We start from the raw sequence: 243,793 nt of genomic DNA, 5'->3' as shown, positions 1-243,793 counted from the left end.
ATTATTTAATTAAAGTGACTTGCCATAATTGCATGTATTATTGCTGGTACCTTATTAACTGCGAAACGAAATAGATTTTTTTTTTTTGAAAATCTTCATTTACACTGAATTTCGCAGAGAAGACGTAAAATTTTCAAATGATTTCATTTTTATCAATTTAAAAGACAAATGCATCTGATTTTTATATTCCAAAGTAATTACTCTGCGTGATGTGTTTTTTTAACAAATGCTGTTAATGCGCCGACAGTGAACAAACATGCAAGGTTTTGTATGAAGTAAAAAATGCTTTACTGATTTCAATTATTTTATCAGTACTAGTTAACGATTAACCTTAAACCTTTCAAAATATATATTTCTTGTTTTAATATCATTTTCTTGTATGTATGGGGAAAACCAAAATACGCTTGAATTCGATGAATAACGATTCTGATAAGATCTCACCCACATTAAACAACATATTGCTGTAGAAAACACTTACTCCTTTATTCAAAACGGTAAATTAAGGACCATACAGAAATTATCGGGGCAGTGGGACTGGTGTAAAATGCTAATACACATGCACCTTTGTGATCATTGTTTTCATGGGACATCTACTATTGTATTCCCAAAACACATGGAACACTAAAATTCTAATGATAGCATTGTTTATTCTAAAGACTATACAGCATAAATAAATAAAACAAACATATTTTTGTGGTTCTCAGATTTGTCTTCAATACGAGCAGGAAAACCAAACAACATACACCATATCACAAGCATTAAATTAAAAAAAAACCTTCGTAAGAATAAATAAAGAACTCTACTAACAGTCATTTCAACAATGTAAATTGATTTAATAAGTTAAACGTGTGTTTTTTGATACCGAGAAAAATGTTCACGATCTACAATTTTCTTCGCCTCCTCATTCACGATCATAAAAGTGTTATCTTGTCTAATTATTGAAAATTTGTTTTTATGAATGAAAATGTAGAACATTTTATCTGGAATGACAGGATCAAGAATGTATATGCAATGTGCTGATAACCAAAGTAATACTTATTTCGTTTGCATTTAAAAAAAATACGTCATTTGTTTTCATTGAATTGCTGTAGGAACATGCAGAGTGCCACATACCTTTAGCGAATACATGCGGTTTCGGACGTTGACGATGATTAAAAATATTGTGTATATACATAATTTTGACAAGCATTCTTTTTTAAATAACATTATTTAAAATACTAGATTAGTAAACATGACTGATCTCTCGTGTGACCCATCGATTAGTTATTATTCACGATCCTTAACCTCCCCCATTCACGATCGAACTACAGTACTTGTCTTCTATTATCGATCTGTTCACGTTAATTCTCTCGTTTGACAGTGCGACAGAAGGGTAAAGTATAACAGATTTCACATAAAATCTCAACGGATAATTCCAAATTTTGACATTTTTTTTTATATTCTGATCTCCCTTGTATATATATATATATATATATAAAAAAACATTTCCATATATTATATATAAACTTACAATTAAAATTTAATGAACTTTTTTCTTGAAGTTTGTAATGGTACTTTTCTTTCTAAATAGTAGGACAAAACATCTTGCTTTTGAGCATCATATCGATTTCATCGCGGTCACAACCCCCGAAAATTTTGCGTGGTCCTTTACATCACTGAGAACAGGGTACCACTTTACATGCCAGATTGCGAATGAACAGTGCTTCACTCAACGAACATCTGTTCAGTCGTAACCTTGTAAAGTCCCCTAATTGCACCTGTGGTCTTGTCGAATCAACTTCCATTTTTTTTTTCTCTTTTGTCCCAAATATACTTTATTACGAAATGAAATTATATTTTCTATGGCACTTGATGTACCTATTACTGTAAATGTGTTGTTGTATGGCTCAAATGTTCTAACTGCTGGACAAAATGTAGAAGTGTTTCTTAAAGTTCAGAGGTTTATTATCAAAAGTAAAAGGTTTATAAATGCTTGACTTCCATGTGCTACATCTCTTCACTAATTTTGTAACTCCTTTTTTTCTATTCGTTTGCCTTATTTACTAGTCAGTTAAGAAAATCATTCCACATGCATTTTATTTATCAGAATATTCTTGCAAGTTTACTCTTAAGGACACGGAGATTTGTATAAGCCATTTAACTTCTTTCCGAATCCCACCATCGAGTTTTGTATGTACATGTGTATACTGTATTTGCTTGTGCTTCTATACTTGAATAAACATGTTTAAACTAACGATGTATAAATCAAGGAACGACAATTATAAGCGGTTACGATGAGCCTACAATGTTTGAAATAAGTTCATCATATATATATACAGTGAAACCTCTCCAAACCGGCCACCACTGGGACAAGAAAAAATGGCCGGTTTATAGGGGTGGCCGGTTTTGTGAAAAATAGCAATGCATTCTTAGAGCTGTTTCCATTAATATGTTCTATAACCCTACACATTGTTAGTTTGTTGGTCGAGACATGTTTAATGCCAATTCAAAACTTTTGGCCTTTTATTACATTTCAAAGCTTGCATCATTTGTAAATGAATTGATTTTACAAACGGTACTGCCGACAAAGTAATGTTCACGGTTTTGTAGAATGTGCATTAAAGATCAGAGGGCTAATGATGGTAATTAATTATTTGTATTGTTTTGGTAAATTACCTATCAACAAAGTCTAATAATTTCACCCCTATGTTGTTTTGGCTTTGGCACATGTCACATTAATTGACAGTTAAAAGATCGTAAAGATCGTACTATTAAATGACCCATGTTGCCTCACGTGTATACACACCAATTAACAGCCAATCAGTGACAAAATGTAATGTCTGGATTAAATTTGTTGTTTAAACCACTGTCCCCTTCAACTATCATCTGTCCACCGATGAAATGCAAACCGGTCAGTGAATGAATTATTAATTATGTAATAATACGTATTCCTTTACAGTTTGTTGACACATTTATTACAGGTGAACAATAACCGAGCGGCCGGAATTGAGAGGTTGTTTTTATTTGAAATATGTAACAAAAACTGTGAAAAACCGGCCGATGTACGGTTTTAGGGGATGGCCGGTCTATTGAGGACAAGACACACAGGTTGTAAGGTATACCGGTCGGGACTTTTGAAAACGGCCGGTTTGAAGGGAAGATCGGTTTTCTGAGGGTCCGGTTTAGAGAAGTTTCACTGTATTATGCAAAGTCAACCAGAGGTGTACATGGTGTATATAATTTTGTTCATTTATATCTTAATTTGCCCTCAATCAATTAAAATAAAGTAACACACACACATACACACAACATCAAATAAAAACACGAATAAACAATTAACAAAAGTAGTTTGTGGGCAGCGATCGTAATAGGTCATATGGGACTTCTGTCGTGTAAGGGTACACAGTGCGGTTACATTTAGACGCATTGTTTCGCACACCAAGTTGCCCCGGTCTTATTTTGTAAAACTTAAAATCAGAAGTTGAAATTTGTGGATATAGTGTTCAATGTAGTTAAGCATTTATACAAAGACAGATGTAATATAGCTAGCATTCCACAGTTTCATTTAGTTTCGCAATTTTGGCTAGGGATGAAAAAATAAATAATTGAAAATTGATGGTTGCTATGGTGATTATAAATAAAGATATTATTTTATTTGTTGTTTTTTTCTGAAAAAGTAAACAAAGGCAAGTGTTTGGCTATGTTACATTTATTTTCATTGTTGTAAGGAACTATTTTCAATGGCTGCCTGTCCAACATGTGAAAAGGAAAGTAAGTGAATTTTTTACCCTGTACAAATTGGTGAGTGGAATTGGAGGTAAAATAGCTTAAAATCTAACCGGCGATGCCCATAGGAAATGTGATTATTCAAAAAGCTCATTGTCCAAAGCAAGAAAATCCGAAAAAAAATGTTTGTATTTTTCGCGGGAAATCTGTCATTTTGAAGCTTAAAGTGGGTATATTTTTGTCAGTTTTTATGCATTTTTACATGATTTCTGTGTGGTTTCCATGGTGACATTTATTCTTGTGTTTTTATTTTTTTCTCTAATAAGTTCATGCATTGAAAAGTCTGTTTTATTAGCTTTCATTTGATATATACATGTATGCACGGCTCTCAATTTTTTGACCAGTGAATCGCCATAAGGAAAACACAAACAGAACAAAATATGGCATAGGTTACAAAACTATGGAGTGCTCACTATATGTAATGGGAAAAAAAGTGTGATATAAATGAAGAACGTATCCAGAACGTTTTAGTCCCCTGTCGTATTAGGATCTCTCCTCAGCATTAGCAGGATGATTTTCAAAATACCGTATTTCGCACGAACTTATGGAACTAACATTGCGAGAAAATGAATGTAAAAGGGTGTCAATATTTTTACCTTTTTTCCATCATTTGCTAGTTTCTATGTGCCTGATATTCATGAAATATAGTATTTGGCCGTTAGTTTTAGAAAGGCACCCCTGATTTGTACTAAACCTCAGTCATACTTTTTTCAGTATGTAACCATGGTTACTGGATTTTATGACAAAATCACTAATTCAATTATAAATTACTTGAACCTCCACACACCAAGGATTAGAAAAATATGTACTTCTTTATTTCAACAAGACATAAAACTTGGCATTGTATAAGCAGCATTAAATAGCAACGAACATGTCAGAGAACACAAATAATAACTCAAATCTGGAAACAAAATGATTTAATGACAATTTTTAGATAAAGAAAATCCGGGTCCCAAGGGCCTGTGAAGGAAAACTCCTAGCAGATGGTCCCCATTAATATTAGTGTTCTTTTAGGGATCTGCACCAGACGGCACCAGTTCATTTAAGGTCAAGGTCAGTTAAGATTTCACATCAAATCAATATGGACTTTTCTTCAAAGCAGGGGAAACGTTTCTATGCTAAAAAGCGAAGACGTCGAACCATCATAAGCTCGAAGGACTTGGAGAAACTAGAAGGGCTGTTTAAAATTTCAAAATGGCCTGACAGGATACAGAAAGGGAGATTATCAAAAGCAATAGGGAAGTCAGAGAATTTCATCAGCACTTGGTTCCAAAACAGACGAGCAAGAATGAGACGCTTGGCCAGACAAAAAGATTTACTTGATGAGGTTGACACTAGTGACTCAAATGTCCAATCTAGTGACACCCTTCATCATAAACTTCACAAATACAGGATTAAATCACACAGCTATAAAATAGTTAGAGAAGAAGCAACCAACCACGTCGGACATGTTCACGAGCGACAACCAAAAAGAGCAAGAGAAACCACCGACGTAGACGTTCCAGAGGGACTCAAAACATCTTTGGAAGGAATAGATCTAAATGCCGAATTGAAAGAACAAGAAATTAAATCCCATGATAGAACCAAGTCAGGCAATACCCTAGGCAGGCAATTTTCCACGGAAAAGGCCATTGTGAAGATGAAGAAAGCACCGAACGACGTTGTAAGTAAAATTCGAATGTGTAGTATGCTTGTACATGTAGCGCAAGCATTCTTAATTTATAATCTATTTTTTATCAAAAATAATTCACCCTATAAGTATTTAAAAACAATATCTTTCTTATGAACCGTTTCAACGTAATTTGATATAATTAAGAACTTTGTACTTTTGTATATGGTTTTGGCCTACAAGCTTTCTATTTCAGAATTTTATTTTCTTTCAAAAATAATTCATCCTACATGTATTTAAATGAATACCCGGATGCCTTTTAAACCTAATTTGATGAATTTTGTACTTTTGTATATTTTGTATATGGTTCTGGACTGAAAACCACTGCACTGGGAAGGGAAAGCGCGTGGAACTTGAGGTTCAGTTTTTTGTCTACCTAAATACCGTACGTAACGATGTTCTAAGTTGAACAAGATCGGCATCTTTTATTCAAGTTTATTGCAAGTTAATGTCTCTGAAAGTCCTAGATTTTAGTTGACTGAGCAGTGGTGCCCCTGCTTCCAATTAGAATTTTAGTGTAGAAAGTGTTGCTCAAGTTATAAAAAAATATGCTTGTATTTCCTACTAGTTTCTAGGAGTCGTTCTCCGTTTGTTTCTATGCGATTGTCTCTGACTCAAATTTCGCTGTAACCTTGATTTTCTGTTATTTTCTTTCGATTAGCTCGATGATGGAATCTTTTTGTTTGTTTGTTTGTATGTTTAGGTTCCTTCAGAACGACGAATACTTGTGGAAACTCCTGTTTGCAACTCGACTGATTCGACATCATGGGAAAATGTTTTCCGTCGTATCGTCGATATGATGACAGCATGTGAAGCCGTCATGTCTCGATCGGATACCTCATTTCCGTTTGCAGTAAAAGATGCAGCTCTTGGGATAAGACTTAAAGACGGAAAGCTATACTACAGCAAAGATTATGGTTTAGACTTCGAGGAATACGAGTGACAATTAACCTTTTAATAAATTTGTTACTGAAATTGATCTTTGTTCATGAAGACAAACTATCAACCCCTGTAGCAGAATCTAGTAAGTATGAAAAAAAAATAAATCAACCAAAAAAACATCCTAGATCAATTTATTCCATCCTACAGACCGAACAGGCCATTATTGCATTAGACTCTTTTCATATTGTAGTCATGCCAGACTCAGTTGCAGTTGCATGTGCATGTTTTTGTTTTTACCAGCAATATATATTTTATACTTAGTCATGAAATAAATACTTCTTCCCTCACCAAAAATCGTTTTTAGCTAAGTGTTTAATGCAAATGTTCAAGACCATACGAGACCTACGAACATTTTTGCAGTCGTTGTAATATAATTTTTCGATTGGCGCTAAACACATGGGCATGATCTGGGTAGTCAGTCAACCGTGGAATCCAATATCATATTTTCCTTTCCTTTAGGCCAACAGAAAATAGTGTATTACAGTATATCCATTGTGAAAATAAGTTGTGTGTAAAATAAATAAAGTAGGGAATTAGTTACATTTATAAATAAAACATGATTAAAAATGTAATGAAATTTGTTCACAAGTAGTCAATTTCCATAATCTAAAAGTGCTTATCAATCATTGATATTTTCTTTTATGCAGCTTAATTGTTTAATTAAATCAAACCAAAGTCCCAGAGTAATTGTCGATGTAAAGGAGATAACGAATTTGATGAAATGTTGACCAACAAATCAAACTGTTACAGTAATTTTATTAAAATCGAATTACATTAACTTCGTATTAATTGTAAATCGTTTTGAGTAAAATTACAGTTTTGTCAAAAAACAGACACTCGTAAAGTGTAGCTCGCAGACCATGTATATATTGTGACAGGTACGGTCCAAATACCCGTCTGGACAAGAGTACACTTATTCTAAGGAAACTTCACATAAACATATTTTAAATCAGACTCGGAGTTTTAAGTTCTCAGTTGGAAATATAATGTTCCCTAATACAAATTCATGAAAAGTTGAATTGATATTCTTAAACCTCATCGGGTAAACTTAGAATACTTCGACAACTCATGATCGAGTCAAATTTATGTTTTGAGGGTGATGACCGTTTGATTCAGAGGAGTCTAGCAAATTTTGTCCTGTTAAAATATTTATTTTTTAAATTTTGCAGTTCAGAATACTTGTTTTGAACTTCACTGGGGCAAGATTATTTATTTAATGAATGTATTCAATTTCTGATTAGTTTATACGCTATAACCTAATTTGGGTCCGTTTGCGCTGAAACATAATCCGCTTCGCGGATTAATTTAATTAAAAATTAAAAAAAAATATGATACATCCATCACTTTTATTAACACTGAGTAAACAACAACTTCAATTTTCCCGCCGTGTAGTAATTCTAGTAAACCAATTGGCGGCCATTTTAAAATCAGCGGCAAGACGTTGTCATATCATCACTGAGAAATGTTCAGAGATATTCCAAAGTTGCAGACACAGTTATTAAAGCAGGAATTTGACATAAATCAGGCGGATATAAAGTTAGTTAATAATTTATTGTCACAAAAACGTTACAATGTGACTGAAAACGTTGTTTCGGATGTTGACAAACAAAAAGTAGTTCCGTAAAAGGTGGGCGTGGCCTAAATAGCAAGTTAGTTTATACAATTGAAACAATGTTGATTTTTGTCAACAAAGCAATCAAATGACAGGATTCTCATCAAATTAAAATATTACCATTTTACTGTATGAAGTATATCTCGACTGAGGTCAGAAAATGTATCTGCGTTCTAGGAGATGTATTAATTTCCAAAAAACTCTCCCAAGAATCAAATGGTCATCCCTATGTGCGATATGTTACGGTCATTACTTCGAACTGTATGTTGAAAATAACAGCAGTGGCTTTTACTTTATCTATCTCCATCGATGGAAACGTAACCAACTTAACTTGAATATTCGTAAGATGAACATTAAATTCATTTCGTCTTGGATTGTGTGGCAGAAATCTTTAATACATAAACCTGAAAGTGTGTGTTATTTGAGGCATTCGATACACATGATGAATAAACAGATACATACAAATGAAAACGCCGATGTCAATGATGTGCTAGCACTCGTACCAGTCGGAATAGTTGCAAATATCCGAGCTGGCCCTCCGCTGCCATCGTAGATTTTTGTGACTGCGACAAAAACTACACTTCCAGCATGCGGAATCGCATCTAAATTTGCGACATTTTCGGCTCCAGGTACATTCGCTCGACCAACAATGACGTGAACAGGAAATGTCGTCGATTGTCCGTAATCTATCGACGGTGTATCTACACCCAAAACGTTGATGAAACGTTGACCAATAAGCCAAGTCACGGTATTTTCGTGCCAGCCAGGGAAATGGAAGGTACTTGGGTCGTCTGAAGTATTAGTATTGAACACCAAAGTTGAATTTGGGTAATACTCGTGCCAACCAGAATTCATAATAACAATTGCTCCTTCGGGAATTTTGCCATTACGAGACTCCCATTGCTCGACGTCAGATACGGTGACCCTGTAATCTGGATTAGCGCGAGCTTTCTCCTTTACATCGATGATGACTCCAGGACCTATTAATTTTTCCATCGGAATTTCCTGTGTATGCTTTCTGTTCTTGTAGAAATGTGCTGGGGAGTCCAAATGTGTGCCACCATGTTCAGCTGTTGCGAAGTAATTGCTTTCGTACCTACAACAGTACAACAACTGAGTAAATTGTGAAATGAAACGGGGACGGATTGTCCATCTTGCTACGCATATAATATGTATGTTCTTAAAATATTTACCCATGTACGCATTATAACAAATTTTACAGATTAACAAATTGTGGTAAAATTAAAGTTTTATTTTTAATAAAAATAGACCCTTTTGTGGTAAGTTGATGAGTATGCGCAATATATAGTTCCGCTGTATCTGAAAGAAAGTTACTGAAGCATGACGGCGTGCCACCTCTTCGATCAATCAGCGCCCTCTCGTAAGTCAATTCCAGTATCTGCCCCTGCCATAGAAAACCCAAAACTTGTAAATAAAAAAAAATGAATAACTGATTGCTATATGATGGACCGCGGAAAAAGGCACTTATATCGAACGTACTCAGTATGTATGAAGTCATGGCTCAGTAAATAACGTAATGTTCCTTAGATTGTGTCATACTACATTGATCTTCAAATGCATCACATGCATGCATTGTATAAATTTCACAGTTGCTAGTAAAAAACACTGAATGAAATTCATAGTGTAGCCCTTAAAGGCCTTTTAAATATTTTATGTAGCTTTTAACTTTGAAAATTTATTCCATGAAAGTTTAAACGGTATTTCCAATAAAAAAATTGTTTGAAAAGCACTATTTCTGGTGAACTCTTTTTGGTTTCTAAGGCTAAACTTAAAACTTCTTTGTGCCAGTTTTTGTACAGACACATGTTATGATGTATTGAAATACATCAAACACGCGTGCATAAAAAAAGGATAAAAATACATATATTTACTATATTTTTACTATGTATGGGAGGCTGGGCAGGGTGATGGGGATGCGGGTGGGACTGGGTGGTCAGGAGGGTGGGAGGCGGTGGTGTATGGAAGTGAAACGGGGATGAAGTACTCCCTGTCCACCCCTCATAAATATAGTATTGCTAATCATTTATTTCTTGCTACTGTGTAGATTAGTGTTTTGTGTGTGACACAGGGGCGAGGTGGCCGAGTGGTTAAGGCGCTTGATTTGATATTACGAGGTCCACCGCTGTGGTTTCGAGTCCACATGTGTCCAAGTTTCCAGGCACTTGCCCAAGCCCGGGGATTTTCTAGCATGGAATATCGGGCTTTCATCCCAGTTAACAAGCCTGCCGACCATGCAAGAAGCTCCTATCAGCCATACGGTCCTAAATCTCGCCGTCGGTTAAAAAGCTCGGTAGAGGTTTGCAGGGTCGGAGATACGGGGAAGTTAGGACTAATTCCAAGGCCGTAGCCAGTATGAGTGCGACGGGTGCGATCACACCACCCCTTAAAAAAACACTTTGATCTTCAACTAAAGAGAAATCATACCAGACAACCAAGTAAAATTGGTTATCAATGATCAGTTCGCACCCCCATTCAGAAAACCTGGCTCCGGCCCAACTAATATGGAAGTTACAGTTACTCAGGGAATGCACATTAAATGTCCCTGCTCTACAAAGACTAACTTACCAGTACCCAGGCTGTTGACCTCTGCTGAGAATGGTGAAATTATACGATGGGTTTCCAGGCCAGTAAATTGTAGAATTACTATGAGGATGTGTAAGATCCTCAACTTTGAAGTCCAATGAAGCCGACGAAGATAAATACAGGAACAAGAAGGCGGCTACACAGTTCATCGTCGCGAATATAAAAAATTTCTCTTATAGTCCGGTAGTCCTGCCAGTAGTGCTTTTAAAGTGTTACCACTGAGCGTAAATACCGTTAGTAATGCGAGTATTTATACGCATTCCAGTTTGACTAACATAAATGTCATGGATGACAAACCACGTAAACAATCATCGCTTAAACTTTGTTTATTTTTGCTCTGGGCATAATTTCCTAATCCGATGAGGGCATTCGTTTTTTCACCTAAATGTATTAACCTGATAGGGAATGTACCTTCTCGATACTTTAATTTATGTGTCTTTAAATGGACTTCACGGCTATACATCATACATGTACCTGTGTGGGACGATAAAATAACACATGAAATTTGTATAATTCATACATTGACATTAGTTAAATAATTCTATAGTCCACAGCACTTCAAGGGTTAATGCAAATTTTTTCAGGGAGTTGTAACCGATGAAAATCTATTTGATAGGCTCAAAGGCAAGAAGTTTTTGTCCAACTACTTAGAAAGATAAAATAAAAGTACTCAAGTACTGAATCAATTTATATCGATGCTTTGAATTTTTAAAATAATCGTCAAATTGTAAAAAAAGTAGAGAAATATTGGAACGAGGGTCGAATTCAAACGTATCTAAACACAAGCTTAAGTTAATTATTTCTGTAAATGATTAATATTGAACTCTTTGAATTATGTTTAAATTAACCATTCTGATTACGACAAACATGACAAAAAAAATACAGACACCAAAATTCATGATGCATCGTAGCAGTGCGCAAGTTTTCATATTATTCAGGTTCGATATCGGTTAACCTGGAACACCTAGATAAATGAACATGCAACTCTCCGACATATTGCATAATTAAACTACAAATTTAGTCCTATTTGGAATTTCCCAGTTTCTAAATTTTCAAGTCGAAACTAAATTTAACGACCTCGAGGTCGAAACTGCCTGTCTACAGGTTATCACATAGACACCCATATGTCATGTAAAAGCGCTCAGTTTCTGGACATCAAGTTCCGAAGACATGTATATTAACATAGACGCCATGGTCAGAATTTAATTTCAACAATTATATCTGGTGCAGGAAACAATAGCCATGCACTTTAAGGCCCCTGGAGTACCTACAGATTTATTAAAATACATGTCAGACGTGGCCAAATAGAATGATTATTACAAAAAAGCAATATCACATGACGACAGATTGGCACCATTCCGGAGAAATGCATTATCGAAACTCCTATGCCAAAGTGTTTTATTAGTTATCTCCGGGCTTCTGAAGTAACGATCGAGGTGGTAATCGTAATAAAAATGCACGATACACGGGATGATTCATCAGGATGGTTTCGGGGGTTATGCTACCCTTTTGTTAATAGTTTCAATTGGCAAAAAATAATTGAGCGGCAAATAATTGCTTTGTACAAGTTTCCTGATCGGAACTTTGTAAATATTTAGATCATAAAAATGAAATATTTACATTATATTTACAGCTCTTCCAATCGATACTCAGCATTCCACATTACATTTGCGAGTATTAATGTAGTATTCCAGCTAAGAATCATGCGAAATGTGACTCATAGGTTAAAAGCCTACATATTTTTATTTTTGGTATTTTGTTTGAATTGCCATTGTAAGCAGAAATCAAAATTAAGGGAGATAACTCTGTAAATGACACTCAAATACAATAGAATCTATTAGATTTTCAATGTTGATTATCTCCTAAGAGCAGACAGATTGGAATGAATAATTACACATTTCATAATATAGACCCATAAAGCAACTTAATAACAAAAATAAAAATATGTAGCCTTTTTTTTAGGTGTATCACATTTTACAGAATTTGCATGATTCGTACAAAGACTACTACTTATAATCTCGTAGGGTTTTCATTTGTAGCTAAACTTCAAATTGTTTATTATTCGTCTAAGAATAAAGCTTGAATATATCGACAGTGAACGACTGGTTTATGCGGGTAAATGCATATCAATGAAAAGGTACTGATAAGAGGTCAGAGGTCGACTATTTTTGATTGACTCGTTGTTAATATACATGAAATTAATCAGCATATCTATCTCACAGTAAAAGTTTTCTATTGGGTTTGTTTATTGGCGTAAATAACATGGAATTAAAATTGATATATCAGGAATACATAAAGTGGACCTAACTATCTGCATTTGAACCTAATGATGTATGCAAGTGGGACTATTTTAACTGCGGTAGTGTAAGATAATTGCAGATGCTAACAGGCTTTACTTGTCTGAAGTCTCTGGCGACTGCTATATCAATTCGAATCTTCGATCTAAAATGATAAAAATACACATCCCATAAACTTCGAGAAAAATGTCATGAAACTTCAACCGTAAGTTAATCACAATTAAATGTATAATATATGAAAATGTTTTTAATATACTGGGGGATAATTGTTCAAATTTGTCCATACAAGAATTATCAGTTAAGATTTTAAGTGGAACCCCATTTGAAAGATCTGTTATATTTATTAACCCTCCGTCACACTATCAGGCGAGAGAAATGAACATGAACATGAATAGATCGACAATATAAGCCAAGTACTACAGCTTGATCGGTTTGAATTGGGTGGTTAAGGGTCGCGAATCGATGGGTCACACTGAAGATAGGTCATGATTTGCAAATATTGTATTTTAAGTAAGATTATTTAAAAAAAAATGTCTCTTATTTTCCAATACCAGCCAACGTCCGAAACCGCACAGTTTTCACATATTCGTCAAAGGCATGTGGAACCTCTGCGTGTTCCAAAACCAATTCAATGAAAACAGATCATATATTTTTTTTAAAGCAAACGAAATAAGTATTACTTTGGTTATCACCACATTACATATACAAGTCTTGACCCTGTCATTCCAGGTATTAAGTTCTAAATGTTCATTCATAAAAACAAATTTTCAGTTATTAGACAAGATAACACTTTTATGATCGTGAAGGAGAAGGCGAAGAAAATTGTAGATCGTGAACATTTTTCTTAGTACCAAAAAACTTATTAAATCAATTTACATTGTAGAAATGACTTAGTAGAGTTCTTTATTGCTGCAACTTAGTGTCATTCTGACATTCTGATTTATTTTTACATGTAAATCGAGATCGAGATCTTGACGCGGGGCGCATCGTTTCCATCGTGACCTGTCACGGCCATTTTCGAAACACAAAGCCAGGTTAATCTCGACCTACTGCAGCCTCCATCATAAAACGGAGTAATGATGCTCTCAGAGTTCTTTTTTATAAAAGTTACGGAGAGTCCAAGCGGGTTGTCTGTACTCGAGGCTTTCAGCTTTTATTCGTTGGTGGTTTAGCCAGAGGGATGAAATCAGCTGAAACTTTTGAAGCAGAATAATGTCTTCTCAGACATACATGTATTTTGAATAAAGGTTAACAAAATCGAATGATAGGTTTTAAATTGACATTAAAGTATTGAAATAATTCTGCTTATTTGCTGGTTCCGTTCTTCCTCAGTTTTTCTTCGGTTTTTCTGATTCTATCGCTGAGTTTCTTCTCACGCCTATCAATGACTGCCAATATCTTAAGCTCATAGTCCTTTCCAACTTGTGCTGCAAAGTAAATAAAATGAAGACATGTTATAATGTTTATATAGTACTACTTTGGATTTTAGATCAAATCACTTAAATTGCCCGCCTCCAATTTCTTTTTAAGTGCCAAATTTCAAATGCATACTCGCAAGAAAATCAACAGAGGGACTGCCACAAATTTTAAAAAAATCTTAACTCCTGCCACCTGGTCTTCAGCGTATCAGATACACAGATGTATATAGATTTTGTCACCGGGTTAGTTTGCATGATAAACTTTAATCTTTTTATCATTCATACATCCATTCATTCATCCATTTATTCATTCATTCGTTCATTCTATCATATTGACGAATTGACGGGACAGTATGAAGACTTTATTTTATAGACGGACAATATTTAACGATATATGCATTCGCGCGCTACACTAACTGCATGAGCACCCGCTTTTCACTTGTATTTAAATGGAATCGTTGTCCAGAAGTTAGTCGCGTGTAGGGCAGAGGAATCACATCGCCGTCTTTCAGAATAAATTATATATCATTGGACAGCTCAATTTTTAGCAGTGGCCATATTTATATATAGCTGAACCATCATTTTCCACTGCGACAATTTGATATTTTATGAAGTTGAGTACGAACCCTATCTTTTTACCATAGGAACATAAAATCGTCTATAAACTTGAGGCTATACTAAATCATTGATGCTGACAATGATTCGTTGAGTATTGTTGATTTATTCTGTTTAATTTTCGTTTCGTCTTTTCAGTTGCAAATAACGGCAGAGAAAGAGCAAAGATCGCCAACACAAGGCGCCAGGAAGCGCTGGATAGAAAGGGTAGGTTATAACTCGGCATTACATTGACATGAACATTTGAAAATGATAGGCCTACATGCAACCTGGCGTGTCTCAAATGCGGATTAACGTTATGATAGGACAAGACAAATTCATATAAAAGAAGAAAAAAAAAACATTAGGGAACTTTTTATTGACGAAATACATTTTTATGTGGTGAAGAAAAAAGAAAAATGAAAGATTGATAGTAATGCACTGCCAAATATTCCCACCAATTTTGGTCCCTATATACATGTAACCATATAAAGATTTCTCTCTACACAACTTTATCTCAGCATCATTATTTGAAAGATTGTTTCCAGGGTGTTTCGAATGCATATTCCGCAAAAAAACATTATGCCTGGTTCTTTCTTGGACGAGTACTCAACTTCATAAAATATCAAATTGTCGCAGTGGAAAATGATGGTTCAGCTATATATAAATATGGCCACTGCTAAAAATTGAGCTGTCCAATGATATATAATTTATTCTGAAAGACGGCGATGTGATTCCTCTGCCCTACACGCGACTAACTTCTGGACAACGATTCCATTTAAATACAAGTGAAAAGCGGGTGCTCATGCAGTTAGTGTAGCGCGCGAATGCATATATCGTTAAATATTGTCCGTCTATAAAATAAAGTCTTCATACTGTCCCGTCAATTCGTCAATATGATAGAATGAACGAATGAATGAATAAATGGATGAATGAATGGATGTATGAATGATAAAAAGATTAAAGTTTATCATGCAAACTAACCCGGTGACAAAATCTATATACATCTGTGTATCTGATACGCTGAAGACCAGGTGGCAGGAGTTAAGATTTTTTTAAAATTTGTGGCAGTCCCTCTGTTGATTTTCTTGCGAGTATGCATTTGAAATTTGGCACTTAAAAAGAAATTGGAGGCGGGCAATTTAAGTGATTTGATCTAAAATCCAAAGTAGTACTATATAAACATTATAACATGTCTTCATTTTATTTACTTTGCAGCACAAGTTGGAAAGGACTATGAGCTTAAGATATTGGCAGTCATTGATAGGCGTGAGAAGAAACTCAGCGATAGAATCAGAAAAACCGAAGAAAAACTGAGGAAGAACGGAACCAGCAAATAAGCAGAATTATTTCAATACTTTAATGTCAATTTAAAACCTATCATTCGATTTTGTTAACCTTTATTCAAAATACATGTATGTCTGAGAAGACATTATTCTGCTTCAAAAGTTTCAGCTGATTTCATCCCTCTGGCTAAACCACCAACGAATAAAAGCTGAAAGCCTCGAGTACAGACAACCCGCTTGGACTCTCCGTAACTTTTATAAAAAAGAACTCTGAGAGCATCATTACTCCGTTTTATGATGGAGGCTGCAGTAGGTCGAGATTAACCTGGCTTTGTGTTTCGAAAATGGCCGTGACAGGTCACGATGGAAACGATGCGCCCCGCGTCAAGATCTCGATCTCGATTTACATGTAAAAATAAATCAGAATGTCAGAATGACACTAAGTTGCAGCAATAAAGAACTCTACTAAGTCATTTCTACAATGTAAATTGATTTAATAAGTTTTTTGGTACTAAGAAAAATGTTCACGATCTACAATTTTCTTCGCCTTCTCCTTCACGATCATAAAAGTGTTATCTTGTCTAATAACTGAAAATTTGTTTTTATGAATGAACATTTAGAACTTAATACCTGGAATGACAGGGTCAAGACTTGTATATGTAATGTGGTGATAACCAAAGTAATACTTATTTCGTTTGCTTTAAAAAAAATATATGATCTGTTTTCATTGAATTGGTTTTGGAACACGCAGAGGTTCCACATGCCTTTGACGAATATGTGAAAACTGTGCGGTTTCGGACGTTGGCTGGTATTGGAAAATAAGAGACATTTTTTTTTAAATAATCTTACTTAAAATACAATATTTGCAAATCATGACCTATCTTCAGTGTGACCCATCGATTCGCGACCCTTAACCACCCAATTCAAACCGATCAAGCTGTAGTACTTGGCTTATATTGTCGATCTATTCATGTTCATGTTCATTTCTCTCGCCTGATAGTGTGACGGAGGGTTAATAAATATAACAGATCTTTCAAATGGGGTTCCACTTAAAATCTTAACTGATAATTCTTGTATGGACAAATTTGAACAATTATCCCCCAGTATATTAAAAACATTTTCATATATTATACATTTAATCGTGATTAACTTACGGTTGAAGTTTCATGACATTTTTCTCGAAGTTTATGGGATGTGTATTTTTATCATTTTAGATCGAAGATTCGAATTGATATAGCAGTCGCCAGAGACTTCAGACAAGTAAAGCCTGTTAGCATCTGCAATTATCTTACACTACCGCAGTTAAAATAGTCCCACTTGCATACATCATTAGGTTCAAATGCAGATAGTTAGGTCCACTTTATGTATTCCTGATATATCAATTTTAATTCCATGTTATTTACGCCAATAAACAAACCCAATAGAAAACTTTTACTGTGAGATAGATATGCTGATTAATTTCATGTATATTAACAACGAGTCAATCAAAAATAGTCGACCTCTGACCTCTTATCAGTACCTTTTCATTGATATGCATTTACCCGCATAAACCAGTCGTTCACTGTCGATATATTCAAGCTTTATTCTTAGACGAATAATAAACAATTTGAAGTTTAGCTACAAATGAAAACCCTACGAGATTATAAGTAGTAGTCTTTGTACGAATCATGCAAATTCTGTAAAATGTGATACACCTAAAAAAAAGGCTACATATTTTTATTTTTTTATTAAGTTGCTTTATGGGTCTATATTATGAAATGTGTAATTATTCATTCCAATCTGTCTGCTCTTAGGAGATAATCAACATTGAAAATCTAATAGATTCTATTGTATTTGAGTGTCATTTACAGAGTTATCTCCCTTAATTTTGATTTCTGCTTACAATGGCAATTCAAACAAAATACCAAAAATAAAAATATGTAGGCTTTTAACCTATGAGTCACATTTCGCATGATTCTTAGCTGGAATACTACATTAATACTCGCAAATGTAATGTGGAATGCTGAGTATCGATTGGAAGAGCTGTAAATATAATGTAAATATTTCATTTTTATGATCTAAATATTTACAAAGTTCCGATCAGGAAACTTGTACAAAGCAATTATTTGCCGCTCAATTATTTTTTGCCAATTGAAACTATTAACAAAAGGGTAGCATAACCCCCGAAACCATCCTGATGAATCATCCCGTGTATCGTGCATTTTTATTACGATTACCACCTCGATCGTTACTTCAGAAGCCCGGAGATAACTAATAAAACACTTTGGCATAGGAGTTTCGATAATGCATTTCTCCGGAATGGTGCCAATCTGTCGTCATGTGATATTGCTTTTTTGTAATAATCATTCTATTTGGCCACGTCTGACATGTATTTTAATAAAGCTGTAGGTACTCCAGGGGCCTTAAAGTGCATGGCTATTGTTTCCTGCACCAGATATAATTGTTGAAATTAAATTCTGACCATGGCGTCTATGTTAATATACATGTCTTCGGAACTTGATGTCCAGAAACTGAGCGCTTTTACATGACATATGGGTGTCTATGTGATAACCTGTAGACAGGCAGTTTCGACCTCGAGGTCGTTAAATTTAGTTTCGACTTGAAAATTTAGAAACTGGGAAATTCCAAATAGGACTAAATTTGTAGTTTAATTATGCAATATGTCGGAGAGTTGCATGTTCATTTATCTAGGTGTTCCAGGTTAACCGATATCGAACCTGAATAATATGAAAACTTGCGCACTGCTACGATGCATCATGAATTTTGGTGTCTGTATTTTTTTGTCATGTTTGTCGTAATCAGAATGGTTAATTTAAACATAATTCAAAGAGTTCAATATTAATCATTTACAGAAATAATTAACTTAAGCTTGTGTTTAGATACGTTTGAATTCGACCCTCGTTCCAATATTTCTCTACTTTTTTTGCAATTTGACGATTATTTTAAAAATTCAAAGCATCGATATAAATTGATTCAGTACTTGAGTACTTTTATTTTATCTTTCTAAGTAGTTGGACAAAAACTTCTTGCCTTTGAGCCTATCAAATAGATTTTCATCGGTTACAACTCCCTGAAAAAATTTGCATTAACCCTTGAAGTGCTGTGGACTATAGAATTATTTAACTAATGTCAATGTATGAATTATACAAATTTCATGTGTTATTTTATCGTCCCACACAGGTACATGTATGATGTATAGCCATGAAGTCCATTTAAAGACACATAAATTAACGTATCGAGAAGGTACATTCCCTATCAGGTTAATACATTTAGGTGAAAAAACGAATGCCCTCATCGGATTAGGAAATTATGCCCAGAGCAAAAATAAACAAAGTTTAAGCGATGATTGTTTACGTGGTTTGTCATCCATGACATTTATGTTAGTCAAACTGGAATGCGTATAAATACTCGCATTACTAACGGTATTTACGCTCAGTGGTAACACTTTAAAAGCACTACTGGCAGGACTACCGGACTATAAGAGAAATTTTTTATATTCGCGACGATGAACTGTGTAGCCGCCTTCTTGTTCCTGTATTTATCCTCGTCGGCTTCATTGGACTTCAAAGTTGAGGATCTTACACATCCTCATAGTAATTCTACAATTTACTGGCCTGGAAACCCATCGTATAATTTCACCATTCTCAGCAGAGGTCAACAGCCTGGGTACTGGTAAGTTAGTCTTTGTAGAGCAGGGACATTTAATGTGCATTCCCTGAGTAACTGTAACTTCCATATTAGTTGGGCCGGAGCCAGGTTTTCTGAATGGGGGTGCGATCTGATCATTGATAACCAATTTTACTTGGTTGTCTGGTATGATTTCTCTTTAGTTGAAGATCAAAGTGTTTTTTTAAGGGGTGGTGTGATCGCACCCGTCGCACTCATACTGGCTACGGCCTTAGTCCTAACTTCCCCGTATCTCCGACCCTGCAAACCTCTACCGAGCTTTTTAACCGACGGCGAGATTTAGGACCGTATGGCTGATAGGAGCTTCTTGCATGGTCGGCAGGCTTGTTAACTGGAATGAAAGCCCGATATTCCATGCTAGAAAATCCCCGGGCTTGGGCAAGTGCCTGGAAACTTGGACACATGTGGACTCGAAACCACAGCGGTGGACCTCGTAATATCAAATCAAGCGCCTTAACCACTCGGCTACCTCGCCCCTGTGTCACATACAAAACACTAATCTACACAGTAGCAAGAAATAAATGATTAGCAATACTATATTTATGAGGGGTGGACAGGGAGTACTTCATCCCCGTTTCACTTCCATACACCACCGCCTCCCACCCTCCTGACCACCCAGTCCCACCCGCATCCCCATCACCCTGCCCAGCCTCCCATACATAGTAAAAATATAGTAAATATATGTATTTTTATCCTTTTTTTATGCACGCGTGTTTGATGTATTTCAATACATCATAACATGTGTCTGTACAAAAACTGGCACAAAGAAGTTTTAAGTTTAGCCTTAGAAACCAAAAAGAGTTCACCAGAAATAGTGCTTTTCAAACAATTTTTTTATTGGAAATACCGTTTAAAACTTTCATGGAATAAACTTTCAAAGTTAAAAGCTACATAAAATATTTAAAAGGCCTTTAAGGGCTACACTATGAATTTCATTCAGTGTTTTTTACTAGCAACTGTGAAATTTATACAATGCATGCATGTGATGCATCTGAAGATCAATGTAGTATGACACAATCTAAGGAACATTACGTTATTTACTGAGCCATGACTTCATACATACTGAGTACGTTCGATATAAGTGCCTTTTTCCGCGGTCCATCATATAGCAATCAGTTATTCATTTTTTTTTTATTTACAAGTTTTGGGTTTTCTATGGCAGGGGCAGATACTGGAATTGACTTACGAGAGGGCGCTGATTGATCGAAGAGGTGTGCACGCCGTCATGCTTCAGTGATTTTCTTTCAGATACAGCGGAACTGTATATTGCGCATACTCATCAACTTACCACAAAAGGGTCTATTTTTATTAAAAATAAAACTTTAATTTTACCACAATTTGTTTATCTGTAAAATTTGTTATAATGCGTACATGGGTAAATATTTTAAGAACATACATATTATATGCGTAGCAAGATGGACAATCCGTCCCCGTTTCATTTCACAATTTACTCAGTTGTTGTACTGTTGTAGGTACGAAAGCAATTACTTCGCAACAGCTGAACATGGTGGCACACATTTGGACTCCCCAGCACATTTCTACAAGAACAGAAAGCATACACAGGAAATTCCGATGGAAAAATTAATAGGTCCTGGAGTCATCATCGATGTAAAGGAGAAAGCTCGCGCTAATCCAGATTACAGGGTCACCGTATCTGACGTCGAGCAATGGGAGTCTCGTAATGGCAAAATTCCCGAAGGAGCAATTGTTATTATGAATTCTGGTTGGCACGAGTATTACCCAAATTCAACTTTGGTGTTCAATACTAATACTTCAGACGACCCAAGTACCTTCCATTTCCCTGGCTGGCACGAAAATACCGTGACTTGGCTTATTGGTCAACGTTTCATCAACGTTTTGGGTGTAGATACACCGTCGATAGATTACGGACAATCGACGACATTTCCTGTTCACGTCATTGTTGGTCGAGCGAATGTACCTGGAGCCGAAAATGTCGCAAATTTAGATGCGATTCCGCATGCTGGAAGTGTAGTTTTTGTCGCAGTCACAAAAATCTACGATGGCAGCGGAGGGCCAGCTCGGATATTTGCAACTATTCCGACTGGTACGAGTGCTAGCACATCATTGACATCGGCGTTTTCATTTGTATGTATCTGTTTATTCATCATGTGTATCGAATGCCTCAAATAACACACACTTTCAGGTTTATGTATTAAAGATTTCTGCCACACAATCCAAGACGAAATGAATTTAATGTTCATCTTACGAATATTCAAGTTAAGTTGGTTACGTTTCCATCGATGGAGATAGATACAGTAAAAGCCACTGCTGTTATTTTCAACATACAGTTCGAAGTAATGACCGTAACACATCGCACATAGGGATGACCATTTGATTCTTGGGAGAGTTTTTTGGAAATTAATACATCTCCTAGAACACAGATACATTTTCTGACCTCAGTCGAGATATACTTCATACAGTAAAATGGTAATATTTTAATTTGATGAGAATCCTGTCATTTGATTGCTTTGTTGACAAAAATCAACATTGTTTCAATTGTATAAACTAACTTGCTATTTAGGCCACGCCCACCTTTTACGGAACTACTTTTTGTTTGTCAACATCCGAAACAACGTTTTCAGTCACATTGTAACGTTGTAACGTTTTTGTGACAATAAATTATTAACTAACTTTATATCCGCCTGATTTATGTCAAATTCCTGCTTTAATAACTGTGTCTGCAACTTTGGAATATCTCTGAACATTTCTCAGTGATGATATGACAGCGTCTTGCCGCTGATTTTAAAATGGCCGCCAATTGGTTTACTAGAATTACTACACGGCGGGAAAATTGAAGTTGTTGTTTACTCAGTGTTAATAAAAGTGATGGATGTATCATATTTTTTTTAATTTTTAATTAAATTAATCCGCGAAGCGGATTATGTTTCAGCGTAAACGGACCCAAATTAGGTTATAGCGTATAAACTAATCAGAAATTGAATACATTCATTAAATAAATAATCTTGCCCCAGTGAAGTTCAAAACAAGTATTCTGAACTGCAAAATTTAAAAAATAAATATTTTAACAGGACAAAATTTGCCAGACTCCTCTGAATCAAACGGTCATCACCCTCAAAACATAAATTTGACTCGATCATGAGTTGTCGAAGTATTCTAAGTTTACCCGATGAGGTTTAAGAATATCAATTCAACTTTTCATGAATTTGTATTAGGGAACATTATATTTCCAACTGAGAACTTAAAACTTCGAGTCTGATTTAAAATATGTTTATGTGAAGTTTCCTTAGAATAAGTGTACTCTTGTCCAGACGGGTATTTGGACCGTACCTGTCACAATATATACATGGTCTGCGAGCTACACTTTACGAGTGTCTGTTTTTTGACAAAACTGTAATTTTACTCAAAACGATTTACAATTAATACGAAGTTAATGTAATTCGATTTTAATAAAATTACTGTAACAGTTTGATTTGTTGGTCAACATTTCATCAAATTCGTTATCTCCTTTACATCGACAATTATTCTGGGACTTTGGTTTGATTTAATTAAACAATTAAGCTGCATAAAAGAAAATATCAATGATTGATAAGCACTTTTAGATTATGGAAATTGACTACTTGTGAACAAATTTCATTACATTTTTAATCATGTTTTATTTATAAATGTAACTAATTCCCTACTTTATTTATTTTACACACAACTTATTTTCACAATGGATATACTGTAATACACTATTTTCTGTTGGCCTAAAGGAAAGGAAAATATGATATTGGATTCCACGGTTGACTGACTACCCAGATCATGCCCATGTGTTTAGCGCCAATCGAAAAATTATATTACAACGACTGCAAAAATGCTCGTAGGTCTCGTATGGTCTTGAACATTTGCATTAAACACTTAGCTAAAAACGAATTTTGGTGAGGGAAGAAGTATTTATTTCATGACTAAGTATAAAATATATATTGCTGGTAAAAACAAAAACATGCACATGCAACTGCAACTGAGTCTGGCATGACTACAATATGAAAAGAGTCTAATGCAATAATGGCCTGTTCGGTCTGTAGGATGGAATAAATTGATCTAGGATGTTTTTTTGGTTGATTTATTTTTTTTTCATACTTACTAGATTCTGCTACAGGGGTTGATAGTTTGTCTTCATGAACAAAGATCAATTTCAGTAACAAATTTATTAAAAGGTTAATTGTCACTCGTATTCCTCGAAGTCTAAACCATAATCTTTGCTGTAGTATAGCTTTCCGTCTTTAAGTCTTATCCCAAGAGCTGCATCTTTTACTGCAAACGGAAATGAGGTATCCGATCGAGACATGACGGCTTCACATGCTGTCATCATATCGACGATACGACGGAAAACATTTTCCCATGATGTCGAATCAGTCGAGTTGCAAACAGGAGTTTCCACAAGTATTCGTCGTTCTGAAGGAACCTAAACATACAAACAAACAAACAAAAAGATTCCATCATCGAGCTAATCGAAAGAAAATAACAGAAAATCAAGGTTACAGCGAAATTTGAGTCAGAGACAATCGCATAGAAACAAACGGAGAACGACTCCTAGAAACTAGTAGGAAATACAAGCATATTTTTTTATAACATGAGCAACACTTTCTACACTAAAATTCTAATTGGAAGCAGGGGCACCACTGCTCAGTCAACTAAAATCTAGGACTTTCAGAGACATTAACTTGCAATAAACTTGAATAAAAGATGCCGATCTTGTTCAACTTAGAACATCGTTACGTACGGTATTTAGGTAGACAAAAAACTGAACCTCAAGTTCCACGCGCTTTCCCTTCCCAGTGCAGTGGTTTTCAGTCCAGAACCATATACAAAATATACAAAAGTACAAAATTCATCAAATTAGGTTTAAAAGGCTTCCGGATATTCATTTAAATACATGTAGGATGAATTATTTTTGAAAGAAAATAAAATTCTGAAATAGAAAGCTTGTAGGCCAAAACCATATACAAAAGTACAAAGTTCTTAATTATATCAAATTACGTTGAAACGGTTCATAAGAAAGATATTGTTTTTAAATACTTATAGGGTGAATTATTTTTTATAAAAAATAGATTATAAATTAAGAATGCTTGCGCTACATGTACAAGCATACTACACATTCGAATTTTACTTACAACGTCGTTCGGTGCTTTCTTCATCTTCACAATGGCCTTTTCCGTGGAAAATTGCCTGCCTAGGGTATTGCCTGACTTGGTTCTATCATGGGATTTAATTTCTTGTTCTTTCAATTCGGCATTTAGATCTATTCCTTCCAAAGATGTTTTGAGGCCCTCTGGAACGTCTACGTCGGTGGTTTCTCTTGCTCTTTTTGGTTGTCGCTCGTGAACATGTCCGACGTGGTTGGTTGCTTCTTCTCTAACTATTTTATAGCTGTGTGATTTAATCCTGTATTTGTGAAGTTTATGATGAAGGGTGTCACTAGATTGGACATTTGAGTCACTAGTGTCAACCTCATCAAGTAAATCTTTTTGTCTGGCCAAGCGTCTCATTCTTGCTCGTCTGTTTTGGAACCAAGTGCTGATGAAATTCTCTGACTTCCCTATTGCTTTTGATAATCTCCCTTTCTGTATCCTGTCAGGCCATTTTGAAATTTTAAACAGCCCTTCTAGTTTCTCCAAGTCCTTCGAGCTTATGATGGTTCGACGTCTTCGCTTTTTAGCATAGAAACGTTTCCCCTGCTTTGAAGAAAAGTCCATATTGATTTGATGTGAAATCTTAACTGACCTTGACCTTAAATGAACTGGTGCCGTCTGGTGCAGATCCCTAAAAGAACACTAATATTAATGGGGACCATCTGCTAGGAGTTTTCCTTCACAGGCCCTTGGGACCAGGATTTTCTTTATCTAAAAATTATCATTAAATCATTTTGTTTCCAGATTTGAGTTATTATTTGTGTTCTCTGACATGTTCGTTGCTATTTAATGCTGCTTATACAATGCCAAGTTTTCATCTATAGAGAACACACATAACTCAAATCTGGAAATAAAATAATTCAATGATAATTTTTAGATAAAAAAATCCTGGTCCCAAGGGCATGTATTTTTCTTAATAAAAAAATCATTCTACCCCGTTTTAACGTTCTTTCTCCATTTCGTTTTGACATAAAATCAGAAATAATCCGTCTTTAAGCTACAGACCTGTCCATGAAGTTTAGGTATTTAAATCATGACAGAACCTGCTAGTTTTCGAAAAGCCGGTAACCTTCCAGGGAAAAGTACAGCTCAGATATAATATATTTATGTAAAAACAAAAAACAAAAAAACAAAAAAAAAAACAACCCCCCCAAACAAAAACAAAACAAAACAAAGAAAAAACATTTTTTTAGGTTAGACAAAGTAAACAAAACAAATTACAGTACAACTATGGCATATTAACATGTATGTAATTAATTATCAGGCACGATCATAAACTTTATAATTGAATATTTTTATGCAATAAGCAGTACAATAATGAAAAAGGTCGGCCACTGTAAATACAATCTACAAAACGGTAAGATAAAGTAAATGGGAATACTTAGTTAGATACATACATGCAATAATGCACGAAAGATGAAAAGAGAAAAAAGAAATGCAAATTCATAACCGCAATCATATTAAATATAAAGGTAGTCCTAAAAGAAAGACGGAGACTGCAAGGTTGATAGTTCTCTGATACATGTACTCCGAAAGTAGACTTACAGAACCAATGCAGCAGGTATTCTTAAGAAAATTTGCTCTATCAACCTAGCAGACATTGAGTATATAATTACATGTGCATCATTTATTTAGATTAAAACATACTTTAGTTATCTTATGTGCATGCATTTTAAGTGTTTATTTAAACCCTATATCGTTTACCCTAGATCGCATACACCATATCACACCTCTAGACCTATATCGCATACACCATATCACACCTCTAGACCTATATCGCATACCCTATATATCATACCCCTAGACCTATATCACAACCTATACCGCACCCTTCACGGAACATACTTGAAGTACAGTTGCTCTTGGGGTGATACATGCAGTAAGGAGTTAAATATAAATCCATGCATGTAGGAGTCTCAGTTTGATATGGCAAGTGATACAGATTTTGACTTGCAATATTCAGTATATATCATATCTCCATAGACTCGTATTCACTTTTCTTTTTAGTTTTGTCATACCGTCAATATGGGCGGTTCGGCGGGTGTTTCTGGAGGAGCGGATGGCTCTTGCCCTGCCGGTGCACCTGGTCAATGCTTCCGGTTTTTGGTGGAGTCCGGGTTGCTCATTTGCTTTTGTTGCTTTGTATGTATGATTTTAGTTACTTTATGTTCTTTGTTGTGTATGTCTGTTTTCCATGTCTGGTCTTTGTCCCTGGATCACATTCTTTTGATTACCGCTATAACCTTGGCTCCCTTGATTACTCTTCCCCATTTCCCCACTTTCCCCATCAAAATCAAATAGATTAACATTTATTTGAATCCAGATACATATTCGACCAGCATTTTAGGTTTAAAACTACCTTAAACAGTCTGATAATAAAAACCTAATTGGCCCGAGTTCCAAAAAGGCCGATTTATCCTTTCTGAATTAAATGTGTTTTGAGGTCTCCCAAATGATGAAAACCGGAAGTACAGACTATTTTTGCCCAAGGAGGAGACTCAGCATCAGATGATCTCTGCAGTTTCTTAGACTTAAGTGAGCATTTCCAAGATGACATTGAATACACAAACTTATATTCACTACACCTGACATAATTTGATACACACTAAATTGTAGTAACTCATCCAACTCGGTATTTCCCTCACGATTATCAGTTCATCATTATCAATAATGACATTATATAATGTAAACAGACGTTGCAAACATCATGACATTGTCCGTCATAGACCACAAAAATATGCACCAAAACATTATATCCAGTGTTTTATCATGACATGGCGTAAAGAAGGTTGATTATGTACATAATAAAAAAATGTTTATTAAATTGAATTCCAATCAACAGATCAATGTGTCCAACCTTTCTGCGAAAAATGGGTGAAGAAAAACTCGAGGCAGGGATGTCAAATATGAATATTACTATTTATTTGATGCCCCTGTTTGAAGCAATACCAACACTGTGTCACATAGGAGAGTTCTTCGTGATGTCAGCACTTACCAGTGTTTGGTTATGGTTGGCAAAAAATCCATTTAGTGGCATGGGGTTTCAATTTTAAATCATCATAACTTTTCCATTTTTTAAGATAATTGAAAAATTCTTTTGGTTCCCAAAATTGCAAATAAAATTCTTTTATCCATGGAATTTTTAAATAAATATTCAGTAATTAGACTTAATGTGCATGATATTTTAATGAATATGATGAAGGTGAAACCTTTCAACGCTCCCAAAGAAACATTAATAAAAACTGTTTTTTTGTCAGCTCTTATTTGATATGTTATACCTTCAAGTATGGTAAATTTTATAATGATATATATTTGCCCTGAAGCATTATACTAATTGTCATGGTCTGATATGTCTATTGGCCGAAATGTCCGGCATTCATAAAGAATTACTGCTTTTCGTGGTCCGAAATGTCCGGCACTGGTTAACATTATGGTTCTTAAAATTTGCGAAACGTCTTAAAGGATTTCTTATATTGTATTTAGTTTCGCTGCATTCTGTTTCATTTAGTATAGTTTAATTATGTTTTTATTACGATTTGAGTAATTTTATTGAATTGTTTCGTTTCAATTCTTTCTTTTACCAATTATTTTCATTTCATTTTGGTACATTTTCGTTTTGCAATTTTTATGACCCGAGAATTATGGGAAATGTTAATGACGTAATTTTCGTAAACATCCGGGAGCCATACTGCAGACTATAAGGCCAACCCTATCTTGGAAAAACTGATTCGATTTGTATTTAATTATCGAAACTAGCAAATATTTTCCGAGACTGGTTTGGCAGAATCAAGTTGATAATACAACCATAAACACTCCCAAAGTATAAATTTATATGAAAATAGAGGTTTACAAATAAATATCATTACAAATTTATTTTTCAGGTAAAAGATTTATAAATTGACATTCAAAATATGAATTATTTTATCTAAATGAAACATTTTACAGAACCAAAATTGGATATAAAATAACAAAGTTATTAAGTTTTGAAAATTGGGATTCTAATCATGAACTTTTCAATTGTTTATTCATTTTTTATTTGCCAACCAATTTGACACTTAATGATATGCAAATTAGTGAATATGACATCACTAATGAGATTGGCAAACTCTCCTATAACCTTTTGGAATGTCCAGCTATAAAGATAGCTGTGCTATAGTTTTATAACATTATCGCATTTTGACTATGAACAAAAAATGAAATTATCTGATGAAAACATGAAAGATAAACATAAAATGGGTGGTTTTATGTTATAGGACTAGCTGTGCTAGGGAGTTGGTTAAAGCAAGAGGTATCAAGTTCAATCTCAACCGAATGTCTTTTCACAACAACGGCTCTGTTAGGGTTCAATGATATCAGTTCCAAGTTTAGTAGTAGACTCTCTTGGGATTGCAGATGGTAAGCAGTTATAGTAGATAGATGTAATTGATATGTTACTTGGATTTCTCCTGGCACATTTTTGTATTTTTCTTTAAATGGGAAAGGGAGGGAGTTTTGTGAATCCCATAGCTACATGTACAATGTAACGCAGGATGACTTTAATAAAATATATACAGAATGTACATGTATGTGCGTGTACAGTGTTTTTAGAGAAAAAGAATTGTTTATACATTTGTACATGTAGTACAGTGTTCTGGCTACAACATTTTTTCAGGGCACAGCCCCTGCTGTCATTTTGCCCCCACTTGCCTTTACATTCATATTCATGTAGAAGGACACCTTGCCCTTTTTCTAACTATTTTGTGACTTCCAATCAAATTTTGCCGCCATTTATTTCTATTGCATGGTTTACACTTATGTGATAGCAGTGCCCCCTACATATATGTAACATTCACTATCAGCTGTTTCATTCATAAATATCAATCAATTTATTTGAAAATTTCTAATGATCAGTAAAATCTTTTGCAATTGATCCAAACTGATTTTTTAAAAAATTTGCCAATTTTGTCACAACTATTAAATTGTCACCTACGGAAAGACGTCAGAAAGAACAGAGAAAAAATTTTTCTTAGGAAAGCAAATGTTTGACATCATTCTTTGCAAAGTACATTTTGGCAATCTTTTTTACAAAGTACATTCATTATACCAAAATCAAATTATTATTTATTGTTTTTATTAAGGAAAATATTAAAAAATCGCTCCTCCTTTTTTTTTTTGTAGAGTGTCTCATAGAAATGAACACCTTGAGCCTCAGGTGCCTTCACTCAGTCTGTTCAAGATAAGAAAAGGCACACCAGTGTCAGTTGAAACTAAATGCTCTTTTGTATAAGAAATTCCTACCTAAAGTGCTCTTTTCTAACCCAGCCTTGACAGGATTATGGCTAGAACATCGTAGTAGGATTCTTCTTTGTTGACATGAAAGCATTTCTCTGTTACATTAAACTTGTTAAAGGAGAGTTTTAAAAAAGTCTTTACTGAGCTACATGTAATTTTCATGTTCTCTTAAATGGCAAAGATTTATGGTTCGTGGGTCAATGGTCCTTTAATGATATTCATTTTGTCCTGTTTTTGTTTTATTATCTATAAAATTATATGTATATTACCAAGGCAGCTTGGCCAAAGTGTTTAGTGCCAGGTGTGCTGCAGACTTCAACAAAGATTAATATTTAAAAAACTTATAAGGCAAACTTTGAAATACACTACAGTCAACCAAACTTTTGATTTCTCCACTTTTGATACTGGAGTCAGTCATGTCCTGCACTGTGACCCCACCAAAGTAAAAACTAGGATAAAGTTGCTCCATTTTGTTACTTTTCAATATTTTTTCTTGTCCATAACTGAGAAATATTATTAAACAGCGAGAACTATTAAATATACCTTAGTATAAACACGATAAAGACAGGAGTAGTAAACAACAGACAATTTTTGAAATGGTGACCACTGTGGAGAGTGGAGACACTGTGACTCCACTCATAATATCTCCACTGTGGAGAGTGGAAAAATTAAAATTTGTGTCAACAGTAGTGACATGTTTGTACGTATGCATGTCTCGGGGATTCTGTAAGAGAACTTGGGTATGGTGTTAAGCTTGGAAATTCCAAGACCTGCCTTGTATTGCATGCATAGTTACAAGTAGTAGTATATTTTTGTTAAAAAATTCTAAACCCTTCTCTGTTAAAAAAAAAAAAATATTGGTATTTTTATTTGGTATATACATGTATTCTGCTATTGTTATCATCTGTAGTCAGTAGACACTTTGTTTTCGTGCGATAACTTGAACAATAGTAGGTGGATCTTGATCTTGATATGGATGGAGTGTCAGTGACTTCATACACATTTTGTATATGTACATGTAGAATGTAAGACCAGAACTATGAATTGCCAAAAAATATTCTGATAGAAGTGACAATATTTGTAGACAATGGTGCAAGTATGGAGGTGCTGTTTTGTCTTTTAATACAACATTGAGCTCTGTCCATCGTAGGCATAGCCTAAAATGATCTTAAAATTTTACATTAAAGTTACAAGCAAGAAGAGGAATGTCATTGATACTAGGAATAATGAACTAAACTGTATTGGAACTACATGTACATTGTACATGCAGTGGCCAAAAAAGGCCAAAAACAACTACTTTATCAAATCTAGCTAAATGATATACATGTACATGTACATGTTCATCAATTATAAGCCTATGGATCTATATGACACCGTTCCTCAATATCCTTTTCCACAAAGGTCAGACTTGAATTGATTTTTAGTTGTTAAGATCTAATCTGTTAAGGAATATGGGGTTCGTAAAGAAACAATCAGTTTTTCTTGTTTTATTAAAAAAACATGAGTTAAAGTGGATAGATCTCTATGGAATTGTACCATATTGTACTCACTCCCAATCATGGAGTGGGTGATACATATTGGAATCAGTCTGTCTGTCCAAATTTCCTCACATTTATCTCCGCTTTCAAAGGATGGATTGATTTTGAATTAGGTATGTGGCTTCATGTAAACGACATGATGTAGCAGGGCCATAGGTTGTAAGCCATTTTGAACAAGTGGTTGTATTAGTGCAACTTCACATTAATGGTTTCATAAAATAAAAGAATGGTTTTTTTTTATTATCAATAAGATTTTATAGGTTATTACACTTAAAATTTAGCAGAAGGGATCAAAAAGGGCTAAAACTCTACTTTACAATGTTCCATGCTTCCACCAAATCCAGGATTAGATTGATTTTGAGGGTGATTACCGGTAGTGCATTACCGGTCAAAATTGGGTGGATGTAACCTTCTAGGAATTTCAGGCCTAAAAGGGATCTGAAACGTAGGCATTTTCTTTAACTTTTAATTCACAGTTCAAATTAATAGTTGTGTCTACCTTAAATATTGTATCCGTATTTTTCTATCAGAGAGAGATATCTGCGGATGTGTTTACATGGAGCTGGGCCCTGTGAAGCGTTTTATTGATTCTTATCTTAATATTCTCCCATAGCAGTCTCATGTATGTGTTAAATTTACTTATTGCCCTTTCTACTGTCATTGAGTAAGCTTATCGCCCTTTCTACCGTCATGGAGTAAGCTTATCACCCTTTCTACTGTCAGTTGTTTTCATGTGTATCTTGGGAAGTGTTTGAAAAAAATATCTGATAATAATTTCACAAATAAATTCATACATTTTTAAGGAAATCGCTAGGCTGGTATGTGGTAAGGTTTAAAATTATACGTGTAGTTCTCAAAGTTCGCATGCCCTTGATGTTTTATAAGATGGATATTTTTATAGAATTTTTGTATCATGCTAGACTTCTTACAGTTAGGCTTTTGGAACAGGTTTATGTTGCTACAAGATTGAAGTCATCATTACAGAAGTTTTATGGTCGTCATCATTAACTTGTGGATCATTATGGTGTATCCATCTGCACCATGAAAATTGATTTGATCAAAGTGTCATAGTTTTTCTTTCTTCTTTCATCTTACCTCAGCTTAACTTTTTTATGAGCAACTTAGTGGGTGTTTCTAGGTAAGCAGAGGATTCTTACTCTACCGGTGCACCTGGTCCATGCTCCCAGTTTCTAGTGGAGTCTGAGTTAATCACTTTTGTTATTTGTATGTATTATTTTGGTTATTTTATGTTCTTCGTTGTGCATGTCAGACTTACAGTCTGTTTTCCATGTCTGGTCTTTGTACCTGGATTGCATTCTTTTGATTTCTGTTAGAATCTTGGTTCCCTTGAATACTCATTATGTCAATTTGAATTCAACTGGCACTACTTTAATATAAATATATCAGTAGATACATGTATGATTTCTGACTGATTTACATGTACATGCATGTGTACATGTTAGTAGCTCTCAAAGTACAGATACTTTTAATTCTGCCCTACATTATACCAATGTCATGTGTTCTTCTTTACTTCCGCGACTAAATAGTGCTCAGAACCCTAGCCTGGGGCTAGGGCGCTCTGCCCACAGAGCAAAGGGGATGTTCATTTTATCATCAATTTCATGTTCATCGTCTGAATATAGCTGAAATATTGCTGCTCGGACGTTACACCCCAACAAACAAACAAACAAATCTTCTTTACTTCCACATAACACATGTATGGTCACTTTCACACGATCTTAAACTAGTATAGTATTAGCCTCTATTTTTTCCTACCAATACATGTCAGTAAGTTCGGTAAGTAACTTGTTTTTGGTTGGAACACCTTCTTCCTTTAATATCAATTTATAATGGGCTGTTTATTCTCACCTTGAGTTTGTATACTCATTAATCATGATGTTGGATCTATATTAAAATGATCATAAGTTATATTGTATACATTTACAAAATTTACTAGAAGTACCTAAAAATGTAATGTATAAATGTACCAAATATACATTTACATGTAATAAACTTGGAGAGAACAGTGATTAGAAGGAAACAAAGAGAATGCAGTAAATCTTACTATGCAATGACTTATATTGTCTAAGGATTTTTCAGGTCAATAAATAGGATGTTATGACTATATGAAAAAAAAATAACACTAATTTCCATTAAGTTGCCCGAATTTTAGCAGCAAAAGGGTAAATCTATGCTGTTCAACCATGAAATGTTAAAATGCAGACAGCAGACTGGTAATTATCTATGATATTACATGAACATTGAGACTGGCCTATTGATTACATTGGAATTACAGTCATAACATCAAACTTCATCTCCAATGAATAATTAACGGTCTCCTGTTGATGGTGTGGGAGATGTCAATGTTTTCTTTTCACATTGTCCATCTCTTATATGTATGTAATGTACATTGTATACATTTACAGTTTACATGAATATCACTAGTGTCTTTTTGACACATTCCTGTTTTCCACTTTAATCTTAAGTGTCAGTCCTTGTAAGAATCAGGTGAAACATGGTATGAAAAAACCCATCATTTTGATAGTGTAATGTGACTGCACCATCAGCGTCAAGGAAAACAGACTTTCAGATTTTCCATATCATGCTGGACCACTGAGTTGCAATTTCATTGAAATGCACTGAAAATGAACATTCAAGGGCAGATAACTTTGACAAAAACCTCATTTTTCTAAGATTTGTATTGAACAATATCTGAGCGAATCCAATGATGCAGAGATCAAATTATGGACTTTTTATATAGAGAAAGCATCCTTGAGTGATATTTTACTGTCAGATCGGTGGGGTTTTGACATGCATGTTTCTGATTTTTCCCATTTTGCCTGATTCTTACAAACACTTACATTTAATTGTGAAAACTAGTTGAAACTTTATGTCAATGGTAGATGGTATACATAAAAAGCAGATACAATATTTAATTTTTTGGGGTTTTTGGTCCTTTAGGATCAAATTACCTTATGTCACCGGTCCATCACTGGAACTTCCCTTCTATTTCTGAACACTACACAAAAATATAGTCCAAATATAAAATGTTCCTTTTGCATCATTCAATACCTCTTTTATAACCAGTAAATCTGCATTAATTTTCGGACAGATTTAAAAATTTGGGAAATAGGCGAAGTAGAACAAAATTTGTAAATGTGTGTTAAGTTGAAGGAGTAATATGGATTGACATTTAGTTTATATGTATTAGACCAAAGACTTGTTTTTTTTTTGTACACCTCTTCATAAAAAATAATCATATTTAGGATTTCCTCAAATCCTTTCTCAAGTAAAATTTTGACCAATCAGACAACTTCATATTGATGATTTGAAGAAAACTAGAGTTTGAAGAAAATCTCAATTTACATGTACATTGTACATTGCAATGTAATATACTCATAAATTTATGATATTGTATCTGTTACAAATTAACAGTACAACTAGGTTGGTTGTTTGGTTGTTTTATCAATATACAATGTATATGTGTATTCCTCCATCTTTTTTATTCCTGATTAAAACAATAGAACTATGAGAATGTGTTACACTGTTATATGCTCCCACTCTTTAGAAGGCGGCTGGATAATGTCCTGAAAGATTAAGCATTGATTTTGCCATTGGAAATCAATATTACTGAATGAACATCACATTACACCAATAATCATATTTTATTTTTGTTATTGGTTTTTCTATTGGTTTTCAATAAAAATGACTATTGGAAACAGTTTAGCACTAAAATTATTCAATTGTTTTCCCGGTATTTTTATAATTATATTGCATAAATCAATATCAAAATTGATTCTTCAAAATTATTAACAGCTTTCCATTATTGCAAACATTCCCAGCATCCTGAAAATCAGTGTTATTGAGAAGCTTTATATGGTTACATTATGAAGTATTATGCTAATGATATGTCTAAGAGGCAAGACATGACGTTATTCATTATCATTTAAGGAGCATCGCTAAGCACAGCAAGGAATTCGAACTATTTGTTTTATAATTTTTCAGTGTGAGAAAAAGGGAAAAGACTGCAATGATGGATGTTTAAAGGAGATAGAAGTGTCTGAAATTCATAACTAGACATTTTTAGATTTTATATAGAAATGACATGGAGACCAATATTGTGTTTATAGGACCGGCCGGTCTGTTAAAACAGGAGATACTTGGAGCATAACCGACTCTAGATTTCCACAACTTCCTTAAAATTCTAAATAATTAGGATTATTGTTATATTCTATACATAAATAGGTAAGTATTTTGATAATTAGTCTAAAAAATATTTGTTAATCATTCATATTGTATAATATAGACTTGCTAATGTTTTTAGGTTTATTAAAATTATATGCTGGATTAAGTGACGTCATTTATTTTTGATGCATTCATTTTTAATGGAGAAAGGAATTTCATCTTAATGTAACAGATTTATATTTTTAGAAAATTTGTTTCCCTTTTGCATGTCATATTACTGTAATTTGAAATAAATTATACTCAAGATACTGTACAGTACATGTATTGACCAATATGTGTTATGATTTTTAATACATGAAAATGTCAAAAGTTCATGAGAAAGTTTGGTTGATGATACAGATAGGTAATTTGAATAAAATCACATGATTATTTTTGCATTGTTCTTTAAAAAAAAACATGAATCATACATAGTAGATTGTACATCACAGTGTACATTTATGTAGATAAAGATCATTTATACATGTACATTGTATATGTTCACTGATTGAAAAAGGTAGATGCATATATGTGTATTACTTTAGGAAAAAAAAGATTTATGAATATCTAATGTCCATTGTTTTCATTGCCAGGTGTGTGTCTGTCTGCCTTTCTGTAAAATGTTGTTGAAAAATAAGATAATTTTCCTACCTACCTTCCCTATTTTTTCTTGCTGCTAGCAGGAAACGAGACAATTTTTTGTGGCCCTAATTATATAATACAGTACAACCTGTTACAACTGATCCACTTGTGGATCATAGAGAGTGGTTGGTTTAGACAGGTGGTTGGTTTAGACAGGTGGTAGATTTAGACATGTGATTTATTTAGACAAGTGGTTGGTTTAGACAGGTAGTTGTTTCACCCATATCAAAATACATTCAAACTGATTAGCAGGGACTTTAGATTGATTTTAAGCATAATCCCATTTGTAGTTTTCCAGTTATGCTGTTTTGAACATTTGTCATCCCTATTTTGGGGGAATTTCTAGATGAAGACTCGAGAACCCATTAAGGGATTTTATTCAGACATTATCACAATTGTTTAGTACTATAAGTAAGAAATACAGATCAAGTTTGATTTTTAGCACAATCCCATTTTCTTCTTTCCAAGTTTTGCTGTTTTAAAGTTTTGTCTTTCCTTTTTTTGAAACATGTAATTTGAGATAACATCGAAAGAATTTTTTAAATTTTTGCTTTTTTATGTACATAGAATTAAGGTGTCACTTTATTTTCTATCTAAAAGTCCCTTAAGATTTCTTTGCCTGTTGCTGGCTCAAAATCAAATTAAAAAAAAAATTCTATATAATCATAGGTAAATTTGTACACATATATTGAAAACTTTTGATGTATGTCAGTCAATATGTCAGTTTAATTTTAACAAAATCAATTACTAATTTTTATCAGCCCAAATGATTTGTTTTGTCAGTCTTCAGTATTGGTACATGCTTTGTCAGTCTTCAGTATTGTTACATGTTTTGCTGTTTTAAATTTTTGCCATCCCCCTTTTTATGATTTTCAGATTCTTTTCTCAAAATTTTATACTTTACTTGCAGCTGTTAAGCCCATACATTGTCTTTTTAAACCCTTTAGTTTTTGCGTAGTCTGTTGCATCAATATTGCTTTTTCGAATTTTCAGATTTCAAAAGAGTGTATATCAATAGAGATATTGAAACATTTGTTGAATGTCAGTCAATTTGTCAGCATGATTAATAAAATTAAATAGCATTTTGTTGTCAGTCCAAATAGTTCTTGTCAGTTTTCAATAACTCTGGTATGTTCTTTTTTTCAGATTCAGTATGTCTTCAGTAAAAGTAGCAGTTCGTGTCCGTCCGTTCAACAGTCGTGAGGTGGCACATGGGTCCAAGTGTGTCATAGGAATGAGTGGAAATACTACAAGTAAGGCAATAAAATAATTCCTTGGTTCCCATACCAAGGATGTATTCTGACCTATTCTTCTGCCACATCACAGTAAACTTGACCATTGGTTTTTTGGCCTATCTGTAGCTACCGTACCACTTCAGCAATTAAAATGAGTAATTTAGATTTGATAATAGGAAAAAGCATCTCCCACATATTTTTTTGGCTATATGATAATAATGTAAACAAAAATGAAAACATCATAACTTTTGAGGAGATCAGGTAAAGGAAAGTATGCTACCTTTCCATCTTGATTTTCTTTAAAAAAATGGCCTTAAGGAGGTAGACCTAGGGTAAGGGACATAACTTTTGAAATCAGTGATGTGTTTGTATTGTATTCAATTTCACCAAAGGCTATCAAGCTTTTATTTGATACAGAATGAAATCAGTCCAAGTTACTTTGATGCTTACATGAGATTGATGTAAAATACTGAACGTTCCATTGATTTCAATTATTTGTGTCCCTTACCCAAGGTCTATCTCCTTGAAACCCCCAAAAAGTGTGGCAGGTTGTGGGTTTAATTCCTAGCCGAGTCACACCAACGACTTTAAATTTGGTAATCACTGCATCTTTGCCTAGCACATTGTATTTAAGGGGATAGAGTGATAGCTTGGAGTCAGAATAATGTGTTCGAGTGATGTGGCAGGCTGTTACTTCTGTGAGTTACATGTAGCACAATAAAAGTCCAGCTCAGCTTATTGGACTAGTACAAAGCAGGATTTTCATTCCCTTCCTGAAATGCATGAATATCTGCCATTAGACTTTAAACCATAATCAATCAATCAATCAAATGTAGAGGCATTCAACTAGTGGGTTCTGGAAGTCATTGTTTTAATGTTAAATTATTATTGAACCATTAATATGTGTTCTTAAAACGTGATCAATGGAAGCTTTCAAAGTTCACGTTTTGTTCTCATTGGAATTTTATGGATTCCAGTCATTGTAAATTAAGTTAAGTCCGTCCTCCTAAGATATCACTTGTTTAATTATGATTGGTATCGTGACAGAATACTCAAATTATTGATTTTGAATGTAACTTCATAAAAACTGGATTCAGTTATTGAAAGGGAAACCAGTGTATCAATGAAGGGGATCATGGAATCATTGAATTGTGAAGATTGTCAAAAACATACAATCAGTGAATTTTTGAAAATTATCCTTTACCTCTATTTTGCCCCTGGAATTGAATTTTTCATGAATGCATTAGGAAATAGTTATCTCAGATTATTATAGATGTAGCGTAAAAAAAAATTCAAGTAATATTGAAGATATACACAAAATGGAGCTCAGCTGTATTTAACACCTTATATTGGTATATGAAGATGACGATTGCAGGACAAAATTGTAATTGATGATAGTTTATACCAACTTCAGAAAATATCTTCCCCCTAGATTGTTTTATGGACATGCTCTTTGACATTTATGTGTAGCATCATACAATTGATATCTCTGCTACTTTCTTGCTTACATTTTTTTTATTATTGACTTCATAAAATGAGTGAAATAATAAAATAATAAATATCAAGAGCTTATTAAATTTTCAAGCAAGTTTGAATTTAGAATCAAATACTTCCTGCAATATGTGGTTCTCTCAAAGATCGATCATAGCTGACACCGGCAAATATTTTCCATTTGAAATTCACGTTAATTGAGCTTCACATGAAATTTATGTGAACTTCACATGAGATTAACATGATTTTCACTTGAAATTCACTTTACACAAATTACATGTGAACAATTCACATGAATTTCACGTGAATGCCCACTTCACCTGAATTTCATGTGAACTCTTGTCACATAGTATATTTGCTCTATTTAGGTGAAATTCATGTGAAATTCACGTGAAAGTATGTGAAATAATTTTGCCTATGTAGTTTTCAGTCAAGGAAACGCTACATGAATGCTAGCCAAATAAAATGTCATGCAGAAATTTTGTTTTGGCTGGAAACTTAAAAAAAAACCCATGTAGTAGCTTCATAAATCAGTACATACATTACCAAACTATATACATTTTTGTACCCATTAAAGTTATGACAACTTAAAGCTTTACAAATTAAATCACATGAGAAAAAAAATATATTACGTTTTTGTGTGAGAATACTTTACTGTGAAAGTATTATTGTTCGTGGGGTATCAATTTTTTTGGTTTTCATTGGTTAGCCAGACCACAAAATTTGGTTCGTAACGAAAAGGAGATTTTCATCGATGTGTACACTGAAAACCTCAAAATCATGAATTCAAGACGCCAAGAATTTGTGTATCTTCCCTGATCCATGAAAACTGGTATCATGAATTAAACCAAGCTCGTAAAATTGATGGTGAAAATTCCACAGTCTACATTTGTATATTGAAAATTCTCCAAAATTTGGTCTTGTCCTCTGAATCAGAAAGTGAACCATGAATATATGAGAGAGGCAGTGCAGGTACTAGAAAGATATGAATGTAATCAGATGTTCATGTATATAATAAAATCTGAAATCTGAAATACATGTATTGATTTGTATTTTTTTTCAGCTATCACAAATCTAAAGGCTGGTCCTAAAGAAAATAAAATAAAAAACTTTAACTTTGATCACTCATACTGGTCACATACAACTGTGAGTATATCATATCTTTAGTGGTTGTCTTTTAACTTTTGAAATGGATAAGGCCAAGAAAGAAAATATGACTGTTTAAGGTTACCTTACCTACCCTATTTTTTCTGCCTACCCTAGCACATTTTAGTTTTTTAGTAATTTTTTTTTTATGAAATGCTGATGAACTATCCTTTTATAATTGTATATAAAATTTAGGTTTGTTAAAATATCTAAGGTTCATTCAAGATACTCTACCCTGCTGGCAAAACTTTCTACTAGAAACAAAAACATAACTAAATGTCTGCATCTTATTCACATAAGGCCAAAAAAAAATATTTCTATTTCCTGCTACCCTACCTACCCTATTGCTTTGCCCCTACCCTAAATATTTTATGGCCATTTAAGCCCAATCACTGTTAAAGTCTAGATTGTTGTTCCATTAACTCAATGTGAGAAAAAATGAAAAATGAATTAATTTCTCTACCTACCTATCCTATTTTTTTTTCTTGCTGTAAGCAGGAAACAAGACAATTATTATTTTTATCTTTATTGCAAAGAAACTGAAACTGTACAATGAAACCTTCTACCTTAACACATTTTTTGCCAGACACACAAAATTACAACTACATGTACATGTACATTACAAACATGTTCAAATTTTTAATGTTGTACAATGTTCCACCAGGCCACATTTAAAATAATGTACCCCCTTACCTGACCCTATCTCCTGGCTTTGGGTAGGTTGGTAAGGAAAATATTTTTCCCAAAGTTGATCAGATTCTCTAAAACCATGATCAAAGAAGTAAAAAATGTTGTTCTGAAAATTGATTTTACAGCCCACCTTCATTTCGACAAGCTTTTGGCTTTGGACAACTGCTTAACCGTGAAGACTGAATGTAATCCATTGATTGAAAGCCTACATATTTTTATTTTTGATGTTTTGTTTTAAAATTTTAAAGTAAACAAATTGACATGTTGCTTTTCACACAACCCTTGTTCTTACTCAGTAAATGGCACTAAAATACAATAGAAACTGTTGGATTTTCAATGTGGATTATCTCAGAGCAGACAGAATTGAACAAAAAATTATACATTTCAGCATATTAAATAAAGAATAAAATTTCTACCAAATGCAGGCATTAACAATCATTGTGCCCTTTCCACTGATTTAACATATTGTTTACTTTGCCTAATATTGCAGCCAAATGACAAGAACTTTGCCACCCAGAAGAAGGTCTATAGTGACATAGGACTTGAAATGTTAGACCATGCTTTTGAGGGGTATAATGTGTGTATATTTGCCTATGGGCAAACTGGTGCAGGCAAAAGTTACACTATGATGGGAAAGAATGAACCTGGGCAAAATGGCATTATACCACAGGTAAGGAGGGGTTTCAACCAATTAACTATTACATTGCCAAAAGAATGGGTGAAAAAAATAAAGTAAAAGAGTTCTAAGTACTAATATGTCCCAGAATCAGGCAAAATGTGTATAAAGTGTGGCACATGAAGAAAAAAGACACGAGATTTGATTGCAATTTCAAAATATTTATTCCTCATAACTTCCAGAAATAGCCATCAAAGTGTCTGTAAAGTTTGCCTTTATTTTGGGTAAAACCAAAAATTATGTGCCACCCATTGCTTGATTATTACAAGGAATTGTACTTTAAAAATTATTACTTCGTCAAAAGAATGGATTGGAGAAGAAAATAGATTATTAATATATGCATGACCTAGTGGGTCAAGTTCTGTCAATCAGTGTACATGTATATCGAGTTTCTCTGGCTGCACCATAAGTCCTCTTTATTTGTTAAGCTATATGATATATTTTATATTGAACAGTATGTACCAAATGCTTTTCAGCTATTAGCCACAGGCTGCTCAGAAGTTATCTTGTACAGCCAATCAAAATATTGCATAATTTTCATTTGTGTGAATCTTTAATCTTGAGCAATGGATAGGGACTAAATTCACACTCGTAACATTTTATGGTAAAAACATAAAAGTAAAGTCAACTTTGGATGTTGTGGACTCAGAATTCTAGTTTGTGCAGAATCCATGATATGTAATGACAACTGAGGTTTATTGGAAAAAATATTTCAGCACAATCTGTACCCTTGAAATATTTATATATAGGAGTGAAAAGTGAAAAGTCCTGGACATTTTATGGATCTTAAATAATAGGTTCTCTATAAGAAAGTGAATTGTCCTAAATAAATATGGAGGTCCAGGCCATAGGTAAATCATAGGTCCTGCCTCAGAAATAAAGGGTACTGGACCTTGGACCAGTGCTAATTTGAACCCTTGACTATAATCTATTCTCTCCATGTTTGTTTTCAGCTTTGTGAAGATTTATTTACCAGAATCAAAGGCATGAAATCAGACAAAGACTTCTCCACCTCTGTAGAGGTAAATATTTCTTGTTTGTTCATAGTGTTGTGTGTTATTAGGTCTAAGAAAAAAGACTTAGTTGTTTATTTCTAAGGGCTTGTGACTTTAGGTATTAGAAAAAAATCTGTGTTGTTTATTTCTAGGGTGCCTGTGACGTTAGGCCAAAGAAAAAAATCTTTTCTGTTTATTTCTACAAAAAAAATATCTGTTGAATATTGCCTACTTACCCAGGTAAAATGGTGCTTACTCAAATATCTGTGGGCTATTTTTTAGATTTGTGTTTTTTGGTGATTTAATGATCAAATCTTGAGTTTGTAAAGATATATAATATACAATATAATGCCAAATTTACTCTGATAAAACAGAAAACTGAATGTATCAGTTTTGAACGTCTCGACAGAACATCACATTTCAGACTGAAATGTGATAATTTCTGTCTCTACTTCAAAACTGCTATTATTCTGTAAATCTTTACTTCAATGAACCAGTAAGGATGATGTTTAATACAAAGAAATTCTGACTGACCAATCCTCAACTGATGTGAGTGTTAAGGAGGTAACATCCTACATCTAACATGTAATGTTCATGTCATTGGTAGACACACCTTGTTATTTATTGTTGATAGTTATACATGATTCTTCCATAAATGGTAATATTCCATTTAAGGAGGTAGACCTAGAGTAAGGGATGTAACTCTTACAAATCATTGGAACGTTTGTATTCAGCATTTAACAACAATCTCATGTAAGCATCAAAGTAACTTGGATTGATTTCATTCTGTGTTAAATGAAAGCTTGATAGGCTTTGGTGAAATTGAATATGATACAAACATATCACTGATTTCAAGAATTATGTCCCTTACCCTAGTTCTACCTCCTTAAGACTAACTTTAATGATAGGATCTGACCTTTACCTTAGGTCTACCTCCTTAAGACTAACTTTAATGATGGGATCTGAACCCAATACTGTATTATTCCTTAGAGATTTTAATCAATATGAATTTAGAGATGTAGTTTATTTGTTTCTGGTCAAAGAGACTTAAGTGTTGACAAAGTCCCCTTAAGTGTTGACAAAGCCGTTTGGCGTCATAGTTAACTTCACAATGACATGTTAAAAACCTGTGAATTGATGTGTATTATAGAGATAACAGTTTTTTTTACACTCAGCCCTTATGAATCTCTAGGGTTTTATCCACTATTGAAATATTTCAGTAATTCCCACTTTTGAAAAATACATACTGGTAATTAATTTCTCAATTATCATACTGATAGAGGTTATTCCAGACCTTAACCTACTATTAGAGTTATGGAGGGGGAATAATATTTTACCTTGTCCGTCAGTCTGTCTATCTGTTCTTTTGTTTTTTCGTGTTGCAGTTTCCTCTGCATGTACTTTGATATCATAGCCTATTTTTATTTTGATGTTTAATTTGAGCCACTTCACAACATTTATTATTTCTTCTCTGATGTATTTATATTTTGACACAAACTGTCTGTAAGTTTGACAAACTTCAACATTTTATTTTGGGTTTTGGGCAACTATAACTTCTTTTTGACGATTCAGTTCAAATTTTGACCATACATTGAACCTGGAGGTGCAGGAGTGCATGAATCTCTAGTGTGCATTGTCTAACAGATTTTTTACTGTCTAACTCCAAAAGTTTTTTTTTCTTGGCTAAACAAATACCCTTATGGCTTGATCATACATTATCCTTCTTTTCTTAATGTATTAATGATAAGGTCATGTGTCTTGATAAATATTTGGTTTGTTTTCATTGAACTCCCACTTTCTGTTTTCATAGCAGACTTAGATGTAATGGTTTTTGATAGGAGCATAACGCCTTTCTTTAATTGATTTTACCAAGTATTGGAAATCTTTATGAAATTCAAAATAGCTCATTTTAAACTGCAATTGAGCTGTCAAAGCCCAGAGGGAAAATAAAAGAAAATTATTTCCGAAACTGAAGGATGAGAGTACTTGTGTTTTCAGTTTAAATTGATCAAAATTATCAGCAGTTTCTTGTTTCTAGGTAATTTTGGATCATAATGGGTATTTTATCCTTTTTGTATGTTTGGTTTTATTACTGAGGAGTAATTTACAGTATAAGTGAGCAGTGAGAAATTCAAAGTATATGTGAGCAGTGTTTCAGCAGTTACGCAGGCAAAAATTTTCACATAAATTCATGTTAATTAAGTTTCACATGAAATTCATATGAAAATCATGTGTACTAATTTTGGCCGTATAGTGTAATGTGTTGTTATTTTATCATTCCTATGGCAAATTTTGGCTCAAATTCTGTAGGTTACATGAGAACTTGTCGGTTTTCAGAATCTGATTAGATTGACAGGAGGACCCCTTCTCCCGTCATCCTAAATTGTCCTTTCATTGTTTGCTTTATCTACTGCTGTTCAAAGTATATTGATTTAAATTAAAGAGATACATTCAAAGACATTAACTAGAAATTCATTGATGAACAATTGACAGATGAGTAATGGGTATCTATCCTGTTTCTTGCACCACTCCATATTTCTACAATACAATTTTGGTCTGCTTGACTCACTTGAATAGTAATGAATAATACATAAATAATAAGCAGTTAAAGAGTGTAAAGGCTTGTTTGACTCACTTATATCAAGATAGATGTATAATGGAAGATTGGGGTTGCATAACTTTCCAGAGAAATTCATGGAGAATTATTTCTATGGGTTGACAGAAAGTCAATATGTTCAATACTGTAAGTCAAAGAATATTATGGAAACAGATGTGGTGTGTTTCTTGGGGAAGATATTACGATTGCGTAAGAGTTAAATTAAACGCCAAGTCTAGAAAGTTGGGAAATCAAGATCAATGGTCTCTCTCCATATACTGTAAACATATTAATATTTATGGTTTACTTAATTTTGCTATTTTCATTGTGGGCAGAAAACACAAAAAACGATTTCTGCAAAATTGATTTTAAACTCTATATAATGCTAATCATTTTTTTTAAACTGTAGAAATTGATACCTGGTAATATGGTCACTTGACAAAAAAGCTGCAAAAATTCAGTAAATTTACAGTAAGTTAAGGTTAAGATAGGGGCTCGTCCATGAAGTGAAATTCAGAAGTAAACATTTCCAAGAAGAGGGAACTGCTGTCACTTCCAGACCACATGAGTTCACATCATATCTATTAACAATTTGATATTTTTATATATTTAATGTCCAGTCAAAAAAGATGCAGAGAACATTCAGATTAATGGTCTTTGTTCAGGTTAAGATTTAGATAGAAGCTTCTATAGAATGAAGTTAGGTTCACAATAAGTCATTTTGCAAGATGCAATAACTGCTCAGTCTTCTAAAGCACCTGAGTTATGCTGACCATATGTGTTGAAATATACCATAAATTATGTACGATGTTGGAAGGTTAAGCATGTACTAAAACATGGTTTAATCCACCTTTCATTTTGAAGTGCTCGTACCAAGTCAGGGCCATTCCAGTTATTTATTCTGATATTGCCATTTGTTATATACTGACTCTCCTTTTGACTTCTGTTAACATATTAATTTTTGCAGATTCTATCCTGTGAACATATTTCCAGGTATCAATTTTTGTGGTTTCAAAAAAATGATTTGCCTTATATAGCGTTAAAAATCAATTTCACATGTACTGTTTTTCATGGTTTTCTGTCCACCACGAAAATAGCGAAAAATGAGTATGTTTACAGTATTCTTTTTGACTACTGCCTTAATTGATTTGATCAGTTCGTTAATTTTATTATTACCTTTTATACAAACCTGTTTTTTACTTAGGTTCTTTCTGTTTGAACTTTTCTTTTGTGTTGTGTTCTATGTCTGTTTTCATTTTGTTTTTCCTGGCATTGTTTCATCCCAAGATTTCCTCTATTTTGTCCTTTTTTCTGCTTCTTCGTCTTGTAGCTTTACTCTTTCTTTTGTTTATTTCCACAATTTTAGGTAGACATTGTCTAGATGTTTAGTATGGAGTACATGTACATGTACTCAAATTATCATGATTATTGTATTATTGAAATTTCTTTATTTCTACAAGGTAAGGCCAAATGAAATTAATTAGAAAATTGTAGATTCTTATCCCCTCCCACCAAAAAATTGTCAAAAATGAAAAAAATAATGGGATGGGAATTTCAAAATCAGGATTTTTTCCGTGTCAGTTTCTTGTATTGAGATAAATGTACTGTAACACACAAATCTTTTATTTCTGGGTGATATATAAACATTTCTTCTCCGAAACTGATGTGGCTGTAGAATATATATATACTTCAAACATCTTGAATTAGGCTTGCAAATATCTGGTAAGAAATACAAAATAAAAATAAAATCCTCTCAACCACTGCATATTTTTGTTGTGAATGTTGGATGAGAATCTACCATTTTTAGTTTACTTGGCTTAATGTCTGAAATGTGATAGTGTCAAGCAAGGCATTAGTGTATTAACATAATTTCCAGTTAGACACTACTAATCTCTGTTCACATGCTTTGCCTCAATTTGTCATTCTAAATGTCATCAACAGATATTGAAAACATGCCAGACTGGGTAATGTAAAATAATTTGATACTAACAAAATTTTTACTCAAGGTTAATAAAACTTCAATAACCTTGCATAATGTTCAAACAGAATACAACAAATCAGGTCTATAGCTTGTGTTATTAGTTTAATGAGATTACCTACTAAAGTTCCTTGTATTAGGTTTTGTCTTATTACTTGGCCTCTGTTGATAAATTGTACATTTTGATAATGCATATTTTATTACCTACCAATCTTTCTTGATACTAAAGTTGACATTAAAGGAGAATTTTGTTATATGTTTTATTTTATGAATGTCAAACTTATCATTTACTTATAATAAGTTATATCTTCGAAATAGCTCTGTATAGATTCAGTCATAAAACTAAGTTTAGCCTTTTTCTGACCTGATCTGATTTAGGTATATAGGTTTCCAAGCAAATTCTAATTGCCTAGCCTATGTTTAGGATTTAAGTGTAAATCCACTGTTTTTGTTTTGCTTATCCCATTCACTAAGATAACTTTACATTGTCTAAATCTATAATTTCTAATACATATAACAAAGCGTTTTGAATTAAACGTGTAAAAGATTCAACAGTGATGGAAATGTGCATGGCTTTCAGGAGCCTGCAGTCCTGTTCACAAAAAATTGTAAGTTTAAAATTAGTCATAAACTATGACATCGCAATATTTTTTTCTATTATGACATCATAACATATGACTAATTTTACACCTAATAAATTTTTGCCAAAAGGACTATTGTATTGTGAATGTTTACTCCAAGTTATGAAGATGCACTGGTTACCGGTTGTGTTAATGGATTTTTGAAGAAATTTTTATCTGTTAAACCTGTCTACAAATGAATTATTAATGTATTGAAGAAATGTTGGGTTTACCAGTGTTCAAAATAATTGTTTTAAAATCTGATTCAAAGGGACCTTAAAAAGCTTTATGTTTTAATCAGGGTTTAATTTAGGCAGGTTTTCAGATTATTAAGGGTTTAATTTTAGACATGTTTTCAGATTATTCAGGGTTTAACTTAGACAGGTTTTCAGATTATTCAGGGTTTAATTTAGACATGTTTTCAGATTATTCAGGGTTTAATTTAGACATGTTTTCAGATTATTCAGGGTTTAATTTAGACATGTTTTCAGATTATTCAGGGTTTAATTTAGGCAGGTTTTCAGTTTATTCCGGGTTTAATTTAGGCAGGTTTTCAGATTATTCAGGGTTAAATTTTAGACAGGTTTTCAGATTATTCAGGGTTTAATTTAGACAGGTTCTCAGATTATTCAGGGTTTAATTTTAGAAAGGTTTTCAGATTATTGAGGGTTTAATTTAGGCAGGTTTTCAGTTTATTCAGGGTTTAATTTAGGCAGGTTTTCAGATTATTCAGGGTTTAATTTTAGACAGGTTTTCAGATTATTAAGGGTTTAATTTAGACATGTTTTCAGATTATTCAGGGTTTAATTTAGACAGGTTTTCAGATTATTCAAGGTTTAATTTAGACAGGTTTTCAGTTTATTAAAGGTTTAATTTAGACAGGTTTTCAGATTATTGAGGGTTTAATTTAGACAGGTTTTCAGTTTATTAAGGGTTTAATTTAGACAGGTTTTTAGTTTATTAAGGGTTTAATTTAGACAGGTTTTCTGATTATTGAGGGTTTAATTTAGACAGGTTTTCAGGTTATCGAGTGTTTAACTTAGACAGGTTTTCAGTTTATTAAGGGTTTAATTTAGACAGGTTTTCAGATTATTCAGGGTTTAATTGAGGTAGGTTTTCAGTTTATTAAGGGTTTAATTTTAGACAGGTTTTCAGATTATTGAGGGTTTAATTTAGACATGTTTTCAGATTATTAAGGGTTTAATTTAGGCAGGTTTTCAGTTTATTCAGGGTTTAATTTAGGCAGGTTTTCAGATTATTCAGGGTTTAATTTAGACAGGTTTTCAGATTATTCAGGGTTTAATTTAGACAGGTTTTCAGTTTATTCAGGGTTTAATTTTAGACAGGTTTTCAGTTTATTCAGGGTTTAATTTAGGCAGGTTTTACTTGCATGTAATGCAATTTAATTACATTTACGTAGCAATATTTACTTCATTCATTAGCTTTTTTTCCATTACTGAAATGATTTTGTAGTCAAGGGATATTCATTGACTATACTTAAACATTACTGTAAACCGGGAAATTTTTGCGCCATCTTTTTTTCTCACGTTTTTTACAATCAATCTTCTTTTGTGCAGTTTTAAATTTGTGATCATTCGTCTGTATTATGTTCTTTGAAGAAAATATTCACAACAGTTTAGTTTTCATGTTACCGGTCTTACCTTGAAAATAGTAAAAATAAAACTGTGAAAATTTCACGGTTGACAGTAAGTAGAGTGATGTAATTCAGTGAAATCTGGTTCAACTAATCACCATTTGGATGTTAGAATTGGTTCTATTAAGACATTTTGGTTTACCTATAGATATGTTTTAAATACATTTATATTGATATAAAGAAACATTAAAAAGTGTCCAGTGTGAACAGGTTTTTTGGATTATCAGGGTTCATTTTAGACATGATACGCTGTATGGATCTGGCATTGATTTCACAAAAAGTCGTAAGTGTGAAATTGATTGTAAATTATGATGTCATAATGCTTTACACTAGTAACTTTTGGTGAAATCGATGCCAGGTAAAGTTAAACCTGTCTAAATCAAACCCCTTTATTATCAGTTTAGACAGGTGTTCAGGAAACACAGGTTCAAAATGCGCAGAAACTGACATAAATGAAGATTATTATATACCTGGTTTACTGTTTATTCAGGGTTAAGTTTAGACAGGTGTTCAGGTAACACAGGTTCAAAATGCACAGAAACTGACATGAATGGAGAATATTATATACCTGGTTTACTGTTTATTCAGGGTTAAGTTTAGACAGGTGTATTGGTAACACAGGTTCAAAATGTACAGAAACTTACATGAAGGGACATAATACCTGGTTTACTGTTTATTCAGGGTTAAGTTTAGACAAGTGTATTGGTAACACAGGTCCCAAAAATGCAATAGGACTGCCTGATATATCTAGTTTAGACAGGTTTACAGTTTATTCAGGGTTCAGTTCAGACAGGTTTTGTATTGTACAAGATTATGTCCATCTAGTTTTGTATATAAATGAAATGATGGTTCGTTGTTGTTTTCCCTTCACAGTTTCTGATCTCATCTTCAACTCAGGATTTTGAACTTACTTTTCAACATTCTAATCATTTAACTTCATGGACATTACCAGTTCTCTCAAATAACAAATCGCTATCAGTAGGCGTGATTAATGGGCCTTATAAAGATATTCAGAGGATTATTTACATACAGTTGGATATTTTGTTCCAATGCATTGGTATTTTTGGTCTTTCACTTGGAAATCAGATAAATCAATCAAGATGTCCATCGTCATTCCGAGATCTTGTTTGCCGTATATATTTGATGTTTTTGTTACAAATGACGACAACAATCCTTCGTCAAACCACACATTCAATTTATCAAACTACTGAAGTATCGGAGAATCAATGGCATCAGATATATTTTATAAATCCTACAGATTGTAATGGTTCCTTGATAGACTGCAGAAAATCCTGTTCTGTAGAAATTCCATTGATTTGTAGAGTTAAAATAAACCATATTGAAACCATGGTGTTTGTTTAGGATTTTGGTAAGAAAGATTTGACAAATCATATTAGCCATTAGTTGGTTTCAGGTTTACCAAAAAACTTCGATAGGAACCGTTATGTGAGCATTAAATGTTTGTTTATGACAGATTCCACCTATACCTCTGTAGGTACAATGTACTATAGTAAGAAATTGAATAAATCATACCAAACTGTCAGTGAGTAATATACTGTAAACATATTAATTTTGGTAGTACACCAAATTTCTGTATACAGTTGACAGAAAACATTGAAAAATAGTACCAGCGAAATGAATTTTTTAACACTATATATAGCCAATTATTTTGTTGAAACCACGAAAATTGATACCTTAATTTGACATAATCCCCGAAAATTAATATGCTTACAGTAGTAATATTTACTTATAAGGTCTTCCATAATTACCAGAAGAGTGGGTTAGCTCACCTAAACAAAACCAGACCTACATGTGTATTAATTAATTTTAATGAAAATTAAAGGTATAGCCCACCCTTTCCACAGAAGGAGCTTCTGGATGATGTGACATAGAGCAGAAATGGACAGAAATATGACAGTCATATTTAGATTAAAACAATCTAATGTTGCTTTCCGGTTAATCTTATATCTTTTCAACTGTTTAGTTTTTAGAAATGAAATGCAATTTATTTAATCTACAGGTATTGATTGTAAAAGTCTTGGCATCCATTTGGTATTTATATTCTCTGTAAATATAATAAGCTGATCAAATTGCTGATGTAAATAGAACTTGTCATGAATTTCAGTTTTCCAGGCCATTACGGATTGTGTGACCTTCCTGCACTTTGATTGTTTTATACAAACATATTTTCCTGTTATTTAGTATAAGGAATTGCTTATAGCATTTTATTTGCTTTTACAATTTAATTTTTTTTTTCTGCCAAAAGTTTAACTTCATAATTTTAACTGAAAAATTTGGACCAATGAAAATGGAGGATTTGTGTTCTCTACCAATTGTAACACCTTCACTAAACTGTATAGCACGACATTTTGGTGAGGTTTTGTAAAGCTTGTCAAAAATAAATCTAGATATTTTACATATAGTTTCCTTTCCATTAAGTCTGAAGGTGTGAGAAATAAAGACTGTGAAAATCTGATAACTCTTTTCATAAAGCAAATCTCGAGAGTTCACACCTGCAAAAATTACCCTCTATTCTGTAACATGTTTTTGAGTTTGTATACTGTTGTCAATGTAAACCATTAACTTTTATCAACATGTTCTTTCAAAGTGAAACATTCAGAATATGATTTTCTACAACCAATAATATATATTTTAGATTAATGGCCTATTGATGATAAATGTCTTGATCTCTGATGGTTAACCATAGTTTCTAGTTTCTTTTTCAAGTATAAGGTGTTATAATGTAATTATTGCATTTCATCACCTAATTCAGCTTTTCTTCAATGTTGTTTTTGAAAAAATGGTAAATGAGAAGACTGATGAAAACTCATAGGTAGATAATGTTTTCTGTCCAATCTGTTATTACCTGATTGATCCATCTTCTATCTCTGTTCTTTCCTAAGACATCATGGGGCCACTATTCTGATATAACTACGGTGAAACTTTTCTAAACTAAGCTCTTTTTGTTCTGTAGAATTTGTTCGGTTCATAACATCTAAAGCACAGACCATTTTCTTGAAAAAAGGGGGGATTATGTTGAGTTAAAATTTTTTACTGTGTCCTGTCTGGAATCCAGTGGAATTTCGGAATCGCAAAATGAATTTAAACTTCTTGGAATAGACAATTTATCTTAATGCATGATACAAGTATACTTCTGCAAGGTAAGACTTTGGGTAGAATAAAGGAATTTTCTTCTCAAAAGTATATACTGGGCATGCACAAAGGCTACCCTGCAGTTAAGGCAAAAGTGTCTATCATTAAGTAACAGTCTTTATAAAAATCAGACGTGATGTGATTCATGCATGTCAAAAACCCACCAAAGTCACTTTTCTTGTGCAGAAACAGCTATAGACCACATATCCGGTCATAGATTTTTATTTGGGTGTTGCATTTTTGAGATAAAAATTGTACATGAAATTGTCACTTTGCAAGAGTTATTGTTCTTGATTTTGTTTGATTTGGTTGATTTTAGTTGAAGATAAATCTATGATTTTCACAAAAGAGCAGATCTGAATACAGAAATAATAATTGTTTTGTGAAAATATAGCATATATGGACTGAAAAAGCATTGTTTGTATGGTGGGTTTTTCTACACCATGAATCACTGAACCATTGGCAATGTCTGAATTTTATGTGGACTGGTACTTAAGTTGATGAAATTGATATACATGGAAAGTGACTATGAGTTGGCTATGAAAAAGTATAAAATTTGAGTCAATGTATTTTTGTGAATCTAGTAAATGAAAGTGTATTGATTGAAAAAAGTAAGTTAAGGTAATTATACTCATTGTGGAGGATGTAAAGTTATGAATTGTTCTTAGTTCTCCAGTTAATGCATCCAACTATCAGCCTTCTTTTTGTTATTTTAACTCCTACCTTACTACTGAACAGAATTTTATGAAACTTGGTATGTAGAAAGGATACAATATGTAGTGCATATTTAAGCTGAGAATTTTGCCTATATGGAACTTTGAAGTGGATTGGCTATAAGAACAAAAGAAAATTTAGTGAATACATTTTATTTTGTATGTAGAAATTGAAAGTGAATTTCTTGTGAAAAATAAATCAAGATATAGAATTAACACACTGAATGTTTGTGGAAAGAGGCGGTGAATTGGCTATGAAATAATAATAAAATGGGTTAATGAATTGAATTTACATGGGAAATGGACAATGAATTGGCAGTAACAGATCAATAACACCAGTAATGGTTTTTATCAGAAGTTCTTTGCGGTATTTACTCCCACTCTTCAGACAGTACAGCAACAAGTCTAAATGACGACTTTCGAGGATATTGATTTGGTAATAACAAGCTATTTGACATTTTTTTGCAATTAATGATAAAACATGGTCAATATGATTTTTCAGATTTTAAAGTAATTTGTTATTTTTAGATCTTATAAATACATATCCCACTCTGGCAATTAAGTTTTTTCGTCCTGCAGTTGATTTCACTTTTTAAAGTTTAACTGTAAAAAAAAAAAAACAAAGGTTGAGTAGAAATTAACATAGTTTAAGGTTATACAATACGCTCATATTTTTTCTGTGGAATTTACAAGAAAATTATATTTTATATCATATGGCTAGACCTTGTCGTTCTTGAATAAAGAATAATAATAAAATTGCAAAACTGATAGGCTAAAATTTTAGCCAGTAGTCAAACGAAGAAAAGTCAATGTAACAACTGGCAATATCAAGGTAAATACCATAAGGTCATGACCTGGTACAGGCATGATTTCAGATGAAGGTTTTATAGCAGGTTGATCTCAGGGATAAAAGTTAGGCCAAATAAAGGTATTCAGTAGATTCTCATCCCTTCGTGTTCCTAAAAAATTGACAGAAATAAAAAAAAGTTGGGCAGGAATTTTAAAATCAGGTCAGATGCTAGTATTAAGATACTATAACAAACTAATCTTTAATTTTCTTAGTGACTAAAATAATGTTTCTTCTCTGAAAGTGATGGATTGAGAACATATCTATACTTCAAGCTATCAAATATCTGGTAAAAAAATAAAGAATAGAATTCTCTCACCAGCCCCATATGTTTTGTAAAGGTTGGATGAGAATCTTCCATTTAAGTTTACTTGGCCTTAATATGCTCTAACACTTCTAATTTTTAAAAATCTCTTCAGCTTTCTCGATACTTGAAAATTTCCCTTTTGAATGGAGATGTGATAATTCACTCATTTATATTACTTACTTCTATACCAGGAACCTCTAAGACATTTTCTGTTGTCAGTTATTAGCCAATGATAATAGTTATTGACAAAATGACAAGTTTCTGAAAATGTCGTATGCATTTAGCCTGAGGATACATTTTCTAATGTTTTCCACTTATAAACAGTACCATATTCTGCTAATAGAATTCTAATTAAGGCTTTTCCAGTTAAATACTGTGGTCTTTTTGTACTCAAGTGGCTAATGATGTGCTAAAAAGAAAGTTAATTTCTGAATTCGGTGAAATTAACAATAACTTATTGATTTTGATTTTAAGTCAACAACCTGAAAGCTTTTTTCACGAGAATTTTGATGAAATGGAAAATTTACAAGGTTTTAGAACAGTTTCTGTATTGGTCCATAGGGACATCCAGTATGTTGTAAAATTTGATTTTAAAATAACTTTGCAGTAATACTTTAAGTTGAATTCAATTTAAATACAGTATTTATTTTTAGATATTCTGGTGGATGTAAGTTGACCTTTTGGTTTGTTACTTAATAGAAAACAAAGTCCGTAATAAACATGAATTTGAAATATAAAATAAAAGCCACTGAGAGCCTGGTTTCAGTCTGACAGAGAGTTACATCCAGCAGGACTTTGCAGGATTTATGAATTTAGTGCTGGCAAAATGACATAATAGGTCTGAGTAAGAAGAATAAATTTCATCTAGAGCAAGCTTTGAAGGCATGGAAAAAAATTCAATCAAATGGTGAAACTCAATACATCATCAAGTTCTTCTGTACTTATCTGCAGAATTATATAACCATGTTCACAAATTCAGATACAGTTAGTAGGGGGCCAAAAGTATGTCAAAGTGTTATGTCCCTTTACTATTGAAAATGAACTGTGGTTAGTGAGATCCCTCCGATTAAACAGTCCCCCTCTGAGAAATTTTAGCTACAATTTTGACATCACACATCATTATATTATAAATGTAGATATGATTACAAGCATACAATTGGAATCAATGTTGTTTATGGTATTTTAGTAAGAAACCTTACAGAATAAACTTACTTGTTACAGAAGATAAAAAGACAGACCTTCTCTATTCAATAACTCAGTGTGAGAGAATCTAGGCTACTATGAAACTTTCCTGAATGAAAAGCTACAGTTTGTATGAGAATTAAGAAAACAGACTTTTCTATAGAAATTAATCAATAAAAAAGTATGTATTTGGAGACTATATGTATGAGAATTAAGAAAACAGACTTTTCCATAGAAATTAATCAATAAAAAATATCTATTTGGAAACTATAGGGAAAAGATGTTACAATTTGCAGAAGGTGAAAAACAGACTATGAAAATCAATCAAGTGAAAAGTGCCTATAAAGAGACTCGGAGAATAAAATGCTACAGTTTGTATTAGAGGAATAACTAATTTCATCATGTCTTCTTGTTGCCAAATATAGATTATTTATAACATCGTAGGATGTCATGAAGATCGAATTAACAGGAATAACTATTACAGAAGTGGCAAGGAGAGAAACTAGTACTAAATTACATATACTCAATTACTTAAGATAAGCATCACATCGTCTGATCTCCCTACTGAGACTGATAAAAATTTCTTTTGCTGATATTAATATATTATGTATATACTTAATGTTAGTCGGTGGTCTCCCGGTGAATTTCAAGCTGTAATTTAAAGCAATTGAATTATATTAATAGGGCATGCAAGTCTAGTCCCTAATTAAATTCCCTTAAATTAGGCTGAAGACTATATTTAAGAGGGGCATTTATTTTGTTCTATCTGGCTGCCTAGAGGTTGTCCTAGGGTAAAGGAAATAACTCTTGAAATCAGAAATATGTTTGTATCATATTCAATTTCATCGAAGCCTTTCAAGCTTTGCTTTGAAACAGAATGAAATCAGTCCAAGTTATTTTGATGCCTACATGAGATTGATGTCAAATTTTGAATTCACACGTTTTTATGATTTTTAAGAGTTGTGTCCCTTACCCTTCTTAAATAAAGGATTTCTTGGCAAGTTATAGAAAGTGCATGAAAGCCAAAGCTGCATTCAATCATTGCTTAATGAATCATGATGAGATGTTTCCGTCAACCGCTGTACTAATATATGAGTTTCTAGTGTCTGAACATGCTTCAATTTTGTATACCAGTATAGATCCTAATGATGGATTGCTCCTAATATGGTTTGACACTGTGATTTCCTAGAGTAACATTGCTTCAATTTTGCCTACCAGTATAAAGGTCTGTTTCTAATTTGAGAATTAAATCCAAGATGGATGGATCTACATTGATCTGGAATATATCAGCTTGAGCTTTAATTGGACTTGTCTTAATCAGATTCATCATGTAATTTACGACATTGGACAGCGTCCCTTGGTCCCTTGCATAGATATCATCCATCAATTCATGCTGTTATGAATCGATTCGTAAAGTTGCATTGGCAATGGTTCTCTCTGTTCATGTTGTTTTATTCTCTTTGATACTAGTGGTAATTACAGTACAGTGCAGCTTCAGTGGTTTTACATTTTCCACTTGCTCATGGTGTGCTTTCAGATTTTCTATTGATCTGTGATACATGTAATATGATTCGCTGGCAACAATCTTTGTTTAGAAAGTCTGTATCTGTGAACATCAGATGGGTTGCGTCAAAGGGGAATCGTAAACCATAGAATTATAGAACCCTTAAATGTATAAAGACAGATTTTCTATCAGATTATTCCAGGGGAGTCTTAGCTTTAGAGGTTCATGTATCTTATTATTGGAAAAGACAACCAAAGTTAATTTACAAAACTTGTTTTTGTTGATGTTGTATGTAAGTTTTAAAACTGGAACTAATTCCATCTAAAGATTATGCAGAGAGCAGTATTTTGTCAGTAATACTTGTAGATGTCAATCTAAAATTGAAAATAATTCCATCTAAAAATTATGCAGAGAGCACTATTTTGTCAGTAATACTTCTACATGTCAATCTAAAACTGAAACTAATTCCATCTAAAAATTATACAGAGAGCAGTATTTTGTCACTAATACTTCTAGATGTCAATTTAAAACTGAAAATAATTCCATTCCAGTAATCAGAGAGTAGTTTGGATTTCATCTTGAGGATGTTTGGTGCTCTGTTTAACAAGGATTTCAAAGGGTTGTGAAATCTATAAAGGTCTTTCATGCTTGAACAATATAAATAGAAAAATTTGATGGGTCAGTATTTCATGAAACTTCTCATGTCATATTTTAAGGTGTGTCTAATGAAATTATGAAAGAAAATAGGAGGTCACTGGGCAAAAAAATATTTATACTATGAATGGATAAAAACAGAGAAGTCTGACAATTCAAGCTGAACATGAGTAGCCAACGTCCTTAAGTACTTTGATATGGCAAACACTAACCATGGACTGTTCTTTCCAATAGGAATGGAAATGGAGGATCTAGGAGGAAGGTTCCCTGGGTTAGAACTCATATTGTTGGAAAATTAAGAAATTTTGTGCAAAACTTGGGCAAAAATGTGCAATGATAGCCTGAACCCCTCTTTTAAAAAAATTCTAAACATGTACCACCTACCACCTTTTTCAAAATGTTCTAGTTCATAGCAAGAATTTTTTAGCTATGATTATTCATGCTGTTGTCTATGATGGTAACTGATGTATTAAAGGTATGCATGTATCACATTTTGCTTTCTCCACCAAGCATGAGGTATAATATGTCAACTGGTGGGCTTGGAGTCACTGGTATAGTCATGTAGGCCAAAGACTTGGTAGTCACTGCTTCTCAGCCAAGTAGGTCACATTTGAAAGGTATAGGATGATGGTTGGATCAAAGTCAGATCAAAATCGGAATAATGTTACTGTCTGAGTTGGGTGTTGCTCCTGTGAGCTTACGTTCAATAAAAGTCGGGCACAGTTTGTCAGACTAGTACAAAACATGGTCTGTTCTATTGGTCAATCATTTTCCTCCTGAAATGCATGAAATATCTCCCATAGGAAGTGAATCCAAAATAAAACAATCAATCTATCACATTTTGCTCTTTCTGCATGATTTTTAGTTAGACTTGTAATTTATAAGTTGTAAAACAACAAACATACTTGTATGTAACAGTAATAAACTATGATGATTTATTGAATGCTGGAAACAAGTGACTGAGGGTTTCCTGAAAATTAAAATGAATTAAAAACTTGATGTTGTTAACAATAAATGTCATTGTTAACCTGAAACCTTAGTTTTAACATAAAAGATATCCAAACACATGAAGTGGGAATAGGAAATGTCAATTATTGTTATTGAATGTCTCGGGTTCTTGGAAACTTAAATCAAATTAGAAAATCAATATTTGACCTGCATTGTTTACATTTAAAATCATTGGTACAAATTTAAATTACCCATGAATTTCAGAATTTACATTGAAGACAAGAATGCTTTAGTAAAATTCACAACTTGATAAAATTTGAATTTTGAATGAGGATGAAAACTGATACTTTAATGCCATGATGGTATTGTGGACAATAAATCTAGATTTTTAAGATTTTGGCCTCAATAATGCAGACTGAAGATTACTTTTGGAATTAGTCTCCTGTCTTTCAATTATTTGGTTGTAGACCTAAATTAGCCTGCAGTGCAGCTGCTATTTTAATTTTAATTCACAGAGTAAAGTCGCCCCTCCTTGTCAAATGCAGAATTAATAATGCTTTATTCAGCTGGGATTTAGAATATTCTGAGATGCACAAGTCTTGCATTTAAAGTGGGTAGAGATGCTTATTGAATTAGAACTTGTCAAAATATTGATTTCAGTTGATAATTGTGACATTTGTAGCAAGAATGTTCTGAAACATTTTGTATCAGTATGAACAAGGTTTTCATTTTAGGCAAGAATATTCTAGAACATTTTGTATAGTATGGACAAGGTTTGCATTTTAGGCAAGAATGTTCTAGAATATTTTGTATCGGTATGGATCAGGTTTTCATTTTAGGCAAGAATGTTCTTGAACATTTTGTATCGGTATGGAGCAGGTTTACATTTTAGGCAAGAATGTTCTAAAACATTTTGTATCGGTATGGAGCAGGTTTTCATTTTAGGCAAGAATGTTCTAAAACATTTTGTATCGGTATGGAGCAGATTTTCATTTTAGACAAGAATGTTCTAAAACATTTTGTAATGGGTGAAGACCATAAGCACATCATATAGACTCCCCTTCTCAATGTATTGGTTTATAAGTTTTTCCCTTTTTGAGGAGCATTTTCCTTGTCATTTAGAAACAAATTTAAAAAAAAAACAATTATGATTTTTGCAAATTTCACATGGGCATATATATTTGAAATCCTAAACCCGTATCTGGTAATTTGTTCCATTGAGTGGAAGGTTGCCCTACCATGCATATTGATTGTTTGTTTGTTTGTTGGGGTTTAACGTCCGAGCAGCAATATTTCAGCTATATTCAGACAATGAACATGAAATGGATGACAAAACGAACATGAAATGAAAAAAAAGGATGGGCCACAAGGACAATAGGGTCGACAAATTTTGATTGCCACTGGAAAAAGGGGGATGGGTAAGGTCGGGCAATTTAGCCTCCTGTGGCGGAGCGCAAAGGTTCCTACTCCTATCGAACACCACAGCAGGGTTCTTTAACGCGTGAGGAACGCGGCATCCCTCCCAACACGGCGCACCACCACGGTTTGCGGTCAGGTTTTCCGTATTATAGCCTGACAACCCCAGCATGTAACACGCCAGGGGTACCCCATTCCACCACCTGGGGCACACATCCCAGTTGCTCTGTGGGCAGAGCGCCTAGCCCCCGCCTAGGTTTCTGAGCACTATTTAGTCGCCTTTTACAACAAGCTTAGCGCTGCTGCAGGTCTATTCTTTTAACACCCGGACCTGCACGGGGCACCATGCATATTGAGGCTATAGAATAAGTGGATTTCCAAACAATAGTCCTGGAAAATCTGTCCATTCATTTTAGAATTGTTTTTTACACTTTTATTGTTGCAAAATTTAGTTGTATTTGTAATAGCATGTTTTACTAAACAAATTCAGACTTGTTATGTGTACATTTTGACTTCAGTAGAACCATAATATACATTTTGACTTCAGTAGAACCATAATATACATTTTGACTTCAGTAGAACCATAATTGCAACTGTTGCCTAGGATTCTCTGTTTCAAATATTTTTCATTAGACTTTATGGATTTATACTGCAAGGATTTGCATCTAAAATAGTAGTCAAGGTCTGTGTTTTTCATTAAGGAAATTATTGGGTCTGATTTCTGTCCATTTGTTTCTTGTTGGCTGCGGATGTCACTGTCTTGTATTTATAAGATTGCAGGAAATTGCGATGATATTTGATTAAAGTCGACAGCTTTCCTAATGTCAGCGTAATTATTGTAAATTTTAGGATGTACTACAAGACTGAATAAGTAAATTCCTTAATTATCAAATACTTTGTATTTTAAAGTAATTTTGTTGTAGTCTATATTACAATGAAAACTGTTTAAACAGAACCCCTTATGGACTTTGAAATTGGTTTGGTTTAGGCAGGTGTTCAGTTTACTCAGGTTCATCTTACATTTAAATTGATATAAAAAAAAAGTCTGGTTTTGATAGGATTTCAGTTTATTGAGGGTTTGGTTTAGACAGGTTTTTACTGTATTTTACAAAGTGAGATGGATATCCCAGATTCAAACTACTCTTAAAATGATATAAGAGGACTGGTTAAAACATGTTTTTTTATTAATAAGGGTTTGGTTTAGACAGGTTTCAGTGTATTTTACAAAGTGAGTTGGTTATAACATTAATCTTCTACTGCTGTCTTGATTTAAAACAATTGCTACAAAAAGAGACTTTTCAAGGTTTACATCAGACCTGGTTTAAATGTTTGAGAAGTGGATCATTATGTGGGTCAACAAGGTTGTCTCTCAATAGCATCTCTGAAATCAACATCCTTGTATGGATCTTTAAAGATTTTCAAGGTCAAAGTTCAAGGTCAATGTGAAATTCTGAAATTCTTTACTATCCTTTTTCTTACTCTATAATTAATAACCTTCTTAGAATCTGGAACCATATTAATTTTCAAGGTCTAGATCAAAGATCAAGGTCACCTGTTCCAATACATAGCTTGGCATATGCTACATTGCATAATTTTGTTGTAATATATATAGACCCTGTATAAAGGTTGATAATTATCTTTTGTTGTATGATGACTTTGCATGTTGAAATGTTTCCACAAAGAAGACTTTTACTCATGCAATAAGCATTAAAGTATAAGGATTGATTTTCTCTTAAAAGTTTAAGATTAGAATAAAGATATAATCTAGTATCTTCTTGGTTAACTTGATATGTAAATAAAGAGGGGTTTGAATGACACAAATCAGTGCATGTTTCAGGGGCATAATGCCTAGTTAATTCATTTTTGTTTTTATGGCATGCAGTACCTAAAATTTCTGTAAAAACAGTACAAAACATGATATTTTAATCATTTTGCAGCACCAGTCATTTTTTGGGTGCTATGTATGCTTCTGTGTTTCTTATATGGCTCACCTTTAATGCCAGTAGTTATACAGTGTAACCTGGCTAAACCAAGCCCTAGATAAACTGACAACCTGTCAAAAACAATCATCTTCTGAAGTCCTTCATATCAATTTCGATACTTTTGAACCTATATGAACCAACAACCTTTTTAAAACAAAAAAATTCCTTCCTTCAGTTTCATATAGGCTTAGTATAGACAGGTTTCACTGTAAATTCAGTATGTTTCCATGGCAACTAGAATGTTTGAAGAAATATTGAGTTGTATGGATTAGTCCCCCCCCCACTTTTGTTAACCTCAAGAACCCTCACTGTATGGATTAGCCCCCCCCCCCCACTTTTGTTAACCTCAAGAACCCACACTGTATGGATTAGCCCCCCCTCCCCACTTTTGTTAACCTCAGGAACCCTCACTGAATGGATTAGCCCCCCCCCCCCACTTTTGTTAACCTCAGGAACCCTCACTGTATGGATTAGCCCCCCCCCCCCCCACTTTTGTTAACCTCAGGAACCCTCATTGTATGGATTAGACCCCCTCCCCCCCAACACTTTTTTGTTAACCTCAGGAACCCTCACTGTCTCATTGCTTTTATTAGATTATTAATTATTGCACTGTAACCATGTATTACGTGTTTGTGCTGCCCCCCCCCCCCCCCACAAAGAAAAAAACCCAAAAACATGGCAATAATTTTTAAGATCAACATCATGCCTTGATTTATTTGACCTTTTCGCTATGTAAATTGTCATTAACCTCCCAGTAATTCTTATATCAACATCAACACCACAATAATAACATCAAGTTTAAATCCATGAAACAATACATTGTCATTTGGAATGACCTCATTAATTTAAACCCATCATTCCAGCTGATTTCCATGGAAAAAATAGACTTGTATAGAATAATGTATTATCTATCCCTATTGGAAGTCAATTTCAACTTTATTGAAGATGTAAAATCTATACTATTCATTGATTTCTTTTTTTAATTTCTGTAAGTTGATTCATTCAGAAAGTTTTATTAATCTCCTACTGTCAGCACCTAATGAGACTGTAGGTCTTCTGTCAATGTAAAAACAGATTTTCATACTCCTGCCACACAAAGTTGTGAAGTATTATGCTATACCTTTCAAAAGGTTGTGTTTCCATCTGTCCATCTGCCCATCTTCCTATTTTTCAGATGGTAACTTGAGAACATATCTATGAATTTCTTTTTAAAGGATGCACAGTTGTTCAGGATCATAAAATAAGGTGGAGTTAGATTTTTCACAAAATGTCAAAGTGTAGTTTCAAAGAGTGATCAAGGGAACCAAGGTTATAGCGGTAATCAAAAGAATGTAATCCAAGGACAAAGACCAGACATGGAAAACAGACATACACAACAAAGAACATAAAGTAACCAAAATAATACATACAAAGTAACAAAAATAAATGAGCAACTCGGACTCCACTAAAAACTGGGAGCATGGACCAGGTGCACCAGTAGGGTAAGCGTCCTCTGCTTTTCTAGAAACACCGAGTTGCTCATAAAAAGTCAAGTCCGGCCATTTTGAACATTTTGTCATTTAACTTTTTCACCATTACATGGAGGGGTATTACTTAATGTTCCATTAATGCCTTAATTTTGGTATTTTTAAAATGTTTTTTGATTGGTGAAGGATCATATTAATGTTTTGTTATGTTCTAATTACTTTTGCTCATGTTAGGGGGCTTTGAATTTTTTTCTGAAGTTATGGGATTATATAGTACTGAGTACAGTACTTTCAGAATATTGTTTTTATTAAAAAGCTACATTGAAATGTTAAGCAGCTTTTCATTAAGTAGATCATCTTGAGTTAAACAACGTCCCTACAGCTTAGCCTACCCTTTTAGGGTTGGAAATATAAGTCATTCCATAGATTTCCAGTCAGTCCTGCGACTTAGCCGGCCTTTTATTCTTGGATATATTGGTCCTTTTTTTACTTTCAGGTCAGTCCTTCAACTTAGCGTTCAGAAGAAAAGTTAAATTTAAATACTGAATGACCTTTGTTTAGTTTCCTTGCACTCAAAATTAACTAAACATCATAAAGACCAATTATTGTGTAAGAATAGGTTTTTGTATCCTTGTCTTTATTAAAATTGCATGTCAAAGGAAACACTTTTATCAATGTTTGATGTGTAAAACATTGATCTTTGTAGAAGAAAAAGACCTAAGATCAGCCATATATAACTTCCTTGTGATGTATCATATAGCAACTCAGTGTTTGATCTTTAACTATTTAGAATTAAGATAGAGAGGGCTTAGTGAGTTATACATTACATTGATTTATAAGTCATCCAACTTCTGCAGTTATGGCTCTTCATCCTCAAAAGGGAAAATTTATTATAGCCTCATAAAGTTCAAAATATAATGAGAAATGTCAGAGACAACAATCCCAAAGGGATAAAAAATGTCAGTTCTAGGCCACTCATGGGTCCCAAATGAATGACGAGGAAACCTTCACCCCACATGACAAGCTGGAGCGGGCCCCAAAAAAACATTATACACAGGTATACCATTATTGTATAAAAGACCTACACAAGATCTATTTATACAATACTGGACCTTGCCTTTTCATCCGCCCAACCTAAATATCAGTTTATTACTGAGTTTTCCTAACTCGTTTCCTGTTTTTTTTTTATATATAATTTAAGCCAAAACTGAATGGACAGAACTTTGGATATCCTTGTTAGATATAGAAGCCATTGATTTTCAATAAACACCCAGACTGAAGGAATGTTGCATGATTCATCCAAACATTAACTGCTGTAGCAATTAACCTTGCAAACCTACTCTCTTAGAAATCAATGGGCTTTAATAATTCATCAATAACAATTCCATTTTTGACTGATTTGCAGTATGTAAGAGTTGTGAAATATGAGCAATATGCTACAGCTGATGGAATTCTGTTTTGAAAACAGTCATCCTGGGTTTAAGTGTTACAGGACAATGTTACAACCTAAATAATTAAAGTAGGGATGATATGTAATGTGTTACAAGGGTGACCATATATATATTTTCTTTAATTTTTAATAAAAAATATTAAACTGATTTAAAAATGATAAATTTTTTTGAAGTCAGGTTTCATTTTTAAAGTCTATAACTTTGGTCCAAACAAAGATTAATGGATTTTTCCTCACATGTCCTTCTTAACTATTTACATAGTAATTTCATCAGTTGTTTAAAAAAAAATCTTTTAAAACAGACCATTTGTTATGATGATCGACTAATAAATGTAAAAGGTACTTGGTAACCTTGTTAGAAAAGTGTGTTTAAACAAAATAGAAATGTATGGGTGAAAAATCAAATTTATTTGAACTTGAGGTAGCCTTGATAGTGCCAAATTTTGTGTGTTTTTGTTTTTTTTTTCACTTTTTTTTTTTTTGGGTGGTTTTTTTTCTTGGAGGGGGGGGTATTTGACAGGGTTCACAGTATTTCTAGTTCATCATATAAATTCATTAAAAGCATAAGGACAAGTTAAAAGGGCAACGGGCGTATCATGCGCTTTAAGCACAGCTCTTTATTAAGTTTAATTTGGCTATTTATCAGAATCAAGGAAAGAAAACAAGATAGTCCATATCATTTTGGTTTTCATTGAAATGAACTTAAAATGAACATTTCAAGGACAGATATCTCTGTAAAAAAACCTCATTTTTCTAACATTATTGATAAATTTCTGAAATCCAGTGATGCAGATATCAAATAGTCGTCTTTTCAAAAAGAAAAATCACCTTTGATTTAAATTATATTGTCAGATCAGTTTGATTTTGACATGCATTTACTAATTTTTCCCGTTTTGCCCGATTCTTACAAATACTTACACTGAAGAACGAAGGGAACAACATTTGAATACATTGAATAAAGTTAATGTCGTTGAAGCTTTTCTCAGAAATCAATGTAATTAAAGATTTTACCAAAGAGACTTCTTTATTTATTAAATTACTGGTAGCAGCATTTATTAACAATAACGGTATGCCCATAAGGATGCAGCAAGGAGAAAAAAGAACTTCCTGCTTTGGTTTATTATAGCAGTAAATTATTGCTTGTGGACAATTGAGTTTAAGATAACACTTACGCATGCTGCAAGCATGTATGAAATTAGAATTTCAAATTGCCAATGCTCTTATACAAAACTTAATTACATAGATTCAGACATTTTAGCTTGAATTGGCTCAGTTTATATAGTAATGACCGCATAACTACAGTTTGAGGCCTAAAAAAAATTTCTTTGTTTCTGGTAACATCTCCTTCAACAAAATTCGGTTTGATGCCTTTATTTTGACACCGCTGAATACCGAACTTGTTGTAGCTACAGCTGTGTTGTTTAATTTTTTTTTAATGAATTTTGAACCTCCATATAACAGAAATGCCAAAAAACTGTTGTTTTTTTAATTTTGTTTTTTTGACACCATATAGACATTAGGGTTGGCATGGAAAAAAGAGGGTCCGTTGGGTTACAGAAACACATATTTTTTTTTTTTTTTATGAAGTCCATGCACACAGGAAAATAATCAAGGCAAAGGGTGCGGAAGTCAAAATAAGTGCATTTGTTTTTACTGAGTGCAGTTATTTCAGAAGGAATGGGTTGGTGTGACTTTATAGTTTGCTGAATCCTCTGAATGCCAAAATGCTAAAAATGTTTAGTAAAATGAATAAATGCTAAAAAATGTTTAGCAAAGTGAATAAATGCTAGACTTATTTTGTAAAATGAATAAATGCTAAAAAATGTAAAATGAATACACAAGTTTTCCTTTATATTGATCAGAAGTAAGCTTCAAATGGATTGTTATGAATTCTTGTGATGCATATATACTCAATCAATCAGTGGTACTTCAGTATATGAAAGAATCATTAAATTCTGTACTTGTCTACAATAGTAATTTGTTCTGTTAATGATGTGAACACCAAGCCCTAGTTGTACTTCCTTTGCAGTGCATTTTTTCCCATCGATTGTCAATTCACACATAGGTTCAAAAGGAAACAAGATCCCAATCATTGCAGGGTCTATTGCCATTAATGTACACATCATTGGTGTTTGAAAGGCTACAATAATCTCTACTAAGCTATGAATGCAACTTCTTCTTCAGTGATATGAACTCAAAGCCTTTATACCTTAAGAGTGCATTTTCTCAGTAACTGTAGATTCACTGGTAAGTTCAAAAGTAAGCTATTCCCAGTTTCCTTGCAAGTTCTTAATTGTAATGCATATTGCTGTTAATCTACAAATCAGTGGTGTTAGAAAGGCTTTGAGATTTCATCATCAAAATGCTATACTTGACTACAAATGCAATTTGTCCTGGTGGAGATATGAACTGCAAGTGTTAATTCTTTAGAATGGCACTTCTTCCACTAATCTTGCTCCATCAGATTTGATGCAGTAGACTGTGAGTCTGCAAGATTAGAATTAGAAGGTTAGAAACTGGTCTTTCTAATACTCATTTTACGGGATTAGTTATGTGGGATTTTAACCAAAATTTAATTAGCAGTCTTTGTAAGAATCATGCAAATTCTGTAAATTGTGATACACCACAAAAATAGGCTATATATTTTTATTATTGTTATTAAGTTGCTTTGTAGGTCTATGTGATGAAATGTGTAATTATTCATTCCAATCTGTCTACTCTTAGGAGATAATCCACATTGAAAATCCAACAGTTTCTGTTGTATTTTAGTGTCATTTGCAGAGTTATCTCCCTTGATTTTAAATTCTATAGTACATTTTATATATTTTTTATCTTTTATGAATAATTATTTGATAGGTTATTGGCCCAATGCTCTATTTTTGTGGGGATGTTAGCTGGGTGGAAAATTAGTTGATACATGTACTGTGATGCACACATGTTATTTTTTAATACTTTTTGATTGTTATGTGCAGGAAAAGGGTATGATTTAAGAAATAACATGTGAGGAAGTGGGAGGGGGAAGTATGGTGTTCTCATGTGATGTACACATGGGTTGGGTCTTCATAATATTCAAATAATTTATCCTTAGCATCCCTAAGCAAGTTATTACAAATATAAAGGCCAATCCATGTGTAAATGAGTACAGGACTATACCTTACATGTGTATGATTCACTGTGAAAGTACTAGTGTTCGTGGGGTACCAATTTTTGTGGTTTTGTGGATAGGCCAAACCACAAAATTTGGTTCCAAATGAATAGATTTCCATTGATGTGTATACTGAAAACCTCAAAACTCCCAATTCAAGAATCCAGGAACTTGTATTTCTTCCCTAATGCAGGAAAATTGATATCCACGAATTAAAGCACAGTACATGGATCATTTCTTTTATTAACTCTTTTCTCTCTGTTTCAGGTGAGTTATATGGAAATTTACTGTGAAAGAGTCAGAGACTTACTGAACCCGAGTAACAAGAATAATCTAAAAGTAAGAGAACATCCATTACTGGGACCATATGTGGAGGATTTGTCTAAACTGGCTGTACAGTCGTACGATGACATCAATAATCTCATTGAGGAAGGAAACAAAACAAGGTCAGCATACTCCATGATTTTGTTACCTTGAATTCACCTCCAAATACAGGCTGTTTTCTCTAGAAAATTATTGCCAAAAACACAGTTAGCCCAAGGTTTTTTTTGGTTCTCAATTGGTTCATTTCCTTCCAATATCCAACAGGAGGGCGCAATTTTGAAAAAGATTAACAAAATTACTGATACTGTTCATTGGGATGATTTTATTGAAATGTTTTCATTGTTTTAAGAAATATTACTTGAACTAACTTGGCTGTTGGTCTGCAGGTCAAACTATCCTTAATTCTGTAGGCAGAATACTAATATGTAGGGAGGGTTATACATACTTAAACATTCAACCATGTGATCTTCCATTATAAAAGAAAAAAAATCATTCTTGCCCCTAATCACAGGTTTCAGGTCTAGAATAGGTGTATGAAATTTAGAGGTCCTGAGCATGGTATTTAGGGTGTTTGATTTTGGACTGTTAATAATTTGTACTCTGTCCCTGTTTTGTTTCATAGACAAGCTTAGCAATTCTTTACAAAGCTCTAATTAATCCACCAAACCTTTTCCCCTACCAGTGCACCTGGTTCATGCTCCCAGTCCAGGTTGCTCATTTAATGTTTCTTTTTACGTGTTATTTTTATGTTCTTTGTTGTATGTGTCTGTTTTTCCTGTCTTGTCTTCTTTTAATTTTCACTCAAATCTCAATTCAATTGATTATTTTTTCCAATTTTTTTCCAGAACTGTTGCTGCTACCAACATGAATGAAACCAGCAGTAGATCACATGCTGTATTTACAATCATATTTACACAGAAACGACATGATATATCTACTGATCTCACTGGAGAAAAGGTAGGACAAATTCCCTGCTTTTGGATGACTAGATTTATCTCCCTTCTGCAGAGTTAAATTTCCTTTATAATGAGCATAATTTTTTCCAGATAACCATGCAAATGAAACAGTAAAGAAAATATCATATTTTCAGATTTAATGACATATATTTGAATCATCCCATTGCTGTTGCTTCAGTATTTTTTTTGCCAGTATTCAACTGATGCATAAAAAATCATGCTTCCACATCAAACTTGTCTTGCTTGTACCAATTTACAAAGTCTTACTTATTACAAAAAACCAATACCTGAAAAAAAAAATCCGAAATCCTGTGTTTAATCCATGATCATCCTTTTTAGTAAATGTTTAGTGTCAATTCATCAATCAATGTATCAATTAGCTATATTTTCTATGTTTAGGTCAGTAAGATCAGTTTGGTAGATTTGGCAGGAAGTGAGAGAGCGGACTCAACAGGTGCTACAGGAACTCGTTTAAAGGAAGGTGCTAATATCAACAAGTCATTGACCACTCTTGGCAAAGTCATCTCTGCTCTTGCTGAATGTGTAAGTTGTGATACAAAAATAAAATGTCAAAAGACCGAGAAAATCACATATACCAGCTATTTGTATGGCTTAGAAATAACAAGCTTGGAACAGATTTTGATGTTTGAAATATACTCTAGGTCCTGCAGACAGCCGTTCTAGAGTCTTGCAAATCAGAAAAGGTTTAATGATTTTATCTGGCTGTTAACCATCTTTTGATTTGAAAACTATCAGATAACTTATAAGGGCATGTCTGCGAGAGAAAAAAAACTTCTGGGACTGTCACTGTACGAAACTTGTAAAAAAGTTAGAAAAAAAAATGAATTGTGATTTTCTCAAATTGATAGAATTGTCCGATATACTATACAAATCTTTCCTATATGCTTCTTATTACACACAGTCTAAAGTATAACACTGCTAATTTTCTTGTAATAATCTTAACAATGTTCATATACCATATTCATGTTGTTTTTTTATCTGTAGTTGTGTTTTAGAAGTCTCCCTTATAGTTATGCACTTTTTAAAGATACTGTTTTGTGTTCAAAGTGTCATATAGGAAAATTTACTTCTGTTAAAAGTAATATCCATCTGTGGAGACAAAAAATGTAATAAAATTTGTAATGAAGGGGAGACAATTCTTAAATCTACATTCTATAACATATTCTTGATAGAAATTTAATGTTATTAAAAATTAAATCTATCTTTTTTATGATAAGACACCCTTAAATGTCATGTCTTGACTTTTAGAGTGTAGGAGATAACAAACTGTCTGTAAGTTGGGAAGATGTTGTAAATTATGCTGAGCATTGTAAAAACTCAAATTTTTTGTTTCTAACAAAACTGTTTTGAAGCTTAGTCACGTAATTTTTAATCAGCAAAGTGAAGTTAAGCTTATAATGCTAATGATTTGAGTTTTTACAGTGTGTATTTTCTTGCTTTAACTGTGATCACACTTTGTTTTGTGAAAATGTATTAGATTATGAACACAGTAGTATCAGTTTGTTTAAGGAAACAAGAAAAACCATTACAAAAATGTATTGTGTACATGTAGGTATGCTGTAGATTGTAATTTTTATAATTGTGTAAATTGTGTACATGTACCTGTACCATGTAGTTAAGAGTATGTTTAAACCTTTTTAATTCCACTTGGTTTGGGAAGAAATTTCCAAATGTTTTTCAAGACTTTTGTTGTGCAAAATTAGTTATGTAATAATTATCTCAGATATCTGTATTGAAAACAAAAATACTCGTCTTGAAGCTAGGGAGTTTTATCCCTCCCATTTACCTATCAAAAGGCTTTAAATGTTATTTTCCTGTGGAATGCTTAACTTGTTCATCCAGTGTTTATTTTTACTCTAAGATGGGTTAGAGTTAATATGTTCATGGAGATTTAGCATTTTCCAAAGATTTAGGCTTTTCAAGTAGTTTGTTCCATTTTTAACAAAATGCAGTTTCCAGTTGTGTTTCTGTACAATTCATATTTTAAAAATTTTCCATAAAATTAAATCTTTCTGTGATTCTATATCTTTATCACATCTTGAAATTGTTAAAAAAAAATAATACATAATTCAGAACAAACCCTAACATAAAAAAAAATTAAAAGAACTGGTAAATTGTGAAAAAAAAAACTGAAAGCAGCATAATTGTTACTTTATTTTCTTTCAAGGCCAACAAGAAAAAGAAAAAGGAGAACTTTATCCCATACAGAGATTCAGTACTGACATGGCTACTGAGAGAAAATTTAGGTAGGTGTAATAACTAAACTGTATTCCCCTAAACTAAAGAATTCTTTAAACCTTTTTGTAAAACAGGCATGTTTCAGGAACAGGTTACTAATGATAACAGAAAACAGGTACTGAAAGATAACATCTGAAAAACAATCATTGCCATCTTTCTGGAATATAAACACACATTAGACTCATTGCATGAACATGACTCGCTTGATATGGACATGTAATTTATCTGATACAAGCTTAAAGAAGGAAGGTTGTTTTCAGGAGGTATGGTTTTATGTTTATGAGCACAAATGCAAAAAATGTATAGGAACATTTAAAATTGCAGCAAATACTTAAAAACACTAACATTATTATTATGTCTTTGTATTTTAGGAGGAAATTCTAAGACGGCTATGATTGCTGCTTTAAGTCCAGCTGATATTAATTATGATGAAACACTCAGTACTTTAAGGTACAATAATCTTCAATCTACGATAGTACATCTTGACACAACATCTCAACCTGTTGGGGTCAACACAAATTTTTGTTGGATTTTAAATCTGTCATTATTCAATTTTTCTCAAGCAAAGACAGCTGAAACCAGCCCATTTAACATCATGCTGATTTTGACCTTGGTACTGTAAGGAATGATGTATTTATGCTACCAAACTTCAAAAATACTTGTTTCTATTTTTTTAACAGGTTTATGAAATAACCTGGTTTATGCCAGGTTACACCTTTTATTTCACACTTCATGGTTTGTAAGTGTAAACTGCTGCAACCCTGGTTATTTCATATAACCTGATAACAAATTAGAAATATTCCTGTATTTATTTTCTAATGAATAAAAGTCCAAATATTTAGAATGGATTTATAATCAAAATGCTATTTTGATAATATTATTTGAATCATGGAGTGTGGACCAATCAACATTAATGATGTCATAGTACCAAGCCAGGTTATACAAAATAATCTGGTTTGCTCAAAGAGAAACAACCAATCAGAAAGCTCAATACAAATCAAATTAGGTTATTCGAGTATAAGAATATTCTTGATTTTCAAGATTTACTTTCATTTCATGATGACACTTTCTGTTTAGAACTATCTCAGTATTTGTATGTCATGTTATATTTACAGATATGCGGACAGAGCTAAACAGATCATGTGTAAGGCTGTTGTCAATGAAGATCCTAATGCTAGACTTATTAGAGAACTTAAAGAGGAGGTTGCTAAACTGAGGGAAATTCTACAGCATGAGGGTATTGAAATAGAGGAGCAAAAAGGTGAGTTACTGAGGGAAATTCTACACCATGAGGGTATTGAAATAGAGGAGCAAAAGGTGATTTACTGACAGAAATCCTACAGCACGAGGGTATTGAAATAGAGGAGCAAAAAGGTGAGTTACTGAGGGAAGTTCTACAGCACGAGGGTATTGGAATAGAGGAACAAAAAGGTGAGTTACTGAGGGAAATTCTACACCATGAGGGTATTGAAATAGAGGAGCAAAAAGGTGAGTTACTGAGGGAAGTTCTACAGCATGAGGGTATTGAAATAGAGGAGCAAAAGGTGATTTACTGACAGAAATCCTACAGCATGAGGGTATTGAAATAGAGGAGCAAAAAGGTGAGTTCCTGAGGGAAATTTTACAGCATGAGGGTATTGAAATAGAGGAGCAAAAAGGTGAGTTACTGAGGGAAGTTCTACAGCACGAGGGTATTGAAATAGAGGAGCAAAAAGGTGAGTTACTGAGGGAGATTCTACAGCATGAGGGTATTGAAATAGAGGAGTAAAAGGTGAGTTACTGACAGAAATCCTACAGCATGAGTGTATTGAAATTGAGGAGCAAAAAGATGAGTTCCTGAGGGAAATTTTACAGCATGAGGGTATTGAAATAGAGGAGCAAAAAGGTGAGTTCCTAAGGGAAATTCTACACCATGAGGGTATTGAAATAGAGGAACTATAAGTTGAGTTCCAATTCTATTTCCTGAAGTTAACTATATTACTCACTGTAAAGCAATAGAGTATTAAAACTGCTTATGTCATCAATGTAATAAGAATTACTGTAATGACTTATAAAGTCAAAGTTACGATCTAATATAATATTGTGAACTGATTTTGATTCAGGAACAATAGCTAAAAAGGAGGGAACTAGATCCAGAAAACAGTCAGTAGCCTTCGAGGAAATGGAAGAAGCTCATGAACGACTTCAAATGTCAGAAAAGTTAATCGCTGAGTTGAACACCTCATGGGAGGAGAAACTCAGAAAGACAGAAGAAATTAGAAAAGAAAGGTTTGTTTTACATACATACATGTATATAAATAGTTATTTTTGGCAACATGTAATTTTCAGGACAACTCAGTATTTACTGTCAGCATCATTCTTGCATGGTTTCTCCTTAACGTGATGTAGACTGTTAATTATAGTTAAGATCAGAGTCTAGCCTTGATATACCTAACCAAAGTACTCAGTTAGAGTAAGTATAGCCTTGATATACCTAACCAAAGTACTCAGTTAGAGTAAGTCTAGCCTTGATATACCTAACCAAAGTACTCAGTTAGAGTAAGTATAGCCTTGATATACCTAACCAAAGTACTCAGAGTAAGTCTAGCCTTGATATACCTAACCAAAGTACTCAGAGTAAGTCTAGCCTTGATATACCTAACCAAAGTACTCAGTTAGAGTAAGTCTAGCCTTGATATACCTAACCAAAGTACTCAGAGTAAGTCTAGCCTTGATATACCTAACCAAAGTACTCAGAGTAAGTCTAGCCTTGATATACCTAACCAAAGTACTCAGAGTAAGTCTAGCCTTGATATACCTAACCAAAGTACTCAGTTAGAGTAAGTCTGTAAAATGTGTGGACTCTTGTGTTGATGCTTTAGGCCACATAAAATCCCCATGTATGTCAAAAGTCCTGGGTGCAAACTGAAAACTTAATTTCTGATTATTTGTTATTTTACCAAATGAAAATCAGTGAATTTATCTGATCTGAATTTTAAGATTAAATGGATATTTAACAACTTTTAAGAACAAGTGCAGTAGGAGAGCTTGCCTTCATGTATTTCTTATTTTTTTATTTCAGAGAGAAGGTGCTTGAAGAAATGGGTGTTGCTTTGAAGGAAGATGGAGTGACTATTGGTGTCTTCTCACCTAAAAAGGTCAGTACAGATAACTATAATGGCCAGTTATGTCATTTTGTCCATGAAAGATAATCTCTATATTTTTGGACTGTGTAAGTTGGAATTGTTATGTAATTTTTCTTGTACTGGTGCATCTATTAGTTTGTATGCTCAAATTCTCATTTCAAGTTTCTGGTTAGCTCAAAAAGATCCATTTGAATGTTAATAGACAATAAGAAAAACATTATCTGGGTAGCTTTAATTTTAAGGCAGATGTTTTATTGTGGGCATATGCTCTTTCTCTAAAAAAAAATGTGATCTCAATATATTTGTTCTTCATCTATTGATAAGTGACAATGTTCTTTCTTTAATTTCAATTAAGATCTGCGTACACATCTTAGAACTGTAATCAATCAATCAATCTATTTACAGACACCACATTTAGTAAACCTGAATGAAGATCCATTGATGTCTGAGTGTTTACTGTACTATATAAAACAAGGAACAACCAAAGTGGGAGGAGGTAGTCATCAGGACATCATGTTGACAGGTTCTAACATACTAGAACTTCACTGCTACTTTGAATATAGAGATGGTAAGATATGAACTGATAGATAGATAGATAGATAGATAGATTGATAGCTTTGTTTGATAATGAAGGGGTCCTAGAACCATTGAAAATGTAATGGTATTAGGCATTGACTGAAAGATGATATGTTGAAAGGGTCTGCAGGGTTCGACACTAACAGTAGTCCGATAGTTTAGTGCCCACTTGATTTTAAGGAGGACCACCCAAGAATCTGTAATAAATTGTCCTTTGGACTACCTGAAATTGTGTTAGTAGTTACTGAGTAAGTTGGGGAAAAAGTTTTAATTTCAGCAAAAAAATTATGTCTCTTTGAAAACATCGGCAAATGATTAGTTTCATACTTTATTCTGGCAGTTCTATGCACTTTTCGCCACTCTGAACTCGTCCCTAATTGAGTTACATTCCGGCCATTTTTTCTTTTCGATCATTCTTGGGTTTTTAACTTCCATTTATCGTACTTTTAAGGTCGACACGTGCTTGTGGGGACTAAACTCCTTTTGCTCTTTAACTGCATCATTCAAATGCTTTATTCAAGAAAAAAATGATATTAAGTCACAATCTTTTATCAACACTGATTTTAGTCAAAGATGTACATTTTTTTGGGGTTAAACACCCCACCAGCTAAAAAACCTAAAATGTGTAAATGTGTGCAGAGAAATTAGAGAATGAGGATGAGGAACAGGATGAGGATGATGAGCTGTATTACAGCAACAGAGATATAACTTCTCTTCAGATGAAGTCATACAGACTTTTTCTTGACCTTATGCAATAATAAAAAATAAATTGAGATTCATTCAACTCTTTCCTATTTTTTTCATTATCCTGAAGAAAATATCCATTCCAAAAAGCTCATTGTATAGCCTCCCAAAGTGCTTAAATGGCAGGATTTTGCATCTTATTTTTATTTTTAAATCTTGTTGGGGGAGGCATGCCCCCAAACCCCCCTACTTAGGGCAGATTTGCTGCCCTCAGGACTACAGCATTTATTGTAAAGCTAATAAAGGTTACAAATTGATAGGCAAAGATTGCTGGCAATATTGTATAGCTAATAATTTTTGTGGTTGCTAATTTTTTGTGGATTCTGTCAAGAAAATATATATATATGCAGGTATCAATTTTTACAGTTTAAGGAGGTAGACCTAGGATAAGGGACACAACTCTTAAAAATCATTGGAACATTTGTATTAAGTAAGCATTCGATTAATTTTATTCTGCTTCAAATGAAAGCTTGAGAGGCTTTGGTGAAATTGAATATGATACAAACGTATCACTTATTTCATGAGTTATGTCCCTTACCCTAGGTCTACCTCCTTAAGAAAAAACAGTGATGAATAGTGTTAAAAATGAATTTCACTTGTGCTTTTTTTGCTGCTTTTTTTGTCCACTGTAAAATTGTGAAAATTAGTCATTATTATTGTCTATTAAAATCACAAAGTACAAACCATCATATTTAGAGGTGATATTGAAGTACCTAGTAGCAGGTTACTTTTGTGGGAGTAAAATTTTTGTGATTTTGAGGTGAAAAGGTATACAAACAATTTTGGTGTTTCTTATTTTGCTGATACTGATTAGAGCACCAATTACTGAAGCATAAAGGAAATATTGCATAGAATTTATTTTGGTGTTTATAAACAGGTAGCTAAAATGCATGAAAATTTCTCGCTATTTGGTAAATCCAAGCCATAGGTATATCAATAAGCTCCAACTGCATGATAGTTACCTATCTGTGATGTAATTTGTAGGTAATGTGACATTAATACCATGTGAGGATGCACTGTGTTATGTCAATGGTAGGAAGATCACAGAGGCTTTAGAATTAAAGACTGGAGCCAGAGTTATCCTGGGAAAACATCACGTCTTCAGATTCAACAACCCAGAACAAGGTTTGTTGTCAGACTAAATGGTTTGAGACGAGTAACCAGTTCATAAAACATTACATCATTGAATTTACTCAATGCAAATTATGACTTATCAGATCACTCAGAATGTAAGATGAGGAAAAAGTCAAGGATTTGAGGAAACTATTATTAGAAATAATATTAAAAAACCCAGGCCTGAAGATTTAAGATTCTTCAGAATTTTTTTTAAAAAGAAGAGTAAAGTCATAGAATTAATTCCTATGTTTACTTTTGGTTATGGAAGTATTTTGCTCTCTTATACTATACTATATACTCTGTGTTGAAAGTGTAGAAAATCTGTCATTTCCTCATTAAGAGTTTAAAATACAATTAAGTCCATTGTTTTATATTTACAGCAAGACAGAGCAGAGCTCATTTGTTAGATATGGACCAAAGTATGATAGAATCCATGGGATGTAAGTACTCTTTAATTTATAATCTTTAAAAGAAACAGCACCGAACCAAACTTTTTTTAAGGAGGTAGACATAGCATAAGGGACACAACTCTTAAAAATCATTGGAACGTTTGTATTCAGCATTTTACACCAGTGTCATGTTAGCATCAAAGTAACTTAGATTAATTTCATTCTGTGTCAAATGAAAGCTTGATAGCCTTTGGTGAAATTGAATTTGATACAAACATATCACTGACTTCATAAGTTACATCCCATGCCCTAGATCTACCTCCTTAAGTATGTAAGACAAGTTAAGTAAAAAAAACTTGGAAAATATCCTAAAATTTGACTTTAGTATCAGATATAATTCCAAAGATTAGATTAAGGTGCTAAGAATTGAAGATTCAAGACTGTTTAAAAGTTCAAGTTTAGCTCAGTTAAGATTAGAGATCTGTTTAAAAAGCATCTTTGTAAGTAAAGGAAGGTTGTGACCTTTTCAAGCTTTCATTGCTTGTGACCCTCAGTCTTAGGTACTTTCATTTGAACTGTTCAAATTTTAAATGTAAAATTTAACTGAATTCTAAGCATGGGTTGTACTGGTATCGTATTTCATAACCTGTTGTTGATTTAAGTGACAGTCTCTGTAAGAATCAGGCAGTAGGTAAAACATGGTATGAAAAAAACCTATCATTATGATAGTGTAATTTAACTATTTGAATCATCAGAATCAAGGAAAACAGACAAGATTTTCCACATCATGCTGGACCATTGAGTGATAATTTCATTGAAATGCACTGAAAATGAACATTTCAAGATTACTTTGTCAAAAACATCATTTTTTCTAACATTCTATTGAAAAATTTATGAGCAAAGCCAGTAATGCAGAGGTCAAATAATGGTCTTTTCAAATAGAGAAAGTATCCTCGAGTGGTATTACATTGTCAGATCGTTGGGGTTTAGACATGCATGTTTCTGATTTTTCCCATTTTGCCTGATACTTACAAATACTTACACTTTATTATTATGTATGTTCCAATTTTAGCTGAACCAGTAGACTGGACTTTTGCTCAGCTTGAGCTGTTGGAAAAACAAGGTGTAGATTTAAGAGAAGATATGGAACAAAGGTAAGTTGTCTCCCCTGAAAATTTTACTAAATAGATGAAGGCTTATGAGTTGATGTGAACCATGGAGGCAAGTTATCTTTACTTTTATGATGTAGATGTAGATTAATAGATAAAAAAATCTTGAATATTGCTTCTCTTCCATGTGTTTAGTTGTGCCAAGACTTAAAGATAATTATTCAATACTGCTGAAAAAGGGTCCTTACAGATTTGATTTCTTTTGCTTTAAAACAACTCAGCTTTTTAAACCAGATTTTACCATTATAATTTTCTTACTTTCAATTTTGAAAGTATCCTTTTGTTTTTTGACCTCGTAAAATCAGGTCTGGTAATAAATCAATGTAGCAGAATAATACAAGACTGAATACATCAAAGGATTGAGCAGCCATGTTTTAATGTGGCTAGTACTGGCTTTCCTTGACATGTCTAGTCTTGTATTTGTGGGAAACATTTCTAGAAAGCTGAAACAATTCAATTTATAGTCAAAATATGTTTTAAGGACATTAGATTGTAATAATTAAAATTCATTCTGTATTCATTCAAAGTGTTTAGCTTCACATCAAGACCTCAAGACCTGACCTGTTTCTGACAAGTTAAACTTTTACCTTTAAAACTGTTGTTTCCAGCTGCTAAACTCTAGTGATTTTGGTGATAACTCATTTGAAGCTACTGTTTCTCAGTAGAAACTAAGGTCAATGGTAGTCCATAGTCAGACAATCCGGAAGTTTAAATCTGATTCTTTTAAAGATGTTTGAACTTATAAATCAACAATTCTAATGCAAAAATTAGCACTTGGTGAAAATTACCATCTACCGGTATATATAACAGTAACAATGTTTATTTGTTGACAGATTAATGTCATTAGAGGAGCAATATAAGAAGGAGAAAGAAGAAGCTGACTTGTTATTTGAACAGCAAAGAAAGGTACTGTTAAATTTATTTATTTTTTGTCTTAGTGGTGTAACAATTATTGTTGTGTTTTTCATAATGTAAACAATGTGACTGTGATCAAATTTCAGTAATTAAGACTTCTCATCACTGAGTTATAATTCTTATAAAAATGGTATTATTTCATACCACAAAAAAAATATATTTACAATGGTAAATGTCAGCATTGATGTATGAATTCATGGTCCTTTTAATCCTTTTACTTGAAGTTAACTTGATTTTAGGCTTCATCCATCCTTTGAGGGACGGAGCTATTTGTACCTAAATAACATGTGACTTCATTTTATAACACACAGATCTTTCATATTAGCACAATATAAGTAGAACAAATTGATGGGTCTTTGTGATTGTTTTTGTGATATAAGCATCTGAAATTCTGGTTGGAAAAGGATTTCTCTAGACTTTCCATAGGTTTTGTTAAAGTAGGTTATATTTATCAGAAACCCCGAAGAAATATCAAGGGTTATTTAAAACTTCTCAAATAGCATTTTAAGGTGTGTTTAATGAATTAAAGAAATGAAAAGTGGGATCCCTTGGAAAAAACTTATGCTATGAAATGGATAAAACCAGAGGAGTCAGAAAATCTGTCAAAAAATGGCTGAACATAAGCAGAGCATATTCCTAAATAGGAACTTGTAATGTTGAATTAGGCTTGTATTTTTGATAATGTTTGACAGTGCTATACTTTTTGATGTAAATTGTGATATTTTTCCCCAGGACTATGAAACACGTATCCAGAACCTGCAGGAACAGGTGGAGAATTATTCTATGATGTCATCAGTTTGTCACATGGAAGACGTCACGTCAGAAGAAGAACAACAAGGTCAGTGTAGATAGATAGGAATTTTATCTTTATTGTGGAATGGGCTTTTGTACTTAATGTATGACATCTACTACCTGTTTGCCAGAAAAACTTGAATTTTCCTGATACTGTGGTAATACACAAAATTTTTGTCATATTTTTCTCGGCTACTATTAATCCCAGGCTGCTTATATATTGTACTAAACTTCATATATACATTATAGGTTGTGTTTTCATACTTGTATTACATCTATTTCCCATTAGCCAAAAAAAAAAAATCAAAAAAATTCATTATATTGTAATGGAAAGTGGGGGTGTCACTCAAACATTTCTTCTTTTAATTTTTTTTAAATTTTGAATCGTGGTATAAAACTGAATGCCTGTCTAAACTGAACCAAATTTAAACTTTGAAAGGGGTTCAGCTTTCAATTGACAAGTTTTACTTTATGAACAACTCCAGTATTTGTTTCAGAATACCAGTGGACTGAAAAAGAGAGACAGCTGTGTACTTGGGCATTCAGGAAATGGAAGTATCACCAGTTTACATCTCTCAGGGTAAGTTCTTTTGAAAGTAATGCCTAGATCATATGTAAAGATGATTTATTCCCATTGGTGACCTCCCTGGATTTCATTCTGAATTTAAAATGCATGTTCTTACAGAGTTAGACTTTGCGAAGTTTTGGATGTAAATGATGTTCAATAGTTCAATTATCTTTTTTCATATTTATGGAATGCAAGCCATTTTAGCAAGTTTTTCAAAGGGAAATAACCCACCAACACCTAACAAACTGGTTTACGCTCTTATTTGGGAAAGGGAAAACAGTAAACATTTTTCTAGGAAACTTCATCTTTTTTCACCTTGGTAAGTATCTAATGGTTAGAAATAAGTTATTTAAAAGTATCCAGGTACTTACCGTGGCTCTATTAAATTAAATATTTGAATTTGAGTCTATTGCTGTCCAATTTGACAGTAAACTAGTCTTGTTGGGTGACAGATTTGTAGAAAGTTACTCCCCTTTGCTTAAAATCTTAAAAAAACAATGCCAAAGTTGTGAATATGACAAAGGACTATTCACTCGTAAACTACTGTTAGCTTTATTTGGTGCATTGCATTCCTATATGATTTTGAATGTGCATTATGGAAAACATACCACCACTTGGGAGTTCAATAATGCACATTTAATTTTCATTAATATTTTTTAGGAAAGTCATAAAAAAAGCTCACATCATTCAAAATCTGTGTTGTCAAACATCATTAAGAACAAGTACAGAAATCTTTTAGGTCTTTATTATCCTGGATCAGTTGTAGTAGATTTTTCTGTGGAGTGGACAGCATTGTAATGAATTAATTTTTTTTAGGATGATTTATGGGGAAATGCAATATTCTTGAAAGAAGCTAATGCTATAAGTGTGGAACTGAGTAAAAAGGTAAGTTTTTACTACCAAATGATAATTGTTGTACAACTCAAGATTTAAAATGATTCAGATTATGGTATTTGGCATTGTTGGATTAAGGAGGTAGACCTAGGGTAAGGGACACAATTCTTACAAATCGTTGGAACGTTTGTATTCACCATTTTACATCAATCTCAACTAAGCATCAAAGTAACTTGATTGATTTCTTTCTATTTCAAAGAAAAGCTTGAAAGGCTTTGGTGAAATTGAATATGATACAAACATATCACTGATTTCAAGAGTTATTTCCCTTTTCCTAGGTCTACTTCCTTAAACTGTGAAACAATTGAGAATACGTCAAGTGAACAACAGTTTTGAAAATTTAGAAATTGCTGCAAAAATGTTGCGATAGCTATTAGATATGATTTTCTTCTGCCTCAAAGCGAAATTGTGCTTTTTCAAATCTGGATTTAACCACATGTTAACATCTGATTGCAGAATTTTCCACTGTTTTGGTTAGCTTCATTAAATCAAGTCTGATCATTAATAAACTCCGGTGGCATACAGATTAAGAAAAATTTAAATAGGAAAGTTCTTTATAATGCCAAAATTGAAACAGAATTTAATTTTAGAATAATTATTTGAAATTCAAAATTGCATACAATAGTTCTTGAATTTTCAGTATTTAGAAATAAATTTTCAAAGTACAATGAAATAGTCTTTTACTAATAACAAAGCAGTTTTTAAAAAAAAATACTGAAATTGAACGAAAAATGAAAAAATTACCAAAAACAGAAAGCAAAGACCAGGTGCACTGGTAAGGTAAATGTAAATGTAACTGACAATATTCAAGGGCCTTTAATACTGGTTTCCATTTTAGGTACAGTTCCAGTTTGTGTTGCTGACCGACACCATGTACTCACCCCTCCCACCAGACCTGACACCATCCAATGGTAGGGACTGTGGTAGACCATTTCCAAAGACTGTTGTTGCTGTGGAGGTCCAAGATACCAAAAATGGAGCTACACATTACTGGTCCTTAGATAAACTCAAGTGAGTACAAACTGTTTCAACATTTCTCAGTAGAATAGGATCAGTTATGTATTTTATAATAAAATCATACTAATATGTTATATTTGATATTATCATATGATGTAATATTATATCCCTATATAGTTAATATAAAGGATATACTAATAATTATACAAAATATTAAAACCTATTTAAACCTGAATACTCCAAAAACCTGTCTAAACCAGAACATTTTGAAGTCCCACAACATCAGTTTAAATGTATTTTGATCCTTGGTTGGCTGAACACCTGTCTAAACCAGACACCCTTTAAAGTCTGACAATATCAACTTAAATGCATTTTTATCCTTGGTTTGCTGAACACCTGTCTATTAAAACAGAACAAATTTCAAAAAGGGTTTGTGAAGACAGGTTACTCTGTATTATGTACTAATACCTAATTCCAATATAATATCACTGAAATTTTATATATTTAAATGCCCAACTATGTTCTATTTGTGAAAAATGTCATTTTCTATTTATGTTATGGGGTTGCTATAAACTTGAAATGACTTGCTAATAGTGGGTAAACTACTGTGAAAGTACTTAAATTTGTGGATACCAATTTTCGTGGATTAAGGAAGAAACACAAGTTGGTGGATTCTTGAATTTATGGTTTTGAGGTATTCAGTATACACATCAAAGGGATTCTCTTTTTGGTTGGGAACCAAATTCTGTAGTTTGGCCTACCCATGGAAACCACGAAAAACAGGTACCCCACGAACAATGGTACTTTCACAGTAAGTAAATTTATCATGTCCTTGTTAATTTTTGAAAGAGAAACTTCTGAAGCAAATATTCCCAGTATCGATACACTTTACTGTATTTTTGTCATTAGATACTCCAAAATATTAGAATCTACTGTATATTTTTAACGTCCAAATAATTTGGTCTGGACAAGGTTGGAAGCTCTTGAAATGTACATCATTTTAATTCATTCATTATTTTACCAGTTACATCAATTTTTACATAGATAATTTTCCAGTTATTGATATTGTTTGATCTACAAAATTTTCTTTCGAAGAAAAAAAAAAAGGTCTTTAATACATTGTATTACTAATTTCAGGTTTGTTTGGGAATTTAAATTAATAATTTAGTGATCAATGATAAATGTTTTATTAGATGTAAATCGAAATGACAAATTTATCTCCCGTAGGAATCAAAATGACAAAATTATCACCCTTGTGAGTTTACTGTTATTCAAGAAATGACTCCATTCACTCATCTTTTACAGTTTTCAATTGAAGCAAAATGCACGATGAATTGGATGAATTGAATTAATTTGTCTTTCATTTATTTGAGAAAAAAGCACAGTATGGGGAAATTCAGTGATGGAAATTGCAATTACAAAAATTCTGATAGAAATGTTACAACATGTGATAATCAATCAAATTGATTGTAACTGGTAATTATTTCATTTGCATGAGCGAATGTTCCTCAGTCTTGTGAACCTTTGTGTATCTGTCAAATTTTATTTCTTTGTTTTTTAATTATATATGACTCTATTCCTTTACTTTAATGAGAGAATGAAGTAAAATTGAACTTATATTTCATTGCTAATAATTTCTTTTGTCGAGGCATGAGTTCCAACTTTGTCAAATGACGACATTCTTGTCTAAAGTGTTTTCCTTAAACTTTTTCTTTCTTTATATTGCTCTTTTTTCATTTTTGCACGATTGTTTCGAATAAGATGAAAATATGAAAATCTTTGTATTTTTTTTTCAGTTTGCACAATCAATTTTTATAACTTTTTCTTATTTTTACTAAATTATTTTCATATATTAGGTATAAAATAAGATTTTTAAACTATTGCCTGTGCTTGCATCAGGGAATGAATTTTAGCTAACTCTTTTCAATATACTTTTGAGTGACCATTACATATCTTTTACCACTCTAAACAAAAGCCTGAAAATAAAATCATTTTGTGATTTTGTAGACATCGTTTGGGACTCATGCGAGACATTTACAATGAAGATCATTCGCCAGATTCTCCGGTACAAAAACAGGATTTCTTTCAGTGTTTGATGGGATGTAATCCAAACCAAAATGTCTTTAATTTTGCTAATTTGATTCCATCAAGGTCTGTTAAAAACATTGATGTTGTGTCTAGGTGTTGTCTCCCTTTGGTATTACTTCCTGTAAAAATCAGGCTTATTGGAAAGCAAAATGTATTGAACATGTTTTGGGTGAAATATTCTGGTATTTTCCTCATGTGATGTAGACAAAATTTTAACTAATTTTGTAAGAATTTGTAAAAACTTGTATAGCTTAAATTTACATATTTTATTGTAACTGCATATTTTATCTGTGCAAAATGCTTTGAAAAAGTAAAACAGTGAAATTCAATTTACAGACCAATAACTTTTTTTTTCATTCTTCATATCTTTTGTTCAAGAAATTCAAGAAATTTTGAAATAACAAAACTGTGTTGCCTTTTGAACATGGTGATTTAAAATGATTATATCATATTAAGTAGTACTCCAGTTAAGAATCATGCAAAATGTGATTCATGATTGGAAAACCTACATATTTTTTTTTAATATTTTATTTAAAATGTTTAAGTAAACAGAAAATAACAAGTGGATTTTCATATAACTCTTGATCATCAGAGATATAAATTATAGAGAATGTAATGTAAAATTCAAAATTTAAGGGAGATAACTCTATGAATAATACACAGTAGAATCCAGTGGATTTTCAGTGTGAATTATCTCTTTAGAGCAGACAGATTGGAATGAATAATTATACATTTCATCATAGACCCATAAAGCCACTTAATAACAAAGACGAAAATATGTAGCCTTTTGGGGTGTATAACATTACAGAATTTGTATGGTTCTTAAAAAGACTTGATTCTTAATAAGCCTGGTACTTGATTGGGCCTATACTTTGGAAATTTATGTTGTAGCCTGTTGTTGTAGTTCAATTTCATTTATGTAAGTAGTAGTCCGGATCTCATCCACATAAATACATATTGGTATATGTACTAAAGGCTTGGAATTTCTTCTATTTCTTTTATTTCATCTGATGTTGTATTTGTTTAAATACTGCAGACATAATACAAGTATATTGTATCTTTTATATTACCAGTATTCCTTTTGCCATCTTTTAAAAGTTCTGTGGCTTTGCAGGATTTTTAGAAGTACATTGAAGAAATATTCTGGTACTACATATGAAAAAGTCAAAAGGACAAATAAAGTTTACAATTAAATACAGGCTGTCTTGGCCATCTTGATATATAAGTTAGTGGAAAATAAACTGTGCATGTCACAAATTTGTCACAAGTGCCAGTACTCTAATACAATATATATTTTTAGTTACAATCATCCATCATTTGTTGTTGTATTTTAGAAGTGAATCTCATTTTTGTAGAAAGGGAAAAGGTTGGATATTTTTTTATGTCAATTATCAAGGTCTGATAATTTTTGTCTGAAATTGTCAAGTCTATGTTACATTCAGATTCTATGAATTTTGGTTTTCATGTACAATAACTGGTGCAAGATGCTATTTTCTATTCTATTTCAACTTTTACATCTACTTAGAACTATTTGCCACTTCATTTCTATTTTCCTTCCAGACTGCAGAGTACATGAAATTTCTATATTATCACCTACAATAGAAAATGTGAATAATCATGTAGCAACTCAATGGATTCTTCTATATTGGAAGTGCCATTTACAACTTTTAAACTAATTAACAATTTTCTGTCAGATTTGGCAATCTGGAATATCAGTATTTTTCATCAGATGAAAAAACTAGACACATACATCAGAATATATCTTAAAAAAATGCAATTTTTATAGCAGATAAATGCATCAATACTGTACAATTACGCATTGCCATCATGAATTGACATTCCAGGCAATTTAGGCTAAGCATCAACATCAATATTCAGGCAACTTATGATTGTGAAATTAATGTGAAGTTAATACTATATTGACTTGAAATTCCTGGCACCTTATACTTAGGAAATCAACATTTTACATTAGAAGTCAAATTTACTTTGATTTATATTCCAGACAAAATATTTTACATTAAAAGACAAATACATTATGTTTATATTCTAGGCAATTTATAATTATGAAATCAACAATTCACAGTAGAAAAAAATGTCCTTTCATTAATATTTCAGGCAACGACTTGAGTTGATGAGAGAGATGTACCACAATGAAGCAGAGTTATCTCCCACTTCTCCAGAACCCAGTATAGATAGTATGACAGGAGGAGATCCATTCTATGACAGATTTCCTTGGTTCAGATTGGTTGGAAGGTAATGTAATATATACGGGAGATGTATTGTATATAGTGACAAAATGATGGATGGAACTTTGAAGCGGGTGTTTCTAGAAAAGTAGAGGACGCTTACATTACATGCTCCCAATTTTTAGTGGAGTCTGAGTTGCTCATTTACTTTTGCTACCTTGTATGTATGATTTTGGTTACTTTATGTTCTTTGTTGTGTCTGTTTTCCATGTCTGGTCTTTGTCCCTGGATTACATTCTTTTGATTTCTGCTAGAATCTTGGTTCCCTTGATTACTCTTTGATGAATAGGCTATTTCTCCCATTAGGTGTGTCTTTGAGTCATTATCCTTGCTCCATGTAACTCAACAAGTGAGTGGTATGTTTGAATCACCTTGTTCCTGTGTCATTCTATTGGTACAAAATTTCTTGCAGTTATCTTGGTTTCTAATTGATAAATTGATTTCAGATTTTGTATGGTTTTTTTTTTTTTGTAGTGCGTAAGTTGTAATCGATTTTGGTTGCTGTCTGGTAACAACTTCCTGTACAAGTGGGGGTACATTGTATATCCATCAAGACATTTTCTTCAACTTCATGTTTCTGGTATTTTAAATATGCCAGATTTGAAGTGTAAATTTACACAATTTAAGGATGTGTAAGCTGAAACAACTCAATTTATCATTGAATTTAATTTTTGGAGCTTACTCTAGCAAAAAAAGTGGAACAAATCACTAAGATGATTTAAATAAAACTAAAGAAAAATTTTTGCAGGCATTGTTTTTTTTGAGACACTTAACAATTTGTAACAAATATTAAATCTTATTTTTCAGATCATTTGTATATTTAAGTAACCTGTACTATCCTGTTGCATTGGTACATAGAGTTAACATTGTCAGTGAGAAAGGAGAGGTCAAGGGGTCAATACGGGTAGCTGTTCAGGCAATCACAGGTAAGGTCAACAAATATTCTAAAAATAGAATTGGTATAGTTGATTAATCTGATTCCTGATTTATAAGGAATAAACAATCTTTTCAGGATACCATAATACTTAGTACAGCCAAATTTAAAAGGGTTTTCTAACAATGAAAATGACAATAGCCACTGAAACACATAAAAAGTTCTTCTATGATTTCTAGGTAAAGAGGAAACCCCAGACTTTACTCCTGGAATCAAACAGTCTGGAAATGCTAAAATTTCATTCAAAGATGAAGAATATTTTAAAAAGAAGCAGCTGTATGAAAATAGGACTGAACCTCAGGCTGCACCCTCCACTGAAGAGTTGCGTTATGTTGAAGGTGAAGGTCAGAGCCCTGATAACAACACTACTGATGGTATGTAATATTACTTAAAAAGATACAAATAAAAATGCCAGATCTTTGATTTTATGTTCATGAACAAAATTAATTAAAAAAAATAAAATAATTAGCAGACAAAATGTTTTTCCACTTCCACAATTCCATTTTTAACAACTAATTTTTTTTATACTCTGTCACATGAAGTGAGCAGGTATTATGTGATACTCTTGGAAAATGTGCGTGTCGTCCATCCACCCCCAATGGTTTCCAGAAAATAACTTGGGAAAGGACCATTGAATTTTCCTGAAACTTTGCACAGTTATTAAATCCATAAAAAACAGTTTAGTTTAATTTCCATCAAAATCCAAAATGTACTTTTCAAGTTAGGCTATTTTGAACATTTCCCTGCTGATGAGAGGTTACTTCTTGAAACACAAAATTTGCAATATATATGATTGGTATTTTTTTGTATTTTGTCATCTCCCTTTTTTCACAATTTTGTGGCAGGATATCATTTAATGTTCCATTATTGTCCTATTTTTTTGTTGTATATTCATGCTACATCTATATATTTGTTAGGGTTTATTTCTTAAATTTATGAACATTTAAGCTAAATTCCACCTTTAATTAAATATGTAGAAAAAGCTTACTGTTATTTTACATATTTGATATCTATACTTATGTGGGTAAATCATGGGCAAATCATGGGCAAATAAAGAAAGGGCTTATTCAGCATCAATATATACAAGCAATCTTGTCTTAACTAAATCTAGGATAATCTGAAAACTTGCCTAAACCAGACACTATTTGAAGCCTCTGTATATGAGTTTGAATGTATTTTGACCCTAAGTAAATTGTACATCTGTCTAAACCAAACCAATTTTGAAGTCCAAAAAAGTTTCGGTTTCACTTTATGTCTTTCAGAAATGAATGATATGAATACAGAGAAATCCCTGAAAGCAGATATGTTCCCAGAGATATTAGAAAATGATTTGCCTGGTCACTTGAAACTTGGCTCACAACTCCTGTTCCGAGTCACAATACTAGAGGCTTCTGGGATATCTCCTGAATATGCTGATATTTTCTGTCAGTTCAAGTAAGTCCTGTTTTGTCCAGAAGAAATTTTATGTAAAGTGAAAACAAAACTTTTTGAGCAAAAAAAAAAAAAATAAAATAAGAATGAAAAAAATTTATCATATTTCTTTAATATACTCACAAGTTTCGTTGTATAATGCAGTTGTTATACCAAATGAAACAAATATTAGCTTACATTTTTTCATCCTGTTTGGGTAGCTGTCTTATAGATATATTCACCATATCCATTCTTGTTATAATAGAACTTTACAGCATCTTTAGCTATTATTGTGAAGTTTTCATACTTATAAAACTTATAAAAAAATTTTTACCACCTAAGTACTCTATGCAAACATTTAAGTGTCTCTTTGAATGCATTTTTGACTCTCAACATACAACCAACATAAAAGTGATGGCAATAAAGATTTTAAATGCCCATATAGGGCAAAAATCACCTAAAAACTAAAGACACAGTAACCTTATTCACCATAACTTTCAAGTCTTTAATTCATTACATCAAATATCTCTTGCTTTCAGCTTCCTCCATAGACATGATGAAGCTTTCTCTACAGAGCCACTGAAGAACTGTGGGAAAAATAATCCACTTGGATTTTATCATGTACAGAATGTAAGTACTGTTGAGGAATCTTATTTTGCAGAAAAATGTTAATATACATGTATGTAACTTTTTAAGTAGTACTCCTGCTGAAAGTTATGCAAAATTTGATTCATGGTTGGAAAGCCTACAAATTTTGTTGATTTTTTTTTTATAGTAAACAGAAATTAAAATATACCTTTTCTTATAATCCCTGTATATAGGAGATATAAATTAAAAGGAAGGTATTATAGAATTCAAAATTAAGGGAGATAACCCTGCAAATGACATGGAAATACTACAGAAACTATTGGATTTTCAATGTGAATTATCTAACAAGAACTGACAGATTGGAATGAATGATGATACGTTTCATCATATAGACCCATAAAACAAATAAATAACAAAAATAGAATTGTGCAGCCTTGTATTGGTGTATCACATATTTCATAATTTGCATCTTTCAAAATATAGATCTTTATTTTTACTATCATGTACATTTTTTTGGAAGATTTTTTTTTTGAAAGCTCCTGTTTATATTTCAGTTTACAGTAAATGTTACCAAATCGTTTATTGACTATATAAAAACCCAGCCGTTAGTGTTTGAAGTGTTCGGACATTACCAACAACACCCACTCCATGAACAAGCCAAAGATTACCTATCACAAAAGTAAGTCAGAATCTCCATGAACAAGCCAAAGATTACCTCTCATAAAAATAAGTCAGAATCTCCATGAACTAAGCCAAAGATTAATTATCTCAAAAGTAAGTCAGAATCTCCATGAACAAGATACAGATTACCTATCACAAAAGTAAGTCAGATTTATTTCTAGGAGAAATTTGTTTCATGAATAGGTCCACAAATGAGTACACTTTAACAATTATTAGGTAATTGACATCCTTATTGCAAGTGGTTATAGAAAAAAATATGGTATTGACACTTAAGAAACAGTCGTATTTCATGCTTTGTTTTTTTTTTCTAAAACCTTTATGTGTGGTTGCAACAAGATCTTCTAAAGTTTCTGTTGACATCCATTAACTCATATTTTCACAATAACTTAAGTAAAACTTAATCTGTCTTTTTTTCTAAATTGCAGTAGTATTAGACCCCCTCCTAAGAGAAGCTTCCCACCAATGATGACAGTCTCTAAGCCAGTACCATCACCTAAGTTTGGTGTATTAGTACCTCCCAGGTATGTATGTAATACACAATGTGTATAATTTATTTAATTTGTGTATAATCATGGTTTACTCTCATTTGAAATAATGATTATTCATGACTTCAGTCATAAGCATCATCGTTGTTATTCATAATTTCATGACCTTGATTTATTTATATCTTATTATTTAAGTGATGGTAACCTTGGTTATGATTTTTCTCCTTTATCCTGACCATATACCACCCAAATCCAAGCGTTTTAGAGAAGGTCTCATTTTTTGTTCAGATTGGTACTTGAATAATTTGTATTTATTTTTGGCATACCCTATTTTTCAATCTATGTGGAGTATATAGCTAATAACACATGTTACTCCAGTTTTCACAACAAAAAAACAAAATAAGGTCCATGCACATGGTATTTTAAATTGAAATGTATGGTTCTACATTAGGTTTATGTTTGCTGTAATTTCTCTCTTTTCTTTGGGTGTTTCTGTCTTCACTAGGCTTTAAACCCTGTAGTTTTCCCTTCTTTGAGATTCTAGGGTGAAGTTTAAGATATTTTTAGGTAGAATTTAAGTTTTTGACCTTATTCTATTGTGAATAATTAGAGAAAAAGAGAAAACTCGAGATTTACTGATTGATACAACTAAAGCATCAGGACAGAGGTATAGTATGAGTGTAGAGGGTGGTTAATACTAACAAACTCAGCTATTACTGGTGTGTTTGAGGGCAGGGAAATTTGACAGGTCTCCGGTCTCATTGATAATGAGTCGAGCTGTTTCAAAGAAATACTGCTAACATACTTATTTTTCATAAATTCTGTGAAATGAACATATTTGCTGGTATCAGTTTTCACAATTTCAAAAGTTACCATGTCTATATAGATCAGTTTGACATGTACTATTTTTCGTGCCAGTTTGTTCACGTAAAAAAATAACAAATATATGTATTAATACACTGTGAAAATGAGTATGACGTCTTTATATTAGAATATGCCAGTCAGCTATGTTGTAATGATTTCTAGAGGTTCTGTTGATATAAGTAAAAGTGTGACCAATTATTTTCAAAGAACTAAAATTTGAATAAAAAATACAAACATATGATAAAAAAGCAAATTTTTTAGAAAAAGAAATAGGAAAATTAGTTCTTTAGGCCTTCCATTTTAGATTTGTGAATGGGTTGATACCATTTGACCTGTCAAATTTCCCTGTGTTTTTTAAATTCTAAACTGCATGGTTAAGCTAGATCTAACCAGATTAAGTGTTCTATACATTGGTGATGGAATTGTGTGATTACAGATTTAAACATTGTGTATTATAGATATTAGCATTCTAAAATAATAAAGATGTGATCAGTTATTGTAACATGAATCTAGTACATTGGAATCTGTCTGAACGAACCTCTTTTTGTTTTGTAAGTCTTGTTCTGTTTAAGCAGGTGTTATGTTTACACAGGTTCAAAATGCATTGAAACTGACTCCATTGTAAGAATTTGTTTAGACAAAACTCAAGTTTATTCTGGGGTCATTTTAGACAGGTTTCACCATTCTTAGTCAACTGGATTGTATATCTTTATTTTCCAATATCATTTAATTTTGTTTAATTTTTTTAGCAAAAACTATGAACTTTATACAGATATTTAGCTAGAGATAGTAATGAAAAAGTGTCAGTCTCTGTAAGAATCAGGCAGTGGGTGACACATGGTTATAAAAAACCACCAGGGTTTCACCGTTCTTGGTCAACTGGATTGTATATCTTTATTTTCCAATATCATCATTTTAAAAGTTTTTAACAAAAACTATGAACTAAACAAAGAAATTTAGTTGGAGATATTAATAAATAGTGTTAATCTCAGTAAGAATCAGGCAGTGGGTGACACATGTTTATAAAAAATCACCAAGGTTATTATCACTATTTTGCTGAATAAAAGAATAAAGCACAAATTACATTTGTGTCTTGAATGAGTAATTCTTTCAATGAAGATAAATATGGACTGAAAGTATACAATTTGGGGACAGATAATTCTTTTTTACTTGAATTTTTAGCATTGAAAAAAAAAAATCCATAAAGGTGTTTGTATAGAGACATTGATATAAAACGTGAATAGAAAATAGTTGTCGAATTTGTTGGGTTTTGATATCCATATTTCAGATTTTTATTAATTTTGCCAGATTCTTACAATGACTTGCTCTAAGATTATTACCTTATCTTAAAATGAGCATTAAAGGAAGTCAGATTTGGGGGTTTGAGCACAATGTAGAAAACTGAAGTATTCATGGCCTCTTGAAATTCTAAGAAGTTCATTAAGATGTAAATGTTTCTTTGGGTTCTACCCCTTGAACAAATGGAAATGATCACATCCATCTAAAATGTTGTGTAGATTGGGTATTTCAGAAGTACCATTGCTTAATTGCCTTATAGCGAGCGCCGTGAAGCAGTTTGTGCTCTACCATTATTACATGTACTTTCTAAATTTCCCTTAAGGTTCCCCAATATACTAACAAAAAAAAGTCGTGTTCCGGAAGTAACAAAAAGTGACTGTCCTTACCCAGAAAATTCATCATTTCCTTCAATCAAACAAATAAAGATATATAGGTTAAGATTACGTTTCAGTAAAAATAAATTTATCTTTTCTGATAGTTTTCAAGTCTTTTCTTATTTGTGTTACTCATTTAAAGAAGTGAATGTTATGTTTATAAAAACTTCAGGAAACACCACGTGGATGTACATACGTGTATCTCTGCTGTTCTACTGTTGCTGTTGTCAAGAACCTAACCCGCCTCGGAAAAAAATATAACTCCGATTATTTTATTAAAATCGAAGCTTAGCTTTTCTAAGATAGGAAAGGCAATCATTTTCTTTGGCTGTCGCCTGAATTTTGTTTACATCACATGATATGTGTAAAATATTCCCACCATGCGTGGAGAACTGTAATATTTCAGGTATCTATACAGATTGATCTGACAGGCCAAAACTGAAATGGATGTTGCTAGAGATGCACTTAAGGGATAAAAAATGTAAAGCATTGCGAAGTGCTATAAAGTTATTGACCAATTTGAAAGCGAAGGGAAAGTGGGGTATAGGGTTTGAATTTTTGGGAAAAATTGTTCAAGTTATTCATTTTTTGAAAAAAACTCCCCCATTAATTAACAAGACATATATTCAAATAGAAATATTGATTTTGCTTGCTGGTGAAGTATAAATAAAAATATTGCACTTGTGGAGCAAAAATTTTCATCTGGGTCATCCCCTCTCTTTTTAATGTCCATTATTATTTTTATGAGTCTCACACAGACGGTATATGTATAGTAAAGCTGACAGTGCTTGCTGATTTAGACAATGCCTACCCCATGTTATAATATAGTTTAGTAGTTTTTTTTATTTTCAGTACTGTAACATGTGTTATCTTATTAATTTGCAGGTAAACATGTATTTATTTTTTGCATTTAATGGTTTTCAAACATTTTGGCAAGTGTCAAAGTTTGGGTTGTGTTCAAAGTTTCCTTATACTGAATGTTAAATAGGCATATTTGCTGGTACTTATATTAGCATATAAAAAGTGATTGCAAAATAGTAAAAATAAATACACTGCAAAAATAGGTACAATTACAGTCAATCTTGCTAAAAATTAAATCCATGAATTGTTCCATTCAGTCACTGCATGTAGGATCTAACAACACTCCATTCTACTTTCTGTTCATATGACCTTTCTCCTCAGCCAATCAGATTTCATCTTTCATGATTTTGAAAGCGTTATTCAAAGGAAAACCACAGAGGATTCTGAAAAGGTCATCTGAACAGAAAGTAGAATGGAGTGTTGTTACATCCTACATGCAGTGCCTGAATGAAACAATTGATAGGTCTAATTTGAATTAAACTGAATTACAGTATTATAGACACAATATTTCATAAACTATTTTTCATTTTTTGGTGAAATATTAATGTCATTGGATTCACTTTTTTTCTTCATCTTATCTTTGTATTGCTTCTATTTTGAGGAAAGCCTGAAATTTTTCATTGTTTTACAGTCGATTGACTTAAACTTCTGATCTTGTTGAACTGAGATTAAGCTCCATTGCTACTAATTCTATAGATGAATTCATTTAGCCGAATTGGGCTACTCCAGTTCAACAAGGTCAGAAGTAAAAGTCATATGACTGTGAAAGGCTGTATTACATGTATTTAGAAATATTACACAAATTTGGTATATGTTTACTTTTCAAAGTTTGATATAAATTAGTCTTTTTTAAGGGTCCTCTAAATGGAAAGTACACAAAATGAAAAAACAAAACCTGAATTTTTTTTACTGTCTTGTGGAAGGAAAGTATACAATGTGAAAACAGACTGTTATTAAGAAAAGCTTTATTTTAGTATGACATTGAACATTTTGAAAAATTGCTATTTGCCATATAAAAATGAGATAAGTGGAAAAATGAACTACTATCATATTGAAGACCTGAACATGAAGCCCATCATCATTTTTAAATCCTGAAAATGGAAATTTCACAGTGTGAAAACAGCCTGCTGCATCTAAAGGCAATGGTTCTAACAGCTTAGCTTGTTGTTTGAATGCTTTGCTTATGTTTGGTATAGGTGGTACGATTCGGGTCGCAGTGTCGAGTCCCCTCTCTCGCCATCATCGCCACAGTATGTACATCTTTCACTCTCATCTGTTGTGTGGTTTCTTCACTCTCTCTATTTCTTACAATGTTGTCATGTATATCATCACTTTCAAAATAAGTACAGCCATAGTTGTTGCACTGTATAATAAGTGTTAGAAGGAGAGATGAATGGACTATTTATTTTTATTAACATTAGAACTCCAAGTATTTTTTAAGCTGTAATGTATTGTGTCTGTGTTTTTATTACAACTAGTGTAGATTTTTTAGGGTTCTCTATTAAATGGTCCAAACAGATAAAAAAATCATTATAACCTTAATAGAACAAATGTAGAAAAATTGATTTAGCAATATTTGCTCTTATCTTTCTTCAGATGTTTTGATGCAAAAAACATATTAACTGGTAATCAATGAAAATGTTTGTGTAGATAAATAGACCCATATTTCAACAACCTTATACTAGTATAAATTATCATCTGCTGTAGGACTGTCACATTTGATCAGTTTTCTTTTAATTACCATTTTGTGTAAGAATCGGGCAATGAGTGGCACATCATTTTTCTCAATTTTGTCTTTTTTACCTCAAACGTATTCAAATACATCTAGAAAACAACTGAAAAGCTATTTAAATTTATCCTAAAGCATTGGTGACATGGATATTTTTTTAATGCTAAGGAAAAGTGTTTTTCTATAGTGCATTTCAACTAACTTTGACCTATCAATATCTTAAAAAGGCAAACATTACACACACTGTGACAGTAATTTCTTGAGGTTATAGGGTATAAATACTTGGATAATGCAATAAAATCTCTCTTTATTTTTCCTTGATGTGCCACACCTTGTACAATTTTGCCTGATTCTTAGATGGAGAAGTACTATATTTGATGATGGTTGTACTTGACTTCAAGTCACTGCTTTATTGGCAAAACTATGAACAGTCAAGTTCATAATTACAATAATTATAAGATGCTGGAAATATGTCATTCGATTGTATACAGTCTGTGTTATTACTGTCTCCATAATGATACAGCTTCATATAGAAGCAGTATGTATCAATTCTAAAGTTTTTGGTATGACACTGACAGGATTCTAACCCAAAATTCAAGCTTTCTTACAAGGGTTTGTTGAGTTATAGGTCATTGAAATCTCACCAAAAGGTGCCTGAGATTTCCTTGTTTAGTAATTTCTGGCAATTTGTGGCTCTTTTCCTCACTTTCAAAATTAAAATTTGTGATTATTAACCCAATTTAGAACATATTCCATTGTATTTTCAAGACATCATAAAATGCTTTATTGTGACACATGTTTTGTCTCGCACTTGAGTGAGTAAAAGAAATTTCACATGGCTAAAAAATAGGAATATCCATATCTCAAAAGTAAGATAGGCTTTTGCATGACACCCACTAAACTATAGGCAATTTCTTACACTCTTTCAGTATAGTGCACTGTGAGACTTTGTAGTATCTAGATTTCTATTTGCTGTGGTATATGTGTTTTAATGACTGTTGTTTCATAGTTCATGTGCATGGGAGGTTGAAACAGATGAACAGGACAGTTACATACATGATATCTATATTTTCGGATGCATTAATTTTAATGTAGCACTCATTTAATCATAACCTGATAATATCATATTTATGAATCTGTATTTTATAAGAAGCGTTTTTTACTCCACAAATGATAACATACATTTTTAAAAGTAGTTATACTGACTATCAAAATACATTTATTTTTCCTATTTTTTTTTATTGTTCTTTTGTCATCATTTGTTTCTATGTAATGGGAAAAAAACATCATCTTGTGATTTGTCACATATTTTATCGGTTCAATATTCATTCATATCACTTAGTAAATTATAAGTTTCCATCCTATCTGAATAGGAGACAATGGATTGGTTCTCAGGGCTATTTTTACTTTTTGCCTAAAATGATTTATTTACATTACAGTGCCAGTATGATACACTCCAGATTTGATTTACTTGTGTGGTTTGAGATTTGTGAATTGGCTCCTAATGGAGAGTGAGTATACAATTATGTACTGTTGTTATGTCTCCCCTTCCTCAAAAGCCCAGTGCGGATCCGGGTGTCAAAAGAATAGGTCCACAGCAGCGCTAAGCTTGTCGTGAAAGGCAAATAAATAGTGCTCAGAAACCTAGCCAGGGGCTAGGCACTCTGCCTACAGAGCAACTGGGATGTGTGCCCTAGGTGTAGGAATGGGGTACAACTCTTAACAAATCTTAAGAATGTTTGTATTCCGCATTTTCCATCAATCTCATGTAAGCATCAGAGTAATTTTTATTAATTTCATTCTGTTTTAAATGAAAGCTTGATAGGCTTTGGTGAAATTGAATATGATACAAAAATATCTTTCATTTCAAGAGTTGTCCTAGGTCTACCATCTGAAGGGAAGAAATTAAAAATTCCCATAGCTTGGGGTTCCTATGGGGTGCTAAGAATGTTATTCTTTTAGGGTAGAAATAATTGATGTTCTTGCAGCCTAAGGGGCCTAAATTTCTCTTTATATGGTCTCAATTCAATAGGTTCATACCATCTATCAATTTAGTCAAGCTTAAAAACTGCTAGGTCTTTTGAAAAAAGATGGTCCTGACTTGTGAGTTCTACCTCAGGTCTTTGTAATCATTCTCACTCTACTTCTAGATATGTACCAGTCGTTGTAGACCACAGTGAAGAGTTCCCTTGCACTGGTACCTACCTTCTCCACCAAGGTATACAGCGTCGCTTGGCTATCACTATTATGCAGGAACAAAGCCCTGAAACTGACCTGTTGTGGAAAGATGTTAAAGAGCTGGTTGTTGGACGTATCAGAACCACCATGGAATACACAGATTTTGACCTTGAAACTAATGTTTTGTCCTTGAGCTTGTTCCCTGCTAGCTATATACAGTATCCTGGGGATGATAGGTATGGTATATGGAACCAGTTACTTTAATTATCATTGAAACACTGGTTCTAAAGAGAACAATTAACTTATTAGAGGAAATTTTGGGACTTTTAACCACGGTGAGATACTATTTTCAGATGAGTGACATGTACAACATGATTTCCTTTCACTTTGAAACAGAATTTTGCCATTTCATATCCAGGTTTTTACCTCTCCATTTTGTTCTTATTACCACATTTACTTCTGATTTTACCAATTTACCCATTTTTGTTGGCTTTGCTAATTCATGTCTGATTGAGAATGGGTAAATTGGAAGAAGCATGGCAATATTTTAGTACACAATGTAATAGGAAAGTTAGTGCAAAATTATGGAATGTTTATCCCTCAGTAACTGTCTACCCGTTAGCAATGAATTATGGAATGTTTATCTGCTAGTAACTCTCTACCCCTTAGCAATGAGTTTTCATATTCAATTGATTTAATTTTTGCCCATTTTATTTCCATTAGGTAAATTAAACACTCATTAGTTTCATAATTATCACCATGTTTTCAGGATTTATTTCCGATTTGAAGCTGCTTGGGACAGTTCTTTACACAATTCTAGTCTACTGAACAAGATAACTTCAACAGGAGAGAGAGTTTATATGACATTGTCTGCATATATAGAGGTTTGTTATATATATATTACATTTATATCTTGTAATTTACTTTTATATTGTGAAATACTTAAGGAGGTAGACCTAGGGTAAGGGACACAACTCTTGAAATCAGTGATATGTTTTTATCATATTCAATTTCACCAAAGCCAGTCAAGCTTTTACTTGAAACAGAGAAATCAATCCTAGTAACTTTTATGCTTACATGAGATTGATTTAAAATGCTGAATACAAACGTTCCTATCATTTGCAAGAGTTATGTCCCTTACACTTAGATCTACCTTCTTAAGGAATATATAAGGAACAGACCCTGGCTTTTAGCTCTCATGAGAACATGAAAGTGGTGGTCTTGATATGACATTTATTATAATTTGTACATTACAATTAATGAAATGTCCATTCACATACATAGAATAAATTTTGGAAACATGTCTAGAGCTGCTAATAAAGTGTCTGTCTGATGTTGTATTGAAGTTCAAAACTTTGCCTTGTTTCTAGTAACAATCAAAATATTATAGAAATGAAAATTTGACTGGTAACCAACTCAATTTGACTCAATTTAGAATGTCAAACCAGTTTCCCTGACTTTTTGATTTCATGATTAACACTGTCCTAATGATTTATTCCACTTCAAACATGGAGATTTATTTTTTGCGTTTTCTCATGTTTGTGAAAATAAATCGCCTGCGAAAATAATTTAATTTACTGTGAAATGTTTGTTAAATATACTTGTAGGTAGAAAACTGTGATCAGCCAGCCTGTATAACAAAGGACCTGTCAATGATTATATACTCTAGAGATACCAAGATAGCCACATCTAGGTTAGTTCAAATTTTTTTTAATAGGAGTAAATTAAGCTAGTAATATAGTTAAATTCAGGAAATATAGTTTGTACTAACAATTACCTGATGAACGTCCTACAGCAGTGAACTGAAATATTTTAACATTTTTACAAACATAGATTCAGGGTACCATGCTATGAAAATGCGAAAAACCTAAAATATTTCATCAGGTAAATTGGTCGTTAAATCGAAGGCAGACCAACTCAATTTCCTGAAGTTAACTATTGTATTTGCTGTAATTCAAGTATTTTTTCACTGCAACAAGTTTTACTGTGTTTCAGTGTTGAAATGGTTGTTTGTACTCATTTTCTTCTTTTTTTTTTTATGAAACATTTTCATTTGTGTGGAATTTATATTATACTCAGTAGAAATGTAGTTTTTCTCTTTATAAATAGAGAATTTGTTTTATCAAAACATTAACTGTGTTGAAAAATCAAACATTTCAATCAAATCAGAGAACTTTGTCCTGCTATGTTGAAGTGGTTGTGAAAGAATGAAATTTTCCTTACATATTTGAAAGCTTTGACAAACTTCTCTTCCTTAGTAATTTTTCTTCGCTGTATTCTTCTCTAATATCCTTAAAAATGAATGAAATGAAAGAAATGATCAACTATCACAATGAATGTTGTGTTTGTATTCTGTGAATTTTGTGTATTATCCTTGTGTACTAGTGAGTGAATTTTGTCATGTGATGTTTCCCAGGATGCAATGTTCCTTGTAGAACAAACTGTCCTCACATCATTCAAGCATGCATTTGCAAATTATAAAATCATTTGTTTTCATTTTGCCTACCAATATGTTTTTTTTCTGTTAGCTTATGATGCTTTATATGAATTTATCTTTTTCTGTGCTGTTTTCATCTTTGTGCTTTATATATTCATGTATTACTGGCTCATTGGTAGTATTTTTAGATTTTTTTAAAAACGCTATTCTTCAGTATTTTTCAATTTTCTCTTTATCAGAAAAGAAACTATAATTTGATAAATATGCAGAATCAGACATGCCTGACCTCTTTGATTTTTGGAATTAGAAATTTGTAAGGATTATCAATTAGTATATTTTGAATTTATTAGTAATATGTTTTGACTAGAATGTTGAAAGTAGATAAAGGAGAATGTTTGATAAGGACCCCTTTTGGCCTCACATTTCGGGCATTTTTGAAAATTTGATTATAGCTGATTTCTAGGTAGGAGTGAAATGGTCGCAAACACTGAATATATGTTGTTTTTTACGAGATATTTATGACGTTATTCCTGAAATAACGGTATGCATTTATGTAACTTTAACAAAAACCCTTAACTTTTAACATTTCTGCAATTTTTAAGATGTTTTTTTTGTGTGGAACAGAAGTGGCCACACATCTGTTGACTTAAGATATTTTATGCGAGTTGTGACTGACAATTATACACAAAATATATATATATGAAGCACGAAAATCAACACACATGTGGCCATTGTTAAAAGAGTAAAAAAAAACTGCACAAAATTTTTTGTTTTCCAGCCTTTATAGTAGATTTTCCCAATTTCAGCTAAGTTTGATATATATGTTAAAATTACTACTATAAACCAATCAAATCAACTATAAAACACATTAAAGAGCTGGAGAAATAACAGAAAATTTTCTTTGTGCAGACTTTGTTTTGAGGCCAAATTTTGCTCTTACCGAACAAACTTCTTTCCAAATGCTTGAGATTTTCTCTCTTATTTCCACAAACAATAAACAAGCTTTGATTTTTTTCATTATCTTTGCTAATTTATTCATTATTGTGCTAATTTCAATGAAAGTGGAGAAAATTATATTATTTGTTTGATATTATCTATTTTCTTGAAAGCTTGATTTTGTAATTTGAATGCATGAGAAGAATGAATACCCACTAGACTGTTAAGTGTAAGTGTTTGTAAGAATCAGGCAGAATGGGAAAAACCAGAAACATATGTGTCAAAAAGCTACCGATCTGAAGATATAATTTCATTCAAGGATGTGCTTTCTCTATTTGAAAAGATCATTATTTGATCTCAAAATCTCAGTATATGCTCGGAAATTTATCAATAGATTGTTAGAAAAATTAGGTTTTGATAAGAGTTATCTGCCCTTGAAATGTTCATTTTCAATAAAATGATAACGCAATATGGAAATTCTTGTCTCTTTTTTATTGATTTTGATGGTGCAAATAGTCAAATCAAACTTTCAAAATGGTGTTTTTTTTTCATACCATGTTTCACCCACTGCCTGATTCTTGCAGCCACTGACACTTAAAGAGGGTTGCAGAGGATATTTTTGTCGCATTTAAAATTTTTAAAATAGCAAACCTGCAATGTCATTCAGTCTATAGGGAAACAGATTCATTTTACCATTGAAACAGCTGCAGAAGTTGGAACACACATGGCAGACGACACTCACTGGTGATCATGGCTGCCATTACTGTTACTAATTTTAGAATGTTGTCATTAGTTCTCCTTTCAGATCTTTAAGGAGTTTGTTTGGTGGATTTAAATCACATGATGCTAACAGAGTCAGTGGAATTTATGAGCTTTATCTACGGAAAGCTTCAGAAACAGGTAGTCCAGGTCGGTGTTGTGATTAATGTAATCCTGTCACTATTTTCTGTTTAAAAGCACTTCTCAGCTCTTTAACTTCACTTCAGAATAATGATACAATAAAAGTTAAAAGAAACTTTTTATACAACCATCACAAGGTGGTACTTGGTGGTTAGTAGTTCCTTTGGAAGTCATTTTATGATTTTTCATTCTATCATCATGTCGTTTGGGACTGACTAGCAGAGTTAATGTTGCGGTATATTATGTGAAGAATCATAACTTTTTCAAAAAAATACAGAATGGACTTTTGTTGGAAAGCCAATTCCTCTTTGTGATAATTTTATACATTTGTATGAGTCCATTAAAAAAAAACATAAAAACAAATAAAGTTGCGCAGTCTCTTTCTCTTCTCACTATTCTATATTACCTCTATATTAATGTCGTACTCCCTGTAATAATGTATGTTAGAATTTCAGATTATCTCCCCTTAGCGGAATATAGTATATGGAAATATTCTCCTTAGTTGATGTTGAGTTAGTTTAGTTGAATGTTTTTTCTTGTATTAAATTGAATAGATTGTTCATTGATGAATATTAAAGAATCCATTTTGACCAATTTTAAAGGAAGTTTCGTCTGAATATAGCTGAAATATTGCTACTCGGGCGTTAAACCCCAACAAACAAACAAAGGAAGTAATTTTTTTTCAAATTCATAAAATGATTTGTGGTTCTTTCATCTAAGTGTCCTTTTAGTCATATTCATAGTCGTACTTTATAATACTTACTGATTTAGAGTAATGTCTTTTCACTTCTGCTTGAGCTATTGTTTCCACACTAAATGCTGGGACAGATGGTTTGGAACTTGTTTTATACATGTGTAAGTTAATATAATTTTTTTTTCCCATGAAGCATGTTTTAGAAGGTTTTATTTTTGCCTTTTTACATATAAGGTGCACAACGTAGACAAAGAAAAGTGCTGGATACATCTGCTACTTACGTTAGAGGAGAGGAGAATCTGAATGGATGGAGACCAAGGGGAGACTCCCTTATTTTTGACCATCAATGGGAGCTGGAGAAACTCACCCGACTGGAAATGGTAAGAATATGATTAGTTTTAGTATAAAAAATTTAAAAGAATAGAAGTACTAGTATTTACAACAATTACTTTTCTAATTTTCTTTACAAAAATCAATACTTGCTAATAATAATGTTCACTTGTCCGAATCTGTTAAAGGGAACTCAAGGGGAACCAGTTTATGAATGTTTATCAAGAAGAAACAGTCTAAGAATAACAACAAGACAAAGAAAATAGACGCACACACACAACAAAGAACATGAAATAACCAAAAAAAACGTGCACATAGAAACAAAAGTAATTGAAGAACCCCAACTCCAATAAAAACAAGGACCAGGTGCATCGGTAGGGTAAGCACTTTCTGCTTTTCAAGAAACACTCACCAATTTGCTCATAAAATGGTTCGTCCAGGGTAGACAAAAGATGAAAATTTTGACATGTTGAACAAATTGGTTCTCGTGGTGCAGATGGATATAAATAAGCACCGTTTACATTCTACATATAATAATAAATGTGCATGCATTTCAGGTTGAAAGGTGCAGACATGTGTTACACTTACGCGAGAAACTAGCAGAACAAAATAAATCACATGAACTGAGTAAACTTGATAAAGAAGTTGAAAACCAAGCCAAAGCTAAACAGAACTTAATCAAGGATGATGAAAAACAGAAAAAAGAAACAGCCAATGAGAAAATTGAAGACAAATCAATGGAAAAATGGGAGAAAGATGAAGCAGAGAAAACCAAACGATGTAGTAGCTTGTATATATTTACAACTGATGGTGACAAAGATAAAGAATTAATGGCTAAATGTCTACGCCTGATATTGTATGGAAGAGCTCCAACAACTCCACCTCCTGTTAGGGTAAGTTTTGATTGGTCTAGTGCTCCAACAACTCCACCTCCTGTTAGGGTAAAATTTGATTGGTCACGGGCTCCAACAACTCCACCTCCTGTTAGGGTAAAATTTGATTGGTTAAGGGGTCCAACAACTCCACGTCCTGTTAGGGTAAGTTTTGATTGGTTAAGGGGTCCAACAACTCCACGTCCTGTTAGGGTAAAATTTAGTTGGTCAAGGGCTAAAACAAAACTCCACTTCCTTATAAGATAAGATAGAGTTTTACCACTCTACACGTTGACATACTCCCAAATGGTTAGAATGGGGAAACACTCGGATCCATGTGAGGTCTGGGAGTAGGCTAGAGCATTAACAGAGCAGTCCAGTCACTAGTAGGACATACTGTGACTGAGTTCTATGGTCAGGTATCCTGAAAGCTGGGCTCACTACCGTCAACTACTTACAGACATCTACTAACAGAAGATGTAAGGGGTGGTCATGCAAGATCCGTAAGGATAGTCAATACCGTGAGAAAAAAAACCCACATAGGATATTTCTAAATTGGTCATGGGTTACTTCTGTTATGGTATGGTTTGATTGATCAAGGGCTCTTGGCAGTTCATCTCTTGTTAGGGTTAGATTTCATTGGTTATAGGCGCCAACAATTACACTTTCTGATAAGGTAAGTTTTGATTGGTGAAAGACAATGACAACAAATGATCATTCAAGAGCTCCAACAACTCCAACTGTTCTAAATTCTCACTGTTTAGGGATTAATATTGCCTCTCTATTCTCTGTTTCTATTTTAGACACCAATGATTTGAGTTTGTGATAAGTTTAAACTCTGTTTCATTTTCTAGACACAAGTGAATAAGTCTGATCAGTATAACCTCAGTTTCTATTTTTAAGCACAAATGAATGAGCCTGTGATCAGTATAATCTCTGTTTGTCTTTTTAGACACCAATGAATGAGTCTATAATCAGTATAACCTCAGTATCTAGTGACAGTGATGTGATCACTGGGGGAGAGTCTATGGCTAGCAGTATGATAACATCTTCTGCTTCCTCAGAAATGTTCAGGTAAGGAGACCTTCTCCAGCATAGAATGTTTACGAGAAATTTGTCCACCTGAAAATGATTTAAAAGAAACTTTCCATTTCTCATTTAATCTTTCAAAGGTACTAGAAACCTGTTTTGTGATATTGCATTGGCAAAATTTGAAATTCTCCAAAATTGGGCATGTGGACAGGCAAAGAAAGGGTGTGTGTTGTGGCAGAATTTCCAGTTTTTTTCTGTATAATCAACTTACTGGCATAAGGGGGATATGAATTACTTGATTTCTCTGCTTTTGAAGTGTTAAACTAGGGTCTCATTAGCCACTGTTAATGTTACCATTACTTTACATGTTAAAATAGTAATTTTCAAAATTTCACTGTGAATTCCTAGGTCAAATGACATCTTAAAGTTTCTTATCATTGCGAAGCGTTGAAAATAAGGCTTTCAAAATTATTATGCTAATGGTACGATAATGGTAGAAATTTTTCACCAAATTTATTTGAATAAATAATACTTAAAATCCAATTTATACCTTTTCTGCTGACTAACAGAATAGAGTCAATTTACTCACGCATGTAAACAATATTCATACACGTTTGTAGTAAATTACAAATATGATTTTAGAAGACACTTTCCAAGCTTTATTTCTGCTTCTTTTAATCAATATACACACAGATAATGCACCTACAAAACATAAAGCTAGGTTCAGTGTGTTTTTGGTACATAGAAGGGTGGCCATTTGACCCAGAAGTGGTCAGTGATTTGTAGTACAAAGTATGGTCAGTTTTATGAATTGAACACTTTTGTCCGGAAATGCATGAAATAGAAATGTATCTGCCAAAGGACTTTAAACCACGACTAATCAATCAATTAAATTCGAATTAAATTGAAGCCTGTATTTCAGGCCCAAGGGCCAGCAGTCAGCAATCCATATGTCAAAATCATGTGACAGTCTGTTGTCTTCATCCTCTGATGCTCCAGACAGAAAGATGTCACTACCAATAAAACCAAATAGAACAGATGGAGATGATAGACTTCATGTTCCATATATAGAAGAAGTACGGGTTAGTCCTGTTGTGTCGAAAAGAGGCTATCTGAATTTCTTGGAAGAGAAACATAGCGGATGGGTAAAGAAATGGGTGGTAAGTTGGGAAATATTTTAATCAGAACATCTAGCCTGTTATTATTTGAGGAGGTAGACCTTGGATAAGGGACACAACTCTTACAAATCATTGGAATGTGTGTATTTAGTATTTTACATCAATCTCGTGTAAGCATCAAAGTAACTTCGACTGATTTCATTCTGTCTCAAATGAAAGCTTGATAGGTTTTAGAGAAATTGTATATGTTACAAACATACCCTTGATTTCAAGAGTTCTGTCCCTTACCCTAGGTGTACCTCCTTAAGTAAACACAAAAATACCAATTAAAGACAAATTTCAAATTTCAGTATACTTTACATATGTTTCAAGGAGTAACCTCTTGTCAGCAGCATTAAAACCAAGTACTTATGAAGTTCAAGATTTAAAAATAAATATATATGTATTTTGCATTTTAGCAAATATATAATACGAAGTGAAATATAATATATTGAGGATAGTCAAGAAAATAGGTGGATAATTTACAATTTTAGTTGAAAAGAAAGATTTAGCAGATGATGGAACCAAATTATTTTCGCTATTACCCACTATATTACACAAAAAAAATAAGTGACAATAAATTGCTGTGTATAAGTTTTTTTATGATGAAATATGTGTTAGATGCAAAATGAAATAGTTACAAAATCAGATGGACTTCCTTAATTTGCGGAAAATAAGTATCCATGAGGATGAAATGATTTAAAGTATTTCAGTGGAGATATTACATGAAAATGTATCTTTGTGTTAAGTGTAAGTATTTATAAGAATCAGGCAAAATGGAAAAAATCAGAAACATGTCAAAAACCCACAAATCTGGCAATATGATATCACTCAAGGATGCTTTCTGTATTTGAAAAGACCATTATTTGATTTTTGCATCACTGAATTTGCTCAAAAATTGTTCAATAGAATGTTAGAAAAAAAGTGGTTTTTCCACTGAGTTATCTGCCTTTGAAATGTTCATGTTCAGTGCATTTGAATGAAATTATAACTCAATGCACGAACATGATATGCAAAATGTTGTCCTTTTTCCTTGATTATGATGGTGCAAATAGTCAAGGCAGACTTTAAAAATAGTGGGTTTTTTCGTACCATGTTTCACCCACTGCCTGATTCTTACATAGACTAACACTGAAGTGACAGATATTTATGCAATGACACTTGAGTGGATATAATATTGCTCAGGAGAAATTAATTAAAGTCAGTTTCCTATTTTACTAATCTTTTTACCTCTAGGGAACTTTTTGATCTTGAAAAGAGATTTATTGTAGTTATAATTTTTACATTTTAATCCATAATATTTTGACCATACCATAGATTGTTAGAAGGCCCTACATATACATATATAACAGTGAAAAGGATCCTGTAGAAAGGTCTATAATCAATCTAGCCACCTCACAGATAGAATACAGTGAAGACCAACAATCACTGCTGAAGGTAAATTACCTCCCTTTGATTCTACAACACTCCCCTCTTTAAATTTTTAGGTAAAGGTTTCCATTTTGAATATCGGAAAAAAGTGGAATACCAAAGTATCAGTGGAATGATTTAAATATGTCAAATTCCCAAAACATGGTCTAAACGTGAACACAGGAAACAGTGATGATCAACACACACAATGTATATTAAATATGTCAAATTCCCAAAACATGGTCTAAGCATGAACACAGGAAACAGTGATGATCAACACATACAATGTATAAATATAATAATCATCTACATTTTGCTGTGGTTCTCACAGTGAAAAATGGATTATAATAGTTTTAATTCTTTCCTAGCTATAGGCTATGATTGTAGTTGGAAGTTACTTGAAGGTGTCTATGAACATCCATTTCTAATATGACATCTTCATATGGTCAAACAGTATATGTTGGTACAACCCCACCTTCAACACCTGCGTACTGTCTCTTTTCTTTTGCTGTCACTTCAAGACAAAACACTCGTTTGAAAATGTTTACCGTATTTGTTATATTAGAAAAGAACTAATTCGTGGAGGGGATAGATTTGTACTCATTTTAAATCTTACTTATTTGCATCTGGATAAAAAATTTGGATGTGATCCCACCATGATTAATTTGTATACATGGTTTCATATTAACTAAAATCAGAAGAAGGAAAATGAAACGCTTTTTTTACACAAAATAATAAATAATTTTTTATATAATGTAGACCAGGAATACATTCTCAGTGCTGACAAAACATCGTGGATTCCTGATGCAGACCATTGATGATAAGGACTTCCATGACTGGTTGTATGCCATCAATCCACTCCTAGCTGGACAAATTAGGTAGCTTTTCCTTCTCTGTTTACACAGGCAAATGTGCCACACATGAGAATCAGATGGTTTGCATCATATGATTATCATATGCATTGAGCACCATATGAAAATTCAACGTTTCAGTTAACATATGATAATCACATGTTTTTCACAAACATATGATTATCATATGGTTTCATGCCCATATTATCATATGAGACTCGTATGATAATCATATGACTACCACATGGTAAATATCATGATTGTCACATGATTACCATATGATTATCATGTGGCACATTTGGCTGTGTAGAAAGCTTAAGTTTATTGAAATCCTACAAATGTTTCATTTATCTTCTTATCTTGTTGGGAGTAATTTTGTTTAAGAGAAGATTGCTCTTATTTTGCCAGCATATTCTCTTTCAATTTCACTTGAAAAAGCTGTTACTAGAAGACTTCACTGAAAAGAAATTTATCATTTCATCATTAAAATACCAATAGCTAACTTACGTGACAGTTTTTCAATAGATCACTTACTTGTAATTTTTCCTGCTTCTTACAATTTGATATAGAGTCCACTCACTTATTCCAAAGCCCTTAAACACACAGAAACATTGCAGTAATGAAAATGAGTCTCCTCAAATTAAATTACAAGTGGGTACTTAATGAAAATGAGTCTCCTTAAATTGTATTGCAAGTGGGTACTTTCTTATTATTTTACAATTAAATATTGGTTTTTTTTTTCAGATCAACTTTATCGAGAAGTAAAAACCCAGTTGTGCTATAGACTAACACTGCGTAGAGATTGCTTCAGACAATTCTAGACTTTATAAAGAAAAGAAAATACAAGTACAGAATGGAATAGTGATTTCTGATTGGCTATTAAATTCCAATTATTTGTACATAAAATCATTTATTATTGTATTCATGTGATCTCAGTGTTATAGTGCAATATGAAGCTAAGCTTTGGTGTAAACAATTATATTATATTCCTCTGTTTCTCTGTTCTGAATATCTGATGATATGAGATGGATCCGGAATGTTTTGTTGTGCTACAGTTAAGGTTGACTTTGGTAATGGTTTCAGGAGCAGTTCCAGACACTTTGAAAAGGAGGGATGCCAGCCTAGGGTCCTCAGAAAAAAGGGGAATAGGACAATATTTGCCATTGTTTGTCAATTTTACACATGAAAATGGCAGATTTCCCAATAAAAAGGGGGTGTGCCAACCCCCTTTAACCCCCTCCCCCCACCCTTTGGATCTGCCACTGGGTTTACAAACCTTGTTCAAGAAGAGAGCTACAGCATTTGATTTGGAGAGATATCTGTGAAGATTAAGGAATATATGTAAAATAATGTAAACATTACTAGGTGAAGGATTCAAGATCCTTGGAACCTCTAGTGTTTCTATCCCCAAAGTATTGTTTATCTTTGCAGGACAAGAATGACCTGCAGAATTCAATTAGGACATAGTTTATTTGAGGATAGCTGCATCATCTTTGGCTTTTCAAGCTCATAAAAAGTTAGATATTTGTTATCCATATTTGTTGGAATAACATATCATTGTTTAAGGTTTCTTTCACTGTTAAAGATGTAGGTACAAAATGTATAAATTAAAAAAAGAAATTATCAGAAAACGAAGTTATACATGTACAAATAATATGTATGTCTATCTATATCTTAACACAAGTAATTTGTATCTATGTACATGTATATTTAGATGTTAACTTACTAAACCTGATTGCTTTTTCACATTTGCACATGTGACATTTTATTTAGTGTACAAATCCTCTGTAATGTGCTGAAATAATGGCTCCACGAAATTTTATTTTCGAAATATAAACATCTTACATTCCTCTTCCAGCTTAACCCCCCCCCCAAAAAAAAAAAATCTGGTAAAAAAATTCACAACAGAGAAACAGAGTTTGTTATATTTCTGTTAACATATACTGATTGTTGTAAATAATCATCCTTATTGTTAAATTCTATCTACATTTGTTATTTATAGTGTGTAATATCATGGAGACATTAGCTGTGTATAAATAGCCACTGTCTAAATATCTTACAGCTTGTTATACTGATTTATAAAAAAAAAAATAACACAATTGTTTCTCAATGAGGTATTAGGCAGTGTTGTTATATGCAAATATTTGATGATGGAATGCTGAGTGGTAAATTATACTGTATACTTGCATATCTAAAATATTGCAATTTTATGGAATATTTTAGAGGTAAACATCTACAGATGTAAGCTGATTTACATGTATGAATGAAGAAACATGTATGTTCAGAATTCAGGGTGTACATATGGAGAATAAGCAAATTAAGACTGAAATTTTTCCAGGACCATGGGAAGCCAGATAGTTGGTGATACTTTTTTGTCAAGATGTTGAAAACTGACATTATTATGATAATCTGCTTGGTCACATGGTAGAAGACATATTGTTAGTATTGTTCAGTGGCATAGCCAGGGCCAAATTCATGTAGAAGCCTTTCATAAAAAGGGTAGGGATTTATGTGGTATAATTCTGTTGCAAGCATATTGGAAGCCTGGCTTCTTGAAATACTCCAGTGTTGACAGCTAGCCTTGTTTTAATATGTCAGTAGCCAAAGATAATATAAGTAAGACCTGGAAGTTTTCAGTAAGAAAAATAAAGACTGAGACAGATTAATCAAAGTATGTACAGTTTGTCTGTTTAAAATTTTGAGCTTCATGTATGTTTGTGCAGGGAAGATAAGCCTTTGCTGGCACCTATAGGGGAGGTAATTCTGTATGGTACTCTGCAATCCTGATTAGTTACAGGTGTTTTTGGAGATTCATCTTTGTTATGTGAGTATTGAATGGAACAGATTTTGTAGTGATGCAGGTATGTCAAATTATTGTGATATTTTACCATGAAGTATACTCAATGGCTGCATGATTTTAAGAAACTGGTTGCTTTTTATCATCTGTGAAATGATCATACCTAAATCCATCATGTTTTTACTTCTCTTTTTTTCACAGAGAGGTATTTATTATTGAAGTAGATTTTTTCTTCATTCCACATCTTAAATGTAGATGTTTAGTCATAAAAAATATATACTTAACTTAACTAGTGAATGAAAATAGTTTAGAATATCACATTGCTGAAATATCTAGTCAAAAATACACATTTTTAAGTCATCCCATATTTGGCCAAAATGTCATTTTATTCTTCTTAGTATAGTAAATATAAGTCAGTAAATTGTGATTACTTTTGCCGAACTTCATGAAAAATACATAATTTTCTTTCATATAAAAGTTCTTACTGCGAGTTGACCATGGGTGTTTTAGTTTACATGTAGCTAATGTATTTCAGCTTTAGTTTTTTTTTCAACTCAGTCATTTAAGGAGGTAGACCTAAGGTAAGGGAAATAACTTTTAAAATCAGTTATATGTTAGTATTTAATTAAATTTCACCAAAGCCTATCAGCTTTTAATTGAAACAGAATGAAATCAGTCGCAGTTTCTTTGATGCTTACATGTGATTGATGTAAAATACAAATGTTCTAATGAGTTGTGTCCCTTACCCTAGGTCTGCCTCCTTAAACTGGACAATATATATTTCCCCAGTGATATTATAAAGAGCTCAAATGTTGGATCAGCCCATGTGTTATAATGGAGGGTTACAAGGTATCATGAATATTATGAGTAATTTTAATTAAGTTCCTTTGTCTCCCTTTTTTTACACATGGTATTGTCCAATATTCTAATTATAACCTCTCTAGATTGTCAGTGGAGCAATACCTATATACATTATCCAATCTGACTCAATTTAGTGACTGGAGTGATACAATAGTTACAATTGAAAACCAAAACACTTATGGTATACTCACAGAAAAGAAATTAAAAGTGAAAATAATTTTCCTTGTAATGGATCATTGGCATTATGGCTATATTTTTAAGACATACACCATTGTAAATGGCCATTCATGTAGTTGTGTAGGCTATGCTGTTGTGTGTAATGATGTAGCCCATATTAGATAGAATACATAGTGTCATTCTAAATTACAATCTCTGTTGTTTGTTGATCACAGGAGAAATTTAATGATTTAATTATTGGTTAATACATGTACTTTAAAATATAAATTACAATGAGATTGCCTAAACCAAATTAGTATCACATGTGTGTTGTGTTAAATTGAATTGTTGAAAAATGTCGTACAGAAAAGCAGAAAAGGTATGTAAATGAATTTATTTTCATAGTAAAATATTTTTGCTTTTTAAGAAAAGTAGAAACATCATTAAGATAGACCCTTTTGAATTCTTGCTATAAATATAGACAGAACATCTTTTTCTCCCTTTCTTTGTGAGTTAATAAATAAAAAATGCATTTCTTTAACCACTTGGTGGAAATTTGAATTTTTTTAGCAGTTTCCTGCCATTTCATATTTCTTAAGACTGATTCTCCAGATAGTGAGTGATTTGAACTTTTTTTTCCACTCTCTATTACAGAATTTTGATTTTTTTTATGCTAGCTAAGGCTTGCACATTGAAAATTCAAATTTGACTCTCCAATGGAGAAATAATTTATACCTGAAGGAGAATTAATTTATAGTAGTGAAATGGGAAAATAAGTTGCTGTAAAATTGTACAACTTAGTACAGTTAATATTGAAAACAGGAAGTAAAATTGAAATAAGTAAAGAGTACCAGTAGTAATATTTTGAGTATGAGGACTTTGGTTTAGGCTGTTTCTTTGTACATTAGAATCAATGCAATGATACATGTATGTTCTTTGTCGATGCATTCACTCTTTAGATTGTAATCCTGACATATTAACATTGAGAAAATCTTGTCCTGTATTCATGCATTATGTGTGAGATTACATTGACTTTTGAGACATGACCTTGTATTTTTATTTTGTTTCATATTCAATTTTTTTTTTGATTTGATCTACCAGAAATACATGTATGAAATTTACAAATGCAAATATACACAAACATGCTCAATAGATTAAAGAATCAGTAAATATAAAGTTGCATTGGATTTTGAACTTAATCACTTTGTGTGGTTGATTTCTGTAAATCATTTGCACAATGTCCAATGATAATTGCATGTTAAATTTAATTTAGCTTCCATAAGTTTTTGTTATACTTATCAAATACATGAACATAAAACTTTGTTAAAAGTATAAAATCAAACAAGATTAAAATTTGAGTTATGACCCAAAAAAGTTTAAACAAGATTCACTGATGTGAAAAAAAAGAAATTAAAATTTTGTAAATAAAAAAAAAATGAAAAGAGAGACAACTCTGTCATTTGTTCTGTTATATTCATTCCAAGATAAGGTTATCTAACTGTGATATTCAGTGTCTGTGAAAGATATCAATGGCTTGTCAACTGATAAGTAAATTCTATTATAAAACTGTGTGCTTATTTATATTGCTGAGTATGTGAACTTCTATTTGTTTTTTAGTTTTTTTTGTTTATAGGGATCATTGAGGGTTGAACTTGCCAAGGAAGGCTGTTTATAGCTCCCTCTTAAATGGGAAAAAGTTGATAACATAAATATGGGTTCTTCTTATTTGAAAAATCAACCTATTGTGGAACATACAATGTATAAATAAGAAAACAATATCAGATTTATGAACTTTATCCAAAGTATTGTGGTAAAGGACAAAGAAATCCCATCTTTTGGAATCATTTTAGTATTTAAATGAATCGATCATTTTCCCTTAGCAAATGAACATTTATACAAGCCCCTATATCTCCATACCTTGCTGTTGGTGTCCTTGGTGAGTGAACCTGGTTTTTGGACCCTGTTAATTTACAAAATGGCTATGAAATGAACATCTACTGGTATACAAGCCCCTATACCTCCATACCTTGCCATTGGTTTCCTTGTTGAGTGAACCTGGTTTTTTGACCCTGTTAATTTACAAATGGCTATGAAATGAACATCTACTGGTATACAAGCCCATATACCTCCATACCTTGCCATTGGTTTCCTTGGTGAGTGAACCTGGTTTTTGGATCCTGTTAATTTACAAAATGGCTATGAAATGAACATTCTTAACTGTTACTGTGTAATAATAAGTTTGTTACGTTTAGCTTTATACTTGTGCCAAATATTTTTACCATGCTTTCAGTGTAGATAATGTAAATTATTTATAATTAGTATGAGAATATGAAATATAGCCTTGTGTTGTGACATGAGCAAGCAACAATTTGATTTTTAGAAAGGCTAGGATCAAATTTGTTTTCGTTGTTATTTCTAAACTGACTTCTTACTTTATAGTGTACTTTTTTTTTACAAAGTTACATTCTGTGTCAAAACCTGATATTTTATGTTGACCCTTCACTCATTCTGTGTTTGACATTTTTTCTACCAGGTATCGATCAAGTTTCCTAGCAATGAAATTAATCTCAATATTATGGAAATAAAAGTATTGCTCCTTAGGTTAAAGTTAAAGATAAATGATATTATATGATATTAATGGTCATGAGATTTGAAATCTTTTGCTCATATCTTTTTTCAGTATTTTCTCTATTTATATTTTCTCTTTGAGAAAATGCAGTTTACATCAGGTATTTTTTTAAACATTTGCTGAAAATTTCCCATTTTAACAGCATACAGAATTTCCATCTTTGAAAATTTGGTTAAATACAGAAACAAACCCCAATCAGATGTTGTGTTACTACTGTTAAGTCGTGCATTCAGTTATTTTTGTGTGTCCACAGTAGTAAAAACTGTAGAATCTACCTCAGTTTTTGGAAAGAAATCCTGGTAGGATATTGAAAAAAAGTTGCATAATGTTATGAAGGTCATGAACTGTGTATTGGAAATACCCAACCCATCTTTATTATTTACTAACTTCACTTGCTGCAAATTTAATTGCAAACTTGAAATTTTTGTGTAGTTTGTTGCTATATATAGGCATTACATGCAAGTAATAAAATATTGTTATAGTCAGTTGACTATTACTTCTGACCTTGTTGCACTAGAGCAGCCCAAGGTAAATAGAGTATGCAAGTCTCGTTTTAGTTTCATTTTCTTTACCAGAATTTGCGACGTAGAACATATTGAAAACCGAAGACCGATCTGCATTTTATTGTTTACTTCTGGGTACTCAAAACACTGTATAACAAAGCAAAATCTATTTTATGTTTTTTCTTAATACCTTTATCATGTAGAAATATATATTTGTCATTTTTATCAGTATTTTTTACACAAAAAGATGGTTTGTCCTTAACTCTGAACTCAGCACTCTCTAAATGACAAGTCTCTTTGCTTTTGAATGGTAGACTAGGACCCATTCTCATGAAATCAAGGTGTCACATGACGAGACTTGCATACCCTATACCAATTTTGCTAAGTGGACTCCTGTATTGTATTGATAACAATGGAGCTCAAACTCTGTGGTCATTTTAATAGACATTTTCATTCAAGGAATTTAACAGCTGAAAGTAGGATTTTTTTTTTTCAAAAGATGAATTCCTTTAGCTAAACTGGTTTCTACCTTGAGCTACGCTAGTTCAATAAGGTCAGAGGTCAAGGTCAAGTCACTGTAATTGTACCAAAAGTTTTTAGTCACTCTTACTCTTGTTGAAATAAAGAGTATGAATGATCAAGCAAATTCTATTAATAAGTAGTTCTGTTTTAATATCTGTGCCCTCACATATTTGACCTTGAATAAGTTCAAGGTCAGGTCATTTTCAGTTTCGCATTGGGGGTTATGTGATGTGAAAGGTCAGTAAGATAAAACATTTATGGCAATATAAGATTTATATTGATACTTATAATTCTTAACATTGTACCACATTTGATTATATTGTTTATTGTACCAATTTATTTGGCATTACTTGGTCTGAAATTAAAATTATGAACTTTTTAGCTGCATTTTTCTAAAGTTCAAATATGTGACATGATAGTAAGGGATTCTGTGTCCTTATTTTAAATATGATGATAAGAAAAGGAGTAGTTTAAAATGTTTATACTATTGCAATGATATGGGGAATGTTCTGTGTTCTACTAATCATTCCAAAATTTTGTTTTTGGTCCTGTTTAATCCAACATATTTAGTTTTGCCATAACTCTAAAAATAAAAATGTTGTGCATGAATTTGTAATTGACTTTGCTGTGAACGATTAAGAAAATTGCAATAGAATTACAGCCTAAAATGTATGGAAATGTTGTCATGGTTAACAAGAATTAGCTATTGTAAAATATAGGATATTGCTGTGCCAGTCATGTTTTCTTATTAGCTGTAGATGGCAGTCTTATTTCAGGCCAATTGTTGCATTGGTATATTTATTTTGCTGCACTTATCAATACATGTATTCTATAATCCTAAAAAAAATTTCTGAAATATGTTGTATAATTTTCTCTTTGAAATTCTCTAACCTAATATCATGAAATATGTGCAATATTCCACAGAAATGTTATTGTTTACATACTTTGTTGCTATGGCAACAGTTGTGATCTGTACAGCTTTTTGTTGATGTGATATTGCAGACATTAAAAAATCAAATCAATGCTTGTTTTATTTTCTCATGATTTTATATGTGTTTATGTTGAGCCTTCTAGTTTGCTTTCAAGCTCGAAGTATTATACATCCTTCAGTTGAGTTATCTCCCTTTGCATGTTCATTTGTATATCCAACAATTGTACTGTGTCAATCAGATATAAATATATATTATTGAGCCAATCAAAACTCTCACCATCTGGTCAAAGGTAAACACAATCATGGCCATGTGCACATGGCTACATACCAGCTTCACGCCCCGTTATACCATATGATACATTCAGAAACAGATTTACCTTAAAACAGAATAAATTAAAACCAATTAACAATGATTATCCCATCAGGAAGTATCTTATACTATACACTTCGAAATGCAAGAATTGATAAAAGAAAATGGATGACATTTGTTTACACTTTTGTCATGTGTCTTTTTTTTTTTTTTTTTGGGGGGGGGGAATCGGTGAACAAGGAAATACTGAAGGCATCAGATAATAGAGATGATTGAAAAAGAACACAAAGGTCATGGTAGTTTGCTAGAAATTTTATCACTTGAAAAAAGAATAAAGTTTGTTGAAAAAATATAAATAAGAAATAAAATTATATTTTAAGATAAACTTAACCACAAATGACAAAGGTCAACATGTTTTCAAATCAGGGACTATAAGAGCACCCTAATATAAAGTCCTTGATAGAAATGAAACACCTGTAGAAATCATCATTACCTGGTTATTTCAAATGAATAATACTAATTCAGTGGTGTTAGCATAGCCTGCTTACCCGAGAGTAGAAAGCTTTGGGTGCATTCCCCAGCTCACACCAAACACTTCAAAACTAGTAATCACTGCTTTTCAGCCAAGTATACACTAGTACTATTTAAGAGAACAGAGTAGCACCTGGTTGGCTCAAGAGTCAGAATATGTCCAAATTAGAGTGACATGCATCCCTGTTGGCTAAAACTGCTATATGATAGCACAATAAAGATCAGGCTCAGTGTGTGGGACTAGTACAAAGTGGGGAATCTGTTCAATTAGTCAGTAGGTCATGAAATATCTGGCATAGGACTTAAAACAATAATCAATCAATCATTCAAATGAATTGACATTAAATACAGTTCGTGAGCTTTCCAACACCTGATAAATTTAAAACATATGGACCAAGTTACTATACCTAAACAAAACAATAGATAATGTTCTTCAAATCAACCAACTTTATATACATCAAATTAGAAAGTCTGATGCAACTAAACAGGTCGAGAGTTCTACTATATAAAGACATTGAATACCTGTACACGTATATACTCTACACGTTGACGTACTCCCAAACAGTAAGAGTGGGGAAAACGCTCCCGGGCCCACGTAGGGCCTCGGAGTAGGCCAGAGCGTCAACATAGCAGCCCAACTGCTAGTAGGACATACTCTGACCGAGTTCTTCGGTCAGGTATCTCAAAGGCTGGGCTCCGCCACCAACACCAGTTGGTTCTACTAACCCACTAACATCGACCGTGAGAGACCTGTATTGGTATTCAAGGTGGTTAAAAACTCCCAATCATCATGTACACGTATAGGGATGTCCTGGAAAGACCTTCCAATCATGTCAGTGAGATAACTGAATTTGTCATTATTACATTTATACTTTAATTTGATATATGATTTTCACAGGAGGCCCTTTTAGACCACAGTGGACTCGTGTGAAAATCAGGGCCATAATTAAAATTCCTACACCAGTCAATTCAGTATGTCAAATCATTTAGAATCAGGATTCAAACTAATGGATCAAATAATAAAAAGGGTCTAAAATCAAATCAATTCAGCAAATTAAAAAACAACAAGAAACAAGACTCTATACTCGGCGTCACATAAATAACATACTGTTAAAATTTGAATAAAAATATTTTCTACGACTTTATTGACACCAACCGTCGTTTAAATTGTCTTAAATGACTTGCTCATTCGTTTAGCCAAACGGCTTCTCAAAAACAAGTCGCTTATTAGCTTAAATCATGCGTAACAAATCCTTACGGGAAAATCCCATACTAATATCCGCCATGTTGGTTTTTACGGGACGATTTGTTTACAAACGAAGTGCGTAAGTTCCCGTCGAACTCCGGTGACAATCGTCTGCTTGATCAACTTCTCGGTATTTTACGTTGTTCGCGTAAAATAAATCCGAGATATCCGAAATAACGCCGAATTGCATTCTGGGTTCTTCGGTTTTTGGACAAACCATTTAAACGTAAACAACATCTCCTAGCAACCCGATCACTGTAAACATGGCCGACTTTTTACAATGTTAATATTGCCACCTAGAATTAAAATCTGACCGGAATTTAACGATTCAATGTTTAGGGAGAAGCCGTTTGGCTAAACGAATGAGCAAGTCATTTAAGACAATTTAAACGACGGTAGGTGTCAATAAAGTCGTAGAAAATATTTTTATTCAAATTTTAACAGTATGTTATTTATGTGACGCCGACTATAAATTATATCTCATTGAAATTTGTCACGAAATCGGCCAAGACCATAACCCAGAAAATGGATCCAAACTTTCTTTTGTACATTGTATATGCATCACAGTATCGTGACGCGAGATACAATTCATGGAGTTCAATTCAATCACGCTACAACTTTTGGTCAAGAAAACAAATTTTTATGGATGTTCGACCCAGGTTGACACAGCGCAATTCATATTACCCTAAAAATAGTACATTTACAGGTACATCATATAATACCATATTGAGAAAGACATTGATGAAGTCACTGGGAATTTGAATTTTTTCATCTCATGGTAATTTCAGGGAAATTATGAGTATATAGTACATCCTGAGAGGAAGGATTCTCTTACATTTATTTCAGTGTCCAGTGATCACAGAGTTTTACACAGTCCACTCCTAAAACGGTACGTCTAAACACCACCTAGGCCGCCTTGGTGCACCAAGCTCATGAAACTACACTAAGGACATAAAGGAGCAGTTGTATTAGCACCAAGACCAATCAATATGATAAAGTTTAAATAAAAGAACGTACATGTCAAATTTGGTGTAAATATAGATAAATATAAAAGATTTATTAACATTTTCCTTGGCACGCGCCAACTTTCGTTGACGTGACATTGTTGATTGAATCCAGTGAAGCCTGACGGATTATAACGCAATGTATATTTACTGCTTAATGTGTGAAAATATTGAATGAAATATACTGTTCAATTTTAATAATGAAATATGATTATTTTCGGTATACATTAAATGCTACATAGAGACATAAAAGTTAATATTTACGCGTGGCACGCGCTATTCTTTGTAGATAGCTGATCACCTTGTTAATTGGTCTTATCAGTCATTTAACTAATAATTGGGTGTTTTTCCGCTAATTAGTGTTAATAAGAGAACGAAAGATGTTTTCTTTGATGTTCTGTTACAAATTTGTTTTTTTTTTTTTCATAAAAACTTTTGTTACCGCTTTCTGAAGCACTGTATGCGGAAATCACAGTAAATCTATTTGGTATGTGTACTGTCATATTTGTTATGTTTTAAATGCATCAATTATGCACCATCAAAGATGAGTTAGAAGTGAATGAAAGCTTTCAAAACATACGCATACACTATTATAAATTTCATTTGCCATACACTGCCATGAACGGAGGTATGCTAGATCCATGGGAAGGGTACCATCAAACCGACTCTTCATGGTACAATTTTTAAAGTACTAAATGAAGGACGGGTTTGCTAGTATCTCGGCATGTAGGCATGGCATGACTGGGTTTATGCCCGACAGTCAGGTGCTGACGGCTTTCCCATTGCACGGATCTTAACGCTCATACAGGAGTATTACAAGAATAAAGTGTTAGATCCCCCAGTTTGGAAAGGTTTTGTTGCTTCAGGACAATTATCCTGAACTTGCTTCTAGCTTTTTCTATGTTTTGGTATACTTAAGTTATCGATGTATATTTCAAATCACACTGAACTTTTGATATTAGTTGAATCAGCGAAATGTCAAAGATTTGATTCAATCATATTTTGTTTAGACCCAGAAACGCATATACATCGATATATTAATCTCATTAAAATTTGAAATTGTTTGATACCACCGTCTCGTTCTGTCGTATAAAAAAAAGACAGCTTTAGAAAACTGGACAAGAGTGGTGTCACACAATTTGCTCCATGTGGTGTTTTTAAATAGGGCAGTGCACATAAATGTTCTTTGATATTTATTTTAACTCCCAATTATTTAAATATAATGATAAATCAAAACCTGTACGTCACCTTACCTCGTATGTGTAATTCTCGTCCATTACATCAATAAATTTAGATTTCGCTAAGATAAGACTCCCAAAGAATTTGACCAGAACTTTTGTAAGTCACTCTTTGTTTATAATATGTTTTATAATAAATTTACACATATGGAGAGTGGTGTGCATTATGTAAATTAACAGTACAATAATAAGACAAACGTAATACACATTTAATTATCAATTAATTTAAGTACATGTATATCACAGAACATTTCATAATTAATATCACGGTTTAAAGTCTGAAATAATATTCTCTACTGCGTTTTGCATTTGCGCTGATCTACATTTCGTTTGCGCCGATTTTTTTCTGTCAATTACATTGAAACTTGATGGTACATGTACATATGGTGTCTTCTAGCTATTCCAACATTTTGAAATTACATATTCTACCTATTCCAACATGCAGAGAACAATAGATGTTGTTATAGCCTAATATGTTGTTACAATAATTAGTAATTAATTAGTTTTACAGGTAAAATTTACCTGAGAATTAAATATGAAAAATTACTGTTTATAAATTTTCCTACAAAATAAATTTTGAGTGAAAATGAATTAAATTCTAATAATATAAGAAAATGAGGAATATGTTTTATTAAAATAAAAATAAAAATTATATTAAACTTTTTCAGAACCTGATCCACAATGGCTTTAAATTCCAAGTTAAAACTAGACGTGGAGAGAGATGTTACTGCAGTGTTCCACCCGCAACTGTCCTGCAACTATAAATACTAAGAATGACTTACCAACCAAAGTAATGGCAAACCACAACCACCAACCTGACGCAATGCAACTTAGAGTAGATGACATCTTACGAAAGATGAATAGACGTTGCAAAGAGGAATTTACACCCATTCCTAGCATATACCAAGAGGAACTCGTCAAACTACGCAACCATGAGAGGAATGATGACACTCATAATCTCGTTTCACACATACCAACTTTCCAGTCCTGTAAAGGCAGCCTATACAACGAGAGACACAAACTACTACCCGCACTACCAAACTCAGCAGCTGATATTAATATTGAGGGTGAATGGGCTGAAACAACTGTTCGACAACAATTTCTTCTAGCAGATGACAACACACATGGCCGCATGTTGATATTTAGTACACCAACCAACCTTACTCACTTAGCTGCAGCTACTACTATTTATGCTGATGGTACATTTTACTCATGCCCTACCTACTTTTACCAGTTATATACTCTTCACGCTATGGTTGATGAAACTATGTTTCCACTGGTGTACAGTTTACTACCCGGTAAAGAACAACCAATGTATATTCGACTACTCAGTATACTCAAAGATCTATGTAACACCAACAACACTCCTCTTCACCCGACAACCATGTTTGTAGACTACGAAACAGCAGTACACAATGCCGCCTACGCAGTATTCCCTGGCATCAACATCAAAGGTTGTTTCTTCCACTACACCCAGTGTATATGGAGAAATGCACAGAAACATGGCCTTCAAACTGCATACAACGATGATGAATATGTCCACCAACTAGTTCGTAGAGCAGCTGTACTACCACTACTACCACCAAACACTGTTGAAGACGTATGGTTTAATGTACTTGAGGACATCAACGATGGTAGTGAGGGGAGGAGACTTTAGTGTTATTTTAAAATACAGAGAGATAGACAACAGACTCGCCAACCTGAAAACCAGACTTCAAAACCAGGAACTCACACCAGTCCAGTATGCTGATGCCGCATCTTACTTGTTACACATTGACTGAAATTTACTATGTTTTATTTGTTTCAACAGTATATTTGTGCTTTTTGTCTTGAATTAACTTTTGCAATATTGCAGTATGATTTTAGTAATTTGTTTATATTTGTGCTTCTTTCTGATCAAAAAATTTTGTTAGTGCTAAATAATTTAGTTGTTCAATATGTTGTTTATATATAATAAAATGTACAAAATAAAAAAATGAATTTATTTAGTTTTAATTTCTTTTTCTCCTGTTCAAATCATTTATTCCATGACGATACCAGGAGGCATGATTCAGACAAAGTCATCACAAATATAACAGAATACAACAATACAATATCAGACAAAATCAGTTTTTATAGCACAGTTTCCCAATAAACATTAAAAAAATCAAAAGTAACTGTACTGAAGTAAGCAAAGGATACATTTACAAAACATATTAATTCCAACATTCTTACAAAAAAATCACCTTTTTACCTGTAATTAACATCACCAATTAAATAATGTTTTTACAAGCTAATCCGATTGTTTGTCCAATGTTTACACAATAATTCCACCTATTCCAACATGAAATTTTTGTTTTTTTAACTCAAATTTCAAAATGTTGGAATAGGTGGAATGAACCGTACATATGTTAGCTATGTCACTCTGCTTCAGAACACGTTTTTCCGATATGTACGACCATTGTTTATTTGATAATCAGTGGTTTGGCTTCATACCGTCACTAATTGGCAGCCACAGAGTCTTCTTGACTTAGTTAACAAACTTCATGATATAACCAGAGTACATTTTGCCGATTTGAAAAGAGCGTTTTTTGGAACCGGAAATTATGAGCTATTTGGACATTACAATCGCCATAAGGTATCACAGCAGTGTTGGTTATCTGAAACAACAGAACAGAAAGATAAACTTTTTCATAAACTTATGAATGACTGTAAAATATCTCCAAGGCCGCGTCGTTCAAGCAGTCAATAATAATTTCCAAATTCCGATTCCGCAAAGACTTGCAAAAAAGCCAAATCAAAGTAAACGACCAAGAGTGTGCCGTACAAAACCAAGATACTGATCATCTTTGAAGAATCTATAGCGACAAATCAGGACTGAAATAACTTTCTCATGCGTCTATTTAAGATATTGATATTATCATTTATTGATAATGTAAACCTAGTATTATTTATGTTTATTTACTATAAGTTGCATGTCATTAATTGTGATTAATAAATGATTTTTTTGTCGTTACTTATCTTACAAAAACAAAAATGAAAAAAACAAAACAAAACAAAAACGAAAACAACCCCCACAAAAAAACAAAAAAAAAAACCCAAAATCCCCAAAAAACATAAAATAAAAAACAAAAATAATAATTTAATAAAGAAACAAACAGGTAAGACAGGATGTAGGTGGTATTTCAAAGGATAATCAGGACAATAAAAAAAAAACTCCCGGGAGAATTTATTGCCTTTTGGAGGAAGTATGTTAAGATCACTCCAGGATTTTTATAGCATTTTGGGAAATTTCCTGGAGTCACTCTGAAATGGGAGTTTGAGAATCTATACTCTTTGGGTATACTGTATATGTAGGTAGATTGCCTATAGAATACAGCTGTTTTGGAAAAAAAGGAATTTACATTTATTCCTATTTTAATTACTTCCAATTGGGAAAACAATCTTTTCAGCAAAATTGACACCGACAAAATTATCAAGCAAAGGGTGTTTGTGTTGGTAAACGGACAGAAAGTCACAGGACAAAAAGTCACAAAACTCCTAGGACAGAAAGTCACAGGACAAAAAGTCACAATCTACATTTTCCACCCTGGTGGACAAAAAGTCACAGGACAAAAAGTCACAATCTACATTTTCCACCCTGGTGGACAAAAAGTCACAATGTACAGAAAAGTCACAGTTCATATTTATTGTAATTTCTGACCTTGCATTGTGGCCCCTACAAAAAAGCAAGACTTATATTTCTGCTCAATGTGTATGTAGGTGTACAATAAGAAGTCACAATACATGTTTTTTGTGATTTTTTTATGCTCCCGCCTATAGGGGCATGTAAGTTTTACACTCGGTACTGTTTAAGTGTTTGAAACCCAGAAATAATTATGATAAATTAGAGATAGATGAAGCAATACTGTAAAGATGTTTTAACATTTATTTATTACTTTTGTTATAACAATTTACATGCGTAAAACAATGTCAATAAAGTATTAAAACATATATGCAACTATTTTTTTTTCAATATAAATATGCACTATTTAAAGTCACTATTAATGTCTGAGGTAACCTTTAAGCACAATATTATAGAATCTTGTATTTAAAGCACTATACCAAAATGTCCAAATTGTAAAGCACTCAATTGAAATGTCTTAATTGAAAACCACAATAAAGATCTATGTGCAGAAATGTCAAAATTGGAAAGCACTAAACAGAAATGTCCAAATTGGATGGCACCGACACATTTCTGCTGAGTCTGATGTTAAAGGCGACACCACGTAAGAATTGTCCCGCTGTCTTTCAACCACTGATACGATCACTGCACAGATTCTGTAAACGTTTCTGTAAAAGAACTTGCTTCTGGTTGTCTCTTTTTGTTGGTCGGGTCCCAATGGCATCCTGTTGTATGACTGTTGTGACTGTAGCGTGTTCACGTTGAAACCACTGAATGCAGGTCCTTACACTAGGATGTGCACTGCCAACTAAGGTAAAGAACTTATTGTTCCACCCCTCGCACAGGTTGTTTGTTCTGGGATCACTGTCCGTGGTGGCTGAATGTATACTCCATATGGATGGCGGAAACATTGGTGGTACACGACGCATCGTCAGTCTTTGTTCCCCATTGTGTTGAACAGGTCTGTATGTATCAGTTACATAAGTAATCTCAAAGTAGTCAACCAATTCTACAGTCTCTGCTGGCTCTTCAGGGATGACAGATATTTTCTTTCTTTTTAACTAAAACAACAAAACGACCATTTTTTCCTAAAAGAGTGCACTACATCCTGTCAAACAGAAGCTAGTTAATTAATCAAGTAATTATAATCTATACATATATGATGATTGAAGTGATTAGGGGTAGGGGTAATATTTTTAACATTTTTTGAAAATCCTTTCTTGAAAACTAGTTTTTCGTGGTTTAATTATGTAGAATATTAGAATAGTAAAATATCTGTCGAATAATACCAAATTTGAGACGTTTTAGTGGAGTAATAAGTTGTAGAATCGACTTTATGTGACTTTTGACCGAAAAATCGAAAATCCCATTTTTCGCATTTTTTTAAAATTCTGACCATGAAAATCGCCAAAATTCATCAAAAGAACCCCAGAAGTATGAATTGTGACAATACTAAACAGAAAATACCAAATAAGCCATTTTTACTGAAGCATTAATACTCTAGGGGTTTTGACATTGAAATATATCACAATTTAAGCGATTTTTCGGCGGGGTAGGGATACATTTTTCGCATTTTACCGCAAAATCCTAAGTGCTACCGCAACTTTCTTGGTACTATTGTAAACCTGCGACATTGGGCTATACGATGATACCTGTATTTGTTTAGTTAATTCAGACATGCCATCCCAGGAAGGCTAAGAATTTCAAACAACTGAGTCACAAAAATCTTGGCTTTTTGACCCAGAGGGGTACAAACATAGGCTTATACTGAAAAAAAGTCCGAGAATATTCTTTGGCGACAAATTAATTCGGAAATGGGAGGTATAAAGGTACCTAAAAATCACCATGAAGTTGATGAGTGGCTGGGGGGGGGGGGTGCACGGTGGACCCTCCCAGCCCATGGACTACATGTATGTATTTACTCCTGTTCAAATGGAAATCTGACAATACATATTTTTTTTGTGTATAAATAATATGAAAGAGCAGTTTCTTTGGTATACATTGTCATGATTGTATGTAATTACTAATTTTATTATACTTATTATGTCGATTTCCTGTATTTTGATTGGTTAAATACAATGGTAATATTCTGCTTTACTACACGTCTCTGAGGGTGATAACTCACTCAGTATAATCAAGTAAGTACTTCTCCATCTAAGAATCAGGCAAAATGTATATAAGATGTGGCACATGAAGTAAAAATACACAGAAATTTTATTGCATTATCCAAGTATTTATACCTCATAACCTGAAGAAATTACTGTCAAAGTGTTTGTAAAGTTTGCCTTTTTCCTAGAATATTGATAGTTCAAATTAAGTTGAAATGCACTATGGTAAAATGGTGATCAAAAATCTTCCAGACTTCTTTTCCTTATATAAGCAGTTAAAAAATATCTTCATCACCAATGCTTCAGGATAAATTAAAATAGCTTTTCAGTTGTTTTCTAGATATATTTAAATTTGTTTGAGGCAAAAAAAGAACAAAATGATATGCCACTCATTGCCCGATTCTTACACAGAATGGTACTTTAGCCCTGCCACATTTTTATTGCCTGTCCTATGTCAGGAATTTCTGTCCTATGTATGTATTGTTTTGTTTCACTTTCAGTTTACTTTTGTGATGCTGGAGTATATACAGGGAACTGTTTCGCTGTACCTATGTATAATATTATTTTGGGGCCAAATGCAGCCTGCCCTCCAGTGTGAGGGTTTTCTTGTTGTTCATTGAGGACCCATGGATGGCCTTGGGCTGACATTTTTCATCCCTGTTGGGGTTGTCATCTCTCTGACATATTCACCATATCCATTCTTGATGCATCTCATGATTATATTAACATATCTTACCAGGATAGTGGAGCTTAGTGTTCTATGCAATATTACAGTGAGTGATGAAGTTAACATTAGGGGAAAGAGTTGGTCTTCCTTGATTAATGAGTATCACCTGATGAACTTTCCTTGAGGTAATCATAGTAATTAATTGAACAAGTAAAAATGAGATTTAAACTTTCTATCAAACTAAGATTAAATTACATGTCACTAAGAAATGATAGAAAGTTACAATCTCCTTGATAATTGTCCACCAAAGATATTTGGTCAGGTAATGGTCATTTAAGGAGGTAGACCTAGGGTAAGGCATATAACTCTTGAAATCAGTGATACGTTTGTATCATATTCAATTTCACCATAGCCTATAAAGCTTTCATTTAAACAGAATGATATCAATCTATTACTTTGCTGTTTACATGAGATTGATGTAAAATGTTGAATACAAACGTTCCAATGATTCGTAAGAGTTGTGTCCCTCACCCTAGGGTCTACCTCCTTAATCAGGGAAAGACCAACTTTATTCCCTGAAGTTACCTACATGTATATTATTTGCTATAATGCAATGGTTTTAGAATTGTGTATATACATGTACACATCTATTGAAAATTTCTTAATTCTGACACCTCTGTTGTTACATATTGTGAATATTGTCATGCTGTATATTTGTAGTTATAATGCTCTATAGTAAACAGAAAGTACATACACATGTAAGAAAGAAACCTGGACAAGGGAGACACACCATACAAGTGATTCAATTCAAACATGAGGGCAATTCAAAAAGATAAGCTTTTGAGAATTATATTAGAAACAAATTTTAACAAAAATTCTAAATGCCATTGCAGTTTATCTCTAAGTTTCATCTGATTTGGAATTTGTTGATAGTTCATTTTCATCTATAGGTGTTTCTGAAACATTATCAGTAATGTCTTCATGGTTCAAAGATTTCTGGTTAATTTGAATATCATTAGATCTGCCTTCTTGAATGTCTTGTGTCACTTCCTGTGAAATATGTGGTGATTCTGGATGAGATGGGGTAAAAGAATTGTCTCCCCTTGAGTCTTCTGTTACTTCTTGTGAAATATGTTGGGATTCCGGGTAAGATGGAGTAAAAGAGTTACTTCCCCTTGAGTCCTCAGTAAGTTCTTGTGAAGCATGTGGGGAACCCTCGTGATGAGGAGTACAGTCGTATTTACTTCCCCTTGTTTCCTCTGCAACTTCCTGTGAAATGAATGGTGATTCTGCTTGATATGGACTACATGAGCATGAACAGACAGGTGTATTGACCAATGAAATGCATTGACTTGAACACTGTGGTGAAGTAGAGTTTGAGGCTATGCTGTGTGACTTAACACAATCTTCATCTGTGTAAGCAGGAGTGTTAACTGCAGAAATGTCATAGGTTGAAATTGGAGTATTTGTTACAGTATCTGCTTTTGTGTAGAGCTGAATTGGTCTTCTAAATCCTGAAAAGGAGACAAGATATTATGTATATAAAAATGCCAAGGGTTAAACACATATTGTATTTTTTGCAAATTCTGTCTAATACATCTTACATGCCATAGAATTATAAATGTAACAGATGTTTTGTATAGAAATGAGGTCAAAAGAAAATACTCCAGTATTAGATACTTGGGTTGTCCCTATGGTCTATCCTCCTAGTTTATGTTTGTTTTTAAGGGGTACCTGGTCTATACCGTAGATATGAATAAGACTGTATTGCAATTTTTATCTGTCAAAGAATAAAAACAACTAAATTATGGTTTTTATTGCTTTTTCTCTTGGTGTGCCAGTGGACAGGATACATGTAGTACGATAGTCCATCAAGCTGTTTGACAATGATTTCTTTTTTCCCCTTTTTAACGGATTTTCCAAACAAATCTGTTCTAGCAGTACATGTCCCCGAAATCTTGATAATAAAGAATCAACCTTCTTACATAAACCACCTGTACTAAAGCATCAGATAGTGTACGTGTATGCCCAACACCCCAGTGATTATAGTCTCACAAAAATCTAAATCTTAATCTTACAAAAATAAGATATCAGAAAAATGTATGTTTCCTGTAACCCAACATATCCGGATATATTGTGATCAAATTTCCAGAAAAATCATTTACAGTACTGTTCCAAAATTCTTGAAATACATGTACATGTAGCTCATATCTAGTTCTAAACTAGGTTGGTTTCATCAACAGAAGGGCAGTTCCCAGTAGCAGTAGCACAAGTACAGGAGCTAGGGCAGTTATACAACTGTATCTACATGTACATGTATGAAAATACAATGATTTGTATTCATCACAGGGAATAAATCCAAGAAGGTTCGACATAATTTGTTTAATATGATACTTGACCAAAAATAATTTTTTTTTATGAAAAATATATAATTCTGACCTACAATGTACCTACTTCAGGTGATCTGAAATTTTTTTTGCCTTGGTATAAAAGAAGCAGTTGTAATACATGTATATTTTGACCTAAACACTACCAAAAAATTTATCAAAATTGAAAAATCTTTCTGAGCAGTTTGAGGTACATGTACATGTACAACCACAAATGAAAATGGACAGTAACATAAATGTACCCAGGGGTTGGAAATTTTTTTGGGAAGACCCGAGCCTTGGACTATTTCATCTTCTGTCCACTAAGCCCGAACAATGTTGTGTCAAGTCCCAATCGATATAAATTCAATTTTGTTATCTGATATTCTTATGTATAATTCTGTTTGCAGGGAAGAAGACACAGTGTCGATTGATTCCGTGTCCATGCTTGATGCCTTGTAATCAGCTTTCCGTTTCTGCATTTTTTTAACAGTAAAATTGTAATTGAGCAACAATATTATTCTCAAAAGTTTATAAACGAAATTTGACCTTTATCATTCCAGCACTTGATTAATAAAATTCTAAAAATATAGTTACTATTAATAGGCCAGGGAATAGATCGAAAAACATGGTCCAAATAATGACAACAAAATCCTTCAAAATATAGTTTTTATTTTTTTTAGATTTGCCATGCCCGACGGACTTATTTCATTGAAAAATGGAGTCCGAGGTGCAATTGTTTTGGTCCCAGGCGTCGGGCTTTAGGAATTTTCAACCCCTGGTACCTTTATGTAGCTGCTGTGCTCGCCTTTAGCCACTAGCCCAAAGCCCGGGCTAGTAATAATTGATTGGGGCAAGTGAAATGATACATACATTTCTTCTTGTTTTGGGCTAGTTGAATCCTATACAGTCCTCTATTATTCAGGCTAGTTGTTGAGAATTTTGAAGGAAAGGACTGAGTATCTCTATATCTCATTGAACTTGTTGAATGGACTTACTAAAAACTATACATGAACCTACCTTTTGATTTGTGGAAGGGGACATCAACAACTTCACAAGTTGAAAAGCCAACCTCTCTTAACAGATAATCAGAAAACTGTGGTGGTTTTAATCTGATGGTTTGGAAAACTTTGAAAATGTCATCCTGAAAACAAATGGAACAACAATGAACAATAATTCTTAATATACATGTACATGTAAGTATACAAATAAAGATTTAATACATCATGTAGCTACATTTCTTGTTTAAATCGATGCTCTTGAAAAGAACTAAATCATAGTTGTTTTTTTTTTCTGAAAAAAAAAGTATGTGCATGTATGTTTCCTGCTACCCTACCTACACTAGTTCTTTGTGCCTACCCTAAATACATGTATTTCAGACCATTTTAATTCAACCACAGTTCAAGTCTAGATTGTTTCCCCATTAGCTCAATGTAAAATGCTTTTAAAAAATATATCAAAGTCCCTACCTACCCTACTTTTTCTTCTTTCTGCGTAGCTGAAAGTGAGACTATTACTATTTTTGGCCTAATATGAATAACTTCAGAGAATAAAGTTACCTTTCCCTTGTTTGAATGACCATTAACTGATGAAATGTATTAGGTATTTAGCTGGACAATTATCATGTACAGAAAGAAGTAATTTGCACTACATGTACAAAATGTACATGTTTGTACATGTATGTATCAATTGTTCCCTGTGTATTAAATTTTGATAATTCACATTATGAAATAAATTTGGTAAATTTTACTTTCAAATTTTCTCATGATTAAATATCACAACGCGAATATAAATCAACTGATCTCAAAATTTAAAATTAAATTAAATAATTGAAAGCACAAGGTTGAAAATAGCAACAAATTATGGACAAGATCCAATAAATCACATATTTTTTACTAAATGAAAAACAAATTTAAGTACAAAAATGTATTTGTAAGAGTTACAAAAAGTTTGAATATATGCATGTTGTAGCTTACTGTCAATTTCTTTTTCTTTTTGTATGATGACCAAGGTTGAGGTTCTAGAATCAATTTCCCCCCAGGACGAAGATGATTGAAGATACGCTTGAAGAATCTTTTCAAGCCCAGGTCTCCATTGTTGAGATGAATCCACTTGGTTATACTTAGAGCCAAAATGACATCATACTCTTCCTTCTGCTGATCAACAAGTTCGTCTGAACTTAGAACATAGTTTCCCTGCAATGAAAATGATAGTTTATGAAGACAAGAAAATGCAAATACATTTTACACGTACATTTGTTTTGTATTAGTATGCTTAGTTTTGCTCAAAATAATTTATCATGCTTTGTACTTCCTTGTTAGAACAACCAAGTGTACCTTGTACTATTATTTGAGTGAACATGCATTGTTTTTTTTTTTGTATCCAGGATATTCTCAAGTTTTGATAATTTTTAAAGGACTAAAATATAAGGTTCATTTTCATGTACAAATGTTTGTGAGGTTGTCTAAGTGCATGAACAGTTACATGTACATGTAGTCACACATGTAATTTCTAAAAGCTACTAACTGTACAAAATGTATATAAGTATTCAAGCAATTTACACAAGAAAAGAAAACAATACACATCTACATGTAATTCAAGTCTCTAAACACCAGTGTTCTCCCCAAGCCATTATAGCACTGTAATTTGCAGCACTATGATTCTTAGCACTATATTATCAGTACTTAATTAACACGTAGTTAGAATGCACTATGGGCACTGTGCTAAAATTTTGGAGGAAGGCCAAAAGAGCTGGGCTATTTAAAAATTATGGGGAGAACACTGCTTACACAAACATGTTCATGAATATTTTCAGTGATTAGCAAGCGTACATATACATGTACATTTGAAATTTTCTTCATTTTAATAAGACATTTGTACCTGGATAAAAGTGATGTTATAAGGAAAGCCTTCTTTGGGACTTTTCCCTGCAACTGGAGGACCACAGACAGGACCATAGTTGACCATACAAGATACAGGATAAGGCTTGTGATCTGATTTCTCTGTAGATATGTAATGCCTTATATTCTTCCTTGCTGCTGATATCAGAGATCGATCAATGTCAACTCCTACTACCTTTGATGGATTATAATCTTTTGCCAATGAAAGTGTCAAATGCCCTACATTACACCCAATGTCAAGAACATCTTTGTTTTCAAACCATTCTTTCCTAAAGCTGTGTATTCTATGGTCATCTTCAGCCTCTGGGTTCCTATAGCCATAATATCTGTTATAATTGCCATGTATGAACTTGGGTCCTCTATTTGATTTTGAAGTACTAGACTGTCTTTGATTTTGTTTCTTAGCCGACTTAGTTGGTTGTGGTTTATGTGATTCAATAGTTCTTGATGGACTAAGTGACGTTCTGAAAACTGACCTACTTGTTAGAGCACTATTATCTGGTTTAATGTCACTCATGCTTAAACACCTTTTCCGCTTCCTCGGCCTTGGAGACATCTGTGGAATGACTGGTGAAACAATCTTATCAGCTTTTGATGAAGAATCTAATTTAAATGATAACTCTTTAAACTGTGGTGAATGAGACAGTGAATTTTCAGGGGGTTCGTCAATTTCAATTTTCAAAGCTTCCATTAAATTTTTCCTTTTTTCTGATTGTGGAGGTGGTGGTCTCACAGCAGAGAAAGAATCATGGCGCTTCTTGTTTCTTTTCTTTTTCTTACTTCCTTTCACACAGGTGTCATCATCAGCAGATTCCAAATTCAATGGATCAGTAATATTAAATGGCACAGAGTTTATTGGCTCTTTCCTGTGAGCAGGTGTTGGCAGTGGTGATGAATATGGTGTCTTTTCATTATCCTCTTCATTTATGCTGTTTAAATTCAATGGGTCATTTATGTTTCCTCCAAGCAAAAACTTTGAAGGCAAAACCATTTTTTCACTGGGTGTGGACTTGAAACGCTTTCGTCTAAAGCCAGCTTGATGATGTGAACTGTCCACTCTGTATGAACTAAGTCTCCTTTTCCTCCATTGAGATGACAGGTTTGGTCCAGCATCACTTTGTCTCCTATTAACATTTCCATGATGGTTATCACCGAATTTGAATGTTACAGGTGATGGTTTAGGTTTTGAATTCGATTGTTTCTCACCACACAAAAATTCTGAATGCTCAAATTGAGTATGAGTCGGAGTTTTCACTTCCACACTCATTCCGCTTGTTTGTTTACATGGAGCACGTGTGCGACAAGTAAACGTCCGAACAGTGCTGCCCTCAAGCGGGTATCCGTCACAAAAATGCGGTCACAACAACAATCACCTTTGAGAGATTGCATGGGCGGTATGCCCGCCTTGAAAGTACAATAACTTTCAGGTTTGTATAAAAAAATGACAGCTTTAAGTATGAACACCTCAAAAGGACTCTATACACAAGGAGGAACGTCTAATATGACTTAAAAATCCAGGACAACAAATCAGGCCGATTGGGCACTGAATCTCAGTGCGCTTGCGTGTAAAGACTTCTGGGAAAACCATTCGGAAAAAACATTCCGAAATGTGTCGTCTGCTAGCACTTGCCGAAGCTGAAGAAAAGTAGAGATGCTTGGTTGTGAATTTTATAATAAGGCGACCGAGGGAAATATTTTGAAGTATGTCAAATGAGTAAAGTAGTATTTAATTATATGATATTGAACTTTTCATTGTCCTATATTTTGAATTCTTAGTTTAGTTCTACAAGAATTCATATTCTCATATTTTTAATCTGAGGCTGCATGGAACTGGAAGTGAAAAAGTCCAGGTAAATAAAAAAATATAGGTATTATGTCCAAAATGATGTTCAGTGTATGGATTAGTGAATGGCAAATTGAAACAGTTGGACAAAAACTTTTACAGAAAATAGCACCACAAAAACATGTGTTTGTGATTGTTTATTACATGTATTAACACTAACAGCCTTAAAGTTAAACAGGTTGGGAGCAATAACTCCTGAATTTAGCCTAGGGGTACAAATATGTATAAGGTCTACTCCTTATATGGTAGGTTTTTACCCATTTTAAAATATCAAGTTTTCTTGACATGAAATATTGTAAAAAAGTGGGAATATTTACTTTTATGTAGTAAGTGTACAGCATCGTATTGTAAGTCTGCACATCAGTTTACTTGCATTTTTTCTAAAAGCTTAAGATTAAAAGTCCTTTTTCGTATTTACTGTTTGCAAGCCATTTTAGCAAGTTTTTTTTTTAAAGGGACATAGCTAACCAACGCACGACAACCTGTTAGGTGGTCTCATTACGGAAAAGAAGAGTAGAACTTAAACTTAAATTTCACTTTGGTAAGTAGCTAATTGGTTTGAAATAAGTTATTTAAAAGTATACAAGTACTTACTACAGCTCTAATGAATCAAATATTTGAATTTGAAGTCTACTGCTGTCAATTGCTCCAATAGAAGAGTAAACCAGACTGTCGGGTCTGGGATCGAGTTACATTTGTAATTCCCTTTGCTCAAGAAACAGGAATATGAAAAAAGGCCTATTGGGTCTTTGCATCTACAAATGAAAAAAAGGTCTATTGGGTCTTTGCAGTTGTATCTACAAATGGTGAATACATCAAAAGGTTTGCACTTCTTTCCAACCAGCTTCTGATGATGATAAAATATATTTATATTTTTACAAAGTTCATGAGGGAATAAAAGACACTTGATAAACATGATAAAATTCATTCTTACAGTCATTTATAAGCCTGTTAGAAGTGTCTTTTTCATTCCTTCTTTATTTTTTTTTGGGGGGGGGAATTTTTTTTGTTATTAAGATATTGAAATATATGTTTTCCTGGACCTGCACAATAATTACAGTCGAACTTCACTCGCTCGAACTCGGATGGCTCGAACACACGGGATTTTTCGAACACAATTCAAAGTACCAAAATTTTTGTGTAATCAATATAAATAACCTTGGATTTCTCGAACTTCGATTTCTCGAACACTCGAACTGACTAGTCGGTCCGTTCGGTAATAAATCATAGAGAATAACCCTCACTAACTCGAACTCGTCAGCTATTTCATCAGCTTGGGTAATAAAAGGTGTGAAAAACTGAAACCCTATCATTAATCAGTGTCATTTTAGTTAAATACAGGTAAAATTTAACTCATCACTATTTAGGTAGTTTTGATCTTTAACATAACACTGATTGAAGTTCGAGAATGTTCCGAAGTTGGTATGATGAAAGCATGAAAGAAAATCGGAAGAAAACAAATTATTGATCAAAGAACTTGAACTCTGAACGTTTTTAAAAGCGAACACAGCATTTTTAATGTCCACAAATCAATATAATCTTCCGAAAGTGAACGAAAAAGATCCATGAACTAACACAACATCGTAGGAATTAGGCAATTTCTAGGGATAAAGTCGAACTCGGACTGGCACCGAAAAAATCTGGAAATATACGACCTTCAATTTCTCGAACTTGCGATAACTCGAACACATTTCAATGGTCCCTTGGAGTTCGAGCTACCAAGGTTTGACTGTACATCTGTCTGCTCTAATCTTCATGGATGACATGCACAGACTTATAATATAGACAAGTGGTATAAAATAAAACTGGGACAGGGATACAAGTTTCTTTTGTTTTGTAACTTTGTAAGTTATTGTTTTTGAAGAATTTTTATTATATGATGCTTGGAATATATAAACACAAATGTAGATGCCTAGACTTCTTTATGACATTATTGCAATCTTCTCTGTTCTACATGTACTTGAATGAAATAAGTTTATATAAATATTTTAATTTTTTTTTATTTCCAAGATAAAGTTCAGCTATGAATAAGCCACCAAAGAAACCTACATTTAAGAAGTCAGCCTTTTCTGGTAAGAGGAATTTTTACACCGAATTTTTATTGATTCCATGTGCAGTATATATCTTGCAGTTCATACTTAAAATATACTTGTATACATATACACAGTCATGAGTGTCCTTTTTTAAACTTTTTTTTACATTGATTTTGAATTTGTTTTTAAAGTATGATTTTTTGTACAATCAATTGAACAGATGAAGGAATTGCACTATAGAATATGCGATTAAGTACAGCTCTGCCTTAAAACCAGGCAGGACCTTATAGGGTGATTCATGCATTTCTTAATACCAAATATTTTTTTATTGCAAATCCTTCTGCAGGCTCCCTAAAAACTATATTAGGAAATATGTGTGCTAATAAAAGTAGTCCACTGGGGATATTAAAACTTAAATTTGGTTATGTTCTACTACAGAAAAAGTATGAGAAAATTTCCCACCATAATTTTTACACAACAACCAGTCCAAAAATATTTCAAGATACATAGGGAAACCCACATATGTTTTAATTTGAAACCCTTCAGTAGGCCTCGTAGAATCTGTATTAAAAAATAAAAGTGCAAATGAAAGTTGCCCACTGGCGATATTAACACTAAGATTTTGGTTATGTTCAGTACTACAGAAAAAGTACAAGAGAACTTATGGCCAGAATTTTTACACTATCATGACAATAACAAGTCAAAAAAATTTCACGATAAGTAGCAGATCCAAGCCCAAGGACATGAACATACAAAGAGTTGTTTTTAGGACCTAACAAAAGTATCTATACAGTTTCATTGATTATCTGAGAACATGATGATTCACTACCTGCCTGGTTTTTTGGCAGAACTATACTTAAGTAATTAATTGAAAGCACAAGGTTGTAAAAATAGCTTGTAAAATTGGGCTCTTCACCAGTACAGCAGACTTAACAATTGAAGTGTCGATCCTAATTCATATATTTTCTTCAATTAACATTTTTAGAAAATGTAAGTCCTTATGTGTGGCATATAAAAAAAAATAATACACATTTTCTTTTATTCAGATGTCCTTATTGTATAAAGTATCCCTATAGTGGTTAACATTTATGTTTTCACTGAACAATAATATTTTTATGCCCCTGCAACCAACTAAAAGTTGGGGGTCATATTGTTTTACCCTCTTCCATTTTGAGAAAGTATATATATCTAAGTCTCTCTTATTTTTTGAGAAAATTTTTTGTTTTTAGGTTGCAGGAATTTATTTATAAAAAGGAGGGTGTTTCCCAGTTTTCGCATAATATAATGAGAATAGGTATGGTGTATGAGACAACAACCCCACTGGGATGAAAATGTCAGCCCAATACCACCCATTGGTCTTCAATAAATGACGAGGAAACCCTCATACCACCGGGCAGCCTGCAGCTGGCCTCAAAACTTCATGTTCACACAGGTACAGTGAAAGAGTTACCCCTATATACTCAAGTGACATAAATAAACCAAAGGTGAAAACAAAATCATCACATGTAACTCTAAAACACTTCTAACAATTTTAATGAATACAAATATACCAAATTTCAATAAATATGTATATATATACATATAGAAGGGTCTGAAAAATTCCCAATGATGTTAGGACTGCATGTCAAACTTGCCCAAATATAGCTTTTGCTGGCCAGGTCATTCCTTCTCGTAGGATTAATCTATGGCTGTAACTTAGTACATGATGTATGGTAGTATGGGACAGTTCATCTAGGTGTTATTATGAAGGATAGAGGATCAAATTAATGATGCATGTCACAACAAATCAATACATGTATTATACAAACGTCTCAGAATGTGACAACTCTATTTGCTACACTTATCCTCCGTCTGATCAAATTGATACAGGGAAGATAATGTGAACTTATAGAAGGGTCTGAAAAATTCCTAACGATGTTAGATTTGTGATGCAAATTTTTCGTCGTTCCCTCTGTGGGACCCGAACTCGTACCGTTATGACATCTATCAACTTCTGTGGTTGTCATGGTTGTCTCATGCAAAGTATTTTATTCAATTTGGCAGTACTTTTTTTAAAAATCTGTACCTGCTTTTATATTTGTTATCACTACATAAAAACATGATTAAAAATGAATTGCTGTTTTTTTTCCATATAAACATCATGAGGATGGAAATTGTTACTTTACAGGCATATATATGCCTTTATTCTTGTATAACTTTCATTGCAGTTCCAAAGTTGAAAAATGATGTTAGGAGTGATGGGGATAACAAGAAAGTACTCCAGGATAGTAACACCAGCAAAAAGTTGAAAGAGGTGAAGTATTTAGAATTGAAACTATTTTTATCTCCATGCCAACATCGTAAAGAAGTGATACAGTACAGCACTATAGTTATCAATTAAATTTCTTACTGTCAAATTAGTAGTTCTTATACCCCGACTCAATGAGTGGGTAGTATATTGGAATCACTGTGTCCATCCATCTGAATTCTGTTGCAATTATCTTGACTCCCGTGAATGGATTGATTTCAACTTTGGTTGAATGTTTTTTATGCCCCGGCTGCAAACTGTCGGGGGCATATTAATTTACCCCTCTCCGTCCGTCCAGATTACACATGATCATGGCTTGTCTGGCTACCGTACAGTTTTTGAACTGCATCTAAAATATTTTACAGGATATTTCTACACATGAAGAAGGTGTGCAAGGCCAAAGGATTTTGATTTTCATGAAATATTACGGAAATTGGTGATAGTTACACTTACTCATTTTACTTAGAAATATATGGACCATGGCTTGACCGGCTATCTCCTCGTACAGTTTTTGAACTACATATGAAATATTTTACAGAATATTTCTACACATGATGAAGGTGTGCAGGGCCAAAGGATTATGATTTTCGTGAAATATTACAGAAATTTTTGATCGTTACACTTAATTAGTCATTTTCATCAGAAATATATTGATCATGGCTTGTACGGCTATCTCCTTGTACAGTTTTTGAACTACATCTAAAATATTTTTTGCAGGATGTTTCTACACACAAAGTTGGTGTGCCAGGTCATAGGATCTTGATTTTCATGAAATATTATAGAATTGGGTGATAGTTGGACTTTGGAATATTATGGAACTGGGTGATAGTTGTAATTTTTGTCAGAAGTATACCCAAAGCAACAAAATTAGGGATTTGTTATTGGGGGTATTAACATTTTTTATGTGTCCATCAGACTGTCCATCAATCCTCTTTTTCTTATTGCAACTAGTCTGACATTACCGAACAGAATTTCATGACACTATATGGCAAGGATACAATATGTAGATATACATATATTTAGGAAATTCTCATCCCCACGTTGGTCCCCAAATTTTTCAAGTTATGGTACTGGTACAGTTTGTCATTGCAAGTCTTGGAATGATTGTGCTGAACCAACAGACCATCAATAACACAAGTCTTTGAAGGATTTCTGAATCAGCAAACCATGTCTTCATTCAAAAATAAAAATGTTCTTAATTTGGCAAATCTAGCGGGCGAGGGCATCATTAGTGTCTTACAGACACATTTGATTTACTAAAAAAAATCACTGAGAAATGACACGAGGGCTCCTGTGACAAACAGGGCTTCTAGTTTTTTTGGTTTTTTTTGTGGTCTAATAATCATAGTATTACCTGCATCCCCTGTGGTGAAAACAAGCCCAGAAGTCATTTGACTGACTGTAGGTCCGTCCATGGGGTACCTACTTTGTAACTCAACTTTGAGTAATCTGTAACTCAAAAAGTATTGGACCTATTTTATTCACTATTAGTATTTATTTGTTTATGTGTTGTAGATGTGCACCCTGTTGGGTGGAGTTATAATTTAACTAATTTTAATATGAATTTTTACCTGTTGAACTTACTTACGGTTATGCGTAACCAAGACTGTATTTTTTTTTAGCCTAATTGCTGTATAGTAATTATGCATATTGGAAATATTTATGCGCTGACAAAATATGACATTGAAGCTGGTTCAGACATGTTATTGCTCTTTTCCATATCATTTATATTTTTGGGAAATGGTTTTAATCTTTTAACAGTATGAAGTTAGTTAGCCATAAAAAGGGGCAGTCAGTCGCCCTTTAGTGATCACGCTCTCCATCCATTCGCCATCCGTCCATTACAAACTGGTGTCAGGGCTGTTACTTTTTTATCTTTGATGTGGGCTTTTGATTTTTTGCATGTTGGTTGATTACCTAAAGATGATGTGTTGTGTACCATAGATAGTGGCCTATGACCTTGAACTTTTACCTCAAGGTCAAATTCCTGTTTGTTTTTTTTTATGACATACTCGTGTCCAGACTGACTTTTTTGTCTTTCGATGTGGGCTTTTGATATTTGGCAGGTTGGTAGATCACTTAAAGACAATGTATTTCATACTATGGATAGTAGCCTACGACCATGAACTTTGTCTTCAAGGTCAAATTCCTGTTTTTTCTTGTCGGGAACATAAAATTGATTCCATACTCTTTTCTCAGCTGGTAAATATTTCTATTGAATATGAGTGTCACATTTAAAACTGAAATTTTTAGTTAGTTAGCTTTTCCCAAATCCATTTCCTACATATAGCTTAATTGCCACTGCGGGGCCCACTGAGATGAACTCCATCTCAATGATTTCTAGTTTCTTTAGTAGTTAATCTGTGACTTGCAATCCTTAAAACACAAATTTGATTTTAGAAACAAGAAATAAAAGTGACAGAAGCTGGTGACAACAATACTATAACATCAGATATTAAGAAAAACAATGGTCTAGGTACAGAAAAGAATTTAAAATCAAAGAGAAGTCTTTTCCAAGCACCTGTCACTGGTGATTCACAGGTAAAAAGTTTTAGATTAAGAAAAAAGATTTTTAATAATACTTAATTATGCAGGGCTTATATGTTGCTACTAGATAATGATAAGTATCTTTTCTCCTGAGTCTTTCTGATAGTTCAGTAATACATAGTTTGCACTAGTGCTGAATTTAAGTTAAAACTATAATATTTATCATTTTTTTGTAAGATGACACAGAGTTTTTTTCTGACTGCATCTACTGTTTTCCATGTGCAAATATTGAAATTGTTTATTGGTCATTTCTGTTAATATAAAACTTTTTCAGAAACAAGGAGAAGTATCAGATCAGAAGAAGAAAGCGAAGAAAACAAAAGTAAGTATTTAAACTTTCATATTGAAGCCTGTAAAACTGGTTTCCAATTTTCAAGGAAAGTTTGTCTTTACCCAAATTAAATTTTAACAGTTTGTTGTTGACTTTATTGTACATTACAGATTTAATTAAGTCGTCCTTAAAATATGATCTCCCAATTTCAAGAACTTAAACTTGAATACAAAAATGGTCATTCAGTGATTGCTTGAGCCAAAATCTAGTATTATTGTATGGTGAAAATATAAAGTATTATTTGATTTTTAGATTATAAAAAAAAATACAAGATTTCTTATCACAAATTACTTCTACAAGTTTTTTATTTGACAGAATACTAATGGTGATGACTGCAGTACAGCAACTGAACCAAATAAACCAAAGAAAAAGAAAGTATGAAGCATAGCCTATTTCTTATAAGTTGGTGATACGTATCCTTGCATGAACATACATGTGTAACATCCAACAGTAAAGTGAAAAACTTTCCACAGGAACAAAATTAATATCAAATTTGATATTCTATAATAGTTTAATGTTTTCCATGGCTAATAAATCATTTCCATATTCAACCTTATGGTGATTAAACATACAGGTATCTGAAAGAGGATTCTTTAGGGGCATTATGAAAAAGTGGGGCTTGGTTTTTTTGTGGGGTAAAAAAAGGTCTCAGTATTAGGTGTTAACAATTTGGATAGTTTTTGATGTGACATGTTATATAGATGGCTTTAGATATTATTTAGTGTCCAGATTGTTTTTAGATATGAATTTTAATCCTGAATATTATTTCATGGGATGTTTTACACACAGTTTTTCATCCAGGATATTATTTAATTAATAAATATTATCCATTTTATCAAAGTAAGAATTCTGTTCACTCTGTGATCTATTTTCAGGATATTATTTAATACTGTAGTAAGAAATAAAATCCTGTGTACAATTAGGAATACCTCTAGCTTTTTCATAATTAATTATAGTAAATATCATTATTGAAGTAGTGGAAACAATTTGATAAGTGTGGAAATTTTTTTAGGGAAATAATATCCTCTAAAAAAATTAATATGAAATAAGTTCCACAGAGTAAGATTTAATTTTGATAGTATTATGTCTTGCACATGCCTACATTTTAGTAATATACATATATAATGGAGAATTATGAAATTAAGCTTAGTATGAAAATTTAGAAGCAGGTAGATTTAAAGGCTAGATGCTTCATGCCTGAATTTGTCTTAATTATTATCTCTCAATTGCAAAAGTCTTAATGCCTCAATGCCTTGTTGGTTACTTAAAAGACATTTTTGTATAGAAAAGTTTATAAAACATTATATAGAAGAAAAAATACGAAGGCTTAACATCTCAAAAATCCCACATGATGTTAAAAATCACTATTCTAGACTTCGAAATTTGAAGCCTATCATGTTTATTTATCAATAGGCACAAGATAGTTCAGGAGGAAATTGTTCAACAGAAATTAAGAAGCCAAAGAAAAAGAAGGTTTGTAGCCTTTTTGTGAAAATTGCTCTGAAGAAATTTTATGAATTTACTGGTACAATAAAAATCATGACAAATTTCATGAGATTGAGCCAAATACACAGCATATATCAGTGGCTGTATGTTAGTTTTCTTTTAAGTCTAGTTTTTTTTTCTTTTTTTGTTATAAAGTCAAAATACTGATGAATATGTAACCCTTTTTTAATTTTAGAGTGCACTGAAACTCCAATATAATGTATTTATTACTTTTATGATACTTTCATTGGTGGTTCACCCTGTGCATTTTAACAATGCGTTTTGTTTCAAATGTATTGAATGAACCAAGTACTACAGAAATTTGTAGTTAAAAAATGGAGACACTGAAGTTCAAGAATTAATAAAACTGGCCCCATCTAATCTGAGAAAACAATTTAAGAACCTGTACTGTTTTTAGATTTCTGAAGAAAACGGAACTGAATCTTCTGAACCTAAAAGGCATAAGAAAGAGATGGTAAGTGGTAAACTAACTTTAGATTAATTTATTTCTTCACTGATCTATCTTGCTCTTACACTGACACTTACTTAATATGTTTCAGAAATAATTTATGGAGTCTCCATTTTATCATTGTTTTACCATGGGTTGGCCATAATGTTGCCTTGTTTTATCTTAAGCAATAGCGTGAATTGCTTCGATTCTAATAGGACTTGTTTCTTCGTGTTTTTGAAAACACATGGCCTATGAGTTACGAAAGATAAGAAATGGCAACCATTGTAGAGCAAAATTCTCCTGTGGCACTAGTAAAATTGTGAGAAACTTATATATATGATGTGGGAAATAATACAGTCTTGTCGATGACGTTGGGTCTTATGTTTACCATCGTTTCACCATGGCAGTCTCCTAAAGGCCTTTGAAGCATGTCATATTATAATACCTATTTTTAAGTGAAATTGAAACTCACTGTATCATATTAATGAGGTCACTTTGATAAAGTATGTATCGTCCTGAAGGCTTTTCCAGATTTCTCTATTTTACGATATTAGTGTGCTATAGATTCAAGATTTATTTATCCAAATCAGGAGCCCACAAGGGGCATACAAACAAAATGAACATAAAATGACAGTATAAAGTATAGATCAATAGATGGTTATAAAATGATAACATTACAAATATAAAATATTAATCATACATTTTGCTATCCAAAACTATGACTTTCTAGCAGGAGTTCACTAATGTTCAACATGGTATTTTTGTTTTCTGTAGTTTTAAAACCTGATTAATTGTGTTGTGATAGTTTTCTAAAATTATGAATTAAAAAGAGCATTTTTTCAATATGTTTATATCTTAAATGGTTATAAAAGGAGCATGGAAGCAATAAATGTTCTTCTGTTTCTATTTCATCTGAAAGCCATTTTTTTTGGAATGGTATATATGTGCAAAGTTCAATTTTCAATTTATAATTGCTCATTCTAAATTTTGTAAATGATCTTCTTTTATTAAAGTCAGATATGATTTGAAAGAAGTTTTCAAACTATAGTAGCTTGACAAATATTGAAGTAAAATTCTTACATTTATAAATTCAGTGTGTCTGTATGCCATGTTTAATATTCCTTGTTATTTTTTAACAGAAAAATGAAGAAAAAGAAACAGATATAGCACCTAAGATTAAAGGTTTGCCAGATACAGCAGTGCCATTAGAAATAGTAAAAATTGGTGAATCTTCATCAGACCAAGGAAAACAATTAGATTTAGTTAATTCTGGAGAAAAGGAGGAAAGTTCAGAAGTTGATACAAGTACAGATGATGATAATTTGGTGATGGACATAACAAATGATAGCATAGCAGATGAAAATTTAGACAAGTCTATAAGTGAGGATTTGGAAGAAAGATTGAGCATAGAAGAGGAGATAAAACATTATCTAGATGACAAAATTTCTCCCGAAGGCGAAGAAGACACAGACATTATTGAAAAAAGACTGGACAAATCCCATTTGAAAATGGTAAGCTTTTATAATTTATAACAAAAAAAAAAAAACCCAAAAAACAATGTCTTCCAAACAGTATGGGTAATTCCAAATTGAATCTTGTCTATGCTTGTATCAAAATTTTTATTACTTTAGTAAAGTGAACTTTTCTTTCTATTATAATCAAAGTTTTCATTTGAATTCAGTGTTTTCAAATACTTGCAAGACGTATGTGTATATGATTTATCTTTCCTTTTAAAATGTGCTTCCAGTTGGATGTTATTATTCATCACATTTATTCTACTCCTCAGGACACTGTTTGTAAAAACCCTCCAAGATCATTGACAGAAGAAGAGTATGCTAACATATTCCAAGCAGTTATTGATAGATGTAATTCAACATCTCTGGAAGAAAGTAAGATTTTATCTATCAATTTGCAAAGGATTGGACCTTTACTATTGTAATTCTAATAATAGCTTTTATTGTAATGTTGAAACACGTGTTTATCTTTGTAGCAACAGTTCATAGGCTAACCAAACCCTGATATAATGGTGTCCATGCAACATAGTATGTGACATAATGCATTTCCATGCCTCCTTTACCTTTTCAAATTGAATTGAATATGTGTTTGTCTGTACAGGGATAACAGAATGGTTTTAGATTCGAAAACGTTATGACATGAATATTAGTATCCTCTTCATTTTAATTTTGCTAGTCCCCTACTTCTGACTGAATAACCTATATACATGGGAAGATATTAGCCAGGCTTGTTTGTTGCAGTGTTGAAATTGAACAACAACTGGAATTGATATTTTGCAATATTCAACTTTTACTCATTTATGAAACCTACAATGTTCTGTTATAAACATCTTTTTATTTTAGTGTATGAATCTCTAAATAAACCTGTTAAATTGAAAGAAAAACCAGAAAAGAAATCCAAGGCAAAACAGCAGAAAAAAGAGAAACCAGATAAGGAGGTGAAAGAACCAAAACAGAAACCCCAAAAGAAGTTAAAAAAGTCAAAGGAAGAACAAGTTGTTCCATCCCAGAGTGAAACCAGTGTAGCAGGCCCAAGCAACATAGAAGAGACTCCAGAGAGAAGTGGTATTATATCAGATAAACATTCTATGAGCTAAAAGAAAAAAAATATCATAACTCTCTGAATATTATTGCAACTTGAGCTTATGAAACTGCATTTACAATCTGAGCTTTAAATATTCTGATCAGTTTATTTGAGAAAACTCAAAAGAATGTATTTTGCATAAAAGTGATTGGTAAAAAAAGTTAATATTTAGGTTCAAAAGAAATTTTGACACAAACTGGAAATTGTTTTTTTACTTCAATACTGATCAATGCCCCAATTTCTACTGTAATTTATAGTAACAACACATTTTAGATTATGAAAGTGATAAAGATGATACTGATGTTGGGATAGAACCTATGCAAGAAAAGCATAAAGATGAAGAGGAAAATGGAGAAAAAGAGGAGGGTGTAGAGGATGAAAGTGATAGTGAAGAAAATGAAATAGAAGAGGAAGTGCAAGCCATTTCCCACCTCATACCCGATGAAGTAATTCTAGACTTACCTGGTGTAAGGTAGGGAAGAATATTATCCTTGAAATATATTCTGTGCAATGGATGGAGGATTTTTTTAGGAGATTTCTGCATGCTAGGATGTCTGTTCATCTAACACACTTATATTTTTTGGATGATACTTTAAGAACTACTCTCACACAATAGTTTGGACTATAAAATACAAAACAAGTTTGATTATGGTTTATATTGCATTCCCTTGGCTTTTCAGAAACTGTAGTTCTTTTTCAATTTAAAATGCTCTAGTTATGCATTGTCAGGATTTGCAAGACTGCTGTGAATATAGGGCTTTAATAAAAAGTGAGAAGAAAACAACATATACAGCTTTACTCACATTAAATTATTAATAGTCACTCCAGAATCCTGTTGACATACATATTGCATGGGTAATTTTGATTAATTATTTTATTTTTGCATTTAAAGCAATGCTGTTGAGCCTAACTACCAGGATGTTAATGAAAATACACCAGAAGGCAGTGAAGTAGAATATCAAGTTCCTGTACAGAAAACACCACCACCAAAGAAAACCAAAAAAATTGAAAACAATTCATCCAATAAAACACATAAACTGGCACCTAAACAACTGGTTTTTCCAAAAGGTTACATTGAAGGTTAGATTATTTGTCAGGCATATTGAAATAGGTCTTTTTAGTGGTCACTTACAGAAGGTTGTAAAGTGTTGTCCTATTCATCATTGTTGTATTTATCATTGAAAATTCTACATTTTTACTAAAATACTACAACACTATACTTGTACTTATTGTTATTCTTCTAAAATGGTTTCATATAATACAATGGATACCATGGATCAAGGGTACGGAAACCGTAAAAAATGCTGGTCATTGACTGACAAATTTTGCAAATGACCGATGACCTTTTTCCAATATTGGACATAAAATTTGCAACCCTTATAAATTACAGTCTGCATGGTTTTATTATACTCAACATCACATACAGCACATTTTCAATTTGAAGCTCTATTTTTTAAACTGTCGGGATTTACCGCAAGAGTTGTCTCTTTTTTATTTAATCTGAAGATAGTTCGCATATATGCATGAAGTGATTGTTCCAACGAGTTGTTTATTGGCTGAAATCATGCGTAACAAATCCTTACGGGAAAATCCTATACAGTCGACTCCACTTAATCGCATATCACTTCATTGCATATTTTGGTTATTAGTATAATTTTCTCCTGCACAAAACCATTTCCTATTATTCTATTAGGGAAAAAATCGCTTATTTGCATAGGCCTTGCAGGTGCATTTCAGTTTATTGCATAGAGAATTTTGCCTCATCGAGGTAAAGACAGGGTTTCCCAAATTCTATTTTAAGCCTTCGGGTCATAAATATGTCAATCATATTTATTGTTGTAAAAACTAGATTATCATCAATCAGGAGGTGTTAATAATGGATTAAAAACATAATGGACATAAAAGACAATTTAAATGATTTCTAATTGCATTAAAATAAACAAGCACCTAGGTCAACAATGACTTCTGACGACATGCCAAACATCACCTTATGATGCGGCTTGGGGTATTTTTTGTCTCTATTTACATTCTTCCGACTACAAATGATTATCAATGTAAATTTAATTTTCTTTAATGAGCTGAACAGTTTTTAGTGAGCTTGGGTTACTAGGCATAAATATCAACCGAAAATTAAAAGTCATCATTCATTCAGTACAATGTCTAATGAAATTCAACTACCCTAAGGTGCCCCATACTATCCACACTTCATAGGAATATATTGAGGTCAATGACACGTATAATACACAACTATCAGTGTGCAATGGTGATTGAACAGAGGAATAAAAACGCACAGACCATTTCAAAAGCCCAGAAACTGCAAACATTGATGAATATTACACTGAAATATGAAATATGGGATTTTCTTTCATAGAAAGGTCAGGAAATTACTTGACTATTTATAGATGAGAAACACATGGTTTTACTTATAAATACACACGACGTAAAGAAGGTCAACAAACAAGATAAACACAATATATATTATTATTTATTGATAAAAGAACAATACAATGTGAAGGTCTATAACAATTAAATACCAGATCAGAAATGTTGAACAGTGATATCCCTGGTTGATCCACAGTATCGTCGTCTTACCTGAACTCACACTTCCGGTAAAATCGTAAATTCGGTTATAAGAATAGCCCAGTTATTTGCATAATTTTTACTGGCAAATAGGCTATGCAATTAAGCGGAATCTACTGTACTAATATTCGCCATGTTGGTTTCTACGGGACGATTTGTTTACAAACGAAGTTCGTAAGTTCCTGTCAAACTCCGGTGACAATCGTCTGCTTGATCAACTTCTCGGTGTTGTACAATGTTCGCGTAGGATGAATCCAAGATATCCGAATTAGGGCCGAAATGCATTCTGGGTTCTTTGGTTTTTGGACAAACCATTTAAACATAAACAACATCTCCTAGCAACCCGATCACTGTAAACATGGCCTACTTTTGACAATGTAAATATTGGGACCGAGAATTAAAATTTCACCAGTATTTAACAATTCTATGTTTAGGGAGAAGCCGTTTGGCTAAACGAATGAGCAAGTCATTTAAGACAATTTAAACGACGGTAGGTGTCAATAATGTTGTAGAAAATATTTTTATTCAAATTTTAACAGTATCTTATTTATGTGACACCGAGTATAGTATCTAAACATACTGTCTGCCTTCCACTTAATTGTTTATTGGAAATTAATTGACAGGTGTGTGTCAATTTTAACCGATGTGAAGCTACTTGTGACTGTGATTTACGTGTAACTGATTAGTTGAATTAACGGTGCACATGCAGCCCCATTGCATTGTGACTCGGAGAATTTTCATACATTTATTACTTGATTTCTTTCGAAAAAGTCCATCATTTTCTCACCAATCTTTCAGAGGTAACGGAAGTACATGGTACTGAAACTATGAATCAGTCTTTCGTAATTATTTTATCGATTAAAAATTTTTAACACAGAAGTCAACAGACCATTTAAATCAATATACAAAATGCATTCACGATTTTCTTTCATAAATAAAAAACAGTTTTTTTCATCATTCAGGAGTTTTCGGCTGTTTGACGATGTGATGAAGAAGCCGAGAGATATAATATTTTGTTTACATGTTAGAACTTCCATGTGTGGTCGAAACAACTCGTTCACCTGTCTGATATTTTGTAAAAGACAGAGTATGTGATGAAATAACACAAAATTCAATATTTATCTTAAAATAATTACATAAAAAAGTTTTGTATTAAGTTTCTTTCGATCTGAGCATGTAAAAGACTAAAATAACTGGCATGCGCTGTCAAAATTTTCGGACCCTTGCAATGGATACAATACGTTTTTACCAATGATTTGTTCAGTTTCGACCACAATCTTTTTCTTAATAATCAAGATTTAGTTGCTTTTTTAGATAATTATGGAAAATCAAAACCTTTAGACAACAAGAAGTCAAGTAAAAAGAAGTTGCATATGGGTGATAGTAGTCAAAGAAATGCCAAGGAAATGACTAATCACAAAAAACATACAGCTCATTTAAAGACCAAAGAAGATCATTCTGATAAAGGTATTGAAAACTTTTATTTCAGTATTCACCCAGACTTATTTCATTGTACTTCAGCTTTTTTCCACCCATCTGTTCATCTGTCTGTTCACACTTTCACAACAAAATATTTGTATGCCCCTGTAAGCAAAGACTTGTCATACTGTTTTACCACCTTCCTCCATCCATTCATTGTCTTGCAAGTTTTCCCAATATAACTCATTAACACTTGCACCATTTGAACTGAAACTTTGAAAAAATTTGTAGATCCATAGTGGGTAGCTTCCTTTAATATTTGGAAAAATTCAGATCCATATAAAATAGGGGTATTTTCCAGTTTTCGTACATTAATTCAAAAATTGCTACCACCAAGTAACTATGAGAAAGTGTATATATCCCTTTATGTTTTTTTTAACAAAAAATTTCAATTTTCATTTAAAAACACAAGTTTGCAGCAACTTGTGTGATGTGTCAGAATTTCTGTGATAATCGATCCATTGAATCAGCATGTTGAAACCAATCCTATTTTGCAATTGTAAGACTTTAAAAATTTTTTTTCTTTTATATGTATTTTTCTTCGTGCTCTTGTTTATGGAAGATTGGGAGAAAGTCTTTAACACTTGGCAGCTCAGTGAAAATTTGTTTATTTATTGTGTTGCTTTAGTGTCAGTAGTCGAATCTTTCATGTGTGGATGTATCATCTGTGTCTCCCACAAAGATGTTTCAAAGGTAGTCCTTCTTAGAGTGTTTTAGATAAACATGTGGAGTGTGGGACATCACTTTAGTTAAATATGGTAAACATATCATTACAATGAAATTGTATTATACCCTTTCCATGTCTGTGGCACATCTACTTTCTGTTTACTGCTAAGTTAATTTGTTCATGTCTGCTGATGATGTATGTAGCTCAACTAAGTGATTGATAGAATGATCAATAAACATATTTTATGTTATCCTTCTATACAGCAGATGTTCCTATAGTCAAAGAAAAATCAAGAAGAAAAGAACTTCAAGAAAGGCTTCTTAACAGAGAAAAACTAGGTACTGTTATGAAAATGTTTCTTTTTTATTCAAGTTTGAACAAAAGATCTTCCTTGGCATAGTTGAAGGGAAATAACTACATTTTGAAATAAGATTAGGTTTCTAAGTTAAAATGTCTTTTACCAGTATCAATAACTAATAAAAATATATACACTGATTATATTTAACCTTTCTCTGTATTATAGGAACTTGGGTGCAATGTTCAAAGAAAACATGTTCAAAGTGGAGATTCTTGTCTGATTGTGAAGACCCCTCCACTCTACCAGAAGTATGGACTTGTGATATGAACATTGGTAAGAATAGTAGTCTTTATATTGCATTTAAGGAGAAGAGATTGTGGAATTTGTTGCATTTTTTACTTAAAATATTAATACAGAAATGTGATTTCCTGTCTCAATAGTACATAGGAAATATCAGTGTACTAAAATGATACAGCAACAAAGATAACTTAACATGTTTCTCTTTTTATCTTCATATAAAATTTGTTTGTTCCAACACTTATTTTTTATTAGATTTACATACTTTATATATCACGTTATTATGTTATACTCATTGGTTTTAAGAGAATATATGGACTGTTTGTGGCTATTCTTAATCATATTATGAAAAATCAATGTTTGTAAGGAATCTTTAGTACATCAGCTTAGAGAGGAAAATATGTATTAATCTAGTCTTTGTATACATTTTTATCATATATTTTTACAGATGAAAGATACAATAGCTGCAGTAAGGCAGAGCAGAATTATGACGAGGCTGAACACATTTTTACTGATTTTGCAGAAGGTTCAGTTGTATGGGCAAAAATGGCTGGATTTCCATGGTTTGTGTGAACAAATTATATCTGTTTAGTTCATTTAATTATGATTATATGTTATTGCTTTAGATATCTACAAACATGTACCAAGTTACGGTTCACTTATTTTCAGTACGTTTAGTAGATATTATTACACAAATAATAATAATTTTTTGGATGAACAATATTTCACACAGGATTGTATTTACATTTATGTTGTATTTGTTCATCTTCTTTGTAACTTAAAGATTTAAGCCTTGATAATTGTTATTTAAACAGGGATGATTTTTTTCCGCTTTTTAGCGAAATTCTGCTATTTTAAATCCTGATTTTACCGTTACTGTATATTTTTGTGATTTTTACTGTATATTTACTTCCGATTTTGCCAATTTCCGCTTTGTAGACCTCGTAAAATCATCCCTGTTTAAATAACATTTTCCATCCTTTGTAGGTGGCCAGCAATGGTAGAAATAGATCCTGATACTGAAAGCTACTTTTTATTAATGACAGAATATAGCATGTACCCTGTAAGTTGATGCTCTATAATTCAGAAGGGTAATAACCATAACAGATTTTGGCTGTATGGATTGAATAGAAGTTTTTTTTAATAGTTATACCCCAACTCCACTGGATCATCAGTCAGTTATCCTATCTGTCTGAACTTTGTTCAATTATCTCAGCTCCCAATGGCGGGATTGATATCAAATTGGTGTAAAGCAACATATCAACTTCATGTTCTGTAGGACTTTGCCATTTTTCAATGTATTGAATGATACAGAAAATTTTCATCACAAAAAAATCTGCTCCAATTAGTTGTGATTGGTTTTAAATTTGGTGTGTTGCATGGGTTGTATCTGATATCAAATTTCTGGGGTTGTAAACTTTATGTTTTCTCTGTAAGGTCACTTGATGTTTTTACAAAAGGGCTTTTCCAGAAATAAATGAAGGAGGGGAGGGGTCGGGGAGCACCTTTTCATTTGACCCACCATGCATACAATTTTAATTTGTTATTTTCTTTTGTCTAGACTATGTATCTTAAATAACAAGCTCCCATCAAATTTTAATAGAGGTGCCTCTTGACCCACCCACCCCCCCACCTCACAGTTAATTCTGGAATAGCCCAAAGCTAATGTATGCCATATAGTGGGATTTGTGCTACATCGACTTTATGTTTTATTGCTTTGCCCACATTTTGACCATATGGTTTCTGGGAGAATGAGGTACCCTTCAGTAACAAAAAACAGAAGCCATTTTAACTGTAGGTTTTTTAAATAGGTATTACATCATCATAAACCTTGTTATCTGGTTTTTTACTCACACAGCACAAAGTGAATTTTGCCCTGTGCAGGTCCGGGTGTTAAAAGAATAGGCCTGCAGCAGCGCTAAGCTTGTCGTAAAAGGCGACTAAATAGTGCTCAGAAACCTAGCTGGGAGCTAGGTGCTCTGCCCACAGAGCAACTGGGATGTGTGCCCCAGGTGGTGGAATGGGGTACCCCTGGCGTGTTATATGCTGGGGTTGTCAGGCTATAATACGGAAAACCTGACCGCAAACCATAGTGGTGCACCGTGTTGGGAAAGATGCCACGTTCCTTGCACGTTAAAGAACCCTGCTGTGGTATTCGATAGGAGTAGGAACCTTTGCGCTCCGCCACAGGAGGCTAAATTGCTCGACCTTACCCTTCCCTCCCTTTTTCTAGTGGCAATCTAAATTTGTCGACCCTATTATCCTTGTGTCACATCCCTTTTTTTTTCATTTCATCATCATTCATGTTCATTTTATCATCCATTTCATGTTCATTGTCTGAATATAGCTGAAATATTGCTGCTCGGATGTTAAACCCCAACAATCAATCAATCAATCAAAGTGAATTTTTCATTTCCTCATATATTTTGATGTTTTGTTTATTTTTAGAGCCACTATCATGTTGTATTCTTTGATGATAAAGTATCTAGGGCTTGGGTGAATTCAGCATCAATTAGAAAATTTAATGGTTGTGATGAAGATGATACATTGGTAAGTTTTGTTCCTGTAAGACAGGAAGTCTTTGCAACACACTTACACTCTTGTTAAAATTTCATTGCCTTTTGTCTGACAGTAAAAAGTAGAAGTGCTTTTTTTTACAGACATTCTGTAATTTGTACAGATTTTCACTATTATTAGGCATTATGTATTGTTAGTACAAAAAGAGTGCTCCATATAAAAAGTGTAGATCACCAAGTTTAAATTTATTATGGGCAGATATGATGCATTATGGGCAAAATTATGGTATGGTAGAGTTTTTGGTTTACTGATTTAAAAAAAAATGTTGATTGTTTGAATAGAAAATTATGATAAATTATTTTACCATTATTGGACAGGGATGCTTTTCTTTCGTTTTTATACAGAATTCCGCTTTTTCACATCCGGATTTTATTGTTACAGTTTTTTTTTTACTGTATATTTACTTCTGATTTTGCCAATTTTTGCTTTGTTTGTAATCAGGTTTTGTTACTAGACAAGTCATTCTGTTGATCATGATCCTTATTGTTTTCTAATCAGATAGAGATTTTGCAGGAAATCAATTATGAAATAGATATTGATATTTTTTTCAGAAGCCAACAAAGAGTAGTAAGGGATTTGCCAGTTTTACTAAAGACCTATATTTAGCTAAAACCAATGCTCTGTTAGCTTATGACATGTCAGTTCAGGTAACATATAAAATCATCCTCAATACGAAAAAAAAAAAAAAAAAACGAAAAAGAAAAAGAAAAAAACAATTATATGTATTGCAAATTTTATATACTGTACATGTGTTTTAAAGAGTAACCTTTCACCAGTAGCATTAGAATCAAATATATTGGAAGATCTAAATTCATACATTAATTGTATACAAGAAGTAATAAAAAAAATCACTATTGAAATAGAATGCAAAATCCAGCACCAAAAGATTGATTTAAGTTAGAGCACTGTAAACATATTAATTTTTAATTGATTCTGTCTAGTAAACATATTCGTGGGTATCAATTTTCACTTTTTCAAAGAATGATGAGCATTATATTGTGTTAAAAATCAATTTCTCAGTTATTATTTTTCACACTCTCTCTCAAAACAATATTGGTAATCTTTCTTTAGTAAGACCATTGTTGTATAAGGTTTACATTATTGATATTATTTCCATTGTGTGATAAAGGGCATAAGGTTGTGGTAATTTCACTTTCATATCTCTTTTGTATTATAGCAAGAATATACGCATGTTTGAAGGAATAAATGTCTTTTGTCAAGTTTGTAACAACTGTTGAAGTATTCATGTTGTTGTATTTTAGGATAGACTGAATAACTTCAGTTTTGCTAAAAGATACAGAGGGAAGTATGGAAAACCTTATTCTGACAGTCCGAATGGTAAAAATATATTGTGTAATTCTGTAATATAGCTATGGTTCAGACTTTTATTTATTAAAAAAAGTTATCATCAATTATATGAATAAGCAAACAATATTTTACTGCTATAACAATTTTTTTCTTATCTAATGAAAGTTTTCAATTGTCAAAATGCAAAATTTTATATGCAAATATTATTTTCCTCCACAAGTAAACAGAATTTTATTGTATTTGTTCCAAATTTTACAATTTGTATTTTTTTGTAATTTACTTCCAATTTTACAAATTTATACTTTAATGATACCTGTGAAGTTATTTCTATAATGGATATGTATTTCATGAAGAACAGCAGTGATTTTCAAACCCTTATTTTAGGTCCAAATTTCAGCCCCATCCTCAATGAAAAAAAGGCTCTAAAAATTGATGGTTGGTTGTAAAATTCCCAATTGTCAATAGACGTCCGGTCGCCTTGAGATCGCAATCATGTTTTTTTTTCTTCCGTATCATACTTTGTTTATTAACATTTGGATCATCTGTCGTGGTGTTTCATTAGTTTTCCTTATACTATCAATGACATTATGATTGCATTGCAATCTATTCGATTCTATGTCATTGTTGTGCTTGAAGGGAACTAAAAAAAGTAAAACAGACAAGCCGAAAAATGACCCATACAATATGTCAATAGAATATTTCTGACTGGCAATTCAATTGCTGGTGCAGCAATGTCTCATAATTTCAAGTTCTATTAAAAAAAAAAAAACTGAGCTTAGCTGATAGTGCTAAATGTTGGAAATTAGATTCATTTGGCTTAAAAAAATCAACATGAAAGAAAACTTGAATTTTAATATACTATTAGATGATTCAAATGACAAATGTTTTATTAATGTTTGAAACTAATGAAAAAGGAAGACAATATGCATTATTAAGATGAATTTTTGATGAGAGATGTACATGTACAAACTTTTCTTCAGTCTCTGTTGTATCCATATTGTCTTCAAAAGGAGATCTGCACTCTTCTATACTGAGGGAATTGTAGTGTTTGTCATTTATATATCATTACCCAAATTAGCGATTTTTCATGTTTTTTTTCCAATTGCCTGAGCCCCGGACCACTTCCCAAAAACAGTAGAAAAATCACTGACCAGAACAGGTAATTTCTATACTTTAAGTTCTTGTGAAATAATGTAAAGCTATACATGAATAGTTGAAAAAAATTAAACTTTTGTGATAATTTTTATCCTGCAGATATTCCAAAGCAAAAGGAGAAAATGTCTGCTGGAAATAGAAAAATGAACACAGTAGAAAGTGAGATGATTGAAACTGCTCTTGAAGATGATGACAATGAAGATGCTGTTTTAAAAGGATTTGAAGGAGTTTTAGATGCAGTTGATGGTGAAATAGATGAGGAAGGAGATGGGGATTATGTTGCTGAAAAGGAAGGTAAATATTGCATATATTTAAATCAAAGACTGAAGTCTTCAAAGTCGCTAATCGTAAAATAGTCTCTGTTACTGATTTTGGCTTATTTTCAACATCCACATTGGCATGAATGTGATATGTTCTAAAATTGGGTGACTTCCGGTAAAATCTTGGTTCCCATGATATGATTGTGTACTCTTTTGTAACCGTGATGACTGGAATGTTTTTTAATTACCCGAAACCAGATTAAACAACTGACAATGGCTGTATATAGATATCAGGGTCCCAATAATATATATGACCTATATGTATGGTCAATTGTAACGAGCCCCTGTGTTTGAATTGAAAACTGGGTAATATTATATAAATTCAATGCCAACTGATCATTTCATCTTTTAATGTAAACTTCCCACTTCATAAAAGCAAAAAAAAAAAACACACATAGACATGTGTATGTTATTTTTTAAAAGAGGTACGTTGTAGCGATAACACGGCACAGATCTGTACTGATATTATGACTGTAAGAAGACGCTAACAATATTTAGTGACTTAAAAGCAAGCAGAAAACAACAACTATATAGAAAAGAATGAAATATGTATTTGTGTTAAACTTGGAAAATAATCCATACTCATAAAGCAAAATAAAAAATCTGGAAAGTGAATTAGAATCAATATTTGTTAAATTATTTTGTTTACTAAGTTTGCCATCAGATGCTAGTACATGGTTAATCTTTTCTTTTCCTTATGTTTAGATTTATTTTATTGGTTAATTTCAGGTTATGACGACTTTGAAATGTCAGATGATGGTGAAGAAGAGTTAAGAAATAAAGAGATTGAAAAAAGTAGGTTTTTCAGTGTAGCTGTTGGTCACATTATTGTTCTAGTAAAAACCAAATGATAAAAGGACATTTTGTCAGTGTCAATAATTATCACTTTTATTTTTTTCTGAAGAACAGCATCCAGACAGAAAAAGAAAGAATATTTCAACCACCTTATTGTATAGATAGCTTTGATTAATTGGAAGTTCTCTGTGTACTAAAGGGTCTGGTACATTTAGAGGTGTTTTTGGTCCTCTACTAGGTTAAATTTCTGAATATGGCAATAGAATGTTACCAATCTGCATTTTTGTTAAGGACTTAATGTAGGTCAACAACGTTACCATATTAGTTTTTTTTTCTTTGTCCTGGTTGAGTAATGACAAGTTGAATGTATTTAAAAACAAGTTTCTGAAAATATAGCTGAATTTTGGTACAAAATTGATCATTTTGTCAAGTTTCTGATGCCTGCTTCAATGTAGACCAACTAAACCATTAGGGAGTCAGATAAAATAGACAAAAGTGCTTCAGAATATCAAAATATAACATTGCTCTACATTGGCATAGACATTTGTTTTTCACATGGAATGGATAATATATACTTCCTGGTTTTGTGAAATTTAAGAAAACCGTCTATTTTTACCAATGATTATGACCAAAATGTGCAGACCAGAATAGTTGTAAATGTAGGAAATTAAACTTAAGGTTTAAACTTTTGTTCATATATGTGAAAACGATAACTCTACTTTGGCGGAAAATGTAGACGTCAAAAAAGCGACAGACTTCTGTTAAAATGATAATTAATAACTAAAATGGTAAGACAATGCTAAACCATTATCCCTAAGTATATTTTTGTCTTCCCAAAACTGTTATAATTCCCAAAATACTTCAGGATAATTAATATATGTGAAAATGTATTTCACATCACTCAGCAAGTTAAAGTTTGCTGCAACTCAAACATCAATTTCAAGTAAGTAAGGGGACCAATTTTTCCCATAAATGTACCTGATCCTTTAAATAATTCACAATGTTAAATAAGTTCACTCTTGGAATAGCTTTCTTCCATCAAAATGTTGTAACAGGAATAAAAATCCACAATCACAAAATTTAAAATCTGTGTTGATAGTAACAAAATCTATGTAATGAGTAGGAAATTCAATTTGTTATCATGAATAACTGAAATATAACTACTCTTGCCAAAAATGCTTGAAGATTTAACTTCCACAAAACTCATTAAATCTTTGCTTTTTTGATACTCATGATCATATTTTGGTTATTCACTATTTACAATTCATCATCCTGTTATTCTCAAACATGTACATCTATTCATTCAAAAGTTTTTAATTATATATTTTTCATTTAGACACATTTATCAGGCTTTTTTCCTATACCCAATTTATATCTGTTTTATTCTTTGTTAGTTGATTCTTGCAGAAACCAGAAGAAGTGTAAAACAAACACAGCAGAGACATAAAAAGAAGAAGGAACAAATGAACCGAGGAAAAAGACTTGAAACCAAGAAGCCTAAAATGTTTATAATAAATGAAAATGATGATGAAATGATTGTACCTTCCACTCCTTTAAAGTCTCACATAGAGGAGAATACTGGTTCTACCTCTACTCCTATAAAAAATGAGGAAATGATAGTACCAACCAATTCTGTTAAACAACTGAAATTAGACAATGATATCTTCACAATGGACCTTAATCACAGTCTTGCAGATGAGTTGTCCAGTGACAACAGTGACAACAAATCAAATTGTAATGGTGATGAAAATATTGAGCAAATTAAAAAGGAAACTGAATTATTGGTCGAACCTGTTTGTAAACAAGAAAGTATAGAAAATGTAAATGACTTAGATTTTTTTGAAAAATGTATAAGTAGAATTGAAAGCTCTTTTGATGACACAAATGTACAAAGTACTGAATCTTCCAGCAACAAAAATAATAAAGGAAAACAAGAAACACTGTCTAGTGATGGCTTATCTGAAAATAAAAATGACAATATAAGTGATGTTAATAAGTCTTCAGAACAGTCTACAGAAACCTCAGATAAGAATGATCAGAAGAATTCAGCAGGGAGTACATCACAAGGAACAGAGGATGATGTAATAGATGACAATATTTGTTCGTCATTAGAACAGGATGAACAGATGGTACCAGGGGAAGAATCGTCACCGGATTTAACATTTGATTTAGAAATATCAAATCCAATAGAAAACAAACATCCAAATCAGCTGGTTAACCATATTGTAACACCTGCAACTGTTGAATTAGCTTATGATTCTGATCCATTTGATATGGAAGAATGAGTTGTATTTTTCTTAATGTTAAGTTTCAGTCATATTAGATATAATAATATTTTTATTGTTGATTATATATTTGTTGAAATTTTGTAATTTAAGTCCCTCACCTGCTAAGCAGGTTTTAATTTGTTGTTATATTTAAGTTAATAAGCTATGTAGAAGTCAAAGATGTTATTCAGCTGTAAACAAATAGTCATTATGAAGAACATGTGTTTTATGATGAAAAATGATATTTCAGATTACAAGAGGGTTTATTGAATGGCATTAAAGTAAGGGAGATAATTAGCCTCATTTGTTTGCTAAATGTGGGTTATTATGTTTAAATCACGTTTTTCCATGGATTTTGCCTCATATTATTATTTCTATTAACTTTATGAATGGTCTTGTAAGAGAGGTTCTTGGTTATTTGATCCCAGAAAGCTCGAGAAAGTTGTTAAGGAAATTAGGGAAAGATATGAATAATTGTGAAATTTGTATTTATGAATAGCAATTTAAATCAAATTGAATTATAAATTGTAATTGATGATATAATTACATTTCACATTTGTTATCAAACTCAGGTAGTTGCTTTGTTGAATCTTTCATTTGTTGTTATCATTTTTCTAAAGTTTATTTCTACTTATTGTTATGTACAGTGTTGTTAAAGTGTTCTGTATTAAGTATTTCAGCTGATTTCCTCACATTTTTGTACACATGTCTTGATCTAATACTTTTTTTGATGAAAATTGGTTTTTGTACTCTCTGATTTTAAAAGAGTACTGTACTTGGAGCTTTTTTTCTGTCTACTATGAAAAATTAATTGTGGATTAAAGTTGGATGTAATTGAAAACAACTGCCATGAACTGTTCTTTTTGTAAAATAAAATTGACAGTGTATATTCATTAGGGCTATTCCCAGTAAAATTTCCCTGAAGGGGCTGGAATGCTTATTTGCAATGCATTAAGTTGTGTAAAATATCAGAGATACCCCATATCAATTAAGAAATAAATTGTGGAAACTCCATCTTATCATTGTTTTATCGCAGATTATCGCTCGGGGTAAAATAATGTGGCATAAATGGTCAGCCTGTGTTAAAACAATGATAAACTGTAATTTCCATGTTAATAGGACAATAACGGTACTTTTTTTACATTTTCATGATCTATTATGGTAACCTTAGACCTGCCATATTTGTCCATATATGGCTGTACACTTTATTGTATGTCAGTTAAAATGGTGGTTGTTAAACTTAATGCTTTGTATAAGTATTTATAATGAAAGAAATGTAGAATGATGTAAGATATGTTACTAGTTGTTTGCATTATTAGATTACACGTAGACAGGTACAATGCCTGGACTGAAACATTTCTATGTTGACAATTGTTATTGTCTGTTTTCATACATGATGGGGCATGTGGTGAATGCTACTGTGAACCAGTGCAGGTCCGGGGGTCAAAAGAATTGCCCTGCAGCAGCGCTAAGCTCGTTGTAAAAGGCGACTAATAAGTGCTCAGAACCTTAGCCGGGGGCTAGGGCGCTCTGCCCACAGAACAACTGGGTTGTGTGCCTCAGGTGGTGGAATGTGGTACCCTTGGCATGTTACATGCTGGGGTTGTAAGGCTATAATGCGGAAAACCTCACCACAAACCATAGTGGTGCACTGTGTTGGGAAAGATGTCACGTTCCTCGCTCTTTAAAGAAACCTGCTGTGGTATTCGATAGGAATAGGAACCTTTGCGCTCCGCCACAGGAGGCTAAATTGCCCGACCTTACCCATCCCCCTTTCTCTAGTGGCAATCAAAATTTGTCGACCCTGTTGTCCTTGTGTCACATCCTTTTGTTTCATTTCATGTTCATTTTATCATCCATTTCATGTTCATCAACTGAATATAGCTGGAATATTGCTGCTTGGACGTTAAACCCCAACAAACAAGCGAATGCTACTGTGTACATGTATAAGTGATTTTTACAGAATATAATGTAACTTTTCTAAAACAAAGCCCAAATAATATGCTGCTCATATAGCATTCGAAAATCAACATCATTTGTGGTCTCAAATCCTTTTAAGGATGTCATATTAGAATGTTCAAATATATAAGTGATGTTCCACCCCCTCTAGGGAAATTTTACTGGAATAGCCATTATTTTTTTTTTTTGAAGAATGTTTCTTGTATGTGAGCAAATCAGCTGTGTTGAAAAAGAAATATCTCATTGAAATATTAAGGAGAAAATTATGACGTTTTAATCCAATACCTTGTTGTTTATTCGTTATGTTGGTAAAATAAAATTGTTTCTGATATGTTGTATTTCTTTCGACCATCCAGGGACAAAAGTGATTTTACTGCCTGGATTTATTTTCAACAGAATGTACCCAGTAATTCCAGATTACACCATCAATTGAAAGTATTTTAAAATCTTAATGGGGATGTTAATGTAATACTGATAGGTAGAAATCATAGAATTTGTGGGCAAAAAATAATTAATTCTGCAGTATAGTTTGCAAATCCATATTTATAGACAATATTATATTATATGAAAAGAAAATATGAAATTATTTATGAGGCTCAAATGTATGCTATTAGTAATGTAACAGAAGTTCATCACCCAAACCAACCCATACGACCTTACTGAGATCTCTCTCTGACCATCAGTCATGCAGTTACAGATCAGTCATTGTCACATGATTCCTGTTTGATTCATACATATAACAGATAAAACAGTATGATTGTTCTTTTTTCTTTGTAAACGTTCATTTTCCAATTTGCTTTTTAACAAGAATTCAATACTTGTAATTTTAAATCATTTTTATTGGTCTGTGGGTTCCTCATTTACTTTTGTTTCTATAATTCGTGTTCGTTTTTTTCATGTTCTTTTTGTGCTTTTCTAAATTCTTCGTCTGCTTATTGAAGTATTTTGTCCAGTAACATCCTAGATTTTAATTTTAGTAGAACTTAAACGTAACTTGTTAGTAAATATATTAGGGACGGATCGCCAGTGGCAATCTATATGTGTAGGAAGAGTTTTGAAATGTAAATTGTACTGTAAGAAATGATGGATTTTTTTAGCTTCTTATGGTGTTTTAAGAAGTCTTGCAAACCTGTTGACATCACCCATACCATCATGGCGGTGCATCATCAATAACATTGTTATTTGAGTACATATAGTACCATCACTCATAGCCAAAATCCGATATCCTGTTATTCAAAAGCATCTCTTATGTTGGTTTTCAACATTTTTAAATACAAAATATCTGGATTTTTGACCTAGAATACAGATTTGTCTTTTATAAATAAAATGACACCAATCTTCCACGTATCTCTTTAGTTTGAATGGACCTGACACTAATTTAGTGATTCAGCAATTGCGTACTTATTTATTGAACAAATATACGAAGGGGAAGATTTAAATGTTTTATCGATTAAAGATATAGGTTGCCCTCACCACGTATCCTCTTAGAACTTCTTTTATTTTGCTGTCAATATGGTTACATATTGAGTAATGAGATATTTTAAACATCCGGAAAAGTGAATACTTCATGATATGACTTCTGTTATGTTACGGGTTATGTTTTGTCCAATAATAAAGGGATGCATGGAAGATGTTTGTCAGTTAATATAAATGAATATTTCCACATTCTTCATCCAGAAGATGTGTTTAACAGTTTATGTATAATTCAATACTAGTAGCAATAACTTATACAAATGAATTTTAACAAGTCAATGTAAATAAAAATGTTTCTTTGAAAGGGGAAGGCGATGTGCATTCATTCAAGCTAATTTGAATATGTACTTTCAATTAGTTGTTTTACTGGCGATTTTGGAATGGTTATTTTGCTGACTCTAGGCTTGTATATGAATAATTTTCCTTTTACTTGGAATGGTCATTCCGTTATTTCTGGGCTAGTACATGTACATGAATTTAACTTTGCTTAGATTGATTATTTTTTGACTGTCGATAAATAGTATCTTGAATGGTTATTTTATTGATTATAGACTATAGTGTATGTATCTCATTGTTTGGAATAATTATCCTGTGAATATTCGGCATGCCTATGAAGTTTGTTTCCTTTTGCTTGAAATGGTTATCCAGTGAATAATGGGCTTGTGTGTGATGCTTTTCCTTTGCTTGGAATGATTATTCTTTGAATCATGGACTTGTCACATTAATTCGTTTGCTTGGAATGTTTATCCTGGGCTTGTCTTATAAATTTATTTCCTAGCCTTGAATGATTCAATATATATTTTGATTTTCCCGTTCTTGTTTCCTTGATATACCTAGTTTCTGATGTTGCTTACACGTTTACTGTTGGGTTTGTTTGATTAATTTCCTTTCAGTATCGATTTCAGTTTCATCATATTTTTATATTTTTAAATCTACTTATGGGATAGACTTTCTCCTGATAGTTGACGATTTCATCAAAATTACACGCAAACCGTGTTGTTGACTGTCATAATATTTTGCTTAATTTACATCCCTGCAAAATCACAAATATACCATATAACTAATTCTAAAAAACCTTCTTCAATCAAATATGTACAAATCAATGCAGATATGTACTTCGATGTTATACAATAATTTCGTTTTTAACGTGAAGTCGTTTGCGATGTCATTAAAACAAATATAGATTTGAATTTAACTTCAAATATATTATCTTGTTGATGTTAGCTAATTGAAAAATATATATGTTTGTTTTGTAACTGAACAAATATATCTTGATCTTCAAAATTGTCGGTACATATAATTATTTTATGTGTATTGTAATATATTTACATTCAACTGAACAAACACAGGAAGAGAACATTGGCCTTCTGGTTTACATCATTTCATTCGACATATATCGAAAATTCTTCTCGCTTGTAAATGTTATATTCTTCAATATTTGATTTATTGATGTCAGCATTTAAGAACGTGTATTTGTCAAACAAGCCTTTCACTGAATCATTCTAAACAGGATATTGGAAATACTTATAAAATTACGGATAGCAATACCACTAGAATAAAAAAGTAGATGATTGACTCATTTAAAAACGATTTGCTCATTAAGGTAGTGGTTTTCGTATACATGTTGGCTTATCAATCCTGTTTTCTTGACCTTTAAGGTTTTTTATACTGCTCAATCCGTGAATTAACTCAGAAAGATGTTCGATTTGTTCACCATGTCATAGTTTTCCTTTTCCCTTTCGTCAACCCCGGACGTGACATTTTATTTGCAACTCGGCGGGTGTTTCTAGAAAAACAGAGGACCCTTACCCTACCGGTGCACCTGGTCCATGATCGCATATTTTAGGTGAGTCAAGATTGCTTTTACTTTTGTTCTTATTATTTGTTATTTTAGTTATTTCATGCTCTTTGATGTATGTCCGTTTTCCCTCTCTGGACTATATCCTTTGAATATATTGAATTTCTTCTGTTTCCCATTGGAATCTTTGGTTGCCTAGATTATTCTTTTACTTGGATTTTCTAGGTTATACTTAATTACATTTGTTACATATATAAAGTCCGAGTAGAATAATGATTTTTCGGAATGGTTTAATCGGACACGTCAGTGTCTTTCATATTTTTCGAAATTCAAAAATAAAAAAAAAAGAATTTTAATTCCATTTTTTTCTGCTGTAATCAACAGCTCATTGATTAACATTAATAATTTTAGGATAATCAAGACTCGTCGTTACTGGTAATATGATATAGATGTATAAAAAATTTACAAGGATGCATTTTTATAACGCATGAAAAATGTTATTTTGCCCTTTTAATGCAGTTGCAACTAAAGTATTATAGATGGTTCTAAAAATAAGCAAAGCAGCTTCCACACACAGATGACGAGTAAAAAACCTCCGTAACTTTTGAAATTCAAAGGCACTGTGAATGTTTATTTAGTTTACAGTTCTTAAACCTAGATGGGCGCGGTGATTAAAATGGTCTCGGAAGATTCGTTTAAGTATTGATTTCCTTCACTAGTGATAGACAATCTGTAAACATGATTGCCACGAATGGTTCGTTGACCCCAATATTATCACTGTAGATCAATCCACTCTTGCCCATTCCTCCCGTGCCACTTTTGCCAGGGCAAAAAACATTTTTGTCCAAGACTTTCTATGCAAATCTGTTACCTTATCTTTTAGATTATCTTCCAGAACTTCAATAAAAACTGGTGCTAACCACTGAAAAATAAAATTGAAAACTATATATTTTTCTGTTGAAACATTAAATGCTCCAAGAAGTGCAGCTTGATACGACTACCATAAACACGGAATCTTGAACATTAAGTTCAGGTATGGACACAATATTTAAGCTTGATAGAGATTTGAATTTGGATTGACATAACAAGCATTTCTTACACAGTATAAAACTAAGTCCAAAAACTTTGCTTAGTAAATAACTTGATGTGGGCTAAATTGAAAACATAGCCAAATCTGAATATACAGTAGCCTTCAACATGTTGAAGAACTAAAAGAGTTAGGATGCATTTTGGATCTTATTCAGACCAACTTGAAAAGTAACCCAAAATCCAAAATCTAAGTATACAGTTAGATTTAGCATATTAAAATCATTAGAATTAAATATTTGGTTAAGTAGTTCAAAGTATGATTATGTCCGATATGAAAATCTTAAAATCCGGCATGGTTTAGCATATAAGAACCCTATGACTTAATATAGCCAATGAACTTTTGCTAAGATAAAATTAGTTTGATTTCCTGAAAATAATATTGAAATGGATCCCGATTCGTTATGCATAGCGACTTCCGTTTGCAGCATATATTTTGTATTTGCGTTTTGGACATTAACCAAGTCTGATAACATTAAATCATGCTCTGCTTGAAGTGTCGAGTCATTAGAAGCATTATTAGCAGTATTTAACAATTAATACAATTTTCTCACCTTAATTAAAACAAATCCTTTTATTTTCCAAAAAAATATATCGGAGACAGCTACTTAAAAATAACATATCAATCCATTGAAATGTAATTTAATCTTAAAATAATTAGCATGTTGTAAATGGAAAAAGATATTCTACCTTAAATTCTTTTTCTCCTACTTTTCTTTCAATGTGATTTTGGGCATTCTTTCTCACAAGAGCATCGAATGTTTCTTTATCATCAATGGAATCAATGTATGACTTAATAGCATATACAACTGACAGGCCATGTGCTCGTAATTTGGAATGTACCCGGATCTCCTCAATGTCGAGGCCTCTAAAGTCTTTAAAGTATTCCTTACTTTGTGGATATAACGTGAATAATCTGCAATGAACATGAGAAGCATAGATACAGAGTTTCAGAAAGAGATTTTCTTCACAATGAAGGTAAAAGGAAATGTATTAATTCCGTGACCTTTAGTTACTTTCACATTTAGCTTGTATAATTATATTAAAAGACATATACATATATTAATATGATTAATTGATATTTTATGCACAAGATTGTCATCATGTTAAAAAAATGATTCTCAAATCTAAAAATATATATAAAACCAATTGACGTACTTGACAAAAAATTCAATAGCCATTCTTTTCTTTTCTTTCCATACCGGTTTCCAAGTCTCAGTAATGGCGTCTAGTTCTTCATCAGTTAGGGACAAATTATCCTCTACTTCCTTGAACCACTCTGCTGTCACCATACTATCGCTAAGTTCTTGAGTGACTTCTAACGAAGAAGTTCCAGAGTCCTTGGCGTCTCCATCTTCCACAGTCGATGACCCATCAGTAGGAAATTCATCGTCGTCGGTAAATGTCCCATCATTGCCTAACAAGAGTTATTAAGTTTTAACTTAAAAGATCTGAATAAAGTTTCATATACGAGAAACACACGTAGAACATATGGTTTATTAACACATGAACTGACTGTGATATGATGTAAAATCATTTATTGACTAACGTTCGAATATTAGTCTAAATATGATCAAAACTGCCAATACAATACAAAATACAGAAGTGCGCCAATGCGGAATCTAGCCTTCCAATACGAGATTAAGTCGTCCAATAGGGGATATAGCCGTCCAATACGCCATATTTCCCGGGTTAAAACCCATATTTGATTTGCCTGTCATTATAACATTAAGGACTAGTTATTCAATAAAGGTATAATTGTGTAAGATTTTCCATATTGACTGAATAATACTACAGTATAACTGTTTATATACGATTCACGCATTTACATTATCATATTTAGACAAGAAATTATTAACATTTCAATAAGAATCATATGATTTATAACCGTAAAATACTGCAAACCATTTTATTTTCACGGAAACATTTTTTTCTTGCGTTTGGAATATCAATTCGATTTTGGCATTAAGTTTCGAGACGTTACTACCTTTCCATCATTTACTTCATATTATATACAGTTATCTATTTTTGCATTTTTTCTTGCTGACAAAATTAGTGGAAATAATTCGGTTTACAGTAAGGGGACATAACTTCTCACTTTTTAACTTTTCGTTCTGCAATTCATCTTCTGCCTTAGTATCTGTCGTTCGTTCAGTAAAAGAAGCTTTTACCGTAGTAGTTGTATTTTCTTCATTTATATTTGTCAATGATTCTGAAATTGTAAAAAAAGTTGACATGTTATACTAATTCGCTAACAATTTGCACGTGAAAGGGATAATCGTGAAACATATATAAATTCGATTGCCGTACAGAAATACCGATCATATATAATGCATATACACGTGTTTCAAGACGAAACCTCTCATGAGAAGCTTTAAAATATAAAGGAAGATACAAAAATAAACAAAATTCAATTGAATCACGTGGATAAAAGATATGTAGTAAATTCCGGTTGGAACCACTACCTGCAGCACAACACCGGGAAAAAAGAGTTAATTACGTTATCATATCGTATAGTGAACTCATCGAACAAGCTACTAGTACTAAAAAAAACATTTCCGAAATCCTTGCATTTTGTTACATATCGCTTGATTAATTGTTTTAAATTAATTACAAGCATTTTGTAGAATTAGTGTTCTTGAAATTTTATTCTTTATCTCATGAGCAAGGCACATTGAAAGTACGTTTGTTAAAAGGATATCCTTAATATAAACACAAAAGAAAAAATAAAAGTTTTAATGCATTAAACTCACGCTCTAATTTTTCATTCGGCACTGTATCTTCTGCCTTAGGATCTGTCGTTTGGCCATCAACAGAAACTTTGTCCGGAGGAGTTACTGTATGTTCCTCTATTTCGTTTGTTTTTATCTCAAATTCTGAAGGGGAAACTTTGTTTTGTTGTCCGTCCTTCTCTTCACTTATCTGAAATGTCTCTTTAGTTACCGCATCTTTAAGCTGATATACATTTATTTCTGAAGGTTTGTTGGATTTTTTCATCACATCAATAATTGTCTCAGGTGACATATTGTCATTGGATTTATTAGTGTCAGGTGGAAAATTGTAATTGCCTGATGAATCTTTGTCACTATCATTTACCTTACCGTATGAACTATTGTTCATTGTTTCACTACAATCTGTTTGGCAAGGGTCAACAGACGATTCAAGTGAATTTGGCCCCATTTCTGAATTTCCATTTTCATTTTTATTTATACCCATAGTATCGAATGTTGATGAAGGTTGGCCTTCTTGATTTATACCCATTAACATATTTCCCATGTCTGATGTACCGTTTGTGACACTAGATGCTGTTAAAGTATTAATTTTCGCGATGTACTAACTTTCGCCATTTTCGCGGATGACAGAAAAGCGCGAAAAATAGTACCCGCAGAATTTTTACACTATAGACCGCTTATCATCTTTAGAAAATGCGACAATTGATACCCACGAAGAATATGTTTACTTGAAAGAATCCGCGAAAATTAGTAACCGCAAAAATTAATACGTTTACAGTATACTTTGACTGGTCCCCAGTTGGTCTGGTATTTTTTTTGATTGACTTCAGTTGCTTGTATTGCTGGTAACAAGTTCTGCCATCAGAGAACTATCTATAAAAGAGAGGGAAACCAAGAGTACTGGGATTTGAACGGTAATAAGAAAAGAACATTATCCAGGGATTATGACAAGACGAATAAAATAAATACACACAATAAAGAACGTGAAACAACCAAAACAGCACGCATAAACAATGAGACGCACGGTCTCTACTAACATCTACTGGGTTGTCACGTCTAAGGTAGACAAATGAGACCAAAATTGACAAGGTGAAAAGGTCGGTTCTCATGATGAAGATGGAAAGAATTTATTTTTATATTTACTCCAATACTAATTTTCAGTGGTAAATATCAATCGATTTTAAGTTGCACTTTTTCAATTCATCGCGACTAGTCGCATTTTTTTTTACCTTATTGGGGTTCTGCACCTATGGAGATTATAGTGTGATATGTCTAGATGACATTTGAAATTACAATTACAAGAAATTGTTCATATGTTATTTTCATATATCTTCTCACTATAAGTTTCGTATTCAATATAAAGTGGCACAATTTGGGTTAATTCAACTAATTATCATTTGCAGATACATGTATTTTTCTTAAAATAGTCAAGGATAAAAAGTGCTTGGATACTTCCATATAAACTCATAAAGGAAAATTAAGATGGTACGTAGCTTATGATGTTTTCAAATGCAAATGTAGCCTATGTCCTATTTATTGCGCATAATAAAATCATTTCTATGATGAATATCAAATCAAACTGAATGATTTTACGTTTAAAGGTTGAACATTCAAACAAAAGTTGAATATCCTTTCGATGAACCAAATTGTGATTTTATTGTAGATTATAATGTACAGAAAAGATAATAATTGTCGCATGTTTCAAATTCATGCGTTACCAAATCACAAAAGTTTTAAACGAAAAGTTAGGTTTTCGTTGGAAACTGATTTGCTTAGAAAATCAACAAATCCAAGTTCCAAGAACAAGCGCGAACCTTTAACACGCCACGGAAATTGATACGAACGAATAAAAGTAATTTCCCAGTATTGCATTCAACTTTGAGATAAAACAATACCACGATCCTTTGGGAATAACTTAAAAATGAAAAATGTAGAGTCATCTAGATTGCCTGTACTATACCTATATTTAGCTGGTTTAAAAGTTGACACGACCTCGATTTTGACAATGTGTTACCATAAGATAAAAAGCGTAGAAACCAATGATCTCTCAGTTATTTAGTTATGTTCTGGATTACCAGAAATACGCATGACATGTTTTAATTTTGAAAATTAGTTTGTTTAGACAATTTCAAGTGATACGGTGAGAATTAAAAACAAAACATTACCAATTTGTTTTTAAAAGTGATTTTATTAAAACCTTGTTCAGGGGCGGATCCAAACACTTGGAAAAGGAGTCGTGACAGCCAGGGTTCCTCAGAAAAAGGGGTACTAGGACATCATTTACCATTTTTTACCAATTTACTCATAAAAACGACATATTTCCAAATAAAAAGGAGGGGTACCAAACTAGTGCGCCCCACTGGATCCGCCATTGATATTGTATATATCTTAAGTCTTAAAGATATTTCATTTATTATCGTTACTTTGACAATATAGTAGTTGCAAAATACTTTTACAAAAAAGAGGTCGCTTTTTTTGGATGTCTATTGGAGATTATAGTGTTTACTTATCAAAAAGAGATAAATTGAATTGAATTTTGTACTTTCAACTGCATGATTTTTTCCCATTACGAATACAAAATACTGCATTTAGCAGTAGTTTTCGTAAACCAGTTCCACTCCTTGGCAGACATTCTTTAACTGACTTTCCAAGTTTTATAGACAATATAATGAAAATCTGACAACGTCACCTAAAATCAAAAACAATTTCCAGACATTGTAGGGAGCTGAACTTCTGGACCTACAGAATAAGTTGCGAACATCATACACAATTCGGAGCTTGCGTTCAAAATTAAAAATAAATAAATAAATAAAATAAATGGAGCGAGACATTATTTTGTGGAGTAAACCAAAACAATATTCCACACTTTTCGTCCAATGAGGTCTTAATGACGCCTTGTCTTGTACAATGAACAAAATCAATTTCAATTGAAAAATATTTACCTTACCTTGGAATTACGATGTAAATTTGTCCTAGTGCATTCAGAATCTCGTGTGGTTCGTAAAAAATCGGATTTATATATAACCCTTCAGATAAGCTGAGTTTTGACAGGCAAATTCTTAAATATGAATGGTAGTTATTCGGATATCTTAAATAAATCAGTCTTATCTATTTGCAATTATATAGTTTTATAGCTATTTCCGGGAACGTACTTAAATCGTGAAGTTTTCTAAGACGACTCGAAGATTCAATTATAACCTCCTCGAAGAATGCTAAAATAATACCCGGATTTGAAACATTATTGAATACCCTAAATGACTAGAAGATTCAATCAATCAATACTAAGAGAATACCCATATATCATTTTAGTAGTTCCTTACATGTGGGACTACATGCACTCCCTACTTTACCTACACTTTCACAGTTACGCGTTTTGTCAAAATATTCTTTATAGAACACAATGAATATTTGACATAAACATATAAGAAAGAGTAATCAAGGGAACCAAGGTTATAGCGGTAATCAAAAGAATGTAATCCAGGGACAAAGACCAGACATGGAAAACAGACATACACAACAAAGAACATAAAGTAACTAAAATCATACATACAAAGTAACAAAAGTATATAAGCAACTCGGACTCCACTAAAAATTGGGAGCATGGACCAGGTGCACCGGTAGGGTAAGCGTCATAACCATTAGATTCAATAACATAGCGGCCGCGTGTCCTCTAGATCCATTTATGAACACATGCAATGATCTAGACGACACGAGGCCGCTGTGTTATTGAAATAACAAATTAATTATGTAATGTTAAAGTCTTTAGTGCTATGCCAAATTACTGAGGCCTAGTAGAGGCAACGATAAGATAAAAAAAAATACATTTAAGTTGGACATGCATAATTCTGGAAATAATTTCTTCAAAATGAACTAATTAAAGAGAATGTTGAATATCGATGAATATTCGTAATTGACAAGTATTTTCAAAATGCAGAAAAATAAGCTACTTTGCTTAATTTCGTAATAAAATAGTATGACGTAATCTAGATATTTGCTATTTTAAATTATTTAAAATAACAAAACCAAGTTTAACTCAATACAAAACGCTGTAAGATTTGATTGATAGATAAAAAATAAAAAACCTTTTATAATTTGTATATGGAGACTAATATTTATACATACTAAAGTTAAAGAACAGTTTGCTAAAACATTATGAACATTGCCAATTAACGTTCTTCATTTCCAATGACTGACAAATAATAACTCGTACTCTAATAGGATGCTGATTCCTCATTTTCCCCATTAGTAATCCCAATTCCCCATTGAATATGCATAACATTTTTCAATATATCATCTTAATAGCCATTTACATTTGTATCTTTAAATTTTCAACATTTAAATTACTGTTTTTTATTCCATAATATATGTTTTATTTTAAAAATACAGCTTTCTAAACAAAATTCCTTATTTCTGCCATTTAAAATCCTCATAATGTTCATTTGAAGTCCGCATTCGCTCGTTTATCATGGAGTGGAAAGGCTTCAAAACACAAGGGCTGATGATAGTTAAAGGTCGGTTTACTCAAGTAAGTTATAACATATACCTGACCAATATAAAATAAATTTATAGACACCTGATTTACATGCACTTATATTGATTGATATGAATGAGCTTCGATGAAATACAGAAACTGTAATAAGGAAAATTAAAAAAAAAAAAAGATCGTAGCTTCAGGTTAAGACATATTACTAGAAAGACTGCACCTTGCAAGTAGACAACGTAATATCACCCACTCAACATTCACATTTACATAAGTCATTGCCCGGCTTTAAGCATTTTAATGTATTGGTTGTTAAAATATACGGTAAAACAATCCTATTCATTTAATGTTTTTTGAAAGGTGCATTACTTGCATTTCAAGATAAGCCGTAATATAGGACAAAGTGTCAATGCAGTTCGACAACGATTTACCTCAGCAGACTTGACTTATATAACAGTGTCATTATTTAAAACATTGGAAACAGATTGAAAGTAAAATAAAAATATAATCTGAGCAAAATTTGAAAACTTTTAACGTTGTAAGAAATATATTGAGAAATTATTAGTTAATACTTACCTGAACTTAGAACAACCTATATATTGACTAATATTTGTTGTGAACCCATTTTGTATTGAAATTGATACCTATCATCCACGTACACACACTTCTCGGACCTAGACATCTTAGAAACAACAGTGACATGGAAAATTTGTCGAAAATACTTCATGAATTTAAGATATTTTTGTTAAAAAGACGATATTAAGAAAACATGGAGTCAGCCCTATTAAACAGACGTTCTGAACTCTTGAGAAAAAAGGAAAGGACACTAATGGCATCCAATTAGTTTTTATCACAACATACCACTTTTGCTTGAAAAAAAAATTTGCAAAATAATTAAAAAAAAAAACATTTGAAAGAGTTAATGAAAGTATTGAAAATATTCGATTGTCAACCTCTTATTGCGTACAGAAGATACACAAATATCAAAGAATTTCTCACACATTCTCGTTTGCGCAAGATCTAAGTTAGACCCCTGACGAAGCAGGCTTGGATCTTGTTTATAATAGCCACTAGGAGCCGATGCGAAGTCCTACATTGATTTGCAAAAACACCAATAGGTATAGGGTCCGAGAAGTGGGCGTACGTGGCTGATGGGCATCAATTTAAAAATCTTTGTAAAAAAACACGTGGAATGAAATTTACCATGCGCAATCCATATCATAGGAACTGCCTAGTTTCTAAGTGGGCAGTCTCTTAACAAGGTCATTACTGAGTACGTGACAATCAAACTATAGAGGTATACTCTACTTTATGAGCTCACCATTTACTGATTCCTGTTAATATGGTGAAGACCAAATCTAATATAAAATTTAGCTTGATTTGCATTTAATCTGCCTTACGACACTGTCTACTCCTACAATACAAAGAGTACCAAGATTCTATCGGAAATAAAAAAAAATCCATGGAAAAAGACCAAACATTGAAAACAGACTCATACAACAAAGAACATAAAACAACCATAATAATTGACACCTTGAAGAAATCAGTTCTCATGGTGCAGATGCATACACCGTAATGATCCACGAGTTCATGAAGACGACCATAAGACTTCAACCTTGTAGAAACATAACCCTGTTCCAAAAGCTTAATTGTAAGAAGTCTAGTGCGATACAAAAAGTCTGCGTTGTTACGACAAGCTCTTGCATAGCGTATGAGTTGTAATATGAAAACTTCATACACAGCTGCTGAATGAATGTTGCTACAGATGTAAAGAAAGTTGACAACACGGAATGAAAGTCATTGCGTTTGTCGTATATCTTTTTTCTTTACTATCAATCTTAAAATGTAGGTCAAGATATGAGGCTGACTTCACAGTGTTTGTAGTATCCTTTATCTCAAGTTCTTTGGAGGGTAGATGCGATGTATTGCAAAAGAGTTATATGACAATTTGTCAGTCCTGAACTGTCGTATTACAAAATATTAAATGACCAGCCATAGTTCGAGAAAGGTTCGCCTGACAAAATATATGTCTACAGAATCGAGATTCACTGTACACGCTGGAGTATTTCAAACGGAACCACACCTTACGGTCACGTACATATACTATGCTCGCGTATACTGTAAACCGTAACATTTTCGCGGCAGTTTTATTTACGCTTTTATGGCGGTAAGACTTGTAGTCTTAATATTAAACTGTTGTAAACTTTACATACTATAAAAATGCTTCGAAAGAAATGATCGCGAGTATTAATTTCTTGAAAGATAATTTATATTGGAAATACGAAAAAGAAGACGGAGAGTTTCCGGTAATCGTGTTCGATATATTATCGCGCCCTCCTTAATGAAAGACATATTTATACTAATACAGGTTCTTACCACATAATCATAGCAAAAAGTCCAAAACAAATTTAGCTTGATGACAAAGTTTCCCTTACCTAAATCTGTACAACATTTATATTTTAAATGTCAGATTTTGTTTTCAAAACCAGGTTATCGTAAACTGATCTGAATGTAAACACTGTCTCAGATGGATATATTTACTGTCGTTTGTTAAGACAAATACACAAATAGTATTTTATACAGCATAATAACTTTGACTGTCCACGTCTCAGATTAATTTGTGTATGAGTTCTAGTAAGTATATTACAAAGTATATTTCGAAGGATATGACTGATCAATGTTCACAATGACATCCCTCTTAACTGATATAATATTCCTCTTAACTGGACCATCTGACTTAAAGTTTTATTCTGTGCAGTCAGGTGTTCGTTAAAAAAAAACCGATTTTAACAACAAATGTCAGTCCTCTCAAAACGCTGCGAAAGATCCGGGTCCCGAACCTTCACCAGATATAACAACAATATGCTGATTAAGTCGAATAAACTTGTCCAAAAAGATGATTTTAAGTGTATACCTTATGAGAATATTTATGTAATCAACACGAAAAAAAAATCAAACAAACACAAAAAAACAAAACAAAAGAAAAGACAAAAGACAAAGATAGAAACAAACGACAAAAATTAAAAACAACATACAAAAGCTATTATTACTACAACAATAATTACTATATATATACTGCATTTAAAAACAAGTTCGGAAATTAATATCAAGTTCACACACAAGTGAAGAAAATGGATATTCGGTTTAAAAGTGATTAAACGTTCTGCAGAAAAAAGAAAGGTCAAATGTTAAAACATTGGAAAGAATAAGATCATTAAAGACCTTTCCATGACTACTCGATCGTATCGTAAAGTGGTCGTTAAATTCTCTTCATACCGGAGATAACATTTAATGTCATGTATCATAAATTCATTCATTCAAAGGTTTCTTTGCTTAATCTTAAATCACCATTTGTCAATCATAAAAGGGCAGACTTGTAAAACCAAAGCTCGAAAAAAATATTTTACTATTTGGGAATTTTCATACATGTAGAGTTAGAATATGTTTTGTTTGACAATGATTTTTTTAAATATAATTCACAATTAATGTAAATAATAATTCCTGATACAAAATAAATACAAAACATTTTGTGATGAAGCTTCCTATAAATTTGGCGATATTCTTCCATCCACTAAACAGCTCGTTTACAAATATAATTAACTTATATCTTAATTGAATCTTAAATGTGAGAATGATCGACGTGCTGGTTCCCACAATTTGAATGAAATTAAGTATAGAATGTGTAATGATATTGTCATTTATAAGTATTAGTGGTGATAGCAACAGCAATATGTAGAAAATTCAATAATCACGATAAATGTAAACGTACAATAAATTACAAATGCCTCACCTTAATATAAATAATTCAGTTTTAGATAGTCCCTAAATAATATCCAATGCCCTTGAAAATAAAAAGGTATCAAATATGTTCTTACCCTTCAGGCTTAAAGTGATCGTGCATATTGAAGTGTATTACTTTAATGTAGTCGATAACGATAAAGCCACATGATATGATATAGCAGACACGTCTAATGCAATACCTGTGTAATAATTGCATTAGAATCTATCTCTTTCATCTTCAATAGAGGACGTTTACTAACCACGTGTAAATAAATCCCCTCAATCAATTACATAACGTGATCGGAAATGTCCCATATCTTACCTTATTTTGATAAACACGCCTCAATAGCCTTTCCTTTTTTATCCAATTTAGGTTAAATTTATGTATAAAGTGTTTAAGTCCGACATAAAAAAGAAATGCCTTCTCCTCTAATTAATAAATAAATGTAGATGACTGTGAACACAAGAAATGTGTAAATGTGTATGTCAATTGTTTGTTAAACAATTGAAAGGTCTTTCCCTTGAAAACTTTCTCTTTGTAATATACACATTAAAACATCTACAACAGTTTGACTTTTTGCACTTGGTGACCTTTTCAAATGCAATTGTCGATGTTCACATCATGACTTTTGTAATGTCAACGCGACGACCTTTCGTTAGATATACAACAACCCCCCTACTTTCTGTGAACTTTTGTACTTATTAACCCCAACTTGGTTCTTTTTCTATATGAATAAATTGAAATTTGAGATGTACACATTATGACCTTTAATTTGATATGCGACAACCTAACTATATAAACAACTTAAGTTTTGCACTCATTGACCTCACCCAAGTCATTTATTTCGAGACAAAAGATCGATATTTCGGGTGTACGCTTTAAGACCTTTCATTTGATATACAACAACCTTACACTCTAAGAACTTTAAATTTTTGCACTGAATATGCCTACTATTTGAACATGTATTACTTATCATGGTTGAAACTCTGATTTTTGAAATGTGCTCATTTAGACCTCCAAAATGAAATATCACATGACCCCCTTCGACAAAGTTGAAAAAATGATTCAATATCAAATCTATAAATAGGTATTGATTAAATATATCAAACCATTGGAAAATATGAAAATTTTAAGTTGTTGTAGTATCATTGGTTTTTTATATTGGTTCTTGGTATTTTGTGAAATAGTTGTACTTGTGCAGATCTTTCATTATATGAAATGACCATTTGTGTGTCTGCTGTGGATTTTAAACTATATATCCCCGCTCTCAAAGCTTAAAATTTCAATAGATCCAAAAGCAGACAAGATATGTCAAATCTGAAAACTGTATGATAATTTGCAGAACATATACAACAAAAAAAATTACAAAATAATCTGGGCAATTTTGGAGCTCATTTTGAGCCCAATGATTATTAAAATATGATGCAATAACAAACTCCAGAACCGGAAGTCGTAGAGACATTAAACTACCACAGTACATCTTAGGATTACCTGAACTTGAACAAACTTATAAGGTCATGTCATGCCTTTATGTCAAGGTCACAGACCGGATTTTGCAAAACATTTAAATTGTCATACGTATTGAACAGACAGTCTGACAGTTGTAAAATTTTGTCTCAAAATGTAGGGCTTATCGAGAGGGTCATTTCATATGTATGCACTTATCCCTAATTGTTTTCTCAATATCAAAGCCTGTAATTTGCAGTGAGAAGGCTTTCTAGCACTCTATGAACGTTTACCTTAGATGCAAATGAAAGGCCATATGGACCAAAGATCAATGATGAAGGTCCCATGTTTCTACAACTTCTGGTTCTCGAAATGTAAATTTGAAAAATTTGAGTATGATATTTCAAGGGATATAACTCCTGTATGGTTTGATAATGAAATACAATTTATGTTTATTAATTAGGCCGTCTGCTTATGTGCATGAAACTGTTCCCAGAATTATTTTATCTCTTATGGTTTTTAAGATATGAGCGATTAAAGGAAACTGTTTTAAAGGGACATAACTCTTACCCTACCGGTGCATCCCGTCCATGCTCCCAGTTTTTAGTGGAGTCCGAGTTGCTCATTTACTTTTGTTACTTTGTATGTATGATTAAAGTTACTTAATGTTCTTTGTTGTGTATGTCTGTTTTCCATGTCTGGTCTTTGCGTGCTAGGGAAGGCCCTTAAAAAAACTAAACAGAAATACATTCAATGCAACAAATTCTTATGAAATATATAGCAGGTCAGGCAAAACAATGAAGGCTTATATTAATTTTAAAAATTACCTTTTCTTCCTTTTTTACTTGACTAATATTTGACTAATATTATTATTTAATGTTTCTTCGGCACTTTTTGTTTGGATCAGAGAGTAATAGAGAGTTGAATACATTTAAGAGGGTGTCAATTAAAAAAAAATAGCAGGTTGCAGATGACAAAATTTTATGCTTTTGTAACATATTCACAATTTCATATAAAAATGCATCCTTTCTCAAAGTCGAATATTGGTTTTTGATCATTAAAGAGAAACAACCTACAGAGAAAACATTAAAATTCGTTGAAAAAAGGGAGATAACTTTTTATTTTGAGCAAAAATTGATTGCTTTGTGAGCGGATTGAAAGATCATTTTCTGAGCGTTCCATTATCGATTTAAAACAAACATTATACTGTTTGATATGCATATGATATACACATTAGATTGGAACAGAAAACAATTTGTGGGATACAATGTACCATGTGCCACCCATATCCTAGAATTTGCCTAATTCTCTTCAAATTAAATTTTCACCTATATTGCTGGATATCTCTATCTATACAAGTTTTATACAGGCAGATACAAATTTTATTCTGTATTCAAATTCATCTTTCAAAATTTAGCTGTAAGCAAAACAAATTCGAAAAATCTGGTTGTTAATGGAAATCATTCAGAAATGCATTTTTTGTATGCCTAAATTTCATTTTTACAAGTCAATTAACACTAGTATAATCCGATCTCTGAATAACCAGAAAACCTGTCCTAACATAACAATATCCCTTTACATCAATTTTAATATATTTTGAACTTTTTAACATACCGAACACCTGTCTAAACCAAACAAAATTTAAAGTGCATTTGATTTCAAATTTCACTGTTCATCAATAATGCTTAACAGTTGAAAACTTAACATGCTGAATCATACAAAGTTAAGTAAGTTAAATCCACACTTAAATGTGAGTCCTGGATGTGAAAGCCTGTCTAGACCAGTCACTTTTCAAGGTCTCCGTATATCAATTTAAGTGAATTTTGAACTTTGGTAAACTGAACACTTGTCTAAACCAAACTAAATGGATTCAACCCCTGCCTAATTCTAACAGAGACTGACACTTAACTACAAAGGGGTTCCATTAGGACGTAACAGTATACTTCAAATTAAATTAGCATACTCATTAGGTATATGTTTATGCAAGGAGTAGTTTCCTAATAATTACCATATTATGTAATATAGTTTGATTGAACACGTAAATGTAGGTATAGTGTACACAAAAGTATGACATGTTTAAGGTGTTTCTAAAGTGTTGATACCATGTTATCATTCATCATAAAAAATCTTTAATAGAAGACACTAAAGCCTCTTTATCGTTAAATCCGTAAAGTACGGTATACCTCTGTACTTTTTCTTTCAAGAGTGGAAAATACTGGACGTTTCCAAGTTTTAAATCTACTAAAAGGATAATAAAAATTCCACAACAAAGTGCCAATACAAGAATTAAGGTCATGGAATCAAAGAAAATGTTATTTCACAAGTCTTAGGTCAGAAATTGAAGGTCTGAGATCAACACTAATGCGAACAAATGGAACCAGATTTATAATTACACAAGATACCCCTTAATAATTCAGTACTTTCCTTCACAGACAAAGCTTTGTGTCCTATTAAATACATGTCTAAAGTTTTTAATCAGTTCTATTTCCTTATCATTAAATAAAATGTGTGCTGCATATTTTGATAACGTGTCACAACATCATAACACAAATAGCTCAATTTTATCGACAAACATAGCATTATATTTGGATAGGTGCGGTGGATATACTCCCTAAGTGGAGGATTGTTTGTTTTATCATCTATATTTCGGCATGCACTATATTTTCATTTAGGTAAAAAATCAAAATAGAACTTTATCACTGATAATAATTGTAAAAAGAGAGATTACAACACAAAGACTTTTGACTCGTGTTCAACCTGTCTGAATAGCTTTGAAGAATACCTTACATGTTTCCATAGCAGTTTGATTTTCGCGGTGGACATAAAAGCATTAAAGTATCCGACTTTGAATACCACAAAACGCTTATCATATTTATAAAACCATGAAAAATGATATCATCGATTAAGTCCTCTTCTCAGAATCCGCAAAAATTAGCAACCGCGAAAATTAATCTGTTGTTATGCTTTTGTATGTTAGAACACATATACACTTTCTATACAACCATCACTTGCACTGTTAAATATGTTATTGAAACCAATAGTAAATTCTCGAAAATCAATACTGAAAGGTTCATCTTGACCACCCCAATGTCTCAAGATATAAAATATGAAATTAACTGTATCTTTCAGCAAACAGCTTATACTGTGTTTCATGTATGTATTTTTCGCTTTAATGACAAATGAAATGGTAACGGTCAACAGGTTGTTTTTTATACAATACAGAACAGTATATGATTTTATAACTTTGTTTTCACTTCATATAAATGGCTTTTTTTCGGGAACATAATTTGCCAATGAAGTTTTTATACAATATACACGTTCTTCTAAACAATCAGTCTTTTTGTAAGTATTTATTTATTGCTCTGATAATGTTAAATGATGCAAACTTTTTCTTCAGAATAAAAATCGCAATTTTTGTATATCAAAAGTTATAGTTTATATAACAGAGTTATTTGTTTAAGAGTAATCAAGGGAACCAAGATTATAGCGGTAGTCAAAAGAATGTAATCCAGGGACAAAGATCAGACATGGAAAACAGACATACAAAACAAAGAACATAAAGTAACTAAAATCATGCATACAAAGTAACAAAAGTAAATGAGAAACTCGGACTCCACTAAAAACTGGGAGCATGGACCAGGTGTACCGGTAGGGTAAGCGTCCTCTGCTTTTCTAGGAACACCCGCCGAGTTGCTCATAAAAAGTCAAGTCCGGGGTGAACGAAAGAGGAAAAAAAAAATCAACTGCTTTATTATTAAACTGAATTGCTTTAATAATCGATTCCATATAGTCAAAAATGTGTTAGCCTAGATATAAGGATATCCACGGATATTTTTTGGGAGTCCAAAAAACAAAAACACAAAACCTAAAATGCAAAATCTGTAAAATGTTATATACCTAAAAAAAGGCTACATATTTTTATTTTTGATATTAAGTTGATTTATGGGTCTATATTATGAAATGTGTAAATATTTATTCGTATCTGCCTGCTCTTAGGAGATAATCAACATTGAAAATCTAATAGATTCTATTGTATTTGAGCGTCATTTACAGAGTTATCTCCCTTAATTTTGAAATCTACAGTGCATTCTATATAATTTCTATCTCCTATGAGGACGGGGTATATAAAAAACCGACTCTTAATTTCTGTTTACTATGGCATTTCAAACAAAATATCAAAAATAAAAATATGTAGGCTTTTCACCCATGATTTACATTTTGCATGACTCTTAGCCGGAGTACTACTTAACACTTAAAACTAAAACAGTGCTGCGTCAGAATTAGAAAAAAATTATAATAATCGAACAACAAATGTCCCATAGGCCCTAATGCTTATTTCACTAAGTTCGATGAGTTATGGAGCCTCTACCTAAAGTTACACTTAAACCTAATGACTATATATCACATCCTTACCCTAATAGCTCTGAAAATATCATGTAGGGTTTACTAATGGGCAGTGCAACACAGGCTCCTAGAAGACAATGAGCTAAAACTATAATGTGAATTCCCCTACATTTCAAAAAAGGAGGTCTTCATGAAGAAATTTGTAATTCAGTGAGTCACAATGATCCTTTTATGAAAATAAAATATAGTAAGTATGTTTTTCTGTCCCGCCCCGCACCACAAAAAAAAAAATTAAAAAAAAAAAAACAACAACAACAAAAACAAAAACAGGCTCACTTGCACAGATTTGATGTGCACTTTTTCCACAGCAACATAACATAAGTCCACTAAAATTTGTGTAGAGCTATTATTGCGTACGTTCTAAAAACTTATGGGTTGAATTAGTGGTATGTAACCTGTTTTGAGCTGACATTTACCATTCCGATGGGGTTGTTGCCTGACATATTTACCATATTCATTTTCATTATAATCCTTTAGAATATTAGCACAAAATTGCCGATTTAAGCATATTTTAAATGTTATCATTTTTGAGATTTCTCTTTTAAACCTTTAGAATTATATTATGTACAAAATACAAAAATACCAATCATACATATTGCAAACTTCAATATGCTGTACACCTGTTTTAAGGATTAAGCTCTCATCAGTAGCATTACAGGTCTTTTTGATTCAGAAAACGCCTGAAATGCACAATATGTACTGAACAATCAAACAAAAAGTACCAATGACTAACAAACGTGTGAACAATGATAAGAAAATCACTTTTTCCTATTACAAAAAAGTAAATGGTGAGTCATTCGGGTTTGACCGGAAAAAGGTGGTCCAGCGGTTTTCTCCCCAAACAAACTGTTCCAATCAATGTTTCTGATACAGGACGATTTTTTTAGATCCGCCTTCTTTCTTATGAAATAAGGAGATGGAAAATTCGTCCCTTGGTGTTCTGCCAGTCTAGTCTGTCTGTGAATTAAGAGATAATCGATGCAGTAAAATATAGATTGATTTTAATTAATTTGCAATTTGGTTCATACTTATTTTTTTTTTCTTGACTTCGTTAAAAACCCGTATTCTAAAATTTTCCTAGTTGGGAACCCATATGCTTGTCATATTCATTTAAAATATCAAGAATTATTTAATTTTGAAGAAACGATCGCCGTAAGCATTTGGTGTTGACATTTTACAATTGTACGACAACTTCTACAGATGTCGTCTTGGTTAGCGAAAAAGGAAACAAAAGACTGTCAAGTATTTGAAAAAACCCAGTAGCTGTATTAATACTGTCTTTACTCATTAAGTAAACAACTAGTCGACGTAACAAGAAAATATATTTCAAGAAGTTTAATTGTTCATTACCGGGTGAAAATATTTCAAACTTAAATTTATTTCTTTGTAGGACGCACACGAATGATAAGACGTTTGATTTGAACGAAATTTATATGGGTCAAGTTTGCTTACGCCGGACTCAAAATATATGTTCATATACTTGTATTTTTAACTCTGGTAACTTCAAAAGTACAGGATATTAGGGAACGAACAAAGATAATTTGCAAAATGATAACGTAAATAAATGTAATCAGAAGTATTCTAACAGATAAGTTTTAAACCAAAGACAACTTAACTTACATTGTATTTCTATTTTTCGTCGACCTGCAACGGAAATAAACAGCCAGGAATGTAATGGTTGTCAGGACAAACCAACTGATGATTGCAACCAAAATACCAACTGTGTAACTGGTTTTTTTCATATGCATTTGACGTTTTAAATGGCGTTGTTTGAATAAAAAGCCTAGAAACAAAAGTTTCCCTATGTGAATTTAGACTTCGACCGTCTTTTTATAATAACACAGGTTTTGATTTAATTCTTAAAACAATTCTTAGGTAAAAAAAAAACGTTAGTGAATCAGGACTTTATAAATATACTCCAACAAAACTGAAAGAGATTAACTGTAGTTTCAAGTAATTGGACTCATGTATATACAGTTAATACATGGTTAAAAGATTAAGATTTAGATAAACAGCCTTTCCCAATATTACTATGCTATGCAGTCACTATAGTGAGCGGCTATTAAAAAAATCAAAACCAAGCGAACTTATATTGTCTTCGGCTGTATTTATTACACCAACGATGTTCATCATCCCATAACGATGTGACTTTAAATATGAAGTTCGTTTGGAAACTAATATAAATGACCTCGGAAAACTCAAACAAGTTATAAAAGTTTAACTGCGTAAAACTCTTAAAAATCATATAAATCATATTATTCTACAGAGTGTATTAATATTTCTCAGTAAGAGAACGAAGAATACAAAGAGAAATCAAGGGAACCAAGGTTATAGGGGTAATCAAAAGAATGTAATCCAGGGACAAAGACCAAACATGGAAAACAGACATACACAACAAAGAACATAAAGTAACTAAAATCATACATACAAAGTAACAAAAGTAAATGAGCAACTCGGACTCCACTAAAAACTGGGAGCATGGGCCAGGTGCACCGGTAGGGCAAGCGTCCTCTTCTTTTCTAGAAACACACACCGAGTTGCTCATAAAAAGTCAAGTCCGGGGTAGACAAACGAGGAAAGGAAAACTATGACCCGTTGAATAAATCAGTTTTCATGGTGTTGATGGATACACCATAACGATCCACGAGTTCATGATGACGACCATAAAACTTCTGTAGTGATGACTTCAATCTTGTAGCAACATAATCCTTTGTTAGAGTTCTAGCGCGATACAAAAAGTCTGCGTAGTCCCGGCAAGCTCTGGCATAACGTATGAGTTGTGATATGAACACGCCATACGCAGGAGCCGAAGGGATGTTGCCACAGATGAAAGGAAAGTTGACAATTCTGAATGAAAAGAAATCACGTTTGTCGTAAAGTTTAGTCAATGGTTTTCCTTTACCATCGTTTTCTAAGTGTAGGTCAAGATATGAGGCTGACTTCACAGTGTTGGTAGTATCTTTTATATCAAGTTCTTTTGGGTAGATGCGATGTATCAAATCCCGGAAATTAGGATTGTTTAAAGAAAACACGTCATCTATATAGCGGAAACTGAGATTAAAATTATATCCATCAATTGCTCCATTCAGTCACTGCATATATGATCTTACAACACCCTATTCTAATTTTTATTCTGGCGACCTATTTCATCTGTCAAACAGATGCAATCTTCATGATTTAAACGCAGAAAAAATCCCGAGGATTCTAAATGGTCACCTGAACAGAAAGTAGAATGGAGTGGTGTTAGATCCTATATGCAGTGACTCAATGGAATAATTGATTACTGATTAGTCCAGTCTAAATCAGTTTGAACTGTCATATTGATAGTATGTGATAGACATAAAGAGTGGACATTATCTTAAAACATAATTACACTTACGGTTGCTTCACAAGTAGTGGTAGAGGCATTGCATGAGTAACACAAGTCATCATAAATGACAATAACAACGATCTCACTAATTTTTTTTTCCATTGTTAGATACGCTTATCTCGTAGCCTTCAGCCATAATTGTTTAACTGTCCAGAGACCTTTTCTTTCTTGCGGAGAATGTGTCACAAGACACCTTGTTCGAATCAGAAACTGTAGCATTATTGATAACCGGATCAGATATATACAATTTCTGGTTCTCTTTGATCTAAATAAATTTCATTTTCATAAATATGGTTTAAACTATATGTTCCCTAAACATTTCAAAATCTAGGTAAAACAGAATAAAAGAAACCAAATCTAAGACAGTAACTTTCAATATACAAGTGCATAAAAACGTTGCCCCATAAAGTAGTCTAAAGAACAACACAAGAGAAATAAGGACCCTCCCCCCAAAAGGGAAAAAAATGATATTATAGATACAATCAAATAAGGGATGTTTAATTCAGTAACGAAGATATACCGGTCTTATGTCGAAAATATTTATCCAATTCTGTCTACGTAAAAAAGAAGACAGTCTCAAGTTAAAAAAAATTATATTCTAAATGGGAATAACATAAAAATTTTTTTTCTTAAAAAAAGTAATTTGATGGATTAAAAAATAAATAAATAAATAAATAATAAACAAACATAAAGGTTTTTTGTCTTTCGTTTATCATATAAACATAATCCAAACTTTGTATTTCAATTCATCAAAGAAGTACCTGAAAATGATGAAGTTTACAGACAACCACATCAAAGTCACCGAAATTTTCATTACATAAACATGTACCTGTAAAAATGTTTCGATGAGAGTTAACATTTATTTCAAGTATAGTTTGTCATGCACATTTGTATAACAATCTACTTTAAAAGACATTTTGAACTAGATTTGAAGCATCTTCATTTGATTTTGAATTGAAATCAAGAAAGTTGTCTATAAATCTGAAAAATCATTGAAACATTTTTTTGTTATTGGGTTAGTTATCATTTATTCTTTATCAATTATAGTAAAGGTTTCTTACCAAGTGAAAGTTAAAGTTAAGCAAAGTACCAACTCGAGTTGATTTCTAAATTATAACAAACGAGCCTAGACTCGAATAATATAATGTCGAAATTAGATAATGCGAGTTGATATTTTGAAACATTCAAATTTAATTCCAGAGTTTTAAACCTTTTCTCTCTATGATTTCATTAATACAGGTGACCGCTTATCATTTGGCGTCTGTCATGACGAAAAAATTATTGGTCGTCCGTAAACGAAGTCGCCAAGTGTCAAGTAAAACTATGTAAGTAACATTACAACGTCGCTTTCAATAAGATTTTTAAGACAATGTGGAAAAATCACACAACAACCAATCGCAACGTCATTTTGTTTCTATCACTAGTTCGTATTAAGTTGTCCCGTAGTATGATATCGCAAAATATTTAGCCGTCCATGGAGTGGATGAAATGATCAAATCCTAGAAAATATGACATTATCAAGTTCAAGATTAACAGTTTGACGTTCAAAGGTTTAATTGCGCTATGGATCATTTGAATTGAATTTGCCAATTTCAGATGCTATTCTTTGTTGAAATTAAATGAATCGTTTGGGTGCGAACCGCACGTCTAGTGTGTCAGAGGGCTACAATTATTGTAGCTAAACCCGACCTGATTTTTCTCACTTGCAATGTGACGGGCGATGCTGATTAAGAAGAACGATTACACCTCTGTAGTATCTTTTGTCAATACCGAAATTTCATTTGAGTTTACGTTGTAAACGTTTCGAGTTTTTGTGATGCCACTTTTTCCTAATTTTCTATTTTTATATGTTATTATATTTTATTCTGACTACGCAATGATGAGTTTGTTGTTCGTCTTTTTTTACTGTTTTCATGTTGAGTCTTAGAGTTTGATGTATCTGAATTGACCTGTTATTGACGCTTCGGTCTTTTCTTAGTTGAGAATATATACAGTTTGATTTACCGGAATATATCAGCTATATACAAAATTTCTTAAAACGTTTGGTCTAATTCTTATTTTAGGCAATGATAAAAGAAAGACTTCGGCGATAATATGATGTTCGAATGTAAACTTTTAATTTTTATATGATAATTAAGAATAATTTCAAATTAGCATGAATCTCTAATGTGATGAGAGTATAAACTGTAAACATTGGACCACAAGTTTGTATGATAATATAGCTGTATCAAATATCAATTAATCAAACTCAATTTTTCATTACTCTTTCTTGGATGCCCACGCGTTGGGAATGAAGAACAATACCAAAATTGCCGAACTTAAAATCTAAGCAGAAGTCAAAAAGAAAAGTCGAACGCAAAGTCCGTATTACAAATGTCACTATCAGGGTAAACCGGAAAGTTTGAGACTAACGCAATGATCTGAACAATTGATTTAAGGTTAAACCAGGTTTTATAGCGCCCCTAACATTTCGCTTCCATTACTGTAAATTATTGACTGTTAATTTCAACACAAATGAACAGCATAACATTACTAGCTGTCTAAATCGGTAAAATCTGTAAACACTCGAACTTTTATAAGAAGTGTATATTTTTTAAAACTCATATTCAAGTACAAAAACTACAGAAAATCAATTTGCAGACATAATTCATTCTCTAAAATATGCTTGTCAGAAACAGAATGTTTAAAGATAAATTCAGAATTTGTTATTGTCGAGTAATTTGTCGGTCTTTATTGCTGTTTGAATTTACCGTTAGCACATATTCCATTGTTATGGCAATCATTTTCACACGAGTTGACTCGTTAACTTTTCTAGAATTGAAACGCCGCTTTTTGACGTTTCCTATGCCAGTGTTTCGTTCTTTGTCAATTCTGTTAGCGACGAAACCTGCATGTTGCTAAGAGTAGCCGACATGTAATCTGTGGTACCGACTATCTGTTTGCATAAAACAAATGAAAAAAATGACAAGCTGTACTGTAAAGAGTAATAGCCTTTATAATAATTCAAATCATTAGGCAATTCTTTTCCACATATATAATATTGTGCACAGTTTAAAAAAAAACTCCATAAAATCAGATATAAAAACACCAAGCATATTGATATTTTAAATGTCGGTATGCTGTACACGTGTCCCAAGATATAACCTCTCAACAGTAGCACTAGAACCAAATACAAAAGAAGGTCTTAATACAAAAAAATTGTTTACAAAAAGTACAAGAAAAAAAAAATTATTCGAATTGGAAGCAAAAACCAGCATTTAGTAGTTAAACAAGTGTAAAACATGAAGTCTCAGTGTTTGTAGGGCCTGAGAACATGGCAAATTTAAGCACAAACATAATACTAGTATATAAAACGGGTCAGACAAGACAGTTACGAAGATCTATAAAAACATATGGCTGTTCCCGAAAACCTCAAAACCATGAAATCAATCACCCACGAGCTTGTGTTATTCCCTAATCCACAAAAAAATGGTTTCCACGAATTAAATATACTTTCGCAGTATATGTCTTTATTTATATTTAGGTTATAATTTAAAACTAATTTTAAGGAATATAGAATATGCACAATTCCTATTTCAAGAATCAAGTCATAACATTCCGTGGTAATTTGATTATAATCGTGATCATTGAATCTTGCCATACCAACATATATTCCTTTGTTTTTTCTCTAACCTATATTTAATGTTAAAATTGGCTTTTTGTCAGTCATGTCAATATTAACTAAATTTTAATTATACTAATGAAAAAGATTTAAAGAGTGTCTAACTGTGCTCTTGTCATAAGACTAATGAAGGATTTTAGTCACTTGTAATGTTACCTGTTTCGCTTGACGAGTACCTGAAGCCAGCCGTTTTTTTTTATTGTGGCAATTAGTATTTGTCAGTGCTTTTTTGTGGTGCCTTTTCCTGATCTCCAGTCTTTATATGTAACTGTATTTTATTCGGATCGTTAAATTGTATATGTTGTTCATTTTTGTCGTTGGTTTACCGAATTATTGCATATATTCATTACCTTTATATCTTGAATACAAGAATTCAAATAATCGGAAATTATAACTCCTGAAGCTTCGCTTATTTCATCTGGAAACTTTTTGTTGAAGTACGATCTGCATGTCAGTTCCGCTGTTTCATATGTCCATCCGTTTTTCCCAGTGTAATCCTTTAAAACAAAGCAAAGCACAGGAAACCTGGTTCTTTGCTTAGCGATTGATCAAAGTCTTTCCATATTTTAACTACTCTGAATTTTAATATATGGCTGGATAAGACTAGCAAAGATGATTTACAGTATTAATCGATTATTGCTTTATTTACCATACTCCTGAATGAAGATAGTGTTAGCATTTCCTACTTTTACAACTACCAATTACCATTCGCCTAGTCGATATTTCTACTGTAATGTTTTTGTAAGAGAATACTTGTATCCACTTCAGAATCCATTCATTTGATTACAACGTTATTTATTCAGAATCTCAAATTTTAAATTGGATGTATAATTTTTGTTGTGTACTGAATCTATTAAAACCTCAAACAATAAAGAAATTGTCAATTGAACACCATTCAAAAGGAACTGTTAACACATCTAAAAGTGTTTAAGGTTAACGTTTATGTAAACTGAACAAAACTATTTTTTCTAATAAAGATACAATTGTATTAAGTGGATAAACATTAAATATTAAAGGGAAATAAATCGAAAGAACTGAATAACCAAATCAACATATTTATGAATATGAAGAACTTTTTACTTGCACTAGTTTCATTTATTACAGCGTTTTTGGAAACAGATCCCATTGTATTTTTCTTCCTAAGAGTGAATAACCTCTGTAGATAGATGTTATGTGTATTTTCCGCTTGATATTCATCTGAATGAAGCATTTGTTTCGCACGAGACAAAGTGGGCGGGTTTGCGCTGTAAACAGACAGCGTTCACTTGTGAAAAGTGGATATTTATTACACTGTTATACAATTGATACCTGCTCTATTTCTTCTTCATAGACATCCGGATCAATGTAAAGGTCCGTGAGGTCATCATCGAAGTCATCTGAAGCATCGTCTAAAATATTTGTATCGCGTGGACTACGTTGGATTTCCCCTTCGGAACATTTACTGCTTGGAAAGTCTGCAACTTTCTGTTCATAACATGACTCCATAGACGCAGTTACATTACAATGTAGTTCGTTAAAATTTGCAAAATTTTCCAAGTGAGATGCTTGTGTTTTGCAACTGCAGTATGAACCTATAGAAACGCTTTCCTTCAGAAGTAGGGATCTGATACGACGAGTGATAACGAGTCATTAACCCTTCAAATAAAAAAAAAGTTGCTATGGACAATTTGTTTTAGTGTAATACAAAATACAAACATAATTTTTATCAGAAAGCAAAACGATTACGGAAGACACATTAACCATTACCTAAAAGATCCGGAGCGATTTACGTTGAACCTTATGGTTACATTCGTAATTTCCAGTGGTTATGATTCCTATTAATTACTTATTCATTATATTGCTATGGATGTTGCGAGATATTTCGTTGCTGAATGCTATTTCTGTCTACATAGTGTAAATGGAAGTCGCATTTTACTGCTAATTAATTGTTTATTTGTTTTAAAGAGTATTTTCCTGTTTCGATCAATTTTTGTCATTGTTTTACTTTTACGATACATACCTCCATGATTTTCCGAATTTTGTAATATCGCTTTTCGAGGTTCCTGCAATAATTGTTCCATCACTTTTTAGAAAATCATCATCTTGGTGTTTATAATGCTTGCTTAGAAATCCACATAGTCCTTCAGTCTCTCTAATATCTAGCACTGATGGTTTAATATGGATGTACTTGATTAATTCATTTTTAACTTCAAATAATATTTTGGTGCCAATAGGCAACGTCACCTTCAATTAAAAAAAGACTTTACTAATAACCAAACTTTGAAGCTCAATTGAAGGTTATTGTACATGTAATAAAATGATTTGTATTTGCTGCGATTAATCTTGGTTTGAAACCCATGGAAGATCAACGAAGTTCAAAACATTTTACTTATTGTTGTTAATTTTGATTCCAAATGACTTTACAAGGTTTCCCGCATTTTTAGAATCTATGACGTTTTGGAGGGCTAACGTTAGTGACATATTTTGAAAGTTAGGTCAAGAAGTATGAAGCATTATATTGGGCTATACTTAAGTTGTCTGTAGAATATAGAGTTACAGTGATTCATAGCATTGGTATGTGCTTGTAATTATTCCGACTTTGTATGTACCAAAAAATCTAGCCTTGAAACATTCACTACACTTTTCCGTCAGCGTAATCTTCTTTGATATACACCATTCATGGACTTCAGCGATAAATTACATTATTCAAGTATTGTGACATTTTTATTCAATCGTGATTTATTATCAACCGTTAATTAAATCATAGTTTTCTTAAGGATTTCTTTTATATACATGTTAATGAAGAGAGCATACAGCTCGGTCATTCCTCTTTTCATAACACTTATCAATCTAATATAGCTCATACAAAATTGATATTATTTATGTCAGCCTTTCACTTTTCTATAAACACAGTGTATTGTCTTCACGAGACTATTGAACGTGGCAGCGGTACGCAAGACGGGTTTTAGACCTGTATACATATGCATGTACTAATAAGAGAGTTTGATGAATTGAAAAAAAATAATAAAAGGAGCATTTAAATGACAGTTTAGTAACAAGTGATATCAGACGTTTTCTACATACAGGTGATGTAAAAACGACTAGCCAAATATAGTGTCTGGAGGGCCGTTACTGATGTCTCATTTACACAAACAACGTAAAAATATCGTTTAAGTTTGTTTATGATGGCTCATCAGCCCTAGCTACATGTGTAATTATTTTTTTAGAATTACTCACAGTATATTTATTTTCCTTTTTCTCATAATAAAGGCCATTGTCATCACATATCCTTTTTACCAAGATATCTGGCGTCCGACCTATGAATCTATGACTCCATTACAAAGTCTTACGGATAACATCGAGTTGCCACTTATGATTGCTATTCCACAATGGCAAGAAGCGCGGTTTTGATTGCAGGATGTAAAAATTGCCTGTACCTTGAATGAAATTTATATTGTATCCGTATTCTATATGTATCAGATTCTATTAGTGGTTAAAAATGATGTGCTGTTATGTTTGTTTATATATATTTCTCACGAGGTGTAGATTACAATACTGGCAATGGTAAATCTTTCCGATAATAACTTAAATATTTGAAGGATATAATTACTTAAAAACTAAAATGAAAAAGACTGAAAGGAGTACCTAGTGATGATCTGTGTTTGTTTTACAAGAGTGAGCAAATATGAATTTTCCAAGAAATAAATAGAGTTCACCGGATGGCGGAATTTCTCTTACGAGTGGAAGAAATTAAAAGGATTCTACGGGGACAAGTGTAAAACATAAAAAAAAGATTTCGGGCAGTTTGCCTTTTGCCAGAAATAAACTGCCATGATCTACTTCTGATAGAATTATGACGTTACTTTTTCAATGAAATTATTGTATAAGCCATTGTTAGAAGACAGCACGTAGATCTCCACCCATATTTGACTGCTGTCCTTATGGTCTTCATTCAAAATGACCATTTATGACAAAAATGAAATTACAGATTGAAACAGAAACTGATAATTTATTTGAGCAACAATGACCAAGTTTCGCCCTTGACTTGTTCTAGAAATACCTCATAAGGACGTGTTCAGTGCCTGTAAAAAACATGCATTCATCTTTGTTGGAAATCATAATATCGTCGGTCAAAGGTTCGGAAATGCGGGTCATTGAATGCCTCACATGTTCTACCTTTCACTTGTATGTCTGTGTCAATAACAATCACCTAAAAGTATAAATAATACACAAAAGTATGAGATATGATAGAAAAAAAAACATGACAGAAAGATGAAATGCAGATTTGACATAGAACCATATGAAAGGAAAAGGTTTTGCCGTGATTTCATATAAAGGAGTTTGTGCCTTTTTTGTACATATTTAATTTAGTTACATATTGCGATAGCCATACTACTATTTAACAATGTCGGATCAGACAAATTTACAACTATAATCCTTGTTCAAGGTTACGTCATGCCAGGCTGTTGAAAGAATAGAAAGTTTACACCATATTGATTATGGAAAAACATGCATAGAAATTTGTGAAAATTTGCAAAATGAATATTCAAACATAGGTATTCTAATAGTGTTGAAAAAAGTAATACGTCACAATGGATAAATATGAAATATCAAACATTGCTTTTTGTTATCAAACTAATTAGAATATGCCCTACAACAAGGTATTTATGAAAACTACATTTTAAACGCAAAATACAATGCATAAATACGAAATTTATCTAAATAACGGTTTTGTGAAAATAAAGAAAATATATATCTTCTCATCATGACCATAAGCTAATTATAAGCGTTTTTTTTTGTACCTGAATGAATTTCACTAACCATTGTAAGCCGTGAATAACAAAACAAGAGAAAACATAGTAAAAATAAAAACAAGTAAAAAAAATACGTAGAATGTTTGAATAAGAAGACTAGCATGAGTATGTTCTACATAAAAATCAATAAATCTTTACATTGAAAATAGTCTTTTTACGAAATTAAAAAAAATCCATTAAAACATATTCAAGAAAAGTTTCAGAAAAATGACAAAAATCGAAGCCATAAAAACGAAAGCAGAAAGAACGAAGCATTCGTTGGGAAAACATATCAGGGAAAACCTGATTGTAGGTTTTGTTTCATTAACAATACAAAGTTTTTTTTCGATTGAAAAAATAGTATGCTTTGTACAATCATTACAATACCAGTCTGTATAATATTCAGACAATGCCAATGCTAGAGGTGATTTTTGGTGTGGAAAAACATCCACCGAACAAACGATTCTATTTTGTCTCCATAAGCTACATTTTACGTAACGATATTCCTTTCTGTATTCAGATTTGTGTGTTTAATACATGTACGTTTATCTCCCACTAAAGTCAACCAAATCAAACCAAATGTTGTGAAGTTTTATTTTCGTTTGTTTTACGTTTTATTCACACTTTATTCTGTTTGTTGTAGGGAGAATTTAAACGACTTTTGTATTACTGTGGTCGTGTTTTGTCTGTGATGTTTTCTAATGATTTATGTCTAAATCAACAGTATATGTGACTATGCATGTATGTGATAGTGACGATGATGATGGTAATGTAAGAATGCAACCTAATAAACGTATACGTTTTTTTCTGTATTGGATTTATTCAATTTTAACGACAATAATGCAACACAATACGATTCCGCAACACCAATGAAAGAACTATAACTCTAGTAAAGTCCCAATTTCTGACAAATTCTATTTAATTTTCTATTTCGAAGTACAATAATCGAATTACAAACAAATGATGTCTAAATGGTCTGTAAGTATTTCTGAATCAGATTCAAAATTGCTCTCATTAGGTATCTTACATATGCTTAAATACCTACTGCCTGATTTTTATAAAGACTGCTTCTTAACAAGATTATTTAGAACTTACCTCAACGTCAGGAACAGAAATGACGTTTCATGCCCCAGAACGATCAACCACGCTTTCTCCGACTGACTTTAAATGGATTTTAGTTGACAGTTGTTATTTTTTTTATTATATATGCCATCGATATATCCAGTAGGCTAAAAGAAAGATCTTTTCCATCGCTTTGTGCCGGTATAACCAATCCACAGGTTTTTTTTACCTTCAAAAGATAGGTCATGTTGTTTTATGTTATCCCTTGAGCTTTTAAGCTAGTTGGTTTGATAGTTTGACTGTGATATATATATATAATCTATGATTGCAAAAAATTAACTGTGCATAATTGTATCGACCCACTGGTACAGTTGCTTTATATACGATTGTTGTAATATCTCCTTCAGCAGCTTGGTGTTGAAACACTTAGTTGGCTAAAATAGAAAGTTTAATAGTTTATTACGTAAGTGAAGATCTACAATGGGTTTTCTTCACGAGAGTGGATCATAGCGGAACATGTGAAACGACTAAGAATTTCTATATGGCTACGAGTGAATATAAATCCAATCTTTGATCTTCAACGAGTGAAAGTATCTGTTTCTTCCGTGAAAACATATATACAGTATATCGGGAAATTTTCGCATAGGCTTTATTTTGCGGTTTGAGAGTGAACACAGTCAGTTAAATTTTCGGTGTTTAAATTTTGCGTTTTGAAAAAAAAGATTTCCAGATATAGAATTTCACATTGACGAGCAATGAACCATAACAATGTATAAAAATAAATGGTGTCTTTTCGGACACTTTGATGAATATTTAAATTTATGGTAATGTGATGACATATATATAGTCCTACTAGAATCGAAACAATTCATGGAAACTCCAAATTTTTCATTGTTTTACTAAGGGCTGGCCATTTATGTCGTTATTTAACCCCACGATATAGCTCGGGGTAAAACAATGTGACATTAATGGCCAGTCCGTAGTGAAACAATGAGTGGTAAAACAAGGATAAAATGGGGATTCCGTGATTTATTTCTTTTCTTCATCTGTACCATGAAAACTGATTTATTCAACGGGTCATAAATTTCCTTTCCTCGTTTGTCTACCCCGGACTTGACTTTTTATGAGCAACTCGGCGGGTGTTTCTAGAAAAGCAGAGGACGCTTACCCTACTGGTGCACCTGGTCCATGCTCCCAGTTTTTAGTGGAGTCCGAGTTGCTCATTTACTTTTGTTACTATGTATGTATGAATTTAGTTACTTTATGTTCTTTGTTGTGTATGTCTGTTTTCCATGTCTGGTCTTTGTCCCTGGAATACCTTCTTTTGATTACCGATATAACCTTGGTTATCCTCCGATTATCCTCCGTCAAAAGGAAGAAATAAAAGCCTGGGTAAATATTGTGAGTATGTTCCTGAATTCCCTTATGAAAGAAATAGCAAATATAAAGTCAAGTCAAATTTTACGTCTACGCAATGGAAAATTTTTGCAAATTTGACACAGGACCCCGAAATAATTATCAAGGCGGCTGACATAGGCAGTGCTATATTATTATGGAAACAAATGACTACAAAACAAACATATTGAATATGTTAAATGAAAAAGTGTTTTATGAAAGAGTACCAAATTACAATCGTATAAAGATTATTCAGAAAATTGCGGTATTAAGTTATTAAAAAAAAAAAAGGAATGACAGATAAAGAATTTGATTACATAAGCGATGCTTGCAAAAATTCAACATCAATTTACATATCATTGAATTCACCGCTAGTTCTATCATTTCGACCACTCATTGCGTTACCGGCATGCGAAACTCATAAATTGAGCAATTCTCTAGACATTTTACCAAAACCTTTTCTTCAAAAAGAAAGTTATGTCAGAGATGACTTGGATATGCTCACCTAGCTCCCGAATACATTGAGTGAAGAAACAATATAAGAATCATTCGATGTAATCAATCTTTACACAAATATTCTACACGATTTCGGACTAGAAGCAGTGTCTTACTGGTAAGAAACGTACCCCGATATTGTTCCAAGCAGAATTGATAAAAATAACATGGACTAAAATTCATACTAGAAAACAATTTCCTTATGTTCAACTCCACATGTTTTAGGCAAAAAAAAAAGCAGGGACAGCTATGGGAACTAAATTTGCGCTAACGATTCTAACCTAGTAACATGCTACATCTACAACGTATATAAACAATCTCAATTCACATTAGGGGACCTATTTAGTAACGTCCTGCAACACAATTGGAAAAGATATTTAGATTATTATTTCATATTTTGGGAATATACGATTGAAAAACTAATGGAATTTAAAGTCTTGTTGAATAGATTGAATAACAACTTATAATTTAATATGGAATACAGCTTCGACAAGCTTCCATTTTTTGACAAAAATATGTTTAAAACCGACGTCTATTTCAAACCTACACATTCGAAACAATATCTGATGTTCCAGCCATGCAATCGAAGACATACAAAATTGAGCATTCCATACAATTTAGCGAGACGATTGTGCACAACAGTATCCGATTAAAATACCAAAGACAGGCTGTTATCGGAATTAAAAGAAGCATTTATCAAAAGGAAATATCCAGAAGCAATAATTGATGTGAGAATTAAAAAAGCATCGGAAATTAAAATTGAAGATCTACGGAGGGCAAAAAATATATGTCAAGGCAAAGATAGCATCCCATATGTTTGAATGTGCAACCCGCGAAATACTGAGTTTTTTAATATTATTCTTGTAAATTTAACATTACTTATACAAGATCAACGGATGAACAATATCATAAACAAATTTAAGAAATTATTAACTTCGGCAAGATTTGATACCAGAATATCGGAAACTAAAGTTCAAAAATGCAAACACCCAAAGTGTGGTATTTGTGCCTACATTTTAGAAGGTAAATCTTTCACTTTTAAATCAGGACAAGTATTCAATATAGAAAGCAGTTTTACGTGTACATCAGAAAGTCTTTTAAACATTGAAACTTACAGTGGTTGCGGGAAAAACTATATTGGACAAACGGGAACATCGCTCCTGAAAAGATTTACAGTCCATCGACAACAAATTAAAAATTTCAGAATATCGCGTAATGCAATGAAGCTGACATTTAGAGATCAGTGGAAATAAGAACCATACAATATTTCCGTTTTATGAATTTCCGGATGAAACAACCGAAGAGAACGTATTATTAAAAACCTGTTTTTATTCAAACGTATGAACCGAAACTTAACCGACATTTTAACTCTTGAAAATAAATTAGTAAATATATAAATGTAGAATTCTAAATAAATACTAGAAAAGTGAATAATGAAAGATTTGTCACCAAGACGTTATTTATAGCTGTACTATTTATAGTGAAAGTCACTTTCACTTTCGTTTTAATTATAACACGACGTCACCGAGTAACTCTTGACAGCGTCTTCAACCATGATTATCTGTAGAAGCAGTGAAACTGGTAGGAAAGGAACGGTTTGACTTTATATATTCATTTGTGTGTGTGTGTTTTGTTTTTCATTGTATTTTGTCTATAAATACAAAACAGTGCATTTCCGACTTCTTGTTTTTCACTATTATTTTAAGCCATGTGGATAAATCAAAAATCCTTTTATGTATATACATTATCTTCCTTGTATTAATTTGATCCAAAGGAGCTGTGCAGCGGATAGAGACGTCACATTCTGAGACGTTTGTATATGATTAAGTTGTTGTGGCATGTATCGATTATTTGATCCTCTATCCTACATTATAACAATTTGAAATGCCTGTTACAAGTCAAGAATGTGATGTCCTATCTTTTAGTCCAGATTATTCTTGATTTTGCAAGTTTATCTACTTGTTCAATTTTAGAGTGAATATCTTTTTTAATAATTAAAGTTGCAGCGGCGGAGCCTTTCAACTCGACATGCACATGTATCTTATCTACAATCATAACAATAAACAGGTAAACCACTAAGAAAGATAATTAAGAAAAGCAAATACGTAATTTTATAAGTGTATGAAAACAAATTGTTAATGATGCTGAAAGGATAATCACAAAACCTGGACTGCTCTTGACTTGTGATACGGTCCAAAATCCTGCTATAAATTAAACTTGTGTACCTGCTTTGACTTTTCAGTAATTAGTTTTGCATTCAACAACAACTTTGCCTTTAAAGTTTACATTAAAAAATAAAATCAAAGTAGATGTGTGCTATTGTAAAGTTAAAGTATGAGGCTAGAAACCACTAATTCCACTTTCAATAGGCTTAAATGCTGATTTCACAATATTCAATGACTTCTCTGGACTTAACTTAAACTGCAGAGGACTATATATCACCATGATTCTGCATATTTCAGCTCACAATCCTTAGAATGACATGTTGTGTTAGCAAACTTGAAGTGCAGTACTGGTCACCGGAAGTGCAGGGTCTGTAAATAGCATTGGAAATCCCAGTGTTTTCACAGGATAGGGGTATATCTAGAAATTATTATGGAGATTAGGATTTACATCACATGAAGCAAAATGAACCTATAAAATGTACAGAAATGTTTTTTCCTTTCAGATATAGTCTAATATTTTAAAATAAAATGAGAATCTTTTTTCACAGCACTATGGTTGATTTGGTGGTCTGTAACCTATAATACATATTTGATACCAAAATTAACAACCTACAACACTTCATGGGTTAAGTTTTTTTTGTGGCGAAAATTCAGTTAGCAAAAAATTAATAAATGTTATATGGTACCAGTATCGTATTGCATATCCCTGAGCGGGTGTACGTCAAAACATGGATGCCATAAAAATATAGTGCATTTTCTTTTTGCCTCTCTACAAACTAATGTTTTGTCAAAAGACATGAACAATGACTTAAAAAATAGAGCAAACATCACACTGTAAGATGAAGAACTTTTTTAAAAGAAAATCTAACATAATATCATAAAAATGTTCCACTGAAAAGGTTGGTTTGGTGAGTGCAAAACGAAAGTGAAAGTAGGGAAAATGGCTATTTATAGTTCAAGACTACTTTTCTGTCCAATCTTCGTGGACTCACCCTATTTTCTTTGCGGGAAATTATTTTTTCACATGTCCTTAGAAATGCTACATAAGTGAAAGTTTTATTGAATCAATTTACATATTTTTTAAAAAATCCTAAAAATATGCACTTCACTATAGAAGTCTATGGGAAAATTAATACGATACTGAGACCTAGTAAGCCAGTTTTTCAAGTAAAGTTGGATATTCAGCAAGTGGTCTTTACCAGCTGAAAAGGTAGTACCCCAATACAGGTAACACTTTTAAGATGAATTAGCCAACTTTTGAACCTGATTTTTTATGGTAGCTCAGGTTTTTTGCATTTATGGTTAATCTTTACCAAATTTGGAAATGCATTTTGTTTTCATGAATTTGTAGGATATCAGTTCAATAAAATTATTATCTTGACTATTTATGATGAGCATATCTATATTCAGGTAACCTAAAGCAAGTAATACTCCTGCATAAAGGATAGTTTTCAAGTTACAACACATTTTAAGTATGTGGTTAGGACTTGAAAATAGTCATTTTCCATACATTGCCTCTTATATATGAAAAAATGAATATTTTTTTTTATTTTTTGTTTTTCTTTCAAATAAATAGCTAAAATGAGTTGCCATATAACTGTGTGGTTGATTTAAACACAGAAATGTCACAAAAGTCATCAGCCAATTTTTTAGTGGACTTTTTTTAGTGGTTCAAATGGACAGATTCTAATGCGGCAAGAAAAATATAGGTGTTTTTTCATATAAAAACTGAATTTTTAAAAAAAATATCTAAAGCAGACAGTTGTTATTATAATATTTATACCAATAAACTATTTTTCTTGCATCATAGCTATCTGTTTTAAAGAAAAAGTCCTTTTCCTGTCATATTGAGGTCCTTTTGTATCTGCCTGGGGTACCAAAATGGCTTAAAATCTGTATTTTCTGCATATGAAAAGCTATATTTTTTTAAAACTATGATATTGGTATAATTTTTTTTGGATTTATTATTATTGAAATGACCATATCTATAGTTTAAAACAGTTGGTTGTACCAGTCATTATACTTTACTTTAAACAAGAGGCTCCCTTGAGTTAAAGACAAAAACGGAGGTTCGAATATTAATATTTCCATATATGGAAGTCACAAGTGGGGATTAAATAATGATTTGGAACTCATAGTACAGCTCATGTATCTACCATGTCAGAATAAACCACAAATTTGCTTAGTTTGACTAATGCAGCAGCTTTTTATCAAAAGTAATATTTTCTGGCTAACACTGAGATATTAGTCTCATGCCTGGAATAGGGTACCTATATAAAAATTTTAATAGAAAACTCATGTTTATAGCAGGGCAATGATGTTCTGAATTTTCAGTATGAAAATGAATACTCTAGCAGAAAAACAACAACTTTTATGATTATATTGAAATGTTTATTAGTAATAGGTACCAGTATCGTATTGCATATCCCTGAGCGGGTGTACGTCAAAACATGGATGCCATAAAAATATAGTGCATTTTCTTTTTGCCTCTCTACAAACTAATGTTTTGTCAAAAGACATGAACAATGACTTAAAAAATAGAGCAAACATCACACTGTAAGATGAAGAACTTTTTTAAAAGAAAATCTAACATAATATCATAAAAATGTTCCACTGAAAAGGTTGGTTTGGTGAGTGCAAAACGAAAGTGAAAGTAGGGAAAATGGCTATTTATAGTTCAAGACTACTTTTCTGTCCAATCTTCGTGGACTCACCCTATTTTCTTTGCGGGAAATTATTTTTTCACATGTCCTTAGAAATGCTACATAAGTGAAAGTTTTATTGAATCAATTTACATATTTTTTAAAAAATCCTAAAAATATGCACTTCACTATAGAAGTCTATGGGAAAATTAATACGATACTGAGACCATATGTGCTATATTATATTCAATATTAACATGTAATAGTTTTGTATCCTGCTGTGTGCAGTGCAATTATTTACCACGCAGACAACCCATCTGTCGTGATGGCTATCAATATACCGCAATCTCAACCTATATTTGTATCGGCGACGTGAAAGCTCATTTGTTCAGTAATTTTCGCTCAGTCATATTTAGTCCTAGATTGCCCTTTATAATAAATAAGATAAGGAAGCTAGCATATTGCATACATTGTTTAAAGTGGCTATCAAAAGCGCGTGGTTTACCACATTAAGTAATGAATCAATAAGTGTTGTCAAATGTCCTGCAACAATTCATACGAAAGTATTATCAATTTCACCTCTAGCAGATACGCTTTATTTACACAAATAAGTGTTCATAGTTTCCTTTATTATTACTTGTTCTATTATTCTTGGCTTTAGTTTCTTTTTATCATTTATTCTGTCTTATCATTAGAACTTTGATATAAGTTCGAATGCTCGTATCATTGGCTTTTTAACCATTTAAATGTACCCCTATAACATATATTTTTTACATAGAAGATGAACTGTAAGAAATTTATTTTAAGAAATAATCACAAAATAAAGGATTATATTAAAACAAAACTATGAATAACTGTCACATAGTTCCTCATATATAGTCCCCCCCCCCGAACCCTGAACCCGAACTGATGTACCGGAAATGATCCGGGGTCTTTTTGTAATTATTCACACACAAAAACAATGTCAGAATAAGCTATCAACAGTACGAAGAAAATACTACATATCGTGTTTAAATCTGAATACGAATTATCTTCTTTTTACAATATTATCTTACAATATTCATTTCAATAAATCAAGAAAATTAATATAAATTAATAAATTAATATAAATATAAATTGACAAAAGACAAATGTTCATGATATCTCAGTCTGCCTTTGATAAGAACAGATGGCGGGGGTTTTTGCGCTCTTCACCAACTTCACCGAATGCATTTGATATATGTGAAAATTGCATGCCCGCTTTGCATGTTATGGTAGGAATTGACAAAACCTGAATACTGTGGCGGTATATTATTGCCTTTGTAATCATCAATTTTGAATAGCTCTGTTTGTCTGAAATCGAAATAATTCAAAATGTATTATAGAGTTATTAAGAGTTGTTTTTCATTTTCTATTGATGTCGAAGAATGACAGCTGCACTATGAATTAAATTAGATTAAAAAAATAATCGCTGGATTTTATCAAGAAGACACCCTTGCGAAAGATATCGTGCTCCCATTGGTAGATATAGAATCTTACTCTCGGGTCAGAGATGAATTATTCCCGTTCTTGCACTCGCATAGGTTTGAGATTAAAATTTCTTACGATAGGTTATTCATGCAATTTTATACTTTAATTTTATGATTATCTTTAAAGAGTTTTGTACAAGCAATTAACTCATAAATCAGAAGTAAACATTTCTCAGTTTTCGATATGTCTAGATAGAAGATATATTAACTGCATGCCTGCATCGAACAGCGTATGAACATCATGCGTTTACGTGGACTAATTATGCGATCTATAGCTTGCTTTTTTAACAACATAAATCACATGCAAAAAACAGCACATGTTTCACAAGGGCTTCTTTCACAATTTTACTTCTTATTCATAAATATACCTTCTTTTATTCTTCGAACTCTTTTTCACTTTGCAATAGAGTGACAAGTACGACACATATTATCATTGTAGCACTCATCTTCGCTGGTTGTTTTGTAAATTTCGTTGTGGTCGAAGTAGGACAACTAATTTAAAATACAAATTTAATTTTTTTAGATAAAAAAAAAACAAATGTAGTGCAAGTAGTAACTTGCACTTTGGGTTATACTGTTAAGTCGTTGTAGATGGTCTTTAGTACATGTTTTCACGTTTTTGCGATGTTGTTTTTAGTTTGACGTATTTGAATGGTACCACTACTGACGCTTTTGTATATTATGCCGATTTTGATTTGATTTTGAAACTGCAACAAACAGATTGTCACAATAAGTTGACAATTATCATAACTTATAAGCAGAAATTTATCAACGAAAAACAGTTTTAGATCACTTCTTGTAACAGTACTTTGTATTATATGTGCACACTAGTACTAAAAGAAATAGAAATCGAGTTGAATGGAACTGACCGTTATCGAAAATAAACAGCATATCATTATCATGTCTGCCAGAAACAAACAGCCAAACATGGATCATATCATGATTGTGTCTACCAGATTCATATGATATTCATATAGTAATCATAAAATAATCATATGATACACCATTTATAATAATCATATGGATATCATATGATTCCAGTATTTTATATTCGCTTGGAAAATATGATAATCATATGTCTGTGCAAATATTTGATATAAAAAACTAGTCTCTTCAGTGTTTTATTCTTTCAGAACATGAATTCAACAGCGAAACGATATAAGAGTACGTAGACAAAATATTTATAGTGGCTTGTTTTGGATTTTTTCCCCCAATAAGTAAAGATTTCACAAAAATAAACAATAGACACTTTCTTTGTTTCACCATGTTCGAGTTTGATTAAAAATACTAATTTCTTTTGAATAAATGTAATTATAAATACAATTCAATTGTGTTTATTTTAAAAGTTTGTTGGTACATTTGCAAAATATTGACTAATTTAGCTTCTGAGGTAAACGGATTATCATAAACACCTGGAAATGACGCAGTCTAGTTCACAATAGTTCTCATCGCGGACGCATGAACCTTAAAGTATTTTTGTAACACGCTCTAACTTTCCACACATTCTCATTTCAAAACAAGTGGGACACCATCATTGTCTCCTCATATGAATAAGAATACATTGTATCTATCAAGTTTAAGTATTTGTAAGAATCAGGATGAATAACAATAATAGGATAATAAACTGAATGAATAATCAACATATGATCACGAGTGCCATATAGTGCGTAGAGTTTAAGAGAATGTGCGAAACTTGTTAACCAATTGATTATCCTAGCAATAAATATATTTCCTTAATTATTTGTTGCTATTTTCATCATAAATTTTTAATTTTGTGTACAGCGGATCGATATTCGTGTTTTGACGTTTGGCAAATTTAGTACACTAAGAACATTCGATACAACACTGCTATCTATATAACAATATTTATCATTCAATCGTGGGCCATATCAGGCAACATGACATTTCAAGCAGCATTGCTGATTTAAACGAAGAAATGTATATATATAAAAATAGCAAATTAAGATAGACATTCATAATAAGTATTAAAACAGACCATTTCAGAATGAAATATAATAAGTCAACCAAGATATAAGCCTGAGTGTTTAATTTCTTAATAATTAAATGCGTGATGGATAAATCTATTATTTCTTTGTAGACCATCGACGATCATGTGAACGCAAAAACAACCTGACTGTTAAAAGCAGAGGATAGTAACTCTATCGGTCGGTTCATACAGTAAATGTACTCCATGATGTTAATTCTTCTAATGATTTTAATTTAAAGTTTTGTTTTTTTTTTTGTTTTTTTTGTTTTTGAATTTTTCATTCTGTTTATTTTTACTGTTTTTTGTCTCACTAATACCATTGACACAAACACCATTGTTGCTACAATTATTTCACAAAGTTGTTTTTGTGAGTTTCTCAAAGATGTTTATTCCTTCTTCTGTTGACTTCTTTGCCAAAGATTCATTCATCTTAAGCTCAGTTAATGCTGATGATTGCATTGTCCTCACTGTAGATAACATGTACTCCGTATCTTCTGTCATCTGAAAAAAAGTAACGAAATACTTCTTCGCGACGACTAGTTTGCCACCAAATCTTAAAAATGCTCCGATTTTGATGAAATTTTGTATCTTGGATAAATGACATGCTAAATCTAAAATGTATCCATGTGAAAGTCGTTATTGCCATCTTCGTGGTCGATTACTTAACAAGACGATATATTGTCCTTGACAGTTTCATGGATTATTCTGTGCAGAGGGTATTTTCTCTATTTCAAAGTTGTATAATTTCTGCCCCACTCACTGTTAAACCCTACCCTTTTAGGCAATTAGTACAGTAAACCGGAAATAGTGTTGTAAATTGTAATTAGTAACGTGGTCATGCCCCGTGAGTTGTTTTACTTCATGTATTACATTGCAACAAGGCCTTCAAGCTAGCGTATTGATTTATAGTATAACCAGGAAACGATAAACGGTCTGTGGAGGTTATTGTATTTCATGTTGTCTAGTTAATCCTTTTTATGTTCATGCAATTGGTGAACTCATTTAAAATGAATCAAAAAGTAATTTGATTGCTTTAATTATTTTTCCAATCCACGAATTCAAGACATTAAACCACGAAAATTGGTACCCACGAATAAAAGTTTTTTCATACATTTTGTAATATATTTTATATAGAAACAAAACATAGCCATAGAAGATAAAGGTGGAGTTCTTTTGATCAGGACAATGACAGAACTCTTTACCTTATCTTACAAGACACATATTTAACAATAATTTAATTTTTACACTTTACCTTAATATCAGCAATAGAAGAATCAATACAATCAGATATTTTGACTCCTGACGCCTCTCTTATTTCTTCTGAATTTTTTTTTGTAAAGTACGATGTGCACCTGTCTCTTGCCTTTTCATAGGTCCAGTCATTTGTCCATGTAATTGTCTTACAAAGCAAAATGGTTAAACATTTCATTTTATATAATTTAAATGAACCACCGCATATACCTTGTGTAAAGACATGAGAACTAACGTATGACATTAATTATATATTTTTATTCTCGGACTATCTCCCGTAAAATCTTTATCCCCTTTTCATTTTTAAAAAGAAAATCTTTATTATAAAAAGAATATCATGATTAACCAAACTATCATATTCGGATAGAGACCCTCTTCCTGATTCTTACAGGAAATGACACTTTAAGAGTAATCAAGGGAACCAAGGTTATATCGGTAATCAAAAGAATGTAATCATGGGACAAAGACCTGACATGGAAAACAGACATACACAACAAAGAACATAAAGTAACTAAAATCATACATACAAAGTAACAAAAGTAAATGAGCAACTCGGACTCCACTAAAAACTGGGAGTATGGACCAGGTGCACCGGTAGGGTAAGCGTCCTAATGCAAAACTAATGCAAAACATACACACAAATCTTATATTAAGACGTAATGTTCATAATTTGAGAGCGAGGCTGTCCTTTTCTACCGGTCCAAATAACGTTATATTGAACGACCGATGAATCTTAGATTGTAAACAATAGAAATTATAAAAGTTATAAGCGATAATATCACAAAAAAAATATGGTAACACGAATGATCCACAGTAAACTTCTTCAAAAAAGGTATACTATAACAAGTTCATGATGTTTTGTATATTGACTGGTTGGTCGCCAAAATAAACATTTGGACAAAAGCGTACCTCCATATATTGCCATATGACTATTACTATAAGCATCATGAACCATTGCTACACAAGAAATATTTCGACATCTATTTTCATTTGTTTTAAAACATTTTGAAACATTGGTCACGGAGTAGTATGGTAAAAATAAATTTTTGTGCTTTAGAAATGCATTAAATCGTATGTTTGTTTTGAAAATCCTATGAAAACCATATTCTTTCATGTATGAATTCTTCATAAAATCCTGTAAATACAATATGATTTTTATATACTTGTTTTTCATATGTGCATTCGTTGGTAAGAAACATGTTTTTATCGTGACACATGTTTTCCAAGTTTTCTCTAAACATATGAAAATTATTTACCACCATGTTCATATGATGTTTCCCAACCCAGTGTTCTGGAAGTAGAACGCCCTTCTTGGTTGAGCCTTCCAAATTTTCAAAATTAATTACATCTTGGTCATTAATAAGCCAGTACACATCATAGAAGTAGCTTGTGTTACAAGTACTGATGATATTGCATTTAAAAACAGGTTTAAGTGCTTTGGTTAAAACGTCATTCTCATATATATTGTCCAGGTCCGAACGTACTTCAAAGGAAATGGCTGACTTCGGAAACTCAGAATCTTGACATATACGATATTTAATTCATTTTCAGCACAAATCAAATTAAATATTGAGTAACATTAATCTTAAAATTAAAAACCGAAATCGGAGAAAAAGTACATATCATTTATTGTTTTATCCTATAACAATTATTTTACAAATTCAATAATACAAATTTTTGTATATTGCAGTTTTTAGTAATTCGCATTTTTAGAACCAAAAAAAAATATAGATAAATAAATAAATAAATAACAAAAAATAAAATAAAACTACTTTATTAGCTTAACAGTTTTATTTTATCAAGAAAAGCTGATTTCGTTTTACTTAACATATATATATTGAATATTCTATGACAAAATCTGTATCAAATGGCGTATCAACTCGCATATCGCCTCAAGGTCCGTTGTAACGGTATGTCATACAGAGTTTGATATATCATGTTCAATATATATATATAGTAACTGTACTTCTTGAGTGTTCGGAGTATATCGATGCGAAATAGGGTATGCAATATATATATCTAGGGGTGTGGTACAGGGTTTTAACGATCACTCCTAATGCATATAAAATACCCGTTTAATTTAAAATAAAAATATGAAATGTACATGTACATGTCATCATTAACCTATATTTACATAACGAATGCCTTATATTTTTTAAAGGAAACGGTGGTGATTGATTTCCTTGCATTAGTTCTGTTTTCTTGAGAGTGGAAATCCGTCCTCTTTGGTATAATAAAGCAGATACATTTTTTTCCAATGAATTATTTCTAATTCTTCATGATATTCATAAATATTGCAAACCTCTCATTCACTAAAACTAAATTAGTCATAAAAGACTACGTAACTTTAATAGTTGTTCATAGTTACCCCTACAATCTGGAACATATCCAGTAAGTGAGGATTGACCTTCAGTACATGGTACTCCACCAGAACCTATATGCAACTGTACATGTATAATGTGTTTATACTATTATCCAAATATGAAATATTTATTGCTCATGCAGATTTGAAAAAAAATGAAATAACTTGTGTACTTTAACAATAATTGATATATATTAAGTTTGTCGTATTCATCTGTACCATGAGAAACGATTTGATAACTATGTCATGGTTTTCGAAGAACCCGGAAGTGACTTTTATAGCAATCCAGTAAATGTTTCTAGGACGCTTCCCCAACTGGTGCACCTGGTTCATTCTCCTAGTTTTTAGTGGAGTCCGGGTTGCTCATTTACTTTTGTTTCTATATGTGTGTTCTTTATCATTTCATATTTTTTGTCGTGTCTCTCTTCTTTTGTGGTCGTTGTGTTCTTTTTGTTTAGTCTTTGACTTGTTTCCCTGTCATAGTTAAACATTTAGTTGGCAAATTGAACAACTGATAGTTAAGTATAACAATTGCTTCTGTTAAATGAATATATTGTATTACCATTTTAAAGCCTGAAAAATCATGCTGTATTTAAAAGTAAAAAAACCCTAGTATCATAACCGGATAGTAATACTAAGTCCAACAAGACTGTATTCGAACTTTTAGAATTGGAAGTAAATAAAACAAGTAATATCTTTAAAAAAAGAAAGCCGACGCAGTAAATTTTTTTCTTTTTACTTATAAGTTTTTACATTTCATTCAAGAAAATAAGCACATGGTTTCGATAGTTTTTTCAGTATTTGGCCAATTGGAAAACAGAATTGAGATCAGGTGAATTGCGTTTAAGAACAGCGTCCTTAAGGTCAAAGGGTAAGAAGCGAAACTATACCGACTGCGTCGGACAAAAAATAATTTAATTACATCATTACATCAAGTAATGGAAATTGAAAAAAAAATTAAAAAATGTGAGGAAATGAATATATTCTCTTAATACATGTATTAAAAAATGTGGAGAAATCTATTCTCTTAAAAAAGATATTTGGACGGGTAATATTTTTATATCGAAAGTTTTCTTTTTTGTTTGATAATTGATGTCGTATTTGACAAAAGAAATTGTTAAACATCAAACAAAATATTTTCTTAATTATGATGAAAATGATCTTTAATACGTACCAAAACAGCATGTAGAATCTTCCAATTGTGCTTTTTCCAAAAGGTATATATAGCATCCTCCCGTACAATTCTTGATGGAAATATCCCACGATTTTGCACAATCATCAAAAAGGATTCTTGTACATACTTCTCGTTTAACAACTCCGTCGTCAACTAATGGCAAATCTCCTAAAAATTGATGTTGGGAGTATAGCATGATTAAATTATTAGTCTTTGTAAGAATCATGCAAAAGCTGTGATACACCACCAAAAAGGCTACACATTTTTATGTTTGTTATTAAAATGCTTTATATCTCTATTTGTCTGCAAAACGTTTTACATTCAATGTTCATCAGAGAAAGCCGTTCAAAATAATTGCAGTGAATAGACCTGTACTGCTACCACACTCTCCAAAGAAGAGATTGCGGAAAACAATTAATCTGTGCTATCCTCTTTTGGTATTTTTGTCAAGGACAATGATTGTGATTTACAGTCTATGTACTGGATTTTTAATTCCACGAGAATCCATACATAACGTTTCATAGCTGGATCTGGGAATTGTACCACCAAAATTCTTTCAAAACTTCTATACTCACAGCTGTCAAAGAGGGTCTGCACTCTTACCACAACACTTGTTACTCCCGTAATGGTATTAATTCAATGTGGATCCTGTAAAATTTAAAGGATCTTTCGAAGACAATCAGTTCAAGACTATTACCAGAATATAATAGCATTAAAAACTAAGATTTTTTTTTGCACAAAATGAAGGAGTTATCACAACTTGAAAATGCATTTCAATGCTTTATATAAAATTTTATTGCTTTAACCGTTGCACTTAATCAAAAACCAACATCTAACTTTGAGAACTGATGTGAAATGAATTTATTTTTTGGAAAACAAAATTTGTCATGTCCCACCTACTAGTGGTTTTGCGTTTGTTTCAACCCCCTTAAATGGTCAAATTGAGTACTTTTGTCAAAACTGTGTTGTTTAAAAAGGGATTTCTTTATATTGCACGCATACAAAATGATTTCATTATTGCTTCCATATACATATATAATTTTAACACTGTTTGGTGTAGAGTTGATTCATGGTACAGAAAAAAGACAACCGAACACCTGACGCTTTTGCGGTTTACATATGATGCTATATGTTGCAATCTTGTAGCAATCTTGCAAGATGCTAATTTCATACATAATCTATCTTTAAAAGTCAACAACCGAATGAAAATTTAGGATTGATCATTTGGTCTGTAAATGTCTCTGAATTAGAAATAATGGTGAATTGGCTGGATATATGAAATGCATTAATTTCATCGATTTCATTCTATTTCAAATGAAAGCTTGTGATGCTTTGATGAAATAGAATATGTTACAATCCTATAATTGATTTCAAGACTTATGTCCATTACCCTAGGTCTACCTACTTTATTTATAAAATAGGGAATACGTCACCCATCAGACAAAGAAAGATATGCGGTGACAAGAGCCTTTTTTTTTATATAAAATAGACGTAAGTAAATATACTGTAAGTGTTTTTTAAACTAATTTTTTCATGTATCAATTCTTGTATGTTGGAAAATATTTTGTGGCATTTTAAAGTGATACTGTATATGATTCGTTATAAAATTAAGGATAGTTTGAATGAAGAGTTGAATAATGTAGTAATACAAAGACGAAAAACTGAAATGGTGATTCTATAGGAATGGAAAATAGTATAGGGTATCAATTGGAAGTTAATTTGTATTCAACATCTGTATATTATAATATAAGAACTCAAATGTCGTGACATCATTTGTTAGAAAGATTTCACAATTTGTAAATCTCATCTTGATATGAATGTTATGGCTTGCTTATTTGATGTTTCAGTTCAAATTTGACCTTACCTCAAAAAGGGAAATTGTTCTGGCCTTATTAAATTAATTTAACCCACAACATATTTGAATGGCATGTTCATAAGAGTAATCAAAGGAACCAAGGTTACAGCAGTAATCAAAAGAATGCAATCCAGGAATAAAGACCAGACAAAGAAAACAGACATACACAACAAAGAACATAAAGTAACTAAAATCATACATACAAAGTAACAAAAGCAAATGAGCAACTTGGACTCCACTGAAAACTGGGAGCATGGACCTGGTGCATATTCATAAGATGCTGATCATTGATCCGTCTTAGTGTTGTTTCATTAATTCAGTTTTTCCATCGTCATGATACCGCGTATTTTATTACCTTCGAAAAATTGTTCAATTCTTTTTTGGTGATTTCTGAAAGTATTTTTCATTTTAAATTTAGTTTATAATTACGAGAATATGTATGGTGTATATGTAAATAGACAACAACCCCATCCGGATCAAAATATCAGCCCATGGCCACCCATTAAATTTTTTAACGAGGTTGTGATATAGATAACCTTGATGTAGTAATTTCTCAGTTATATAAAGATTCCTTTCTTTAAAATCTGAAACATTGTAGCTAACACGAGCAAAACGAACCAGTTGTGACATGTTAATATCATGATGGTGACAAGGGGACGTCACCACCTGAAACGGATAGTTGACAATAGGAAATAAAAAATCATCCCAATTATCGTATATTTCAGTACTAAGTTTACCATTATCGATATGAATACTTTGATAAAAAGGACTTTCTTTATTATCAATATTTGCTTTATTTAAAGACAGTTGTCTGGCATATAGCTGTGTGTCAGAACAACCGTTCTCTTTCCGTCATTCAGTTTTTTTCTTTGTAGTACACAAACCAATAAGCTTGTTGAAAAATATTTTTGCAATTGACTTTACTTCCTTTGGTGTAGAGAATATAACATTGTAACCTTGGTTTTTATTATGAATCAACATTTAATATTTAATGAAAGTTTATTTCTGAGAGATAAAACATTTTAATATATGATACATATTTTTGATATTTTTTTAGTATGACAATATTTTTGAATAAAATAAAATAAAGAAACCACACACACACACACACACACATAAAACAAAAATAGAAATAAAATTAAAGGAATAAATAAATAAATAAATTATTTGAAATAAAAACTTCTAGTCTAACATTGATTTTTTAGGTTATTTTACAATTATTTTCGAACGATGATACCTAAAAAGTGATGGAACTACTACAATTAATTCACATGTGTTTGCAAAATCGTGGAAGTAAGTATAACTTTGGATGGTGTTTATTGCTTCTGGAACAGGGTAATGTTGCTACAAGATTGATGTCATCACTACAGAGGTTTTATGGTCGTCATCATCAACTCGGGGATCGTTATGATGTATCCATCTGCACCATGAAAACTTCTTCTTATTGTTGAGATTGTTTATGGTCTTTTTTTGTTATTGTTTTTTAAGGAGTAACCGATAAATCAAATAATTAAAAAAAAACATAGAAAAAAAAAAAAAAAACGTACGAAATGCTCTCAGTGTAATACTCCCGCTCCTCTCCACAGATATCATGAAAGAAACCCGATGGTCATTCAGATTAAAAAAAAATGGAACGTTCACAATTGCATCATATGGTACAGATTGTGTGAAAGTTTCATCGCATTCCATGGTTTTAGAGAGGTTGCAGGTCAGACAATGATCTGCCTACATGTAAGTCTATTTTCTAGAATCTTGGTCCCTTGATTACTTTTCCGGATCTGTATACCGAAAAAGTCATTGATATTCACTTGTATTGCACATGATAGAAGCTCGCTCTTGGTGATGAATTTGGCTTCCTATTTCGGTATTTTTTTCAAATGTTCAAAAGCGTTTCTTGTATATAACTAATTTTGTATAAGGATCTCGGATATATCTATGTTCAACGTATGTGAATATAATTCTGCCGATGACAGGTTACTCCTTGAAACACGTGTAAAGAAATACCAAAATTTGCATAAGATTGGTATTTTTTTATTTAGACGACAAAACAAAACAAAGGTGCATAATTGCAGTATTGGAAAAAAAAGTGTGCAAACGTTCCAGCAAGTCTCCTTCAGCGGTTCGAGATTACATCCGGAGACGGACGAAAGAGTAATCAAGGGAACCAAGGTTCTAGCGGTAATAAAAATAATGTAATCCAGGGACAAAGACAAGACATGGAAAACAGATGTACACAATATAGATCATAAAGTAAATAAAAGAATACATACAAAGTAACAAAAGCAAATGAGCAACTCGGACTCCACAAAAAAAACTGGACGAATGGACGAACGGAGAGCAAGGTGACTAGATAACTCCGATGTTAAAAGCAGTGGTATAATTAACCCACATTGTACTCAAGTAAAACGCAAATAGTAATGTTACTGGGAACATATCATTTTGTTCAACACCGTTTTAAGGTCTATCAGAAAAATAGAATTTCTCGAAATTTGAGAAATATTTTATTACAAAACAATATTTGTCCATCTCGTTGATTGTCAAGCAATACTACACCGCACAATGATCTTTAATTCAATGATTGTCGTTAAGGTTTGCTTCTCTTGAAAAAAATATTCGAAGTAATCATACTTTTTTTCGCACACACATCCATTCATGTATGTGAAAAATAACAAAGAACTGGCAAATTTCGCAAAGGTACACTCACTTTTCTCACAACAAAAGAAAATATTTGAAAAAAAAAATATCGTTTTGCTAAATCGAATAGGTGGACTGAACACTATTTTATTAACTTAGATGAAATAAAAATTGAGGGTATTTTTCTTACTATGGCACCCCAAAACATTCGAGAATGATAACATATATAGCCAAATGAATAATATAAATGAACACCATCCTTAAAAATGTTTGTGAATAATAAAATATAAAGACACTCAATAGTATCATCCTCATCAGTTGGCCTTGGCCAGGAAGAGATGATCTGGAGTTTTTCTGCCGTAATTCAGTGATAGATCTTTATTTGTTCTGACGAAACATGGTGGTAATTTATTGGCCTCACATTCCTTCACTAGGTGCCTGTGTGATGAAAACAATCATAGTTAATACTCTAAATTCAAAACTAATTGTATTGTTTTTATCATTATCAAAAATTTACATGATATATCTGTTATAGCAGTATTTGAATTCTTTAAATAGACGTTTTGGCATAACTGAAGCGTATTTTATAGAATAAGAGAAACAAGATTATGTCGTGAATAAAGCCAATAATTGTTTGAAATAATATTGAAAAAGATCATGCTTCAGTTTATCAAGTTGAACCGTTACCGTTGTTACCGCTCAATGACACTATGTTAACACAAGTAACAGAAGTTGCCGTGGCAGCATAGATCGTAATGAAATAAAAAAACAATTATAGCTAACCATGAATTTGTTTTAATTTGGCTTTAACAAAATATTACACAAACTGGAAAAAAAATCATATATATCTCACCTTTTCGGATTGTTAGTCTTTCTCTTTAATTTGCAGTAGATAACAATGACAATTACCGCAGCAGTGACAACGGAAAAGCCGACGACAGCAGTTACAAAAATAATGATATCCAGAGTCTGTTTTTGAGCCTCATGTTTAGATTTGCAAGACGACTGTAAAACAAATTTACCGTATGATTTAGGGTTGTATATGATAAAATACAAAACAAAATGAGCCGATCCTAGAACTAAACATCAAAGAAATAACAAAAAGAAATCAAATTAATCAAAAATATAATTTAATATTATTTTCAAACAGATTATACCTAATGTTTTTGCCAATAGATTTTTTTTCTAATTCCTGTCATATTTCTGTTTAAAAAGTTAACCGTGTTGTAAGTATAATTCATCTCCTACCGGTCATTGGTAAAAGAAAAAAATATAACAGCAATATTGTTCTCTTTGCGTGAAGAATGGCTCGATAACATAATCAGATGTACTAGTACTATCTCTTTTTTGATATTGTCATTTCCTCATTTATACCATGAAGAATCATTAAAGATAACAAGACGTCATCCCGAACCATAAAAACTTTCGAAATACACCATATATCATCCTACCATTCCCCAATGTTCCAATTCCTATTCCAAATAAAATTCCAAATGTATTTGTCGTAATTATATTATCAATTTTAATCCCAAAATTAAAAAAAAATCAACATATGAACTGTTTTAAAATAATTTAATTTAATTTTTACACAAATGAATATTCAAATATATAACTTATTTCCATATTTCCACACTTAAGATCCCCTCTCTCCCCATCCTTTATACACCATGGAATGATTGTAACATTCCTTCAACATGATGTTTATATAGCTTTATTTACAGCTCTTAAATGGTTTAAACGTCCCACTTACGCCATATACAATTTTCCGATCCCCATTCCCAATTGAGAATTCCATAATCCCCATAGAAAAAAATCCCCATTTCCATAGAATCCTCCGTTGCATGTTTTCTTATCAAATATTTACATTAGATTAAATTTTATATTTTAAAATTTTACCTGTTATTTACAATTAAATTTAATACGTTTTTTTGCACATTTATAAATATCATAAAACTATTTCCCCAATCCTCCCCATTCATACTCTCGTTCCCCGCATACATCATCCCCATTCAGGTAATGTTTCATTTTGATTGAGCAGATATTTTATCTCTAACAGAGCTTTCGTAAAATTTTTTTTTTAATGATCCGACAAACAGAGACAAATTCTGATATATAGTTATACTTATTGTTTAAATTATGTATTGCAAACATGACCTATTTAAAATAAAATAAACTTACGGTTGCCTCACATGTGGACGTAGAGGCATTGCACGAATAACACATATCATCATAAATGACAATAACCATGATATCACTAAAGTTTTTTCCATCGTTAGATACACTTAGCTCATACCCCTCAGCCATTATCGTATTATTATCAACGGACCTTTTCTTTCTTGAGGAAGATATACCACATGACACTTTAAATGAATCATAAACTGTTGCATTTGTTATTTCTGCATCAGATGTGTATGATTTCTGGTTACCTTCAATCTACCGAAAATGAAAAATGAAAAAAAAGAATCATTGGATAAAACTTTCAAAAGTTTTGAAAAATATTACAAAACATCTTACAACAAGAAATTAAGAAATCTTCGGATACTTGAATTTACACCTTGTTTTGCTCCGAGTTACCTAAGAATCGTTTTGCTCTGACTGACAGTTTTGATATTAGGGAGATACTGTAATTTTTTCTTGTAAATATTTTTTTGACGCAAATACACTTTCAGTTGAGAGAGAGGTCAGTGTGAAGTCAATGGGAATTGTATTATTTTCCTTAACGGCGTTTACAAGTGTGATTGTGTCTGCCGAGCAATAAATCGTTTTTGTAGTGTAGAAATACGGTATTCGATTTATAATGAGCTTTAACTATTAAGTTTGTAAAGTTCGATGATAAATTCTTAACTTAAGTAAGATCACAATTTTGTCAATCAATTTAAGTTCTGCAAGTAATATATTTAAAAGAAAACCCTTTATAAAGAATACAAAAGGTTCTGTCTATTAATCAAATTTTACAAAAAATCTGACATTATTAATTGTTTATACCTGAAAATGACGCCTTTTGCAATAAACAACCTCGGATGAAAATCGACCGTATATATTTGTTCGTTTGCATGGTCTAAATCGTGTTCGACACAAACCGGACGAGGGTATTCGTACTTCTGATGGGGCATCTTTTTTTGATATGGAACAATCAAAGTCACCAAAATGCTCATCGCACACACACGAACCTAAAAAATACCACGTCAAAATAAGCTAACATAAAAAACTTGCAATTTGATGGACTATTAATGGAGTTGAATAATTAATGTGTAATGCGAGTAGTAAGTGGGCATGTTCATTTCATTTAAGCAATAGGTTTACCTAGTTGGTAGTTTATAATATAAAAATATATTAAAAAAGAAAACTAGGGAGGATTAGGGCGCTGTTAAACTTAGATTTTACCGGCCATTTCGTTATCTCGACCATTACGTTACCAGCTACTACGGTGGTATAAAATCTTTTTTGCCTGATTTATTTTGAACTTGACTTGATTGTGGATCGGATTACTGATCGGTTATTTTGTTGTTATCCTAATTATTGCTACTTTTTATAATGTAAACTCTAAACCCGGAGCTTAAGAATGCCAAGATTTATACTTAGGCAAAACAAAAACGAAAAAAAAAAAAAAAACAAAAAAAAAAAAAAAAAAAAACGTCTGTTTAAGGTTAACCCACCGATCTTATTTTTTATCTTCTGTACAACCTAGCATATTTCATAAGTATTTTTTATGAATGACTCAAAACGATCATTTTTAATTGAGTACTAAAAATAAATCCTACCGTAAGTGTCTACTATACAAGATAATTAAAAAAAAAAGGAAATAATTTTACCTAATTGCCTATCCTATTTTTGCATACAATATAATCTTAAACAGACACATTTTTACATGGCATTACCATTAACACAGACTCCGTTGTTACTACAATCATTCTCGCATAGCTGATTTGTCAACTGTTCTAAAACAGAAATGCGACCATCTGTTGATTCCTCTGCTAAGGTTGCATTCTTCTTCAGTTCTGTCAGTGCAAACGATTGCATTGTGCTAAGGGTAATTGACATGTATTCTGTTGTACCGGATATCTAAAACAGACATCAAAGATTTTCATCGTTCAAAGTTTTAAAATTCTTTTTAAAGAAAAGAAATAGAAGCATTGGTTGTTAGGTATTTATTATAAGGTATCAAGTCACGTGTTTAAGGTGCTCAATGTTAGGCATGGTAAATCCAAAACAACGTTTTGTTTCCTATAGAAAGCCAGAGATTGTAAAAGGCAAGCGAACTGGAAAAAAATCGGGAAACGTGCATATCAAAAACCTACCACTTTGACAATATAATTTCAGCCAAGAATGGTTTCTGTATTTGAAAAGACCATTATTTGATCTGTGCATCACTGAATTAGTTCAGAAATTTTTCAATAAAATATTAGAAAAATGACTTTTTGATAGAGTAAGCTCCCCTAGAAATGTACATTTTCTATGCATTTTAATGAAATTATAACCAAATTTACCGACATGATATAAAAAATGTTGCATTTTTGTCTTAATTCTGATGGTAAAAATAATCAAATCAAACTTTCCAAATGGTGAATACCATGTTTCACCCAAAGCCTGATTCTTACAGAGACTGACAAGTTGTATACATCTCCTTGCTACTGAATTTATCATTTCGTATCAAACATTGAAAAAAAAACTTTTATATTCGTTTGAAATTGTTCAACGAATATCAAAATTTAAACTGAATTAACAATATAGAAATCACGGACGGAATTTATCATAAAAAAAGGTTGTCATACAAAATATTTTGATTAAATGTATAACAGCAAGCAATCGTGTTTGAATTAATCATTTATGTTAATGTAAGATATAATCAGAATAATAATTCTGAAAAATAAAATGCATAAAAATTAAAGAGAGAGAAGCCTAAATTGTTCAGTTTCGGACACTTTGGCTCGTAAAGGGTTAACAAATTTTTTACCAATAACTAAGACGATTTAAAGAATAGCAGTTCACGTTTTAATTGGAAAGTTAACCTTAAGTTTGCATGTGACTGTTAAGTTAATTGCTTTAGGCCAAATATGCCATACTTATGAATAAGAATAGTATCTACCTGAATGTCTGCAATACACGAAGTTAGGTAATCTGATATTTTAACTCCTGAAGCTTCGCTTACTTCATCCGGAAACCTTTCTGTGAAATATGACATACATTCTTGCTCTGCTCTTTCATAGGTCCAACCATTGCTCCATTCATAATTCTAAATATAATTTCATAAATTACTTCTTGCATTTAGTTGCAAAATATTAGTAAAATATAGATACGTAATTAAGTGCTAAAGTACCAGTCCACATAAAATTCAAACACTACCAATGGTAAAGTGATTCATAGTAAAGAAACACCCACCGAATAAACGATGCCTTTTCATATGTTATACTTTCATATAACGATAATCATTTCTGCCTTTAGTTCTGCTCTTTTTCAGAAATCATTTATTCATGTCCCACTAAACGCAACCAAATGAAACCAAATCAAGACAAATAACTCTTGCAAAGTTTTGTTTTATACAGATCTAACTAAAAAGTAATTGAACTCAACATATTTAGATGCCTAGTGTTTGTATTTAGTTTGTCAGTTTCACTACATTGAACTGCACATTAGCCAATTTACTTCTCGGACATAAATCCCCTGTTCGAAGATCCATTTTCATTATTATATAAAAGAGGATGAAGTCATTTTACATGTAGCGATATTTATTCGATATAACATTGGACCAAAGAACCACCCAGTGTCTAATGTAGTCTGAACAGAAGTGATCTGCACACCAAATCTCGTGGTGCAGGTACAGAAGATAACAATTCGGGACAAATAAGCCCCGAGCCAACTCTGCTAGGACCTAATACATTATCCAACTAAAAGATAGATGATAAAAGACAAGTAACAAATAATAAAGTCCTCTTAGAGATTACAACTAATTTATAGTAATAGAGGACGAAGTGCTCATTATGGTACTAATTTCGAATTTAACCTTGGACAGCCTCATTTAAGTCTGATAGGAAGTAAACTTGTAACACTAATGGTAATGCAAAGCGAGGATCTTTTTTAGTTTCGTATCATAACATTAAATGGTTATAGCTCGCTTCTTAGAGTTTCGTAAAACAACGACAAAAAATAATACCCAGTTGATGTAGAACTGCAAAAAGCTTAATTTCTAATATCAATATATTAAACTTTAACCTCATACAGGTTACACCTACGTCATATTAGCATTATATGGGATAACAATAAATATTGTTTTGCAAGATTGGTCGAAAGATTACCTGTTGTATTGTCTCGTCATAAACTGAGGGATCTATAACAAGGTCAGGGTAATCATCGTCAACATCATCCAATGCATTAGTTAGATATTCTGCTTCCCGACGACGTCGAGACTCACCATTTGAACATTCACTTTTGTAGGTATCGCCTACTTCCTGTTTATTACACTGCTCCATATGTTCAGTAAGATTGCATTTTAATTCATTATGATCAGATACTGCGGTGAGGTGGGTTGCTTCTGTGGTACACTCGCAGTAAGAACTCAAATAGTTGGTTTCCTTCAACAGTTTGGGGTGTGATACAAACAAGGAGTCAGTTTCATTGACCCTAGAAATGAAAATTGTTTGACATGGTTTTACTTTCTTACGCTTCACTTGTCTAAATTATTACTTACGCTGATTCATTAAGCTGAATTGGTCTACATAATACTGATTATTGTAAAATATATGAGGAAGCGCATTTAGTAATAGCATGAGAAATTGGAAAATAAATTCAAGTTATTTTTTTTTAAACGCACCCACCGTTCATCTAAAAATATTATTAATTTTAGTTGTAGATAAATTTGCATACAATTTGTATGATATAGTTAAGATACATACTTCCAGGATCTTGCAAATTCCTGTGAGTCTTGAGTTATAGTTCTGTCATTTTTCATGAAATCATCATCCTTGTATTGATTTTGCTTGCTGACATATCCACAAAGTCCTTCATTTTCTTCAAGATCTAGCACTGATGGCTTAATGTTGACGTAGTTTATGTAAGTTCGGCCGACTTCAAATATAATTTGAGTTCCGATTGGAAGTGTGACCTATAAAACATAGATTAAGTCAAAATCCATTGGTAGGTCGCTTGCACTACCGGTGCACCTGGTCATTGCTCCCAATTTTCAGTGGAGTCCGAGTTGCTCATTTGGTTTTGTTACTTTGTATGTATGATTATAGTTACTTCATGTTCTTTGTTGTGTATGTCTGTTTTCTATGTCTGGTCTTTGTCTCTGGATAATATTCTTTTGATTACCCTATAACCTTGGGTCCCTTGATTATTCTTAATAAATTTACGTTTGTTACCTGTCTCCCCGTTCACAATTATGAGGCTTATAAACCCCATAAAGTTTAGTGAATCGTTAATTCATGGTAATATGTAAACATATGGTCACAACCTAAAATTGCATTGCGACGTCATAGTTTACAATCGATTTCACAGTTACGACTTCTTGTGAAACCGACGCAAAGGGACCTTTGTAGATAGTACTAGAATGTATAATAGGGAATAATACATGTTTTCCCGACAATGTACATACAATCCTCAATTCAAGGCTCACAGTGTTTGGTAAAGAACTTTGGTTTCTTTGTACATGCTTTTATTGGTATGTCATGTTATGTTTTGTGTGGGTCTATTATCCTTACCTAAAGTATTCTTGAGTTATATGGTTTGTGATTACCTTCCGAACTCAGGTTTTTGCTATATCATATCTATAATGCGTTGGTCAGAAATAGTAATCTTGTGTTTTAACAAACTGAACCACATAACCTTGGATTGCTTTCAATATTACGTTTATTTGTGCTAAATGATTTTTATCGTTGCTAGTATATAGAAAATTGGGCGGGGAAAAAATTCAACCGGAAAATAAAATTAACTTGTGAAAAGTCTAAGTATAAGAGACAAAGGATCGGATTTTTATGTTTTAAAATTTCTGTTTTTCATACACATGCGTTTTTATCAGTTTTGTTTTGACAAACTATACTATTATGACAGCGCAGTGCATGCGATGTCATGTTTAATGGACCACTCGACCATAAAAATGATACTGAATTCACCAAGTTGACATAATTGTTTTTAGTACATTTCTCTGTAAAAATCTAAACTGAGTCACTTTTCGTCATAACAATTCAAAAAATAAAAAAGAAATGGTAAAAATTTAACATGGTTAGACAAGTGTAACAACTTTTTGTATGTATTTGTTTTTGGATGTTCTTTTTGTAAAGTGAGCAAATTTATGCAAATAAAAAAATGCATATATTTGACCAACTGATATCCACTCTGCTAGTTTTGCTACATAAAAAAAGCTGTTATCGTGAATGGCGTCAGGCGTGCAATATCACTTGTTATAAAAACGTCAAGCGTTCAATATCACATGAGTCAGAAAAACATTGTTTAAATGACAACTTTAAAATACGAAACATTATTATCATACATACGGTATATCTCCTTCCTTCAATCTTGTAGTAAAGGCTTTTGTCATCACAGATTATTTTCCTTGTGTTTGGTGATGTTCTGCCTATAGACTTACGTTGAGCACCGTTAGGAACATCACTACAAAGTCTTATAGACAACATTGAATTTCCACTCCTAATTGCTATACCGCAATGACAAGATGCTCGGTTTCTATTACATTTTGTGAATATTGCCTGTACCTAAAATAATGAATGCGAATTTAAGGAGGTAGGCCAAGGGTAACAGACACAACTCTTACAAATCATTGGAACGTTTGTATTCAAACGTTTTACATCAATCTCGTGTAAACATCAAAGTAACTTGGACTGGTTTCATTCTGTTTCAATGAAAGCTTGATAGGCTTTGATGAAATTGAATATAATATAAACATATCATTGACTTCAGGAGTTATGTTCCTATCCATAGGTCTACATCCTTAACAACAAGCAAAGAATAAAGACAGCAACAATAAGATTTAGTGTAAGTGTTTATAAGAATCAGGCTAAATGGGCAAAATCAGAAACATGCACGTCAAACCCCCGCCAATCTGACAATTAAATATCACTCAATGATGCTTTCTCTATTTGAAAAGGCCATTATTTGATTTCTGCATCATTGGCTTTGCGCAGAAATTTTTCAATAGAATTTTAGAAAATGATGTTTTTAACAGCGTTATCTACCCTTGGAATGTTCATTTTCAGTGCATTTCAATGAAATTGTAACTCAATGGTCCAGCATGATATGGAAAATCTTAATTGTTTCCCTTGATTCTGACCGTGCAAATAGTCAAATTATACTATCAAAATGATGGGTTTTTTCATACTATGTTTCATCGTCTAAATTTTACAGGGACTGACATTTAAACAAGCTTATGGCATAGAAACAAGTCAATCAGTAAAATTAGCCTGTATTATGTCCGGTAATATTCTTTATAAAGTATGCATCATTTCGTACCTCATAAGGACGGGTTTTATGTCGATAGAGCACATACATTCCTGTGCCATAGAAATCATATCTGCGTCTGTCTGAGGTGTAAAAATGGGGATCGTTCCATGCTTGGCAAAATCTTCCCTTCATTTCCTGGTCTGCATCAGTAACAACCACCTTTAACAACGCATATATAGAAGTACACTTTTGATAAAGAAAAATGTTAATAGTATTGATGTAGCAGTGAAACCTGTTTAAAATGAAGTTTGTTTGGTAATGGGTTCATTTTGATAGGTACAGCTCTTAAATGGTATAAACTTCAAACTTACGCCCTATGCCATCCCCCAATACCCTATATCCAATTGTCCCCAACCTTATTCCCCGATTGAAAATACTCCATCTCCATACAGAATCCCCACTGCATATTTCTTATCAGATATTTATATTACAAAATTAAAATGAATCTTTAGATTACTCAACATTTAAACCTTGCTTTTAAATTAAATTTGATCAATTTTGCGAATCAAAAAATAATTTAGAAATAATGACCGGATCCTCCCAAGTCAAATTTCCATTCCCTTCCCCTTCTCAATTTGCCACTTCGCCTTTTCCGCATTCCCAACTCCTCTATACATTAGCATAGTAATGTTTTAACAAAGTTCGAAACACAGGGTCTTTTAAAACGTTTTTGTTTTTGATAGGTTTTTGAATTATTCAGAGTTTGGCAAGCTTTACTGTATAACTAAAAACTAGCAAAAATGTTGCCAACCATTCAAACAGAATTGAAATTGTTTAAGTAGCTGTCTTTGTAAGAATCATGCAAAATCGGAAAAATGTGATACACCCCAAAAAGGCTATATATTTTTATTTTTGTAATTAAGTTGTTTCATGGGTGTATATTATGAAATGTGTAATCATTCATTCCGATCTGTCTGCTCTAAGGAGATAATCAACATTGAAAATCCAGTAGATTCTATTGTATTTGAGCGTCATTTACAGAGTTATCTCCCTTAATTTTGAAATCTACAGTGCATTATATATAATTTTTATCTTCTACGAGCAGGGGTTATATGAAAAACCAAATATTAATTTCTGTTTACTAAAGCATTTTAAATAAATTATCAAAAATAAAAAAATATGTAGAATTTCCAACCATGCATCACAGTTTGCATGATTCTTAGCTGGAGTGCTACTTAAAATCTTAAAACACTTAAACCAGTAGCAAGTTATAACAATATTTAGAACAAATTTTCGTACATTTCTAGGAATGTGTTGTCAATCTAAGTAGCTTGTCAGTATTATCGTAGAATTCAAACCAATTAAGAATACCTCAATTTCAGGAATAGCAATGTAATCCCATACGCCAGATTTATCTATCAGATTTTTATCTTTTGACTTCAGACGAATTTTAGTTGTTCGTGTCCTGCCATCATATTGACCATTAATGTATCCTACGGTTTTGAATATTACATCTTTCCCTGTATACGATGACGGTATACTGAGCCCACAATTCTGTTGAGAATCAAATGCAAGGTCTTGCTGTTTCACGTCATTGGAACATTGAGGCTGATTAATTTGGTAGTTCGGTTGCGTTATATACAAAATATGGTTACAATGTGCTAAACGGCTGTAGTCATCACATCCAACTGGGACAGTTACATTATAGGTTATTGTTGTGCTCTCTCCTTCGATAACCTGATGTTGAAATCTAGTCGGCTAAAATATTAAGGAAATATTATGAGTCTTCCTTAATCAGCTCATTTTAAAGCATGGATGTTTTGAAATCATGTTTCAAAATATGTTGAACATTAATTTCACAGTAATTTATGTTAACTCAGAAAGTACACCTTTAATATTTCAATGTTAGAGAAAAAAATACAACTGAAAAAAAGAAATGTTTACACGACAGTTAAAAACTAGAAAATATACAGAAAAAGGCCGAGATGCTCCAATAGAGAGAACAATCATTCAGGTATCGTATTAATCAGGTAATTAATCAATCTAGACAAATGAATATGGAATACCTACAAACACTCCTGCTTGAAACCATTCACTATCATGGTTTGGACTCGGTAATGTGTCGACACCGAAACGTATTCTCACGGAACATTTTACCTACAAGCATATTTATACAGTGAAACGATTTTGTAATGAATAATTTGTTCGGTTTAGCCTATTTTTTTGTAAACAAAAAGTAATCAAGTGAACCAAGAAGAAATCAAAAGAATGTATATAAGAGTAATCAATGGAACCATGGTTATAGCGGTAATCAAAAGAATGTAATCCAGGGACAAAGACCAGACATGGAAGAGTAATCAATGAAACCAAGGTTATAGTGGTAATCAAAAGAATGTAATCCAGGGACAAAGACCAGCCATGGAAGAGTACTCAAGAGGACCAAGGTTATAGCGGTAATCAAAAGAATGTAATCCAGGGACAAAGACCAGACATGGAAGAGTAATCAAGGGAACCAAGGTTATAGCGGTAATCAAAGGAATGTAATCCAGGGACAAAGACCAGACATAGAAAACAGACACACACAACAAATAACATAAAATAACTAAAAGAATACATACAAAGTAACAAAAGTAACAAAAACAGCAACTCGCGTGGATTGGACTCCACTAAAAACTGGGAGAATGGAATAGGTGCACCGGTAGGGTAATCGTTGGAAATGCATTGAAATTGACATTGCATGTTAAATACACTTAGGATGTTTTGGGGTCCATACTGTACTGAAATTCTAAACATGCCACAATCAGCATTTGTATCAGGAATTTAATTTACTACTATAACTTTACCATATGATAATTTTTGGATAGTTTTGTTAAGTCATGATAAGTCAAATGTAGTTAGTTTTTTTTGGCAAAAATAGCTACAATTTGCTACGGAAACGATAATTGTTTCCAAACTAGTGGTGCCTGCGACAACGTATACCCATCAAATTTTCAAGAATAAATTAGACACATATGTGTCAGAATTTCAAGATATTACAGTCGGCTACTTTAGCACAGACACTTGTGTGTAATGTTGAATTTGCAATGTAACATGTAAGAAAACCGGTTATTTTGACCATAGATTGTGACTTAAATGTGTAGTTTAGATAAGTTATGAATATAGCTCGTACACTCGTTCACCGAGTAAAAGTGCGCTTTATTTCAAACATTTATTTTCATGATAATAAGGGGAAAATCTCATGTGTAAATGCACCTCAACATTTGGATCAGTTTTTGAGCATATAGATGAATGTAATTTTTGTACCATTTTTCGCTACTTGGTGAGCCAACATTTCCATGTTAATTTGCATGAGAACCTCTTGAATTGAAACTGCAGATATTGCACATTAATAAGAGATGATATGTCAACTCACTCTTACACTAATTATAACTAAATACAGTAAATGTATGCTTACTATCATATTCATGTGGTGCTTTCCAATCCAATGCTCTGGCAGGAGATCCGCTTTTTTTATGTTTGAATTTGGAATGTTCTGTAATTCTATAACTGACTTTTCGTTGATAAACCAATGCACATCAATGTAGTAGCTAGGATCAACATTACGTCCAATATTACACCGGAAAACAGGATGGAGGGCGGTAGGTGGTTTAAACTCTAGTGTCGATGACACTTCAGGAGTAATGGTATCGTTCGGAAACCCAACATCTTGTAAAGTAAATGAAATTAAAATATTTTTAAGTAATTAAAACGATGAAGTCCTTATTAGATACATATTTTTATTTTAATATAGAAAGTTTTAACAACAGAAGGTTATGTCGATATGCTGAATATAGCTGAAATATTGCTGCTCGGGCGTTAAACCCCCACAATCAATCAATCAATCAATCAATCAATCAATCAATCGATATGCTGTACACACTTGTGGTTATTGAATACAAACATGCAGATCATATTAACATTGCACATTTCGATTGTCCTCACTAGTTTCATACCCTCGTCGTGAAAAATAGTCATACAAGAGCGCGAATAAAAATCTTTGTTTACGACTTAAAGATTTCTGTTCGTGAAATTTTAACCAGATAAATGTTGGATCAAGTAATTCTCGAATACAAAACCATGCGTTGATTATCATGTTTTTTCTTTATTAATTAAAATCTATTGTAACAATGTATATACAAGTGCATATTTTAATATAGGAACAGTTCATAATTGAAAGAGTAATATATGTCGATGTAGACCCCTCTCAAAAGAAAAAAATGTCAATGCCGCGAAACACGCACACATGAAAGAATAAAGAAATAACAATTAATAAAAACAATAAATGTAAATATTTATTTGAATAAAAATAACAGACAAAACATGATTCATATTAAATACTATTCTTTAACTACTTTAACAGCTTAAATCACCATATAAGCTTTGTTTCTACTAACTTAAGTAAATGAATGCATGGATAATATAAAACGTAAATGTTTACCTTTACAACCGGGGTAATATCCGGTTTCCGACGACTGGCCTACAGGACAAGGAACGCTTCCAGATCCTAGAGTTAAAAAACACTCTATTAAAAACCTTATAAAATACTACCAAAGAATTTCTGAAGTCCGTTGGTAGATTTTGACTGACAGTTCTTAATTTTCCATACTGCAGTATGTTTCATATTTAAGGTAAATCAAACTTAATAATTCAAGTAGATAAATTTTCCTAGTTTTTTCTACAAAGTTGACCCCGAATGAACATACTTTGGAATTTTAATGTGAAAAAACGTAGGTCACCAAATTTGACTTTTAGATAATTGAGCCTTATTAAAGCCAATATTTTACTTTATTTTATATTGATTCTGCAGTGAATTTTCAAATTTCGCAATATTCTAAATAAAACGCTTATATGACATTCTTTTATAGAATATTTTCCCGCCAATCAAATAATGGTCTTTTCATATAGAGATAGCATTCATGAGTGAAATTGTCGGATCGTTGGGGTTTTGACAAGCATATTTCTCATTTTGCCTGATTCTTACAAACAATTTACACTTTAAATAGGAAATACTTTAAATATTATCCTTTATATCTTTAGCCAATAGATTTCCTACGAAAATTGTTAACTATTTGTATATTATGTGTAATGATGTAACATAACATGCTACTTATCTTTATTTATTGTGTTTTGATTTCCTTTTTACATTACATTTTTTCATAGAAGCCAAAATTCCCAATACGCACATAAATTCAAATTCTAATGCAATCAATCCTAAGTACTAAATTTACAGTTGTCAATGTACCTTGGCAAATATAATTTGATGTATTTAAAGTATTTAAGGTATTGAAAAATATCTGTTTAAAGTTACAAAAAAAAAAAAAAAAAAACAAAACTGCAATTCAAATACACATAAAAGCGATTATTTTATTGGTAGAAATGTCTTAAATGAAGGTCTATTTATTTCAATAACCATTAATTGTGATTTAAAGATTTGTATTGTTTTCAATTTGAAATTGACTCACGATCGTTTAAATATGGTGTTATTCCCAACAATCAATCAATCAATCAATCAATCAATCAATCAAATATGTTGTAATCTACTTTACTTTACCTACCAAAACAATAACCAGAATCAATTTCCAGTGCTGCCTTAAGACGATATACATAATATTCGTCTTGACAATTCTTTACAGATATATCCCAATATCTACTACACAGGCCTGTGAAGGTTTGAGTACATACTTGTCGAGTAACTTCCCCTTCTGCTACTTCCGGTAATTGACCTTTCAAAGTGTAATAATCAACTATAAACAATACATTGTATTTCTTACAAATGCAAACGCATATATACTTATACATTTATATGTTGTGCGTGTATGAACCTGGTAATGCCTATCATTTTCATTGTAAATAACTGTTCATAGTGTGGACCTTCAATACAAATTTTCCGAATATGTTTTTTATATCAAAATAACTCAAGTCCCTTCCACAATAGTACAGATATCAAAATAAACAACACAAATAAATACAATTTCAAACGATTAAATGGAGAAACCAGTTTTTGGTGGAGTCCGGGTTGCTCATTCATGCTTTTGTTACATTGTATGTATGATTTTAGTTACTTTATGTTCTTTGAGGTGTATGTCTGTTTCCATGCTTGGTCTTTGTACCTGGATTACATACAGCTCAGTTCAACTGTACAAGTACTTGGATTGATTTAATCATAAAATATTACCATTTAACCATATTGGATTTTTAGTCCCACATTTAAACATGCCAGGATGGGAGGTAGGCATGTTTGTTCCAAGTGAGGTAACAGGTCGATACCAAGTGTCCCCAGGAAAATGGACATCATTTATGACAAAATCAGTTGCATAGTCTGTGGTGTATGTCACCGATCGTTTCTCTTGATTCAGTGAAGAATCATAGTTTTCACACGGATCTGATGTAACTGAAAAGAAACAAAATGTATGTCATAATTAAATAAGAAATGTAAAGTTTTCATACACGCAAATTAAAATTTTACATGCACACTATATAAACTATCCGCAATAAGATTATAAGGCTTGACAAAATTTGTGCAAACATATTTAATTAAGAAACTTATACAAAAAACCCCCCACAAAATAGACCTTTGTTACATGGTCTTTATATGGTCAAAAGGTCTTTTCATATAACCTATTATATACATCATTTAAGTGCAGAACTTCAATTTCTTGATTTTTTCCCTTGCATTACATTTTTGGAAATGATATAGTATCAATATTGTAAAGTTATCATTTGTTTACCGTTGCAACTTTTGTGGATTCTTTTAAGTGAACATAGTTGTTCATTATTCCAGTTTTATAAATTGATAGGCGTTGTATAGTGTTATAATTCAATTTTGCGGTTATTGTTTTGCGCCCTGATGTTCACAGCGAAAATTAGTACCTAATAAATACTCTTAACTACTTACTTTCAAGCGTCTGTCTGATACAAAGTCCTAAGCAAAGCCAACAAAGCGCTAGTATATACATGTAGAACATTTGCAACTTATTCATCTTATATAAACTTGTACAAGCTAAACTTGTAAAATATGTAATCATACCATAAAGACTATTGTTTATATATATGGGTTTAACATAAGAAGTGGATGATTTCATTGGCCAAAAGGTTGTTCACAAAATCAGCAACAAATCAAAACGAGATGAACCTAAATGCACAAAACAAGTGAATTATAGGAAAGTTATTTATGTTCCTTTTAGTTGGTGTTATCCCGGAAGTTTACGATTAGGAAGTCAATTTATATTTTCGACGAATTTCAAACGATTTCATCGGAAATTGCCTACGCATAGTTTAATTTAAATATTTCAAGTAAATAGATCTTCATTTAAGACATTTCTATCAAAACAATAATCGCTTTTATGTGTATTTGAATTGCAATGTTTCTTTTGTAAGTTTTTTAAACCAGCACTGAATAGTCATAACAAATCAGTTTATTATATTGAAAACGCTGTTTATTTTCAATACCTCGTACTTTAAATACATATCAAATTATATTAACCAAGGTACATTGACAACTGTAAATTTAGTACTTAGGATTGATTGCATTATAATTTGAATTTTGGCTTTTATGAAAAAATGTATGTCATTTCAAATCTAAAAAGGAAATCCCCAAAAGTATCAAATAATTTTGGTACAACTTTGTTTGTAAGAATTCTATAGGTTTGCAAAATATTAAGTAAATGCCATGAGAACAAGAACGAGATACAATAATACACATTCCATTATCGAGGCAGAAGTTATCGGTAAAAATCGTAAATAAAAAAAAAGTATAATTAAGAATTGGCAATAATAAAAATTTTGTGTATTGAAAAATAATACAATTTCTATGTGCATATTGTTTATTGCGCGAAGTGCAGTAAACAATAAACGTATTTCAACTTAATTTGACCTATTAATATATAAAAAGGCATACCTTACACTTTGATAATTATTTCAAGGTGTAATGAGGGATATATAATTGGAAAATGCAATAAAATATCTGCGTTTTTTTCTTCATGTGTCACACCTATTACACATTCTGTCTGATAATTAGTCAGAACAGTACTTTATACTTTAGTATAAATGAACAATCCAAATTTCACTTATAAGTTGAAGTATTGACCAGGTTCACTGGCATTAAATGTATAATATATGTTCTTGTTCTTTAATTTTAAAAAAAAAATCTTCCATTTTTTTTAATCATATTGACAAAGCTAGTAATTGCAAAGATTAACAGTAAAAGCAATAGTTGTCATATGTCTTATACGTCAATACTTATTTGTTGTTTTCTTTTGTTTACAAAAAGATGATAAATATACACAAGATCTCTTGTGATTACAATCGTAATATCATAATTAGAATTATCAACAACCTGTGCTCCAGTGAAGGCAGCATTTGTCATAACGTCAGTGATGTGTGAAACGAAATATTTTAAAAGCAGATATAGCAGAAATAGATTTGTTTGCACATTCAAAAAATTAATTAGGGTTATGATTAAGTGACGCTGACGAGATGTTTAAATTTGAAATATAATATGAATATGAGTTATTTACAAAAGCTCATGGAAAAAACGAAAATAAATGTCATATGTTGATTTAAGGGCATGACTTATTACAGTCGTTATCTATCAATATGCAAATATATGCAATATGCAAAAAGTCTAAAATGTTGATTATATGATAGTGGACATGGATGAAAATCTGGTTTAATAAGCAAACTTTCCTCTTTTCACTTCTACTACTTTTATTGTTATGATGCATTAATAATCGATTTGTTCACCGTGCTAGCTTCCTTTTCCTCCTTCATCTACTCCGGACGTGACATTTATGGGCAACTCGGCAGATGTTTTTAGAAAAGGATAGGACGTTAACCTTATCAGTGTACCTGGTCCATGTTCCCAGATTTTTGCAAAGGCCGAGTTGCTCATTTACTTTTGTTCCTTTTGTACGTCTTTGTTTTTAATTATTTCATGTTCTTTGTTGTGTTTGATTTCTTTGCCTTGTTTGTCGTTATCTCTGGAATAAATTCCTTTAATTACCGAAGCTAGGTTTCTCTTATTACTCTTTCATGCAATGACGACATAATTGCTAAAATAGAACGATCCTCGAGCATTGTTAAAATAAAGATATTTAGAAGTACTAGCTTTGGCCTCGTCCTAATCATATGAAAAAAAACATGGGTTTTCTGGGTATTTTTTAATCATGAATCAGTGCGAAACGTTTCACGTGGTGACTAAAATTTTAAACAAAACAATTTAGATTAGAAATGTTCGTTTAATTTTCATGGAGTATGTACGTAAATAAGAATAATAATAAGAATAAATTGGGTAGAAGTGAAATCTAAAGATCTTTAATTGCAGAGATAAATGAAATAGAAAACGATACAGGGATAAAACAGCACAACATTCAAAACGTCAAGAACACCAAAAGGAAATGAGCCAGTTGTCTCTCGTTTTAAACCGTTGAATACATACGCGGTCTGATGGGTCGTATATAGGAGTTTACATGAACTTTGTGTTTCATTTAAACATTTTCCATTTGGGAAAAACCCTCGATCATTATAAAACACTGCTACCTTCCGTTAGTCCGTTTTTAAAACATTTAACCAAATTAAATCGACATAAAACATACTCTCTGAAAATCAAATGTTTTATGTCCATACATTTGTGATTGATCAACCAAACAGAACGAACCCTTATATATATATCTTATTTATATATTAATTACAACAATTTAATGATTGTTAAAATTGTTTATTTGTAAACTTCTTCTGTCAAAAACGTTTTTGATGAATGCAGTTATTCGTATGGTGTTCTTCCTCAGCATATTATTAGTAATAATTGGACTGCAACATAAGTCCAATGTATTCAATACGTAGATGATAGAAATATACTTTGCTTAGATTTCGGACCGAGATTTACTTGACCAAACTATCATGAAATTTTCTAAATTTATTTGCAGATCCCGATTTTCCTGATCTTAACGAGTTATGTCAATTTATTCATATCATCAACAAGAAAAAAAAAGAAGAAAAAACAAATGGAAAACAAAGAAAATTGATTTTTCAGTGATCGAACAGTAATTCCCTTCGACCGGCACAAGTGTGTCGTCACAACAACATATTTCATAGATTTTTTTTAAGTTTTAGAATGGTCATGTTACAATGCAATTTCGAACTTTATATTTTAGTATGGGTCCGAATGCATTTTTGATTTTCGATTAGCCTAACATTGAAATTGAACTAGTCCATTTCGAAAGAATAATTCCTCCTTAACTTTGCGTTCGATTGCATTGAACTTTCATGGAATGAATATGGTATAGTGTACCTGTTATTTTACCTTTAGATGTTTCATGAAATTTTGGCTTCCATTTAGCTATCATGGAGTTTCATATTTTTTACATTTTTTTCAATACGTCTAAAAAAAATTGTTTTGAAAGTTAAGTTTTAACTGCATTACCGTATGCAAACACAAAAAGGTGAATATTTTTGTTTGAACGGAGGAAGAGAGATTTTATACTTCAGTTTAGAGAATCAATAGGATTCACTTCGTGTTACAGGCTTTAAAAATAAAAACACAAATTTTTTTTACTGAATTTGATGTTGATTTAAATGGCGGCATGATGCATGAAACTTCTTACAAACCGCTAAATGGAATTGTAGGAAATTTTATTATAAATTAAGGCCTCAGAAGTTGATGAAAAATCGTCCTATGTCTGCACGTAGATATAATATTTGCATATCCTGAGTTGATCAGGAATACTTCTCGTTGACTAGTCGTACAAAGAGAAGTCACAATCAAATCTAGAATCTAGAACGCTTTATTCTGCGGTTCTCGGCCTTATCTGTCTACCAGGTCTTATAAAAGAAGCCCAGGCAGCTCTGCATATTACCAGCCGCACAAGGACGATAAATGGTATGTCGTAGGCGGAATTGTGGTTCACTTGGTGACTATTTTTTTGTTTATCACCCTCCGCAAAAAAGGCAACTCTTGTACTCAATTCGGAATACCATGGACCTCTCTAAATATGCCAATTGACATGTTCGGTAACATCAGTGGGCGCCATCATACTGTTGACTGTTTTGGCCTTCCTTTTCTAAGAAATGCATGTAGTTTTGCTTGTATTCAATCATCGAGACTGGAGAACATTTCCGAGACTGGTTTGGTTTTCAATAGGTATGTAAGTTTCGTCATGTGACCCCGGGATTTCACGAGAATGTGTCCTAGACTGCCATTCAAAAGCCAGGAAATTTGTCATCTAGAGAGCGTTTAGTTCATAGTTAAGGGCAAACAATCTTTTTGTGTAAAAACTACCGATAAAAATAACAAATTTATATTTATATTAAATTTACATCATTAAATAGAAGATTGTCTTTCTTATATAGCATTTGGAGTACCCGGAAGTAAACAATAAAATGCAGATCGGTCTTCGGTTTTCCATACGTCCTACATAAAAAATTCCGGTAAAGATAATGAAACTACAACGAGACTTACATACCCTATTGCATTTATAATAAACTCTAGAGTATACGAAACAAAGGCTACAGTGATACTATTTGCAAGCTCAAACCAGAAGAGAACCCCGTTGATAATACAAACAATTACAGCCTATTAAAGTATCAATATATATATAGTATGGTTAAATAGCCTTAGACTGCTGTTTTAAATACAGACACACAGATATTAAAAGAAATAATTATTAAAGTGAACTAATCGTATAGAGAAAAAGATAATTACAGAGGGTTACTGTTCTAAAAAGTACTTTTCAAAAATCGACCGTCATCGACATCAAAATGCGTTATGAGGACGACCAGTTCGAGTGCTCAATATAGATAGCCAAACAACTATTGTATATGTCACGCTTTATGCAATTTTTTTTATATAATTGCATAGCCCGAATAACTTATAAAACTGAAATATTTTAGGATTGAATGTTGCATGTACTTCGTAGTGATAAACCTTGACTTGCTTTAGAATAAATGGAAAGAACTTGATATAAACTTTTGAAAATAAACAACATACTTGAGTTGGGATAGGAAGTGTTAAATAATTTAAAATTCTTTCATTATATATGTTTATTGTATGTATACACTCCATTTAAATTTCTCATAAACTGAATTTCGTACTATCCCTGCGTTATGTTTGAACAAAGAAAGAAGGTCTGTAATACCTATTCACTTCTAATGAATGCTCTCAATATTTGTCTTTTTGTTTTATTTCTGCTTTGCTCTTTCAAACTCATGTAAGCATCAAAGTAACTTGGATTGATTTCATTCTCTCTCAGATGAAATCTCGATAGACTTTAGTGAAATTGAATATGATACAAACATATCACGGATTTCAAGATTTGTGGTCCTTACCGTGGCCTAGGTCTACGTCCTTAAGGAAGACTCAATTAGTGATTCTGTGCTATATCTGCGAGTTGCATGGAAATCATAAAATTGAAACGTATTTATATAGAATGATACCGGTGTATGTACATACTACACAGAAGACATTCAGAAAGTCCGATATTTGTTTAAATAAAGGTTGTATGTGAAAAAAAATCATATGTTCATTTAAAAGTCCGAAACTTTTTTAACTACAAGTAGAATGTTAAGAAAGCGTGTGATCATTAAAAATCCGAAATTGTCTTTAACTACAGTTTGTATGTGAAGAAACAAAACTTTTTCTGCATACAATCTAACTTTTCTATTTGTTTTATTCTGATTTTTGTTCTCAAATTGCCTTCCATTTCTTTTTTGTTCAGATGACTTATTTTTTTTCATTTTACTGTTGTTTTTTTTTTTCTTGCTGGTTATGGATATTTGCATTGTCCTTTTTCTTTTAGACATAGCGGCCGCCGTAATTTATACTTAAACTGTATTGATACCTTTATATGTCTTAATGAGTGTTTGATTTTAATTCCATTTGTCTATTTTATATGTATTTGAATAAACTAAGTAATAAGAATTGTAAGCTGCCAAGTTTTTTTTCTTATCTGTAATAAGAATCCATAAAACTTAGATTGATATCATTACTTAAAATGTTTTACACGGTGGGCACCATGAACTAGATATAATTTGACTATTCCGCCGTAAAAAAAAAACATATACCGTATATTCGTTTATTTTGACGGTGTATAATTTGGTAATTTTGAGGTAAAAAGGTATACGAAAAATGTTTGCGATTTCGCAGAGACATTGCGCGTGGCGGAGGTGAAAATTACATGAAACTGCAAATATGCTATCGATATGCAAATCATGGAAAATGACATAAGCTAAAATTTGAATTTCATAAGGTACGAGTGAAAAGTGTACACGTACAAGTCATGACGCATATGATAGACAATATACTAACAGGCACATAATTATATTAGTTGTATTCTTTCATTAAGAATACAACTACCATTTTTCAAAACTTCAGTCGCTTAATTAATTTTCTATTTAGTATTGCAATAGCAATTTCCAGGTGTATATATCGTTATGAAAGAGTAATCAAGAGAACCAAGGTTATAGCGGTAATAAAAATAATTTAATCCAGGGATTAAGACCAGACATGGAAAACAGACATACACTACAAGGAACATAAAGTAACTAAAATCAGACATACAAAGTAACAAAAGCAAATGAGCAACTCGGACTCCATTAAAAACTGGGAGCATGGCCCAGGCGCACCTGTAGGGTAAGCGTCCCCTGCTTTTCTAGAAACACCCGCCGAGTTGCTCATAAAAAGGCAAGTCCGAGGTAGACAAAAGATGAAAGGAAAACTGTAACCCGTTGAATAAATCAGTTTTTTCTTGGTGCAGATGGATACTTTATAACGATCCACGAGTTCATGATGACGAACATAAAACTTCTGTAGTGATCACTTCAATCTTTTAGCAACATAACCCTGTTCCTGAAGCCTATTTGTTAGAGTTCTAGCGCGATGCAAATAACCATTTTGATAAAATTGTAAAATGAATTAGTTGTATGTACTCTGACGTGTGCAGTTTAGGTAACTAATACCGATCAAAATGTGTACTGGCAAACACCAGGCAGTTGGTGGCACATGACAAGTTTTGTTTTCAAATGTTCAAATGTTTCATATCACAAATGTATTCTTTCTCAAAATTGAATGCATATAAGTTTGTCAATCAGTAGGCATGACAAAAAGAAAGAATTGTAGGATAAGTTTTTTCTGGTGTTTTAAAAGATGTGGAATCATATGATTGTGACTGATATTGAAAATGTTGGATATTTTGCAAAGAAATTAAATACATTATTTAAATAAATTATATGACTGAATAAAAAAAAAAGAAAATGAGTGTAGTAATTAGAACGATGACCAAGATATCTATAATCTGTTGACAAAAAAACAATACCAAGAAACACACACGATTTCATGAATCGCACATATTATATCTTATATATACATACACCATTTTAATTAATAAATATGTTTTGGGGATCTTTTAATTAATATTATCTGTTTTTATAATATATGAAAATCATCTGGTGTTGTCCACTTGTTTGCAAGTAAATGTTGGTTAAAACAATGTTATATTACACAATTCAAAAAAAGATAAGCTGAAAAATGTTGTATCAAAAGATTTGAATTTCTGAACAATTGTCAAAGATTTTAAATTTGATAATTTGCAAAATATAATAATCTGTGCTTGTTAAATATAGATTATTTTTCATGAGTTTGTTACCGTCCATCCGCCATTGTCACTTTCCATGTCACAGTAAACATCAAAGCAAGTTCCATTGTCTGGGCATATCGAATAAATACCGCTAGTAAAACGCAGACCGTCCATGTCTCAACTGTCTTTGTAATAAATTTCTAGACAAAATAATAATAATAATAACAACATGAAACAGTAACTGATAAAATGCCATAAGGTTGTAGTAAATTGAAGGAGATAAATTGAACTCAACAAACAAGACATGAGAATGAGCGCATACAAACGAACTGGTTTATCATAGACATGTCAATATTGAATCTATCATTTTTACCATATTATAAGTGCTTTATGGTTGACTCATTTGATGTTTATTTATGCTCATATTTCATACACCCAAAAACAACCAACATTAAAAAAAAAACATAATAATCATAAATATTTTTGAAAAAGTTAACAATTAATTAAAACACGAAATATAAGGACAAAATAACTCACTATCATAGTGTTTCCAACCATTCTTAAGAATTCCGCAAACAAGTTCCTTGGAAAAAAATCATTAGAGAAATGTTGGCATGCTCCGTTCTCGACTTTGTATGAAATAGACTTGCATCTCGGATGGTTAACACATGCATAAAGCATACTAATTCGTTTTTAACCTTCAAGACGATTATTTCATTTCTTGTTTCATAAACGTCATCAAACGTTGAGATATGTAACTGGTCGTGGCATATACATGATAATTCGAGACACAGAGCTAGTATTAAGATGTTAAGATGAAAGAAGATTTCTGCCATTATTTATTATTGTTTATAAAAAATAAAACGTACAACAAACAATTTAGCTCAAAAGTTTTGATTCAACAAATATCATCTATTACTAGTTTATCATTATCCAGAAATCAGAGAATGTACGATTTTCATTCACGTACTCGTCATAGAAGGAATTAAATGACCAAACTCTTGAATTGTATTGGACTCTGTGGAATAAATGCTCCAAATAAAACATGAATCATCACTTGTTCTTATTATGTATGCTTGAAATTTTTCACAATACTTCGCACGTGCAACAACATGCCTCTATCTGTTTGAAAAATAACATTGACATGTATATATGCTTTCAATCTAACTCAACGCATTTGCAAATAAATGCCTCCATTTGGTTCTTTAAAGTCCAATTCGAAAACCAAATTTTGCAGTTATTTCCATACACGATATGCAAATAACTTCTAAAATTTATTTTCATTTAAATTCTGCATTGCTCTTAGAAAAAAAAAAAAACAATGAAACAGTATATCTTGTTTAAATAAAAAAAAAAATTACATTGTGTGCGTTCTACTTTAGTAATTCAAGCAAATATTTTATTTAAAGTATTCAAAGCTCAATAAGAGAGAACAACGAAAAGTTATCAGGCCATTTATTTTCTTTATTACTTTTACGATTACAAATCATTCATACCTTAATAATATATCCACATTACCATCAATAAGAGGCTGCACAGTCCATTACATTTGTCAAGTTTTTAAGACAAAGTCTTTATAATGATCAGACACGGGTTATTCATGCATGTCAAAAAACCACCGAATTCACTCTTATTTCTTGTTCAGAAACAGTTGCAGACCAAATAAGTTTATATGGTTTTTGCTCTTTTGAGATAAAATTATATATATATATATACAACGTCTCAGAATGTGACGACTCTATTTGCTACACTGCTCCATCGGATCAAATTGATACAGGGAAGATATATAAAAGTATAGAAAGGTCTGAAAAATTCCCAACGATGTTAGAACTGTCAAATTTGCCATGCAAATTTTTGGTCATTCCCTCCGCGGGACTCGAACTCGTACTGCTGTGACATCTATGGCAACAACGGCTGCACAAAGTCCAGCCCTAGATAAATCCTACGAGGAGGAATGACCCGACCAGCGAAAGCAATATTTTTATATAGCCTAGCTGGCCGAGTGGTCTAGGGCGTTGGACTTTGTGCAGGCGTTGTTGCCATAGATGTCACAGCAGTACGAGTTCGAGTCCCGCGGAGGGAATGACCAAAAATTTGCATCGCAAATTTGACATTTCTAACATCGTTGGGAATATCGTTATATATATCGTATGAAAGTAGCACTTTGCGGGATATGTCGTTCTTGATTTGGTTGGCTTTAGCGGGAGATAAATGTGTTGTTTTCCCAAAGTGCAGACCTAAATCGTTATATTGAATAATAAAATATGTAGACCCTAACATATCATTTGTTTTTTTTTTCTACACAATGAATCATGTCTACTATAGTATATATTGGCAGTGTCTAAATTAAATATGGACTGGTACTTAAGAAAAACGAATACAGAAGGCTCCAATCATTATTTCAGAAACATTAAAGTAATGAAGAAATTTGTAAAACTGTAGGAGATAACGGTTATAAGTTGATCTGTAATTATAACAAAGTTGCCAGAAAAAAGTTTCCATTACAATACTGAGCACTGTTTAGATTTATTTAGTTAATTTCCCAAAAGAAGCTAAAACTCTGATTGGTATTTGCTAAGTCTTCAATGGAAGTTGGCAAAATGTTTCGATTTGTTTCGCTTGCATCTTTGTTATACGGTAGTTAAAACAAACTAATTAATATCAAAGACCAATCTTCAATATTTTCCAGTGTAAAATGTAACTTTTTAAAACTTTTTTTAAATCTCCTTTACCCTAACAACAAGTCTATGTAAGAATAATGCAAATTCTGTTTAATGTGGTAAACCCCGAATAAGGCTACACATTTTTAGTTTTGTTATTAAGTTGCTTTATCTTTATGATGAAATTAATGATTATTTTTTTTATCTGTCTTATCTTAGGAGTACATT

At 32.4% G+C, this 243,793-nt stretch overlaps 10 protein-coding genes across 39 annotated transcripts; 5 read left to right on the top strand and 5 right to left on the bottom strand.

Moving 5' to 3' along the window:
* The first annotated feature begins 4,807 nt into the window (after positions 1–4,807).
* LOC148602054 (uncharacterized) lies at positions 4,808–6,409 on the top strand. The gene is made up of 2 exons (XM_088556004.1): positions 4,808–5,428; positions 6,138–6,409. The coding sequence occupies exons 1-2, from the start codon at positions 4,847–4,849 to the stop codon at positions 6,375–6,377; spliced, it is 822 nt and encodes a 273-aa protein (XP_088412130.1). The 5' UTR covers positions 4,808–4,846; the 3' UTR covers positions 6,378–6,409.
* A 709-nt stretch (positions 6,410–7,118) lies between these two features.
* Positions 7,119–10,961, bottom strand: LOC148602053 (uncharacterized). The gene is made up of 2 exons (XM_088556003.1): positions 10,575–10,961; positions 7,119–9,084 (listed from the first exon to the last, which is right to left on the bottom strand). Exons 1-2 carry the CDS (start codon positions 10,739–10,741, stop codon positions 8,406–8,408), a joined length of 846 nt encoding a protein of 281 aa, XP_088412129.1. The 5' UTR covers positions 10,742–10,961; the 3' UTR covers positions 7,119–8,405.
* Positions 10,962–19,478: 8,517 nt separating this feature from the next.
* LOC148602052 (uncharacterized) lies at positions 19,479–23,319 on the top strand. Its single transcript, XM_088555979.1, has 2 exons — positions 19,479–19,859; positions 21,347–23,319. The coding sequence occupies exons 1-2, from the start codon at positions 19,693–19,695 to the stop codon at positions 22,023–22,025; spliced, it is 846 nt and encodes a 281-aa protein (XP_088412105.1). The 5' UTR covers positions 19,479–19,692; the 3' UTR covers positions 22,026–23,319.
* A 709-nt stretch (positions 23,320–24,028) lies between these two features.
* LOC148602051 (uncharacterized) lies at positions 24,029–25,631 on the bottom strand. The gene is made up of 2 exons (XM_088555981.1): positions 25,010–25,631; positions 24,029–24,300 (listed from the first exon to the last, which is right to left on the bottom strand). Exons 1-2 carry the CDS (start codon positions 25,589–25,591, stop codon positions 24,061–24,063), a joined length of 822 nt encoding a protein of 273 aa, XP_088412107.1. The 5' UTR covers positions 25,592–25,631; the 3' UTR covers positions 24,029–24,060.
* A 1,836-nt stretch (positions 25,632–27,467) lies between these two features.
* On the top strand, positions 27,468–118,177 carry LOC148602050 (kinesin-like protein unc-104). Of its 12 annotated transcripts, XM_088556704.1 has the most exons (47): positions 27,475–27,562; positions 29,281–29,422; positions 35,842–36,081; positions 37,846–37,952; positions 40,489–40,571; positions 41,752–41,931; positions 42,891–42,959; positions 68,815–68,993; positions 69,717–69,828; positions 70,227–70,370; positions 71,097–71,120; positions 72,016–72,094; positions 72,458–72,536; positions 73,202–73,347; positions 74,189–74,354; positions 75,148–75,223; positions 75,617–75,779; positions 77,516–77,656; positions 78,028–78,087; positions 79,109–79,190; positions 80,039–80,111; positions 80,853–80,958; positions 81,410–81,492; positions 82,297–82,365; positions 83,213–83,385; positions 85,339–85,482; positions 87,535–87,672; positions 88,473–88,591; positions 88,779–88,973; positions 89,862–90,033; positions 90,549–90,639; positions 91,152–91,276; positions 91,704–91,799; positions 92,374–92,430; positions 96,358–96,411; positions 98,330–98,401; positions 99,041–99,304; positions 99,838–99,952; positions 100,676–100,761; positions 103,247–103,350; positions 104,270–104,415; positions 104,923–105,258; positions 106,190–106,311; positions 107,192–107,429; positions 108,744–108,863; positions 109,596–109,714; positions 110,432–118,177. In XM_088556704.1, exons 4-47 carry the CDS (start codon positions 37,853–37,855, stop codon positions 110,469–110,471), a joined length of 5,340 nt encoding a protein of 1,779 aa, XP_088412830.1. In that variant the 5' UTR covers positions 27,475–27,562; positions 29,281–29,422; positions 35,842–36,081; positions 37,846–37,852; the 3' UTR covers positions 110,472–118,177. The 12 variants fall into 12 exon arrangements, with proteins under 12 accessions (XP_088412827.1, XP_088412830.1, XP_088412825.1 ...); XM_088556699.1 differs by lacking the exon at positions 92,374–92,430; XM_088556695.1 differs by lacking the exon at positions 92,374–92,430 and having other exon boundaries at positions 103,235–103,350.
* A 5,031-nt stretch (positions 118,178–123,208) lies between these two features.
* Positions 123,209–124,072, top strand: LOC148602049 (uncharacterized). The gene has a single exon (XM_088554455.1). It carries the CDS (start codon positions 123,209–123,211, stop codon positions 124,070–124,072), a length of 864 nt encoding a protein of 287 aa, XP_088410581.1.
* Positions 124,073–129,666: 5,594 nt separating this feature from the next.
* Positions 129,667–135,366, bottom strand: LOC148602048 (7SK snRNA methylphosphate capping enzyme-like). The gene is made up of 4 exons (XM_088556527.1): positions 134,080–135,366; positions 133,176–133,394; positions 132,220–132,343; positions 129,667–130,347 (listed from the first exon to the last, which is right to left on the bottom strand). The coding sequence occupies exons 1-4, from the start codon at positions 135,364–135,366 to the stop codon at positions 129,734–129,736; spliced, it is 2,244 nt and encodes a 747-aa protein (XP_088412653.1). The 3' UTR covers positions 129,667–129,733.
* A 64-nt stretch (positions 135,367–135,430) lies between these two features.
* LOC148602047 (uncharacterized) lies at positions 135,431–163,705 on the top strand. Of its 4 annotated transcripts, none has more exons than XM_088556523.1 (25): positions 135,431–135,526; positions 136,398–136,483; positions 137,953–138,014; positions 140,183–140,268; positions 142,663–142,803; positions 143,084–143,131; positions 143,456–143,515; positions 144,554–144,613; positions 145,044–145,100; positions 146,216–146,587; positions 146,863–146,965; positions 147,434–147,655; positions 147,948–148,146; positions 148,567–148,754; positions 151,569–151,721; positions 152,664–152,738; positions 152,924–153,031; positions 153,444–153,558; positions 153,983–154,058; positions 155,444–155,545; positions 156,124–156,219; positions 156,835–156,910; positions 158,135–158,329; positions 159,085–159,150; positions 160,558–163,705. In XM_088556523.1, exons 3-25 carry the CDS (start codon positions 137,966–137,968, stop codon positions 161,433–161,435), a joined length of 3,525 nt encoding a protein of 1,174 aa, XP_088412649.1. In that variant the 5' UTR covers positions 135,431–135,526; positions 136,398–136,483; positions 137,953–137,965; the 3' UTR covers positions 161,436–163,705. The 4 variants fall into 4 exon arrangements, with proteins under 4 accessions (XP_088412649.1, XP_088412651.1, XP_088412648.1 ...); XM_088556525.1 differs by lacking the exon at positions 135,431–135,526 and adding an exon at positions 135,670–135,800 and having other exon boundaries at positions 152,667–152,738; XM_088556522.1 differs by lacking the exon at positions 135,431–135,526 and adding an exon at positions 135,670–135,800.
* A 3,278-nt stretch (positions 163,706–166,983) lies between these two features.
* On the bottom strand, positions 166,984–178,973 carry LOC148602046 (uncharacterized). Of its 16 annotated transcripts, none has more exons than XM_088556534.1 (7): positions 178,821–178,973; positions 171,236–171,338; positions 170,487–171,038; positions 169,832–169,945; positions 168,892–169,150; positions 168,424–168,649; positions 166,984–167,569 (listed from the first exon to the last, which is right to left on the bottom strand). In XM_088556534.1, exons 3-7 carry the CDS (start codon positions 171,007–171,009, stop codon positions 167,432–167,434), a joined length of 1,260 nt encoding a protein of 419 aa, XP_088412660.1. In that variant the 5' UTR covers positions 171,010–171,038; positions 171,236–171,338; positions 178,821–178,973; the 3' UTR covers positions 166,984–167,431. The 16 variants fall into 16 exon arrangements, with proteins under 16 accessions (XP_088412660.1, XP_088412658.1, XP_088412659.1 ...); XM_088556532.1 differs by having other exon boundaries at positions 171,242–171,338; XM_088556533.1 differs by having other exon boundaries at positions 171,249–171,338.
* A 37,780-nt stretch (positions 178,974–216,753) lies between these two features.
* LOC148602045 (von Willebrand factor D and EGF domain-containing protein-like) lies at positions 216,754–233,390 on the bottom strand. Its single transcript, XM_088554928.1, has 17 exons — positions 233,234–233,390; positions 232,514–232,729; positions 231,894–232,061; positions 230,777–230,842; positions 229,754–230,004; positions 228,370–228,456; positions 227,671–228,057; positions 226,369–226,518; positions 225,399–225,614; positions 223,800–224,008; positions 223,203–223,527; positions 221,996–222,142; positions 220,788–220,971; positions 219,895–220,079; positions 219,088–219,342; positions 217,763–217,914; positions 216,754–217,347 (listed from the first exon to the last, which is right to left on the bottom strand). The coding sequence occupies exons 1-17, from the start codon at positions 233,361–233,363 to the stop codon at positions 217,224–217,226; spliced, it is 3,252 nt and encodes a 1,083-aa protein (XP_088411054.1). The 5' UTR covers positions 233,364–233,390; the 3' UTR covers positions 216,754–217,223.
* Positions 233,391–243,793: the final 10,403 nt, after the last annotated feature.

This window comes from Perna viridis, chromosome 12, assembly GCF_037379345.1.
Source record: "Perna viridis isolate PV_CMFRI_1.1 ecotype Kerala chromosome 12, ASM3737934v1, whole genome shotgun sequence".
NCBI lineage: Eukaryota > Metazoa > Mollusca > Bivalvia > Mytilida > Mytilidae > Perna > Perna viridis.
This window is presented reverse-complemented; position numbering and strand designations above follow the sequence as displayed.

What these genes read in the sequence shown, in the direction of transcription:
- LOC148602047 (XM_088556523.1), top strand. Translation starts at nt 137,966, where the DNA reads ATGAATAAGCCACCAAAGAAACCTACATTTAAGAAGTCAGCCTTTTCT. An exon ending in AAAATGGCTGGATTTCCATG is followed by an intron (nt 153,559 to 153,982) that starts GTTTGTGTGAAC and finishes CATCCTTTGTAG; the next exon opens with GTGGCCAGCAATGGTAGAAA. An exon ending in AAATAAAGAGATTGAAAAAA is followed by an intron (nt 159,151 to 160,557) that starts GTAGGTTTTTCA and finishes TGATTCTTGCAG; the next exon opens with AAACCAGAAGAAGTGTAAAA.
- LOC148602053 (XM_088556003.1), bottom strand. Translation starts at nt 10,741, where the DNA reads ATGAACTGTGTAGCCGCCTTCTTGTTCCTGTATTTATCTTCGTCGGCT. An exon ending in GGTCAACAGCCTGGGTACTG is followed by an intron (nt 9,085 to 10,574) that starts GTAAGTTAGTCT and finishes GTACTGTTGTAG; the next exon opens with GTACGAAAGCAATTACTTCG.
- LOC148602051 (XM_088555981.1), bottom strand. Translation starts at nt 25,591, where the DNA reads ATGGACTTTTCTTCAAAGCAGGGGAAACGTTTCTATGCTAAAAAGCGA. An exon ending in AGAAAGCACCGAACGACGTT is followed by an intron (nt 24,301 to 25,009) that starts GTAAGTAAAATT and finishes TTGTATGTTTAG; the next exon opens with GTTCCTTCAGAACGACGAAT.
- LOC148602046 (XM_088556534.1), bottom strand. Translation starts at nt 171,009, where the DNA reads ATGGGAAATATGTTAATGGGTATAAATCAAGAAGGCCAACCTTCATCA. An exon ending in GCAGAACGAAAAGTTAAAAA is followed by an intron (nt 169,151 to 169,831) that starts GTGAGAAGTTAT and finishes AACTCTTGTTAG; the next exon opens with GCAATGATGGGACATTTACC. An exon ending in TAGGAGAAAAAGAATTTAAG is followed by an intron (nt 167,570 to 168,423) that starts GTAGAATATCTT and finishes TTTATTTTTCAG; the next exon opens with TGGTTAGCACCAGTTTTTAT.
- LOC148602054 (XM_088556004.1), top strand. Translation starts at nt 4,847, where the DNA reads ATGGACTTTTCTTCAAAGCAGGGGAAACGTTTCTATGCTAAAAAGCGA. An exon ending in AGAAAGCACCGAACGACGTT is followed by an intron (nt 5,429 to 6,137) that starts GTAAGTAAAATT and finishes TTGTATGTTTAG; the next exon opens with GTTCCTTCAGAACGACGAAT.
- LOC148602049 (XM_088554455.1), top strand. Translation starts at nt 123,209, where the DNA reads ATGGCAAACCACAACCACCAACCTGACGCAATGCAACTTAGAGTAGAT.
- LOC148602050 (XM_088556704.1), top strand. Translation starts at nt 37,853, where the DNA reads ATGTCTTCAGTAAAAGTAGCAGTTCGTGTCCGTCCGTTCAACAGTCGT. An exon ending in GTCAGAAGAAGAACAACAAG is followed by an intron (nt 80,959 to 81,409) that starts GTCAGTGTAGAT and finishes TATTTGTTTCAG; the next exon opens with AATACCAGTGGACTGAAAAA. An exon ending in ACCAACAATCACTGCTGAAG is followed by an intron (nt 108,864 to 109,595) that starts GTAAATTACCTC and finishes TATATAATGTAG; the next exon opens with ACCAGGAATACATTCTCAGT.
- LOC148602052 (XM_088555979.1), top strand. Translation starts at nt 19,693, where the DNA reads ATGAACTGTGTAGCCGCCTTCTTGTTCCTGTATTTATCCTCGTCGGCT. An exon ending in GGTCAACAGCCTGGGTACTG is followed by an intron (nt 19,860 to 21,346) that starts GTAAGTTAGTCT and finishes GTACTGTTGTAG; the next exon opens with GTACGAAAGCAATTACTTCG.
- LOC148602045 (XM_088554928.1), bottom strand. Translation starts at nt 233,363, where the DNA reads ATGATTACATATTTTACAAGTTTAGCTTGTACAAGTTTATATAAGATG. An exon ending in GAATTTGCAAGATCCTGGAA is followed by an intron (nt 223,528 to 223,799) that starts GTATGTATCTTA and finishes TTTCATTTCTAG; the next exon opens with GGTCAATGAAACTGACTCCT. An exon ending in CGTGTATTGCAGACATTCAG is followed by an intron (nt 220,972 to 221,995) that starts GTAGATACTATT and finishes TGTCTGTTTTAG; the next exon opens with ATATCCGGTACAACAGAATA.
- LOC148602048 (XM_088556527.1), bottom strand. Translation starts at nt 135,366, where the DNA reads ATGAGTGTGGAAGTGAAAACTCCGACTCATACTCAATTTGAGCATTCA. An exon ending in AAAAGAAAAAGAAATTGACA is followed by an intron (nt 132,344 to 133,175) that starts GTAAGCTACAAC and finishes ATTTGTTTTCAG; the next exon opens with GATGACATTTTCAAAGTTTT. An exon ending in CCCCTTCCACAAATCAAAAG is followed by an intron (nt 130,348 to 132,219) that starts GTAGGTTCATGT and finishes TCTCCTTTTCAG; the next exon opens with GATTTAGAAGACCAATTCAG.